The 280,795-nt window shown below is 47.9% G+C and overlaps 2 protein-coding genes, 1 long non-coding RNA gene and 12 other non-coding genes across 16 annotated transcripts; 1 reads left to right on the top strand and 14 right to left on the bottom strand.

Moving 5' to 3' along the window:
• Positions 1-47,979: 47,979 nt before the first annotated feature.
• LOC125947046 (uncharacterized) lies at positions 47,980-50,760 on the bottom strand. Its single transcript, XR_007468093.1, has 3 exons — positions 50,590-50,760; positions 49,524-49,644; positions 47,980-48,327 (listed from the first exon to the last, which is right to left on the bottom strand). It is a non-coding gene; the product is annotated as an uncharacterized LOC125947046 (long non-coding RNA).
• A 4,197-nt stretch (positions 50,761-54,957) lies between these two features.
• Positions 54,958-74,314, bottom strand: LOC119458663 (THAP domain-containing protein 1 A). The gene is made up of 5 exons (XM_049671357.1): positions 73,869-74,314; positions 68,966-69,155; positions 65,183-65,389; positions 55,455-55,559; positions 54,958-55,182 (listed from the first exon to the last, which is right to left on the bottom strand). Exons 1-5 carry the CDS (start codon positions 73,934-73,936, stop codon positions 54,976-54,978), a joined length of 777 nt encoding a protein of 258 aa, XP_049527314.1. The 5' UTR covers positions 73,937-74,314; the 3' UTR covers positions 54,958-54,975.
• Positions 74,315-92,915: 18,601 nt separating this feature from the next.
• LOC119458661 (mitotic checkpoint serine/threonine-protein kinase BUB1-like) lies at positions 92,916-262,727 on the top strand. 2 transcript variants are annotated; one of them, XM_037720526.2, is made up of 26 exons: positions 92,916-93,225; positions 100,551-100,610; positions 103,487-103,631; positions 105,155-105,351; positions 111,562-111,737; positions 121,964-122,175; positions 139,169-139,248; positions 146,351-146,389; positions 149,225-149,418; positions 165,176-165,350; positions 176,250-176,362; positions 185,841-186,059; positions 186,918-187,089; positions 189,475-189,553; positions 193,475-193,588; positions 199,380-199,574; positions 205,289-205,428; positions 210,739-210,975; positions 227,900-228,045; positions 239,272-239,387; positions 240,234-240,353; positions 245,172-245,261; positions 252,889-253,046; positions 253,444-253,627; positions 256,408-256,517; positions 262,089-262,727. In XM_037720526.2, exons 1-26 carry the CDS (start codon positions 93,095-93,097, stop codon positions 262,258-262,260), a joined length of 3,774 nt encoding a protein of 1,257 aa, XP_037576454.1. In that variant the 5' UTR covers positions 92,916-93,094; the 3' UTR covers positions 262,261-262,727. The 2 variants fall into 2 exon arrangements, with proteins under 2 accessions (XP_037576454.1, XP_049527296.1); XM_049671339.1 differs by having other exon boundaries at positions 210,739-210,993.
• Positions 262,728-274,549: 11,822 nt separating this feature from the next.
• On the bottom strand, positions 274,550-274,621 carry Trnad-guc (transfer RNA aspartic acid (anticodon GUC)). Its single transcript has one exon. It is a non-coding gene; the product is annotated as a tRNA-Asp (tRNA).
• A 157-nt stretch (positions 274,622-274,778) lies between these two features.
• Positions 274,779-274,850, bottom strand: Trnad-guc (transfer RNA aspartic acid (anticodon GUC)). The gene has a single exon. It is a non-coding gene; the product is annotated as a tRNA-Asp (tRNA).
• Positions 274,851-275,005: 155 nt separating this feature from the next.
• Positions 275,006-275,077, bottom strand: Trnad-guc (transfer RNA aspartic acid (anticodon GUC)). Its single transcript has one exon. It is a non-coding gene; the product is annotated as a tRNA-Asp (tRNA).
• Positions 275,078-275,241: 164 nt separating this feature from the next.
• Positions 275,242-275,313, bottom strand: Trnad-guc (transfer RNA aspartic acid (anticodon GUC)). Its single transcript has one exon. It is a non-coding gene; the product is annotated as a tRNA-Asp (tRNA).
• A 161-nt stretch (positions 275,314-275,474) lies between these two features.
• Trnad-guc (transfer RNA aspartic acid (anticodon GUC)) lies at positions 275,475-275,546 on the bottom strand. The gene has a single exon. It is a non-coding gene; the product is annotated as a tRNA-Asp (tRNA).
• A 165-nt stretch (positions 275,547-275,711) lies between these two features.
• Trnad-guc (transfer RNA aspartic acid (anticodon GUC)) lies at positions 275,712-275,783 on the bottom strand. Its single transcript has one exon. It is a non-coding gene; the product is annotated as a tRNA-Asp (tRNA).
• Positions 275,784-275,946: 163 nt separating this feature from the next.
• Positions 275,947-276,018, bottom strand: Trnad-guc (transfer RNA aspartic acid (anticodon GUC)). Its single transcript has one exon. It is a non-coding gene; the product is annotated as a tRNA-Asp (tRNA).
• Positions 276,019-276,181: 163 nt separating this feature from the next.
• Trnad-guc (transfer RNA aspartic acid (anticodon GUC)) lies at positions 276,182-276,253 on the bottom strand. The gene has a single exon. It is a non-coding gene; the product is annotated as a tRNA-Asp (tRNA).
• Positions 276,254-276,415: 162 nt separating this feature from the next.
• On the bottom strand, positions 276,416-276,487 carry Trnad-guc (transfer RNA aspartic acid (anticodon GUC)). The gene has a single exon. It is a non-coding gene; the product is annotated as a tRNA-Asp (tRNA).
• Positions 276,488-276,645: 158 nt separating this feature from the next.
• On the bottom strand, positions 276,646-276,717 carry Trnad-guc (transfer RNA aspartic acid (anticodon GUC)). The gene has a single exon. It is a non-coding gene; the product is annotated as a tRNA-Asp (tRNA).
• A 164-nt stretch (positions 276,718-276,881) lies between these two features.
• Positions 276,882-276,953, bottom strand: Trnad-guc (transfer RNA aspartic acid (anticodon GUC)). Its single transcript has one exon. It is a non-coding gene; the product is annotated as a tRNA-Asp (tRNA).
• A 158-nt stretch (positions 276,954-277,111) lies between these two features.
• On the bottom strand, positions 277,112-277,183 carry Trnad-guc (transfer RNA aspartic acid (anticodon GUC)). Its single transcript has one exon. It is a non-coding gene; the product is annotated as a tRNA-Asp (tRNA).
• Between the last annotated feature and the right edge of the window lie 3,612 nt (positions 277,184-280,795).

Here is a 280,795-nt window from a genome sequence, read left to right as displayed (position 1 = left end):
AGGCGGAGGCCTCGCTTTCCTGATAACAAATAAAATATGCCAGAAAGCAACACTATCATATCAGTATATGTCTACGGAGTGCGAGATACTAGCAATAGATGTAACTATTCCTAGTTGTTCTCCGTTTTCTTTAGTTAATACATATTTTCCCGCAGGTGTTCAAGATATTCGATACCTTAATAGCGTTGTCAAATCTTGTAGGAAAGAAATTGTGATAGCGGGAGACTTTAATTCACACCATGTGGCTTGGGGTTTCCGAACAGACTCATGTGGAAAAAGATTATCGGACTGGGCAATTAATCAAAATTTTTGTTGCTTAAACACGAAAACAGTTACGTTTATTCAAGGCCGTTATAAATCAGCATTGGATCTAACATTTCCCAGTTCGGGGATGTCCGTCACTTCTTGGTCTACAGTCGACTCTAGAGCACTGCACGGGCCGGATTTTTCGGCCCGAGCCCGGCCCAGGCCCGCTTTACAAGGCCCGAGCCCAGCCCGGGCCCGTAATACAGAGCTCGAGCCCGGCCAGGGCCCGGGCGTACATGACCGAGACCAGCCCAGGCCCGGCCCGGGCCCGTGGTTCCAAGCCCGGGCCCGTGCTATTGAGCCCGGGAGCGGCCCGGGCCCGGGCGTTCATTACTAAGCTTAGCTAGGGCCCGCGTGTGCATGACCAGGCCCGGCCTGTAAGAGAAAAAAAAATCCTTTTTTTTACTTACAGATTGTACCGTATCTTTCAGCCTCACGTTCTCGAGGTTTAATCAGCTGCAGTATATAAGCAATAAAAGGCCGAAATCTTTGTTTCTCCCACGGGAACATCAGTAATCCGGCCCATTGCCTGTGCTGCTATTTTTCCGCTGGTGCCCATGAACTTACCTTGATTTGTACGATATGGTTCTATGATGTCATTTAGTATGCAAATATACAGGGTGTTTCATTTTAGCTGAACCAAATTTTTAAAAATTGCCTGTTGCAGATTGCACAATTATAAAAATCCTTAATCTAAACTACTCGATGAGGCGGTCATTACTTCCAGGAGAAAACAGAACGCCTAATTGAAGAATTAACATAATTACGCTAATTAACTTTTTCATTAATTATTTTACGGCACATCTTTCAATCTACGAATTATAGCCGCTGAGTTCGCAGGCGTATCCACTTGGAACGAATTCTCAGGACTGAACCAGTTTCGAGATAATAATTTTCAGTGTCCGACGAAATCAATCGAATCAAATCAATTTATTCTCCAATTTACATGCTTGACGGTCATTTTGGAATAAAAGCTACGTACGTAGCTTGACGTGACCCAAAACACCAGGCAAGGCAATAGTAAGTCAGCAAACAGTGTGCGTACATGTACAATAATTCACATATATTTCCTGCTGTCGCTGGAATTCCTCACGGCCGAAATAGTTATGAACGGAAAAACAGAATATTTCCGTCACGGCGAGTTAAGAGAATTGGGAAAAGTTTTAACAGAATGCATTTTAAACCACACTACAATAGCAATAACCATCATCATCAGCCTATATAAAATATACAATAGCAATACTAGCTATACAAAACAAGGCAACACCAGCTATACAACATAGCATGAGACTGAATTTTACAAGATTAACATTTGCTAATAAAACGAAACAGGATGTACATTATATACTCAGAGCCATACACGAAGGCAGAATAATAATCACATCAGATATATTACAAGCTACCAACGTATGGGCTGAGTTCTTTCTTACTGAAATGATCGACATTTTTGTATTTGTTCAAAGTGAATGGTAGGTTATGTATTAATGACTGATGTTCATCGAGTGTTCTGAAGTATGGAATTGACCATATCTCAGGATTTCTTGTGTTCGCTATAATGCGACGACGCTCTAAGGAGGATAATTGTTTTATGTAGTTTCAAGCTAATTCTGACGCGGCTGGCCTAATGGATGGTCAAATCGCGTAATTTATTATTTAACATAATTACGCTAATGAACTTTTTAATTATTCATTTTACGGCACATCTTTCAATCTACGAATTATAGCCGCTGAGTTCGCAAGGCGTATCCACTTAGAATGAATTCTCAGGACTGAACCAGTTTCGACATATTAATTTTCAAAGTGTCCGACGAAATGAATGGGCGTTCCAGTTAACTTTTTGAGGAAAAAGCTGTTTTATGCATTGAAGCACAAAAGTAACTGGCCTTAGCGCTAAAATAATGCAATAGTATCGACACTGGTAATAGTGCAATCGCAAAAGCGGTAACATGGAAATGGTTTAAGGAGTGGTTCTTTGTATAATTTATTTTTCCTTACGCGGAAACAATGTTTGTTTTTGTGGAAAATAAAAATAGCGTAGCACTGCCGGCGCAATGCTAAAGAGACAGCGGACCTGATGGGCACCTAGCTAGTCCTGGCTTTTGGGCTAGACTAAGCACTACCAAGTCATCCCCAGCATTCCCCGTAATTTATTTATAATTGATTGATTATCGATTAGCTATTTACTGGCTTTCGATTTTCTATCGCAAGATATTGGCCACGTATTTGGGCTAGGCTAAGCACTACCAAGTCACCTACAAAAGTTTCCGGAATTTATTGGTTATTGATCAATTATCGACTAGCTATTGATTGGCTATCAATTGCCTATCGATAGGCAATTAGTCCCCACTATTCTTAGCTAGACTTATCCAGGCTCAGCTTCGCTAGTTCACAGGTGTATGTGCCATTGCGCTTGGACCCTTTCTACACTGCTACCAGGATCGGCACACTTTTTTTGGATTCAGCAGACACATTGCGCCCGGCTGAAACAGCTCGGCTGTTAAAATGAGAACATCATCTGTTTTACTATTTTCTTCGATAAGATATACAGTCATCCGATAAGATATACAGTCAAGAGAGCGGTGTGGATCAGAGAACGGGGATAACCGATATTCTAGTTGACATTAAGCGGAAAAAATGAAGCTGGGCAGGCCATGTAATACGTAGGATGGATAACCGATGGACCATTAGAGCTACAGAATGGATACGAAGAAAAGGGAAGCGCAGTCTAGGACGGCAGAAAACTAGGTGGGGTGATAAAGTTAGCAAATCTGCAGGAGCAAGTTGGAAGCAGCTAGCACAAGACAGGGGTAATTGGAGATCGCAGGGAGAGGCCTTCGTCCTGCAGTGGTCATAAATATAGGCTGATGATGATGATGACAGCATTTTTCACGTGACTTCAGCTTGGCACAGAATGCATTGAACCATGCAATGCATAACAGTTGCTCGAAGGCCTACTTAAATCATTTAATGAGCGGGCCCGAGTCTGGCCCGGGCCCGTGGCTTCAAGCCTGAGTCCGGCCCGGGCCCGCGGCCTCAAGCCCGAGCACGGCCCGAGCCCGTGGCTTTAAGCCCGGGCCCGGCCCGAGCCCGCCAAAAAAACGCTTCGGACGGCCCGGCCCGGGCTTTCGGGCCGGCCCGGGCCCGTGCAGAGCTCTAGTCGACTCTGCTTCAAACAGTGACCATCTACCCATTAGATTTGATATTGTGTGCCCTCTTACTTCTTTAGAGTCTCCGGCGCGAATTTTGGTCAATTACCAGAAATTTCAGAGTGTATTAAAAGCGACCCTCAACTCCCAGATAACGGTGCCGGGTGACATCAAAGCCATGAGTCTTTGCGCGCTATTAAAAAGTTCATATAAAAGATCTCAGTTCAATTTTAACAAAGATAAACGTACTCACTCTCCTTGGTGGAATTCGGAGTGCACGCGGGATTATAGAAGACGAAAAGCCGCTTGGAAAAAACTACTTTACAATCAGTCTCCGAGTAACTGGAGCGATTATAAGTTTGCAGCTGCCACATTCAAGAAAACTGTATCGAATGCCAACGACGAATATGATAAAAAACATCATGAATTCCTCTCCATGCCTAACAACAAAAAGCACTGTTCAGATTCCTTCGGTATATAAAGTTAATACCGACATCAGCGAATACTACATCGATAATTCTTTCACCACGCGAGATATCTGCTTCATTAGAATTCATAGGAAAGGGATTAGCTCAACGCTTAACATCACGTTTGCCGAATCGACAATTAAGACCTCCCATCGCGGATGACTTTGTGGAAGTCACAGTGTCGGAGCTTTCCAATATCGTTAGATCTTTGCCTGCCTCAGCACCAGGTCCTGGTGGCATTTCCAATGCCATGCTAAAAATTTTGTTTGCAATGTCTCCTGAGGAACTTCTAAACACCGTGAATTATTCTCTAAAAAATGCTTGGATTCCTCAAGAATGGAGGACAGACAAAATAATTCCGCTACTTAAAAAACAAGGAGCTGGCTACAATCTTGACAATATTCGACCTATTTCTCTTACCTCAAATATGGTAAAACTTATTGAAAGAGTTCTATATGATCGCATGATAGATTATATATCTAAAAATTCGTTGCTGAGCCCAAGTCAAATAGGTTTCCGGCCTGGTCTCTCTATTTGGTGTGCGCATGTAGACTTGGAAAGCCGTATCCAACTTGTTCGAAATAGAAAAGAATTGAGTGCTTTAGTGACTCTTGACGTAGCGAAAGCTTATGGCAGTGTCGAGTACCCACTACTACTGGACAGATTACAGTCCTACAATTTTCCGAGATATATAACGACATGGATTTTTGCATTTTTAGGAAACAGAAAATTTTATTGTTTTCAAAACGGCGTTTCTTCAACAAAATTCGATCAGACAAGAGGGGTGCCCCAGGGGGCTGTTCTGTCTCCTGTCCTATTTAACCTGTTGATGAGTTCAATTCCACTGAGCCGGGAAGTTCATCTCTATGTCTATGCAGACGACATTGCATTTTCGTGACAGCAAGAGACATCAATTCCCTTCACCTGTCCTTGCAAACATACCTCAGTATGCTAGAGACGTGGCTTCACACTCTTCACCTGTCTCTAAACGTAAACAAAAGTGCAGTCCTTGTCTTTCCGCTTTCCGGGCCGACACATTTATCATTAGTATATGATCAGAGAACAATTCCACAAGTAGAGTCACTTAAGTACCTGGGTATCACATATGATGAAAAACTTAGCTGGCGTTCTCACATAGAAAATATTGCAACGAAAGGGACACGAGCTGTAGGTTTATTACGTAGAATCAGTAACCGGCGTTCTGGTATGCGAAGTGACACATTATGATCTACCGTATGTATGTACGACCGATTCTAGAACTTGGATGTGTTTTGTTTTCCGGAGGTGCAAAATATAAAATAAGACCACTTGTTCTTTTAGAGAGAGAAGCTCTTCGACTATGTTTAGGCCTGCCTAAATTCGTTGCTAATAATGTGTTATACCAGGAAGCGCTCTTACCTTCTCTTCACACGAGATTCTGTATGCTTACGGTTCAAACCTACTTAAGGGCTTATGAATCGCCTCTTAGACGTACAGAATATATATTTATTAGTGAACCAAATTCATTTTTTGAGATCACGTGGCCTCGGTTACATACCCCACAGGTTGTATTTGTGCAGGCACAATTAGCACCTTTAAATGTTCGCATTAGGGAAATCATTCCGTTTGATAGGTCCACATTGTCCTTTAAAATAGAATTTGCGGATATTTTCCCCAATAACGCAAAACTGCTGCCACCAACATATTTGAATGTCATTTTGCAAGATTATTTGGCCCATTTCCCAATAAATGTATAACGACTGATGCTTCATCGTGTGAAGAGAAGGCAGGCGTGGGAATATACTCACCATCCCTCGATTGGTCTTTTTCACTTCGCCTGTCAGATTACACATCAGTTTTTCAGGCCGAACTTCTGGCGATAATTATTGCATTGCGAAAGTTACCGCTACATGTTACAAAAGTTATTATTGTCACAGATTCACTTTCTGTATGCAGCGCGCTTATCGCATCTACAAATTTGACAGCTTTAAACAGGTTTTATACATTAGCTCCTCCCCACTTAAAGTTAGTTCATTTAGTATGGGTACCAGGCCACCGAGACATCCAACTTAATAAAATAGCTGATTCTTTAGCACGAGCTTCTTTAAAGGGTCAGGCGATATCTGTGCTGCCGGCAACTGCGTATATCACTGCAGCCAGATATAGGCAGTTTTCTTTGGCTGAAGACAAGAAAAGCCTCGCACTAGCAAAATCAACAGACTTTATGCATCTAATGGCGAATTCCATTGGGAGAACAGGAGCACTCAAAAGCACGCTGAAAGTGCTCGTTCCAGAGGCGACGTGTTTCAGTGGTCGAACAGGAGTGGGAGCGCCGTCATCCAGTGGTAGAACAAGAGCAGTTTCGCTGCGCCGAGAGCAGCCGGGAGCAGTCCGGACTGCTCTCGCCTGAAAAGCGGAGTACGGAGGAAGTCACGTCACTTAAACCGTCATATCCTCCTCATTTCTTTTTTATTTTGCTTCAGCCGGCGCGCGCGGCGGCAATGGCGGCAGCAAGTGTAGTTGGCGTTTTGGCATCACTGATTTTGACGTCGGTGATACGAGCGAGCTTCGCAGCGATTTAGCGACAGATCCTGGCATTTCTAGTCCGCCTTGCTTCTCGTTGGATGCGCGGGGGACAGCGGCAGCAAAGCGTCGTCGCCTTGCTGAAGTGCCTGAGACGCTCGACGGTGACAGCAGTGAAACCTGCTGGAGCTCAACTTCAGATTCAAGTTGCAGTTTCAGATGATCTTCGCAGGCGGACAATTTGTGGGATGCGTCGGCGCTGCACAAAAGTATGTAGTACGTGGCCGCAAACGGTGACATGGTTACGCCCGACAGATTACAAGACGATCACGCGTGTTTTGCCGCTCACCTGAAGAGAATGGGACGTCGATTGCTTTAGTCACATGGTGCATTTCTCCTCACACGTCCCCCTCCCACCTGCTCTCCGAATGCACGCCGTATTCCAGTGGCGGGTCGAGTGTGCCTGCTCTCACTGCGCTGTCGCCCGCCTCCGCACTGCGCGGCGCCCTGCTCCTGTTCTCCCAATGGAATTCGCCATAAATTATTCTTGGAATCGACAGTGGTGTCCCAACCGGCAATTCGGAGTAACATTTACAAGACTGCGTTGCCGTATTTCACAACTAAATTTTTACTTGCACAGATGTGGTTTGGCGGCATCACCATTATGCTACCTCTGCAATGAACCAGAATCTATCGATCACTTTTTATTATCCTGTCGGCGGTTTTCTAATCATCGACAACGATGTTTAGAAATCCCACTTCGTAATCTAGGACTGCCGTTAAGCAGTTCAGTTTTACTCTCACTTGGAGCCACGGTGTTAGGATATGGCCACGGGAATGTTTGCCGAGCCATTTATAATTTTCTATGTGACAAAAAAAGATTGCCTTATTAATATTTTCCCATTTTTACGTGATTGATTTATTTATCCTTCATTAAATTATAGCTTTAGCAAACTCAAAAAGTAAAGTCACAAAACCACAATTATATTATTATTATTATTATTATTATTATTATTACTATTCAAAATCTACGTATTTACTTTGCTGTATTTAATTTATTATTAAATTCATATTACTATTCCTATTCAGGCAAGGCTGACTAACTTAGTATAGACTACTTAATTCTTTTATTATTGCTTTATTTCTCATTTTCAATTAGTCATTTATTTTTATTCTTATACTTATGTATTTATAAATTAATTTATTTTACATTTCTATCATAATACCACCCGGTTCGTGGCCTATCCCCCTCAGTGGGTTGTGCCAAGTGTTGAGGCATCATCATCATCATCATCATCATCATCATCATCATCATCATCACCATCCATTCGTGTCTGGCATTCTTCGTGTCTGGCTGCTGGTAGTGTTGTTTGCTCTTGACTTAGCGCGTGACAATATATACCTCCCCCCCCCCCCCCAAAAAAAAAAGAAAGAAAAAGCGCGCGTAACAAACAACATGAGAGGGAGCAAGGCGAAGACGCTGAATAAAAATATCAGAAGATGAAGTTAGTACAATGTTCTGTCCCTAAACTCAATACAACTTCGGAGAAATGTGCGGCCGTACGGTGGTGTCCAGAACAGCTCAGGTGGCTGAGTTTGGCTGTTGGACTCTGGACGACATATGCACGCCCCGCGGAAGGAAGGTTTGGGCACATCGCAGCAATGGGAATGCGGATGTACTTGTCGCGACTTGCAGACCCGCGGCGTCTCCTGCTCGAACGTTGTTCGGTGGACTGAGCAGTCGAGGCGAAGTCCTTGTTGGTCCGCACGTCTGCCCGCGTTGTGCACTGCGCTGTCGCAGGAATCCTTCGGGGTGGGAGCAGTCCCGATAGGTGGTGCTGAAGATGTGGTCGGCGACGTTTCTTTCTTCGCCGTATTAGTCGAATATGCGCCTTAATTGGGTTTTGTTGGCTTGCGCACTGACGTTTTCCTTGTTGCAGCTGCGCTTTCGGTGACGCTCTCCGTCGTCGTCGGAGTCGTCATCGAGGGGTAGCCCAAGTTTACCTATAGGACTCAGGAGTGACTGGCTTCGGTCTTTCATATGCGGCTGCGACAGCTGATTATGTAGCATCAGGAATACTCCTGGTACCTGTTTGGCAATATTGTGTCGTCAGCGACGGGCAACTGACACACTGCTTGCTTTCGTGTGGCTTGTCTGATGGCGAGGTCTATCTGTGAGGTTCTTCACAAGCCACTTATAAGGCTGCCGTCGTACTGAGAGGACACTTCTGTTATTGTTGGCAACGTGTGGCATCTGGTGCCCCTGATCCTTCTGCAATGTCAACAGTTTGTTGGGGTCTAGAGCAGAGGCGGAAGGTTTTCATTTTTCCGGGGGCCCGACTAGCTTTCGAAAACCCACCCATGTATATATATATATATTGCTAACAATTTTGCCCTTTGCTGACAATTTTCTATTTCGCGTTTTATGGCGACAGCACGTATATCGGCACTCCTGGCAAATTTGCGCTGTTGTCGTCGCCGTGATGTTCCGCATTCAATCCAAAAGCCATATAAATGAGCGACCCATACACTGTGGGTGCGGGAAAAAGCACGTAACAGTGAGCCGAAAACGATGGCCACTTGATGGACATTATCTTCCCACGCGCTCAATATTCGGGTTAGTTGTAGGTCACGTAATCAAACGCGAATGGGAAGGAGAACATGCGTCTTCTCCTCTAGCCCTGCCGTAGCTGTGAATGACTGTGCGTGGTTGGCGCTTATGCGGCCCGCGTGCCATATCTAATTGTTGGTATAATCATTAGTGGGTGCCTATATAGGTTGATGATGAAGATTAGTGGGTGCACCTTACCCTGGAACAGTGGCGCACCGACGGGGGGAGGATTCGGGGGTTGTAACCCCCCCCCCCCCCCCCTGAGGCCGACTTAACCCCCCCTTTTGTTTAACCCCTTTTCTTTCCTTAGGCATTTGAGTACTGCAACTAAGATGTAAGACGCGCAATCGTCTGCACACTCGCAAAAAGCGCATTTTTTTTTTACAATTTGCCGTGAAGAAATCGAAATTAGTGCTGTTTAGATGGTATTGGCAAACTGTCAACCCCCCCCCCCCCCCCTGGCAGAGATCCTGGGTGCGCTACTGCCCTGGAAAGTGTAAGAGTAGGCTTGAAGATTAATATGCAGAAGACAAAGATAATGTTCAATAGCTTGGCAAGGGAAAAAGAATTCATAATCGCCAGTCAGCCTCTAGAGTCTGCAAAGGAGTACGTTTATCTAGGTCAGTGTTATGTTTGCATGTGTTCAGCTGTGTTCAGTTTGCGGGTTGGCAACCTCTACACGATAGTACTAGTGTAGTCAACCTTGGGCTTGACGGGCGTAGGGTATATAAGGCCCTGACCGGAAATAAAAGCTCTCTTTGTTGTTTCGCCGTTACGACAGTAGTTTCGGGCTCGCCTTCGCCCGGTGTCTTTTTCTTCGCGCCATTTTGCATTGGTGCGGAATACAACAGTCAGTTACTCACAGGGGACCCTGATTATGAGAAAGAAATTTACAGAAGTATAAGATTGGGTTGGAGTGCATACGGCAGGCATTACCCAATCCTGACTGGGAGCATACCACTGTCATTGAAAAGAAAAGTGTACAATCATTGCATTCTACCGCTGCTAACGTATGGGGCAGAAACTTGGAGGTTAACAAAGAAGCTCGAGAACAAGTTAAGGACCGCACAAAGAGCGATGGAACGAAAAATGGTATAGGACTAACGTTAAGAGACAGGAAGAGAGCGGTGTGGTTCAGAGAACAAACGGGGATAACCAATATTCTAGTTGACACTAAGCGGAAAAAGTGGAGCTGGGCAGGCCATGTAATGCGTATAGGATGGATAACCGGTGGACCATTAGAGTTACAGAATGGATACCAAGAGAAGGACGACAGAAAACTAGGCGGGATGATGAAGTTAGAATGTTTGCAGGTGCAAGTTGGAATCAGTTAGAGCAAGACAGGGGTAATTGGAGATCGCAGGGAGAGGCCTTCGTCCTGCAGTGGACATAACTATAGCTGATGATGATGATGATTGGTGGGTGCAATGATAAAGGGAGAGGAGGGATGGCTGCATGCTAACTTCATGCGCACTGTCTTCCTTGCCGGGCTGTCTTTCTGCGCCACTAGTGTTGCAGAGTTAAGAGACAGAGGTCATTGCAGATCACTGACAGAGGATGTCTGTAGTGGACATAAAAATTGGCAGATAATGATGATAAATCTAATTTTCCGAGTTGCGGTGAATCGCGCGGCTGTACGAACCGTTCACCTCCGCTGCCGGCGTTCTTCGCATTGCTTGCGTTGTGAAAGCGAGTGCTCGAGGTCATCCAGTGGGGTATTTACAGGTTTAGATGGTCCGTGCATTACACTATGCTTCCTATTTTAATTTTGGGTGAATGTTTACTACAGTTTATATGGCACTAAAACTAACGTATCGACTCGTGTAAGGGCCGCACTTTTCTGTCGCGATTTTGACGGGCCTTTCATGGGGCCGGGCCATTTGGCCTCATTTTTCCAACTACGGGTATGAAATCCTCCTTAAACCTCCGCGATCGCCTCCTCTCGACATCCAGTAGCGACGTGCGAAAGTACGCTGCGCGCGACAATTCGCTGTTGAGCCCTATCAGAATCAGCGCACGGAACGCGATTGCTTCTCGGTTGGATGTCTTCTTTTTTAAATATTAGCTGTCAAGATGGGGGTGCGGCCCTTACACGGGTGCGATCCTTACGCGGATTTACGCGGTAAGGATCTTCCTTCGTGTAATTGTCTTCTACTTCTCTATCACTAATACTGCTTCGCCTTTCCGGCCAAACTGCACTCTTTTTTTTAGTACTTTGAGCCCGAGTATAAGCGCTGCTGCGCATGACTTCTAGACTTCTATTTATTCTGATTTTGAGTGAATCCGGCTTGGCATCATTTTGGTTACTGAGTGAATTCTATATACAAGGTGTTTCAGCGAACAGTTTCCAAAATTTTTAAAGGTGGCCTGTGGCAGATAGTACAATTCTAGTTCATGAGCTCGTCTACTCGAAGAGGTGGGCATTACTTGCCCAAAAAATTGAAATGCATAATCAACTAATTAAGAAAATTAACCAATTAAGTTTTTAGCTAATTACCTTATGGCCCATGTTGCAATTTACAAATTCTAGCCGTGGAGTTCGGATCCACTTGGAACTAATTATCAGGCTGACACCAGTGTCGAGATATTAATTCTCTAATTTTGCGGAGAAATGCATTGGCGTGTCAGTCACTTTCTTAACAAAACGTTGTTTTATGCATTTAAGCACAAATGTATGAATAGATATATAAATTTGGGGGTTTTACGTGCCACAACCACGATCTGACTATGAGGTACGACGTGGTGGAGGACTCTGGAATAATTTAGACTACCTGGCGTTCTTTAACGTGCACCTAAATCTAAGTATACGGATGTTCTAGCATTTCGCCCCCATCGAAATACAGCCACCGCGGCACTTGAAACCAGGCGGGCCGCGCACGTGCAAGAAGCAGCGAACGCACCCGATGCCTCAACGATGGCAGCGTGATGAAGACGCACATTGAATGGCGATTCCGGCCCGCACAGATGTGAAGCCGAGTGGAAGGTCTTGCAGGAAAGCGACGCGGGTATTGCTCGGCGGACGGAGGCGTTGCTTTGTCCATTGTGCGTGGTAGAGAATCATGCCAGGGGTGCGATTTTGTTTCGTATTTTCGGGAGGACCACTACAGGGCGTCCCAACTATCATGCATCAAGATTTAAATATATGCAAATGCCACGTAGCTGGACAGAACCAAAGTAATGTTGTTTGTCGTCGTTTGGAGATATTCAGATTATTTTTGAAGTCGGCCTAATTACATAGTTATAGTCGTCATTAATTAATATACTTCTCAAACATTATAATTAGATGAAGAGGACCGATGAAAAAGAGTGTTCGTCCCCAACCCGAATGCGTCCCCATCTCAATAGATGCATTTGGGGCGCCACATGGGAAAAGATCGCCATGGGAGCGGCCCAAACGCCCCCCCCCCCCCCTTCCTCCTTTTTTTCGTGCGCACTAGGGTGTCGACGGGAATTTAGGGTGCAGGCTCCTGTCTCAAGCGTACAACCCCTGAAGAAAGCCGAACGCCAGGCTGGGCTACACTTGTGCTCATTTGCACCAGTGGGTGCCCGGCGGCGGTGAGAATCGAGCCCACAACCCCCAAAAGCGCCGACATACGGGGGGGCTCCGGAGCTCGAGCCCCCGGTTAAGCCCCCGGGGGGGCTCCGGTTAAGCCCCCGGAGGGGCTTAACCCCCCCCCCCCTCCTCGCCCGCCCCTAAAATGTCATTACCAGAGTTCTGTTACCCACATAATTTGAGGATTCACTTGCGTTGCCTCCACATTTTCACTTTTGTTGTGGCTAAAAGCTTACGTACGGCACCATTGTTGGCGCGGACGTGCACGGCTTTTAATTTATACTTACGCTTTATTTCGGCAAATCCTGACAATAGGAGGACAAGCGCATTAGAAGCACCAGCGGCGACTATCTCATCCGTACAGACACAATATATTAAAATATATACAAAGGACAAAGCTTATTATATTTTTTAAAGAGAGAGAGGTAGCCAACTAAATGGATAGCCTATACCTAGAGAATGAATATGTTGATGTATGTTCACCTCACTTCAAATTACTTTGCGTGCTTTTTTGACCCTGAAAAAAAAAAAACCTGCGGACTTTTATCAACGGCATGTGAAAAGCACGTGAGTGATATGTGTCTCAATATTTATTCTCTTTCCAGTAAGCAATCCTAACGACTGGCAACAAAATAAAAGAAAAAAAGCTCTTTTAATTATTTACAACATTTACGCATTAGGGATGGAAACATCACATCCTTCATGCAGAGGCCATAAATACGGAATGTTTCAGCAAGCACTTCAAAACATTTTTAAAGGTTGCCTGTGGCAGATAGCACAATTCTAGTTCATGAGCTGGTCTACTCGAATAGGTGGACATTACTTGCACAAAAAATTGAAATGCATAATCGACTAATATAAAATTACCAATTAGGTTTTTAACATATTAACCTATGGCCCGTGTAAATTGCTAGAATTTGCAATTTACAAAGTCTAGCCGTGGAATTCGCAAGGCGGATGCACTAGGAACTAATTCTCAGGATGGCACCAGTTTTGAGATATTAACTCCCTAACATTGCGGAGAAATGCATTGCTGTTCCAGTTACTTTTGCGCTTACCCGCCGTGGTTGTTTAGTGGCTATGGTGTTGGACTGCTAAGCATGAGGTCGCGGGATCAAATCACGGCCACGGCGGCTGCATTTCGATGGTGCGAAATGCTAGAACACCCGTATACTTTTGTTTTGTTAAGAAAGTGACTGGCACGCCAATGTATTTCTCCGCAAAGTTAGAGAATTAATATCTCGACACTGGTGTCCGCCTGAGATTTAGTTCCAAGTGGATCCTCATTCCACAGCTAGAATTTGTAAATTGCAACATGGGCCATAAGGTAATTAGCTGAAAACATAATTGGTTAATTTTGCTAATTAGTCGATTATGCATTTCAATTTTTGTGCAAGTAATGCCCGCCTCTTAGACGAGCTCATGAACTAGAATTGTACTATCTGCCACAGGCCACCTTCAAACATTTTGGAAACTGTTCGCTGAAACACCTTGTATATAGAATTCACTCAGTAACCGAAATGATGCCAAGCCGATTTCACTCAAAATCAGAATAAATAGAAGTCCGAGTATAAGCGCAGCAGCGCTTTTACTCGGACTCAAAGTACTAAAAAAATAAAGAGTGCAGTTTTGCCGGGAAGGCGAAGCAGTATCAGTGATAGCGGAACAATTACACGAAGGAAGATTCTAACCGTGTAAATCCGTGTAAGGATCGCACCCGTGTAAGGGCCGCACCCATAACTTGACAGCCAATATAAAAAAAAGGCATCCAACCGAGAAGCAATCGCGTTCCGTGCGCTGATTCTGATCGGGCTCAACAGCGAATTGTCGCGCACTTTTACCCTGACTTGACAGACCCACACTGCTCATTATGTGGGTCCATATTAGCCTCCTTAAATCATATTCTCTGGGACTGCAGAGAAGATCCCCCCCCCCCCCCCCACCAGATCTCCTGGCCGCAGTCCTCGCCTGAAGCATGGGAAGCGATACTTATGAACCCGAATCTGGAGGTTCAACTTCGGGCCATCAAAAGAGCCGAGGAGGTGGCTGTAAGGCATCACCTGCATGGTACCACCCCTCACTAAATAACAACATAGCGAAATTAACAAAATAAAGTTGTTTCCTCCTCCTCCTGGAACTACTTAATTTCTGTCCAGAGATAGTCTGCATAATTTTGCAGTCTGAGTATCATAACCATCAAAAATCTAATGAAACATCTTACAGGTTGTGGGTTCTTGGTGTCTCACACGAGACCAGCCACCGCGGGTTCAAGCTTGGCGAGCCACAGGGCCGCGTCAGCCGTCGCCTCCAGCACCGCTCGCGCGCGAGCTCAGAGGCCGCAAGGGGCTACCGAGCGACGCACGCAAAAACACAGTAAAGCCCTGAGTTGACGGAAACCGTTTATTGAATCCGTCGGCACCAGCTCTGCACAAACGCCCGCGCAGCGGGGAACCAAAGGCGTCCCGCACCAGGGCGAAAATACAATAACAGGCGCCTATAGCACGTCGCGGCGAGAGCACAGGCTCAAGCTGGGACACGCCGCTAGGAAAAGTCTCGGCGGCTATGCTGCTTGCTCTGGCGATAACCAATGGGTCAACTCGCGAGAGCACGGGCTAATCTCCTTCGGCTTAGGCTTTCGGCAAGTGCGGCTCGGCGGGGTACGATCTCGCGCGAGCACTATGGCACCGCTCGTCGGCTTAGCGTGGGGAAAAGGATCAGCACGAAGTACGCGCTCCCCGCACGGGCAAAGGCACCGTGCGCGAGCTCCAGTCCTAGTCACAAAGGTGTCGGCGGACGAGAGGAAAGCATGTACGTACCTTGCGCCGGTCCCGGAGATCGGAGAGCCACGGTCCGCCGCTAGCAGCCGACGCGGCTGCGTAGTGACGTCAGCGCCCCGCCCTCACCGCAAACCACTACGTGCGGAGCGCCACCGCTAGAACCGGTTGGGCACGGACGGGAAAAAAAAAAGGCGAGGGACGGCTGAACAGGTGAAGCCCGCGCAATGGCGCCGGCGCCTCCCTCAATCCCCACAAGGTATAACCAGAGTCCTTCCTTGTTAAGATGGAAGGACTCTGATATAACTGTCGAATTTCATTGTGTAATCATGACTTATCGTAGATATTTTCGTGAAAACGACCTTGGTGGAGCATGCAGAGCCATTTCGATACCAATGACTTGAATTTTTTATTAAGGCATGCGTCGCTTCCGACTTTGTCGATTTCATTTTCAGGCTGTTTCTAAATAAGGCTACACTATTACTTTTTCCCCGGCAGGAGCAAGAACAGCAGATATTTCATATTTTGAAAAAATGAGGGCCACTTTTTGGTGATGTGACCGAAAGTTTGTACTGTGTAGGTAGCTTCTGTGCTCTGAAAACAATTACTGAATAGTCGCTTTCTCCCAATTTTTACGCGTTATACACAGCATTTAGTTGTTTTCTCCCGGTATACCTGGGTAATCTATGCGATCGCGCACGGTGTTTTATTGCGATAGCAATTATATGGACACTTCAACGGGATTCCTGCCGTCGGCGTCGCCGTCACCGTGAGGTTCCGTATAGATTCCAAGGGCGATAAAATCGTCGCCGCGCGCCGTATGCGCGAGTAAAAGCGCGCGGGGGACGCGCGCTGTCACGGAGAGCCAACGCACGGCGGAAAGCAAACGCGATTGTCGCCCAAAAGGCCGTGGGGGTATGGGGGGGAGGGAGGCGGGCCGACGCTGTGCTACGGCACCAAATGCTTATCTTGCAACCCAGCGCAAGGAGAACTGGCAACGCAATCTCCCACGCGAAAGCAAAAAAAAATGTCACAGTTTCGCCCTAAGGGCGAAGCAATGAATGCGATAGCAACACAGCAATGTCATACGAAGTAAGGTGAGCGGCTTTGGTAGCAATATGAATTGTAGTAAACATGAGCTGATTAAGTAAGCAGGTGTGCTGGTGGCGTAAGTAGACCGACATGAAGAGAGACTCGATGACCACGAGAAGGCGCTTGTGAAACGGTGGTGTTGATGAGAAGCGCTTCCCGTGGGCAGCGCGTGCGAAGGGACACACCTGTAGCGCTGCACTGCCGATCCGGGCAGCATTGCATGTGTAGCGTGCGTTGGAAAATGTGGCCCGACTATTACTAACTGAATGAACAAGCGTGGTGTGAGCGCGCACAAACAAACGTGAATAGATCACACTGAATGACTGCAGACAACGACTGTCAAAACGCTGGCAGCAAGCGCATATGCCGCAGCGGGCGAAGGTACGTGCAGTCTGTCGCTTCAACGGAAACTGTGCGGCGAATGCACGGCGCATAAAGGTCAGAGCCGTGTGGAGATAAGAGACGGTGCGAGCGAGCGACGAGCGCGGTTGTTGGCAGAGTGGAAGTGCGCCCCCCCCCCCCCCCCGCTCCCTCCGGCACTGGCTTCCCGCTTCCTTGCTTGCGCGTGGGAGATTGAGTGCGTTCGCTCTCCGTGATAGCGCGCGTCCCTGCACGCTTCCGCTCGGGCATACGGCACGCGGCGAAGATTTTATCTATGGGGAACCTCACGGCGACGACGACGGCGACGCCGACGGCAGAAATCCGGTTGAAGTGTCCATATAATTGCTATCGCAATAAAAGCGGGGAGGCAGCGCGGGAGGGACGGGGGGAGCAGCTTCTACTCTGCCAACAAATACGCTTGCACTGGCTGTGTTGGCCGTCGCCCGCACCGTCTCTTTATCTCCACCACGGCCGGGCTCGACTGGCGCGCGCACTCGCTTTTTAAGAAGCGAGCGAGCGCGCGCGCCAGTCGAGTCCGGCCGTGTCTCCACACGGCTCTGACCTTTATGCGCTGTGCATTCGCCGCTCAGTTTCCGTTGAAGCGATAGACCGCAAGCTTCTTCGCCCGCTGGCTGCAGCGGCTGCGCTTGCTGCCAGCGTTTTGACAGTCGCTGTCTGCGGTCATTCAGTGTGATCTATTCATGTTTGCTTGTGCGCGATGACACCACGCTTGTCAATTAAGTTAGAAAGCGAATGTGTCCAAGTTTATGCGGCCGATAAAACTACTCTACTATCCCTACTCCGAATAGCTCTCTACCAATTTGCTATCGCAATTGATGCTTCGCCTTTCGGGCGAAACTGCGACATTTTTATTTATTCTAATAAATACATTTTATCAAATCATTTATTCGAAGTACGAAGCAATGTTCTGAATGACGCGTGATAAATGTTTAATGTGTGTAGGTTCATTACAGCCTTTGTAGAAGTTACTCATTGAAGCGTTCCAGGGTGCCATACTGCCGCTAATATGGAAATGTATCCCAGACAGCTAACACAACAGCACGAAATACGGTTGAAGTTACGTAAAAATAAAGAGAAGTTTAAGCGCAATGCGTTACGAAACTTTCACTTTCCTGCTTTAAATGCAAGTGTTGCTGATAATATACTAACCTGTCGTTTTTCCATGTGCTTTCGCGCATCATACGAGATCTTTAGTTTGTTTCTCCGGAGTCCCTGGTGAGCTAAACAAGGCATCTTGTTTATATCTGGGGAAAGTTAGGGGCATATGGTATGGGTATTTCGTAGGCAATGTTTCAAACGGGTCGGATAAATGCGTATTTTCCAATAAGATACGTATATACGTGGTCCATAGCGTTATTTGTCTGTTTAGCGAGCGGTGTAAAAGTTAAACGGCTGCGCTGGCATGCTTACTACAACTGAGGTCAAGTTTTGCGAACATAGGGGGAATAATACGCAAAGTTTATGTGCGATGGTGAATGCGTGTTTATTAAATACAGCTTTAAAAATAATTGTAAGCAAATGTTCGAACGTATCACGCTGCTGCTATTAGCTAGGTTTCCCAATGCCCCAAGACAATTCTGCGCTTCAGATATTTTATACTTTGTAGGAATAAGTAGCAATTAAGTGCAATGAGTCGCATAGTTTTCAGGCTTCTGGCTCATTTAGAAGCGTTACGAATAATTATTGAGCCCTCATCTTTCTTCTTTTTACTTTTTGATGCGTGATACACTAGGTTTGCCTGGTGTCTGCAATGAAATAAAGGAGGCGGCTTCGTTATGTTTGTTGACTGTAAGTACAGGTTAACAGATGGCGTGGAGGTCGAAGTTCCAAGTAGATGGGCAATTAGGAATTTCGTGACAAATACTTATGCAAGCACTCTAGAGTGTTACGAGCGTGTCAAAAGAGCGGGGAAGAATTGAGCCCGCTACCCGGGCAGAACTATAAAAGCCACCAAGACCAAATTTAGTGAAAATTGGCGGTACGCTACGGAAACTCTCTGTGCAAAGGTAAATGCCATTCGATTGCAAACATAGCCTTCATAAAAATATTCTTATTGAAACGTTAGAGCATGTTATATGGCAGCTATCAGCAATGCCTCCCAGTGTCCCGACATAGATGTAGGCTATAACAGGTTTATATTTTGTGGAAATGGGTGGGGGACATGGTATAACTGCAATGTACGTGCGACAAAATTTTTGCGTTCCTGGTCCAATTATAAGCGTTGCAAACATTTACTGAGCGGTCGTTTTTCTTTCATAACACGTTCCGACTTGGTTTCAGCGATGTTCTCGGTGAAATAAACAAGCCATTGTGTTTTTATTTGGCGAAAATAAAGGACGCGGTATGGGCAATTTGTAGGTAAACTTCAAAGACAGGGGACTATAATTATGACATTTGCAGTAAATCAAGCATGCAAAAAGCCATCCGGGAATATTTATCTCGTTGGCCTGGGAAAACTATGAACTCAACCGACATCAAATCAAGCGGAAATTGAGTGGGGGGTGAGGACACCATGGTAAATGCTATGGCAAAGTAATATGAGTGTTGATGAATTACTGGCTTTTTAAAAATTCCCAGCAAGAAGTGCTCCAGAGCTTTACACGCGGGCAAGGTTTCAAACGCAATATACGTACACGGGCAGCATTTTAATGTATATATGCGATATAATTACAAGAAACTGAAAGTTTTATTGCAACTGTTCAAAAGACAGAGCTTCGTTGGAAGCCGGGTTGTAATTATCCAAGGTCGCCCACATTTGTTGTCTTTTTTCTTGGGAATATTGAAAGTAATTTATGATGAGTGCACTTCGGTGAGTATAACCTCGGCAATACTATTACCTAAACTAGTGATACATTTATGGTGTAACCCGCCGTGGTTGCTCAATGGCTATGGTGTTGGGCTGCTGAGCACGAGGTCGCGGGATCGAATCCCGGCCACGGCGGCCGCATTTCGATGGGGGCGAAATGCGAAAACACCCGTGTACTTTGATTTAGGTGCACGTTAAAGAACCCCAGGTGGTCCAAATTTCCGGAGTCCCCCACTACGGCGTGCCTCATAATCAGATCGTGGTTTTGGCACGTAAAACCCCATAATTTAATTTAATTTAATTTATGGTGTAGACATAAACACCAAGCACAATACTTTGTTTAGTTATTAAAATTGTTTGTATCAAATGTGCATTTTTTATGTGCGCTGTGCTCCTGCTACTGGGCGGAATCCGGGACCTCTGTGAGGCACTAATTGCCTTTTTCCCGGGCGGCATCTTGAGATTTTATGTAGTTGCATAAAATAAATTTTAATTCAAATAATTTTTCGAGCTCCCATTGTTCACCATGTAGGATTGATAAACAAGCATATGCCTGTTATATATAAAAATAACTGACGCATGTCCAGGCACTCTCACTTATTGTAATAGTAATTCGCAAACCGCGAAACAATCTGATCTCTCTCTCTCTCTCTCTCTATATATATATATATATATATATATATATATATATATATATAGAGAGAGAGAGAGAGAGAGAGAGAGAGAGATCAGATTGTTTCGTGGTTTGCCCCCACTCGAGAAATAGTTGGTACGCCACTGCTGCCACAGCAGCTGCATTGTTGCGATAACATGCATGGCTCATTCCTTATTATGGCGGGTTTCAATTTCCGCTGAAAGTTGAGCACCGACGTCATCTTGCCTGTCCATCTGTAGCGAACATGGCTCTGCGCTTTCTGCTGCTATATAGAGCAAGTGCTTCGGCTTCCGAAGTAGTCAAGTCCTTCTTCGCTAGTAACTGTTTCTGCAAGGTTTTCGACCGCGCTCCGCAAACGATGCGATCCCTCAGCACTCGCTACAACATCGAACGGAAGTTGCAGTTATGGGCTAGCCTACGAATCTCGACGATAAGCGCCCGCATAGACCAGTAACGCACCCGGGATCTCTGCCAGGGGGGGAAGGGGGGGGGGGGAGCACTTTGCATAATATGCGATTTCCTTGCTTTAGCCAGAGGAATCCAACAGCAAATAAAATGCCTAATAATTATAATAATATTGTTACACACGAGGTGTTTGAGGTCGCACCAGATGAATCTGGTTGATGAGAGCGTTTCGAGCGCCGTCCCGAGGCAGCTTGGCTCACGTCGTTCTCCTCTTCCTCCCATGTGGTTGTCTGCGCTGCAGCCGTGGTCCATGGCAAGAGCCCGTAACATTTCCCCGCTGGCAGACGAGGTCCGCCGGGCGAGTCAGTCATCTCGTGGATTGTAACGCCTCAGACGCGCGAAGTGTGTCACTTAAGCCTTGGCCGAGCGTCGTCCACTGCTCGTGAGACGCGCAATGCGATAGTTCGCTGAGGCGCTCCAGAATAACGTAGGGGCCGACGTAGTGGGCGAGAAACTTCTGGCACAAGCCACGCTTCCGCAACAGCGTCCAGAGCCACACAAGGTCACCAGGATCGAAGTAAACGTGGCGGTGACGCCCGTCATAGCGTATCTTGGACCGGTCCTGCGATGCCAGGGTGCGGTAGCCTAGCGAGGCGTCGCGCTTCTTCTGCTCGACAGAGGGTCTCATCAATTGACTCGTTGTCATGAGCGAAGTAGGGCAATATGGTGTCGAGGGTGTAGCGCGGCGGACGAGCATAAAGAAGGAAAAACGGTGAGCACCCAGTAGTCTCGTGTCTCGCGGTATTGAAGGCATAGGTAATGAAAGGCAAGATACTGTCCCAATTCTTGTGTGCCGAATCGACGTACATGGACAGCATGTTGGCAAGCGTTCTGTTTGTGCGCTCGACCAGACCATTAGTTTGTGGATGGTAGGGCGTAGAATGGCGGAGGCTACATGAACACAAACGAAGTGTTTCTTCAACTATACGTCCGCGGTAAATTGTCGCCCACGATGGCTGATTACTATGCGAGGAGGTCCATGTCGGAGTATAACGTGAGCCAGCAAGAAGATAGAAACTTCTGTAGCTGTGGCCGACGGCAACGCGGCGGTCTCGCAATAGCGGGTAAGGTGGGCTACGCAAACGATAACCCAACGATTGCCGTTGGAGGATCGCGGGAAAGGGCCCAGAAATTCTATACTAACTTGCTCAAAGGGGACGCTAGAAGGGGGAACTGATTGAAGCAGGCCGTGTGGCGCTTGTGGAGGACGCTTGTAGCGCTGGCATTGAGAGCAGCTGGCGACGTACCGTTCGATATCCTTCCGCATCTTAGGCCAGTAAAAACGTTCTTGAGCCCGGTAGAGCGTACGTGTGGAACCAAGATGACCGGAAGTTGGGTCATGGTGCATGGCGTATAATACTTAGCTGCGAAGGTTCTTGGGGACAACTAAAAGGTAGCATGCACCGGTGGTCGAGTAGCTCTTCTTACACAGCGCGCCACCATCGCGTAGGCGAAAGCGACTGCCTGCAGGTGACTCCTGTGCTGCTGCGAAGACCGGTTGTAAGCTCTCGTCCTTGTGCTGCTCGGATATGACGGTACCGATATCCGGAAATGCCGGGGACACAAAAGCAATGTATTCATCAAAGTTTTCTGCATCGCATTCAGTTGTTGGAAGTGGCATCCGAGAGAGACAATCAGCGTCAGCATGTTGCCGGCCACTTTTGTAGCAAATAATGAAATCGTATTCCTGTAGGCGGAGGGCCCAGCGCGCTAGTCGTCCTGAGGGATCCCGCAGATTCACAAGCCAGCATAGCGAATGTTGATCCGTTATCACAGTGAAGGGGTGCCCGTAGAGATACGAACGAAACCGTTGCACTGCGAAGAAGACCGCCAGACACTCTTGTTCGGTCACTGTGTACTTGCGCTCGGAACGGCTCAAGGACCGGCTAGCGTGCGAAATCACGTGCTCACTGTCGCCAATACCATGAACTAGCACAGCGCCGATGCCTACGCCACTGGCATCGGTGTGAATCTCAGTTGGTGATGAAGGATCAAAGTGGCGAATAATTGGTTGGGACGTCAACAGGAACTTCAGCTGGCGAAACGATGAGTCGCAATCTGCAGTCCACTCAAATGGAACGCTTTTTTGGAGAAGGCGTGTAAGGGGATGAGCCATGTCAGCAAACCGGGGAATAATTCGGCGAAAGTAGGAGCATAAGCCCAAGAAACTTCTTAACTGCTTGACAGAGCTGGGTACCTTAAATGCTTCTACGGCCGCAGTCTTTTGTGGATCTGGTCGGATGCCTTCTTTAGCGACGAGATGTCCTAGCACACGAGTTTGTCGTTCCCCAAAACGGCATTTTTTTTTAATTGAGCACAAGACCCGCTTTATCCAAGCAGTTCAAGACCAAGTCCAAACGTTTGTTATGCTCACTAAATGTTCGCCCGAAGATCACAACGTCGTCTAAGTAGCACATGCAAACTTTCCATTTCAAGCCGCATAATATCGTCTCCATGAACCTTTCGAACGTTTCGGGCGCGTTACACAACCCGAAAGGCATCACGTTAAACTCAAACAGCCCGTCGGGCGTAACAAATGCTGTCTTTCCTCTGTCGTCCTTGTGCATAGGAATTTGCCAGTAACCTGACCGTAAATCAATAGAGGAAAAGTAAGATGCCGCAAAGAGGCAGTCGATGGCATCGTCAATGGACCTTTTTCTAGGACGGACGGACGGACGGACGGACGGACGGACGGACGGACGGACGGACGGACGGACGGACGGACGGACGGACGGACGGACGGACGGACGGACGGACGGACGGACGGACGGACGGACGGACGGACGGACGGACGGACGGACGGACGGACGGACGGACGGACGGACGGACGGACGGACGGACGGACGGATGGATGGATGGATGGATGGATGGATGGATGGATGGATGGATGGATGGATGGATGGATGGATGGATGGATGGATGGATGGATGGATGGATGGATGGATGGATGGATGGATGGATGGATGGATGGATGGATGGATGGATGGATGGATGGATGAGGCTAAACCCTTTAAACCGGGCGGTGGCATACGCCACCTAGCCATGACTATTAACATATTTTGTACTTTGTGGTGGGTGAAATTTCACCCCTGCCTTGATTTTATCCACCAATCAGATAACCTCTGTTTGGTTATTTCTACCCGCTTAACGTCTATTTTGCCTTCACTGTCCCTAAACTCCAATGCTTTAAAAAAATGAGCCCCGTCGCTTTGTACTGTAGGGTTAAGCCCTTTACAGAAAAGTATGAGGTGTTTCCTCTTCTCCACACGCACAGCACAACGTGTCTATACCTTGGTACTTGACTCGGTACATCTTAGTCCGCAATACTCCCGTCCTGGCTTCAAACAACAAAGTGCTTCCCCTAGATTTATCGTAGATATTTTCTTTGGCAATTTCTTGCTTGAAAGTTCGGTATGTGCCCAGTGCTGATTTCGTCTGCATCCCTGTTTTCCACAGACCCCTCTCTGTTTCCTTAACCTTTTTCTTAACCGCTGTTTCCTGGTTTGCACCCCTCCTGCAGTCCAAATATTTGATTGACAGTTTTCTGGTCAGCTTCCTCCATTTTGTATCAACATTCCTCATGTACAAATAACTGAAAACTCTCCTTGCCCACCGCTTTTCTGCCATTTCTCTCAATCGCGCTCCTCAAATTCTATCTTGTTGCTGGCTTCCCTGCCCTCGAATGACGTCCATCCCATGTCACCCTGTACCCCCTGATTTGGTGCATTTCCGTGTGCTCCCAGAGCCAGCCTACCTACCCCTCGCTGCTTAACTTCCAACCTTGCTCGAACCTCTGATCTCATGCACAGGACCGCATTGCCGAAAGTCAAACTAGGGACCATCACCCCTTTCCAAATCCCTCTCACCACTTCGTACCTATTGTAATTCCACAGTGCCCTATTTTTCATCACAGCTGCATTTCTGCTACCTTTAGCCGTCACATATTTTTCATGTTCCGTTAGGTACTCAGCCCCATTGTTTATCCACACTCCAAGATATTTGTACTTATCCACCACCTCCAGCGTAACCACCTGTATCCTATGCTCGCTGCCCTGATTATCATTAAAAGGCATGATTGCCGATTTTTCTTTACTAAACTTCAAACCTAAGCTACCTCCCTCTTTACCACAGATGTCCATTAATCTCTGCAAGTCTTCCTTGCTGTCAGCCATAAGTACAATGTCATCCGCATACATCAGTCCTGGTAATGACTGTTTAATCCATTCTCCTTGCTTGAAATAGGAAAGGTTGAAGCCAAGTCCGCTCCTCTCTAATTTTTTCTCTAATCCTTGTAAATACAGCATGAACAACAGAGGTGACAGAGGGCACCCCTGCCTAAGCCCCTGCTGTATCTCTATAGGCCCAGATACCTTGTTTTCCCATTTTATAAGCACCTTGTTACTTTTATAGATATCTTTTAAAAGATTTCTTACTCCATCTTCCACATCTAGAGTGCCCAGTATGTCCCACAAATCCTTTTGGATTACACTGTCATAGGCTCCCTTGATATCCAGAAATGCAAGCCATAGGGGCCTGTGTTCCTTTTCTGCTATTTCAATACACTGTGTCAATGAGAACAGATTATCTTCTAACCTTATCAGGCACATCGAGGGTGCATCGGGGGTGCGTCGGAAACATCAAGGGTGCCTCGATGCCAGCGCCGCGCTGGCATCGAGGCACCCTACCTTTTTCCAGTAAGCGACCCCTCTAGCGGCCGCCACTTCAACTAAACTTGACGGGCAAGACACGCTCCCGCCGCTTCTCGCCTCTACGCAAAGTTGGTCTTTATTCTATGTCTACGCAGAGCGTGGTAGCGTTTGACCAAGCAGTCTCTCGCGACGGCCGTCCCTGCTTTTTTTATTGCGATAGCAATTATATGGACACTTCAACGGGATTTCTGCCGTCGCCGTCGCCGTGAGGTTCCGTATAGATTCCAAGGGCAATAAAATCGTCGCCGCGCGCCGTATGCGCGAGTAAAAAAGCGCGCGGGGGACGCGCGCTATCACGGAGAGCCAACGCACGGCGGAAAGCAAAGGCGATTGTCGCCCAAAAGGCCGTGGGGGTATGGGGGGGAGGGAGGCGGGGCGACGCTGTGCTACGGCACCAATAGCTTATTTATCTTGCAACCCAGCGCAAGGAGAACTGGCAACGCAATCTCCCACGCGAAAGCAAAAAAAAAAGCGGGGAGGCAGCGCGGGAGGGACGGGGGGAGCAGCTTCTACTCTGCCAACAAATACGCTTGCACTGGCTGTGGTGGCCGTCGCCCGCACCGTCTCTTTATCTCCACCACGGCCGGGCTCGACTGGCGCGCGCACTCGCGCCAGTCGAGCCCGGCCGTGTCTCCACACGGCTCTGACCTTTATGCGCTGTCCATTCGCCGCTCAGTTTCCGTTGAAGCGATAGACCGCACGATTCTTCGCCCGCTGCAGCGGCCGCGCCAGCGTTTTGACAGTCGTTGTCTGCGGTCATTCAGCGTGATCTATTCATGTTTGCTTGCGCGCGATGACACCACGCTTGTAAATTCAGTTAGAAAGTGAATGTGTCCAAGTTTATGCGGCCGATAAAACTACTCTACTATCCCTACTCCGAGTAGCTCTCTACCAATTTGCTATCGCAATTGATGCTTCGCCTTTCGGGCGAAACTGCGACATCTTTTTTTTTTCTGTCGCTTGTGTTGTTGAAGTAGCTTCTCATCGTCCTGCTCAAGCGCGCGCCTATTTTCTCACGTGTAGCAATAACACATTTTACAATATTTACCGACGCGACGGCAACATGCTGATGCAACGTGCAGGCCGTTTGTAACCAATATTTGAGAGATGCACCAGCTTTTATTCTTCAACAGCTTGGTCAGTACTTTGATTCAACTGGCGAAGGCCTGTGTGATCGTCAAACGCGCCGCGGTAGGACTTTCTTCACGATAAACTCGACCGGTCGTTCAGAGTGACTCGACTTGAAGGAGGCGGTCAACATACGCATGCACGTACTTGCTTGCCCTCAATAGCGGGCATGCAAAGAGCTCACTATGATGAAAAAACAACGTGCAAAACTTCTGCACACGTACTGCGAGTGTGCTGCAGGGCAAGTGTTGTTTTATCTCGAGATATGTATCGTATATGGCATGGTACTGGGGACTAAGCGGACGCAACACAGTACGGGGGGCTAAGTAGAAGGTAAGTGGACACAACACGTTGTTTTGTCAGGCGCGTAAAGCTTCATTTGCCTGCGAAAAGTAAGACTCGCGAGTTTTGTATAATGCGGCACCGCGATTGTGTCGCTTTGGCCTCGCACGATGCATTCTTATCGGCTGTGTGGCGAGATTCTTCTTTTCATTTGGCCCCACGTAACCGTACAGCTATTGCCGTCTGCATGCGGTAACGCTTTCTTCAGCCAATGGTAAAATCCGCGCGGTATACATACCCGTAGATTAAAACATGGCCGTGACTTCCGAGTCAGTCGTACACAGCGAGAAGGGCAATAATCACAGCGCTAGTGTCATGCTGCGCGGTGGAAGAATATGCTGTTACCAGAACGCAGGCTTCCCTCACTCAGCAAGAATCGCGTGATAACTCACTGATAACATGGGGTATTTTTATTGCGATAGCAATTATATGGACACTTCAACCGGATTTCTGCCGTCGGCGTCGCCGTCGCCGTCGGCGTCGCCGTGAGGTTCCGTATAGATAAAATCTTCGCCGCGCGCCGTATGCCCCAGAGGCAGCGTGCGGGGACGCGCGCTATCACGGAGAGCGAACGCACTCAATCTCCCACGCGCGAGCAAGGAAGCGGAAAGCCAGCGCCGGAGGGAGCAGGGGGGGGGGGGGCACTTCTCTGCCAACAACCGCACTCGTCGCTCGTCCGCACAGTCTCTTATCTCTCCCACGCGCAAGCAAGGAAGCGGGAAGCCAGCGCCGGAAGGAGGGGGGGGGGGCGCACTTCTACGCTGCCAACAACCGCGCTCGTCGTTCGTTCGACCGCACCGTCTCTTATCTCCACACGGCTCTGACCTTTATGCGCATTCGCCGCTCAGTTTCCGTTGAAGCGATAGACCGCACGTACCTTCGCCCGCTGCCAGCGTTTTGAGAGTCGTTGGCTGCAGTCATTCAGTGTGATCTATTCATGTTTGTTTGTGCGCGCTCACACCACGCTTGTTCATTCAGTTAGTAATAGTCGGGCCACATTTTCCAACGCACGCTACACATGCAATGCTGCCCAGATCGGCAGTGCAGCACTACAGGTGTGTCCCTTCGCACGCGCTGCCCACGGTAAGCGCTTCTCATCAACACCACCGTTTCACACGCGCCTTCTCGTGGTCATCGAGTCTCTCTTCATGTCGGTCTACTTACGCCGCAGCACACCTGCTTACTTAATCCAGCTCATGTTTACTACAATTCAAATTGCTACCAAAGCCGCTCACCTTACTTCGTATGACATTGCTGTGTTGCTATCGCATTCATCGCTTCGCCCTTAGGGCGAAACTGTGACATTTTTTTATTGCGATAGCAATTATATGGACACTTGCACCGGATTTCTGCCGTCGGCGTCGCCGTCGTCGTCGCCGTGGTCGTCGCCGTGGTCGTCGCCGTCGCCGTCGCCGTGAGGTTCCCTATAGATAAAATTTTCGCCGCGCGCCGTATGCCCGACAGGAAGCGTGCGGGGACGCGCGCTATCACGGAGAGCGAACGCACTCAATCTCCCACGCGCAAGCAAGGAAGCGGAAAGCCAGCGCCGGAGGGAGCAGGGGGGGGGGGGGGGGCACTTCTCTGCCAACAACCGCGCTCGTCGCTCGTCCGCAGTCTCTTATCTCTCCCACGCGCAAGCAAGGAAGCGGGAAGCCAGCGCCGGAGCCGGAGGAAGCGGGGGGGGGGGGCACTTCTCTGCCAACAACCGCGCTCGTCGCTCGCTCGCACCGTCTCTTATCTCCACACGGCTCTGACCTTTAAGCGCCGTGCATTCGCAGTTCAGTTTCCGTTGAAGCGATAGACCGCACGTACCTTCGCCCGCTGCGGCGTATGCTTGCTGCCAGCGTTTTGACAGTCGTTGTCTGCTGTCATTCAGTGTGATCTCTTCGTGTTTGTGCGCGCTCACACCACGCTTGTTCATTCAGTTCGTAATAGTCGGGCCACATTTTCCAACGCACGCTACACACGCAATGCTGCCCGGATCGGCAGTGCAGCGCTACAGGTGTGTCCCTTCGCACGCGCTGCCCACGGGAAGCGCTTCTCATCAACACCACCGTTTCACACGCGCCTTCTCGTGGTCATCGAGTCTCTCTTCATGTCGGTCTACTTACGCCGCAGCACACCTGCTTACTTAATCAGCTCATGTTTACTACAATTCATATTGCTACCAAAGCCGCTCACCTTACTTCGTATGACATTGCTGTGTTGCTATCGCATTCATTGCTTCGCCCTTAGGGCGAAACTGTGACATTTTTTTTTTTATTTGACAGTGGGCTCCACTCCCGTACAATACGTTCACCATTTCACGCCGGTTTGTGCAATCGACAGTACAGCAAGTGCCCGGCATGAGATTCGTCGCAAACGCTGCACCTATCGCTTGAGCGTTAGTTCACGGAGTCGTTTTCATCGACAAAAGTGCTTGCAGTCTTTCCTACTAACTGCTAAGTGTTTCCTTTAACCAATATCCTCGCCCAGAACACGAGAAAAATTAATGTTCAGCCCCTCAAGCTCAGGAATTTGCCGCGGATCATGCAAGGGTTCACGCACTCACTTCGCACGTACACCTGCCCTGCGATAATGACTGCGCGGCGTGGAATGCAGCTGGGGCGAGGGTACGCGCATGCGCATAGCTGAATTGGAAAAAGGTCCATTCGTGGGAGCGGATATACATCTTTCTTAGTAACGGCGTTTAGGCGACGATAATCAACGCAGAACCGCCACGTGCCGTCTTTCTTCTTCACCAATATCACGGGGGCTGCGGAATAGATGATTCTCGTATGACGCCTTTGCATAGCATTCCTTGGACTTGATCGCTGATTATCTTGCGTTCTGACGGGGACACACGATAGGGTTTTTGTTGGATTGGCTGGGCGGCTCCAGTGTCGATGCGGTGACGAGTTCTGGACGCAGGAATCGATGGCGGGCCATCGTGCTAGGCAAAGTCGAATACCGTGGTGTGTTTCTTAAGTAGGGCCATAAACACTCGACGCTCGTGATCACTGAGTGATTTATCAATCACGGAAAGTATCTTCGAGCTCCCGGGGCTCGAGACACCATGGTTGCTCCTCCATCGGGTAGCTCTGTAAGTACTGCCACCGATATAGGCGAGTCTTCCTGAAACGTGGCAATCTTTAGGCCTTGCGGTAGCACTGCCGCTTCAGTGGAACAGCTTAGCGCCCACAGCCCCGCGCATCCATTGGTCACTGAGACCAAGCAGTGCGGAACTAACACGTTTTTCTTGAGGCAATTCCGATGTACAGGTTCCACTGCAGCATCGAACGAGATAGGAGTCGGAGATGAACAGGCGACGGCAACACGCATCGCGGACAAGGCGGGCACGTACAACTGTATCATCAGACACGCAAAACACACTCTCCGGGCAAGTTGCACCTTCAAAGAGCACAGGCGAAACACTGGTGTCGACACGGAGTTCTCCCGTCCTGCAGTCAACATTGGTCAATCCCCAGAATCACATCATGCGAGGACATAGGCGGAAAGTTTTCATTTTCCCATGGGCGGGGGGGCCAGACCAGCTTTCCGAACCTCACCCATGTATGCAAACACACACACACACACACACACACACACACACACACACACACACACACACACACACACACACACACACACACACACACACACACATATATATATATATATATATATATATATATAACCTTTAATAACAGTAAAGTGACGAGCTTATATGAGTCTTTGCAAGACCTCAGAGTAGGAGACAATTCAGGTTTACAGCCCGAGTCCCCACGCACCGCCAAGAGACTGGCGTCTCTTGGTTGAGCTATGCGACAAGCGGATTCAGTTAAACACGTTAGGGAGATACATGCGTTTTGTGTGTATTAAGTAGCACAAGTACACATCTATGAAAAAGCAATGTAACGCCTTGTAAAACATGTAATACAAAAGATACAATCAAGAATGTTTTTCCTGACGAAAGGTCAGTTATTGAGAAGACATAACATATATAAACATTAAACGATATATAACAATTTCTGAACACAACTTATGACTAGAATTATTAGCATAAGTATAATGTGATTCCATAACGCCACAGTTTCATTACATGTCAAAGCATGCCTTATTCCAGTGGTTTCGTTTATTTTCCGGAGGCAGAACAAAGGATTATAGAGGAAAAAATAATCAGGTGCCCCAAAAAATAAACATATTAACAAATAAAATAAGACAGCGATATCTCAAAAGCGCGAGAGGACTCGATAGCAAATATAGGAACGACGTGGATTGTGTTATTGAAAGGCAAATGCAGCATACGCCGAATAAAAATTAATAAGGAAAATGCACAGATAGACTAGAGAGTTTTAAAAATGGCGCTACCACGCGTCTTTTCTTACCCAAATGCCATCACTCTGCTTGCGCTGTTATGGACCCCATTTTCGTTCTTTTGTATAACTTTTTGCGTTGTTTTCTAAGCCAGGTGGTTTCTCTTGACTTGTAAATTGGTGTCGTTCTCCCATTAAACACATCAGTTCGTTGTCTGATGCGATGATTTCAACATCATTGAAAAAGTGTTCGTTCGGGCACTTGATCTGGAAATGAAGTCGTCGGCAGTCTTAATCAAATTGATTTTGCGGGAGAGTTCTTCGTGGGCGTGAAAAAATTGCCAGATAGTTCAAACGGGCTTGTCCAGTCGTCGACCGCAAGTACATTTTCAGTCGCCGAAGGCAAGAAAAGGACCTCTCGGATGTGGTCGACGAGACCGGTATGGCCGACGCAATTTCTTTAGCTTGGCCATTTCCGGCAAAAGGTTTCGCAGGTGTTTGCCCTCGACCCCCGTAAACATGTGCACGACGTCCCCAAATGTGTGCAATTATGCCGACCTTTGCTGGCTTAAAATGTCAATCAGCATATCTCTGTGCAAAATCAGGCGTCCTGGTTCAAGGTCGTCACCGTAGAGCTATGTTATATATGCTTCGTCTTCCCTATGGCAAGCTGCTCAATGTGGGACTTATGCTGCCACATATCAGGAGGATACCTGTTGTTTAACGAAGACAGCACTGTGTCAAGTACTTCATAGAACCTCTGGCGGTACATGTCACTCGCAGATGGAAACACGTGAGCTGAGGAACCTTCTTGATAGCGGCGTGGAGTCTTCTTTCACCTAGCAGGCTAGAATACACGGGTCCTCAACTTCTACTTTTCCTGCCTCTGCCATACATATGTGGGTCACGCGCTTCATTTTGGAGTTGTCTGCGCCGAGTTTAAGCTTGGGCTATCCGAAATGGCTGGTCCCTTCGCGTGCGCTGTCAACCCACGTGCTATAGTATTATGTTTCCGCTGGTGCTTATATACGGTGGATAATACGCTTCCTTTTCAGCGTCAGACGGGTTCTGGCGAAGTACCGACAAGCGAGGTGCCCACTATTGGTTTTGTCGTTGGCGCTCATGCTGTGTTTGTAGCCGGTGCACATTGCAACGTCCGCAGCCGCGGTAGAAGCGAGCTCGACGCCTGTTTTCTATTTTTCCTTTTACTGCGACAGCATTCTTATCGACACCCCAGGCAAATTTTCGCTGTCGTCGTCGCCATGATATTCCATATAAAGTCCAAAAGTCATGTAAGTGAGCGTCCCATACACTGTGGGTGCAAGAAAAAGCCCGTAACACTGAGTCGAAAAGTATGGCGGCTTGGTGGACATTATCTTCCAACGCGCTCAATATTCTGTTTAGTTGGAGGTCACGTGATCAAATGCACGCATGGGAAGGATAGCACGCGTCTTCTCATCTAGCCCTGCCGCAGCTGCAAATTACTGTGTGCGGTTGACGCTTACGCGGCCCGCGTGCCGTATCCAGTTGTTGGTAATCATTGGGGGTGCAATGATCAAGGGCAAGCAGGGATGGCTGCTAACTTCATGAGCGCTGTCTTCCTTCTTAAGCTGTTTTTCCGCGCCCCAAGAGTTGCAGATCGCATAGCCTAAGTTAAGACAGGGGTAATTGGAGATCGCTGACAGAAGCCGTTCTGTAGCGGACATAAAAATATGCAGATGATAATGATGAATCTAATTTTTGGAGTCGCGGTGAATCGCATAACTGTACGAACCGTTCGCCCCCGCTTCCGGCGTTCATCATAATGCCAGCGTTGTGATAGCGACTGCTCGTGGTCACTTTACAGGTTTACATGGTCCGTGCATTGCACGATGTTTGTTATTTTAATTAGTGAGTAAATGTGACAATTCATAGAGGCGATATAACCAACGTACAGACTCGTGTGAGGGCCGCACTTTTCTGCGGCAATTTTGACGAGCCTTACAAGGGACCGGGTAATTTTATCTAATTTTTCCAACTACGAGTATGAAATCCTCTCGTAAACCTCCGCGATCGCCTCCTCTCCCCATCTATAGTCGTGTACAACTTTAGAAGGCAACGGCATTTGCCCCTCAAAGGCGGATGCACACGAGCGTCCACCAATGGGCGTACACTCTAGACTGACGTCATGAGCCGGGCGGCCGGTGACCCCGCCGACAGAGGACTTGGCAGCCCGCGTTTCGATCGCTGAGCCGAGTCGCGTCAGCGGGACTATTTCTTTAGCCGCGGTGGAAATCGGCTGCTGCGCTTCAGTGGTCAGGGCCTGTCTTCTTAAGTTATAACCGACTTTTTTTTTATATAGTTGCGACGCGCGAAAGTACGCTGCGCGGGAAAATTCGCAGTGAAGCGTGATCGGAATCGCGCTGAACGCGATTGCTTCTCGGTTGGATTTAAAAAAAAATATATTTGCTTTCAAGTTGGGGGTGCGGCTCTTACAAGGATTTATACGGGAAGAATCTTTTTCGTGTAATTGTCTCACGCTTCGCTATCATTAATACTGCTTCGCCTTTCCGGCAAAACTGCAGCCTCTTCTTTTTTCTGAGTCCTGGTATAGAAGCTCTGCTGCGTATGACTGCTATTGATTCCGATTTCGAGTGAATCCGGCTTGGCCTCACTTCGGTTACTTGTAAGTTAATTATATATATTTGTGGCCTTGCATGCACGTTGCGATGTTTCCATCCTCAATATATGTTGTAAATTATTATAAGTTTTTTTTTTATGAGTCGCCAGCATTACCTACTGGAAAGAGAAGCAATGCTGAGACATGTATCAATGACGTGTATTTCACACACCGTTGATAAAAGATTCTGCCGAAGGGGTCACTGAATTCTGCAGGTTTTTTTCAGTGTCAAAAAAAGGCGCAAAGCAATTTGTAGCAAGTTGAACATACAGCAACATATTCATTCTCTAGACATATACGCTATCCATATAATTAGAAATAATTGTTAGTTGGCTACCTCTTTCTCTTTCAAAATATGATAAATTTTGTCCGGTGTACACATTGAAATATAATGTGTCTGTGCATGGTGCTCACACTGGAAATTAAAATAATATGTTGAAGGGGGGTGAAAAAAAATATGGATGAGGTAGCCGCCCTTGGTGCTTCTAATGCACTTGTTTACCTATTATCAGAATATTCAGAAATAAAGCGATAGTATGAATAAAAGCCGTGCACTACCGCGTCAACAATGATGCAGTTAGCTTTTAGCCACAATAACATATAAATAACATATGCGGGTAACAGCTAGCTAGGACTATGGTAATGTCATTTTAGGACCGGGGGGGGGGGGGGGGGGGGGGCTCGAGCCCCGGAGCCCCTTTTTAGTCGGCGCCTATGGATACACTAACAGCCTGTATTGGTCAACTATCTTATAAGTGTATTGGTGTAGATAGGAACACTGTGTACCAAAGCGGTTTGTTCAACAAAGGTGCATTAATTGTTCATTTTAAAACGTAGCTTTTAGGTGAACCCTCCCGGAAATAGCTGACCATGGTTGCTGCTGCTGTCTCTTGCCAAACAGTTCACACAGAAGAAATGAATCGTCCCACCCCTACAGATGTGCTGGCGGCTGCAGCTCTGTTTCTCTACGAAATTACACAGAGAAACAACATAGGGTACCTAAATAGCTTCAGTGCAACAAATATACAGCTCAGAACGAATAATTTCTTTATTAAAGCGAAGCCTAATTCTGTGTCTTCATTCTCATGCCCGATCGGCAATTCTTGCCGAGCAAATACTGCCAAGTCTATTTCATGGTCACTATGTCTATCGCATATACTGGGACCTATAAATAATTTTATTTGTCCAATCACTTCTATTGCTTCCGTGGAATAATAAACGCAAACTTTAGACGGGACATTGAGAAAGACAAGAGACAGGCGCTGTCCCTCATCTGGCTCACCGTCCCATTTAAAGTTTGTGATTATGCTTCCACGCAACAATGAACCAAATATATCCAAGCAACACATTCAATTAGGGTACAGTCAAGTGCAAAAGTGTAGAGACCACGGGAGCGACGACGAAACACGAAACTGCATCGCAGCGCCTTCTGAGGGCTGCGCGCATAAGTTCGAGAGCGCGTACTGCGCACTCACGTCCCTTTTTTACCTGCCAGCCTGCTCGTTTGCCACTCGTTGTGAGAAGGGAAAAGGTTGGCGCTATTTTCTGCAGCCCTTGAGGGAGTACGGCTCAGCGCCTGTTTATTCGCTCGCTTCAACCGTGCGTGCACCGGAACGCGGGAGAAAGCGCAAGGTGCCACTTCTGCAGTCGCCGTGGACTGCAGAAAGCCTGGAAGAAAGCCGAACGGTAAGAAAGCCGAAGAGAAAATTCCTAAGCGCTGTGGGGATGCGCGACTCTCACGCGTCCCCTGATGTTGTTTTCCCCGCATGTCTCCTGTAGTCCGGCTTCTCCGCGTGGCTAAGCCCGGCAGCGGTCGTGGTGGTTGCGGCGCATTGCGGGAGATGGCGCGAGTGTCACGATGCTAGCGCCGCCGAACGGCGGGGTGACTTGGGAGAGCAAGGTCGAAGGCGCTTCCTTTTTGGGTTGGGATCGGTGAGCGACGCGGACGTCCCGCGCGTGCGCCGATCCACGCTTCGCGAGACGTCTCGTGTGGCTCAGAGCGGGGCACCGGTATGGACGAACACGGATCGTCCGAGCGCGCCACCGTTCGCGTGACTGTACACGTGAACGACTAGGCGATGGTGTCATAGCCTGGGGCGAACGTATTCGCTCGCTATCGGGTCGCGATGAGTCGGACTTCCTTGATGTCCGAATGTCCGAATTCCGAATTAACCGAAGTCGAATTATCGAGGGTATCAAGAAAACAATAAAATAATGCTTACTACCAACACACCTTTATTTACTGAGTGAGTGAATCAGCAATTCTGTTTCTACTTTGTAGAAGGGCAGTGCGAAATACCACTTATGTGAAACTTCATATGTACGTGATAAAATAAAGAATGAACTCGAACTCGCAAAAGCTGCCATCTCGCTAATGGACTGATTATAGCTCACAGCGGTGAAGGCTTTGCAACTTTCTTTGCAGCGCGCATCTTCGTCTGAGACACATCTTTCACTGCCGCGGGCACATCCCGATTATTTTTTCGCCAGTGAGCTGGTCGCCAACAAATAGTCCGTCCATCGTGATGTAGCCGGTGGTCATCATCTTCAACAGCTTTGCAAGGAGTTAAAGCGAAACTATTTGCCGCAGCCGCTGCAGACGAAAACGCGTCGCCAATGGCGCCACTGTTGCCGTCTGTGGTATGTGCACTGCTCGCGTAGGAATTGCTGGCCGCCAAGTTCCCGTCCTGTTCTCCGTGCTGACCAGTTGCCCTCATGACCTAATCTTCGGGCTCGACTTTCTGACGACGCATTCTGCCCTCATCGACTGTTCCACCGGTACGCTGTGCCTCGAGCTTCCTCTTGTTTCCGACGTTCGCCCCGAACAACCGCACACCCTATGCACTACAGCGTTTGTTCGGTTACCTCCAAAAGCCCTAACCTTCGTCGAATTGGCCTCAACGGCAACCATGCCTGATGGCGACTATGTCGTCGCCCCTATTCGTGATGTCCTCCTGGCGCGCGACATCTCTGTGCCACACTCCGTCGTTACTCTTGCCGCTAATCGGATGTGTCTCCCCGTTGTCAATTTTGGCTTGACGAAGCAAGTGTTACCTGAAGGCATAGCGGTGGCCACGCTCCGGTCAGTGACAGACGACCACGTCACTGCTTTTGCAGCCGACGCGTCTCCAGATCCTCCTGATTACCCGCAGGATGCCTTGAACCTCGACGGCCCATTACGTCCCATGGTCGCTCCGGACCTCGCCCCTGGCCAAGCAGCCGCCCTATATCGCCTTTTGCTCTCCTATCGCGACATATTTGACACTGACAATCGCCCACTTGGTCAGACGTCCCTTGTTAAGCATCGGATAAACACTGGTGATGCTGTTCCCATTCATCGCCGACCGTATCGCGTGTCCACGGCAGAGCGGCAAGTTATTCAGCAGGAAGTCAACAAGATGCTCGCCAAAGGCATTGTTGAGCCCTCGTCGAGCCCTTGGGCGTCGCCGGTGGTGCTCGTCAAAAAGAAAGATGGCACGTGGCGTTTCTGTGTTGATTACCGCCACCTAAACCGAATCACTAAAAAGGACGTTTACCCGTTACCACGAATTGACGACGCTCTTGATTGTCTTCACGGTGCCAAATACTTTTCGTCCATTGACCTTCGATCTGGTTATTGGCAGATTTCCGTCGATGAGCAAGACCAAGAAAAGACCGCTTTCGTCACTCCAGATGGCCTCTACCAATTTAAGGTTATGCCGTTTGGTTTATGCAATGCCCCCGCCACGTTCGAACGGATGATGGACTCTCTGCTTCAAGGTTTCAAATGGTCAACTTGCCTTTGTTACCTCGACAACGTCCTTGTGTTTTCTCCTACGTTTGAGACGCACCTTGAGCGCGTCGCAGCTATACTTGACGTCTTCCGCAAGGCTGGGCTCCAATTAAACTCATCGAAGTGCCACTTCGGGCGCCGACAGATTACAGTGCTCGGCCATCTCGTCGATGCTTCCGGAGTACAACCCGACCCGGAGAAGGTTCGAGCAGTAACAGCTTTTCCTGTACCTCAGTCTGTCAAAGACGTCCGGAGTTTTGTGGGGCTCTGCTCTTATTTCAGACGGTTTGTGAAAGATTTCGCAGCAATCGCTCGACCACTCACTGAACTTCTGAAGAAAGACGTGCCTTTTACGTGGGGTTCCCCTCAGGCTGCCGCATTTTCACGCCTTATCACGATTCTGACCAATCCACCGATCTTGGCCCACTTTGACCCGTCCGCACCTACAGAGGTCCGAACCGATGCCAGTGGTTATGGGATCGGCGCAGTCTTAGCGCAACGACAACACGGACACGACCGCGTTATAGCCTACGCTAGCCGACTCCTGACAACTGCAGAGCGCAACTATTCGATTACCGAGCGTGAATGTCTTGCTCTCGTCTGGGCTGTTTCAAAGTTTCGCCCATATTTGTATGGCAAGCCCTTCTCAGTAATCACAGACCATCATGCGCTGTGTTGGCTTTCGTCGCTCAAGGATCCTACTGGTAGGCTCGGTCGTTGGGCTCTCCGACTACAAGAATATCCCTACACAGTGACGTACAAGTCGGGACGCCAACACCAGGACGCCGATTGCCTCTCTCGCTACCCAGTCCAAGACCCGACCTCTTACGTCTGATACTGACACCGACGCCTGCGTTCTCTCTGTTTTTCCACTGGTCCATGTCGCCGACGAGCAGCGCCGTGACCCGTCCTTGCGTGTCATCATTGACCGCCTGGAATCGTCACTTGCCGACAGCTCCCTTCGCTTATTCACACTTCAAGATGGCGTACTCTACCGCCACAACGTTCACCCCGACGGCCCAGCATTACTCCTTGTGATCCCTAAACACCTTCGCTCGGCTGTTCTCCACGAACTTCACGACCTCCCCACTGCCGGTCACCTCGGTGTGTCACGTACCTACGACCGGATCCGCCGACGCTTCTTTTGGCCAGGCCTTGCTCGCTCCGTTCGAAGATACGTAGCTGCGTGTGAGAAATGCCAGCGACGCAAGACACCGTCGACGCTCCCTGCTGGGTATCTTCAACCAATTGACATTCCCGCGGAACCATTCTTTCGGGTTGGTTTAGATTTACTTGGTCCTTTTCCTCTTTCTACCTCTGGGAACAGGTGGATCGCTGTGGCCACAGATTACGCCACGCGCTACGCCATCACCCGAGCGCTCCCTACAAGCTGCGCCACAGATGTTGCCGATTTTCTTCTACGCGACGTGATTTTATTACATGGAGCTCCACGACAACTTCTCACAGACCGTGGCCGGACATTCCTGTCGAAAGTTATTGCGGACATCCTGCAGTCCTGTGCCACGAGGCACAAGCTATCCACGTCATACCATCCGCAAACGAATGGCCTCACGGAGCGTCTTAATCGCACTCTCACAGACATGCTCGCGAAGTTTGTGTCTTCCGACCACAGTGACTGGGACCTCGCTCTACCGTTTGTCACCTTTGCGTATAATTCCTCGCGCCACGACACAGCCGGTTATTCGCCATTTTTCCTTCTGTTCGGCCGAGAACCAGCACTGCCCCTCGACACAAGCCTCCCTGTTCACGCAGCACCCACCAGTGAATATGCACTTGACGCCGTCGCCCGCGCTGCCCACGCAAGGGAAATTGCCCGTGGCCGCCTTCTGCACTCCCAAGAGAGTCAACGGCGTTTGTACGACCAGCGACACCGCGACCTGCACTTCCCACCTGGTTCTTTGGTGCTCCTATGGTCTCCGTCGCGTCAGGTCGGCCTGTCAGAAAAACTGCTGTCTCGTTACACAGGCCCCTACCGAGTGATTCGTGCCGTGACTCCCGTCACCTACGAGATCGCCCCTGACGCCCCATCTGCTTCCCAGTCCAGTGATATCGTGCACGTTACACGACTGAAGCAGTATCACCCTCCCAGTGATGACATTTAGACGCTCCGGGACGTCGCTTCTGCCGCCGGGGGATTATGCTACACGCGTGTGGTATTTGGTTGTTTGAACGAGGCGCGCGGGCGCCTAGACGAAGAAGACGAACTGCTCTGGGCTCTCGAGCTATCGGCTGATCTGGCCAGCGCTGCATCTATCATTTGTAAATATACTTGTAAATAGTCTCCTGTACTTAATCCTTCGTTCGCGTAACAATATCTTTGGCAAGCATCTTGTCGACCTCCTTTTGAATGATGCGGCGCTCAGCTCGAGAGACGCGGTATGGCCGTCGGTGGATCGGATGGGCATCGCCAGTGTTTATGCGGTGTTTGACAGTGCAGGTTTGACCCAGAGGACGGTCGCAAAGGTCAAAGACGTCCCTATAAGAGAAGAGGAGTCGAAGGAGATCGTCAGCGTGATGGGGCGAAAGGTCTGGAGCAATCATTTTCTTCAGGTCGGGAGGAGACAGACCTGGCGAAGAAGACGGGATATCGGTGGTGTGCGAGCGACCAGCATCTGGAGGAGACAAGGTCGAGATAACGTAATCGTAGGAGGGCGTCAGCATAGTGAGTGAAATGCCTTGTGGGAGCACTTGTGTACACAGTCCGAAATTAATCACAGGAAGACAAGTAAGATTGTCCCTTATAGTTATAACAGTGTGAGGCAAACCAACACTGTGCGTCAACAGAACGGCGGTGATGGGAGCGAGCACATAATCGCCGTCAGAGACTGGTGGAGAGGGCGTCACAGCAACACAAGTCACGGCTTGCGGCGGCAAACGGACGTGCTCAGCAGAACAGAGCCGACTCTTGATTGGTCTGGGTTGATCAATTACACTTGATAGGTCAAGCTGTACAGTACCAGCGGAACAATCGATGAGGGCGGAGTGGGCGGACAAAAAGTCAAGACCGAGGATGACGTCATTGGAACAGCAGACGAGGACGGTGAACAAAACAAGTTTGACGGCCGGCTACACTGACATGTGCGGTACAAAGGCCAGCTACGGGAGACGTACCACCGTCGGCCACTTGGACAACACGTGATGAGGCAGGGGTCATAACTTTTTTCAACTGCCGGCGGAGGTGAGAACTCATAACAGAAATATGGGCGCCGGTGTCAATCAAAGCAGTAACAGGTAGGCCATCCACTTCAACGTCAATCAAGTTCTGATTGGTAGGGAGCGTCAACAGAGGAATTGGAGAGCAGGTCGGAATAGCAGCATCACCTCCAGGAGCTGCAGCCGTTAGTTTCCCGAAGGAAAACGCCGGGAGTAAGACGGGGACGGGGAACGGCGTGGTGGGGGTGACCGAGAAGGTCGGCGTCGTCCCGAAGGAAAACGCCGGGAGTAAGACGGAGACGGGGAACGGCGTGGTGGGGGTGACCGAGAAGGTCGGCGTCGTGGGGAGGGCGAGCGGCTGTAATGGGCGGTGGTAGTAGTGGTCTCGGCAACTTGCACATCATATTTGGAGTTGTCCGCTTTCTGCGCATGCGCGAGGAGTAGTGGGTGCGAGAGAGAAAAAATGTGAGGACTTTCGGTCCTCGGCAGATGTTCCTTGGTCAGGTTGGCTTGGTACCTGGTGCTGGCTTCGGGGTGGATAGCGGAAGCTGGATGAGCTGGGTCGAGAAGACTAGGGCCAAGGACTTCGGCAATATCGTGAAATGTGTCCAACACGTCCACATCGAAAGCAAATTGACTTGTCGTCAGGCGTCCGCCACGCATTTGGATCGCGATAATTTGGAGTTGGGTAACGGCGTTGGAGAGGGTTAAAGGTGGCCGAAGGGTAACTGTCAGGGTGGTTCACAGAGCAGATGGTTTGAAGGCCCACGTTTGCGAGTTCTTGACGAACAACGGATTGTATAAGGGATATCGTAGGTGGGGCATCACAGGGCTCTCCTCACATTAAATGTGCGGGCGATGCGGCTTCAATTTCGCGTCGAACAATTCGGGTGATGGTCTCGGATGTTGAAGGCTGAGTCGGCATATGAACATCCTCACACGTTGATGTCGCTGCCGTGTTCGGAAGGCGGGCGAATTGGTGGGCGATACGTCGGCTTTTAGCATCTTCGAAGCGTCGGCATTCAGTAATAATCTCATTGACTGTCGAAGAGTTTTTAAACACGATCAGGTTAAACGCATCGTCCGCGATCCCTTTCAGCAGGTGCGCAACCTTATCGGCTTCTGTCATCTTGGCGTTAACCTTCCGGCAAAGGGTCAGCACATCCTGAATGTACGTCAAGTACGACTCAGTAGGCGTCAGCACACGCGAGGCAAGTTCTTGCTTGGCAGCACGCTGGCAGCCTGCAGGTTGGCCAAACAACTTGCGAAGTTTAGTCTTACATACGCTCCAGCTTGTGAGCTCCTCTTCGTTGTTATCGAACCAGGCCTTCGCCGTTCCCTTTAGATAAAATATGACATTCGCCAACATCATGGTCGGGTCCCACCTGTAATGTGCGCTTACGCATTCGTAGAGTCAAATCCATTTGTCGACGTCGTCGCCAGCAGTGCCGGAAAAGGTCCCAGGGTCACGGGGTGGAGCCAGGACGACTGTTGGCATGGCGGCCGCCGCTGACGCAGTTTCACCGCTGGTGGACATGACTAGAGTGGCGACTTGGCGGCCGCTGCGAAGCTCCGTCTTGCGTTATACCCCCAGCACTTCCACCAAGATGTTACGGGGAGGCAAACACAACAGGAAAACGTATTTACAGTATATTTACAAGGCGATCAAGCGTCAACCATATAGTCGAGAGCATGCGCCAGATCATCAGCGTCTTCTTCATCGATGCTCCTCTAGATGAATCATACCGTGACAATATGTAGTTTTCTTCTATCAGTGTGGTAATCGTGCTAAATTTAGCATTTAAGTTAAAAGGACAAGTTACAAAGCAGGGGCACGCTTTGAGACTTGAAACATTTGAACATATAAAGGTAGTACACATTAACAGCTGCTGAATTAACCTAAGTTGGTTGTATTATGTGCATAGCATGTGGTTGCTTTTTGGGAATGTGGTCATTCTGTAAAATAAAACTGCATTTGTTTGAAATAAATTGCTGAATCTACTGCTTGTGTGTTTTCCTGTGCTCTCTGTTCTGATTGCGTGTTTGAAAGCGCAGTGAGTGACTGCAGACAAATGCACAAGGCTTCACTTTATCATGTGGCTTGATAAAGGAGCCCCCTTCCATGCACACACACTTTCTTGTGCATAAGCCAATTAAAAGAAAAAAGGCCTACCTTTACTCACGGATTTTAAAACCTGCCAGTGTTCAAAACAGAGTGAAGCTGGACAAATGCAATTTACTAGAAGTATTATTGCTAAAGCCTCGTGCGTGCAAAGTATGTGCATGCAGTGTTGGCTATGCCTTGGAAGAGCCCTGCAACAGCTTTCACCACACTGCTTGCTACAGCATTGCTGTATTTTTCAACCTGAGAGCAAAACTACAGTTCATCTCTAGAACTTCAGTAGCACAATCAACAGCTTTTTCTGCATGTTTGATGCACTCCTGGCCAGGGACTTTTCGTCCTGTAGGCAGAACAGACGGCCGCCTCGGGCGGCATTTTAGGAACAGCACAGCATACCTTGAAAGCCCCTTGTTCACCAGCGAGAGTGGAGAGGGGCACAATAATTGGATGGTGCAGCAAAATACCTTGAAAAGCTGCTGCTTCTGGCGCCCATTTACAATGCCATGCTTGTAGACCTGAACATGGAGCAACCCCATTTTACTTTATTATTTAGAATACTGTAAGCCCAAAAGGGCTGTTGCAGGGTGGGATGTGCATATACAATAGAATAAAATCTGTCATCAATACTATAATAAGAAAAAAAATACTATAATAAGAAGAAAAAACTATAATCAAGAAAAAAATACTATAATAATACAACTTATAAAAAATAAAAGTCCAAATTCCGTTCAAAAAAAGTCAAGCCATCAACACCATTGAAAACTTCAGGAACAAGGTTATTCCACATAGCTATAGTGTGAACAAGAAATTAATATTTGCACACATCAACTCGTGAGTTATAGGGTAAAAAACATTCTTCTAGGTGGGAGCAGGTGAGTTAGGTAAATTTACTGTTCAACTGATAACGGAACTTTAGGCAGGCTATTTTTCTCCAGACATTCACTGTTTGCAGTCCTGCCCTTGTTAGCAGGGCTGTTGCAGATTATGTTCGTCGATAGGAAGAGTAAATAAATCTTGCTGCCAATTTCTGAACGCGTTCAAGTTTATTGATTTGGTATTGCTGATGAGAATCACAAATTACACTGGCATAGTCTAAGCCCGGGCATAAATGGTGCTTTTACTAAAATTTACTTCTGAATTATTCTACCAACGTGGTGTGGCTATCTATGATCGCCGTATAAAACTGGGGCAAACATTGCATGTCTAAAACGTACAAAAGCTGGCATAACTGTAATGAGTGACCTGCATTCATCTGAAATGTGTAACATTGCAAGAATGGGCCAAGCTAATTTAAAGATTGCAGAGTTTAAGTAGTCCTGGCACAATCTTTTTCTTATGCGTGTGTAGCTGTCAATCAGTTAATTACACTATGAAACTTTATATTGCTTCTGTGCACAAGAAATATATTATCCTTAATGCGAACATTTAAAAATGCCAAAGGCAGTTTGGCTCCACGATTTCACGACATCATGGCATGGTAGATCAGAAGCAAGTGATGCATGCTCCAGTTTGTGAGTAAGCCATGCCATTATTGTGCTATTGAATGCCGAACATGTCAAGGCCTCTCTGCACCACAACATTGGCCTTTCTTTCTTGGTGCACATTTGATGTGTGATGGGAGGAGCCACTTGGAAGGTGAGGGTGATGCTCCGTGTTCCCTGAGAAGTACCAGTAGAAAAGTTTGTAGAGCAGACTCATTTTGTGCTCAATGCAAAGAAATGTCTGAGAATCATTGTGCTGCTGAGGTTGCGGGTTCGATCCTGGCCGTGGCGACCTCAGCAACACAATTCTCATTCGGATGGGGGCGAATACAAGAACGCATGTGTGGATTGGGTGCACTATAAAATACCTCAGGCAATCAAAATTAAGCCGGAGTCCGCAACCACAGTTGTGACTTGTAGAACACCAGAATTAAATTAATTTCAGTTAAGATGTTTGAGAAGGGCCAAAAGAATATTTTATTTAGTGAAACAGGTCTTGGCATTCGTTAAGAATCGCTCAAAGCACACCCAGCTTTTCAACGGCATGGTGTGATCATAAAAGCTGGCATGTGCAACCAGATTAATATAAAAAATTAAGCACAAAACTCCTATGTCAGTGCTTCTTTACGTGGAAGCATAAGGGACACTTGTCTTTAAAGGCGTCATCTAAATCCTGTGTAAATATTAATTGATGAACATCAAATGGCTCTACATCTAAGGCAGTGGTTCTCAAATGGGGGATCCGCAAAACCCCCACTAACAAAAAAAGCAACCAAGTTTTTCTTTTTTTTTTTTTTTTTTTGTGGCCACTGCCAGTCTTGAGGCATTCTGGTTGGGGACTGCAGAAATGTTTTCCCTTCTACATAAGATGGCTGTAAAGTTTTTGTTGCAGTTTTATATCATATGCATGCAAGCATGCTTTTTCCATGCTTGCATACTTGAAAAGCAAATACAGAAACAGGTTGAATGTGGCTGCAGATATGTGACTCTGCTTAAGCGTGACTGCATCATGTATTGACAAGCTGTCCAGACTGAGTTGAAGTGGCACTTTTGTTTGACCATTCTTTGCAAAGTAGCAATAAAAGGCACCTGTTTCACGCCTAATATTGTGTTAGTTTATACCCCCCCTCTCCCGTCATTGCAAGTGGTCCCCATCACTTCCACCAATCCACAAGGGGTCACCGACACATCCATGGCTGAGAACCATGGATCTAAGGCAATTATAGGGTGTTAAGACAACAGGAAGCCGCAAGATTTTTGTTGTGCACTGTTCCTATAGAAACAATATAGGGAAACAACAAAACTGTTGAGCCTATAGTGAAGAATTCCTTCAAGATCCTTGTGAATTTGGCTAGAGGATATTCATGCCCAAGCCTCATCAGCGTGGCATCACTGATTTCAAATAATTTTATTTTGTCATTCTGCCAGAGTAAAAGTTCTCGAAACCTGCTAGGCTGCACTTTAATTTAAAACCAGCACTTTATTAATTTTTACATACCACACACCTTTAGCAGCGCTTGAGCTAATGCTGGTCGTAATCTACTATAATTTAAGCCACATGGCCATTGTCATCGCATTATATTTATATGGTCCTACAATATATTCCCACTGTGTACAATTGAAATCTCTGCCAAGGACAACCGAAACAGTACGATTGCAAACTGCAGAATTCCCCATCTGCGGAGGCGGCTGGCTGATTACCGTATGAGGTGCTTTGTGAGCTGGCATTGATGTCTAAATCTCAACTGCTCTGCAAGCATCCAAAACAGGCTTTGGGATACACTCTTACCACAAGAAGAGAGACTATATAATGAGTGTTGCCTATGAAATATGGCACACCCATGACGAGGGATTGGCCAGGATTCTCCATGAATGCAACATCAAATGGCTTCATATCCCAACTTAATTGATAGTATATAATACTGATGTGTAACAAAAGTAAATGACAAACTAAAAAAGTGACCAGGTCTACTTATGATTGAGCCACAAAAAGAAAAATGGAAACATGTTAATAGTATGAAAAAAAAAGTGCCTGTGATCCTCCCAGTAGCAACAATATGATTATGCACCAACTAACAATACTCTTCAGACACTTCCCAAGCTGTCACACCATTATCTACAAAATGCTATGGCCAACATGAAAAAGGCATAGCTGTCAACATGTTTTTCCGGCTGAATATGTTCAGAGAAAAAGATAAAATTATTGTATTCCATATCCTCACATGAAACACTTAACAATATTGTTACAAGCCATTCTTGCACATTGAAGAAGGCACTAGCAAGGCGGTGATGAAAGACAATTGAAGAAGCACTCATGTTGTTATTTCCGTTGCAATACAAACCTACACTTGCTCACTTGAAAGTGTCAGTGCACAATTCGACACGGTAGAAAACTAAATGGCACCATGTACTGTTATGAAGAACACGGAACAGACATTCCAAGGAAATGCAAATACAGCAAGGAGGTATTCGCTGTTGCTGTCAACATATTTGGCCAGTCTGAAGGGTAACAATAAATTCAAAAAAACCTACAGGCCCACTATGCAAATCTGCAATCTGTGCAAGTCCTTATTGATCAGGAAAAGAAAAAAATATTTTGAGCATTTAACGAAAAATAAATGTTGCAACAATTCAGAAATGTATCCTTTGTACTTTCTAGTGACATACGGATAGAGACAGTTGGCGAGCACAGTTATTACATGAGACACATCTGGATCTTGAACTCATGGCAGTGCTGCAGGGCAAATACCACTGTCATACCGGTGACAGGCGTCAGTTACAATACTGGGTTGGAAGGAAAACCTTTCAAGTGCTCCTTCAGAAGTCCAAGCATGTGACCGGTAAGTAGTTTAGCATGACTAGGGGAAAAATATAATCAATTTCACAAATATCACAACATCCAAATAGTGGCACACCGCTTTGATTTTCAGCTGACAACTATTTTTGTTAAAAGCCTCGGCGCGTAAATGCAACCTGAGGTAGCTAGGTCACATGAAATTGGAAAATATAGCGGCTAATGTAACACTGAAATTTGCTATCTCGTGGACATGAGCGAAAACTTAATTTGAAAAGGTTTGCTCGAAAGCAATGCTTTCACGGACGTTCGTATAATAACCTGAACGTCGCCCCCGAGGGCTCCGTGGTCGCTGCGCATGCCTGAGCTGAGAGAAGGTGAGAAAGGAGAACAACTCTCCTTTGCCGGATGCGACGTCACATTGTTTCTTTTTTTTTGTTTGCTTTTTGAAATAGCTACTCTCGAACGTAGATCAGTCACGAATGTCGGGTGTCGGCTGCACCACGCTCTGCGTGCGCTATTGTGCATGTCGGAAAGGCCCAAGCGTGCGCGATATTCTTGCGAGCGCAGTTTCGTGGGCTTGGACTCCGTGACATTTGCTTTCGCCATATGTGAATTAACAGCTTGCCGACAGGTCAACCGCCGCTGTACTTCGGTGAATACATTGTTTTTCGTGATTCTGAAATAGCAAATGGTGCATCGCTGCGTTGGCGGCTTCAATTGAGTGCGGTTGCTGCGCATAGCAAGTGATTTAATTGCGCAAATACGTGCTACATTATCGGTGTAAATAGTGAAAAACTTAGGCTGTGAGCCTTACTACCGTCAGTCAGTCGGTTACCACATGTTTTGCTGTTATCCACTGCACATTTCTTCATATCCAATAACGATCTGCTTCAGATATCTCTGTTGAAACGGTCTCTTCAAAAATCTGTTGATCGTGCAGCTTATTATATTTCTTGTTGTTTTTTTTCAGTCGGCCTTTTTTTTTTGCTTACGACTCGCGATGGGCAGCAGCGTTACGTCCGTGCACGCGTCCGTACACATGTGCACGGCGCTAAACTGGATGCACTACCTGCAAGAGAGAATGAGGGAGAGTGAGCTTCACGTCACTCGAGCACCTGCTTACAAATGTTTTTTTCTTTGGGCACAGCATCGAAGCTGTGATTGAGGTAATGCCCAGCACCATATCGAATACAAAGCACAATACACCAAAATAGAGAAACCAAAAACAATTGCACGCACAACGCGTCACCAAAGCAAACACAACACCTGCTTTATATGTTGCATATGAGCTGAAACGGGTGAATCCCAAACTCTGCGAGTGTCACATAACACCTGAAAGCATTAGCTGCTACGAGAGAACCAGTGCGGTTAATCTGGCGAGCTATGCATGCATCTGTAGCCTAATGGGCAAATAATTGGGCTGCTGCACTAGGGACTCGCGTTCAATACCCACCATCAGGAGCATTACTAATTATTAATGAAGCTACCTGGGCAGGTGTACTAAGAAATTCGAAAATAGATCATGATAATGCTTTGCATTAAGAGACAACTTGCTGCCGGTTGGAGTTTAACCAACATTTTCTGCTTTGCGCTTGCGATGCTCTACCAAGTGAGTACGTCAGCAGTTGTCCCAATGTCCATTTTCTTGGATAGTTTCACATGTGTACCAAACTTTGTCCTGGAAGTGCTAGGCAGCAGAACTAACAGCCATGATGGCAGATGTGAAGTATCCTTTAAACCCCTGACATTAAATACAACATTATCTTAAAAGCAGGCAACTGGCCAATGAACACTCGTGTTCTACCTTGAGGCACTAAGGCTGCCAATGTCGAGACATTTGCATTTTATGAGCTACAAAAATCAGGGGAACCATGGAGCTCAATTTCTTGTTAGTAACAAGCACAGACAACGAAGCAACAGTGGCTGCATAGAAAAATGGGCTAGAGCTCACGACAAGCATTGGCAACTTACAATAGAATTCTTTCTCTACAATTCATTGTCTCAAGACACCTTGAAGCAAATTTTGTGGATTATACTTTTAGTACGTCTTTTGCGACTGCAAATTTAAATGCGTGTAATACTTTGTGGCAACTTGGAACATTTTAATGTTTAGCATCTCCATACTTTAAATCTGTGCACGGACAAGCTTTGCCACCATTTTAGAACAATAATTATCTGGTGTCATACACAATGACTCAAACCACTATTAGTTAAAGCAACCTTTAAAGGAGCAGAAGCATGCCCTTAGCAAATAGATATACATACCAGGTTTAGACTGAGCAAACTAAGCAGTACTTGTGGCCACTTGCTTTCAACAAGGCAGAAACAGGTCAGATGTTGACAAAGACAACAAATATAAGGTGCGGCCAAAGGAAATAAGCAGAAGCTGTAAAGACAGCAGCAGCACAGTGAAACAAATTAGACAAATGTGCAGACCGCAAGCGTTCCTGAGGACAATACACAACGTCACTGCCGCTGTTAGAAGCAAATCCTCCTACAAGGAAAAAAAAAATATCATGATTGTTTTGGTGTAAACAGCAAGTGTGTGGAGTTGTTTACATTATAAAAACAGCACAGACAACAATTAAGGCGGACGCAGTATTTGTGTCATCTGCCTTCCTGCTGTTTTTACAATGTCGATTACGGTTGCAAAGGTACGCACATGATCTACGAACAACGAAAGCAACGGATGTGTATAGAAAGGTGAGCTGAATTCATACACTCATATATGTTTAATTTTGAAGGTGCCCGTAAAAGCGACAGCAGCAGTAAAGCGGGTTTGGTTAACAGCTTGCTCACAACGTACACATTGCACGATTTAACTCCACGGCTCTCAAAAGAGTTGCTAAGAAGACGTAAGTGAAAGAAATACGCTTTCTTTATCTCACTGCAACAAATGAAAGCCTCTGACGCACCTACCGCGGTCAGCGCAAGCAGTGAGCAAGGTAATTGAATGCAGCAGCAAGGTAATTGAATTGCATGGGTAAATAAGAGACGCATAGCGTAGTCATCCCATAGAGATGGAGAAACAAAGACCTACGCACGAGATATATACCAAAGGACGGCATTCACCGATAGAGCTAGTTGAGTGCATGCACTTTCCGGCGCGTGAACGCTTCCGCCGTTCGTTTTACATCGGGGTAACGCGTAGGAACTGTGACAGTACTTGTTGAAGGCACGAACGAATAAATTATCCTGCGATCACTACGAGACCTGCGACAACCGTTTCGTGCTCCTTCGAATTTCGAGATCAACTCGGCCACAGCTCAAATGCGCAACCGGTTGTTTTTACAAGTGTCAGCTAGAGAACGGGCAATCGCACGACACTCACCTTTGCTCCAAATGTGTCGCGGCAGCTGAGCAACAAATGTCATCAAGCCCAACCCTGCAATGTCCGCAATTTCAGCTACTAAGCAAGTGCAAAAAACGAAACTTGAATGCTCACAACGCGCGCGCGAACGAGGCGCGAACCATAGTGTCTGAGTTCGAGAGTAGCTATTTCAAAAAGCAAAAAAACAAACAATAATGTGACGTCACATCCGGCAAAGGAGAGTTGTTCTCCTTTCTCACCTTCTCTCAGCTCACGCATGCGCAGCGACATCGGAGCCCTCGGGGGCGACGTTCAGGTGCGACTACGCAGTTTTGAATGCACGCGGCCGACCCACGCATCGAGTATATCCTATTGTACATTCTACTGTACATTCTATTGGTTCAATTAGGACCCATAAAGCATTTTATTTGTATTACAGTACATTTTATTGCCCTGTCGAAGCTACAGGATTGGCATAAATCTCCATGGGACCTGTACGTTTTGCTATTGGACCTATAATGCTTGTATAGTATCAACAGAGATTTCCTTTGGGATTTTCCCCTAGGATGCAGCCCAGCAAGACTAAAGTCCTTGGATATGCTTGCTTTTACACGTGGAAACGCCCGCCACGCAACCACGGATTACACCGTTACGTAAGGAGAATATACAAAGCAAATACATCAAAACATGGCTTACAATAACGTGTAAAAAATCGGCTTTACATTAATACATAAAACAACTGTACATTTGGGACACTGCAAAACATTTGTCAAACAACTCAGTGTTAATTTCTGCAATGAGCTGTCTTTTGGGATTTGCGCACTCTTCTATACGACACTTTATCCAGGGTGCCAGGGTCGGTCCTGACAGCAGACGTGCCAATCTCTAGTAAGGCATAGAAAGGGCTGCTTCGATAAATGAGTCCTATCACAGACCTGGCGGGGAGGGGCCTTTTTTTTTTGCCATTGACAGCAACACAAAAATCTGCTACACGTTTTAAAGGTTTATTCGGCTCTTCCCCCCCCCCCCCCCCTTTGCGGATGTTTCTGGTCGTTTACGGGGGAGAGTAGACCACCATGCATGAGCTGGCTGCTGTCTTGCAGGGGAAACGTGGACCACAGTATGCGCCACTGCAGGCATAGACAACTTTGACACTGCATACGTGGTATTGCTATGTGCCCATTTTTGGCCAATCCCAAGGAATGGATGTGCCAAGGTGACACAATTAAGGTGTATGTAGACTTAAATATATTTAAGCGATCGCTTTCTTTACCTACTTCACTAGCTTTGGATGGACGTCGGCTGACCTTGCGCAATAAAAACCGGGAGGAGAGTGCAGAGCAGAGAGTAAGAGAAAGTGCAGGGGAGGTGGAGAACAAGGCACCTGAATGGTTGGTGTGGGTGCCGTCCCGTACTAGGCGAGGGGGAAGGGAGGAGGACCAGCTGCGGACGCCCCACATGCAACAGACACGGCCGAGTCGAGCATGGCTGCTTGATGGAGAGTCATTGCGTTGAAGTTGCAGTCGGGATATTACGGACAGTGGGGGTTGCTAGGGATTTCAACTGGAGTGCTGTTATTACAACAAGATCTACTGTGTCGTCGCATCATTCGGCATTGTGGTTGGCAGCAAAATTGCCACTTAGCGTGTCTACTAATGTGCCCATAAGGTTTTGCGATTCACGGATGGCATGGGAATAGGCAGCAGGTTATACAAGAATTAAAGCTATCGCTGACTTTGACAATCATCTTGGATGGTTCCCGACGCAATTTTTTGACACTAAATAACTAGTGGAACCTCGTTGATACGATTCTGCGTAATACGTTTTTCGGGATGATACGTTTTTCTTTTGTTTCCCGGCCAGCGCCCCATAGGAGCAGTGTATTTTGATGTGGTTGATACGACCGCGTTTTCACATGAAATTGGATGATACGTCTGCAAACTGGTATTTCTGAAACTCGTAGCTTTATATTCAAGTGTACAAGATTAAATTAAATTCTAACGACCCACGAACAATGTGTTAAGGGCCAGCGACACTGGCGGCAAAACGCGCGCCACAAAAGCTGCTGCGAAGCAGGTTTTTCGTGCCGTGGGTGGGATCGGTCCTGGCCCAATTTAAATTGCCGCGCGACCCGGCGGCAAACAGCCGCAAGCGGAGCAGACCAATGAGAACTGTCCCCTGTACGCACGGGCACGGCCGGTCTGGAGGCGCGCGGTCCCTCTTTGTAGAAGGAAGGGAGCGTGTGCCTCCTGACCGGCCGTGGCGCGGGACGCACTCGTAGTATCGTCTGCTCGCGTCAGCTTTCGCTCGCGCTTGTTTTAGTTGGCTTTTTAGGCGAGATCTTCATGCGGTCACGTGACTGAATGAAACGCCTGCCCTCGTCCGCCAGTCTTATCGCTCGTTGGGTCACGTTGCTCTACGGTGTTACTTTGTTTTGGAATTCTTGGTCTCGTGGTGCCGTGACCTCCGAAGCTATGTCAAGGAACTTGTTAGCTTTCAAAAGAACTTGTTTACGAACTTCAAAAAAAAAAAAAAAAAAGAATGAAGTCAAGCGAAAACTGACAAGCTGTTTTAAGGTTGCTCAATATGTTGTCTACGGTTTGCGTGGTGTCGTGATGCATAACACTCCGCATAATACTACTCCGCATAACACGCGTGTTATGCAGAGTAGTATCACTCGACTCTATAGGAAGTTTGGTAGCGAGTTTGTCACCAAGTCAGCCTGTTTTCTTACGTTTTGGGGCTTGCTTTGGATGGTACGATTTTCGTATGGGGACACATTTTATTTTATGGTTCCCGCGAAGATTGTATCAACAAGGTTCCACTGTATATACAAATAGAATAAAGTGACTTCAAAAGTGTACCTGTCATGAGACACAGTACACAGCAGTAAATCACTGGCGCAATGGCACACCACCTATATATGTAGTTCTCAAGAGGGGCTGAAGCTGCAAGACCTCTGACCTTTGTCAATCTTTCTGAAGATTAAAGTGTTTTAATTTTGTGCTGAAACTCCAGCGCCGGTACGTCAGTGTGATGTCCAAAATTTCAATCAACTCACGTGTAATTGGGTCATTGCGGCTCAGAAAAAGTTCTTCAGACTTCACAAGTTCAGTCTGGCTTTTTGAGAACACAGCGTAGTGCATCTTCACTGATAACAAGCCAACTACACGGGCCCAAGCAGACGCTGCCAAAATCTACGATGTCATGGTCACGAGTTGGTGTGGCAACTTCGAATGTGGTGTCGCCACTCGTTTTGGCACCTTCACCAAATAGAGCCTCGAGAAAGTAGAAACACACTTTATCAATACAGCTAAACTTAATTTTCCTCTTTACTGTCCCTTTCACGTAGCCATGGAAACTCTTGCCATTCCACTTCACGCGTCTTCGGATGGCCATTTCGTCTATTACCAATGAGCAGAGTGTAGGACAGCCGGCCCAAGTGTTTTCCTGCACTTAAAATTTTAGTACAGCTAATGCTTTTTTGGAAAACCCCCGACCTGGTACCACACTGACCAAGTCCTCGGGTACAGCAAGCATCACACATGTTTCTAACATACTTGTACCCTCTAGATCAACAGAAATTAAACGTGACAGTGAATGCTCTCAGCTAATGGGAATAGACATTAGCTGTGTTTGAGTAAATGGTGTGAAGACCTTAGTCAAGCCTTTTGCGGCTTCTTCCTTCACACCTCAACCTCTGTGTCAAACTGTCTGATGTTGGAAATACTCAAGTTAATGTAAATTAGTTACTAAAGGCCATTTGATATGGGCTCTCTGCCTGTGTGTCACAGCTCTTATGAGTTGAATAAAACATTATTATTATTATTATTAAAATCATAAAACTTGGAGCTATAGAAAGAAAGGCGGTTAGATCTATTTATTCTAAGATTAAGCATGCTGACTCACCAACTGAGCTCATGACCACTAACAAAATTAAAAAAAAAAAAGAAACTGAAGCTCTGAAGCTTGAGTTTTAGATGGTTATGAAAAACCATCTAAACCTTCTTTAATAATGTTGATAGCTGGCCGAGTTGGTGCAGATGCATTGATAGAAACTGCTCTACAGATGGAACACAAGGTATGAAAGGGCCAGTTCGTTCTTTCAATAAACTCGGTTGTATGTCAGCGCTTGTCTGTCCCTGTTGCCGTCGATTAGAACCTTGTTTATTCTGTCATGTACAATGCAATAGTGTCGTCTTTTGAACTGTGCTTTGTACTTATTTTCATCTCGTTACATGTGCCTGTCCTGCTTGGATCACACTGTGGTCCGCAGCACGTATTAATTAAATAAATACATAAATAAATGAACAAATAAATAAAGCCGACTTTCACTCTGAACTGGTGTGCCTGATGTGTGTGTGAGCCCGCACATCAACAGGTCCTCTCTAGAGACAGCAAAACTTTTCATTGTTCCTCATGTTTCACCACAACCATATGTTTTCGCAAAAGCTCCTTGACTTCATTTTCAAGGTCGGCTACTTTGCGTTTCAGGCGCCGTTTAGATTGCTGCAGCGTTCTAATTTTCTTCTTGTTTGCAGCATTAATGGCCGCATACCGTTGTACTTCTTGACGTAAAAATTCTTCTTCAAGAGTCTTTTGTAGAGGCGTGATCTGCAAAACACAGTGCACCTTGAGATGGAGAAGTCAAGAAATATGCATGTGAAAGAAAATTTACCACTAGTACATCACTAATAAGCACAAAGAAAATGTCTTGGCCTCATCTAAAGGTTTTCTATCTTCAAAGTAACAATTGCATTTTTAATGTACTGCAATCAAGTCACCTTTGTGATTCATTATGCAATTTAGATACGCAATGAACTATAATAAAACTTGGGTAACTTATTAAATAAAATCATTTTATTTAATGAACTTCTTATACTTACAGTATGCTGCCTTTCCCTGCTGTTTTCAGGTGTATGTACAATTTCAATGGGATGTAAGGATGGCTGCACAGCTTTTTCAATGTGTGGGTGCTCAGAACAGGACACCTGCATAAGATGTGAGCACAGCAAAAAATGCAAGACAGGCAGCTTCAGTAATCTTACTTTAGCCAAAAAAGAGGGCTATACAAAGTGACAATAATAATCATTGCCGTACATGAGGGGTGTTCAAATAGTGAAATTTCCTAATCGAATAGTACAAATATTCAAGAAAAACAACCTAATATATACAGAATGTTTTCGCATTCCTAAAGAAAGTAAAATAGAAGAGCTCCGTGGAGTCCATTTAGGAAGAAAAGGATGGCTTATTTACATTATTTGATAGATGCAATGCCATTCAGGAATGTGACTTACCCTATTTACTTGTGTCAGGCCCGCCCTAGTGTGAGGCATAATTTGAAAATAAAGTTTCACTAAGCGGGGGGTCACATGCATACTTGCGTGCTGGTTACTTCCCCCAAGCCTCTACCATATGGAACTGGTCTGCGTCCACAAAATCAGTGCGACTGTAAATGCATTCATAGTCTGCTGCCAGTGGTTACATTTATTTGCATAGCGGTCAGAGCACAGTTCGAGGCTTTGGTGTGTGCAACCATAAGCGTGCCTCGTGTAAAGCTCGCACCAGTGCTTAAAGTCAGGAGGGGCCCGGGGCCCCCCCCCCCCCCCCTCTACATTTTTTAAGGAGGGGAGGTAAACTGTAGCATTGCGGCACCCATTCGACAAGTGCTCAATGTGATTTTATTATCAATAGTGCCTGTGCGGGGCAATTCTAACTCTCCAAATTTTCTATTGATGATTTAATCGCGATTAATAGGTTGACATGGCACAAGCAAAAACAGGAAAGCAGGTATTGTCGTATGGCTGCATGCATTTCCACGAGGCACTGCACATGACGGTCACCACCCTTGTTCAACAAGGATTCTTCGCACAGCACACTGCTTAATGAGCTACCTGAGCGTGAAGCTACCTGCTCGTCGATTTGTGAAGGTTATCCTTGGTTTCTTTAAGTTACCAGTAAAGTTTCATTTGTTTAGTTGTGCCTTATGAGTGAATATGGATTGAATTTTGGGGTTTTACATGCCAAAACCATGATTTGATTATGAGGCACGCCGTAGTGGGGGACTCCGGATTAATTTTGACCAGCAGGGGATCTTAACGTGCCGCCAATGCACAAGACACGGGCGTTGGGGGCACGTGTAAACATCCCAAACACAACTTCTGTGGCCTGTGAGAGTTGTGACGAAACCAACTGCCACGTAGAATCACATTTAGTTATGTAGGAGGGCTCTAGTACGGCACATATCAAACCCAATATCACAAGGAGTGGCATTCCACAATAAATACGTCAGCAAAATCTGGTATTTTTCCCACGTGCTTCTATTCCTTGACCTGTTTCACTGCTGGATCTTGAGATACAACGCTTCACTGGTCAATGTCTCTATGAGGGGGCCCTCATTAGGGTGGCAACCAGTATAGCACGTGCACATAAACATAAACAGGGTGTCCCAACTATGATGCACCAAGGTTTAAAAATATGCAAATGCCACGTAGTTAGACAGAATCAAGGTAACGTTTGCCGTCACTTGGATATACTCAGATTATTTTTTGCATTCCGCCTAATTACATAATTAGTCTTAACTTCTCAAATATTATAATTAGATTAAAAGTGTAAATGAGAAAATTGTAGTGCAACATAAAGAACTCCTGATCATCATCCTGTTGTTCAATACGTGCTACATAACACTGTTTCTCCGAGAGTGAAAGAAACTCGCGAATATGTGCAAAATTGCTGTGCGACTGGCCGCTCGAGGCACTTTGCATGTATGCGCGGGCTTCTTTAATGCTCTAAAAAACAATGTTACATAGCTCGTATTGAACAACAGGGTTGAGGGCAAACACCTCTTTCCAAGCATTGAGATCCCATAATGGCCGAGCACCAGGCCGGGAGCGCGCTTGTACCTATTTAACCGGTAGGTACCCGGCGGCAGCACTTGCCTCCCACAGCCGCGGCGGGTGCTCAGCAACAAGGCCGTCTGAGGTTGGACAAGAGGCGCCCAGAGACAACTCCTGAAATCTCTATTGGGCCCTCTTTCGAGATGTGAACCCCTACGAGAGCCGAGCACCAGGCCAGGGAACAACTCTACCCATTAGAAAAAACGGGCGGGTTCCCGGCGGCACCGGGATTTGAGCTCGGTGCCTCCTGCATACGAGGTGGATGCTCTACCGCTAGGCCACCGCACGGACATTCACGTGTGTGAGTTTGCGTGCGCTATACTGGTCGCCACCCTATGAGGGCCACCCCTCTCCCCTCTACTGAAGAGAGTACGCACTGGCCCGCGCCCGCACCCGGTTAAAAATTCAGAAAAGAAAGTGTGGGCCTTACACGAGTAAATATGGTAATCCCGTTAACTGAGGAGCTTGTAAATAAGAAACAAGTGAAAGGTGACTGCATATGGCACATCAAGGCAATGATGGTAATGAAACATCGCAACAGCATGTCACAAAACGTTGGAAGAGGAAAGTGTATTACAGCATCACACATCATTTCAAAAGGATGTACACAGTGTGAAATCATCCAAATAACATAATAAATTGCTTTACCTAAAGTGAGAAAATAAATTTGTAGGCTGCCTAAAAACGAGGCATTCATATTCAATGAATGGAAATCACTGAGCAAAAGTATAGCTACTCTACGCATTCCCTGAGCAATCGGCACCTCTCTGCAGCACCCTTGAAGCAGAATCATTCGGAACAGTCACTACTTTCCCCCTGTAGGCTATAAGTGCTGTTACCCCTTATATTCAAACTGAGATGGATATTTTACCATTAAAAATGGTGCATTCCTGAATTGAACAGTCTGATATCCGTGGTGCGTCTTCATGCAGTTGTGCATCTTCAGCGAATGAGACTGACGGCATACAATTCGTAGTTGTGTTGAATTATACAGACTATTTTTTGGTGTGCAATCAGTTGGCTTATCAGAGTAGTTATATTTAGTTATGCAAAATTTTAAATATTTGTTTTAGGACATAAGTTGTATCTGAAAAGCACATAGGTATCATCTGTAAAGTATCAATAGCAAAAGCAGCTTAGAATGAATTTGAATTTAATTTCAAAGATCGTGCGAGCGGTGAACTGGAAAGTGCAGCACCTATTAAGGCACTCATCAACGAAGGTTCTATGTATAAACAATGTTACTTGACGAGTTTCGGCGATTAATTTTGGTGGCACGCGACGTCATTGGATTGTCTTGCCGTTCAGAAGACGTTTCAGCACTGTTCACACTGGGTGCCTTGCATTGACCACACATGAAGCGAGCGTGCCGCAATCGGCAGTAGCAAAGCTGGTGATGACATCTTGTGGCGATTTGTCCAACTACAATGCATTAGAAAAAGATTTTTGGTTGCATCATTGTTAAGGGGAATTATTGTAAAAGTACAGTACGTTTATAATTGTGTTCTTACTAATAATTATGTTCTTACCAATGCTTTAGACCAGCAGTTAGGCAGAATATACAAGTTGCAGTACAGTAAAACCTTGTTAACACGTAGCAGGTGGGGAACGTGGATCAGGCATGCGCAAAGCGATGTACTAATTAATCGGCCAAAAAAAAAATGTGATAATTCTCATTCAAACACACACAAAGACAAGTTCTATTTTTGAGCATGCAGCAAAATATCTGATTTTCACTTGCCGCCGTGGCGGCCTTGCAGCGACAATGGCATCCTCAAGTTCAGCAAGGCTGCGAGCCAGTTTCTCCATGAGACCCAATACATTAGCCGCATCGGATAGGGATGGGCCATCATGCACGTCGTTGTCCATGACGCCGACGTGGAAGCACTGGAAGCTATGGGAGCAGGAAACACGTCATGGCTCCAATGTTTTGACGTCACTATTCATGGCAACTGCAGTCCGAGAAAGGTCCGTGCGCCACAATTTCACTATCTGTGGTCTGCACGCATGACATTTCGCCGATTCCACGCTTGCGGACACTGAAAAATGAAGTAAATACTACGCACCAACTGTTTGGCATGCGTTAAGCAACTATGGCTTAAGCGGTCAGTCAATACATTCATTAGGTTCAATGGCGGCAAGGCGGCGGGGGGGGGGGGATTCAACACAACTATATTTCAATCAGAGTTACTTATTAAATGGGTACATATTAACGAGGTCTTACTGTATTAGTTTTGCATGCACTCGGGTTAGGCACTGCTTCACCAGAGATCACTACCAGCATTATTCCTGTCATACACCTCTCCGGTTATCCAATAAATTGGAAAACATAAGGTTTGTGGACACGCTAAAACTCTCTAATGCCAAGATCATACTGCATAGTAAACTTCTGCCCAACAAAGCTTTGCGATGGTGTAGCAATGCACAAGTTTCTCACCAAGCTAGCAGACGAGACAAGAACACAGATGGAATGGTAGATGGTGTGCCAGCATGTGTCACAGGCCTGTGGGCTCACATGATCATTGTTTCCAAGCATGCCTCATACGTCATGGGGCACGAAGTGCTCCTCAAAATCGAAACCATGACTGGTCGTAACATATGAGCACATAACTAAACAATTGTCACGCGTTAGACCAAACGAGTTTCTGGACTACGATTACTGTGTCAGCAGCCTTCGGTTAAGTACAAAAAATTAAAAAAAAAAACAGATCCCAAAAAATATTGAGTCATTTCTCCTTTAATTTCTTTTCTCTGGGCCTTGAAGAAAACCTGCAGTATATTGTTACGTGGAAGCACAAGAAGGTAACTATTTACAAGGTGTAGCAAGCACTCGCCAACATGGAAGCCAGCCGATATCAAACAAGGCACGTCGCCGTCCTCAGATCAGCCAGAGGCAGGGGCGTAGCCAGGGGGGGGGGTTGGGGGGGTTCAAACCCCCCCCGAAATTTTTTCCGCAACCCCCCCCCCCCCCGCCCCACTTACCCACCCTTTGTTAACGTCGCTTCGCGCTGACATAATTCAAGGAACCGGTGCTACTATATCACAATTTCATTCCTGGGCGCTTCCGTTTGGGTTGGTAATTTACAGCGAATCATTTCTGCATATGGAAAAAAACTGTCACGGTGTTTGTCAAGGCTTTGACGCTCTCTGAAGTTTTGGGCGAGAATGTGGCGGCCGCATTCTGAAGCAACAAATGCGGCAGCCGCATTTTAGATGAAGGCGAAAATGCTCGAGGCCCGTTTACTTAAATTTAGGTGCACGTTAAAGACCCCAGGTGGTCGAAATTTCCTTATACATTTCCGCCGCTTCCCTTCAGGTGCCGGTTAGGCCGCGCTCGCGCAGGATCTTAGGCTACGTTCACACTTGGTCTCGGAGCTGTCGGAAGCGGCAAAATTTTGCAAAAATCCACCCGCTATAGGCGGCAAAACAGGCAGAAAAACAAGCGGCGAGCCAAAACGGTCTCGGACCGATTTTTTCGCTATGGCGAAGCGGAAACGCGGCGGAAAGTCGTTCTGCTCGACCGGAAGCTACACTAGCATGTAAACAACCGGTCGTAAAATTGAACATGGCACCAAAAGTGTAGGCTGCAATGCTGATCGACGCGATCAAGAACCACCCCTTGCTCTACGACAAGCGTGGTACTAAAACGTACTGTCAGCAATACTCGCGATAGTATGTCGCGCGACCGGAGGTGCGGCAACGAAGCCTTGCCGTGACCCAACTTCTCACGCTTTTGCAAAGCCAGGCGAACCCACCACCATGCACCTTTTCCAAGGTCTCCGCGTCTTCCGTTTATTCATTGTCCATTTCTAGAAAACAAGTAGGTAGAAGTATAAAAGCCATTTCTTCTTCCACTTCCATGGCAGACAATAGTTGGGCAGATTCCTCGTTGGCGCTCCATAATTCGTGCACGTGCACGGTATGTTGCAGAAGTCGCGGGGTGCTTTTCTCGTCGCGACGATAGATTGGGAGCGTAGGTGTCACGTAGGACGCGCAGGCTTCGGCGAGCCCCAAGACAAGGGCCAGCCAGAGTTTTAGCTTTGGTGTTCCCGTTGCCCCTTTGGTGTCTTGGAGGCGCCGAAAATAATACGAAATGATGAAATGTTATTACAACTTGAAAATAAAAGCTATTAAAGAAATATAATCACGCCTAGGCACCAACCTGTGACTCAGCGCTACCGCGCCCGTGTGAGGAGAATCACGGAACGCCAACGAAATTTACCGAAGGTCGCAAATGACACGCGAAGTTGCACAAAATGATCACTTTTGATGACGGGTGGGTCAATGAATGAACATACCGCTCGAAATAATGCGATAATGAGCGCCACCACGCCGACAAACGTATGCAGACTAGATGGATGTGGACGAAAGCGGCAGCGGCGGTAGCAAAACAAATGTGAACTTGGACATGCGCGGAAAAGATTTTCCGGCCGCTTTGGCCTTACCGCCCGCTTGCCGCTTCTCAAGTGTGAACGTAGCCAGTCTGCGCGCGAAACGTCTCTTGTATGCGATTGCGCCCCTACGGAAGGCTGGTTGTTACTGTTGTGTTGTTGAATCCCAAACCATTAATTGCGCAAGGCTGGTAGTTGCTGTTGTGTTGTGGAATCCCAAACCAGCAATGTACACACGAAGGGGTTGATGCCAGCAGTGAAATTCCACCGACTCGCAACAGTGAACGAAACAGACAGCCGACAAGCATGGACTACTGCGCAGTACAGCGTAAGTAAGCTCTTGTTGCAGGCGCTGACAGTTCTCGTCGGAGTTCACGGGTCCTGAGAAATGGATTATGTGCACTATGCACTGAACAAGACCGGAGTTCATTCCTGCATCACTAGTAGAGCACTGCATGGGCCGATTTTTTCAGCCCGGGCCCGGCCCGGGCCCGTTTTTACGTTGGGCGACCCGCCCGAGCCCGATCAAAACTTTTATGGCGAGACCCGGGCCCGGCCCGGGCCCGGAAATAATCTACGTTACCTGCCCGGCCCGGCCCGCCACCCCTTTACCTTAGGCCCGAGCCCGGCCTGAGCCCGACTCGAAACCGGCCCGAACCCGGCCCGAGACCGAAAAATAATGTTTTTCAGAGTTGAGACGCCCGAGAATAACTCACTGCACGTTACAAGCACACCACCAGAAAGCCCGAGCCCGGCCCGGACCCGCGTCAAAAAACCCGAGCCCGGCCCGGGCCCGGGTCAAAAAGCACACGCCGTGCCCGAGCCCGGCCCGAGCCCGTGAAAAAACTGTTCTACCCGGCCTGGCCCGGCCCACGGGCCGGGCCGGGCTTTCGGTTAAGCCCGAGCCCGTGCAGTGCTCTAATCACTAGTACACCAATCAGTCGAGATCCTGTGAGATACAAGGCCGCTTCCTGTTTGCACCGGCGTAAGTGAAGCAGAAATGAGTTGCACGCACTACTTAAAATGCGTACACATGCCATATCTATGCTGTGCGGTGAAATATTCTGTAGAATTCTGAATCTGTTGACGTAAAGGCAAATGACGGCTGCACACTCGCACACAGCGGAAGACACAGCGGCCCATGCACTTGCCGCAGGAAATGCAACCCTCTCGTATGAGGGAGCAGGGCGACGAAAGCTTCGAGAAAAAAAAAAAGCCTTCCCCGTTTTTGCGCGTACTTAAGTTTTCTAGCGCAAAGACGCAGCGAACAAGTTATTGCTATGGGAGTATGTATAGCCTGGTCACGCATGCATTTTCACATGTATAGCCGACCTTGACTTGTGAAACGCACTTCGCCCCGACGAGGACGACGCCACCTACGCTTGACGAAGATTAACAATTAATGATGGCTTCTCCGATCGGGCGGGTCGTCTCAATGATGCGTTTTCGAAGACTGGTCCATTCAGTGGCGCGATGAGAGACCGTTGCTCCAAACGCCCATGTACCTGTCGTGCTTACTGTATTTTACTGAGCTTGCTTTACTTTTTACTTAATTTCTTCACAAGCACACGCGAGGGGGGGGGGGGAAGGTCCCATGTCCTTGATATACATGTATAGAGTCTGCTTAAACTACCGATATTTATTATCGATCACGCCACGTAGAGGAAAGCAGACGCTTCCTCTACGTGGCGCCGCACGCCGAATGCCTGAGCGGAAGCGTGCGGGGACGCGCGCTATCGCGGAGAGCGAACGCACTCAATCACCCACGCGCAAGCAAGGAAGCGGGAAGCCAGCGCCGGAGGGAGCGCGGGGGGGCGCACTTCTACTCTGCCAACAACCGCGCTCGTCGCTCGCTCGCCCGCACAGTCTCTTATCTCCACGCGGCTCTGACCTTTATGCGCCGTGCATTCGCCGCTCAGTTTCCGTTGAAGCGATAGACCGCACGTACTTTCGCCCGCTGCGGCATATGCGCTTGCTGCCAGCGTTTTGACAGTCGTTGTCTGCAGTCATTCAGTGTGATCTATTCACGTTCGTTTGTGCGCGCTCACACCACGCTTGTTCGTTCAGTTAGTAATAGTCGGGCCACATTTTCCAACGCACGCTACACATGCAATGCTGCCCAGATCGGCAGTGCAGCACTACAGGTGTGTCCCTTCGCACGCGCTGCCCACGGTAAGCGCTTCTCATCAACACCACCGTTTCACACGCGCCTTCTCGTGGTCATCGAGTCTCTCTTCATGTCGGTCTACTTACGCCGCAGCACACCTGCTTAATTAATCAGCTCATGTTTACTACAATTCATATTGCTACCAAAGCCGCTCACCTTACTTCGTATGACATTGCTGTGTTGCTATCGCATTCATTGCTTCGCCCTTAGGGCGAAACTGCGACATCTTTTTTTTCGTTCCATCTCTCTTTGTGCGGTCCTCGACTTGTTCTCGAGCTTCTTAGTTAACTCCAAGTTTCTGCCCCATATGTTAGCACCGGCAGAATGCAATGATTGTACACTTTTATTTTCAACGGCAATGGTAAGCTCCCATTTAGGATTTGGCAATGCCTGCCGTATACACTTCAACCCATTTTCATTCTTCTGTAAATTTCCTTCTCATGATCAGGGTCCCCTGTGAGTAATCGACCTAGATAAACGTACTGCAGTACAGACTCTAGAGGCTCACTGTACAGGTTCACATTTGTGTTCAGCACTGGCCTAGTTTTTCATTCGGGACCATGGCAGATCTTTATTTTCATAATGAAGGTGCTGACATACACTCAATGCCATGATCAATCTCTTCTTTTTTTGTAATGGGCATTCAGACTTCGTTCTTTGAAAACATGATTGAGAGCACTGCCAGCCACATGCACAAGGGAGCACTGACAATTTTTTTCGTATTTCACAACCTGGGTAAAAGAATCACGTAAATGATAAAATTTCAAAAAGAATTTCATTTGGTGTTTCTGAGCGGGGACTACAACTTATTCTATAAAATGAACCTTTAAATATTTACGTCTATAAATGTAACTAATTAGCTAACTGATCACGCTCCAAAATATAGTCTCACTAACTCAAGATGACTATGAGCAATAATGCCACTGGTCTTACTCTATTTTAATGTTTGGTTCAAGTTGTGTCATGAAACACCTGGTATATAAAAGGCTCTATGTAGAAGCAAGCCCTAAATCTATGCCTGGTTAACATAGGAAACTACGTTTATTAACACTGTCACACTGTGAAATCTGCGTTACGAAATTCTGTAGCTCAATGTTAAGAAGCAAAGCTACTATAAAGCATCCTGGTTGCATACTACAAATCACGATGGTATTACTCACGACAGCTTCAGAACTGCTTTGCTCAGTTGTTCTCTGTCCTGCAGGGGTGGCTTCGGCCCTCTCCAGTACACCAGTCTCTTCTTTTATCACAACTTGTGGGTGCACAGGCAGCAGAAATAATGTCACTTCATTTGTAGCAGGCGCTTCAGTTGTGGCAGTGATAACAGAAAGGCCAGCTGTGCCACCTGCTTCCTCCAGTTTCACTCTCTGTCACAGAAAGGTGTGGCCAATGTGAGTATAACCAAATTAGCTACCACATACCTCCGCTATGCTCACGGACAACTCTCTGCGACAATGAAGGGAAAGCTACGGAGGCTCACTAGCCCTCCCGAAAACGGTGTCCCACATTCCCTTCAGCTTAGGCTGGAAAAGCAAGAACATCAATTCTACAACAGAAAAATAAGGCAACATGGATTGCCGAGTGCTGACTTGCACTTATTCTACTGCTTTTCTCCTTCCTTATTTGGGAAATGCGAAACCGTCACGTGTGAAAGCTATGCTGATTCAGTATTTGTTCCAAGAAATCAAGAGGCTATGCCAGACTCCTTGGCACAGTAACACATATGCAGGAGCTGTGACCCCATAGTATTCCTTTCATTGCCACAGAAAGCTGCCTGTAAGTATTCCAACAACCCCCCCCCCCCCCCCCCGAAATGACACCAATTTTTACTGCTATGTGGGGCATACTTGAGTCATACACATCTTTGCGAAGAAAGCACTGTGCCAATGGACATTCAGGTAGCTTGGCAATTACTGATAAAATATGTGGACTAGCTAACATTTATTCATAAACGCTTGCTTACATTCTTTACATCTTTCAATTGAGGTGCCAACATGCAGCAATAATGCAGTTTCAGAGAAGTCCTCCAACAAAATATTGACAATGAAACACGACTACAACATAAAGTAAGTGAAAAGTAGAACTGACCAAGCAGAAAAAAAAAGAAGAAAAAAAAGAATGTGCATATTTACCAAAATGGCTAAAACTTAAAATCCATTCACTGGTAGAATACAAGTTACCAAAACATAGTGTGTAACGCTTCATTAGTGCTTACACATGTGAACGCACAATAACTCATATTCCATTGCAGTAAGGAGTGCAGTCAAAAGCACATTCAAACATGTTGCCAGGGAATGGCAAGTGGACTCCAGTGCGTTGAGCAGCTTTCTATCTAACTGTGTTCCCAGCCAACACAGCCCACATGCAGGTAGGTACTTGCGCTGTCATTTTACCAGCAAAAAAGAGAGGTAGACAGGCCATCTACAGTCAAGTCTGTCTTACGGCATGTCTCTACACCTGGGGTGAGATTGCATAAGCAGCTTGCTTTCTCAACAATCACGTGGGCTCTCGTGATTCGCCGGCGTCATTGAAGCGAACAAGGCCTACTCAGCAATGTAGGAGGCAAAGCGAGCATTCGGAAAGTGAGATGTTTGGCAAGTCTTACAGCTGCTCCCCTGTGTGTCATAAATAAGTACTGACATTAACATATTGTGTCCAGCTTTTCTTTTTTTTTAGGCCCCTGTCACCTCCGTAATTACAGTACAAAGCCTCAATTCCCTGAGAGTGCCACAAATTATTAATCACAACACCTCCTAAACAAGCTGTTACACAAGTTGTTCAAAACGCATGCCCAGTTCATTGTGGCTTCGGAAGTGAAGAAAGAGAGAGAGACAGACATTTATTTAAAAAAAAGGTATATGTACATATAAAAGTGACTTTTCCGGTGACTTTTTCCAGTGGCTTTTCTGGTGAGGTGCCTAGATTAGTGAATAGTTTCGCTCCTTATTAGGTAGAATGGCAAGCTGTCATATACACAAATCTGTTGGAAGTCAATGCCTGTGTCGTGTACTCCTTTTCTGTGCCCCATTTTTGTGCTGTTAGCTGAAGTATGTGTTCGTACCAACAAGCCTGGCTAGCCACTATCCTGAATGTCATATATAGCTTTGCAGTGTTCAGGGGTCCCTCTTGGAAGGATCCAGTCCTTTAGACTGAGCTCTGTAGCCCTGCATGGCAGATTCTTCGCAGTGAGGATAGGCCAGGACATGTCCATAGCAGGTGGTGTGCTGTGGCTGGTGCACCCATGTTGCAAGTTCCACAGGTGGGGTCGAGCGACTTGTCAATGTAGTGGCCGTGTGTGTAGTGTGTGTGCGCGTGCGTGTGCAGGAGGTAGGTGACGGTGCAAACTACGTAGTATAGCGCAAATTATCGCACGCCATCGTTTCATGCATTCTCGCGATTTGCAATCCGGTACGTGGGAAAAAATGACTGCGCACAGAATGAGCATAAAACCTGCTTCCACAATGAGCGGCTATGAACATTGCACGAGGAAAAGTGGTGTGCGTGTGTGTGCATTTGGACCAACGTCTTGCGCTGTCAACCTCTGCGTGTCTATGCTGTGACGGTGCAAGCGGCAGCACACAACAATAAATACGCTGCTCGTTTACACGCGGTACCTGTGAGAACAGTGTGTTTGTGGTGCACAAACGGGTATGTCTCATACCAGAGGGCATGTAACATCTAGTAGGCGTGAGTGTGGTGTCGGTGCGCAGACGGCGGAGTGCCACGCGTTCCCAGCATGGAAGCCCAGGAAGGAGGGGGTCATGGCCTTCGAGCAGAAGCGCTTGTGAAGAAGGAGAACATAGAAACTGATACCGAAGATGGGCATCACTAGGTAGCACAAACTACTCAAGCACTTCTCAGTCAGTCCATACAATGACTGTCACTGAAAGCTGCCAAAATGGCCCTTCCGATTGTGCCTTTCTCTTGGAAACACAGGAGCACCTTGTCAACTGCTGAATAGGCACAACTTTTGGTAGCATGGTCACAGTACATGTAGGGTGGTGTCTGTACAATGAAAGTGCAACATCAGGTTTCTGCGATGTGAACAGTTTTCTCATTCATCTACAAAGCTGTGCTTGCATTTGGCACACGAAGTGGTCGCATTAAAAGGTGATGTAATGAATTATTTGTTGTGCTCTTGAGGAATTGAGGCATCATAGTGTAATTACTGGGTGAACTGCTATCCAATAAAAAAATAAAAATGTGAGAAGAATTGGGTCTGTATTTCTTTAAGCACACAAACATCTAAGAACACCAGTTAACATGAGGGATGTATGATAGAGGAGACATACACATCTAGATGATTATAAATAACCAATCAGCCTGAATTTTCGCTCTCGTGAAGTCCCAAGAACACTGAAACAAGGAGACAGGAAGATGAGAGCATTGACACCAAGGTGCGTCGTAGAGTTATATATCTGTATACTTTCTTTGCAGTGCCTGAAGCGCACTGTGTGTGCTTTGATGCTTCTTTAAGATGCTTGTGCTGTTACATTCTCCACCAGAGCACCACATCTAACACTGAAGAACTTTCTGCACCATTTGCATAAAAACACATCAAACATGTTTCTCAGCGCCTGTACAAATCACGTACCATGAATCAGAACAAAGATTCTGAGTATTCAGAAGTAAAACACCTACTTTTTCCTCATACGTTTTCACACCTCTTTGCAATTTATAGCTCTTGTATAACCACTAGAGATGCCTGGCTGCATTCACTAAAAATAACTTCAGAAAAGAGCATACTGAAGAATATAAAATGTATACATGCATTCACCTATTTTTTATTTTTTTTAGATTACTGTGATGAACCAAAGTTTAGAAAATTGAAGATATTACAATTGGTTCTACGCATAGAATGAATGACATTATAGGTAACCCAGGATGGGTATACACGAGTGCAGCAGTGAAACAAACAAGTAGTCGTGTGCAGGGGCATTTACCCTAACTGTGTTGTCAGAGAGCATTGGTATGGCATTTCTGGTGAGTCTTCGCAAGCCTGTGACGTCGTCCTTGAAATCTTCAGCACCAAAGTGCAGGCAGCAGACGACACTCCATTTTGATGGACACCAGCCCTCTGGACGACGTAGTGCCTCAATCCACAGTTTCCTCAGGCCAGGCTGTTTTGGAAACCTATAGCAGAAAGCATGAAGCGGTACTTACTTCCACAGGATTTTTTTTTTTCTACCGGCACCCGCTGCACCAGCCAGATGGCACTGCGACTCTTTCACCTCCGCTTTCCTAAGTTCAAGGGGGATATGTCATTAGTTCATAGAGAAATAAATGATTAGTTCATCATCATTAGCACACTAATTAATGTTGTTCATACCAGCAAGACTGTGAAGGAAATGAAACAATATTCCAAACACCACGACGGACGTCCATGCTAACCGTACTTCTTCGCTCGTGTTGCGCATGAGGCGCTTCTTCACCCAGCTCAAAGCCCAAGCTTGGGAATGTTCAAGCTGATATGTTCGAGCACGACCATGCCCAGTCGTCACATCATGGGTCAGCGTATAGTTAAGCGTCTGCAGCTATCAGCTAGGCACAATTGCCTTGCGACAAGCGACCCTGGAAGCATGTGTCATTTGGCGAATGCATGCGAATCATGATGGTTCTACAATTTCGTTTTCTCTGCTCATCACCAAAGCTGGTGAAAGCTTCAGCGCAAGGTGTCTGTAGAGGGCGCTATGCATCATGCATTCTATATATGTGGTGTTGTCCAATAAAGGTGTGTGCATTCATTCGGTCAACTCGGCTCCGAGACACTTGTGTAGACGCGGCTAGCGTCTGTCAGCACCCTTCATCGTACATGGTGTGAAAAGTGGCAGCTGTTCGCTCTCTGTAATGGCGAACAAGCTGGATGCTCCGTTTGCCGGGGTACCTGGACTGCAACAGCCATCGAGCTTCGACTTCGCCGACCCAAGTGCATGGTCAACCTGGATTGAGCAATTTGAGGACTATGCCTACGCTACAGGATTACAATCCTGGCGCAGCAGGAGAGACCGCTCCTGTCTTGTGAAGCCCATCAGGAAGTGGACGGGGAGGGCGACCGCTGGCGACGCGCCGATCCGGGTGGAGCGCCATTAGGTGCTGCTGCAACGTGTGCCTTGCGTAGTCAAAGGCAGTTACAGCGGTGCTGAATGGTACAGGAGCATGGTGTGCTGCCTTTGCCAGGGCGTCAGCCTCCTCGTTGCCCTGGACGCTGACATGAGAGGGGAGCCACTGCAGCGACAGCTTCAAGTCACTCGAAACAAGGGAGCAAAGCTTTACCGCCAGCAGGGCCACGCCAAGGCCGGTGGTCTCCGGTCGACGAAGAGCCAGGAGCACCGTTCGCAAGTCGCAGAGGATCACAGCCAGAGAATCCGGGGGGTCCTCCTCCAGCAGGTCCGCAGCCAGATGGAGGCCGGCCACCTCAGCAGCGGTGGAGCTAGCTGCGAAAGGCAGCCGGCACACTCTCGAGCGCTAGAGGGCAGGGATCACTCAGGAGGCTGTGGCAGATCTGGAATCTGCATGGACGGAGCCGTCAGTGTAGATGTGCAGATGTCCGTCCAGCCGGTCCTTCAGCAGGAATGCTGACGCCTGGAACAAGGCGCAGGTTGGGGATCGCCTTTTCGTGAGACCCTCCAGTGTAGTACACACCTTCAATGACTGATGGTGCGGAGAAGCTGGCAGGACGGCTAGCGTGGGTGGGCGATCAACAACGTCCCCGTAGAGCTGACACAAGCTGCCCATGCGCGAGTGAGGTCGGCTCCGCAACCTCGACAGCAGAGCCGCGCTACCAGGGGCGTGATGTAGCCCGTCAACGTGATGGAGGCCACGTTGTAGCAGCAGCAGGGACAGCGGCCAAGCCTTTGCCTCGGCTAGGGTGGCAGTGATGTGCGAGGTCCATGGCAAACCAAGAATCATCCGGATGGCTTTACGGTGCTGGAGCTCCAGGCGGTCTACACGAGCCCGTGGGAGGGCCACGAGGGGGAGTGCATACCTTGACGTAGATGCGGCGACGTATAGACGGAGACCCCATTGTGGTGTGCATCCTCTGCCGCGGAGGAGCAGACGGCCAACCGCCTTTTGGACCTTGAGCACTTGAGCAAAGAGTGCGTTGACCGCTGGCGCCCGCGAGAGCCGGTGGTCTATCTGCATGCCCAAGTAGGTCACGGCCCGCTTCCATGGTATGTGGTTGCCGCCCAGCACCATCGGAACAGCTCGACGGCGTAAGGCCACGCTGGGATGGACGAGAAGGGCCTCTGTCTTCATGGACGATACAGAGAGGCCCACTGCTTGGAAGTAGGAAACAACTTCGTTCAGGGCACGCTGCAAGCAGGACCGCAGGGCTGGAAGGCTTCTAGTGGGACCCCGCGTCCACAGAGCTACATCATCGGCGTATACGGAAATGTAGACACGATGCCGGAGGTCTGCTGGAATGGCAGAAGGGAGAGATGCCAGCGCCAAGTTGAAAAGGAAGGGCCTCAGGACAGATCCTTGAGGCACTCCGGAACAGTCCGCCCGTGGGGAGCTCACAGCATTTCCCACCCTTACACAAAGGGAGCGCCCTGTGAGAAAGGCCCTGACAAAACGCCGGAGACATCCTGTAACCCCAAGATCGTCTAGAGAGCGCTAAATGACCGGGTAAGGCAAGCCATCAAAAGCGCTTTACACATCAAGAAGCACAAGGAGTGCCACTTCGCCAGAGCCTCTGACGTCCTCCAGGGATGACACTACGTCCGCGATGGAGTCAGCAGTGCACCGGTGACGACGGAATCCAGTCTGCTGTTCCGGGAAGAAGTCGAGAGCTTGTGCTATCCACTCGAGTCGCGCCAATGCTACAGACTCCAACACCTTGCAGGCCGCCGAGGTGAGGGAGACAGGCCTGTAGGAGGTGAGCGCCTTGGCAGACTTTCTTGGTTTCAAGACCGGGACAACAACAGCCATCAGCCATGCCTCTGGAAGGCAGCCAGACGTCGTTGAAGTAGTCCAGCAGCTGGTCCTTCTCTGGGTGAGCCAGGTTCCGTAGCATTTGGAATGTGATACCATCTCCACGAGCCAACTGGGAGTGAAACCCGCAAGGAGCACGAAGAGCGGACCAGGGTAACAGCGACACCAAGAGTCTCCAATAATCACGGAGTGAGAGTCACCAGATTTGGGAGTTGTGTCAAGACTCCGAGAAGACTTGACTTGTGAAGTGTTTGGTGTTTCTTGTGTGCATATCTCGGGGGAGAGATGTAGAGGGCGCTACGTGCCAGGCGTTCTACATATTGACCCTTTTCGCAGAGCAGTTTGCTCTAGAGGAACAAGATGGCGCTTTCGGCTGCACGCCATACATTGCCTCAGTGAATGCGCACGAATACGAAACCATTACTGCTTCTGCCCTGCTAGTGTGCGATCAGCTGTCGGAAATGCAACTGGGTGTTCGCTAATGCACTGTGCTGAATTCATGCTGCAAAATGTGTGACGACAAAGGGAAGACGTGTGCAGTAGTTAGCAGCAAAAATAGTGTTTCGCATATTAAGGAATGAACTCAACCTGTGTCACCGCTGCTACATAAGGACTGCCTGTGTTGCCGGCCATTCGCAATGCACGGCTTTGTTTGAGGATAAAGATTTTTCATCCGCCAGCACTGTATAGCTAACCTCTAAAGAAAGGACTTCAACTCCGGAATGTCAGCACTTAAGAGTGAGTACCGCTCGTTACAAAAGGAAGTAGCGCCACTTACTGGCATAGTAAGTTTCTCGCACGTTATCTACACACATCCACCCCAACTCACACGCAAACTTACGCCCACTCTATCGCCGACATATCAATAATAAGTGAACGGGTGCACACTTGAATCAATAACCGAAGCATGAGTGACAGCGACTACACCGACAAGACACGAATGTACGTTTCGTGACGGTCCACAGAGTAAACGAGACACTAGCAACAATACGTCTTTTCTACAAGCTATCACAAAGTGCAGAACATTTGCATACCAAGTAAAACACGTTGTGGGGCTAGTTGGTGCATAGCTTTCAAAAGATGAAGCGCCAACAGTGACAGCACATTAGGAAGGAACGAAGACAGGACAGGAAGCGCCTGTCCTGTCTTCGTTCCTTCCTAATGTGCTGTCACTGTTGGCGCTTCATGATTTGAAAGCATACCAAGCTTTGTGAACAGCAAGAACAAATATATCGCAACAGAGCACACCCTTGAGCGATTAGGCCGAAAATAAACAATCAGATAGCGGCGGCACAGATGAACTTTACTGAGTCGGAGACATGACAAGCCACTGCTTCAAAATGTTGCCAAACAAAGAACGAAGAGCATATTGATCCTGATATAATTCATAAGCGGAACGTTTTGACAGCTTGGAATAAATTTCTAGCCCCGATTTTAGTACAAGCACCGTATACACTGCTCGTACCGTTTGGACAAGGCGTAATGAGCTCTGGAAGCACTTACATGTCCTCTAAAGCTGTGGCCAAAGCTTCGTGTCGTCCACAGTCACCGTCTACGATATGCGTCGAAACGCAGGTTTGCTGCGGCGCACCGGCGTCACGCGCTTGCATTGTAAACACGGAGGCAACGGGGGGCAGCTGAGGCAAGCAATGGACGCGTCACCACGTGATCAAACATGGCAGCGCCCACGGGAGCGCCGGGAAAAGGGTCAATATATGGTGTTGTAAAATAGGCGTGTGCATTCGTTCGGTCAACTCGGCTTCGAGTCACTTGTGTACACGCGGCTAACATCTGTCAGCACCCGAGTCATTTGTGTAGACGCGGCTAGCGTCTGTCAGCACCCTTCATCGTATAGTGCCCACTTATCGCTATACAGGCAGCGAAGGTGTTTAATAAAGCAAAAGTATTTACCGATGGAATGAAATACCAGGATCTGTGGCATCGCTTCGACTCCTGCATCCTAGTACGCAGCATTTCATGGTGTCGCCGACGTAGCACACACGCGTTTCCTCACGGCCGCACGTAGTCAAAACCGTCAAAACGGGGCCGTTTCGTCTGCTAGAAGAGCGCGGAACGCAGATGGGGACGAACGGGGATGGGACTGTCGGAATCACTGTACGCCTTTGGAGCGCACTACCTAGGTTCTAGTACACTGTACCTAAGTCACTCTAAACCATTATACCGTCCAGTGTTGCACATAATAGACATGGAGGAAGAAGGTAAACTCCACGAGGGAAAACTGGCGTGCTGTTGTATGAAAGTTTGTTGTATGATCGGTATAACCAGTGTTGCCAGATGGTGCAGCCACATAGCTAAAACAGACGAACATTTTACAAAAGCACCAAAAAGTAGCCAACCATGCAGTCGGACTAGTGATGTTAGGGTGGCTGTTATAGAATCATATGGTACGTTCAGCTGAGCCACCATGGCAGTGAAGCGGAAATTACGCCAAACACCGCCCGAATTTCACTTTTCACTCCTGCGAGACGAACGTGCGAGCCACCAAAAGGGAGTTTGCGACTGTAGCGCCCTCTGCACGATAGATGCCGAAATTGAAGTTCAGCAGACGACGCTCTATTACATAGGCCACTTATCACTTGGTCTCGCCGTGATTTGCAGACGTGAACAAGGTCAAGCATTTTATTGATTAGAAATGCTTGAAATACGAAGTGTTTTTCAAACTGAAAGGAAATGACGGAAGCGAAAGTTACAGCATCAAAGGCAGAAAGTGATGCTGCAGCTGAATACCTCATCATCGTATGATGCCGCTAGATCGGTGATGAAATTGTTCACCTTCGACGGCTGTTCTCGTCAGCGCTCCTGGTTAGCAGCGATGATCGACTGTGTTGTCTTCGCTGACCGATTACCTAATGGATTCTAGCATCAAAAGTAGTTCCGTGCTAGTCACGCAGACACAGCTTCCATCGTCACCGACTGCTACAAAATGGCGCCCGAATTGAACGGCCCGCTTTTCGTCGTCTGCTGCCGCGCACAGCTCGATGGGATCGCACCGCGCTCCACCGATCTAGAGTGACCTAGAGTATGGGAGAGTGTCCAAAACGCCGCGCGAATGCATACGCGAGTATAGCTCCACAGCAGAATTTTCCTTCCTCTATGGTTCCGCTGTAATCGAAGAAACAGCGCTTTTGAATGGGACGAAGGGTTGAGACAACGTACACGAGCGCTGTCGTGGTTCTTTCGGACAAGTATGTGAGACTACAGGCGCCGAAAGCTTATGCGCAGATCACTCATTAGACACCGTGCGCGGTCATCAGATTCTGTCTGTACTGCAAAATGCGATAGGAGCACTGCATAGAACCACTACGGTTCTTATCCATGCTGGTCTCAACGATGTGCTGAAGGGAAGGAGCCAGAACCTAAACAGACAGTTAGAGGTTGGGTTACGTAAACTCAGAGAAACCTCTGCGAATGTGCATGTGACCATACGCACAATCCCACATGTCCGGGGCCAGGCTAGCGGGATGGAACGGAGTGTGCTTGAGGCTAACCGGGTCATTAGGGGTCTGAGCCGACCACTTGGGTACGGCATAATCGAGGTAAACCGGGAAGTGTACGAGTCTGGCTCCCGCCCTTTTGCACAGGATGGCATTCACTACAGTGGTGCCACGGGCGGGAGGGTAGGTAGTAGGATAGGGCGCCAAGCTACGGCTTTTTTGGGGGAATTAACCCAGAGCCCTAAGACCACCAGTGTAGACGAAGATGGACCCAGAGAGGCCCCAAGATTCAAGAAACGTAGAATCGGTAGGAGAAGAAATAGACGTAAGCACCAGGGGCAAGGTCATACTGACATAGGGTACATTAACATGCAAGGTGGCAGGAATAGGCTGAAGTGGGAGGAGATAGACGAGCAACTAAGGCAGGAAAAGCTGATGGTATACGGGTTTGTGGAGACACATCTTAGGGACATGGAGCAACCTCCCTGTAATCCTGACTATGCATGGGAATATAATTGCAATAGAACAGAGGGCAGCAGAAAAGGGGGTGGAATTGGTGCATTCATTCATAAAAGTATGAATTGGCAAAGGGTCAAACAGGAATGCAAGGAGCATTTATGGCTAAAAGGGAAAGTTGCAGGAGAGCAGACACTCCTTAATTGGCTTTGTATACCTGTGGACAGGAGCAAATGCCAAAGAGGAAAACAAAAAAAAAAAATGCTGGAATGCATATCAAGTGACATCAATGAGCTAGGAGAAGGGTGCGAGATTATTATACTAGGAGATATGAACGCACACATAGAAGACATGGACGGGTACACTGCAGACTCAACAGGCAACATGATGCTGGATATGTGTGAAATGCATGACTTAGTTGTATGCAACAGTGCTGACAAGTGTGAAGGGCACATAACATGGGAGGTAGGGAGCCTGCAGTCGACGATAGATTATGCACTAATGTCACATAGGATGCACGATAGGCTAAATGTAATGAGCATAGATGAATATGGCTCCAGAAGTCTAGGTAGTGATCACAAACGTATTAAGGTGAGTTTTAGAAGGGAAATGAAAGTAGGTAGGAGGCAAGATGAACAACCAGGTGGGATATTTTACTCAGAAAAGCAGCTTGAAATAGCAACCCAGCAAATTGAGGAAGTAATTTCAGAGGATACAAAAACAGAATGGACATATGCAAATTTAACAGGGCTATTTGAGCTAGAGCTTACTAAGGTACGAGTCAGGACAAAAGGGAACAGAAGACGTAAACCCAAGAGCTGGTGGGATGAGGAGGTTAAGAAGGCCTTAGAGAAACGTCAGGAAGCATCCAGGGAACACAGATATTCAAAGCAGAGGGTTGAACCAGAAGCTGATGTAGGCAGAAAATGGAATAACTTTTTAAACTGTAGAAGGGAAGCATCCCATTTGATCAATGAGAAGATCAGAAGAAAGGGGAGCCAATGGTTGTCAGAAGTAAACAAAAAATAGTTGCAGTGGCTTAGCTCGGCTATGCCAGGATATACGTAGCGTTAGCAAAGGTTCAGCTGAAGGTCCGAGTCGCATTGGCGCTTTCGCTGAGTTTCACAGTATATTCAGTCGATCGGCGAGCCTTGACGTCATCGACGGCGTTTTGTTGTTGCTGCAGGGGTGGTCGGGCACGTCGCTCAGCCTCCTGGCGACGCCGCTTTGCTAGACGTTCGTCCCTTTGCTCCAGTGTCTCCGCAGCACGTTTAGCCTTCTTCTGTTCATTCCTCCTACGCTCAACCGCTAATTGCCAGGCAACTACTTCGGGATCCGATGAGTCAAGCTTCTCCGTTCTTCTGCGCTGTTGAGCAGCATTTGCGCTCTCCTTCTCCATGGCTATACCACACTGGCAAACGCCAGTCAGAAGCGCAGCGGCTCCAGCGCAGTGTGAGACGGCGGCTGCACAGCGAGCGCGCGCCGGCGCCAGTGCGTCTACCACGGCTACGACGTCACTCCTCTGGAATGCGCAGACCGGCGGCGGTGAGTCGCGCGCGGCGGCGGCGGAGTGCGCGAGAGGTGCCGGCTCCGGTGGCTCCGGTGCGCAAGCCGTGTGACATCACTGATCCTTGCACATGCGCAGCACGGCTCTTGATGTGCCGCGCGAAACGGGCTTGGCTAGGCCAGTGTAGCTAACGCTACAAAAGGATAGAAAAGCAGCGAAGAAATTTTGGGAACATCTCAACTCCTTGAGTAATAAGACTAGCCTAGAGCAGAGGTTTATAGTTACAGCTCAAGGTGTTCGACTAGAGGGAGATGAAGCAATGGAACATATAAGAACAATGATGACAGAAAAATTTAAAGAACGAAACATAGCATGTGCTCAATCAGGTGAGGATAGACTAGTCAGTGTAGTGGCTCCACTGGCACAAAGCGAGTGGGAAAGGGCAGAGAAGAGGGTTCCTAGTAGCACGTCGACAGGTCCTGATGGCATCCCAATTATATTGATAAAGACATTGGGCCCAAAATCTAAGAAAGCATTAAGAGAGGCAGTGAGCAAAATGATAATGGACGGTAAAGCCCCCGACGGGTGGAGACTGAGCAGGATGAGCATGATATATAATGGAAATGGGGACAAAGCCGACATAAACAACTACCGTCCCATAACAGTGACGTCAGTGGTTTACAGGGTGGTGATGCAGATTATAAAGGACAGACTGCAGGCATGGTTGGAGAGTGAGGAGGTGCTGGGGGAACTACAAAATGGGTTCCGGAAACAAAGAAGATTAGAAGATAATCTGTTCTCATTGACACAGTGTATTGAAATAGCAGAAAAGGATCACAGGCCCCTATGGCTTGCATTTCTGGATATCAAGGGAGCCTATCACAGTGTAATCCAAAAGGATTTGTGGGACATACTGGGCACTCTAGATGTGAAGATGGAGTAAGAAATCTTTTAAAAGATATCTATAAAAGTAACAAGGTGCTTATAAAACGGGAAAACAAGGTATCTGGGCATATAGAGATATAGCAGGGGCTTAGGCAGGGGTGCCCTCTGTCACCTCTGTTGTTCATGCTGTATTTACAAGGATTAGAGAAAAAATTAGAGAGGAGCGGACTTGGCTTCAACCTTTCCTATTTCAAGCAAGGAGAATGGATTAAACAGTCATTACCAGGACTGATGTATGCGGTGTGGGGATGCGCGACTCTCATGCGTCCCCTGATGTTGTTTTCCCCGCATGTCTCCTGTAGTCCGGCTTCTCTGCGTGGCTAAGCCCGGCGGTGGTTGCGGCGCGTTGCGAGAGATGGCGCTAGTGTCGCGATGCTAACGCCACCGAACGGCGGGGTCACTTGGGAGAAAAAGGTCGGAGGCGCTCTCTCTTTGGCTGGGGATCGGCGACCAACACGCACGAACGCTTCGCGCGTGCGCCGGCCCGCTTCGCGCGACCGTCGCGCAAGGCTAAGAGCAGGACACCGGTATGGACGAACACGGATCGTTCGAGCGCGCTACCGTTCGCGTGACTGTACACGTGAACGACTAGGCGATGGTGTCATAGCATGGGGCGAACGTATTCGCTCGCTATCGGGTCGCGGTGAGTCGGACTTCCTTGATTTGTCGCGCGCCCGTGTGAATGTTCAATTTGTTGTAATTCGGCTAGTGTGCATTAGTGTATGAAAGGTGCAATAAATGCCCTTTTGATTGTTTGCACTACTGTGTTGTGGTTCCTTTAATTGTCCCAAGAGCACATGTGAGACCCCACAGCGGATGACATTGTACTTATGGCTGACAGCAAGGAAGACTTGCAGAGATTAATGGACATCTGTGGTAAAGAGGGAGATAGCTTAGGTTTGAAGTTTAGTAAAGAAAAATCGGCAGTCATGACTTTTAATGATAATCAGGGCAGCGAGCATAGGATACAGGAGGTTACGCTGGAGGTGGTGGATAAGTACCAATATCCAGGGGCGGATCCAGGTTTTTTCCGAGGGGGGGGTCAGCTTCTGTCAATGATGATGATGATGATAGTAGCCTTTCTTATTTACCGAAATTCACCGTTTCTGCTCACGATAAACCCGCGTTTTATACGGCTAGAGCAACACCTGTAGCCCGCCGCGGTGGCTCAGTCAGCTCAGGCGTTGCGCTGCTGAGCACGAGATCGCGGGATCGAATCCCGCCGCGGCGGCCGCATTTCGATGGAGGCGAAATGCAAAAACGCTCGTGTGCTTGCGTTGTAGTGCACGTTAAAGAACCACGGGTGATCAAAATAATCCGGAGCCTTCCACTACGGCGTGCCTCATAATCAGAACTGGTTTTGGCACGTAAAACCCCCGAACGAGGAAGAAGCCCTATAGCGAAGCCAGGTATCGGTTTCTCCGAGCTTATAGGAAAAGGACGTTACCCAATACAGCCATGTGCTTGGCGGCTGTGCCAGGCACATGGCTGTGTTCAATACAAGGTGTTCAAAACTAAGCTTTATGGTTTTCTTAAAATTAGGCACTAGGAGGCACACGAAGACCACCTGTGCACATAAGTTATGTGGCCAGGGGGGCACAAAGTGAGCTGATAATTATCGCTGTGAGCAGCCCAATTAACTCAAATTGAACAATTATTTTTTGTCGACTGCAGTAAGTCGGTATGTGTGCATTGAAAACTTAGTGGCAGTCGTGTTTCTACACAGTATCAGTCGGAAGAATTATTCTAGCGTGTTCATGCTCCGCGATATATCCGCCTCCAAATTTCAATTGTCGTACTGCGCAGAGTTATCGAGTCGACGCGAAATTGGTTTATGCCTTGCGTTGCTGTGGAAGGGAGGCATTTTGAACATTTTTAGGGCATTGACATCTTGATGGGTGGAGTGTTTTCATGAGATCTGTGCATGATGACACCAAGCTTAACGCGGCGATATGAAATATTCGTTAGCATAGCTAAAAAGGTTTCTGCTGTTGATGCTGCAGTTGTTGCTCTTGATTTCAATAAAACTTACAATACTTGGAAATAAGCAGTCACTTTATTTGCGTAGCCCAAGCAAGGACCATGCCCGGTCGTCTAGTCACCATTACACACGCGCACTGCCCTCCGGCTTCTCCGCTCGCGCCATTATTTCGGCATGGCAGCTGCACCATGTTTACAGGCTGCATGGTCGCGTGTTCCGACAGTGGTTACGGGTTCTTCGATTTTTTTTTTATTTCACCAGCCGTGAGGAGAAGGGGGAGAGTTATTATCTTTGCCAATGTCTCCACCGCGTTGTCAGACTAAACGCCGCACTCAACAGCCGCGTCACATCAGAGAGGAGCTTTGCGCCGTTCCTCACTCTCTTGCATGCGTAATCATGCGAACGACAATTAAAAATTTGGAGTTGGATATCTCGAAGCACAGACACGCTAGAAGAATTCTTCCAAGTGAAACTGTGTAGAAACACGACTGCCTCTAACTTTTTAATACAAACATACACACTTACTGCAGTCAATAAAAAGTTACTTATTCAATTTTAGTTGATTCGGCTGCTGACAGCGATAATTATCTTCTCAATTTGTGTCCCCCTGGGCACATAACTTATTTGCGCAGGTGGTCTTCACGTGCCTCTCAGTGCCTAATTTTAAGAAAACCATAAAGCTTAATTTTGAACACCCGGTATATCTAGCGTGTATTGTTTCTTAAAATAAAATTTGGGATGATCTGTCGCAGGTTCGTTATAAATGCGTATAAGGACGGGTCCGTCTTTGGAGTTCGGTTGGGACACCTTGATTTCCTTAAGAAGGTTTTTTGTGTTTGGCTGAGACACCTTCGTTTGCTTTGGAGGACTAACGCTCCGCTCCAACGAGGCAACCGCTACGCTGGTTGTTTACGATATGCGTATCACAGCGTATGAAAACTCACGACGCCTCCAACAAGAAGAACGATGTGGCGTAGTAGCCGAGAGTGCGAGCTATCGTCTTCATGCTTTGTTTCCCACGCAACGTCATCCTTTTACACAAGGCGCGCATCTGCTCCCATTTCTCTAACCACGCGACGCCATCCTAGGCCCGCGCGCTGGCGTTGGCCGCTGACGTCACGCTCCCCCACTTCGGAGCCGCTGCTCGAGACTTCACCCCGCTCCGCGAGAACGCCCACTCAGATAAACGGATCCGGCGGCTTTGAGCCTCCTATGCTTAATGTAGAGCAATAAAACTGCGAAGTTACAATGAAAAACTTGTAGCATACGAACGGTACTGTGCTCGTGCTGGATATTGTCAACGTGTAACTGTGATCACAATGAGTGCTACAGTTTAAAAAAATTGCCTATGCGTAGTTCTTAGTTTAGCTGTTATTATTTATATGTGAACACTTCAGCGAGAGACCTCTTTCATTAAGTAGGTTGCTCGCAGAACCGACGACAGCCAATGAGGCAACCGATGACACCCCGAGGGGGAACTATGTTAATCAGGCGCGAAGGCGCTAGCGCGCACATCGGCGTGCTTGGCAAAAGAGAGATCCCCTCGTTCATTCGACGCCACCGACGGGGCGAGTAAGGCACGGCCGGCGCCAGGAGGTCCAAGGTGTTCATGTGAAAAAAAGAACTATGGCAATCGCGACACCGCACCCCTACGGAATACAACTAAGCTTGTGAGCGAGCTAGCTTTGCTTCTACATGGCTAATACCACTGGTACTCGCGAAAAATACTTTTGAAGAATGCTGGTGGCCATATTTTTTTGCGACAGGGCCATCCCCCTGTCAGCGAGGGGGTGATGCAGAAATCTGAGGGGGGGGGGGGTCAGGACATCCGGACATCCCCCCTGGATCCGCGCCTGCCAATATCTTGGAGTGTGGATAAACAATGGGGCTGAGTACCTAACGGAACATGAAAAATATGTGACGGCTAAAGGTAGCAGAAATGCAGGTGTGATGAAAAATAGGGCACTGTGGAATTACAATAGGTACGAAGTGGTGAGAGGGATTTGGAAAGGGGTGATGGTCCCTAGTTTGACTTTCGGCAATGCGGTCCTGTGCATGAGATCAGAGGTTCGAGCAAGGTTGGAAGTTAAGCAGCAAGGGGTAGGTAGACTGGCTCTGGGAGCACACGGAAATACACCAAATCAGGGGGTACAGGGTGACATGGGATGGACGTCATTCGAGGGCAGGGAAGCTAGCAGTAAGATACAATTTGAGGAGCGATTGAGAGAAATGGCAGAAAAGCGGTGGGCAAGGAGAGTTTTCAGTTATTTGTACATGAGGAATGTTGATACAAAATGGAGGAAGCTGACCAGAAAACTTTCAATCAAATATTTGGACTGCAGGAGGGGTGCAAACCAGGAAACAGCGGTTAAGAAAAAGGTTAAGGAAACAGAGAGGGGTCTGTGGAAAACAGGGATGCAGACGAAATCAGCACTGGGAACATACCGAACTTTCAAGCAAGAAATTGCCAAAGAAAATATCTACGATAATTCTAGGGGAAGCTCTTTGTTGTTTGAAGCCAGGACGGGAGTACTGCGGACTGACATGTACCGAGTCAAGTACGTACTAAGGTATAGACACGCTGTGCTGTGCGTGTGGAGAAGAAGAGGAAACGGCTGAACACCTCATACTTTTCTGTAAAGGGCTTAACCCTACAGTGCAAAGCAACGGGGTTGATTTTTTCAAAGTATTGGGGTTTAGGGACAGTGAAGGCAAAATAGACTTTAAGGGGGTAGAAATAACCAAACAGAGGTTATCTGATTGGTGGATAAAATCAAGGCAGGGGTGAAATTTCACCCACCACAAAGTACAAAATATGTTAATAGTCATGGCTAGGTGGTGTATGCCACCGCCCGGTTTTAGAGTCACTGTATATGCTCCCTACGGGAGCATCTCTACTCGGTTTAAAGGGTTCAGCCTCACCCACCCATCCATCCATTCATCGTGGGCTTTCCCCGCTGCAAAAGCCGCGCCAAGGCGGCGGTAGTCTGCTACGAGCCTGATATTTTGGTTGCTATTAGCCAACATCGCTATAATTTGAGATATATTAAGCACCACGTCACCGCAAGGTAATACCGCAGTGACTCACCGCACAGAGAACGCGTTTGCCGGCTGTGAATATGGGTATTTTGTCTATTTCCTTCTATAGCTCACTTGGTCCGCGCTTACGCGGCTGTTTGAGTAACGCATTCCGCGCGCTTACTTCATTTAGTTATGCGTGGTATGAGCAACGTGAACGTGCTGCAGAAGAAAATAAGCTAGAGACCGCGATAATAACCAATTGAGAGAACGTAGCAGATACGGCTAGGTCATGCTAACGCTTTTACACCCTATCGTTTCCTTTCTTTTATTTCATGCATTTGATTTGCTTTACAAGACTGCATCCCGCGCTTTGTTCTTTCTTTATTAAGGCGAAATCCTTAACTGGGCTCTTGGGAAGCGGAGTGTGTCTGTTGGCCGATGCTGCGGTACCAAAAATTAATACAAACCGCGTAACTCTCGCGGCTCGTTCACTTGGTATATATACCAAAGTATAGTGTGGAAAGGCACAAATGTGTCACTAAGATGACTGATGGGTCACGGCATTAGTAACTTGACATACTTGCACTCACGTCACCATTAAGGATAACAATATGACGTGTGGTCACATGAAGACGGCCAGAAATCCCTCGGATGCCATGCGTGTGACGATAAAAACGTGTTGAATGCCAATCTCGATCTCAACGTGTCGAACTTACCCATATATCATGAAAAACTGAGAGCACAGGTAAAGGGTAATAATAGTAATGATAATTTCTAGGGTTTTACACCCCAAAATCACAATATGGCTATGAGAGACGCCGCAGTGGAGGGCTTCCGTTAATTTCGACCACCTGAGGTTCTTTAACGTGCACCTAAATCTGTGTACACGGGTGTTTTGTGCATTTTGCCTCCATCGAAATGTAAGCCGCCGTGGCCGGGAATCGAACCCTCGTCCTCGAGCTTAGCAGTACAACCTACCAAAGCCACTAAGCTATAGCACGGCGTGTATAGGTAAAGGGTACGCGAGAAATATATGCGGCAAAAAACAAGACAAACCAAAATAAATGAAACGCTAACACTGCAACATTGTACACGTATGCCTCATTTCGTGGCAAGCGTCAGAAAACGAACATGATGCATTACGGATGTGCAACTCGTATTTAGCCTTCTTGTGTTGCAAGAGCGCAAACACTAAGCGAGCTTTAACATGAAAGTAACTTTTAGAATATTTATTGCGTATGCTCGCCGGTTCGTACACAGCAAATATACTTATCGATCAATAACTACGTACTTGTACTTACGTAATGAAAGAGGCAACAAATCACCACAACATAAACCTTTCATTTTTTGCTGTTATTGAAGGTAACTATTTTAGGGATATGTCGAATCAATAGCGATATTTGCAGTGCATCAAAGAGTAATTTTCAAGACGATTTTCCACTCAATATAATGCAAGCACAAAATCGTCACGCGCCATGAATGCTTGTTAGTTTACGTAAGAAATCACACGTTACGCAATAACTATGACAAAATGACAAGTTACATGTTGGTAATTTCAGGGAGGATTCACGAATTATTAAAACAAGGCTATTGCAGTAATAACTTTTACATAACAAATTAGTAAATGGCTAGGCCAGTAGTAGCTATCTATTCATTTCAATGTAGAAAAAATTATATTTGTTTAGCTATAGCTAAACAAATATATTTTTTCCAGCCAATGTATATATTGCTAGATATTGATATAATATCCAGCCAATATATATATTGGCTGGATCGAATGGCTTTTCTTTTGAATGTCTGATTTTGAAAAAAAAAAAAAAAGCTTCGCTCACGGTGAACCTTAAGGTACATCATGCGCGAAGTTGGTATTGAAGAGATAGCGTACAGCAAATTGTTCGTGTACGCAATCTCTGAAGCGAAATAAGCCAACAATATTGCGGCGTTAGGGCCGTCTTTGCCCTTTCTCTTGCTTCCCTTACACCTTCTCACTCTGCTCTGTTCATAATCAAATATTGTCGTGGCTAAAGAATATTCGAATAAATACATATACATACAGCTGTAAACCACTACTGACCGTGAGCGAAAAGCGCGTAATGGTGAGCGAAGCGGTCACTGCACACACGTAAGTATTTCACTTGACTTCGCGAGTAATTTACTTTTTTCGTTACTCTTATCCTTGCAAGCATGGTGCTATTGCCCGCGTACCCATGCGAATAACGTTTCTTTTTTTTTTTTTACGTTCTTTCCTTGCGCGGGCTCATTTAGCGCGTTTCTACGCACGCACACAACACCGTTCCCGAGTTCTAGCGCCGGAGCGAGGCCACGCTGACGAGTTTGATACGTTAGCATTATCTTGCTGCCCAAGCACAAAGAAACACTCATAGATGGGTGAGCTGCATGCAGCCCCACACTGTTGAAGTTAAATAGAGTTTAAGTGCTTTGCGTGGGAAATGAACGCAAAGAACGACAGCGCGTAGCAGACGAGCCTCGCTTCCCGCGCGCTTCGCGAGCGCGAAAAGCCCACGGGTCCGGAGCAGCAGCGGCGCGACGCGGCAGTTCACAGAAAAAGGCCCTCGACGGAGCCGGCGCTTTGGAACACTCTCCCATATTCTAGGTCACTCTCATGTAGGAAGGAAAAAAACTCCATGGTCACTCTAACCGATCTCCGCGGTGGCACGCTGGTACGCTGGCGCGCACTCGATCGTGTCGTGTTCACCCCAGCCGAACGTGCGCCACCACACACGTGGCGCCCAGTCGAACGTGCGGCACCACGTGATTGAACTGAAAACAGCACGAGTGCCGTCAGCCGAAGTCATCTTATGATGTGTTTGGCTCCCGTAATTTCGGTGTCGCTGAACAGGCCATAGAGTTAAATATTAACTGTATGGAACAGGCGTTTAAATTGAGAATTCCGGGATGCGACCATGACCAATGCCTCCTTTACTGCCTGACGCGTCGCTCGCTTTCCCATTGGAGCGGAGGTTCCCGTAGTTCAGGGTGGTCGCGGAGAGACAGCGCTCAATGCCGACCCTACTTAAAGTCCCTAAAAAAAAACTAGTTTTTTTTAGGGACTTTAACCCTACTTCTTGTTGCGGAGGAAGTGACGATTACGAGGCTGGCACGCGCTCGGGCTTGACGAGGGACCGCGGGTCCTGCCTCCGGGATTGCAACAGACGCCGTTGTAATCTCGGAGGCATGGTGTCGTGGTTCAGGTAGCGCTCGCAGCCGACCCCGGTGGAGGAGAGGGGCAGGAACCAGCTTCTCGGCTCACGCGGCAGGCATCTTCTAAAGGAGGCATTGCCATGACGCATCTCCGGCATCTGGAATCACTTTCGGCGCCTGTGTTTGCAGCTTACGCAAAAATATTCTATAGACCTCTCCCTGTTTGCAAACAGCGTGACGTCACTGCGGGGGCCTCTCCCCTCTGCCGCGCCTCCGAAGCGCGCGCTGGTTGGCAAGAAACGTTCGTGCGACCTCTTCTTCCTGCAGAAGAGCGCTGCTTCTATATCAACTGCCACGATCGTAAGTCCGGCATATTGCGATTTTTTGAAGTGGCAGCATTTCTGAACTGTGCTTAGGAAGTATAATCGTTTCCGTTTTACCGGTGCAACAACGTAGCGCTGTTGCCGACGAGTGCATGGTTCCCGTAAGTCAGCGTGTGGTGATTTCGTAAAAGTGCGCCTCTTCCGTAGATCAAACATCCACAAAAATGTATTACTCCTCGAAAACGAACATTTTGTCACGGATTGTGCACATTTTCGAGGTGGCAAAGTGCTACTTCGCTAAATTCTGTTAAATTTGTTTCTTCGAACACAAATTTGCATTGCATTGTCGTGAATGCACTGATTTGCACCCCATTTACACTGTACCAGACGATATACAAGATAAAGTTTGCTGCTCTCAACTTTACAAGACCCAAGTTTTGCATGTTTGTGCATCATCACGACATAGAGTCCGTACCATGAAGGCCCGGTGAATGCACCAATAACGAAAAAAAAAAAAAAAGAAAGTTCAATGTTACTTAAGACCCGTGAGATCTACGTTAAATCACGATAATTTCAGTGGCTTGCCTTTAGGGCATTCCCCGTGGTTAAATGTATACACGCAGCTTCGGCAGCGGTCAAAACATCGTAGAAGTTCATTCATAGCCATACCTATAGCGCGAATGATAACCATAGCGCGAATGATACCGAAATACACGCGCTCACTAATCATCGCGTCTCATTCAATCTCACCTGTTCAATAATTACGGTTCCCGAAGTTCTACCGGAGCCTGATCACTACGACTGGTTTTATTACACGCAACACGCGTCCACAGTCTCGCAAGCGAGACGTATTGCTTATCGCGTAGTACACCACGCGCGCGCGGACACACATAATGTGGTCCGTTTCCCTAGGTTAAGATGAGCCGATATCGTTCTCGCCGCACGCTTTAGCACAACAAATGTGGCACACATCCGTGGAAAAGCCGATATTCTTCATTGCACAGTCCATCGCAGACCACCACCAAGTGGTTCATGTTCGCAAGTAAAAAAGGCCAGCGTCGCCACATTTTCATCATGCAGTTTACAACACGTACGCCGGTGTTCTCCGACACACATTAATGTTAATCTGGCTGGCAAGAGAATTGTGGAGGTTCACGTAAAAATAAAAAATAAATAAGAGAAATAAAAACACGCGCCCACGTGGCGCCCACCTACACCAAATAAAGCGCGACTGCACCACGCAGAACGCCGGCGGCGGCTGTTTTTTGCCAACCAGAGTCACCGCACGTGCGCCGGTGACGTCACGCTGTGACGTCGCCTGTGCGGTGTGACGTACCCCAGGAGAGGTCTATTGCAGTACCATAGCCTATTGCACTCTGTGCCTGTCAAGACGCCGAGAGAACAATAGGGAGGCGCCGTCGGCAGAATTGCAAACTGCCGCCGCTCATTTCGCTGAGGGCGCCACCGACGTAGAGTGCCACCGCGCGTCCCGTCTGCGCGGCGGGCGCGACGCCGACTGTTTTAAGTGCTGTGATGGTGGAACAACCAGTAGCGCACCCAGGATCTCTGCCAGGGGGGGGGGTTGACAGTTTGCCAATACCGTCTAAACAGCACTAATTTCGATTTCTTCACGGGAAATTGTCAATAAAATGCGCTTTTTGCGAGTGTGCAGACGATTGCACGTCTTACATCTTAGTTGCAGTACTCAAATGCGTAAGGAAAGAAAAGGGGTTAAACAAAAGGGGGGGGGGGGGGGGTTAAGTCGGCCTCAGGGGGGGGGGGGTTCCAACCCCCGAATCCCCCCCCGTCGGTGCGCCACTGGGAACAACGATCCACTGGGTGACCAGAGCCTTGTTTATAACGCTGTAGAGCACCATGGTAGTGTCTCGAATACAGTCTGTGAAAGTGCGAGCGCACTTGCAGCAACTGCAGCGTCAAAGTGGATTGCGCGTCGCACGTAGCAAAAAAAAAAAAAAAAAAAAAAAAAGAAAAAGAAAAAAAAAAGAAAAAAAGCCCGAGTTTATTTATTGTGGTTAATACGCTCTTAGCTATCGTAGTAAAGTGCAGAGAATACGCAAGTCGCAAGCGTTCTTACAGCTATATCTTGTCAAAAACTGCTTGCGACGCCGCTCTATAGTGAGCCGTCCTTCTTCTTCCTTCATTCTTATAGTGAGCCGTCCTTCGGGCCTCGGCGCACGTTAGTAGCATACTATTTATACGACTTTCAGACAAGTTTTCCCCAAGTTCTTTTGCACCAGATGAGCGTTGTGGCCGACGTGAATATTTATACCCAGAAACCTTTGCACTTTCTACCACGTCTGTGTGCCTTGGCGACCAGGAAAAATAGAAACAAATATTTGAGGACCTATAGAAAAAGCGCCGCATGCCTTGAATAAGCAATATGCGAGCAAATATTTTATTGCAAACGCTTTGTTGAACGATGCATGCAGCTCAGACATACAAAATCCCGAGATGCAAACAGTTCAGACGTACAAAAAAAAAAAAAAAATCCCGAGATGCAAACAGTTGAGACATACAAAATCCCGTGGGCGCTTCTGTCACTATATATGCGTTGCTCGAAGTTACATCTGTATCCACGTGAAGAAGTTCACGGTGCTTTACCCGCATATGATGTCTGTGAAAGAGCGTGGCCTCTTCGAAGGTTTTTTTTTTTCTTTTTTTTTTTTTTTTAATAACGTGATCGCACGTCAAAAGCATCTAGCAATCCCGGTCGCTCAGCGTTAAGCTCAGGTCCACGATCACCCAAGAAGGTTTAAAATGCGTGGACCGCACCAACGTTGCGAGGTTTGACCGTACTGCACGGTCAAACAATGCACCCGACTTGCGATCCCAGCGGAGGTAACGGAGAGACGGAGACGCGGGCACACGGCAGGAGTCATGAGCTAGTCAACGTCGGTGGCGCCATCTCTCAGTGGAAACGACCAATAGGGAGAGGGGAAAGCGACGGCCGATCGAGCGCCGTTTGACAGGCACAGAGTATACCTGATTAAATCAAGCAGGCTAGGTGACTATTTGTCGCCGCCCCGTTTCAAAGGGGATGCCAATAAATCATCATCATCATCAAGAGTTATCGAGAGGCACCGGGCGGCCGTTGTAAGGCGCCACCGGCGCGCCGGCGATGGATGGATGGATGGATGGATGGATGAGGCTCAACCCTTTAAATCGGGCGGTGGCATACGCCACCTAGCCATGGCTATTAACATAATTTGTACTTTGTGGTGGGTGAAATTTCACCCCTGCCTTAATTTTATCCACCAATCAGATAACCTCTGTTTGGTTATTTCTACCCGCTTAAAGTCTATTTTGCCTTCACTGTCCCTAAACCCCAATGCTTTGAAAAAATCAGCCCCGTTGCCTTGCACTGTAGGGTTAAGCCCCTTACAGAAAAGTATGAGGTGTTCAGCCGTTTCCTCTTCTTCTCCACACGCACAGCACAACGTGTCTATACCTTGGTACTTGACTCGGTACATCTTAGTCCGCAATACTCCCGTCCTGGCTTCAAACAACAAAGAGCTTCCCCTAGAATTATCGTAGATATTTTCTTTGGCAATTTCTTGCTTGAAAGTTCGGTATGTGCCCAGTGCTGATTTCGTCTGCATCCCTGTTTTCCACAGACCCCTCTCTGTTTCCTTAACCTTTTTCTTAACCGCTGTTTCCTGGTTTGCACCCCTCCTGCAGTCCAAATATTTGATTGACAGTTTTGTGGTCAGCTTCCTCCATTTTGTATCAACATTCCTCATGTACAAATAACTGAAAACTCTCCTTGCCCACCGCTTTTCTGCCATCTCTCTCAATCGCTTGCTGCTGGCTTCCCTGCCCTCGAATGACGTCCATCCCATGTCACCATGTACCCCCTGATTTGGTGTATTTCCGTGTGCTCCCAGAGCCAGTCTACCTACCCCTCGCTGCTTAACTTCCAACCTTGCTCGAACCTCTGATCTCATGCACAGGACCGCATTGCCGAAAGTCAAACTAGGGACCATCACCCCTTTCCAAATCCCTCTCACCACTTCGTACCTATTGTAATTCCACAGTGCCCTATTTTTCATCACAGCTGCATTTCTGCTACCTTTAGCCGTCACATATTTTTCATGTTCCGTTAGGTACTCAGCCCCATTGTTTATCCACACTCCAAGATATTTGTACTTATCCACCACCTCCAGCGTAACCTCCTGTATCCTATGCTCGCTGCCCTGATTATCATTAAAAGTCATGACTGCCGATTTTTCTTTACTAAACTTCAAACCTAAGCTATCTCCATCTTTACCACAGATGTCCATTAATCTCTGCAAGTCTTCCTTGCTGTCAGCCATAAGTACAATGTCATCTGCATACATCGATCAGCTCCTGGTAATGACTGTTTAATCCATTCTCCCTGCTTGAAATAGATGCTGGCGAACAGCGCCGCGAACGGCACCTAACAAAGCACTGGCATGTGAAGCAGACGACGGGACGAAGGCGCTCGGTGCTTCCAGTGATTTGGCACTGCGGGTTATAAGGGCTGACGCACCGGAAAACGCATTTACGCGTGTCTTCTTTTGAGAAAGGTCGTCACTTGTGCGAGGCAGATCACATTCGTGGCATCAAGTAGTATATAAAGCAGAAAACGAGCGCAAATGGCGATGCAAATGCATACGCGAACGGAGCTCACCGCGGCAAGCTAAGACGTGGAACTCCAGCAGTTATGTTCCAGATGTTATTTTGCTGTGCGCGTTAACATTCTCGCGTATTTAATCATGTAAATAGGCGAAGAACACAACAATTATGGACAGAAAAAAAAGGAGACATACGTCTTCCTTATTCTGTTTCTTGAGCTGCTTCGCCGATCGCACATGTGTCAGTCGTTCTCTGTCCGTTGTAGCTCTTTTATCTTTGCAAGGCTTCCCCATTCTTAATTGCTTATAAACTAGCCCAATCTCCAGTCTCGGCCCATTTTATGTAGCTTAGCGCGACGGGAGCCGTCGGTGGCGGCGAGTGTGAACACGCCACTGAGTTGGCGTTCGCCGTCGATGCACAGCACAGTCATTTGCCGGAGTCAACCAGAGTTGGGAATAGCTAGGAAGGAAAATGTACATTAAACGGAAGACTGATACACTCATAAGACGGCAAAATGACTACAAATCTGAGTGTTCGCCTTCGGTGCCGAAGCTGCGGAGCCATTACACTGTGGAGGCGAAGACACGCAAGTGGGACACGAAGCTCTTGCGTATGAACGGCTCTCTTATTAACGTTAGAACTAGACCATAGCAAATCAGCGTCGGAAATGTACAGTGCCCAGCGATTGAAGCGCTGGCAGCGTGCGGTTGCCGCCGTTTTTTTTTTTTTCCTTTTCTTTTCAAACCACAGGTGAGCGCCGTGGGACCAAATGCAGTCATAATGCGTTACGAAGGTTTTCGCTTTCCCTCTACACCACAATGCATCAGTTCGGCGTCCCCAGCGCTTACAGTCAGTGCAAAAAGCGCTGGCGACCATGCGATTCGAGTATCGCGTTTCAATTGCTGAGCACTGAACGCGCTGTTGCCGACAGACCGCACATATACAGACTTTCCGCCTGAAAAACGCGATGCCGCGATGAACAACGATTGAATTGAATGGCGTAACCAGCTTCAGTCATGTTTCAGTAACTGTTGGTGCACCCAAAAACGCAACATGTTTGATCAGACTTTGTTTCACGGCAGCGCCTGCTGCGCGCGGCCCGGCCGCCACATGCCATTACTTTCACGGCGCAGCCGCATGAAGGCGCCACCGGTCCAAATTCATCCCGCGCCCGGTGCCTAGTACACTTTTGAGCGGCATTAGCACACAAGCAGAAAAGGCATACAGCGTTAACTGGCAGACGAGTTTGAAAAAAAAAACCAGGAGTAAAAAAGAAAAAAGCGTGAAACATGGCGTGAACAAACCAAGGAGCTTTAAAAATTTAAACCTCTTCGGAACGAACTCGTTCCTCCATGGGGGCGCACGCAAGCCGAGGCTTTCTTGTCGCCTAGGCAACCATCGCGCGTGCGCAGAGCCAATGGCAGAGCATGTTATACCACGTGACTTAGCTGTCAAATCAGCGCCAACGAATTTGAACTGCGGCCAACCGCGGCGCACCGCGCGTCATCTGGTTGCTTCGTCTTCATCGTGCTCGCGGGTTACCTCGGTTTTTCACGAAGTCGTCCTCGCTCGCCCATTCGTACCGAGCTAACGACGTCTGTGCGCCGTTAGCTCGCTGGCGGTGTTGCAGACAGGCGGTGCCGAGCGTGCCAGAGTGAACTGGTGGTGCAATGGCGGGTGACGGCGGCGATTGGGAGCTGTCCAAGGAGAACATCCAGCCGTTGAGGCATGGCCGCGCCATGTCGTCGCTGCAGGCAGCACTGGCTCCCGAGTGCCAAGAAAACCTCAGGCAAACACGACGGTGAGTCCAGTGCATGCCTGGTCGGTGCACGCCTGCGAGGCGACGTCCCGGAGAACATGATAGTTTACATCGCGTGGTCCGACGAGGTGGCTCCCGCGGAAAGCTTTGTTCGCGCGTTTCTGTTGGACGAATGGCTGGTATTGCTTAACGTGCAGTGAAATACCGCAACCAGCGTTTGTATGCTCGGTGCCGGCATAGCTGGGACTCGTGCTTGTCAGAGCAGCACGGCATAGAAATGGCCCGAAGCCGCCGGTGGAGTGCATCGATCCGCACGCTCGCACTAGTCTCAAAGGCAACGCTAAGGGCAGCGCACATTTCATTTGCTGCCTTTGGTTCCCATTCGGCGATGTGCTTGGCTTTTGCTGCTGCAGTGCCAAGGGCTATTTGAGGGAGAGTGTATATTGTGCCGGAGGAGTCGCTCGATATGCTGCCGGCAAGTTCGTCGTCCTTGGCTGGCTTCGGTCAGGGCGCGAGAAAAGTGACAATTTGCGCACGTACTAAGTGTAAACTACGTATTATTTTGTATGCTTCGGCGGCGCCTGGAATAGGGCAGCGGGGACACCAAAGCTGCAACTCAGACCCCTCTGGTTCCAACTTTGACCCCCCGTCGCACCTTGGGTGTCCTCCTGCGTTGCCCGCTTTATTACAATCTCGGATGCTCTTCCGAGACTTCTGTTTGCCGCCCCTGTACATAGGTGTAAAGCTTTGCAACTTCAATGAGCGTTACCTTGAACTTTTGACTGCGGCATAGTCTTTTCGTTTGACGTTCGAAGTTCTCGCCAACTGCGTGCAGTAATGCGAAAACTACCGGTCGCCTTTGATGTCAACTGAGTGGAAGCTTCTCGGGAGGACATGAGCGAGTCAGCCCGCGGAACGTGCAACTCTCGTTACAGGTTAGCTGACATAATGCACCTGCAAAGCAGCTCAGACAGCAGGCCTTTCAAGGATTGAGTCTAGGAATTCAACAGTCAACTTGCATTCTTGCAAACTCAAGTTGTTAAATGTTTCATAGACTTTGAGATGCCAGCTATTCCTTTTTGTCGTTAAAAATATCGAGCTATGTAAGATAGCTCAATCCACCGTCGGAAGATTAGACATGGCGTGAAATAACTCCTTCCTTCATGGGGGCGCACAAGCCGAGGCTTTTTTGTCGCTCATGCAAACATTGCGCATGTGCAAAAAAAAAAAAAAGACTATTCTTCCACTGTGCTCAGCATAGAGTTTCTCACTATAATATAGTGAGAAACTCTATGGTGCTCAGGGTGCCTTGTCACGAAAAAGTGAAGGAAGCCATTATGGTTTACCGAGTCATTTCAAGCTCCACCACACCAAAAGGTAGCAGTGACGTCATTTGGACTCTGTGGAGCATGGAGGAAGGAGGGAGCATACCGTAATGCGATTGTCGCTGACTGTGGTGGCCGAACATGGGGTGAAAACGTCAGAGCGCGCAGTAGGTTTTAGTACTCCTGGTTGATTTTTTTTTTTAATACCCATTCGAAACCATTTGAAACTCTTGAAATTAACAAAAACAAAACTGAGGAAACGAAATCAAAACAAGGAAAAATCTTTTTCCTTCCTGCATGCGAGCAGCTGCTTACGAGCGTGCATCGAATAAAAACTACCGGTAACTAAACGTCTCGGCAAATCTCGGTTGTCCGTGATCTCGGCGCAAGAGGTCACGTGTTGGGCCACCACTGCTGGCTACACGAAGCGTTCGCTTGCCAAGGCTGGCTGCGTGACGTAATGCTCCCTCCTATATTTTTTCTTCCTCCATGCTGTGGAGGCTGTTCTAGCACACGGTTGCCTTTTAATATGCAGGGTGTCCATTTTTAAGTTTTATGGAATGTTTAGAAAGCGCCTGTGGCAGGTAGCATAATTCTTATCGTTGGGCTCGGTTCTTCGAAGAGGTGGACATTAGTAGCACGAGAAATCGAAACACATATTCAACTAATTAAGGTATTCACTAATCAACTTCTTAGTGAATTACTTTACGACACATATTGCAATTTACAAATTGTAGCTGGTGAGCTCGTCAGGCGTATCCACTTGGAATGAATTTCCAGAATGACACCATTTTGGAGATATGCGCCATCAAACTCTCCGTAAAAATGCACTGTTCCACTTAATGTTTTACCAAAAGGCTGTTTTATGCATTGAAGCACAAAAGTAACTGGAACGCCCTTGTATTTCGTGCCACACTTTGGTAAATATTTCGAAACTGGTGTCATCCTGGAAATTCATTTCAAGTGAATGCGTCTTGCAAACGCTGGTTGTTGTGAATTCACGACATAACGAATAAGTGCCACCTACACCCTGGAAGTGTTTTCTAGCTGAATGTTTCCGGTTGTCTCATGCATTCGAGGCAATGTTTTCCACTGCTGACATGCAGTGCAATCTAGGAGCACAAGGCAGGGAACTATGTCTTGGATTGACGAGGTACATACAATGTAAACTGTTTTCAACAGTTTTTGTGAATGTCAGTTCATGCTTCCAAAATTCCTTTCACATTGTGTACATCCCAGAGGTGGTGAGCTTGAGAATAGTTAATTTTTTGCATTACCGCTTTGGCAATGTTATGTTGCGACATTCGGAATTTGCGGCACTCAATGGCTGTAGAGAGAGAAAAGGCGTGCAGTATGTGTGCCTGTAGCCAGTGGCCTAGCCAGGAACATTTTTTTTTTTGGTGTGAAGGGCACGCACTTGATTGGAGTAGGCGGGGGTGAGGCAGGCAGGTGTTCTCGCACGTCTTTTTGTGCCAGTTATCCCTGCTGCACAGAAATTTCGGGGGGGGGGGGGGGAGGAGGAGCACCTGTCCGGTGTGCACTCCCCCAACTCTGGCCACACCCCATGCATTACCACTGACAGCACCAGACACTGGCCAGCCGTCAACAGCACGCACCAACCGTGCAAGCAACCAGGGTGCAAGGGCTGGCCAGTTTTTTGTGTGCACAAAGCGCACCTCTCTCTGAACAAAGGTTGCAACATTTTTTTTTTTATATTGCACAGCCGTGGGTTACCAGAATAGTTCTGCACATGTTATGCAGGGAACGGCCTCAGGCTCATTTAGTTTTCTTGCAATACGTGTGGAATGTTTTTGGCGTAAGTGCTGAATGTTGCGACATAACACAGAGTTAATAGAAAATTCAGTCCTTGCACAAAATATTGGTGGCATTCGATTGCGAGGGCTAAACGAAGTTGAAATCCCATGCCAATATATTTTTGGGCTGTTCTTTTAATGATTCTGGCATTAAAGGGTAGATGTTTAAAGCAAAAGTCTGCAGTGGGGACCGGCAACTACGATCAAGCAACTGGTTAGCTCGTCTGTCTGTCTATGTTGTCGATGCTATATGGGTGTATTCTGTGTGAAATTGGCCAAATAGTTTAGCTTCCGTGTGCAACTAATAATGAAGGTCCAGAAAGGATCCTTAGTTTCTTGTAACTATTTTATGCGTGATGGTTAGCACAGATCATTTCACAATGTTCTCATTTTGCTTCATGGTATCTTAGTGCAAATTGACAGACAAGAAAAAAAAAAATCAAGTACGGCTGCTATTGTCTGTAGTCAAATGCCTGTAGAATGAAGTGCTCGGGACTTCAAATATTATTCGTAATACAAGTCACTTCGTTGTTAAAAATGTGCACTGTACTGCTCCTAGTAACATTTCATGCATTTCCAGTGCTTTAAAGAAATGGGGAAAATTAAGAGGAAAGACGAAAGGACAGGTAGGACGCTGACGTCCTACCCGTCCTTTTCTTTTCTCTTAATCTTACCTATTTCTTTAAAGTGTTGGAAGTGCATGAATGTCAACGTTCCAAAGCCCAGCTGTTTGCTTTAAGTACTGCTCACAGTAAAGCAAGCTAAGCACACACATTCAATAAGAGAAAACCTTATCTAACAAGAACTTGATAGACTTGGTGAAATAAGTAGAATTTTTTTATGTGCACAATTCGTCTGACAGGGTTTGTGACTATGGCAAAATTTATTGCATTGAGGCTCACAGCACGATCAACGGCAAAACGCAAGAGCTGTGCAAAGTAATGCTGTGGATCATCGAACGATGCTATCGTCTCCCTTGCCGTAAAAAAATGTGGTTGATCCCTCTTATATAGGAATCGGTATAGAACACGAAAGTGAAACGTGTCTTCACAGAAGTAGTGTAATGTTTATTGCACATTGATATATAATGTCTATTGGTGTTTTGTGGCTAAAGCGCCCTTAGGCGTTGATGCACCCACGCTGACGCCTGGTGGCACGTCTCCTCCATCACGACTACCAACGTCGATGACCATGAGCAACCGTCGTGCGTATGGAAGCTGCACTACGCTGCACACGCTAGCACAACGCGAAAGACGAAGCACGTAACTGACACACTAATACAACGCGCAAGACAAAGCACGTAACTGAATCGTCACCGAGTCAAATCAGCGCGTACAGCGCGTGGTAATTGCAGCCTCCGCGATCAACTTCAGAAACATTTTCAGAGCTAATTGCGGAGGCCACGCTCCGCTGTGCTGAGTACGGTGAACGCCACCTATGTGGCGTTGGTAGTGCTTCTTGATGCCAGCGTCCCTTCGAATGCTGGCATCGAGGCGTCGTAGTGCTGAGACCACCGAAGCGTTCACTGTCGGTGCGCGTTAGTGTCATAATGCAGTACTTCTCTTTTCTGCTCGTAGGCGGCGGCACCGCCCAGCAAGAGCGCGGGTACTCGGAGGAGTGTTAGATATATAAGGCGCGTCTGTGTAGCTCTCTGCAAATGCGTTTGTGGCGCAATGGGTTAAACGCTCGGCGATCTATCGTCGCGGACCGAGAGGTCGTGGGTTCGATTTCCAAATTTTGCATGTTTGTGGAACTTTTTCTTCTGGTTTCTTTCTTTGTATTATGTTCGTGTATGTTCGTGTGACGTATTTCCGTGACGGAAATACGTCAGTGAAGTCTTGGTGGACCCCGGCATAAAACACTTTCGTGTTAAAATTTGTGGTTCTTTTACAGGATCTTGACTACCGTTGCCTTTGTAGACAGTCACATCCCTTCCACCGTAGACAGCTTTGACGACATTGTCAGTCGACAGTTCCGATTATATCGTCACTGTGACGTTATTGGGTGCAGGATCACTCCAGAAAGAGATAGAAGCAGCACGCAGAAGCACAAACACACATCAGACTTGTATTGGACACGTAATACATTGAAACGGCACACACGTAACAGTTCCCCAAAATGTGCGCTAGAAGACATGCAGATATATATAGGCTAGTTAAACGCAGTCTGCCTACAGTTCATGTCGAAACAGGTGTCACCATGTCAGAGACGTCGAGGAGCCGATGTCGAACAGCAGTGTTGGACAACAGGGTTGGATCGCCTCATGGAACTCAGGTGGCCCTGCGCCACAGTCGATGTACCGGAGCCTCCGCATGCCCGGTTACCCGATGGCGGGGTTTGCGCCCCAGAGCACACTGCAGCAGCCCACCGGATCATGTCCACAGCTGGCAGGGTAGCCCTGCGGCCGCTCACACGAACGCTCGATCAGCCAGGTTCAGGACCGCCAGCCCTCCTGGACCAGTTGCCCAGCGGAAGAACTGGACGAGGTAGCCCTGTGACCGCTCACCCGAACGCTCGATCAGCCAGGCTCAGGACCGCCAGCCCTCCTGGACCAGTTGCCCAGCGCAAGAACTGGACGAGGTGGCCCCTCAGCTGGTGACAGCTTTGATTGTGGTGCAGACGTAGCGGCGCGGGTGGCGATAGCTCCTATGGGCCGAATGCCCAGCGAGGAAGCTCCGCCATCGAACGCCGAACCTCGCGCACTGCTCACGCCACGGGCCACGCACTCTCGAGCCACGCTTTTTCAAGGCGCCACCGTCGACGCTCACCTATCAGTGTCGATGATGATGATGAGTACATACCCATTCATATGTATTGGCCAAGAGTCGGGGTCCTCTTCGCCACCGCACGGCACACTGTCTTCATATGTTTGTTTGCCACTCCCGCGTGCAATATATTATCACAGTCACGTCATAAATACGACTTGTCAGCCTTCGCACCCGCCGACGCATTACTACTAGCAGTGTACGAGCCGAGCGATTCCCGAAGCAGTGCAAGAAGACTACTTTCGACATCGGAGAGCTTGACAAGCGCGCCGCTGGCACCGTCTGTAGCGTAGAGTGCACCTCGGTGACGTCTGGGGAGAGCAGTGGCGGCAACGCTACATGGGGGCGTTTTCTGTAAACCAACAAATCGGCTGCTGGGGACACCAAAGTCGTCGTAGTGGTCTTCATTGTTAAGGCATTCACAATACAAATGAGAGGCAGGAATTCAGCTGGGACATAATCCTTCGCTGTACAGGTCAGTTAGCTGTAGAGGCGTTCGACTGTATTTGCTTGCGCTACACCTTGCACTAAGTTTTCGGTTGCCCGAATACAAGACAGACTAGCCCAAGCAGTCCTTAAAGCTTTCTTTTCTTCAATGTGTGCTATCTTCAGCCCTGTTGCTTCTAATTCACTGCAGCTTTGCTGTAATGCTAGTGGTAGGAACATTTTATTCCTATGTAGCTAAAGGGTGGTGTAATGCGTTCCACACCGCCTCAACATCACATCAGAGGCAGCAGGCATACACGGAATGTTGGTACCCAAGAGTGCAGCTCGATGGGGGACTGTGCCAGCAATGGTGGTTCCATGTGTTGACTACCATGAACCTCCTGGCTCTCGAATACATCACTTGTGCCACTGGAAAATGTTGGTAGATGTGCCTATGCTGTGTTTTTTGTCATGCCAATTTGGGATGCTCTCTCTGTTTAGACTTTGTTGCTTTTAAGTTTTCAGGATGTCCTCGTGCGCTGGGCATTGCCATAGCCCGACATTTGATTTACTGCCAAATAGAAAATGTCCTTACTGGCCCAGTTCACTGTCATGTTCAAGAGCTCGAAATCATATCCAATGATGTAGGTGCTTTCACATAGCTTGCTGCAAAATGTTTTTGAAAAGTGTGTTTAGTAACTGGCTACTGAAAAACTGAATCAAATGGTGGAAATTAATCTGAAACCCTTCACTATGGCATCTTTCATTGGTGTGTTGCTTTCGGACATTAAACTTAAATTCATCAGGCTTCATTCAATGAATAAATCCACCAAGATGCTACCCTAAGAGTTTTGCCCGTCTTGGTAATCCAGGGAGTGTGGTCTACCAATGGTCATTGTGACAAGTGCGCCTTAAATGTTTACGTGAATCGCAACAGGTTGAAGCAAGCTTTGCTTCGAGTGCCCTCGGCATATCTAAAACATGTTTGCAGGGTGCTGGGCCTGGCATGGGAATTTCATTCTTTCTCTTATTTGCAGTGAGTTCGAGGAAGAGCTTCGAACCACATCTGGGGTCAACCTGCTGGATGTATACCACAGGTAACATTGAGCCGCATTTCCCACTACTGGCTCTAAAGGCCTGCAGCCAATACTTTTTAAAAATTCAGCTGTAATAATGGAGACTAACTGTAATAATTTAAAAGCCTCTTCCACCTTTCCTGCTACGACACCACTTCCCACTTTGTGCTTCTGACTACGTTGGTGTGAAACTCATTGTAAGCTTTGAACAGAGTGAATTCAGTGTAAGTGAACACAGGGAAAGGCTTCGATGATGTGCACGTGTGGGATATCTTTATTTTTTAGATGAGTAAATGAAAAAAAAATGAAGACGTTGCTCGATGGCATCAGATTAGTTGGCCCACTAGCAACACAAATGTTCGTCATTAGGGAACAGGAGGGGGGCAGCGCATGAAGGAGACGACACAAACGGTGCACTCACAAATTTTTATTTCGAAAGACATAGCCCTTAATATGTACACCATGCGACAGAAAAAAAGTACATCTTGCTGTAAAAAAGTAACAGACAAGACGTATTTGTCTTTTCAGTTCAAGTTACGCGTCTGCGTTTATGCAAGCCTTCCAAAAAGAATAATTCTTGATCGTGCAGCCTGACACACGTGTCGTTACGTTGGGCGATGTGGAAAGCCTCGATAATCTCCTCAGTTTACCCATCCTCGTGGTGGGGAAATAGTGTAGTGTCATGGAATAACGGCAAGTAGCTGCACTAAATTGGTGCATATCAAGTGTTTTTTTATGCACCAAACAAACTTGCAAAAAGTCTTAATGTGGCTTCCTTCGGGCTCCAGCTGCGTTTCTGAATGTTCTTTTACTGACATTTAATACTGACCAACCTGCTGCTTGCTGCATTGGGGAACTCCTTTAGATTCACTGTAAAAGATGAAGAAAAGGAGACAAGCTTTCACGGGCACTAGTTATTGGGATATCCTGAAATTTGTACAGCCTTTGCTCTCGGTACTGTTTAATAGCTTATCGATGATCAAGGACTACATTGAATTCTGGAGTTAACCAAAGATTCAACCTAGTGAGTTTGGGGAACTTTCATTGCATGTTTATTTTATGGCCAGAAAATGAAAACACTATGAATTCGGTGATGTTGCACTAATATGTACCTATATAACGTAACTTATTGTTACGAGCTCTCGCAACAGAGTGCACAAAAAGCACAATTGATTATAGAGACGGAAGGAGTGGAAAGAAAGACGTTTGGCTGGCTGCCTCGGTACTGTCCGCAGAGAATACCAACCATCCGGAGTCATCTGCTTTTTACCTTTGAAGTAAATGCCTCACGCATAGCAATATATAACATAACAGCTACATCTCTCAAGTAAGAGAAACTACTTTTTTTCTGTGCTACTAATAACCAACCTTATCCATCAAGTGCAAATCAAGTCATGAAAAGTTCTCCAGACCAAACCTACTCTTGCTGTTTGAAAATAAAAATTGCATGTTCTAATGTACCTAAAACGGCACAGTTGGCTATGGGGGACGCTGAAGTTGAGGGCTCCAGATCTCTCTTGACCAACTGGGTCTCTCTGACATGTGCACAAGTCCATTTACACAAGTGTGTTTGCATTTTGTTGCCTTCGAAATGTGGCCAGGCACTCCTGCTCTTTACGGCCCTTTTAGTGCCCTGTAAGCTCCATTGTAAAGCAAAGTTTCAAGCTAGAAATAGCTTAGGGCTTCCTTTTAATGCTGTCCTTACTAGTGCTTTGAAATGTATCAGGTTGACCTGTCCCTTCCATTAAACTTATGATTATGCATCGATAGGCCCTTGCATAAGTTTGTATATAAGTGTATTCTTAATTCCACCCTGAATGCACTGCTGTGTTTCATTCATAATTCTATTGCGATAGCAATTATATGGACACTCCAGGTGCATTTCTGCCGTTGCCTTCGCCGTGAGGTTCCGTATAAAGTCCAACGGTGATAAAATTGTCACTGCGCCGTATGCTGTATGTGTGAGTGAAAGCGTGCAAGAGTGAGCCGGCGATCGTGGCTCAATCTCACGCACACAAGGGAGGAAAGCGGGAAGGAAGCGCGATGTCTTCCATCGCATGCAACCCTCCGGAGGGAGTCGGCGCGTTCTATTCCGTGTGGCCCAGGTGGCCGGCACGCGCTTGCCCAGGCCTCTGTATCCTGAAAGCCATCAGCGTTGTCAACACAGTCCGCCACATACTGTTTTTGCGGCTTAGTTTGCGTTGATGCGAGACGTAGCATGAAGTTAAATTCGCTCGCTGCTGCTGCGGCGCTTCCTCATTCCAGCATTATGACGCGAGTTTCCTTGGTCATCAAGTGAGGTGTTTGCTTATGTGCGCGTGACACCGTGCTTGTTCATTTAGTTAGTATGCCTATGTTTGCAAATTTATATGGCCGATAAAACTACTATCCTTTGTATAGCTGTTCACTAATCTGCTATCGCAATCGATGCTTCGCTTTTCGGGCTAAACACGGACGTTTTTTTTCCCCCTTTCCCGTCAAGATCACTGTGGCATTAGTATGGCAATGTACAATACACCAATATTCTTTGCTGCTTTCTTTATTGCGTAATATTGTTGCCAGAAATGTGCACTTTGATATACCCTCTGTTCTATGAGCTTGTGTAAAGTGGTAAAAATTAATCTGGAGTCTTCCACTACAGCGTGCCTCATAATCAGATTGTGCTTTTAGCGTGTAAAACACCAGAATTTTTTTTCTTTTTTAGGATTACAGTCTAGCCCCAGGCTATAATGAAGGCAGATATAACAAAATATAAAACATAACTAAGTGGATCTAAGGCTTTTTTAATGGTTTTCGCTCATGTTTTTACTGATCGTCATCAGATGTGATGTGACCTATCACAAGGTTTAATTGTGCTTGAAAATAAACAGTGAAGTAATGCAGTGCTTGTTTGCCAGGTACGTGCTGTGGGTGGAGCAGCACCATGTGACGGGCGGGCATGGTGTGAACCTGCGGCAGCTGCTTGAGCAGGCCATTGTGCAGTTCAAGGAAAACAGGGAGCTCTTCAACGACGAACGCTACGTTGGAATTTGGATACGCTACGTGGGTGCTCCTCTGGCAGCTCTTCTACTTGCAGCTGGATTCTTCTTTTATTTTGTTTTCATGAGAGGCTTGCATTTGATAGTAATAGCATATTCTGCAGTTGGTTTGACTTTATGGTGAAAGATGCGAGGGGGGGGGGGGGCACACTCACTTGAATGGTAAGGGGCTCTGGTTCTTTGTCCCTTGCTGCTTTTGCCAATCGGGTTGCATTTGCACTTCGGCATGGTTTTTTTTTTTTTTTGTGATGGCACATATGGGCTTCAGATGAAGCAAACTGCATTGGATGGTGCTCAGTCTTGAGTTGAATGCTTAGTTCTCTTTGGTGGTTAGAACAGAGATCACACACACGGACCATGTTGATGACCCTCGGAGTTTGGGTCCACGATCATTACAAGTGCCATCCACGCACTTTGTTGGCAGAACAGAGAAAGCTCATGTACAGGCACAAATTTCTGAACACCAACCATGTAAGCCAGATTGGTCTGCAACTGCTTTGGCTTTATACAATTGATGCAAGGTTGAGCTAGAAAAAAAAAAAATTCCACTTCTGAACTCGACCATCGTCAGTTGAAATCAAAACTGTCAGATCACTATTCACAGCTTAAGAAGAAGCATCACTCTGCAGTGATACAGGCGACTTTGCTCTGGAGTGGCCAGACAGCAAGGACAAGCGATACAGTGTGGATCTGCTCAATTATGCGGAGTCAAATAGCCAGATTTGAGACTGTTGATTCTCGTCTATGCGTCCGAGTTTTCAAATCTTGTGTTTATGCTGTTCAGGCAAAAGTCACCATGTCGGCAGAAAATGGTTTAGGAAGGCAATGTGCATGTGTTGTGAGACTTCACAAGGCTGTGGCCACTCATCTCCATGATCAGCACCACAGCCAAAAAGAAATATAAGAAGGAAGCGCCATTTAATTTCTACAAGTTTTTAAAGGAAGGAATTGACCCACATTAACGTATTGCTTCTGCTTTGATGTCAAAAATTGGGGGGGGGGGGGCATTAAAAATTTAGACCACCTGGAGTTCTTCAACGTGCACCTAAAATTCAGTATCCGGGTGTTTTCACATTTCACCCCCATGAAAATGCGGCCGCCATGACCGGGTTTTGATCCTGCGTCCTGGGGGAGTGATGTGATGTAGAGGTGTACTTCATTACCTATAGTCGGGTACAACTTAAGAAAACAGGACAGGCCCTGCCCAGATGACGGAAGCGCAGCAGCCAATTGCCTCAGTGACTGAAGAAATAGTCCCGCTGACACGACTTGGCCCAGCTTGAAGCGCGGGCTACCGTGTTCTCCGTCGGCAGGGGCACCTGCCGTCCGGCTCATGACGTCAGTCTAGAGTGCGCACCCATTGGTGGAGGCTCATATTCATCCGCCTTTGAGGGGACGAATGCCGCTGCCTTCTAAAGTTGTACCAGACTATAGTAAACGATTGCCATCTTAGGTGTCGGTCAAGACAGCTGTGCTTGGCAAAACGAATTGTAAGCCTTGTATAGAGGCATGATATGCTGTGTGCAGGCTGTGCAGTCATCGGAGCCCCTCGCAGTGTTCAAGGCAATGTTTGAGACCGACATCGGGGTGCGGCAGGCCCAGTTCTATGCCATTTGGGCACAGCACCTGGAAGCATCGGGAGATACCCGTGGGGCATCACGTGTCCTCCAGGGAGGCATCGATCGACATGCTGAGCCCACCAGCTTGCTTGAAGGGGCATTGAGGTTTGTCTGCAATTCACTTGGTACTGTACTGGTGTCACAGAGGGTGCTTGCAGAGTGCTGTTCATCAGGGTATCACTGGCTGCAGTTTCACGCTGAGAGTACTGTAGTGAATCCTAGGTTATGCATGCACTGCCAGAATGGCTGTTCATTCACCATAGGAGTGATAAGTAGTACAGTAAAACTACATAAACATAATAGCAGCTGAACGTAGTTGTGACTAATCTGACCCAGTCCCCATAGAACCTAATGTATTGGCCAACTGCTTTAAGGGCCTGAAACAATCTCTGAAATTTTTTCAATGTTTCAAATAAATACGTGCATCACTTACAGTGCAGTCGTCTTCTGTTAATTTGGCCCTGAAAAAACTGACGAAATTAATGGAATTTACCAGCAGGTTGAATTAATCAACATGCAGAAAAAATGGCGAAATGCACTGCCAATTCATTTGGCAGTATTTGCCCGATCCTTCACATGCCCCCGAATCAAACACACGTCTGTTTTCTGTAGGTCCAAAGTAAAAAACTAACGTAGAAATGACAAAGGTCCTAAACAAAGTAGAAATTTAACGTGCACCCTATGTGTTTAAGCGAGTGTCATTTTGCAGAAGCTGTATGACACACGGTATCCTTCTTGTGGTTGGAACACCAAGAAAGTAGTTTCTGCTGTGCCTCGTTTACGGCATTGAACGAGTTGTCGGTCAAACCCACTTATAACAATCCCAGATACAGTGCCCCTTTGTTTAAAGAATTGACATCAGTGGTCACAGTGGAGCCACGGTGGCGGTTTATTTAACACAATAGCGTTAAGGGCTCGGTGTCGAAGAAAATCCGTCGTCATCGATGAGTGAAAATTTCTGTATATTTTTAGGTAGAGTATAGATCACTTATAATGTAACCGCTTATAGTGCAGGACCGGATATAGTGCGGTCTTTTAGACTCCCGTTAATTTTCCCATAGCACTCCATGTATACACGTATCGCTTATAGTGCAGTTGCGGGAAACGAAATACCGGTTACAGTGCGGCTGCCTGGGAGTACGGAAGTCAGCAGAGATGGCAAACGCTCCCCTCAAACGGGCGCCCCAAGGAGTGCTCGAGGAAGAAAGAGAGACGAAGTGGAGGAGAAGGGCACGTGGTGCGAACAAACAGCCAGTGAGGCTGAAACCGGAATCTTGAGTGCGAGTCGTGAAATATCACGGCGCGCATAGCGAGCGAGGGCCACGAAACTGCCAAGGCCAGCCACCGCTCGCTTCATAACGGCAGTAAACGAAACTTCAGTGAGCGGGTGGCGCCGGCACGGCACGGGGAAGGGCGCATGCAGAGGCTGGAATGTGAGGGAGGAGGGCGGCAGGGAAGCGGATTTCGCTTTGGCAACTCCGCCGCTTTGGTGGCTCCCCTCGCCCTCCCTCGTAATTCCCTCACTTTCTACTGTCACCGTGCGCGCCCGCCGCCTTGCAGGTGCCGCCGCTACAGCCGGCCCGGCGCCAGCTCCCCAAAGTTTAGTTTTCTGCCGTTATCGGGAAGTGGCCGTTGGCCGGCCTGGGACAGCGCCGCTGCTTCCCTCTGCCCCATAGCCACAGCGTGCAAGGTCAACACGTGACTAGAAAGTAGAAGCATAAAGGAGAAAGAAGGATTCACTGCCATTTCTACGCGTGGCTACGGTAGTGTGGCTGAGACGTCGGCACGTAGATGCATGTTCCGGTGCAACGCAGAATCGGCGACCTTGCCATTTGAGAGAGGGTGAAATTTTCGCTGCATTTTTTTCTTTTTGTTTTGTTCGCGCGCGACATTGAGGGGTCTCTAAGCTTTTACTCTATGGCGGTGCTGGCGCAATGCCGGTCGGAGGCGCCGCTGCGCGATTTGGTTCGAATTAACGAGATTCGACTGTAAGTTGAATGCAAACGTTGTAACCGCATTCCTCGACTGTCACATACGCGTGGCGGCTCGGTGCACATGTTTTGCATATGTGCGGGCCTTGCAAATTGTTGCTTTGGTTATACAGTGTAAACCGCTTATAACGTAAGTCGCCGGAGTCGCGAATATCCGCACTATAAGCGGTACCGCTTATCACCTTGAGGTTGTCGATCTTCCCTTGGCTCGGACAATTGTCAATTATGGAAAGCACTTGCCAATTCTTTGCGTCGATCCGTCTATCCAGAAGGCACACGTAATCTTCAAAAATAGCAGTCATCCATGCTCGCTTGTTACTTCTGCAGATGCATTCCTTGTGAATAGTTGCATTTTGGAAGCACCGCTGCTTCTCCGCCTTCCCCAGTATCAACAAGGGAAGCTTGTCCTCGCCTGTTGCATTGGCACCAAACAGCACCGTGACACGCTCCTTGCTTTGTGAGGATCCGCCAGTGGTAGTGAACGTGCGATTAGGTAGCACCTTGTAGAAAAATGCAGCCTCATCTAGGTTGTAGATGTCTTCATACTTTTAAAGTAGAGCTTGGAGCCGATGTTGGCACCATAAGTCTACAGTGTCGCGGTTCACGGCTGCGCTTTCGCCGACTTTGAGGTCGCGCAGTGTCGTTTCTTTATCCGCTCAAGTCAGCCATTGCTGCACTTGAAATCATTGTGGCCTATTTGGAAGGCGAGAGCTTCAACTTTTGCAGTAAGTGCAAGTCCATGTACGGGGAGATTTGCACTTCTGGCGTTCTTCAGCCACTGTTAAAGTGCACCTTGACTTCAGAGTATTTTGAATCGAGATTCCTCTTTCTCCTTGCCGAGAAGCTCTTTTCAAAGCCATCCAGCACAGCTGCCTTGTTTTTCAATACAGTTGATAAAATAGACGGCGGTGTGCCGAATTCCTTCTCGATGTCAGTTTTCTGCCGGCCGTCTTTTTCCACTTCTTTCTGCTCCAAAGTCGCACTTCACCCGGAGTCTGACGGAGCCATTTATCACTGTAGACCACAAAAGCACATGGCCTGCAGCATGGATCCAAACGCACGCGCAGTCGGCGCTGAAGTGACTGAATGTGGTGGGCAGCGCAGAAGGCAGAAGCTTCAAAATGTTGTCAGGGCATCTCGCTTTCCTCGTCAGTGCGCGCTGGTGATGGTGACGGTTGCAATGGCATGCTTGGCATCGGCTTCACGTGTAGTGGAAGAAAGGCGATTGGAGTCTTGGAGACCAAGAAGCAGGAACCGCTTAAGTGCGCCTGTTGGTGGAAGATAGTGCTTGGGAGGGCATGCCGGAAGAGGGGAGCTTTGGAGGAGCAGCGACGTCGAAACTGGCAGCGAGGAGACTAGGAGTTGACATGAAGGCTAGTGAGAGGAGTGACTGGTGTCTAGAGTACTAGATTGGGGGAGTGGGTCCAACGAGGGCTCTGCGCTGAGGCATTTTTTATTGAAAATCCAGGTGGCACCACCATCACTTCCTCCCGAATCGGCGGCCCCGCTCGCCGGCCAGACACTTGTCGCGTCTGTGGGGTCTCACATGCTCTTGGGTCAAAGGAACGACAACACAGTAGTGCAAACAGTCAAAAGGGCATTTATTGCACCTTTCATACACTAATGCATGCAAGCCGAATTACTGCGCATAGAACATTCACATGGGCGCGCGACAAATTAAGGAAGTCCGACTCGCCACGACCGGATAGCGGGTGAATATGTTCGCCCCATGCTATGACACCATCGCCTTGTCGTTCACGTGTACGGTCACGCGAACGGTGGCGCGTTCGAACGATCCGTGTTCGTCCATACCGGTGCCCTGCTCTTAGCCACGCGAGACGGTCTCGCGAAGTGTGGATCGGTGCACGCGCGGTACCTCCGCATAGCTCACCGACCCCAACCCGAAGAGGAACAGCCTTCTCCCTTTTGCGCCAACGCACCCCCCCCCCCTCCCTAGTCGTCGGGCGACGTTAGCAGCTCAACACTAGAAGCGCCATCTCTCGTAATACGTTGCAACTCCGCCGCCGTAAAGCTATGTGGCGAAGCCGGATTACAGGAGACGGGAGCCATGCGGGGAAAACATCAGGGGACGCGCGAGGGTCGCGCATCCCCACACGTCGGAGACCCCTACCGCAGCTGCATGGAGCTTTGACAGGCGGATACTCGCTGGCGGTAACACTGAGATTTTTCCCCACCGATCTATTGTAAATAAAATGGAAAAAGAGTGGCGGAAAGAACGCAAACGACGCAACGACGACGGTGCGTCAAGCAGACAGCTACTCGGCCCACGAGCTTGCCTCAGCCAATGAGCGCTGCTGAAACAGCCGGAGCCAACGTTTATTGGCCGGAGATTCAGAATAAAACAGCAGCGCCGCCACATTTTCCGTGGTTTTTGCTTCACCCTCGGCGCTTGCTAATGCGTCCGCTGGACCCACTCTCCCATTCTAGTACACTCTACTGGCGTCGAAATGGCTTGCAGACTGGAGAGCAAATGAGGAGGGGAAGGCAGTGGCCACTTTTATTATAGGGGTTGGGGGGGGGGGGTGTGGAGGTCACGGAAGACTACGAGTATCGCGCTGGAAAGCGCCGCAAATACCGTGGCTCGTGTCTGAGGTTGTGTTTGTTGAGCTCAAAAACTGATTAGCTGCTCATTGTGGGTACTCAGCACGATCGTGAAAACTGAATGGTTTTGCAGTAGGGGCTTTGTATAATCATTGGTCAAATTTTTCCCGAGGTGTGAAGCTGTGAAGTTTGCAAAACGAGAGTTTTTCAGCATACCGTTGTCAACGACACTGTGCTAATTCTATGGTTTGAGTGTCTGTGTTCGTGCACTGTCGCGTCCGCGCCATTGACAAATTTTTAGGAACAAAATTCAATGACCCTGCCACACATTTAAACCGTTCGTCTAAAATCGGATGGCGCGAGTCGAGCATGGGGCCGACTCCAGAAAATCGCCAGGGAAACACCAGCTTGCCTTGACCCACCATGTTGACAGCCTGACTTGGCGCTGGCGATTCTAGGACCTTTCGTGTTTCCGGCAAGTTAACGGTCGATTTTCGCCGTCAAAAGTTCAGCAAAGCTAGGGGCGGTGTTTTAATGCGATGCAGGCCGATTATGTTGAGCGGTGAGCAAATTCCTAGACCGGCTTCCCCTAAGTTGTCTTCCTGATTTGTTAACACAGCTCCTCGCGTTGAACATGGCACTAATAATCAGAGTGACACTTCCTTTGTGCTTTTTGGCACGTTTCAGTGCCAGAAGTGCTCTTTAGAGCAGTAAAACTTTGCTTATTGAGTGCACCTCATGGAATGCTACGGCGCAAGCCTGCCCGCGGTCTTTCGGCCACTTGTCGGCATCCAAGAGACCGCGGTTTCCTGGCATCGCGAAGCGTCAGGAAAACTTTATTTTTGTGTAGATTCTATCATGGGGGACACCAGCGATGCGATTGCGACCGAAATTAACGGTTCGAGCGCGCTGCACCACGGAATTTGACAGCTTTCATTTGCTCTGCAGTAAACAGCTGGGAGCACTTGGCACTCTCTTGGTACCCGTTACTAGGCGGTCATTGGTTGTGGGTTTGGTACATTTGTGGCCTGTTCTGTGCCTGCATGAGACTAATTCGTCGGCGGTATCAATTTGACACTGCATGCGCAGAAGAGTCAAGTGACGGCATCGCCACTTCACTCTGAGCGGGCCAAGCTCTTCGTGCGCTTTGAGTTATGGTTGCGGCTCTAAATGCATGCGTTTGGGTTGGAAACAGAAGCGAATAAAGCGATTTCATTATAACGAGGGATGACTGGTAGTTAGCAGAATTTGGAGGAGGAACTTGAGCGGGGAAAAGAATAGGGGATAAGGGCTGGGCTGTTGGGATGGCGAATAAGACACTGCCACTTGCGCGACAGGAAGTTTTTTGTTAAGGTAACTTGTGTCTAGCAAAAAGTAGCACCATTCAAAGCAGAACGATAGCTGTGAGCAGTTTTCAATCGTTGCCATATGTTTTACGGGTCAAATGTGTTGGCTGTTTATACACGACTGATTGTACATTCTAGAGTCATTGCTGGTGCTTGCATACATTCCTGAAAATACACTATTCGCTTTTCGCACGCAATCAAATGAGACATATATATCCGGTATAGAATTGGCGACAACGTTAGAGAAATTTCCGATACAGGAAGGCATGTCTTGTGCCAAGCACGTCTTGTGCCAAGTTTTTAGCTGGTGGAGAACGGTCACCGGGAAAAGATGAACAAATACGTGTGTCTGTATGTTTGGCATAAGGGTTTATTGCAGTTCACGTGCGTCATGGTGGTGCTAAACGTTGATGCAGGCACCTGGAGGCACGCGTCAGCCGCCAGGTTGCTCTCGATGTGCAACAGCAGGGCCAGGAAGCAGCAGCGGTTGGCGGTGCAAGACAAGATCCTCGACCTGTGCTGGCGCCATTGCGTCCACAGGGCAGGCAGGGCACCGCACCAGTGATGCGCACGGGGCCAACAGCTAGGCCAGGTGAGGGGGCCAGGCCAGTTACTAATCGTGATGATGTACGGCCAGTAAGACTGCACATCCCAGTGTTGCTCATATCCAGACTGGAAATGTGTATGTAGTCGACTTCCGTTAATTTGACCCTGGCAGGACCGATTAAATAAATCAAATTATCTGCCGGGTCGAACAATACAAGATACAGAAAAAAAAACTCAATGCACTGCTGATTCATTTGGCAGTATTTGCCCAAATCTAACATGCCTCCAAATCAAACGTGTCCTAAGTAGAAAACTAATGTAGAAATGACATTAAAGCTCTTACACAAAGTAGAAAACTAACACGCACCCGATGTTTTAGCAAGAAGAATGCGTAAGGGTTACGCTGTGGTTACGTAGTTTCCCAAAATCACCATTGGCACGCGATTTTTAGTCAGCTTTGCCGCGCTACTGTCTTATGCGGCAAAGCATACAAATACTGCAAATGCTGGTTCTTGGCTAAACTTTCTTGGAAAACAGTGTATTAGAATTGGGTAAATGGCATGAGTAATCAGTCATTACAAACTACAGTTATTGCTTGAAAACGCTCCTATGGCAGGCTAAAAATAGGAGTCTGCAACGGGAGATGATGCGTGTTCACTCTCTCTTAAGCTCTGCTGAGACACACCACCAAAGGGGCTGCTATTGTGGTCACTATAGGGGTCAGACGGGTGCATGCTGACTAGTCAAGTTCGAATCCTTCAGAGAATGCGAATTTTAGGATCAAAATAACAAAAATTTGAGCCCATAGAGTGGCATGGGCACCAGCTGGACCTTCGGTCGGGATCAAATTAACCGAAAAATTGAATTAACCGGAGTCAAATTAATGGAATTCTACTGTGCTAGGCTGTTATGAGATTGCAGAGATATTTCACTTGTTCTCAAATCCCGTCGTCCATAGAATTTTGTGGTTAACTGTACATGGGTGACACCTTGCAGCAGCTCCTGGGGTCTGAGAATGTGCTTGGGAGCATGCGGTGCCTAATAGGTATGCAGGTCTGCACGCACTGCTTTTACCGAGCAGTGAGGTTGGCAGGCACCCTCGTTTTGCCAAACATGTGCATGGTTGTGCTGTGGAGCAATGGAATTGCGTGGGGCTGATAACACATGTGAATCGTTCTGCTACTTTGAACCTTGGCCAAGTGTAAGTTTGGTTATAGAAAAGGCACTTGTCCATGTTGTCGCTCATGAAAAGCAATGTGCACAGTTATTTTGGTCATGAGGTCATTACACAGCAGTGCATGGCACTCTTATGCGCAAGCTTCTGATTTAGCATAGCTCCACATCGCAGCTTCCATTAATGGTCTTTTGTTGTTAATTCTGTGGTCGTACTAGCCTCAGTGTTTTCTTTGAGCAGTTGATTATTTGATACAAGTAAGCAAGTTCTTCGAGCATTGTTATTTCTTTAACCCTTTGCGGTCATAAGCCTTTACCCAGTTTGCGGTCGTTCCGGTCAGAAGCCATTCTGTGGATTTTGGGTGCCGAGCAGGAAAAATATTGTAGTACACAAACACATGTTAGGGGATTTATTTGAGACATTTCTCTATATCCTTCGTTGTCAGCGGTACTTGAGCATAGTACGGTATCGCTCGAAGCAGTTGTCAGGGTGGAGGCCAGGATTTGCACTGCATGTCTTGCAGTAGAAGTCTCCTTCCTGCCTCCTTTCGTCTTTCTATCACGGCACACAGCACAGTCCTTGCTGTTGCCATTCACATTCTTATATATGAAGTGTGGCTGCACGAGTCCGTGTGAGTCTCTTCCATAAAATGCTCACACAGAAAACGTTGCCATCTGGTCAGCAGTACGCGTTTACAATTTGCGCGTGACAATCTCAAGTCCCTTGCAATAAGCGCTGCCCTCAACTGTAGACAACCAAAAACTGCAATGGTCGAGAGAAGGCGCAAACTACCCAAACAAACGGAGAATGCGAGGAAACGCGCGCGTCGTGCGCTTCCCGACGTGTGACTGGAGCCAATATTTTCGTATGGAGGTGTGGGCCCGGCACATGACCGCAAGGGTTAAATGTTCTAAATTGATTGTTTATAATCAAATCAAATTTATCTCGGCATATATATTTTATTTATTTATTTATTTATTTATTTATTTCAATACCCTAAAGGCCCTAGTGGGCATTACATAGGGGGTATTTCAGGTGAGTACATAAATATAATGTATAAACAATATAAATAGAAGACAACAATACTTAATACAAAACAGGAAAAAGAAAGAGCATGTTCATTTGAACCAAGGTATCCAGAATAGCACAGAAAAGAAAATAATCTACAAAATACATTGATAACGAGTACACAGCGATTTGTTACATGGCCGTTAAACCACTGATCATCAATACATTGGAAAGAACAGTGCATAAATATAGTGTACAAATTCCGTATATGAAACAAAGACAGGCAGATACAGGTTAGGAATGTTTTCCATTTTGTAAATAACCCAGCAGCGCTGAGTGAAACATTGAAGCATCTGATATCTCGGCTATTTTGGACGGCAGGGAGTTCCATTCGTTTATGCACACTACTGAAGGCAAATTTTGGTACTTCTTCGTCCGGGCGAAAATGGGTGATACTTTGCGCGCATGATCGAGACGGGTTTAAGTATGAGGGGCTGGAAAAATGTGCGATTGGGCGAACGTTGTGTTGCTGTGGTTAAGTGAGTAAAAAAACGATAGTCGAGCATGTCGCCTTCGCATGATAAGCGTAGCTAGATCAAGTTCAGCTTTTAGCGATGAAACGCTTATGAAACGTGAGTAGGATGATGTGACAAACCGCGCGGCTTTGTTCTGTACCATTTCGAGCATGTTAGTCAGACCTGTCAGGTGAGGATGCCATATGATAGAAGCATATTCTGGAGAGGGCCGAATCAATGATTTGAAAGCGTGCAGTCTTGTATCTTTATTACTGAAATGCAAACGTCTTTTAAGTAGGCCGAGCTTCTTGAAAGCCTTATTGGTAACATGCTCGATGTGGGCACCCCAGCTTAAATCGGAAGTAAGTATGACGCCCAGGTACTTAAATGACGTGACTTTTTCTATTACTATGTCATTTATTTTATAAGAGTTTGAACATGCAGAAGAAATGTTAGTAAATTTTAAGTGTTTGGTTTTTCGACATTAATTTCCATTTGCCAATTACTGCACCATTCCTTTAACCTTGAGAGATCAGATTGTAGTTCTGCGACGTCGGCCCTGCAAGTTATTTTCTTATAAATAACACAATCGTCTGCGAAAAGACGGATTGACGAACTTATGTTAGAGGCTATGTCATTTATGTATACTAAAAATAGGAGAGGACCCAGCACACTCCCTTGTGGTACCCCAGATGTTACTCGTGTCGGTTTAGATACGTAATCCTTAAGTTTAACTGACTGACACCGACTGTTTAGAAATTCATGGATCCAAGCAGTCGTTCTCTCATCGAGACCCAGACTACGTATTTTTAACATTAGTCTATTATGAGGAACACGTTCGAAAGCCTTTGAAAAGTCTATGAAAATGGCATCGATGTAGGCGGGCTGTGTGGAGGGCTGTGTGGAGGTCTGTCACAAGTTCGAATAGTTGTGTTTGGCTTGATAATTTTTCGCGGAAACCATGCTGGGTGTTAAGAAGTAAATTGTTACGGCTCAGATGACCCATCACCTGTGAATATATGATGTGCTCAAGTACCTTACACGAAATGGACGTAAGTGAAATCGACCTGTAGTTGTTAGGGTGATTGCTGCAGCCAGATTTGAATATAGGAACTACATATGCAGATTTCCAGTCGTCCGGTATACAGCCAGAATTAAGGGATTGCTGGAAGATTGATGCGAGCAAGTTAGCTGAATGGTGGCAGGTTAATTTAAGTAGTTTGGCGCTGATGCCATCTGGTCCGGGACTGGTTTTGTGAGGAAGCCGATTGATGGCGCTAGCAACGCCGTGTTCCGTAATTAGGATTACTGGTAAAGGGTGCGAAAAGGTCAGTTGCGACAATGACAGCGAATCATTCAGTGGAAGTTTGTTAGTGAATACTTCAGTGAAGTGTTTATTAAATTTTTCGGCACACTGTTCAACCGCTAAAGTGCTGCCGTCTTCCCTCGTCAATACCGGTAATGAATGGATACTTTTAGGGTTCACGATATTACAAAATTTTTTGGGGTCCGTTTTCATAAGGTTAGGGAGCGTATCATTAAAGTATTTGTCTTTAGCTTGGAGAATGACACTTTGTGTTAAAACAGCAATGTTTTCGTAGGCTGCCGAGTCTTGAGGACAGTTTGAGCGACTCGCTTTCCTGTAAATCCTTTTCTTGTTAAGGGAACGTTTCACGTCTCGCGTGAACCATGGGTCATCTGTTCTACAAGTTATAGTTACTTTAGGCACGCAAGCAGCTTCAATTTCTTTTAGTTTGTTCTGAAACAGGCACCAGTTTTCATAAGTTGTACGGTCGTCAAAGTACTCGTAAAAATCGGCTGCAAAATCCTATAGCATGGGTTCTCAAAGTGGGTTCCGCGGAACCTACGGGTTCCGCAGGCTCCTGCTCGGGGTTCCGCGAGCCACTGATAAATTTTCCCTGGTCCCGCTCCCGACAAGTGTCTAAAACAGCGAACATGAGGTGCGCTCGATCCAAAGAACCTCCATTACCCATGCCCGAGTGTCAAAAAGCACATCACAGTGTGTAACAGCAACGCGCGAACTGCGCAATAAATACGCAAGCAGCTTGTAGCCACCGAACCTCTCAGAACGGGCAGCGAGCCTAAGCTTTCACACTTGAATCTCGGAGGCCGTAACTTGCCACCATGCGCCTTTCTCCTATTTGTAGATAGGGTAGGTGCCGATAGCGTGCGCACTGACCTATACGTTGAAGGGGGAAAAAAAAAAACGCGGAGCACCGCAAATGCGCGCCGCAGTAGAGCAAGAACGGCGTAGCGTCCAACCGAAACGAAGCGGCGCAGTCCGCATCGCTGTGGTCCTCAGCGGCAATCGTACGCGGCACGTGACTGACAGCAACGCCGAAGCGCTTCGTGCCTAATTGAGCCTTTAAAGCCTTTATTCTTGCGTTTATCGCCGCGCGTAACGCCGCGTTGGCGGCTAGCCGCGTGCCTCCGTAAGTGCGTAGTCGCTATCTCTGATCGCGTCGATAACCACCGCAGTTTCGTCCGCAGCGGTTGCGGCAAATAGTAGTTTTGTTTTCACTCGATGCGCGCGTCGGCTGCGTGCCTTCACAACTGCGTAGTCGCCTCCCATGGCAGCGTCGATAGCGACCGCAGTTTCGTCCGCACTTCTTGCAGCGAAAGGTAGTTTCGTTTTGACTTGGTGCATGCGTCAGCCGCCTGCCTTCTGCACCGCAAGATCGCCGTCCATGATCGCCGTTCATGATCGCGTCGATAGCGGCCGCGGTTTCATCGACAGCGGTTGCGGCAAGCAGTAGTTTCGCTTTTACTCAGTGCAAAGCTGTCAAAGATAAAAAGCACCGGCTACATCGCGATGGACGGACAATTTGTTGGCGAGCAGCTGAGTGGCGAAAAAATAATCGGGATGTGCGCCCGTTGGTGCAAAGCGCGTCTCAGATGAAAACGCGCGCCGCGAAGGATGTCGCGAGGCCTTCGCCGCTGCTAGCGCTAATCAGTCATGAGATGAAGAGAATTTCAGCTTCCGCACTGGTCTTGTGCTAAATAGAAACAAGATTTGACGATTCATTGAGTAAATAAAAGCGTGTTGACGTAGTGCAGCATTTGTTTGTTTTCTTCATACCCTTGATAATTCGGTTAAATCGGGGGGGGTTCCTTGGCACTTTATGGAGCTTAGCAGGGTTCCCTGGGATGAACGTACCTGAGAACCCCTGTCCTATAGCATACTGTTCAACTTCGTTATGTCGGCACGCGTGTAGTTCAGTAGTTGTTTTTTAGTTTTTGATTTGTTTGTAGGTGGAAGTGAAACTAAGCAATGGACAGCCCTATGATCGCTGATTTCTTTGAGTACGCGTGTGTTAGCAATTTCAGGACTGTTAGTTAGAACTAGATCTAAAACGCTATCCTTCCGCGTAGGTTCATGTACAAGTTGTGTTAAGTTTTGATAAAGAATCAACTGAAGAAAGCGAATACATTCAGGCCGATTATTATGATTATGGGTAGACAGAGTGGACCAGTCGATTTCTGGATAATTAAAATCACCGCCTAAGAAGAAAGGAGAGTTCGGAAATTTGTGCATGACTTGGTCAATGGCATCGCTAAGAAGATCTGCGAACTCTGAATTGCTGTCGGGGGGTCGATAACACGCGCCAATGACACAAGCGATGTGACCAATATGACAAGAGGCCCAGACTATTTCGAGAGGAGAGTCTACTGGGATAGGAGAGGGGTGGTATAATTCGTTAATCGCAATAACTACACCGCCACCTCGGCAGCCGATTCTGTCTTTGCGGAAGATGACGAATGAGGATGGTAACGAAAGTTCGCTGCTAGCGACGTCCTCCGAAAGCCACGTTTCGGTACCGATAATTATATCTGCAGAACACGTGTGCACGATGGCTTTTAAAATGTCAGTCTTATGGTATATGCTACGGAAGTTAGCCAATAACATCGAAAATGAATCTATGGGTGAAGGAGCCTTGTGCTGTGCCGCTGTACATCATTCGGCAGGTCGTTCAAGTCCTGAAGCTTGAACCACCACGCCCCTGGCGGAGTCGAAATGGTAAACCTTGCCTTGTAGATGAAGTTTGTTGAAGCGCACAGAAAACCGTTCGTTGTCTGTGCGATTGCTCTTGGCGAACTCCCGCAGCTTTTTTCGTGCAAACTGAACAGTTGGTGAAAAATCTTCAAGCCAAACTTTTGGTGACTCCAGGTTTTTAAGCTTGTATGAGTTGCGCAGGGCATCTATTTTGGATTTAACGTTTAGAAACTTAACAATGATTGGACGCTGAAATATTAGGTGTAAATGTGGCCGATTATGATAGCAATATTCAGTGAAAAGTAGGCTTTATGAAAGTTCGTATAGCAATATTCCGTGGACAAATGCAACATAATATAAAAAGCCAGGGGATGAAATATACTAGGCAATTTCGTGGACTCTTACTTGCGCCCATTGTTAGAGTGCTGCTGCTGTACATGCACACTAGGGTGCACATTTCCTCCTAGGGTAGTCATTTAAAAACTCTATGGCACGCCTAGGAGGGGCCAACAGCAGTGCGTGCAAATTTTGCGGGTGCGACGGCCCAATAGAGCACCTCCTGTCTCGCTGCCCATCCTTCGTCTCAGCTGCTTGGATGACAGATCTGAGAAAAAGATCCTGGGATCTTGGTCTAAGCGGTGTAGCATGCACAAGGCCACAAAAGCCCAATTCTTGAAGGGGACTGGGGCAGTATTCTCGGGCGATCATTTTCGGAGTCGATCCCGTGTATATCAAACTCGGATATATCGGAACAGCTTTAAAATCCCCTTGAAAACCTCCATGTAAAAGTATAGGAATCTATTGCACTGTGTATCGAACTCCCATTCACTGCCACATTCAGTATAGCGAACACTGCGCCCCTGCAAGTGTGCTTCTCCTAACAGATACAATCGCTTCCTGCGTCGTTGGAAATATTTAATGCTGACAAATTTGAAACATTCAAGAGATTGAATCTGAACGGCAGTACATGCCACGGAGGAAAAAATAGGCAGGGTTATCGGCAAGAGCAGATTGCCACTTTCCTTCAAGAATGCGAGAGGCCTCCTGGTCGATACGTGTTACACAAGAGAGCGTGGATGGCATTTGATGTTTTGACCGAGTGGTGCTGAGCATGGACTGCAAAACTAGAGATGCTGCGCTGCAGAGTTTGCCTTTGTTGTAAAAGAATCTTTTCCGCAAACAGCATTTTAGGATTCTACGCATAGCCAATACGATTCCGGCCCAACTTCCACTTGGACGGATCTTTACATTAGTTTGAATTTAACAACCAATGCACGCCACAACCACACTTCGCGGAAAGAGCATTGCGGCAGTGGCGCACAAGACTCTTTGCTCTGCGATTCAAGTGCTGGGCGCGTTTCATTCGTGCTCACACGTGAATGGAAAGGAACTCTGTGTTCTGCAAGCTTAAATCCACTTTTAAAGCTAACAGCGTGTGTGGTGTCGGTAGTCACCGAGGCAAGGGCTGGAGCGGAAGGGCCGAGAATGAAGGGAGGCACCGGCCGTGAGCAAAAAGTAAGTCAACTAGTGCATGGGTTCTCAAAGTGGGTTCCGCGGAACCTACGGGTTCCGCAGGCCCATGCTCGGGGTTCCGCGAGCCACTGATATATTTTCCCTGGTCCCGCCCTTGACAAGCGTCTAAAACGGCGAACACGAGGTGCGCTTTATCCAAAGAACCTTCATTACCGATGCCCGAGTGTCTAAAAGCACATCACAGTGCGTAACAGCAACGCGCGAACTGCGTAATAAATACGCAAGCAGCTTTTAGCCATCCAACCTCTGAGAACGGGCAGCACGCCTAAGCTTTCGTACTTGAATCTCAGAGGCCGTAGCTTACCACCATGCGCCTTTCTCCTATTTGTAGATAGGGTAGGTGCCGATAACGTGCGCACTGAACTATACGTTGGAGGAATAAAAAAAAAATGCGCGGAGCACCGCAAATGCGCGCCGCAGAAGAGCAAGAACGGCGTAGCGTCCAACCGAATCGCCAGACCGCATCGCCGTGGTCCTCAGCGGCAATCGTACGCGGCACGTGACTGACAGCAACGCCGAAGCGCTTCGTGCCTAATTGAGCCTTTAAAGCCTTTATTCTTGCGTTTATCGCCGCGCGTAACACCGCGTTGGCGGCTAGCCGCGTGCCTCCGTAAGTGCGTAGTCGCTATCTCCGATCGCGTCGATAACCACCGCAGTTTCGTCCGCAGCGGTTGCGCAAATAGTAGTTGCGTTTTCACTCGATGCGCGCCTCGGCTGCGTGCCTTCCCAACTGCTTAGTCGCCTCCCATGGCAGCGTCGATAGCGACCGCAGTTTCGTCCGCACTTCTTGCAGCGAAAGGTAGTTTCGTTTTGACTTGGTGCGTGTGTCGGCCGCCTGCCTTCTGAACCGTAAAGTCGCCGTCCATGATCGCGTCGATAGCGGCCGCGGTTTCGTCCGCACTTCTTGCAGCGAACGGTAGTTTCGTTTTGACTTGGTGCATGCGTCAGCCGCCTGCCTTCTGAACTGCAAGGTCGCCGTCCATGATCGCGTCGATGGCGGCCGCGGTTTCGTCCGCAGCGGTTGCGGCAAGCAGTAGTTTCGCTTTGACTCAGTGCAAAGCTGTCGAAGATAAAAATCACCGGCTACATTGCGATGGACGGACAATTTGTTGGCCAGCAGCTGAGTGGCGAAAAAATAATCGGGATGTGCGCCCGTTGGTGGAAAGCGCGTCTCAGGTGAAAACGCGCGCCGCGAAGGATGTCGCGACGCCTTCGCCGCAGCTAGCGCTAATCAGTCATGAGATGAAGACAATTTCAGCTTCCGCACTGGTCTTGTGCTAAATAGAAACAAGATTTCACGATTCATTGAGTAAATAAAAGCGTGTTGGCGTAGTGAAGCATTTGTTTATTTTTTTCTTGATACCCTCGATAATTCGACATTCGGTTAATTCGGGGGGGGGGGGGTTCCTTGGCACTTTATGGAGCTTAGCAGGGTTCCCTGGGATGAACGTACTTGAGAACCCCTGAACTAGTGCATTCTACATGGCCTTAGAGAAGCAAATTGGCAAGTTCCCGCTTTTCACTATCTCTGGAAACTGTTGGAGATGTGCGGTGGTCTCGGATAAGCTTTGATAGGCATATTTTACACTTTGAATTATTGATATATCGAACTATTATGCAATCTCCTTCTAGTTTGATATAGTATCCGGGATTGACTGTGCCTTCATTTTCACAAGATTTAATGAGACTAGCGCTGGACGTGTTCGGCATCTACGGGTCTCGGCGTTCTGGCACTGTGCCAACTCTGCTAAGGCAATGTGCTAATCTTGTGAAACTTTGCGAAAGTGAAAGTATCTGTGAAAGTGACCGCCTGAGAATACCGCCCATGTACTGTGCGAATGTTTGCGACTGTTGGCGAACATTGCTCTGTGGGTGTATTTGCAATGACGCCTCTTCTCTTATTTTTCTCATCTTTCCTCTTTCTCGTTTCTTTCTCCCTCCCTAAGTGTAGGGTGCGAAACGGGGCATGTCCTAGCTTAACCTTTCTCTCCTCTTGATGACGTGCCCTTGCATTCATTTGTTTGCAGCCGAGCAGCAGCCGGGGGGCTTGGCGATCGTGTCGGCAGGCTCGGCAGCTGGGAACCGAGGCCACACAAAGGTGCGTGTGCGTGCCGACGAAAACGCTCTTCCGGACCGTGCTGCCCTGCTCGTCCAACCTGTCGCTGCGCCGGCCTTTGCACCCACCACCCAGCAGACCAAGGAGAACAGCCGCTCAGCTGGGCCATGGTCTGGAGTCACAGTGGGTCCTCTTTGGCTTCGCTTCACTTTATTAGAGTTCTAGCCTGCCCGTAGATTTCTCGCCATTTATGGGTTACTGGCAGGGGTGTGCGAATGCTGGAATATGCGATTTCGAATCGAATAGTGAACTTTCAAATAATTTGATTCGCGAATCGAATATCAAGTACCGTGTAGACCGCTTATAACGTAAGTCGCAAATATCTGCACTGTAAGCAGTACTGCACTATAACCAAAGCAACTATTTTCGAGGCCTGCACATATGCAAAACATGTGCACCGAGCCGCTACGCGTATGCGACAGTCAAGGAATGCGGCTAGAACGTTTGCATTCAATTTACAGTCGAATCTCGTTAATTCGAACCAAATCACGCGGCGGTGCCTCCGACCGGCATTGCTCTGGCACCGCCATAGAGTAAAAGCTTAAGAGAGACCCCTAAATGTCGCGCGCGAACAAAACAAAAAAAAAAAAGCGGCGGAAATTTCATCCTCTCTCAAATGGCAAGGTCGCCGATGCTGCGTTGCGCTGGAACATGCGTGTACGTGCCGACGTCTCAGCCACGCTACCGTAGCCACGTGTAGAAAATGGCAGTGAACCCTTCTTTCTCCTTTATGCTTCTTCTACTTTCTAGTCTTGTGTTGACCTTGCACGCTGCGGCTACGGCGCAGAGGGAAGCAGCGGCGCTGTCCCAGGCCGGCCAACGAAACTGCCCACGCCGGCAAATGCCCGCTTCCCGATAACGGCAGAAAACGAAACTTCGGGGGGCTGGCGCCGGGCCGGCTGGAGCGGTGGCGCCTGCACGGCGGCGGGCGTGCACGGGACAGTCGAAAGTGAGGATGCTACGAGGGAGGGCCAGGGGAGCCACCGAAGCGGCGGAGTTGCCGAGGCGAAATCCGCTTCCCTGCCGCCCTCCTCCCTCACATTCCACGGTCGTCGCGTGCGCCCTTCGCCGTGCCGTGCCGGCGCTGCCCGCTCCCACAAGTTTCGTTTACTGCTGTTATCGTGAAGCGAGCGTTGGCCGACGTTGGCAGTTTCGTGGCCCTCGCTTGCTATGCGTGCCGTGATATTTCGCGACTCGCACTCAAGATTCTGGTTTCAGCCTCACTGGCTCTTCGTTCGCACCACGTGCCCTTCTCCTCCACTTCGTCTCTCTTCTCGTTTGAGGGGAGCGTTTGCTGTCTCCGCTGACTTCCGTACTCCCAGGCAGCCGCACTGTAACCGGTATTTCGTTTCCCGCAACTGCACTATAAGCGATACGTGTATAGATGGAGTGCTATGGGAAAATTAACGGGAGTCTGAAAAGACCGCACTATATCCGGTCCTGCACTATAAGCGGTTACGTTATAAGTGGTCTATACTGTATTTGATTTCTCGAATACTGGATTTTTTCACTAATCGGTACCCACAATGGATGACCCGGCCGTGATTGGTGCCTTGATGCGCGCAGCGTTCCGATGGCGCACGATATCCATTGGTACAAGGTTCGACCAGGCTGAACTGGTCGTTAAAGGACTGTAGGTTACAAATATCGCTATGGGTGCTTTACACCAGCACTTAATGAATAAATGCAGCCTCTGTCCTGGCAGTACGTTTTCTGGCTGAAGTTGCCAGTCTGTGTCACGCATTCGTGACAATGTTTTGCAGTGCCGACATGCGGTGTTATCTAGGAGCAACTATTGTTCAGAGTCGAGATCAACGAGGTTTTCACACGTGATATGATGTGAACTATTTTCAACAGCTTTTGTGAACATAGTGTCAGTTCATACTTCCAATTTTTTTTTCATTGTTTACATCCCAGAGATTACGCCGGGTATGCTGGGAGCTTGAGTACAGTTAATTTTTGCTTTATTGCTTTGGCTATGCTATGTCGCGAATCCACAACATTCAGCACTTGAGTACTCAATGGTTATGGCAACATGTCGTCTAAAGACCGGGACAGTGCCTTATTTTTTCGGCAGGAAATGAACGTTAAGACCTTTTGTGGTAAGAATGCGCTTCGCGCACATGCATTGGTGCCTGTAACCAGTGGCGTAAGCAGGATTTTTTTTTTTTTGATGTGAAGAGAATGCATTTGATCGGGGTAGAGGGCGGAGCAGACAGGTGTTCGCATACATCGTTTTGTGCCAGGTACCCGTGCTACACAAATTTCAAGGGGGGATGGGGAAGATGCCTCCAGCCTGCATTAGCACTGACAGCATCATACACTGGCCAGCTGTCAACAGCATGCACCATGGAAGCGACCAGGGTGCAAGGAGCCGAAGGTCTTCAGTAATGCAGGGGTGGGACTCCTGCGTCAATTGTGCCATTTTGATCCAAGCGCAGATTCATGCGCCGAACACAGAAAATTGACCAAAATTGGGCCACGCTGTGCCAGAACGACCTCGGCATGTGTGCTCCGGCGGTGGTCGCGAAAAGCGAGTGGAATCGTTCTCCGATAAAGAATGCGGCCGTTCACATTCCGCAGACCGCACGACGCCTCCCTCAGTTTCTAGTGAGTTTCGCACTTATAACACTGGACTTTTCGGCACTTCTGGCAAGTGACTGGCGCGTGCGCGCTGCCACTCCTGGCTGTTGTGACTGCTGTCGGAATGGCCAGGGTGGCTGTATTTAGTGTACAGTAAAATCTCGATATAACGAACTTCAGAGGACCGCGGTAATTGGTTTGTTATTCTGAAAAGTCGTTATAGTGAAAGTCCCGAAATTAAACATTCCCCCGACTAACTTATCAGTTCATAAATTGTGACCATATGAGCTATCCATGAAGACGTCACTGTTGGCTCTCGGCCCGCGCTGTTGCTATTTGTCATAGATTCGGGTGCCACGCACCACCGGAGCACCGTGTAATAAGAGTGACGCACTCAAAACACTGACGCCGAGAAACCTGCCGACAAAAAGGAAGCTCCATGTCGCCTCCAAAGCGCAATGTTTATTGTTTTTTTTTTACAATCTTTGCCGTGGACACCGCAACTGTTACGCTCGAGGTGGACACCTGAACTATTTTAAAGCGCAAGCGCACATCACTGACACCGCCCGGAAAGTACAAAGTGTGACCGTGTGGCAACCCTGCGAATATGGAGGTTCCATTTCTCCTCGCATGTAGGTACTACGGCCGCAAAAAGCGCCGAAGAGGCAAGCGGAAAAAAGGGCGAAAGAAGGAAGAGACGCGCCTCCGTTGCTAGGCGACACTTGTCGGTGGAACATGTGCTCGCAAAACTTGATGAGTCGTCGCCTCAGCTAATGTTCAAACGGTCGTGCGCGTAACAATCGCCACTTTGGGACCTTCACAGAAAGAACGGCTCGCCTGGCTGTTCTGCTCACCCACTGTTATACCCGTGCCACACGTACAAAGTAAAGTGCACTTTGAGCGAGTGCACTTCGCGGCTAGTGTCATTCGCAGGCTGCCACACGGGAACGCTTAGTGACGCTCACTGCAGAGCGCACTCGCCGGCGACTGTGTTCGGCGAACTCACTTCGCGGTGGCGAAGTGTGTAGCCTGGTTAGCAATGCTTAAAAGATACATAAAGTGATATTGAAAGAAGAGTCAGGAGTAATTTTTAATAACATTGTTTTAAATTGCTAACGTTACAAGATAGTAAAATGTGCCACACTGCAAGAAAACAATAAGAACAGCAAAAAAGCTACTCTCGCTCTCGGGCTGTTCACGACCACGCCGGATAATGACTGCGCAGTTTGGTGGATCGAGTCGTTTTGACTGTTGCTGGTCAAGTTGTCGTCGTTGCCGGCGCTTATAAAGGTGGATTGTAAATGTTGTTTCTAACAAAAATAAACTGTTTTCGTGCACACATTTTTATATTAATAAATATATGCTTTCCCGTCTGACTCCCGGTTGCCATGGTCATCAATTTGAAAGAACACTTTTCTTTTTTCATGTAGCAGCGCACCACCCAAGTGACACTCAGCGCGCTTAAGTGTTTGCCCATGTGGCACGGGTATTACTCTGCCTTGGAACGAAAAAGCGCGAGTCGAGAGCCACAGTATTTTGCGGTGATGCCCGACCCGATGCGCGCCTTTTCGTCCCGCTGGTCCCGCTGCTCTACTGAGCTGTGCTGTTGGAATATCAGTCCACACAGGGCCTTTGGGCAGACTGCACCGCTGTAGAGCGCAAGGGCGCCGTCCTAACTAAACCAGGGAGGAATCCATTGCAACGCATGCCAGCGTGTCATCTGGGGTGGTGCGCGAAAGAACCTGTATGGTGCGCCCGATAGACAGCCGCTTGACATGCCGCTGTCACCGATTCGCGTGATTGTCGCGCTGCTTTCAAGTCTTTTTCGGAACTCGTGGAGTGATTATCATGCGTGGGCGATTGGCCTTTCGAGAGGCTGCAATGCTGCGTGCCAGTGTAGCTTTTTTTCTCTCGGGCGCCGTCTCAGGTTTTCCAAACCCGCGCGCCGCGGCGTCCGCTTTCTGCGCCTTGTCTCCTAGTCTCCTGTTTCGGCTGCCGTGACTGGATACACGGAAATCTAAGAATGCCAAATTTTGGAATATGAGTTCGTAGTACTGAGGCGTTGTTAACATGAAACTGAAGCTGAATAACGATCGTTATTCTGAAAAGTTTGGTATTCTGAAGTTCGTAGTACTGCAATATTTTACATTGAAACTATAGGAAGTCAGCAGAGGATTTCTGATAAGTTCGTTAATGTGGGGTTCTTAGTAAGGAGATTTTACTGTACTAGAATACGGTTGAGTGAGCCGAGCGGTGCGGCGCTCCCTAGCTGAGGCAAAAACAACGAAAGGTAGGCTGAGGGCACTGCGAGCGAACTAGATATTAGGGAGGTACGCGCTGCAGCAGGTTCAGCAGGTGTGTGTCTGTCCCCAGGGCCAATATACTGTAAAAATATTGAAATCTGTTTTTATGCCCATATGGGCCAGGCTTGAGCCATTTTGACATAGTAGTCGACCGATAATTCGGACTTGTGGGGATTGCGAAACAGTCCGAACTAGCGAATGCCCGAAAAAACGAACTCTGCAAGAAAACACTATTTATTTACTAGTTACAGCACCTGAGGCTAAAAAAAATGTTCAATGCATTGTTGAATAGTATTCCGCTTACACAGAACCAAATCTGCTTGAATTTGGGCAAGCGTCACATCCTCACTGAAGCATGACGAAAGCACCGCAAGGGCTTGCTTAAGGTCCCCATTCGATGGCCCCACAGCACACGGTACGTTCACCTCAGAGTCTGAGTCGTCTTCCAAGGGCGCGAGCACTTGATTAACGATTTCCTCGTCATTGAGCTCGGCACAGGACACTGTGGCACTGTCTACATCAGCGAAGTTTCCAAAGTTCACTGTGGCCGGAATCGGCATGCCGCTGCTTCGCACATCTTCAATCAACTCGTCTCAACTCACGTCCGGCATAGTAGCCGGCAGTTCAGGTGCAGGTTCCTGCGTTCCTGCGTCTGATTTAACGCTGGCAACAAATCCTGCGTGGCGGAAACAGCTGTGGATTGTGCCTGCCGTAAGTGCCTTCCAGGCATCGGCAACAATGAACGGCTGACAACAAATCCATGCTGTAACGTTTGCCACTGTCGATGCGCAGCACCATGCAACGTAGCAGGCGTGATCGGTGCAACACTTTGAGGTTCTTGATGATGCCCTGACCCATGGGCTGGAGGACGCTCGTGCTGTTTGGTGGCAAGAATTCGATTTCAATTGCCTTCAAGTTATTGATCAGGCCATGGGCACCACAGTTGTCAACAAAAAGCAGTACCTTGCGCTTTCGTGCCTCAAACCTTTTATCGGGCCTGCGCACGTAGCCTTCGAACAACTGTTGCGTAATCCAGGCTTTGGTGTTTGCTTCGTACGTACAATACACGGGCACACTTCTAATGCCTCTAAAGCATCTTGGGTTTTTCGACTTTCCTGCGGTAGCGGTAGCTTTTCAGTTCCGGACATGTTTGCGCCTAAAAGAACGGTAACCCTTTCCTTGCTGGGTTTCCCACCATGGCAAGGACCTCCGGAACCGCAAGAGTAACCGCAGAAGCTTGTAAAACAGTCCGGTCTCATGACAGTTGAAGACGTCGTCCGGCGATTATCGGCTGAGCAAGGTCTGCAGCTTGTCAGTGTGGTAATTCGCGACCAACGCGTTATCTTCAGCACCACTTTCGCCGCACATTTACTTGAAGACGAGGTCATATCGCTTCTAAAGTTGAGCCAGCCGGGACTGAACTTGAAGCCTATTCCCATCCGTAGCGCGAGGGTCTCGATGTGATGTTATTGGGTACAGGATCACTCCAGAAAGAGAAAAGCAGCACGCAGGAGCACAAACACACATCAGACTTGTATTGGACACACATAATACATTGAAACGGCACACACGCAACAGTTCCCCAAAAACATTTTAGAAGACTTGCAGCTATATATAGGTTAGTCAAATGTAATCTGCCTACAGTTCATGCGGAAGCAGGTGTCGCCACGTGGGAGACGTGGAGCAGCAGGGTCGGACAGCAGGGTCAGACAGCAGGGTCGGACAGCAGGGTCGGACAGCAGGGTCGGACAGCAGGGTCGGACAGCAGGGTCGGACAGCAGGGTCGGACAGCAGGGTCGGACAGCAGGGTCGGACAGCAGGGTCGGACAGCAGGGTCGGACAGCAGGGTCGGACAGCAGGGTCGGACAGCAGGGTCGGACAGCAGGGTCGGACTGACTCGTGGAGCTCAGGTGGCCCTACGCCACAGTCGATGGTACCGGAGCCTCCGCATGCCCGGTTTCCCGACGGCGGGTTTGCGCCCGGGAGCATACTGCAGCAGCCCACCGAGTCACATCCACAGTTGGCGAGGTAGCCCTGTGGCCGCTCGGCCGAACGCTCGTTCCGTCAGGCTCAGGACCGCCAGCCCTCCTGGACCAGTTGCCCAGCGGAAGAACTGGACGAGGTGGCATCTCGGCTGGTGACAGCTTTGATTCGGGTGGAGACGTAGTGATGTGGGCGGCGATAGCTCCTATGGGCCGGACGCCTAGCGAGGACGCTCTGCCGTTGAATGCCGAACCTCGCGCACTGCTCACACCACTGTCGACGCTCTCTCAAGCCACGCTTTTCGAGTCGCCACTGTCGATGCTTGCAAATTGGTGTCGATGATAATGACGACCTTAAGGTACATACCCACTCACGGGTATTGGCCAAGAGTCTGTGTCCTTTCCGCCACCGCACGGCACACTGTCTTCATATGTCTGTTTTTTACTCCCGCATACCATATATTATCACAATACCCCCCTTTTCGAGAAAGTTGTTCACAGGTATTCTAACAAAAGGACGCAGGATGCAAAAAAAAAATACATTTGCCCGATTGTTCATATGAGCACAAGACAGTTTTCACAGGGCATTGCGCACAGTTAAAGTAAGAACTAAAACACAAAGCTCAGTTTCATTGCCAAAGTGTCTCGCAAGGGAGCACGATTGGTTTGCACTGCTCACGCAAATTTGTCAATGGGACGCCAGCTCCTTCGCTGCGGCTGCTCGGCGAGAAATGGTCAGGTTCTGGGATGATGTTACTTCGGTGTCAGTTAAATTATGAATACGCGGAGCTTGATGTCACGCGAAGCCTTAAGCTCCGACACGTGGCTCTCACCAGCTAGGTGAACACTCGGGCCTACAGCCGACCATGTTGCTGACTCCCACGATCCTTCCTTGTTTCCTTGGAAGATGACGCTGGGGTTGGAGACAACGGGTATCCTTGCACCTTGACTCGTAGCTATTCTCAGGCAGGCGAACACTCGGTTGTGTAGGTTCCCGTTCTTCGTACTTCATTAGCATATTTATAAGATATTGTTCTTTCCAGAGACTTCAATGAGGTAATCAAGATAATTTTTTCGTTCGATGACTTGGAACAGCCCTTTCCATTGCATTAGAAGTTTGTTTGAGTCAGATGGCAACAAAATGTGCACTTTGTCGCCTGGACATAATTTCCTAGGTTGACTTTTTCCTAGCTCCACCTTTTCGTTCCCGCCATCCTCGCCTACGATCTCGGCATAGGAAATCTGCAAACAAAAAAAATCGGGGGCCTGTTTGATGAAGTTGGCGATGCAAGTGCCTCTATTTTCTCGGCATGCCAGCAAGCCGAGAGGTGACTTTCGGTTGACTGTTCCTACGGCAACGGCGCACCGACGCTGCTGGCGGAGTGCTCACCTGCTTCGAAGTTGATCCACCGTTTTTTTGTTGATCACACCGTGATCTCATGCAGCGGTTATTCGATGCTTGATTTAAACAGTTTGAAACCAGACTCTCATACGGAAAGCAAAGTGCATCCATTATCTGATGATGCAGCGAGAAAGAGGAGGCACATACCGAGCCGGCATGAGAACCAGACATCGGATGGCACGGGACTGTAAAAGCTGTCAACACGTTGTGCGATCCATATTGTGTTGCCAGTTGAGCGATTGCGAAGGAAAGCCTTGTTGTGGAGTCGTAGATTGTGACAATGCAGACGTCGCGTATGTGCTGTTCTACTTGGCGATCCATAGGACCATAGATGATGCACCAGCGCCTGACCCCACGACTCTCCATGCAGCTTGCGGGGTCTTGCAGCCTAGACCTCGTTTTCAGACTACCGTATTTATTCGAATCTAGGCCGATAGTTTTTTTCAAATAATCACATACGAAACTCTAGGGTCGGCTTAGATTCGAGGATTTTAAAAAACGCGCCAGTTTTTAACTGAAACTGATAAATATGGTGCATAGTTAGCGCCATCTAGAAAAGTCAGTATCGCAGCCGCTACTAGCCGCGCCAGTAGCCAGCTGAAGTACACGAGCGACGTCGCCATTTTGACCTGCGTCGTATCAGTAGTATCGGTATGGTGCAGCATCGGCGCGCGGTGTGGCGTTATCGTAATGACACCAAATGGGCGATGCCACTATAGTGCCGCTTTCTAAACGAATAATGTATTTACTCGAATCTAACGCGCACTTTCAACACGACCCTAAATCTGCGTCGGCATTTCAGAATGGCCGCCTCGCACGCGCGTCGAGCTTCCTCCGTGTGCTGCAGTACACGTGCTTAGGCAATAGTCTACCGTCTGTCTTCACGTTCTCAGCGTCTGCTCTATCTGTCAGCATGAAGTACCGAGTTCATCATGATGCCGCATTTAAAAGGAAAGTGATCATCTGTGCGGAGACGGACGGAAATCGGGCCGCATCACGGGCGTTCGGAGAATCCGAAACTTGCGAGCAGGACTGGCGCAAACTAAAGCCCCTATATTTATAAATATAGGGGCTTTAGCGCAAACAGGAGAGGATTTTCGCCAGCAAAGCAATGCGGAACGGTTTCAGTGGACCGAAGCAGGACGTAATCTGCGACGATCCACTACGGCGATACGATCGCCTTGGCCCTATCTTGAATGCAATCTGCGACGGGTAAAGTCCGCCGCGCGCCGTGTTTTCGCCGCGTTGAAGCGAGACGCATGCTAGCACGAAGGTGCGCTCCGTCTCCAGCGTTCTGACAGTTCGTTTCCGCGGTCAACGAGCGAGATGTGTTCATGTTTGCTTGTGCGTGCGTGACACCGTGCTTGTTAATAGCGGTCTACTGCTTTGCTATCGCATTCGATGCATCGCTTTTCAAGCGAAACTGCGAGTTTTTTTATTCATCGCAACTTCAGTGCATCGGGAGGAAATCTATTTTTCCAAATGACAGAAAGTTGTATTTCTGTTTGAAAGCATGAGGTGCGCGGTACTGTAAATGACTTTTTTTTCCTCACAGAAAACGGGTGCGCGTTACAATCGAGGTGAGCGTGAGAATCGAGTAAATACGGTAGTTGTGCTAGCCGTAGAGGCATCGTCAAACGTTCAAGCCGGGCGGAACTTCGGCATCGGTCTGTCGTTGGAGGGGGCCACGGGAGATGGTTTTTGCGTGCGCCGCAACGTGCGCTCCTTCCAAAAATGCAGCATCTCTAATGCGCTGGATGGTACTGAATATAGCGCGCTGTTTGAAGATGTCAGCAGTAAGGAAGATAGTGACGAGGCTAGCAGCGATGGTGACATAGAATGAGCTCGGCATGTTCAAATTTAATAAATGCTGTTTTATTTTGCGAATGCTGTCCTCGCTTTTTCGTTCGGCCTACATTCGAGGTAAGTTTTTTTTTTTTTTTTTTTTTCGGACTTCGAACTTTTGGGGGGTCGGCTTAGAATCGGAGTCGGCCTAGATTCGAGTAAATACGGTAGGTACATCTCTATTGTAGGCATTAGTGGAGGCAGCACATTCACAGCACTTAGAATCGCAAAACACTCAGGACCGTGTCCGTGGCTTATGCTTGGTGTTAAGCTCGATGTAGGTTTCATGCACAGTCACTTTGTGGTTTTTTAATCTAATTGCAGAATTTGCCCGTTTTTATAAGAAACGAATGGTGGTGTGTGCATGCTAGCAAAAGTTATGGTTGTCTAAAACTTCAATTGCCTTGTTCTCGGTTCGATGTTTTTACACACTGCGCTCAGCCTTACGGGGCTTTTTTCTATGTTGAGCAACAGTGACATATTTGATATTGTTACGATGGGTGCGTTTATTTAACAGATGAATTAATGAAAAGGGGCCGCGCCGACACCGAGCCACTACAAAGACAAGCGCACTTCGTTCTCCTCTTCTTCCGTCCTTGCCGTAGCTTTAGCGTAACACTCCTCCCTTCACAGACGAAGCCCGCTGGGCGAGTAACTGTTATGTCCACTCGGAGTCACGTGGATGACAGCGTTTCAGGCGAGCGACGTAAACAAGCTGCGTCTTCTTAAACCGGTAGCCATTGGACACGAGATGAGCAATCGAGTAGGTTACATCACTGAGACAATCGGTGATGACGAAAGGCCCGGTGTAACGAGCCAGAAACTTCTGGCACAGGCCGCGCTTGCGAAGTGGTGTCCAAAGCCATACAATGTCCCCTTTGTCGTATGACACATTCTTATGTTGTGAATCGTAGCAGATCTTTGAGTGGTCCTGGGATGCCAACGTACGGAGCTGAGCTGTGCGGCGTGCTTCCTCAGCGCGGCAGAGAGTCTGGGCAATAGAAGAGTCCGCATGAGGAGTAAAAGGTAGAATGGTGTCAAGGAAGTTGCGGGGTGGTGTAACATAAAGAAGATAGAAAGGGCTGTAGCCTGTAGTTTCATGCTTTGCGGTGTTGTAGGCGTATGGGATAAAAGGCAAGATGTCATCCCAATTTCTGTGCCTGGAATCCACGTACATCGAAAGCATGTTGGTCAAAGTTCTGTTAGTGCACTCGACAAGACCATTTGTCTGTGGGTGATACAGGGTCGCGTGGTGAAACTGGCAAGCACAGAGACGCAACAGCTCTTCGACTACGTCGGCCACGAACTGGCGACCACGATCGCTCAGAATAACACGAGGGGGTCCATGACGCAGTATAACCGAGGAGAGGAGGAAGCTCGAAACATCAAGAGCCATGGCCGTTGGCATCGCTGCGGTTTCAGCATAACGCGTCAGATGGTCGACACAGACTATTATCCAACGGTTGTCGTTTGTTGAGCGCAGGAATGGGCCGAGAAGATCCACTCCAACCATTTCGAAAGGAGATGATGGTGGCGTTACCGGGTGAAGGCGTCCGACCGGAGCAGTGTTAGGACACTTGAATTGCTGGCACTTCTTAAAACTGGCCACATACTTCTTTATATCCCGTCGCATACTGGTCCAGTAGAATCGGCCCTGAATGCGGTTGTATGTTCTGGTGAAACCCAGGGGCCCAGCAGTCGAGTCGTCGTGCATAGCACGGAGCACGTGAGTTCTCAGATTTTTAGGGACCACTGAGAGGAGGTGGGCACCATCAGCCGCATAATTCTTCTTGTAGAGCAAGCCATCTTGGATGACAAAGCCGTTGTTACCTGTCGGCTGAGCAGCTGAGGCGAAGAGGCCATCCAGGCTGCGGTTGTGACGCTGCGCTTCCCGGAAGGTGGCCAGGTCGGGAAAAAAAATGTCGTCGATGGCGGTCAGAAACTCATCGAAATTGTCGGCGTCAAATTCACTTGTTGGTAGAGGGAGCCTCGAAAGACAATCGGCGTCCGCATGATGCCGGCCATTCTTGTAACAGACTGCAAAGTCAAATTCCTGTAACCATTGCGCCCATCGAGCAAGGCGGCCAGACGGGTCGCGGAGACCAACCAACCAACATAGTGAATGGTGGTCAGTAACGATCGTGAAGCGGCGCCTGTAGAGATATGGCCGGAACTTCTGGACTGCAAAGACGACAGCGAGACACTCTTGCTCAGTCACGGTGTAATTTTGTTCGGCCTTGCTCAACGAACGGCTGGCGTATGCAATGGCATGCTCGGCGTCACCAAAGCGCACGAGGACGGCACCGAGGCCGATTCCACTCACGTCGATGTGCAATTCTGTTGTGGCAGAGGGGTCGAAATGACGAAGTATAGGTCTGGAAGAGAGCAGGAACTTCAGTTGAAGAAACGAGGAATCGCAATCTGCTGTCCAGATGAAAGGGTTATCCTTGTGCAGCAGTGAAGTCGGGGTAGGCAGTATCGGCAAAGTTGGGCACAAAACGTCGAAAGTACGAGCAAAGACCCAAGAAGCTCCTCAGCTCGCGTTGTGACTGCGGTTGTTTAAAGCCGCTAACTGCAGCGACCTTCTGTGGGTCTGGTCGCACCCCGTGCTTGTCCACTAGATGTCCAAGTACTAGCGCCTCTCGTTGGCCAAAGTGACATTTCTTTGAATTGAGTGTAAGGGCAGCTTGTTCAAGGCACGTCAGAACAATGTCCAGTCGATCGTTGTGTTTTAAAAGTGCGGCCAAAAATGACGACGTCGTCAAGATAACAGAAACAAATCTCCCATTTCAGGCCGCGCAGTACCGTGTCCATAAACCTTTCAAATGTTGCAGGCGCGTTGCACAAACCAAACGGCATGACGTTGAATTCAAACAAGCCGTCTGGGGTCACAAAAGCGGTTTTCTCTTTGTCTGCTGAATACATAGGTATCTGCCAGTAGCCTGATCGGAGGTCCACAGATGAAAAGTAGGACGCGGAATGAAGGCAGTCGATAACGTTATCGATCCGGGGAAGTTGATACACGTCCTTTTTCGTCACAGAATAGAGACGCCGGTAGTCGACACAAAACCTCCAGGACCCGTCCTTTTTTACGAGGATGACCGGCGCAGCCCATGGGCTAGAGGATTCTTGGATGACGCCCTTGGCTAGCATGTCGTCAACCTGTTCAGCGATGATCTTGCGCTCTGACGCGGACACGCGGTAAGGCTTCTGCCTTATGGGATGCGCGGAACCCGTGTCGATCCTGTGGCGAGCCCGTGTAGCTGGAACGCGAACTATGCTAGCGTTCTGCTCGAGGTCAAATAATGACGCATGCTTGCTAAGGACGCTGACCAGGGCTTGACGCTTCTCTGAAGACAGTGACTTGTTTATCATTTTTACAAAAGGCAACGAGTCTTCAGGGACACCGGGGCCAGCCCCGTGCTCTCGGGTTTCGTGTGACGTGTCATCAGTTAAAGTGCCTATGTGGAGGCTGGTATCCACTTCAAAAGAGGCAAGTCGCATACCCCTGGGTAGCACAACTGATTGGGAGGTTAAATTTGACACCCATAGTGTAGTCGTTCCGCAGGCCACAGAGAGGACGCATCGATGTAAGAGCACACTTTTCTTCACAACCATTGAAGGCACAGGTTCAACAATTGCATCAAATGTATTGGCGTCGACACCGCAAGCAGCATCTCGAACTCTGGATAAGGAACATGCCGGTAAGACAGCATCTTCAATGACGGTGAGAGTGCGTGAACATGTAGCAGGTTGGTCAGCAAGGGGAGAGAGGAAAAACTCGCCGGTACCGCAGTCAACAATGGCACCGCACTGTTGTAGGAAATCGAGGCCAAGAATTACGTTGTGAGTGGATTGAGCAAGCACTGCAAATTCGGCTTGATACACGTTATCGCAGAAATAAACGTTCACGGTGCACACTCCAATAGGTCGGAGCAATTCTCCACTCACAGCACGAAATGCATTAACCTTATCCCAGGGAAACATCACTTTACGGCCTAGTCGGGTTTTGAAATCCAGGCTGATAACGGAGACACTCACTCCTGTGTCCACTAAGGCCAACGTAGCAACTTTGTCCACTAAAACACGAATCTTGTTATGACACATGGTGACTGGCGGAGGCATAGGGGCGTGTAGCTGATGATGACTGGCGACCTCACCTCCATTGGTTGCGCCGCCTAGTTTCCCAGCGGCGGGGACGTCGGACGTCGTCGCAGAGATGGAGACCTGCGCTGGCGTGAAGGTGGTGGCGTTAAGCTCCGCACAGAAGCTGGTGAGTCGCTACGGTAATTCGACTGGTGGTTTGTCCTGCCATTGGAGTCGGAAAGCCAGCGTGTCCCGTCACCGTGCCGATTGCTACGCTGATAAAAAGTGCGCGGTCGCTCATATGACGGTGGTGACGTGCGACGGCAATGAGGACAAAATCTGGCGACGTGTCCGTGAATACCGCATTGGAAGCAGATGGGACACTCACGGGACGCACTGAAATTGTCAGTAGTAGGATAACTGGCACGGCCGTCCCACTCTTGAGAAACTGCAGGTGGTCTGGGTGAGTGACCGCCGTGAAACTGATAACTGGGACGCGCGTTCATAGTAGGGTTTGACGGTCTTGAACGAGGAGCGAAGTTGTAGGTGTCTATGGAGGCGGCGGTGATGACGACGCCTCACCGAAGTCGAGAGGGAAGCTGCCTCACGTCGGTCAAGCTCTTCGCGCACCACTTGACGAATGACTAACGCAAGGTCGGATGAAGCTGGGACCACGTCAACACTGGCGACGTTAGTTACGTTAGCCAGGTGGCCGAACTTCGGTGTGATACGCCGAGCTCTCAAGGCTTCAAACGTGTGGCAGTGCCGAATGACGTCACTGACGGAGTCCAGACTGTCTTTTCCGATGAGGAACTGGTACACGTCCTTGGCGATCCCTTTTAAAAGATGACCAACTTTGTCCTCTTCTGTCATCTGAGGGTCCAGGGCCTTGCACGATTTTAGCACTTCCTCGATGTACTTCGTGCATGTTTCGCTGGGAACTTGGGCTCGCTGCATTAGGGTTTGTTCTGCACGCTTCTTTTTAGCTGCTGGATCTCCGAAGCACTTCTTGATTTCATCTACCAACCGTTCCCACGTCGTCATGCTTTCTTCGTGGTTTTCAAACTGCACTGACGCGGTTTCCTTGAGGAAGAAGGCAACGTTGTTAAGTTGGGCGGTGGCATTCAGCCATTGAACCGACTGGCGCGTTGGTAAAAGCTGAGCCATCCGTCCACGTCTTCCCCGGCTTTTCCGGCGAAGGTTCGTGGTTCGATGTAGGGCTGCCATTGGGAGCTGCAAGAAGGCGGCAGGTTGTCGCCGTCGGAAGCCATCTCTGGTGGCAGACCGGCAAGTCGGCGACTTCGGTGAAGTTCCACGGATTCTACTTCTGCGGGTGGTTCGTCGTCGTCGTTCGGGGACGCCGTTGTTTTACCCAGCACCGTCCACCAAACTGTTACGATGGGGTGTGTTTATTTAACAGATGAATTACTGAAAAGGGGCCGCGCCGACACCGAGTCACTACAAAGACAAGCGCACTTCGTTCTCCTCTTCTTCCGTCCTTGCTGTAGCTTTAGCGTAACAATATTGTAATTATTCGGGGGTGATGCTATTTTCATTACACAAGCATCATTTTGCATCTTAGTAAGAAATAGTAATGAGAGAAAATTAAGAAAAAAGATTCATGTTCATCTGTTTTCTTCCCTGCTGAATGCTTTCAAATCGATAAAAATAGCATCACCCCCTAAAGCAAGTCTTTGGCATTAGTGTCTTGCACTTTTTTGTAAGTGCAGTACTTACAGCATCGCGAACAGCAGCCGCCCGCGGTACTCGCCTGCCCGTGTCACATGAAAACACCAGCTCGCACTGTTCTCTGATCTGGTACCAGCAAATCTCTTGGGTTGTCGCATGCCGTATTCGCAACTATTGTCACCAATTCTATTGCGATAAGCATCTTCGCTTATCTGTTTCACAGTGCATGGGGTGCCTTTGGAAGTGTACTGCCCCCATTTCATAGGTGATAAACCAAACGCACCGCCATTCCCTGTGGCAGGTGGCGTGAAGTGAGCGTCGTGTTCTACTTTAGCGTCATCGTAGGCATCATATTTCAGCGTCACTCACCTGCGCGATTTCGTTTCGGTTTCCCGTCGCAGTCTTGGAACACTACATGTAATACGAAAATGACTACGTGCCTCTTGGGTCGCTCAGGCCTCATCAGCTCGGCACGCGTCGGCGTCTCGTCGACACCACCTAGATAGCAGAGGCCTACGCACTCCGATCTATGACATGCTACCTGGCCCGAAATTTCCATTGCCAAGGCTGGCGTGACGAAAGCGGTGACGTCAAAATGACTGTTGCTTACGTGGGAGCATCCCCATTAGATTCTATGGCAGTCGGGTCAGGTAGCATGACATCATGGATCAGAGTGCGTAGGCCTTGTGCTTATTTAGGTGGTGTTGGTCTCGTGCTGTGAAGAATTACGCAACGTTTTGCATTACATGAATGTCAACTACAGTTGAGTCAGTTGAAATTTTTAGTGACTTTGGATCGTACATTTTTCTGGTGAGTGTTTCTTTCTCGCATATTTTTTCAAGAAGTGTGAGCAAGTTTTACTCTATTGTGATAGGATAAGCAGATGCTGTTTTGGGAAAACAAGGAAAAGCATTTCATGACATGTTCGTGGTGATAATTGAAAAGGCTAAATCAATCAAGGATGATACAGGGGTCCCATCAAGCGAAAATAAATGTGGTACACCAGGCTGGAGCAAAGGTACGTGAAAAGATATTTGGGCCACATTGGCAGCACCAGAGAGCAGTCTGCCCCCTTTTTTAAAAGTCTTGCTTTGAGTTTCCTCAACATTTGTGCATTTCTGTTGGCGTCTTGAGTGTCTGAAAAGTTGATGGTTGTACAAGGTTTGAAGGTTTTGCAAGCAGCTTCCAGAGATGGCTTGCCTTAGCTGACGCTCTACTCTGTGCAGGCAAAGCAGCGTCTCCAGTTGGCACCTGCCCAGCCGGGCTTCGAGGTCCTGGAGGAGCAAGGCAGTGAGCAGCTTCCATGGTGAGACCTCCCAGCTTCCTGGCCTGTTCGAAATGACCTCAACTCAGTGTATTTAGGAGGGGACATTGTGTTTAGAGCTGTCCTATTTTTAGACCAAATTCAATTAAAATGCAGTTTTATTCAGGCTTTTCAGCTGATTTCTAATGTGCAATTATGGCTTTGATAGGTTAAGGTTAAATAATTGCCTATGGAGATAATTAAGTGTATTACTATTTGTTGAAACAATAGCTGAAAAAAATGTGGGCTGAAAGCTATAATAACGCAAGAGTGGACAGCAGTAGTGAAATGCTGCAAACAGTATTTTAAATCCAACAATTGGCAATAGAGCATCTCACATGTTTACAGCATGGCTACTAGGGAACAAGATCAAATGCAAATAAAAATAAAGAGGGGAAAAAATGTGCTTGTAGCACATTCAGCTTTATGCATTTAGCTTTATATAGCGTTGCCAAAAACAAGCAAGATTAGTGAAAAGCTTGTTTTTAAGAAAATTGAGAACACCCACAACTTGATTTATTTAGGAATATCGTGAAGTATTTACATGTGGCCAGTCGTAAGAGGCTAGTATGCCCCAGTATGCTCTGGTGTGAAACGTTTATTGTTTAAAAAAATTATTTAGTGCTGTTTGCTAATTGCCAGTGCTGCACATTTTGCATGCAGCAAAATTGTTCCCAAGGAATAAGTTGCATGTTAAGCTGCCGTTCACGTGCGGCTCACCTCGGATTGCACATGCGATGACTATCCTTATGGTGAGCGTAGTCACGTTCACTCTTTGCCCGCTGTCACACTGCCACCACACAACTTGTGCTTTACAGAAGACAGCCAAGCATTTATGGCATCGAGGCTTATGACAATGAAGCGAGTCTCTCGCATCCAATCCAGTGACGCAAATTCTTGCAGTGGTTCTTGATCCTCCTTCACTTTCTCTATATCGGCATGCTGCAATAGTTGTGCTCGAATGTTGCGTGAAAACACTGTCGAAGCCGCTACTCGGTCATGGTTGGAGGCTCTGGTAGCGCTTGGCATGGGTAGCAAACTATATTGTTGACGTCTTTGGAAGCTACTGAATACTTCCAAATATGTAGCACCTTTTGTTTCTCCTTTTGTTCGCAGAATTTATGCTTTGTAGCAAACTGAGTTTAACATTGTTTCGTGCCGAGTTTCTCATGCCCGAACCGACGATGGTGAAAATCCGGGAATGGCAACGCGTGCTTATGGTCAGTTGACGAATAGAATCGCACACCGGGACTTTTTTTTGGCTTTTTCTTCTTAGCCATTCAGTGCCCGGTGCAGCATTATTCATTCTGCATTATGGTGGAATGAACATTTGTGCATTTGATGCTTACAACGCACCAAACGTAGTTGTCCTCAATGAGCTGCAGTGCGCTCAGCCGACGGACTTGTGGCGGCACCCCGTGGCGGCCGTGGTATCTGCGCTACGTAGCAGACCGCAGCTACAACTGCAGCGTTTGCTTTGTGCGCAACAGGGCTAGGGTGCGCACTCGTGCTGATGTGCTTCTGTGTCTGGTTGTGCTACGTGATGTGCACAGGCTTTGTCCTACACCAGCTTGACCGACGGATAGTAGCTACGTCCAACTTGCTCATTTTGTTCTAGACTAGTCGAAATTAGCGAGTCCCAACTGTTACGACAGCGATGAGTAGGGTGGCCAAAGTTTAATTCCTATGCAGCTGAGCGTGAGCAGACAATAGTCTGCTCCTTCTGGAAGTACTTTATTATTATTGAAATTCGAAAGCAGATTTTCGCTTACTTCTGCCTGTTTATTAAACTGCGTCAATATACACAGTAACAGTAGAGAGAAACACACTGATCCGAATACCCTGCTTGATTGACGTTAGCTGTTGGTCAATAGCAGCTGCTTTTGGGAATTTGCTATATTACGAAATAAAGCGTCCAGAAAATTGTGAAGGAGCAGGCTTCTGTTCAACAGAGAGCATTTGAGAGAAAGGTCAGCGAGATCCACGCGCTGCGCATGATTGCAAAATTTGGCTGAGGTGTTCACTGCAGCATATGCTATCTGCGGACTGTGTTTTTTTTTCATCAAGCCCAAGGGGTGGTTCAGGGCCATTTTAACGGAAGTACGCTCAAACCTCGCTATAACGAAGTTGAAGGGGAGCCGTAATTATTTCGTTGTATCCATTATTTCGTTATATCAATTACACCAGTTTACGGAAATGTATGCTCAGTTTAGTGCACAACTACAGTAGAACCCCGCTGTTACGTTCCCCCAGTGCTACGTTCCCCGGCCAGTCCCGGCATAGCTCCCTTAGGACCCAATGCATTGGGAACACTGCTGTTGCCTCGCAACTGTGAGACCGTTCCCGCATCATGCGTTGTGAACTGCCGCCCCGCGGCGGCCCGAGTGGCCATGTTGACTTGTCATGTCACTTGTCTTGGTGGCTTGAGGATGGGATTGGCCGCCCAAAGTGTCGGGGGCAACACCTACAACGTATTTTTGTTTGCCATTAGCAAAAGCATGGCCTTAGAGGTCCGTGTTTGCTACCTAAAGTTGGTGTCTATGATGCGTTGGCGCCCTAAAATTTTTTTTCCCCGTATAACTGTTCCGTCGCCGCGCACCGTATACTGTATGTGCGAGTGAAGGCATGCGAGGATCAGTCGACGATTGCGGTTCAATCTTGCACGCGCGAAGCAGAAAGGCGGGGCGAAAGCACGCTACTTCTGTCGCCCACGAGGCACGGGGGGAGGGTTACTGCGGCGCCGTATCTTGAAAGCGATCTGCGACGTGGAAAATGTGCGCGCCCGTGCGGCGTTGTACTTTGGCATCAACTGCTTACTGTGCCGCGCGCGACCAGCGCGGGCCGTATCTTGAAAGCGATCTGCGTTGGGGGCAGAGTCTAGACAGTGTAGGTGCGTCGGCGGCTCGTAACTTTGTGCGTGCCATGTGTTTTGGGCGGTCAGTTTGCGTTGATGCGATAGACAGCCCGAAGGTCACTTCGCTCGCTGTTGCTGCGGCACTGCGCTGCTTGGCCGCTTCTCACTGCCGTTTTGTGGCCCGCCCGCTGGCCCGCTGGTTGAGCGAGGTTGGTGGCTCGCTCGGCCGCGCGTGGCGTGGATGCGCATGGCCGTGAGGTCGACGCGGGAGTTTACAACAGCCGCGCCGAACGAGTGTCGAACTCCGCGGAATATTTCACGCACTGTAGTCGGCTTTTTTTTTTTTTGTAGACTGATATAGTTCGTAATATCCATTGACAGGTCAATTTTACTTCGTTATAGCGAGGTTTAAAATGCATGGTTCTCTATGGAGATTTCAAGGGAAATTTTATTTACTTCGTTATACCCATTATTACGTTATATCCCATTACGTTATAACGAGGTTTGAGTGTTCACTGTGTAGGGGGATGAAGCAACGGACGCAGCAGTGGGACTCAGTCTCAGCCGGCGTCAGCAGCTCGCACCTCCAGCCAAGACAGAATCCCACTGCTGCGTCCGTTTCTTCATCCCCTCTACAACTGTATTAGGTCAAAAACACTTGCTCTGACCACTTAACTTGAGAGCAGAAAAGCTTTATTTTTACAGCCATGACGATGCTTTAGGCCTAGTCATGTTCAAGACAAGCTTTACCATCCATATCTCAGGATTCCCAAATTGTCACAATGCCCTTTAGGAAACTTGCGTAGGTGTGAAAGAGTAAGGAACTATTGTTTCAGTGTTGTGCTATGTATGGTTGGGAAGTGCGTGCTCTGTTACTATCGTCAGCCATGGTGAAAAACAGCTTAAAATTAGCTCAGCACCTGCATAGATGCCTTGGCCTCAACAGGCGAGCATACAGATTTTTGTTCCCACTTGCTGCAACGGTAACTTAAGCATAATTTAGCCAAGGCATGACTTCATTATGGCGGGTACACTTTTATAAAGAAAAGTAAACGGGAGAAGGTACTGTGTGTGTCTGTCACCATCATGCTTTTTTTTGAGATTGGCCTTGTTTAATTATTTGGCATGTTCGAGTACCCATGTGCTTGGACTTTAGGATGATGCATGGAAACTCAGTGTGATGGATAGCTAATTACCATTAGATATCATATTTACTTGATTGTAACGAGTCTTGTTTCAAGATCGATCTTAGTGTTACATTCACATCCATAGACTTCTGTTAATTCCATCCATACGGGACAGACGAAAATGATCGCCTTATCGGGCGGGTGGAATTACACAAGCTGCAGAATAAACGTCAAAACAAACTGCTGTTTGATTTGGTAGCATTTGCCCAATTCTAATGTGCCCCCAAATCAAATGTACCCCTGCTTTCTATGTGTCCAAAGCAGAAAACTAATGTAAAAATGACATTAAAGCTCCCAATCAAAGTAGAAATCTAACAAGCTCTTGATATTTTAGCAAGTATAATGGATGAGTGTCCAATGCCGGCCAGTTTTTTAAACTGTTTCGCTGCATGTTTAAAGTCAGCTTCGCTGCAATACAGCCATGCTTTGTTGTAAAGCATACAAACGCTGTAAATGGAGTTTTGGTTTTGTATTTGATTGCACTGTGCAGGCAAATTGCGGCCCAATTGTCTTGGAAAAAAAAATGGCGTGTGTTAGAATCAAATAACCGGAATCATGCATAATGAGCTACTATTAATAATACAAATTTTTCTACAGCAGACAGAAAATAAGCACTGATGGGAGATGATGCATTCACTGTCCCTTCAGCTCCCCCAGGACTTGCTTTATGGCTTTCGTGGACATGTCACAGGCCTACGATATTGTAGAACAGCTTAGCTTGTGGTCCATTCTGTCAGACCTAGGTGCAGCAGACGAAATGCTTGTAATGCTGTAGGTGTTGTGTGCTTACACCCTGGGTGACAGCCCATTAATGTGTCGAGATGCCTGACAGGGATGCCTCGTGTCACCTTTGCATGTGCTGTTCATGCTCTCTCAAGTATGGAACGGTGACTGACAGTGGGTGGGGCTTTAACCTAAGTTATACGGGGACGGCCTTACCAACACGAAGCGGATACCAGCATTGCTATAAGCTGATATTGTCATCATAGCAAACAGCCCTGAAGAGCTGCAGGGCCTTTAGACATACGTGTTGAAGAAGGCACAACGCTTGGGCTGCGTTTCAACGTCGGGAAATCTGCGGCGCTAGCCTTTGCTTTCGTGACTCACCAGGAGGTCTCAAAGCTTGACATACAGGGCAACTGCAAGGTTTTGGGCTAGTGAATACAAGTACCTCGGTATAACCATCACAGTGGCCCCAAACTACATGCATAGCTATGAGGAAAAGCTAAAAGTGAAAACCCGTCGCTTCTCCAAGGACCTATCGTCCTCCAGGTTGAGGTCTGCAGGGCTTTGTGGAAAGGGGTGGCTGTACCTAGCCTCACTTTGGGAAGCTGTTCCAGCCTTCTCCCACGTGGCAGGCCCTGGAAACCTGACAAAAGGAAGCTGGCCGCACTGCTCTGGGTGTACAGAGGCACACCCAGTGTCCTCCTTTGATGCATCTGAGGCCGTGGCGAAAGTGTCATATGAACGAAGACGGAGCAGAATGACAAATGCGCTCAACAGGTATACAAGTATACCCACTTGAGATTGATACATTGAGTGGATGACAGGGATACAAAAAAGCTCACGGAACGATACGGAGTCTACCAGGTCCAGCTCACGACCCCCCAAACAAGGTGACCAAAGGCATAAAGCGAGGAAGCATGTTAGGTCTGCCAAACGTGCGAGCATGGAGGGCAACCGCAGAGGCAATACCAGTGATGTCAGCGTACTGTTCCTTCAAATGGTCATCGAAAAGGAGCGCTTTTGGGACAATTACAAGCGAAGTGGTATGCTGTGAACTTTTGCAAGTTAAATACACTGGATATAAGTACAGCTTGCCACTGCTGTAACACCGCTGAAGAGTCCGCTTCGCACGTTGTCCTGGAATGGATGAATCTCCAGCCTAAGGCTACAGGCAGACGAAAAATAAAGTATTGGCACTAATGTTGGGCTCTCACAAATGCAGCAAGTAGCTGCATTTCTTCTTTCTACCAGTTTTTTTCCCTCATTTTGAGGTCAGATCCAGGCTTCATCCTCTCGTAGGTCGCTCGATTCAAAGGGAAAGGCCACAGCGATTATCGTCCAATCCATAAACAAGTCGACCAAAGTCAAAACTTGTTCTTTGTTGCCACAACTGAATCAACGCCATGTTTGCCGTGTTTGTGAGTGGTGGTACGGTTACGGGGCTGCAGTACCGGGCGGCCTTTCACACTCTACACCATTCATTTGCGACATCATGGTGGCTCAGCGCATGCGGTATGATACCCGCTTCAAGAGACTGTCACCTCCTCCTTGGACGATAATGAGCGAAGAGAATTCACTTCCGAACTTTTTTCTTTTTTTTGAATAAAGGTACCATAGCCTTTTCTGTTCATCTCGCGTTACATTGGGGCTGTTAACTATTTAATTTCATGTAACTGGGCATTTGCCTCTACGTGTTACAATCACTGTAACGTTCATTCGAGTAAATACTACCTGCGTCGAGTAAATCATTACCTGCTTCAGCATTTCAATGCCCACAGCATTCTTGAGTCGTATTCTTTGTGGATTCTTGTACATTTTTTTCACTTTTGTGTGACATAGCATTGAGCATGACATTTCATTGGTTTGATGGGCATCCCGACCACTGGATTAATCGAGGAATGCTCACTGAAAGTGAATGACCGCTAATACAACCCCTGCCGGCAATTGCAGGGAAGCTCGCAAGATTTCTCACCACAGCAGCCGTATTTCTGTGGGTGACGTACATGTAACGGCTCATGTGAGCATGTACAGAGGGTTGATTTAGTCGCATTTTGTGTCTACAGGGCAATGTGTGGTTAGTATAATAAGCTTGGGGTGTCTATCGATTGCTTTCTTTCCTTGCAATTGCCGATCTTAATGCACGCAAGCATATCGTAAGGTCTGGCTGTGCTGTGTGTAGCTGGGCCCATTTGTGATTTAGCACACGTCCCGTTTACTTTGTCCTTGTCGTTTTGCGCTGCTGTACTCACATTGAACTTGTGTGTTAAGCTTAAAAATGTCTCGGAGATACTGCTGCAGGCACATGTCGATATTGAGTCCACCTTGTGCTTTCTTGCAGCACTCCTGCACTGGTCCCAGGCTCACGGCAAGCCCTCAGGTGAGCACGGCAAATGCCACCAACGGTTTGTTCAGCATGTAGATGGGAAGTTGAAGACCTGTGATAAGGCTCAATTTCATTTCAAACTGCGTTTCTTGTATCGAAGTGTAACTGTATGTCAAGAAGGATAACAGCAGTGTGATGGAAGCTAAATGCAGTACAACTCCATTGATACATTTTTCAACTGACAGCAGAAAAAAAGAAACGTAACAGCCGGGAATATGCAACAGTGAGGAAGGCCATAAATCGCCACAGCAATGTCAGAAACAGGCCGAACTGGCTGCCAGTGCAGTTATTAGAAGTCTCGGCGCTCGTACTGTGACCGAAGACGGCGCGTGCACGCATGTATGATTAAGGGACACATACTACATTCCGTGACGGTGGCCCCCTTTTCACTCTCCGAAAGCACCATCTCATTTCTAGAAAACTGCTCTGCAAAAAGGGTCAATGTGGAAACGCGTTTTTTGGACTAAAATCTCAATTATTTGTCCTGTGTCCCCCATTAACCCTTTCAGGCCCAAATTAATTCTGTTCATTGTAAAAAAATTGGTCTTTATAATTTGAGATGTGCATGATCGTGGTAGTTAAAAAAAATTAAAAAATCTGTTCACACTTTTCAATCAAAACTCATTAAATGATTCCAAATGAAATCAGTGGGACTTCGTGGACTGCATCGTTTCAAGGAATACGTAAAAAGTCTATTTTCTTAAGTTCTTTTCTTTGTTGAGGCAGAGGAGTGTGCCACACTTGTTGCACTGAATGCGGGAGTAAGAGCACATTCTTCTCTATCTTGTTCTAGTTTGCGCAATGACTTCTTTTTCATCAGACGAATCAATGTCACCCTCAAGGGATCATCACAAGCTTCGCGACTTCTTTCTTTTTCCAATAAAACTCGCATGCGCTGATTGTTGCCATCTGTTCCGAAAGAAATTGTTTTCGTATTACGCAGGGATTTCCCCCCAGAAAGTTTATCTACACGGCATATAAGCTCATATCAACAGCATAAAATCACAAAAAGCAGAGCAAGGCTCCACCAATAATACAGGCTCCTGACGCGATAATGATCCATCAGGTAGCACGCGCCCAAAACATGGCCAAGTATGGCATGGAAACGCCGTTTGCGCGCGAACAAACACGCGATTTAGTCAGTGAGGTAACGTCAATCGAAAATGTATCGCGTGAGTAGTCGGGACCGCTACGTCCCAATGATTCCATTTGGAATCAAGATTCGCAAAGTTCTCCAGTACCCGCAAATACTTTTCGCCGAATAAATTTACTGTGAAGGGATAGCATAGCACCTAATAGTCCAAATCCAAATGTTCGAGACAAAAAAAAATAATTGTCGTACCTCTGCACGGTGAAAAGAAAAGGGGATCTCAGCGAATGGCGGGAACAGAGCAAGCGATTCTTTTATTTTGTCGTTCAGATGTGGCAGCACTTCCTTGAGTCTACCAGCTTGCCAGCATATGTAGAGCAAGGGCTAAATACGTGTTGTAGCGTAAGAACCTTTTTTTTTTTTACCCCGGGGTTGCCCACTGAGCTACAAAATTGACGATTCCGTTTGGAATCACTGGGCCTTAAAGGGTTAAAGCTATTGGAAAAGTAGACACCAAGGTACTTGTAACCTGACTGGTTGCTTATTATATTGATGTTGTAGCTTGTCTCTAATCTATGGGCACGATTGGTGAATCTTATACAAGAGTGTTTCCTTACATTTAAGCTTATATTTCATTTTTGGCACCATTGCGCTATTGTGCACAAATCTCTTCTACGTTTCGGTATCGTTGTAATTTTATTTCCCTCAAACACTACGCAGTCGTCTGCAAATAATTTAATGGGCGACCTAATAATATATGAGGGTTGTTCAGTAAAGAGCTCTGGGATGATTATTCCTGGAACTTATTCCTCGCCACTTCTATCCTTTCTATATGGTCCCCAGTTAGTGAAATGCATGCTGCACCATTTATCGCGTTCATAAACAACTTGTGGGGCACATGGCAGCTTGGCTTCGACTGCTCGGAGAAGCACGAGAGCTGTCGATTCCTTCTGTGCAAGGGTAATGAGATTAGGCACGTGCTAGGGACATCCCCGTCCACGTGCATCCACATAAGCCTTATCTTGGAGGTAATCTGTGGCTAGTGCGAAGGGTGAGTCGAGATGCTTGGTGCCTTGACGTGCATTTTGTAATCTGAAGTGTCCGAGACACAGTGCGAAGCATTTGCTTGTGTTGTGACAGTGAGTTTGTGGTCATTGAGTGCGATCTGTTCGTGTTTGCCAGAGCACACGTGACACCGATAGAACTATGAACCTTACTTCGTGTTGTGGTCTCTTTGGTATCGCCATCAGTACTCTGCCTTTCTGGTGAAACTGACTTTTTTTGCACTTTTTTCTTTATTTTGTGGGCGTCGTCTTATGACGGCTACGGGAACTAAGCACAGTCAGCCATAGCGTCCAAGATTTACAGTGCTGCACGATGCAACTCACGGAAATTGTAGGATGCCGTGAGTCATGCTGATGCTTTGCTCTCGGCGTAATCTGCACTGCACGCCCTGGCACTTGTAGCCACTCTATTATGGCTTGGAATTCGTTTATAGGTGCATACCGACAAGATACTGTTCACCAGGAATGCTCTGGGAATCTGTGAAGTTGTCTTTAGTGCTGACATCTTAAAACCTCGAAATTAACAAAATTTGTTTTTCGCTGCAAGTACAACTTCGTTATATTGAGGTTTGACTTACATTCTACATGCTGCTCATGAAATTCACTCGGTAAATGTGGTGCAATTGTTGCTTACATTTGGTAGGAAGAGGGTTAAGCATTGTGTTTGCTTTGCAGTGAGCGCAAGAAGTCTGCTGAGGTCTATCACGGCAACCGCTGGGACTGCTGGGAAGTCCCACTCTGTCGGCCTGATCCACCAGACCTACCCACGCGGCCCATGTATGACAAGGCAAGCGTGTACCGGGGCACCATGGAGTTCCAATTTGAGGAAATCCGCATGGCGAACATTCGGAAACGGGAACGTAGGCTGGGTGCGTGTACCGTCAGTTTTTCCTTCGGATGGTTGATTTAAGGTTTTGCAGTGATAATTCGGGGTGGCGATTAAAAAGACTGGAGGATTATGTTCAGCTGTATTAATGGAAGTGCATGTGTTGGGACTGCTTGGTCAACAATTTCGAGTAAGGAAAACGGTAACGGACTAGCCACGACGAATAGAGACGATGGCGCTAACCGAATGCTTATTCTTTTTCAAGGAGCATACAAGTCTGAATAATTTAAACTGTCAGTTAATTCGAACTAGCGATGTGGTAATGTCAGTCTTTACAGGAGAGGATTGTTCCTACCGTTATATTGTTGTACAAATTTTGACGTGGATGAGGGAGGACACAGGACTGGTGTTCGGTTACAACTGATATTTATTGAATCCAGTATGCCTCCCCTCAGTGTCAGGCATGTGCACGAGGAAGTGCCCACATGTAGACTGCCATACACAGTGCACCAATCTGCATGCCTCCCCACTTGGTTTGATCTTCGTTCACGCTTTCATGCTATTCGTAGAGGCTGCTTTTGTTGCCGTTGCCTCTGTCCGCATTGCACATGGGAATACTTTTTCTCGGCCTGTACCAACCTTGTACCAACAGACTATGTGCCACGTAATGGCTGTGTGGGTTAAGGTACCAATCTCGGCTGGTTTTTTTTCAAATACAGTGGAATCTCGATGATACGATCACAGCTAATACGAATTTCCGGATGATACGATTTTTTCTGTGGTCCCGGCCGAGCCCCATTACTTTGCAGTGTACTAAAGAACGGTTGTTACGAATCGATTTTCGACCCGCGTCGGTTGATACGAATAACCGCCGCCCCTCCGACGGCCGCGAAAGAGAACAGGGCCGCGATTTTGTAGCGATGCCTTATGACTTGTTCTGTACTAGTCTTATCATCTACTGCTCTTGGCTGGCTGATCCCGTTGATAGCGTGAGCGGACCGTCGCTCTGACCACTGACAAAGCGCGATAAGCGTGAAAAGGCATTATTGCTGGAAAGGCATCGCTACAAAATACCGGCCCAGCGCGCATTCACGCGCTTTCTCCCTTTCTCTTTTAGTGCGGAGGCGCGAACGCGGCGCCGGACAGTGCGGAGGCCGCGATGCGGTGGCGCTTTTGTTGCTTTTTTGCTTTTCCTTTTTTTTTTGTGCAGCAAGCGAAAGTTCATGCGGTCTATCGCTTCAACGAAAACTGAGCGGCGTAAGCACAGCGCCTACAAAGGTCAGAGCCGCGTGGAGATCGCTTTCAAGATACGGTGCGTGCGACAACACTGACAGCGGGCACAGGTGCGAACGCATTTGTTGGCAGAGCCCCCCCCTCCTCCCTCCCTTCCTGCCGCGCTGCGTTCTATGGGAGGGTAAACGGGAGTCGGAAAAGGCCGCGTTGTGGGCAGTTCTGCACTATAAACGGTTACGTTATAAGTGGTCTATACTGTAAACGCTTTTTACGTACGTGCACCTGAGTGAGTTCACCTCTGACTCTTTAATTTAGCTAGTTTTAATTGTTTCGATGATACGAATTTCGGCTAATACGAATATTTTCCGTGACCCCGTGAGATTCGTATCATCGAGGTTCCCCTGTATACCGTTATTCGAAAAGTCATATTCAGCAAAACTTTGTTCATTCGATCTTCATTGATTCAGAGAGTCGAATAATTCGGACTCATCTTCTGGTCCCGGCAGGCATATGCATTATTTAACAAAATCAAATTCTTGTTAATTGTATTGTATTTGGCCGCGCACCGGTTAATTCAGACAACTCTCGGAGCTTGGCGAGCGCGGAGCGTTGCAAATGTGACACAAGAGTGCAAATGGCACTAGCGTCCAACCGAAATGAAGAGATGCAGTCTGCGTCGGCATAGTCATCAGCGGAAATTGTACGTTAAGGACAGGAACGCCAAATTGCGTTGTGCTTTTACAGCCTTATTCTTGCATTTAAAAGCACCGCTTTGGCCTCGTGCCTAACTGCATAGTCGCCACCCATGTTCGCATCCATAGCCAATACATTTTCGTTCACAGCAGTTGTGGCAAACAATACTTTCGTTTTGACTCAGTGCGACATATGGCTGCGCGTGCAATGTCACAAACATTCCAGAGGCTGTCGGGGATTAAGAGCGCTGCCTACATCATGGTGAATGGATGATCTGTTGGCGAGCAGCTCACAGGCAAAAAAATAATCAGGATGTGCGTGTGCTAGTGAAAAGCATGTCTTGGAGGAAGATGTGCTGTGTGACTGTGCTGCGAAGGAAGTTGCAAGGCCTTTGCCGCTGTGAGTCCAGTCATGAGACGACTACAATTGCAGCTTCCGCACTGGTTTTGTGCAAAATAAAAACAGGATTTGCTGATTCATTCAGTAAATAAGTGTGTTGTAGTAACCATTTGTTGTTTTTCGATGCCCTCGATAATGCAACATTTGGTTAATTCGGACGTTTTGTTCGATCCTGTGACGTCCGAATGAACAAGGATTTACTGTAACAGATATCTGATTCATGAATCGAAATATTTGAATGTTCAATGTTTACTTTGCATATTCAAGTACACCCAAGTTCTGATATTTTGGACTCCCTAGGGGCTGCGAAAACGTCCGAAAAATCGGGCAGTCGAAAAAGAAAATGAATGCCTGCTTTTTGCTGCCCCCAAGGGCTCAAATCGCCACAGGCACGTCTGCAATAGCTCTAAATGCCTGCCAGCACAGCTATTAGGCGTATCTGTGCTTGCACTGTGATAGGAGACGCCGGGTGCACACGTGTATGAGTAAGGAATAGTGTCTGGTGACGATTGCCCCTTCCAACTCTTTCTATGCTTCACCGCTATACTTCGCGTATGCTTCACCGTGTAACACTGCTGTATTGAGGCGAAGCTGACTTCCAGAAACCGGCATTGTGCAATGTGCCGTGCTTTCCGAGCTTCGAAACCGTTGTTGAGGATTACGAAGGTGGAGTCTGTGCCGTTGATGAAAGCGGTGAATTATTTCAATGAAAAACATGGCATCGAACAGTAAAAAACTTGGTAGCTAACGTCGAAGCAGCTAGGCCTAGCATTCCCTCAGTGGTGGTTACGGTTGCCAGCGGATCTGTGTGCGAGAGCGCCGGTTCGAGGCGGCGAGATAATCAAAATGGCGTTGGTGGTGGCTTCGATTAATGCCGTTTCGAACCTGCGGTCATGGTAAAAAGGCCGGGAAGTCGGACGGCGAAGGTTTTTTGCACCCGATATTTCAGGCATTCTTATGCACTGACTCTATAGGGTACGTGGCGGTTCCACGAAGGCGTCCGAATTATTGGGCATTCGAAAAATTGGTCGTTGACTGTATTCGCATGCCCTGAAAAATAACTTAAGTGGTTGCCAAGACATCAGCTCCATGAGCGAGATGGACGGCATGAAATATTGTCTTTTGAATTTAGCCTCCACAGTTTTGCATTCCCTTTTTGTGCCTTAAAAAACACAAGGTCTGTATTTGGTAATGTCGTTTTCACTGCGTTGCCTTTCTCTTTGCTAGCCGTTTTGCTCCCTGAAATGTCATTGCTTTCTTTCGTTTGGCATCTTTTTCTGCTGCCTGCTGAAGGGGGCAGTAGGGGATCAGAGCTAACTTTCTTGTTAGCACACACACTGCAAATATATTAAAAAGGCAATTATAAAGTATTCATGAAGCTGCTTTGATTAGTTTTTGTTTTATAAAAGTGCAAATTGCCTGCTTGTAGGTCATTCTTCGTTTTCGAGGGCGAAATACTGCTCCTGCACTTCAAAACTTGCTGTGCTAGACAGTCCAGGGCACCCATCTGGTGCCCACGTTTAGTTCAACACTAACCATAATCCAGTGCTCCCACTCCTGTTCCAAATGCGCCAGATTGTGCCATACGAGATTTCCTACGCCATCCTGATAAAAATACACGATTTTGCTCCGAAGTGTGCCAAAATTAGCGCCTGCGCATTACGTGTGTGGTCGCAGTGGCCCGCAGACGTGCGTAGCGCACATGACTAAAGCGGCTTCATAAATCAAACGGCGACCGATAATTCGGGCTCGATGGGGACCCCCTAAAAGTACAAATAACTGGAAGCCGGAAATATCCAAATTCGCCAGAAAGTAACTGAGTTTATTTATTTATTTATTTATTTATTTATTGATACCTCAATAGCCCCTGGTATGGGGTATTACATGAGGGGTGGGTTACATTTGTACGAGTTCTTCGATGAATGACTTGAAGTGGCACGGGTCGGAGTGGTGCGCAGCGTCGGTGGGCAGATGATTCCAGTCATTCGCTGTTCGAATGAAAAATGAGTTGAGGTGCGCAGTAGTGTGCGCAGGTGGTGGGTATACAGCTTTAGAGTGACTGTTGCGGAGTGAAAGGCGATGAGCAGCTACGATAATCGAGTGAGCAAGAGACCAGTGATAAAACTTGTGGTAGAGGGACAGGCGCGCTATTTTTCTGCGTGACACAAGACTGGGAAGATTAGCCGTATGTTTTAGATCAGTGACGCTAGAGTGGTATGAATAATCTGAGAAGACAAATCTAATACAGTAAAAGCTCAATGATACGAATCTCACGGGGTCACGAAAAATATTCGTATTAGCCGAAATTTGTATCATCGAAACAATTAATATTACTGTCGACTCTCGATAATTTGAACTCGAAGGGGCCCGAAAATTTGTTCGAATTAAAAGGACGTATTTTTGAAGTATTCGTGCACCATAGCACGATGCACGAACGGTGCGAGTCGTGAAATATCACGGCGCGCAAGCGCATAGCAAGCGCGGGCCACGAAACTGCCCACACCGGCTAACGGTCGCTTCCCGATAACGACAGAAAACGAAGCTTCAGGGAGCGAGCGGGCGGCGCCGGCACACGGGTGCGCGCGGAGACCGTCGAAGGTGAGGGAGGAGGGCGGCTGGGAAGCGGATTTGGCCGCGTCAACTCCGCCGCTTCAGTGGCTCCCCTCGCCCTCCCTCTCAACTCCCTCGTAGCTCTCTCTCACCTTCGACTCCGTGCGCACATCTCCCTGCGCGCCCGCCGCCGTGCTGGCGCAGCTGAAGTTTCGTTTTCTGCCGTTTTCGGGAAGCGAGCGTTTGCGGGCGTGGCAGTTTCGTTGGCCCGACTGTGCCTCCGCCGCTGCTTCCCTCTGCGCTGCTGCCGCAGCGTGCAAGGTCAACATGTGACTAGAAAATAGAGGAGAAGGGTTCACTACCATTTTATCCGCGTGGCTGAGACGTCGGCACTAGTGTGTGCTAGAATACGGTTGCCTAAAACACTCTAGTCGGCACGTACACGCTTGTTCCGGCGCGATGCAGAAACGGTGACCTTGCAATTTGATAGAGAGGGAAATTTCCGCCGCGGGTTCTTTTTTTTCTTTTTTTTTTTCCGTTCCTTCGTGTGCGGCATTGAGGGGTCTCTCCTGAGCTTTTGCTCTATGGCGGTGTCGGAGCAATGCCGGTCGGAGGCGCCGCCGCGTTATTTGGCGCGCTGCTAAGAGCATTGTCGGTGCGCGGTATGTTCGAAATAAGCGTGTTCGAATTAACGAGATTCGACTGTAGCTAAATTAAAGAGTCAGAGGTGAACTCACTCAGGCACATGCACGTAAAAAGCATTTATTTCTTGAAGCGCCACCGCTTCAAACTCTTCGCGCCCAGTCGCGGAGTCCGCGCTGTCCGGCGCCGCGCCTCCGCACCAAAAGAGAAGGAGAGAAAGCGCGTGAATGCGCGCTGTTCTCTTTCGCGGCCGTCGGTGGGGCGGCGTTTATTCGTATCAACCGACGCAGGCTGAAAATCGATTCGTAACAACCGTTCTCTAGCACGTTGCAAAGTTATGGGGCTCGGCCGGGACCACAGAAAAATTCGTATCATCCGGAAATTCGTATTAGCCGTGATCGTATCATCGAGCTTTTACTGTAGCACGGTTTTGAATAGACTCAAGAGATTTCTGTAGGTTAATCTGGTACGGGTCCCAAACTGCGCATGCGTATTCCAGCTTGGGACGAATGAACGTTTGGTACGTTAGCAATTTTATGTGAGGAGGGGTAAACTTAAGGTTACGCCGGACATAGCCAAGGACACGGTTAGCTTCATTTGTTATGCTTCCTATATGATGTGACCAGCTGAGGTCATTAGTCACTGTGATACCAAGGTACTTATACGATGAAGCTAAAGATAATTCGGAGCCAAAAATGACGTGCCTATGTGCTTGGTAGGAAGCTCGGTGGTGGAATGAGATCTGCGAAGTCTTCTTGATATTTAAACAGATTAGCCAAGTTCTACACCAGTTTTCAACAGTTAGTAAACCGTTTTGAAGGGAAATGTTATCATGGAAGCTATGGATAGGACGGTAAAGGACACAATCGTCTGCGAAAAGTCGAATACAGGAGGAGATGTTTGTCGGTAGGTCATTGATGAAGATTAAAAAAAGTAATGGTCCGAGGACGGTGCCTTGAGGAACTCCGGATATAACAGGCGCTAATGAGGAAGTATGCCCATTAATACAGACAAACTGTTGCCTGTTTTGTAGGAAGTCACACAGCCAGTCGAAGACAAAGGGGTTAAGATTTAGGTGTGAGAGCTTAAGGAATAGTCGTTTGTGTGGTACCTTGTCAAAGGCTTTCTCGAAGTCGAGGAACAGGGCGTCTATGGGAATATTGCGATCAATGCTTGAGCTGATGTCATGAGTAAATAATGCAAGCTGGGTCTCACAAGATAAACCTTTTTGAAAACCATGTTGCTGTGGGTGAAAGAAGTCAACAGAGATTAGAAACTTGGTTACATGCGAATAAATGACGTGCTCCATTAATTTTGAAGCCACACACGTTAATGAAATCGGTCGATAGCTATTATGTGATGACGAAGTACCTTTCTTTGGGACTGGGATGATCTTGCCCACCTTCCAGTCCTGTGGCACCACTCCTAATGACAGGGACTGTTGGAAAATGTGAGACAGGATGACAGTTGTACTATGCTTGATATTTTTTAACACCTTGGAGTTGATTCCGTCGATGCCTGCAGAAGATGACAATTTAAGATTGCCAATTAGTTTGCTGATGCCATGAGGGCTGACTTGTATATCGGGCATAGTAGGGTAACTAAATTCAGGAAAATTGGGCAGTTCATCATTCGGTTCGAGAGTGAATACAGAAGAAAAAGTTTCATTAAGTACATCAGGAACTACTGCTTCAGGAAGAGGGTTATTGTGATCGTCGCATGAAGAAACAGTTTTATGGTGGGCTGGTTTAATTGTTTTCCAGAATTGCTTTGGATTATTACGCAACATTGTAGGCAATGTAGTAGAAAGGAAACGTTGCTTAGCTTCCGCTGCAAAGCGCTGAAATGTTTTTTCAGCCACGTGGTATCTTGCCCAAGGGCATGCGATGTTAGTATTTTTGGCGGCTCGAAAATGTCTCTTCTTTTTGTTATTCAGACGTTTTAAGTTGTTATTGAACCAAGGGGACGATACGCGCTCTGTAACATAAATGGTTGGTATATATCTATTAATTAGGTCACGCATTTTGTTTTTAAACAACAGCCAGTTTGTCTCAACTGATCTCTCCAGAAAATCAACTAGGAACCAAGTGCAGAACTCAGTTAGGTCTCTATTCATGCTGCTGTAAAGGCGTTTATTAAACGCAAGCGTTAGGGCTGACCGTTCGATCAGTTCAGGGAACCGCGAGCGCGAGCGACGTAGTCCGAGCGATGCGCTGGAGAGACTGACCCACTAGACAGCGCTGGTAAGGATGCCCCACTGCATCGTCCGTCTTCTTCACTACAATTACCCCGCGGACGAAAAAGGGAGCCGTCCGGCGACCTAACAGTTCGTCACTATTAGGGGATCATAATACGGCTTGAGGCGCTCGACGTTGACAATGTCGCGTCCGCGACGGCGCATGTCGGAAGATGGTTCAACGGGCTCAATCACATAGTTGACGGGTGATGCACGCTCGACGATGCGGTAGGGGCCCTCATACTTAGGCATTAACTTGGAGGACAGACCAGGTGCAGCGGAAGGAACTGAGAGCCACACAAGCGCTCCAGAAAGAAAGGTGGGTGCAGAGGTGGTGTCACCGCGAGTTTTCTTCTGGCGCTCTTGGTCATTGGAGGTAAAAGCCCGGGCGAGGTCCCGGCACTCTTCGGCATGTCTCACCGTATCAGAAATGGGCTCACATTCAGATGCGTCGGGCCGGTATGGTAGCATTGTGTCGATGGTGTGCGATGGGAGCCGGCCATACAATAAGAAGTATGGCGAAAAACCAGTAGTGCTCTGCGTAGCGGTATTGTACGCGTAGGTGACGAAGGGCAGAATGGCGTCCCAGTTTGTGTGGTCGGAGGAGACGTACATTGAGAGCATGTCGCCGAGCGTACGGTTGAACCGTTCCGTGAGTCCATTGGTTTGAGGATGGTACGCCGTTGTTGTGCGATGAACAACGTGGCACTCTTTGAGAATAGCTTCAACTACTTCGGAGAGGAAGACACGTCCGCGGTCACTGAGCAGCTCCTGGGGTGGCCCATGACGTAGGATGAATCGACGAAGCAGGAAGGAGGCAACGTCACGCGCTGTAGCTGCCGGAAGCGCCGCAGTTTCAGCGTATCGCGTAAGGTGGTCAACCGCCACAATGGCCCAGCGGTTTCCAGCCGATGTCATGGGAAGGGGCCCGTACAAATCTATACCGACGCGCCCAAAGGGCCGGGTGGGGCAAGGTAAAGGTTGCAGCCCAGCTGGAGAGAGGCGAGGTGAAGATTTCCTGGCGCTGGCAATCGGGACAAGAGCGTACGAACTTTTGAACGTAGCTGTACATCCCTCGCCAGTAGTACCGCTGTTGAAGGCGCTGGTAAGTCTTGAAAACGCCAGAGTGGGCACACTGGGGATCGGCGTGGAAAGCTGCGCATATTTCGGAACGCAGGCTGCGAGGCACTACTAACAACCACTGGCGGCCGTCGGAGCTGTAATTGCGCCGGTGAAGCAGGTCGTCGCGAATGGCGAAATGGTGAGCTTGATGTCGCAACGCGCGGGTTGTTGACCTGGTTGATGGATCAGAGAGCCAGCCTATAAGCGACGCAATCCAGGGGTCCTTGCGCTGCTCGGAAGCGATGGTGCGAAGGTCGATGGAAGACACAGTCAACTGAGATATATTGTTGTCAGCCAAGGGAGAGCGCGAGAGGGCATCGGCGTCCGAGTGCTGTCGTCCGCTGCGGTAGAGTACGCGGATGTCGTAGTCTTGCAGGCGAAGTGCCCAACGTGCAAGACGGCCGGACGGATCTTTCAATGATGCCAGCCAACATAGTGCGTGGTGGTCCGTGATGACATCAAATGGGCGGCCATACAAATATGGCCGGAACTTAGTAAGAGCCCAGATTATCGCGAGACATTCTTTTTCTGTCACGGTGTAATTGCTCTCGGCTTTCGTAAGTGTTCGGCTGGCATAAGCGACGATATACTCAGGGAACCCTCGCTTGCGTTGCGCGAGGACAGCGCCAAGGCCAACACCGCTGGCATCTGTGTGGACCTCTGTAGGGGCCGTCGGGTCGTAGTGGCGCAAAATTGGCGGGGAAGTCAGCAAACGACGAAGGCTCGTGAACGCCTCGTCGCACTCTGATGACCACGAGGTGAGGAGCCCGTTGCTCCCTAGGAGTTTCGTCAGGGGCGATATGATGGCGGCGAAATTACGAATGAAGCGTCTGAAGTATGAGCATAGACCGATAAAACTGCGCAATTCTTTGATGGACGTTGGCTTGGGGAATTCGGCAACGGCGCGAAGTTTGTCGGGGTCGGGGAGAATTCCGCCCTTGGATACGACATAGCCAAGTATCGTGAGTTGCCGTGCAGCAAATCGGCACTTCTTGATGTTTAATTGTAGGCCGGCGTTCGATAAACACGTCAAAACACGCCGGAGGCGTTCGAGGTGCGTGGGGAAGTCGGGCGCGAAAACTACAATGTCGTCAAGATAGCATAAACATGTGTGCCACTTTAAGCCTCGCAGAACTGTGTCCATCATGCGCTCGAATGTCGCGGGCGCATTACAGAGTCCAAAAGGCATGACGTTAAACTCGTACAAGCCGTCGGGCGTGATAAAGGCTGTTTTCGGTCGATCGACTTCTTCCATAGGCACTTGCCAATACCCGGAGCGCAAATCCAGAGATGAAAAAAACTCGGCTCCTTGCAGGCAGTCAATTGCGTCGTCTATGCGTGGCAGGGGATAGACGTCCTTGCGAGTGATCTTGTTCAGCCGGCGATAATCGACGCAAAACCTTACGGAGCCGTCCTTCTTTGTAACAAGTACGACAGGAGAAGCCCATGGACTTTTCGAGGGTCGAATTACTTCGCGCCGAAGCATGTCGTCGACTTGCTCGTTAATCACACGACGTTCGCTGGCTGATATGCGATACGGGCGTTGTCGCAATGGTGGGTGAGAGCCAGTGTCGATGTGGTGCGTTACAGTTGAAGTCCGACCCAAGGAAGCTTGCCCCACGTCGAAAGAGGAACGAAATTCTTCCAAGAGGGACAGCAGCTGGGAACGCTGGGCCGCTGTAAGGGTTCCAGCGATGGAAGAACCAAATACATCTCTGGGCAATGCGTCAGATGTAGAAACAGCACTGAGTGTACGGTAGGTGGCGCAATTCGGGTAGTCGGTGACGTCGATAACTTGCACGTCGTCGATGGCTTCCACGGTACCAACACATTCTCCTCGGAGCAGCATGACAGGGTATGGGCACGGGTTACAAACGAAAATTGTGCTAGTGCCATTGTTGATGTCCACGGTCGCAAACGGTAGCAACAGGCCCTTCCGTGCGAGGAAACGGCCAGACGGTGAAAGTAATGCAATGGCGTCCGAGAGGCCACTGCAGTGCATAGACACGATCATTGAGGCGTTGGGGGCAACCTGAGTGTCGGCTTCGACAATCAGTTTCCTGGGAAGCGGCGGAGCGTCAGTGGGCGTCAAATCTAGCAGCGGCGATAGTTCTATTTCGGCTCGAGCGCAATCAATAACGGCATTGTGGCGCGAGAGAAAATCCCAGCCGAGGATGACATCGTGAGAGCAGGAGGAAAGGATCAAGAATTCTATAGCGTAGACAACGTCCTGAATTTCTACACGAGCAGTGCAAGACGCCAAGGGTCTAATATGCTGAGCACTGGCTGTGCGAAGGGATAGTCCGGACAGGGGCGTCGTGACTTTCCGAAGTAAGCGGCAAAGTGTAGCGTCCATAACACATACGGCTGCGCCTGTGTCGACGAGTGCAGACGCGCGGACACCGTCGACAAACACGTCTATCACATTGGAAGGGCTGCAATGAGGACTTGTGTACTTCGACGTTAACGCAGCCCTTGCCTCGTGGACTGCGACTGTCAGTTTTCCTCATCCCGAGGGGCGGCACGAGGCCGCATCGGCGATAACGAGCGCCGGCGAGGAGATGAGGAACGGCGGGTGTTCGGCGGCGGGCGGTATGTCGGTGACACACAAGAAGGGGGGTCGTAAGATGGACGGGGCGAACGGTTTGGCATGGAGGATGCGACGCTACACTGCCATACACTACACTACACTTCACTACACTGCCATAATCTCCTTTATCGTACAGTGTTAATTTCTTTTCTTTTTTAGGGAGTAATAGTTTGCAATGAATGGAACCATAAACTATTACGTGGTCACTCAACCCAGGTAAAATTGTTAGTGACGAGACATTATCAGGGTGTGACAGTCAACAAAAGATCTAGTATGTGTGCGCTTTTATCGGTAAGTCTCGTTGGTTCCAAGATTAGCTGTGTAAGACCATATATGAGGCACATGTTCAAAAATTCATTCTTCGTTATTCTTTGATAAAGATGATAACATATCAAGCCAGTTTATGGAGGGAAAGTTGAAGTCGCCGTATAAAATGATGGAAGCGTTACGGTGTGTGGACGTTATAGAGCAAAGTAATTCGTGTAGGGAAATAATGAAGGAAGGTTCAGCGTCAGGAGGGCGATAGCATACACCTAATATAACAGGTGGATATGAAGTTTTACAAACCAGGAATAAGGCTTCGATTGGCGTAGCAATGTTGATTAATGAGCAGTTAAGACTACGGTGGGTAGCCAGCATAACACCACCCGCCTAGCGCCTTGGTCGCGACGAAAAATATCAAAATCGGGGAAAGTGCATAACAGTTCAGAGTCATCAACAGATGAATTCAGCCATGTTTCGGTAAGAGCAATTATTTTAGATTCAGTGGTTTCGACAAGGTATTGAAGTGAATCACGTTTTGGAAGAATGCTTCTAATGTTTGTGTAAAGAAATGGGAAAGGGTCACACGTATTTCCGGAGGCATTGCGAGGTAGCTATGTTTTATATGGGATGACCCTGTTGTTGCAGTGATCAAATACGTAGCTCCTATTATCTATAATCAGCTTGTCGTGACGAAGCTTAAAAGCTTTCCCTTAGGATTTGCCATACTCAACGAGGCTTTTGCGGGCATCACGGGTGTTGCGGGAGTAGTCTTCGGATATTCTGAAGCCTGATCCTCTTAGTTTTTTTGCATTCGAAAGAATACGTTGTTTTGCTTTGAAGTTGGCGAGCATCACAATGATAGGTCTGTTTTTACTTTGTTCGAATTTTCCGAGCCGGTGGGCGCGCTCTGTCACTTGATTGGATATCAAGATTAAGGTTAGAGCTGCAGTGCTGTATAATTAGGCTTTCAGATTGATCCTACGTTTCACGTCCTGCATCTGGCAACCCAAAAAAACACTAGGTTGTTACGACGCGACCTATTTTCAGCGTCGTCTATTCGTGTTGCCAGATTTGCAATATCAGCGGCGTTACGCATTGTAAGGTCGTGGGTGTTATCTAATTTTGTTTTCATCGCAGCAATGCACGAACAGTCCTCCTCAATCTTGTCCAGTCTTTTTCTTATACTTTCAAACACCTTGTCATTTTGCGATAACTTAGTGCGAATCGATTTCATTTCATTTAGCAAGGAGGTCTGTCCTGAGCGAATTTCGTCAAGAGCAAACATAATATCCCCCGACGTTTGCGTAGTAGCGGAACGAAGGCTAGGACCGGGATTTTCTTCGATATCGCCGGCGAGTAGTAGTAGTTTTACCAAAATGCACGTACATTGTTTCACAGTGAGCAAGAAGCTGCGTGGGCCCGGCAACACAACGAGGGCAGTTTATTCCGCCAGTGGCTAAAAAAGACATTATTCTCGGTTGACCATTTTCGGGGATACATTCACTTTCGCGGGATTTCGCGTCACTAGTGTCAGGGTTGGCATACTTGGTAGTGTGCCAGGAATGCTATCATCCGTCGACGTGTCCAGTGCTAGTCATGCGAAATGTCGCGAAAGTGAAAGTATCCCGGAAAGGGGATCGTCCAAAAATAAAGCCGAAGTTTGCCGACGCAGTCCTGCGCGCATGTATGTTTGCCTACGATCTGGTTAGTCCGTATCTCTACCATTGTTATGCCGTCGCCACAATAGACGAAAGTACAATTAATGCATGCACCGAATCTTGAACCTTTGGCTACAGGACCACGATTTTGTAGCGATGCCTTTTCCGCTGCCGCTCCTTGTGCTTTGTCAGTGGTATAAGAGTGGCGCTCCGCCTGCGTTATATGGTATCAGCCGGCAGGGAATGGTGGATGATAAGGGCGGCATATAGAATCGAGTAGAATGCATGGCTACAAAATCGCTGCGCAGGAGTTGACCGCGCTATCATAGCCGAATGACGGCGTTTTTTTTTTTTTGAAACAGTCACTGTCCTCGTCGGCGGAGACATCAAGTCGCCGCGACAGTGTCGCTAGTTAACACGTCAATGAATAAACGGTGGACGCGCGGAGCTAACCCGAATGCACTCCCAAATGGGTCGCCGGAGTTCGCTTGCCCGACGGTTTGGGCACGGTCGTTGCTGGATTCACTAGGCTTCGCTAGTTTTGGTTTCCAGCAGGTGTTGGCAACATGGCCGACCACCATGCTGCGGCGATGCCAGCGATGTATCAACGTCAAAATATTGCTTTTTCTGCTCAAGTCGACGGTCATATTAGCACGCAGTCGTGCAGGCAGAGTTCGATATTATATAGAACGGCGTACCTTAAGGTGTCCGAAATTTCGGTCGTACTTATAGTTCAAATTTATGGGTCAGTGATGTTGCCTCAAAGTAGTCCGCATAATTGAGCTTGTTTGAATTGCTGGTGTTGAAATAATCGGTCGACGCCAGTTGTGAATCGGCCAGTTGCCCAACAGAGGCTTCAGCTTTACGAGGAAAAACAGTCCGTTGAAAAGTACCTGCTGTCGTTTGAAGGAATGACTGAGCGTTACGAAGGGCTCATCAAGGCTGGCCTGGCTCGGAAAAGCATTGATGACATTGTCGGGCCAGGTGTTTCTGAATGATGCTAGAGCCTTGCTGAAAACATAACAAAGTGTCAGCTGTCAATGAAAAAATCATACGATGTAAAAGGCAACATCTGAGCAGCTTCACTAAACTTGAAATAAGCTAATTGTGTGAACAGGTTTGCTGTCTTCATTTAAATTAAAGGGAAACTGGTGTATTTAGAGGCAGAGTAACATTGTTTTACAGCAAGCAAATACTTTCTGGAATAACGCTTGTCAATTTTAAGTGTTTGAAATAGCTTGGGACGTGTCCAGCATCTGGCATTTATTAGCTCCAAAGTGCTCCGAAATCTGTATCTGGATGCTCCAAACTACTCCAAAATTAAGATTTTGCTGCTCCAGAAATTGCTCCAAATCTCAGTTCGTCAGTAGCCTCACTGGTAATCAACGGATACTGTCCCATGTCATTCATGCTTCTTAGAGCTGCATCCGCGCTGTCACCTTTATTAAAGACATTAGATAAACCTCAAAACAGGGTCTAGACTGCAAAAAGTCGTGGCTGTGCTCAGTCGTGAGAGAAAGCGCTGGCACATAGTCAATGGTTTTCTAAAGCACCCGCTTGATGTCAATGCCGTCTAATAAGTAGTCCAAGACTCAACGACACAGGGCTCTTCTTTGCTCTTGCTTTTACAATGTATGCTCTTTTTTACACTGTACACAACTGCAAGATGGGTTAGCGACTTGCTCTGTCCGGTGCAATCCAATTCCACTTACTGGCTGGCCTGATTCTTGCGATAAGCACCTCAGTGCCACCGTATGCTTAGATGAGGGTTGTGCTTTGCTCTCTGTATGCAAATCTGGTTTTCCACTTTCTTGAAAACAAGCGGGATCACTGATCATTAGGGAAGCAGCGGATAACCACTGTTTTCGAAGCAGGCCTAGCAGGCCAGCTCTTCGCCGGCAGCATTGGTGCACCAATTGCCATAGCAGCAGCCAATCGAAAAGTGCCTCTCAGCTTCCTGTTAAGCTGAGCCAGTAGGAGGGCTGCGTGCACTGCGAGCTTTGTCAGACTGGCTCTCGATTTCTTCATGCTTGCCTTTGCTCTTTTCCTGTGTGACCATTGTAGAGAGGTCTTCGAACTGGAAATGTGAAACAGGTGAAGCTTTGAGCTTTCGAATGATACCAAAATGGTGGCACTTGGCGGTGGGAGAAACGAGAGATGGCTCTGTGAACTTAAGTTTCTCGTCCGATTTTGAGCTCTTTTTTCACAATCTGCACTCACAAATTTTTTTTTAGGCGCTTCAAATTTTCTTGGCGCATGCACTCGTATATGAAACGTAAAATTTAGCACAGAGGTGCCTCTATATGTACACAATTTGAAACTAGGCTTTTTGTAGGGTCCAAAATTTAGTTGTAGGTCGCCTTTAATGCATAGGCGTCATATGTGACGGTTGAGCGCTGTGCCTTCTTTCCAGTGGAACAGCGGCTGGAGGCCCAGCGAGACCGGTGTGCACGGATGGAGCTGGAGCGACTTGAGCGCCAGGAGAGAGAAGAGTCCGAACGTGAGCAGCAGATGGAGGCGCTCAAGCGTGAGGTACTGCAGCTGCGCCAGGAGCTGCAGAAGATGCGTAGCATGCTTGCCAAGACCAGGTGCGTTTCATCAGTCTTTGTGTTTGTCTGTGTGCCCACTGGACTGGCAGGGTTAAAGGGGACACCGAAGAGAAATTATTTTAGGTCTGTTAGTACCAAAATACCAATACAGCGTAGACTGCTCATAGCGGAAGTCGCTGGAGTCGTGCATACCGTATTTTTTCCCGTATAACCCGGGAAAAAAACCTAACCCCCAATTACAACAGCCGGGGAAAAAAATAAAATATCCACGCCTATAACCTGCGAAAATAACTGCATGCAATAACGCTCAAATCTTTGCAAAAATAGACAATTCACGGATGCACGACTCGTCCGCGTCATATCTTCGGCCAGGGGCTCTGTTCCCTCCTCTTTGGCGCTGCTGATAAAGCTGGATTTACACAATGGACGTGATCGCGAATGAATCAGTCACGTGACATGTGACGCGAATCAGATCACTTTGCAGGCGTAGCTAGCTTAAAAACGCTGGTGTGGCGGCATTACGACTGCGCGTCAGCCACACAACAGCCATAAAATTACGCTATCTACGTCGTTTCAGGCGAGCAAAAAAATTTGATATTTTAAAGGTATAACGTCACCGCGAACCGTTACCAGCAATCGGCAGCGCGTAAACGAAGCGGCGCCGAACCGTGATCTCCTGATAATGGCATAGTCTTTGCAACATTCAAAGGTGGGACTCCTGCGCCAATTGCGCATTTTCGATACAGACGCAATTGCCTGCGCCAAACTGCGCCAAACGAAGAAATTTGACCGAAATTGCGCCGTGCTGCGCCTGCGTGGCTTTGGCAGTGGCCGTAAACAGCGAGCGGATTCGTTCTTCGAAAAAGAGTGCAGCCATTCACATTACACACACCGCATGTAATGTAATTTCTCGTAATTTTCGCGCTTGTAACACTGGACTTTTCAGCGCTTCCGGCTAGTGGCCGGCGCACGCGTGGCCACTGCCAGCTGTTGCTGCTGTCGGAACGACTAGAGCAGCTGTGTTTAGTGTACTAGAATACGGTTGAGGGGGCCGAGCAGCGCAGCGCTCCCTAGCTGAGGCGCAAAACAAAAAGTAGGCTGAGAGCGCTGCGAGCGAACTAACTAGATATTAAAAGAATTATGGGGTTTTACGTGCGAAAACCACGATCTGATTATGAGGCACGCCGTAGTGGGGGACTCCGGAAATTTGGACCACCTGGGGTTCTTTAACGTGCATTTCGCCCCCATCGAAATGCTGCCGCCGTGGCCGGGATTCGATCCTGCGACCTCGTGCTTAGCAGCCCAACACCAAGCCACTGAGCAACCACGGCGGGGAGATATTTCGGATGCGCGCGCTGCCGCGGGTGAAGCGGGCGGGCGTCTGTGTTCCCAAGGCTGGTATAACATAAAGCTATTCCAATCTGTTTGAACGCGACAGCGATAAGGGCCCCGTGTCGCAGAAAATCCGGCGTCGGCGTGGATGTTGGCATCCGTGGCAGAGAAAATAATCTCCAACCACCCCGACCGCATGGCCCTCCGCGTGGCGCAAGGTGTTTGCGAAGGAGAAAAGCACCCCGAACTACCCTGACCATGCAGGCCCTCCACGTGGTACAAGGTTTTGGTGAACAAAAATTCAATCTCTCACAGTGAAATCCGTCAGAAAAATGGTAAAGTACGAATTAACCACAACCTACAGGCATGGTGGCGTCGAATTGTAATTTCAATGTACGAGAAAACATAATTTTGTTACAAGGAAACTCAAACACAAACCCCTTTTCCAGCATTTCTACCATACCAACTGCGTCGCGCTCGGTTAGTTTACTTGCGACAGTGCCATCCACATGGTGCTCGCATCCTCCGCAGGTCAAATTTGGACTCCGCCTGCCTAATGCGTTTTGGATGCGCGCGCGTCGGGGTAATAGCAAACAATTAATAAAATAATTAAAAAAAAGGTGCTAGGACCTTCACATTTTAATATAAAACGACTTTTATTGCCTCAGGAAAAACATGTCCCCAGCAATGCATTTGTGTTTAAAAGTGAAGCAGACTTTAAGGGGATCGGTGTAAGCTTGGTCTAAAACTTGGCCGAAACTTCGGGGAGCTGGCGCCAGCCCGGCGCCAGCTCCCCGAAGTTTCGTTTTCTGCCGTTATCGGGAAGCGGGCGTTTGCCGGCGTGGGCAGTTTCATTGGCCAGCCTGGGACAGTGCTGCTGCTTCCCTCTGCGCCGTAGCTGCAGCGTGCAAGGTCAACACGTGACTAGAAAGTAGAGAAAGCATATAGGAGAAAGAAGGGTTCGCTGCCATTTTCTACGCGTGACTACGGTAGCGTGGCTGAGACGTCAGCGCGTACACGCATGTTCCGGCGCAACGCAGAATCGGCGACCTTGCCATGTGAGAGGGTGAAATTTCCGCTGCGTTTTTTTTTCTTTCTTTTTTTTTGTTTTGTTCACGCGCGACATTGAGGGGTCTCTCCTAAGCTTTTACTCTATGGCGGTGCTGGAGCAATACCGGTCGGAGACGCCGCCGCATGATTTGGTTCGAATTGACGAGATTCAACTGTAAATTGAATGCACTTTAATAGGACGTTCTGGCGGGCTAGCTGGTTCATAGCTTTTAGACGTTTAGACGAGAATGCAAACGTTCTAGCCACATTCCTCGACTGTCGCATATGCGTGGCGGCTCGGTGCACTTGTTTTGCATATGTGCGGGCCTTGAAAATTGTTGCTTTGGTTATAGTGCGGTGCCGCTTATAGTGCGAATATTCGCGACTCCGGTGACTTGCGTTATAAGTGGTCTACACTGTATAACATTATGGAGGCAAAAGGCGCAGCGCATCAGAAACAGGACACAAGAGGTTGCTCGGAGCACGTGTTCTATTGCAGGCGAGAGAGTGGTATATATGTGATCCCGCAATAAAATCTTGTTGTTGAAAGTTAGCGCCAAACGTGTGTGTTGTCTGTGTTCTTCCTCTTGTGTCCTGTTTCTGATGCACTGCGCCTTTTGCCTCCATCTAATTCTGCTACGAGGAAACTCAAACATTTCTACCAGACCTGCACGTGTCGGGGCAATAGCAAACAATTAATAAAAAAAAAGGTGCTAGGGCCTTCACATTTTAATATAAGACCCAGGGTGCGCACAGGTCCTTGAAATCCTTGAAAACCCTTGAAATTGAAAGTTCTGTTTTCAAGGCCTTGAAAGACCTGGAATTTCTTTTCCGTCCTTGAAAACCCTTGAATTCTTGGAGTTTTCACGGGGTCCGACAGTGTGACTCACATTATATGGCAGTTGAGGGTGGTCCCGGCAAACTTCATTGCTTTCCGCAACGACGGGACCGCGAAAGTCAAACTTCCTGCTCGAGGAAGAAGCGCGCGCGCGTCGCGCACTTTATTTTTTTCCCCTCTGGCTTGCTTCGACTTCGGGGTTGGCCAAAAGCCATAAGTTGCTGGCCACAGTGAGGCTAGAGCGTCTCGACCTCCTCGGGAAAAATACAAATTGTGCCATCATGCTTATTTGTAACGAAAAAGCAGTTACATGAATCTTAACAGTTCAATTTAGTGATATGTCATTTTTTTTTTTGGGGGGGGGGGGGGAGGGTTGCCTTGGGCTGGATTTATTGGCAACCCACTAAAAACAGGTACAGCCTCATAGCCTGAGCGTTGTCTTTTGGCCACATTGTGCTTTGTTTATCTGCGTGCGTGCTCCGGTGTCGTCGACGCTTTGTTTGCTTTTCCCCCCGTTTCGGTTGTGGTGCGCATGGTTCAGAATAATGCCTGGGAAATGTAAATTACAAAACACCTGGCTCAGCAACGACGATTTCAAACTTTGCGTTGCGCCGGACCCCAACAGCGCGAAAATTTGAGAGGAGCCTTAGCAGGCTGGATGAGTTTTTTCATGACCTCCTGAGCTTCAATCCCTCCTACAAAGAGCTGTGGAAAGCAGTCAGGCTGTTGCTTGTTTTGAGCCATGGGCAAGCATCTGTCGAATGGGGGTTCAGCGTCAACTGCCATATCTCCGTAGAGAATCTGAAAGGTTTGTCATACATTTCACAGCGTATCATATGTGACGCAGAGGACAGGGAAGGTGGAATTTTGAATGTTCCTATAACAAAAGAACTCGGAATAGCTGTGTCCGCAGCGAGGCAGCATTACGATGCACACTTGGAATCGGAAAGGAAATGGTACCAGGAAAACTCAAAGCAGACAAAAAGGCGCACAATCATGGAAGACGTTGAAGGGTTGCAGACGAAGAAAAAGAAGCTTCAGGCAGTCGTTGCCATTTAAGGGCCTTTGCCGATGGATATGCAGAAAAGGCTGAGAGAACTGGTGACATCTCGCACGTGGTGAAATCAAACAGCTTGAGAAAGACTGCAAAAGTGAAGGCTGAAGAACTCAGCAGCATTAAGACGCAAATAGAAAAGAAACTGAAAGACCTGCCCTGAGCTTCAGATTCATCTAGTCGAAAGAAACTGTACGTGCACCAAGTCGAATAACTTTCCTTTGTTCGGTCCAATAAAATGTAACGTGTGAACTACCGTATTAAATATTAAAATTTTTTTAAAGGTCTTTGAAAAGTCCTTGAATTTTTTTCTTGAAAACCTGTACGAACCCTGAAGACCACTTGTATTGCCCCTGGAAAAACGTCCTTCCAGCAATGCATTTCAGTTGAAAAGTGAAGCGGACTTTAAGGGGATCGGTGTAAGCTTGGTCTTTGTAAGCTGGCTTTCCCTTGTTCAGGGTTGCAGAGAATTAAGCCTACTTGCCGTATGCGAACGATGGCGAACGGGTCCCGATAACGCTATTGCGTCGTACTCTTAAAGGCGAAGCTTAAGCGTCCTCTGTTTTTATGCCCATATGGGCGAGGCGGGAGCAATTTTTACCTATCACGAAGGGCTAATGGCGGACTTGGAATAAAACGCTGTAGTATCACGCGAAAGGCGAAGCATCGATTGCTATAGCAAATTAGTAGACATCTATAAGAAGCAAGGATAGCATTTTTATTGGCCGTGTAAACTTGTAAACATGTGTTCACTCACTAAATTAACAAGCATGGTATCACGCGCACACACAAGCAAACATGAAAACATCTCACTCGATTACTGTAGAAACTCGCTGTGAAAACGCTCGTGTGAGCAAGCGCGGCAGTAGCAGCAGCAGCGAGCGAATTCACCTTTGTGCTGTCTCACTTCAACGCCAACCATAAGCGGCAAAAAACAGCGCACATGAAGCTATCAGCACTCGCGCTATGTCCCTATTGCAGATTGCTTTCAAGATAGGGCCCGCGCGGCCGTGACACACGCAGCTGCCGCAGGAGTAACGACCCCCCCCCCCCCCTTCGGTGCCTTGCGTGCGATGGAAGACGGCACACTTTAAGCCGCCATCGTCGGCTCACCCTCATGAACTTTGTTTAGTGGGTGCACGAAATACGAGGTGAACTTGCTTTTCAGAACGCTGTATGACTGAACTTCTTTGGCCGACAAGTTGAAAGATGCCAGCACGCATTGAGCTTGAACAGCCATGCAATAAAGCGTTCAGACCCGAACCTCGTCGGTAGCTCGGTGCAATCCTGTAGCGTAGGCATAATCCTTTAACTCCTCAATTTAGGTAGATCATGCACTTGGATCGGCTAAGTCGAAGCTAGATGGCTGTTGGAGTCCAGGTACCCCGGCAAATGCAGCGTCAGACTTGTTCGCCATTAGAGAGAGCAGCGGCCACTTCTGACACCATGTATGATGAAGGGTGCTGACAGACGCTAGTCACATCTACACAAGTGACTCGGAGCTGTGTTCACCCAACGAATCCACACACCTTTATTGGACTACACCATATATACAGAAAGCTTGGCACATAGCGCCCTCAACACATTGGAACTCCTCGGCATGGACCTGTTCCATCTGAATGGACAAAGTAGTTGACTACTATAGTGCAGTCCACTTTCACGATATCAAGAATGAAAAATTCGATGGTTATAACCGATCATCACTATATCTGAACTGCCGTAAAAAAAATTGGAGAATATATCTTTGCAGTCCCGGAACCAAATTTGTTATTTGTGATAAACAATTGATGTTGTAGAAAGTAAGCTTTGAAAAAGTGTTTATTTATACCTCTAAATAGCGTCTAAATCGTTAGGCGCGCTGAAATTGTCAGAAATCTGCACTTGCTTTCGCAGAAGTTTCATATTCACAACCGTCGTGTGCAGAAAAATCAATTAGCGACTAGATTGATGACATTGCACTTTGGTTGAACGTTGGGGCCAGTGTCAAAGACTGGCCATTGTCAATCTTGTCGTCACTGTCACTGCTGCTGTTGCACAACGCCGCCGTCTGTTGCGACAACGATCATGCCGTCCGATATCTCTTCGCAGAACGAGGCAGTACTATCTGCACTCAAACTCCTCCATCGAAGCACCATCTATTTCATCCTCAATAGTGACGTGCTCCCGGAGTTCGGTAATGTCAGTGGCTTCCACCGTGTTGGTTTTTTCTTGGGGGTTTGGTCCTGGCACACAAAGCTTGCATTTTCCCATGGGCATGGCCACTGCTTCTAGCCTTCATGATCGTGGCGCTCCCGGTTTTCATAATCGCCGATATAGACTGCGTGAGCTCGTACTCCTTCGAGTCTTGCAAAATTTGCTTTTTCTCAACAGACAAAGCAGTTGCGATTTGTCGGGGCACCTCTCGCTCCTTCCGCGGCGCATTTCTGCGCACGCTGAGAGAGGGAGGTTGTAAAGGCAGCGCAGGCGCCAATCGCTTATCGCTTTCCCTCCCCCACCCCCCTCCTCTTCTATGGACGACCGTCAGCAATGCAGACGCGAAGCAGCTGGTGTCATCTTGTGCACGCTCCGCCAATTTGCGATGCTCTTTGTGGCTTTCGCTATCCCCGTGCGGGTGGGATGCGCTGCACGGTAATGGCGGCAGATACGAACTAGTGTAGGCACACTTTTCGCCCCGCCTCGGTTAAGGGCAACTTGTGAACGCAAATTTCACGATTATTCTGCATGAAAAACGCTGCCCAGAAGCAAAATTTCAATTGTTATATAGCTTTTTTTCTCATAGTGCTAATGCATAAGTTGATACTCTTAAGCTGACTCGTCGTTATAACCGATATATCGTTACATGTGGTATCGTTATAAGTGGACTGCACTGTAGTTTAGGTTCCCGGAAATAACCTTGAGCTCAAGCGTTTAAGTGTTAATGTGCTAAAAGGCATATGCTCCCACTACGGGATACCTTGCAAGGTTCCGGCCTGACAAAGCATCGCCATTCTCATTGAGAGTTTGCAGCCTTCACTTCCTCGTTTGGCCATACGAGTAGACCCTACAAGAGCCCAGTGAAAGCTGAGAGAATGGTCAGAAGCATAAAAGACTTCTTCCACAAGGCGTCTTGCAGCACAACCAGTGTCTGTTTGTTCTCTTTGCTGTGACATCACAGGCATCATGGGAACCTAATGAGCCACAGCAGCCAGTGTCCCCTCCCACTTGACAACATAACCGAAACAATGAGTGGCTTTGGACAGTCTCTGGGACATGCTGGGGATCTTCATGTTGTGTGTAGCTTGGTGCGTTGTTCTGCTAGGGTTGGCAGTATCGATGAACGATTAATCCTTTTGCGGGATACCTTTAATGGAATAATCTTCATAGATTAATCCCCCTGTCACCCGCCGCGGTGGCTCAGTCAGCTAAGGCATTGCGCTTCTGAGCACAAGATCGCAGGATTGAGTCTGGGCCGTGGTGGCCGCAAAAACGCCCACGTGCTTGCGTTGTAGTGCACGTTAAAGAACCCCAGGTGGTCAAAATTAATCCGGAGCTGTCCACTACGGCGTGTCTCATAATCAGAACTGGTTTTGACACGTAAAACCCCAAAAAGAAAGATGCCCACCTTTCATTTAATCGACCTAATCGATTAGACATGTTCAAATAATCTTTTTTCAAGAGTTTTGACAGGAGTTGCAGGCACGAAAATGTATAAATTGTACTGGAATGTTGGTGCATGAGCAGTGACTATGTGGCTGTGGTGGAGCGACTTGTTTTTCAGTCCCTAGTAATGCTGAGCCACGTGCTTCCCCTATCTTCCCCCATGGTGCGCCCAAAGCCGGAGGCTTGAAATGCCCTCGCAATTCAAGGCAACCCAGTCGTTGATTGTCGTGTCACTCCCAGTCCACTAAAGATGTGGCACAGCATTTGCGCCGGTTTGGAGCATGTATTTGACATAGCGATGGAAATATGTTGATTCCAGCAAATCTATCACTTCTGAGCGTCCTTTCTCACATGCTGGTTGTCCGGCCATTCAAAGGTGTTGGTTTCACTCATACATCCCAGCCAATTGACATTCCTTTGCTCTGTAGAAAAGAAGAGCATGTGGCTTAAAATCCTAAACCAGTAATTTTTTTCCCTATGCATACTGCAATTGCATATTTTAGTTGGACTTAGTTGGACCTTTTACTTTTGCCATTTTTATTTGTTTAACTGTACTGTACAGGGATTCACTAGTGCCATGTATCTTGTCTAATTCTTCTCTAAGTGCCATTTTATAGGATGTATTCTTTGTTTTCAAAGGCCACTAGTGCCAACTCTATTTAGTCTTTAACAAATTAAATATTTTTTATCATATTTTATACACTTGCATTTCTGACTTAATTCCACCTTCCAAACATTAAAATAAGGTCCTACAAAAGCAGGTAACTGTGTTTGCGTGTTTTTAAAGTCCATAGGAAAAATTTTGATTAATCAATTAAATGATGAAAAACCCTGAATTGAAGGCAATTAACTGTTTCCCTACCATGGGGAAAATAGCTGTTTTTTGTATGTTACGGCACATGTCTTTTTCTGAAGGAACTACTGCGCTAAATATTTGTCATACGTAAACAGAAAGCAAAATGGATGCACTTTGCATGCATAAAAGTTTTATTAACGAGATGTTTGTCATAAAGATATAAATTGTTAAAATGAAGATTGTGCGATAAAACTTAACAAAGTTTGTAAGGACACGCTTGTATCTTCTAAGAAAAAAATGTTACGAAACTTATGAGATATACAAAATGTATTGCAGTCTATTAGGCATTCTCTGAAAAAATCAAAATTTTTCATTAGACAGGTATGCCGCTAAAAATTTACTGCAAGCACTACAGTTGTTCGTGCCGGGCTGCGGCTGCCGATGTTCTGGGCTGGTTCGCGTCGTCGTCGATGAAAAGTCAGCGTCCTCTGACTCGCTGCTATTCGTTGCATTGATAAGATCAGCCACAAAGGCAGTGGAATTGCGATATCTGCGATTTCTCCCTGGACTTTTTTTGCGTTCTGCTTTGACGATTGCGAAACTCGGGAGCGCGTTTAAAAATCACTGCCCGGCGGGTAAAAAGTGAACTGCTTAGAAAACAAAAATATAGTTTCTCCTCTTTCACGCCCGATGACGCAGTGTGTCCGTGAGCGGTGTGGAAGGTCTCGAAAGCGGCCTTTCAAACCATCGATAGAGGGCTAACGGTGCTCAATGGGCGCGGTACGGAACGAGTTAAAGCCTAAATGAATGAATAATTGTTGATTGAAAAAAAAAAATTTACTATTCCTATGTTCCGCCATACCGCTTGAACTTGTGAACTAAAGAGGGGATATGCAGAGGTTGCTGCTTATCGACATACTTATCAGTGGTGCCAGTAAGGACATGTTGGGGTACAAAATGAAGTGCAAGCTTTGGATCTAGTGGCGACTCCTTGTCTCTCTGGGTGGTGTCATTGGGCCATGTTTTAGGGGTGGCCCTTCGAGCCTAGCAAACTGTAGCCCTTTCTGTCACGAAATGTGTCGAAAATAACATAACTTAATTCCAATATGCTGCAGACTATTGAAATAAACTCTGTGTGTTAGATGAGTCTCTGTTAATTTTCTAGTTAGTCCTTATAATTGCAGGATGAAATCTCTGTTTAGTGTACAGCCATCTATGTTTCATTTATTGCATAATACAAATTAATGCTACGATCAAAGCACCTACCACTGCGCTCATGGTGGCCGCATTTTGGTGGGAGCGAAATGCAAAAACGCCCGTGTTGGGGGTACGTTAACGATCCCCTGGTGGTCAACGTTAATCTGGAGTCCCCCACTACGGCGTGCCTCTTAATCAAATCGTGGTTTTGGCATGTACAACCCTGGAGACCAGTTCAATGTGATAATAACTGCAGGCATTATGAGAAAGAAAAGCATTCCTTACTAATTAATGCTAGAATGTGCCGTATAAAACATTCTGTCAGAAATTGTAGTATAGTGCCTTTAATAAAGGGGTGGTGTACTCTGCAGTGAATTGGAGTAACACTGGCAAAAACAATTAGTGTACAGAAATGAGTACACGGTGGCTCAAGGGGGAGACCTTACAAATTTCCAAGTTTTTAGTGTGGGGGTCTTCCCCAACCCGTAGTGCCTGCAAGCTACGTAGGGTTCGGGCGAATAAGGCAACAAGCGAGTCAACTCAACAACGTTTATTGCTGCAGGCAATAAAACACACTTGCAGAGGGAAGTCCGCTCTGTATAAGTAATAAATAGGCTTGCCACGTTGCGTGTGGAAGTCACGCAAATGAGGTCACTCGCGGGTTGCAGCAGGTATAGCCGTAGGGGCATGTCAGGTGTAGCGAGGTCAGAGAGACCCGGGGGTCTCTCGATCGCGCTCTTTTATACCTTTTTCGTGAGGGGAATGTCCTCCTCACCCGTCGGATACCTTTCCTCTTCCCGCGCGTCGCGAGAGGCCAGCGAGAACCGGGAGAGGGCAAAGTGCCTCTCTCTCGTGTCCGCCCGGCTCCCGCCGCGTGCGCTACGTGCGCATGCGACAACGAGCGTACGCGGGAGAGGATGGCGGCGTGTGCTCCCCACAGTAGTAAGCGAAGGTAGGATTTCGTATGCTTTCTGTCGTTTGGACGGTGAATGTAGAGGTCTGAGATGTGCACACGCTACCTTTGTTTTCCAGGAGTGGCACCAGGGACCATGCCGTCATGACCAGCAGGATGGTGAATCTCGAGCAGAGCATCCTGGCTGCTGAACAGTCCATCCTGGTCAGTCCTAATGCCCTGGAGGACAGGGGTGAGTGACACCTTGCCCAGCTTGAAGCACTCTTGTGTCCTCCTTTTCTTGCTTTCTTGGGTAGCTGTCAACTCTAACTATAGCACGAAGTCTCGGTTCCTTTAGAGTGCCGCAAATGTAAATACAGGGGGTTTTCTACGGCGCATAAAGAATGAGCCAATTGCATTGCGGTTTTAGACATGAAACAAGACTGTCTATGACGGTCACGTGGTCTAGTGGAATCTCATTAAAGGGACACTAAAGACAAATACTGAGTCAGTTGAAATTGATAAAGTATTCCTGAAGATCTCTAATTTTGTTGATTTCGCCGTAACAGGTTGATATTAGAAGAGAAAGTGACGGTTGAAGTTTTATTTTTGAATTTTGCGCCAGAACTGGTACATCAGCGTGAAAACATTTTTTCGCATTTTGGCCGTTGTGTCTCAGTGAAAGTTCTTGAACTTTCTAACTCTTTTGGAATACAATATAGTTAATTTTTACCAATAAAAGTATGACATGGCCTGAGCCGACAGTGTGAAATTTAACGTCGCAGTGAGCTGGTGTGGGAAATTCAAGGTGGTGTCGCCACCAGTCTTTGTTTTTGCGTTTGCTTGTAGCATCCTTTTTTTTTCGTTATTGTGGTAGGGTAATTTACTAGCACAGGCTGAAGTCATTATTTTTCTCTTTAATGTCCTTTTAATCGTACCTGGTGGGAAAATTCCATAACTAAACAGTAGTATGCAATAATAAGCAACTATAAATTTCCATCCTTTTACACCATGGTAAGTGTTACTCATAATACGCAGTGAGAAGAAATATTAATGCAAAGCATTCTTTGCCAACTTCAGGCGCTCCGATTGAAACTTAGAGTTAACAGCGTTCTTATAGAACACACTGATGCTTTTAAGTATAAATAAGGAGTACAATATGAAAATAGATAATGGCGCCATAGTGGTCACACAATAAAAAAAAATTAATTTCATATAAGGGGGGGGGGGGGGGAGCTGCCGCAGTATTGTCAACACACCCTTTTGTTTTACGAACTGCTGTCTTAAAGGATACGTTTATATAGGCACGGTCATGCTGAAAGTTCCCAAATGCCTTCAAAGTGTCCAGGTAGCTTGTCCATGTGCTTTTCTAAGCCACTGAAGTACTTTTAAGCGCATCTTTGAACACTACTGCTTCATTGCAGCTTATAGTGAAAACTGGTAAACTGGTGGTTTGATTTTTAGTGTTTCAGTTGAGGGTTACGGACAAGCGACCACTTATTGCTTTCACATGGCTTGCTTACTGTAAATGCTCCATGCACTAATGTTTTCAACTCCATTCATAAACCCGCTCCAAAAGCCCATTTTTGGCTGCTCCAAAAACTCATCTGAAAGGCCATGGGTCAGTGGCATCACCGTTTCTGATGGAAAACTTGAAAGCAAAACTTTCTAAGCAATAGAAGATTGCCATGAAGCATGTACAGAATAGTCCACTATTAAACTGAAAGCTTTATTGGTATTTAGCACAACATAACTTCACTATTTCCATAGCTTCAGAGGGAATAAAGGTATTATTCTCAATGGACATTCTATTGGTGAAAAGACAAGTTCCAGACCTTGGTATACTGACTGAACTGTAAAATTTCTGACCTGCGAACTTGGTTTTCCCTTTAATAAATGTAGACTGTACTGTACATCCTTGGTAACAGTTACTGGCAGCTAGCAACATTCTTGTTATGCAATGACAGCAGGCTCCTGGGCATGTGCAGCAGCTGATTTTCCTGCACCAAATTCGTAAGCAATAAACTTAATGTCAAGTTTTATGATAATAGATTTAATGTTTTTTTATTCGATACCCTATATGGAACCCCTAGTCAATAGCTGTCCAAAAATGGAATGGTGAGTAGGCACAAACTTCATGTAAATACACTTTTGAAGGGACCCTGAAACGATTTTGCCAATTTTGTACAAACTGAAACGATTTTGCCAATTTTGTACAAACTTGGAGTTATTAAGGTAGGTCTTTCTAATCATTGATACATTTTAGCACTCCGTGCAAAGCGTAGGGACGGGCGAATGTTCGGTATTGTCGAATATTCGATAGAATAATTTTATATTTGTTATTCTCTTCAATTCGAATTCAGGTATTCGATATTTTCGAATTATTCGGCGCTCCCAAATAGGCAGCCAAAAGCCACGGACGGCCGGTACACATCTCGGAGGCTATGCTTCACGTCATGGCTGCCATACATCAACCATAAATCTCGAAGGTTATACGTTTTTGCATTAAATAGCTGGAAATGTGCGACGCGAAAGAGCAGAAACGGCACCAGCGTAAAGCCGAAACAAAGCGGCGTAGTCCGCATCGCCATAGTCGTCAGCGGAAATCGTACGTGAATGACAGCAACGACGGAACGCTTCGTGCCTATTTGTGCCTTTGTTGCGTTTATCGCCGCGCATAACAACGCATTGGCCGCGGGATTTCATAGTCTCCACCCATCATCGCGTCGATAGCTGCCGCGGTTTCTTTCGCAGTGGTTGTGGCAAAAAGTAGTTTCGTTTTGACTCGTTTTGTTGGCCGCGTGCCTAAAAAGCTGCGTAGTGGCCATCCATGATCGCACAGATAGTGACCGTGATTTCCTCTGCAGTTATTGCAGCGAACGGTAGTTTCGTTCTGACTCGGTGCATGCGTCGGCCGCGTGCCTTAGGGTACGGCAAAAACGCGCGCGTCAGGCCGCGAGTCAGCGTCTTACCGCGAAGTCCACCGTGGCAATTGCGTCTAGAGCACTGCACGGGCCCAGGCCGACCCGAAAGCCCGGGCTGTCCGAAGCGTTTGTCGGCGGGCTCAGGCCGGGCCCGGGCCGGACTCGGGCTTGAAGCCACGGGCCAGGGCCAGACTCGGGCCCGCTCATTAAAGGGCCTAAGTAGGCCTTAGAGCACACGCGACCGTTATGTATTGCATGGTTCAATGCATTCTGTGCCAAGCTGAAGTGACACGTGCAAGATGACTGTATATCTTATCAAAGAAAATAGTAAAACAGATGTTCTCATTTTTAACAGCGGAGCTGTTTCAGCCGGGCATAATGTGTCTGCTGAATCCAAAAATGTGGGCCGATCCTGGCAGCAGTGCAGAAAGGGCCCGAGCGCAATGGCACATACACCTGTGAACTAGCGAAGCTGAGCCTGGATAAGTCTAGCTAAGAATAGTGGGGACTACTTTAACTTAGGCAGTCATCGATAGGCAATTGATAACCAATCAATAGCTAATCAATAATCGATCAATAATCAATAAATTCCGGAAAATGCTGGGGATGACTTGGTAGTGCTTAGCCTAGCCCAAATACGTGGCCAATATCTTGCGATAGACAATCAATAACCAATCAATAGCTAATCAATAATTGATCAATAATAAATAAGTCATAAATTCCGGGAAATGCTGGGGATGACTTGGTAGTGCTTAGCCTAACCCAAAAGCCAGGACTAGCTAGGTGCCCATCAGCTCCGCTGTCTCTTTAGTATTGCGTCGCAGCTACGCTAATTTTGTTCTTTTCCACAAAAACGAACATTGTTTCCGCGTAAGGAAAAATAAATTATACAAAGAACCGCTCCTCACACCATTTCCATGTTACCGCTTTTGCGATTGCACTATTACCAGTGTCGATACTATTGCATTATTTTAGCGCTAAGGCCAGTTACTTCTGTGCTTCAATGCATAAAACAGCGTTTTCCTCAAAGAAAACTGGAATGCCCATGCATTTCGTCGGACACTTTGAAAAATTTATATTGTGAAACTGGTTCAGTTCTGAGAATTCGTTCCAAGTGGATACGCCTTGCGAACTGAGCGGCTATAATTCGTAGATTGAAACCTGTGCTGTAAACTAAATAATTTAAAAGTTAATTAGCATAATTATGTTAATTATTCAGTTAGGCATTTTGACCATTCATTAAGCCATCCATGTCAGAATTAGCTTGGAACTACATAAAACAATTAGCCTTCTTAGAGCGCCGTCGCATTAATGCGAACACAAGAAATCCCGAGATATGGTCAATTCCTTACTTCAGAACACTCTATAAGCATCATTCGTTAATACATAACCTACCATTCACTTTGAAGAAGTACAAAAATGTTGATAATATCAGAAAGAACTCAGCTCATACTTTGTTCGCTTGTAATGTATCTGATGATTATTATACTGCTTTTGTGTATAGTTCTGAGTATATAATGTACAACCTGTTTCGTTTTCTTAGCAAATGTTAATCTTGTAAAATTCAGTCTCATGCTATGTTGTATAGCTGGTGTTATGTTGTTTTGTTTTGCTAGTATTGCTAGTGTAGTGTTGTTTAAAATGAATTCTGTTAAACCTTTTTTCCAATTCTGTTAACTCGCCGTGACGGAAATATTCTTTATCTTTCCATTCATAGCTATTTCGTCCATGAGGAATTCCTGCGATAGCTGGAAATAAATCTGAATGATTGTACGTACATGTGCGCACACTGTTTGCTGTACTATTGCCTTGCCTGGTCTTTTGGGTCATGTCAAGCTACGTATGTAGCTTTTAGTCCAAAATGACCGTCCAGCATGTAAACTGGAGAATAAATTGATTTGATTTGGTTGATTTCGTCAGACACTTTGAAAATTAATATCTCGAAACAGGTTTAGTCTTGAGAATTCGTTCCAAGTGGATATGCCTTGCGAACTCAGCGGCTATAATTCGTAGATTGAAAGATGTGCCGTAAAATAATTAATTTAAAAGTTAACTAGCGTACTTAGGTTAATTCTTCAATTAGCCTAGTTTTGATTTCTCGTGGAATGGCCACCTCATCGAGTAGTTTAGATCAAGTATTATAATTGTGCATTCTGCCTGAGGCAATTTTTAAAATTTGGTTCAGCTAAAATGAAACATCCTTTATATTTGCATGCTAAATGTCATCATAGAACTATATCGTATAAATCAAGGTTAGTGCATGCGCACCAGCGGAAAAATAGCAGCACAGGCAATGGGCCGGATTACTGATGTTCCTGTGGGAGAAACAAAGATTTCGGTCTTTTATTGCTCATATACTGCCGCTGATTAAACCTCGAGAACGTGAGGCTGACAGATACGGTACAATGTGTAAGTAAAAAAAATTTTTTTTTCTTACAGGCCAGGCCAGATCATGCACACACGGGCCCTAGCTAAGCTTATTAATGAACGCCCCGCTCCGGGCCGGGCCCGGGCTCAGTAACATGGGCCTGGGTCGGGCCTGGGCTTAGAACCACGGGCCTGGGCTTAGAACCACGGGCCTGGGCCGGGCTCGGGCCGGGCTTGGGCCTCGTAAAGTGGGCCCGGGCCGGTCTCGGGCCGAAAAATCAGGCCCATGCTGTGCTCTAATCACGTCTCGCCGCGCGGTAGCACGATATGATCTCGCGCGCTCTCAGAACGCGGAATTCGCCGTAAGCAAAAAGGGTGCGATCGGACAGCGTCCAGAAATCTCTCCATAGACCTGAAAGAGACAATTGTCGATTGATAACCCGGCCTGGAGCGGCGGAGGTCCGGTAGCCATGGCTCCGTGACTTCACCCTCATCGCTCTTGATTGGGTCTTCATTTTGGGGCACGCGGCACTTGCCGCAGAAATAGGAAACCCATTTCGCATGGCACGCCGTAAGAAGTCGCCGTTCATAATCGCGTCGATAGTGGCCGCGGTTGCGCAAACAGTTGTTTCTGTTTGACTCGGCGCAAAGCTGTCGAGGATGAAGAGCACCGGCTACATCGCGATGGACGTGCGATCTGTTGGCGGTTCAGCTTACTGGTGAAAAAATAATCGGTATGGGCGTGCGGTAGTGCAAAGCGTGTAGCAAATGATGGCGCGCGTAGCGGCCGTGCTGTGAAGGAAGTCGCGAGGCCTCAATCGCCGCTGTGAGAGCCAATCAGTCATGAGATGACGAGAATTGCAGCTTCCGCACTGCTTTTATGCAAAGTAGCAAAAGGATTTGCTCATCCATTACAGTAATAAAATCGTGCTGACGTAGTAAGCATTTGCTTATTGTTTTCCGGATACCCTGATAATTCGGACTTTTTTTTTTCGGTCCTGTGAAATTTGAATTAACTAGGTTTTACTGTAATATGTGATACATATACTATTCGATTCGAAGTTATTCGGCCAAATCACTATTCACTTCGAATTCACTTCGAACCTCAAATTCACTATTCGCCCATCCCTAAATATAAGGTTTTCAAATGTGCATCAATACTGATCGCAGTGGCGCTGATCCCCCGAGACGTCATTCAGGCGAGCTGTCAGATTTGGAAGCTACGTTGTATCATCAGTAATTTTTCCCGAGTTTATGGTGAACAAATGTTGTTCGTAATACTATTTGGAATGTTGGTCAATTTATTTCCCTAAAAATGTAACAGAAAGAGAATACAGACAATTTACCCCTACACTCGAGCACTCCCTGCTCGCAGCAAGTGTCGTATGCTTGTGTTATGTGCTCCGTGTTGATGTGAGCGGCACAGTCTGTGTTGGTGTCGAGGTTTTTTTTTTTTTTTCTTTTTCTTAATAAATGTTTTACCTCCTCCTCCTCCTCTTTTTGTGAGCACTGTGGGAATTGCCCTGCAAATCTAGCGATTAGTGACATGTCAAGTGGAGTGGCTGCAGTACATCGGACCGTGGGTATCCACTCGGCACCAGTATCTTTGCATTTGCCATCATCATTTCACGCTTTAGGATTACTACAATACCGCGTATCGAATAGAGAAGGTCAGTTTTCATATTTACGTGTACTGGTGATCGTTGTTGTTAGGGGAATCCAGCGAGTCTGGTGGTGGCAAATCATTGATTCTGTTGTCAACGTGGAGCTCAGATTTGCAAAAGAGTATCGCTATCAAAACCCATCTCTACACTCAACCGGTGCAACCGCTGCGCAAGCTCGGTCATTACGCAAACGTCTGTCGAAACTGGGGTCGAAACAGAACGCTCGCAACGCACGCTGCTTAGATAGCTCTCGCTGGGGACCGACGGCCAGGTGGCTAGCGGAGAGGCTTCGCGCGCTAGCTTCAAGACAACCGGAAGTAGACACAATGTCACATGATGCAGAGTCGGTGAAGGTTGAGCTTAGCCTTGATTGCATGGCTAGAGAGGAGGGTAATTTTGTAATTGTCCATAGATCTCTTAATATTCAACGCTTCACTTGAATCGTGGTGCGAGTAGTATTTTACTGTAGCTGTACCCTGCACGCCTACAAAATTTGTCCGAACCATTTCAGGGACTCTAATATTCAGGGGTGGGGTTTTTTAGGCCAAGTAGTGAAAGAAACCCTTATTGTAGGAAATATGTAGATGCATGAAGATGATTCAGAATGCATTCGACAGGCACTGCCAAGCCACAACTGCTACTTTAGTGATGTTGACACGTGTACTTGTTTATCTTTCACCGGTGGCCACTTTTCACCGCCTAACAAATGTAAAATGTTATCGCTAGGCGCAGGACGCACCTGCATGTATCGGAAGTTTCTCGAACGTTTTGATGCTTCTATCCGTTGTCTGTGGTCACCGACGCCTATGTAATCTGATTGTATGAGCGACGGAAATCATCTAGTACTTTCTGGAAGACACGTGGGCAACAGGGATTACTCTGGAACCTTGATGACTCGTGTCTAAAAGCAGATGCGTTTCGGACGGTCGGACGGTCGTGTCAAAAAGCAGATTTGGACGATCGCCGACTGTGTTCGCCGCTATCGTTGTGCTTTGAGTGCAACTTTTGTGTGTCCAGGTTCGCCCAACAAAGTTCATTTCATCATTCACAGTTTTGTAACTGTTTTCTTCACTGTCACTACTATGTGACAATATCCTCCAAAGGAAAATCTGCGCATTATGTCAGCACTGACCTGTGGGACGTAAGCAAAGGATCATGCACCAAACTTGTGTTACTTTCGTTCACAGATATAGTTTTGTGTTTCCAGTGTGCAAAGCAGCAGCTGCCCAAGTCTGATACATTACGCTGCTGACATCAGGAGCTCTGAAAATTTGCCCCCTGTATACCTCAGCATGCTGAGCCTGGCCTGCAGGACCTGCAGTGATCAGCTTTTGCTGGAGAGCATGTGCACAAGTGTGCAGTGAGAGAACAATATGCAGGAGACGAAAGGCAGGCAGGTTAACCATATGAAAGTTTAGTTAACATCCTTGCCAATGAGTGAGCACTTTTTCAATTGGCAAAGGCGCTAAACTCTGCGCACTCCCTTGAGTGCACCCGAACTACTAGCTGGTGTGCTGCCAGCCAGCCACGCTAGTGCGTGTTGTGTTATTTACTGCGTTAGTTATGGTTGAGAGGCTCCAGGGTGAGATGGGACATAGTATTCAATTTTCCACGCTAGTGGTACCAGAGTGCTGAATGCTGCCAGGAAGCTATACTGTAAAACATCCACTTTTCACCGGTTCGAGATGCTGGGCTGCACTTGCGTTATGCTGTGCTATATACAGTCGAATATCGATATTTCGAACTCGAAGGGGCCCGAAAATTTGTTGGAATTAAAAGGACGTATTTTTGAAGTGCACCAAAGCACGATGCACCAATGGTGCGAGTTGTGAAATATCGCGGGGCAGCCACGAAACTGCCCGTGCTGGCAAACGCTTGCTTCCCGATAACGGCAGAAAACGAAACTTCAAGGAGCGGGCGGCGCCGGCATGGCAACGGGTGAGCGCGCAGACCATCGAAGGTGAGGGAGGAAGGCGACAGGGAAGCGGATTTGGCCTCAGCAACTCCGCCGTTTTAGTGGCAGTGGCTTTGGTGCTCCCCTCGCCCTCCCTCTCAACTCCATCGTAGCTCCCTCACCTTGGACTGTCTCCGTGCGCGCCCGCCGCCGTGCGGGTGACAGCTTAGCCCGGTCCTTAAAGTTTCGTTTTCTGCCGTTATTGGGAACCGAGCGTTTACCGGCATGGGCAGTTTCGTTGGCCGGACCTGGCCTCCACCGCTGCTTCCCTCTGCACTGCAGCTGCAGCGTGCAAGGTCAACACGTCACTAGAAAACACGTCACTGCTATTTTCTCCGCGTGGCTGAGATGTCGGCACTACTGTGTACTAGAATACGGTTGTCTAGTACACTCTAGTTGGCATGTACACACGTGTTCCGATGCGACGCTGAAACGGCGACCTTGCCATTTGAAAGAGGGTGAAATGTCCGCCGCATTTTTTTTCCTTCGCGCGCGGCATTGAGGGGTCTCTCCTGAGCTTTTGCTCTATGGCGGTGTCGGAGCAATGCCGGTCAGAGGCGCCGCCGCGTGATTTGGCGCGCTGCTAAGAGCATTGTCGGTGCGCGGTATGTTCGAATTAACCGTCGCGAATGCTTTTGCGTTTGAATTGTGGGGCGTTTTCGCCCATTGGAATAAACATAACTTTCACGGGACCACAGCGGCAGTTTGAATTAAGCGTGTTCGAATTAATGAGATTCGACTGTATGTGCCTTTACTTGAAATATGCAACACCAATTAGCCCAAACCACTGCAAATGACGAATACAATTTTTTACCTTTGCAGCCTCCGACCAACCTGAGGAAGTGAGCGTGCCACCCAGCACGCCGAGTGTTCACCAGGCGAGCGGTGCTGAGAGTGCTGAAAGTACCCAGAGTGGTGCGAGCCTGCGCACAGCTGACGTGTCAAACGTCGTGCGCAGCCTCTGGAACTGCACCCTGGCACAGTCGCGCCTGGATCGGCCATCGCTGAGCCAACAAGATCACACGGTGGAAGCAGCAGCAAGTGCGTCCATGCACGGGCAGTTTTCATTGGCTGTTCTTTCACGTCTCCTTCAGACGCTGCATGTACTGTTGTAGGGGTCCACCCCTCGGGCTTGGTGATACAGTCCGCGCTACTCTGAACATCTCAGCCAAATTTCGCAGTTGTGCACAGCACGTGGAGCTTGCAAGCGGAGTTCTAAGTCACCTTTTTCTCAAGCATTCTCTTTTCAAAAGAATCAATCCTTAAATTTATCAGTCTTTATCTTTATCCTTATTAGTCCAAACTGATTTAGTGTTCCTCTTTAGTGACCCTGTAAGTAAAGCATGTTGTGCAACTTGGTGGCACTGTTCCACTTTTTATTTCGTGCAATAACCAAACCTCCCCGTTGTGGCCATAGATGCTGCTAATATACTGACACAGTACGCTGGAAGCAATGATCGTTTAAGGAGTCTGTGGTATACCTTGGCAGGTGGGTTCGTCGGGCATTATCGGAGTAGTGGGTAGCATCCGGCTTTGGAGTTCCAGGACAGTACGCTACGCAGCACCTCCACCACTTGTTAACGAGGGTTTTTAATAAGACTTCTCAAGCGATGAAAATGGGCAGAAAGACAACATTCCTAGCCCTAGGGGCCAGCAGCAACCAGAGCTCCGAGACGTGTGTGAGAGCGATGGTTGTGCCTACGGGGATGCCTGCATCTTCACTACAAGTGTTATGTAATGAGGAATTCCAAACATACATTCGCTATTGTAATTAGGGTTAATTTTGAATGTTTTGTTGGCATTGTGGGCATGAAGGGCAACATGTCTGTCTGCGTGGGTGGTACAGGATTGTTTGATTAAGCCTTTTGCAGTGACCTAGCAACATTTCTGTACTTTCAGGCAATGCAGAGGACGAGGCACAGACAGAGACGACTCTCGAAGGTGCTGTGGTGGGTGTTGCAGCTACGCCTTTTGAGGTGTTCTGCGAGCCCACCCAGACTGGCGGGCTTTCCTGCAGTGCCCAACTTCCACCGGCGGATGCTCTGGCGGACGGCGGCAATGATGAGAACAGGTGACGATTCTGAAATGCTGAAGTTTCGGCACAGAGATGTGCTACTACTGAAAAAGTAAGCAATAGCTCTTCTGAATTGCATGCAGCGAGTGCTGCTGCTCCCAAATTTTTTGTACAAATTTGGGCTAACAAATAGCAATTTTACAAATGTTATGTTTTGCTAAAAAATAAGTTTTGTTTCTCAACATTTTGAAGCTCTCGTAAGATGGAGCTGCGCAAGATTGCAAAAAAGTCCAAGCAAAAGAGAAATTGATGGTACAGTTAAACCGCAATATAACTTAGTGAAATTAGTCAATTTGCTTTGTTATATTAGTTTTGTTATATTGAAATTCTATCTTTTGTGCAAATAAGTAGTCACCGATGGATTTTTCTTTTTTTGCTGAAGGGGGCCACCAAATTTTCTGAACTGGGCAATCGGGGAAAAAAAATAATTTGAATTAGAAAAAAAATTTTTATTGACATTGGGAGTAGGAGATGCAAGATAGTTTAATGCCCTGTTGGCGATACCTTCACATTGGTGGTATGATGCAAAGCTAGCCATGCTTTCCCGTCGACTGTGCCCGTTGGCTCAGTGTCGTTTGCACTGGGACGACGCTATTATGAGGAGCGCCGGCAGCGGGGCGTGAATGTCAAGTCTCCGAAACTCAAGTCACGCTAGTTCCAGCACTAAATGTCATTTGAGCTTTCCTAGTCTTTGCAAACATTTCAGATTGCCTCTCAAATGGGGTGTGCGAGCTGCAAAGAGCACTCGGCCATGCTGACAGCCTTGCGCAGCCATGGCTGCACTAGAAAAGGATGCATGTGCCAACCTGCCCTGCCCCCCCCCCCCCCCACTCTTGCACGCACTTGTTACCTTGCTCCCCTCCTCCCTTTCCCATGCTCTCACAGGAAGATGTCAGTCATAAAACCATCATCGTTCTCGGCTCATCCTTGTATGCCTTGACTGCGAGTGAAAGCATGCAAGGATGCGCCGAGAACGATGGTGGTTTTATGACTGCCATCTTCCTGTGAGAGCGTGTTCAGTGACAACCACACAGCCATTGTCATGCATTGGCTAATGTTTAGCCCTGGAATGGAAGCCTAAGCAATCCGTTTCAGCATCGGAATCTTTGGAGCGTGGGCGCTCCAAGTGCCACACGCTCACGCGTTAATATATCTGAAGTCTGTACAGGAAATGTTGCCTGACATGGGACGTCGTTGGGCCTCTTCGATTATCTGTCTGACAGTCCCGAATTGTCCGAAAGACTGCATACGCAACGCTCATTGGCTGAAAGCACCGTCTCGGGCAATCCGGGACTGTCGGGAACGAATAATCGAAGAGGCCCAGTGACTACCTGAGTGCCGACAGCTATGCTGTGGTCGACACTGCCACGGGAGAACGGGAGAAATATGCGGTATTTTGGAACCAAATTTTGGAGAAAGTTACAGAAACGCGAAAATTATGATTGAAAATTAGATTATTGGACAGAGTTTTTTTGGCTGGGTCCACCCTTGCAAGAAAAAAAGCAGAAAACGATCGCGGATTTATTTCATAAATAAAAGGTGATGCTTCCAGAGTTGCTACCACTCCTTTCATCAAATATGGTCTTCTGTTTTTATCACTTTCATTAGTTTGAATTTCGTTCAATTCGAATTGAGTGAACCTGTGAAGTTCCAATTACCTAGCTTTTACTGTATTGGTCGCTGTATTACATTGACTTTATGGGGCCTGTGGTGGAGTTGCGAACCAGTCCTCTTCAACAGACATTTAGGGGGATGTTGGTGCTGTTTCGCATTGCTTCATGATTGCAGCCACCAAAAATTCATAATGGCAGTGAAGGAAGTTACCCGAAACTGTCGCAATATAAGACATAAATAAGAATGGAAGGGAGGATACACAGAAATTGTACTAAAATTTACAATTTGGCAACTTGGCTTTGCTACTTTGGGTTTTGAGGAGACATTGGCAACATATCAAAGGAAAAAAATATTTTTTCTGGTCGACTAAGCCAACTCTGGCCAGTAGAAAGAGCGTGAATGCACTAATGTGTCGCAAAGATGAAACGATGAATTTCAGCTTTGCTCTAAGAGAGTCTGCGGGTGTAAGAAATTTTCTTCGAAATAACCATTGTGTGGTTTTCGCAGTTAAAATTTACAGGAATTTTTTTTCCATTCAAATACTCGTGACCCTGCCGAGCACATTCTAGCAGTTCGAATTATCCATCAGTTCGAATTAAGCAATTTTGAATTGCCAGGATTTGTCTAATTGGCTGCGCCACATACATTGCAAGATAGTCTGAGCTCCTATTTTTCTCTAGGGTCATTTCTGGTGTTTGTTGTTTTGTGCTGTTGTGAATTCTTTAGAATTAGCATTGCTTACAAAGCGTGGTTTCCCCTGTGTTTCAGGCGCCCTGCAGATTGTGTCCTACCAGAGCCTCCAGTGTGGGCAAAGCCACTTCAGCAGAGGGTGCCATTCACCGAACTGGTTGGTCATTGCTTTGTTCGGCTAGATTAGTTATCCGACAGCTCACAGCCACCGCCAGTACACTTATTAGGCGTCCCAGTGTTCATACTGTGACAGGAGGCAGCTGGTGTTCACTTGTATAATTAAGAAATCCATTTTATGTCCCGCGAAAGTGGCCCCATTGTACTCTTGGTATGCTTCACCGTGCAACACCGCTGTATTGCAGAGGAGTTGACTTTTGGGAATCGGCGAAACATAACGCTTTAGACCCTTGCCGTGTGTTCCGCACTTCGACGCCATTGCCGACAGCGGAGAACCTTTTAAGTGAAAAAACTGCACCGAACAGCGGAAAGCTTGATAGCGAATGTCGAAGCAGCTAGGTCTAACGAAATCGCAGAACGACTACAGCTGCCAGCAAATTGGCGTACTGAGAGCGCTGGTCTGAGCCTATGAGATAATAAAGATGGCTGTGGTGGTACCTTCAATGAATGCCGTTTCGGACCTGTGGTCAGGGCAAGAAGTCGGAAAAATCGAATGGTGAAGGATTTCGGTGTCCGAAATTTCACACTTCCTTTGTGGGGGTGTGATCCCCAACCAGTAGTGCGTGCGATCGCAGCTACGTAGGGTTCAGGCGAGTAAGGCAACGAGCGAGTCAATTCGACAACATTTATTGCTGCGGGCAATAAAGCACACTTGCAGAGGGAAGTCTGCTCTGTATAATAAGTAATAAATAGGCTTGCCTCGTTGCGTGTGATAGTCACGCAAGCGAGGTCACTCACGGGTTACAGCAGGTAAAATCCGTTCCGGCAGGTTCGGTGTAGCGAGGTCAGAGAGCCTCGGGGGTATCTCGGTCGCGCTCTTTTATACCTTTTTACCTTTTCGCGAGGGGAATGTCCTCCTCACCCGTCGGACACCTTCCCTGTTCCTGCGCGGGTACGCGCGTCGCGAGAGAGAACCGGGTAAAGGCAAAGTGCCTCTCTCTCGTGTCCGCCCGGCTCCCACTGCGCGCGCTACGTGCGCATGCGACGTCGAGCGTACACGGGAGAAGGGTGCACGTGGTCCCCACACAGTGCAACGCTTACAACACAATCGCTCTCAATGAGATGCTTCGAGAAAACAAAATTGCGCATGCCAATTTGTCAGCTGCAAGTCTGGCCATGAGGTGGTTTTAAGTACCTGGTGGTTGCAGCTAAACTACATCCTCAAACCTAAGCCGACCCCGTTCTGTTGTAAGTTATTTTTTTTTTTAACGTGGGATGCAGGGATTGGTTTATGAGAAAAGTAAGAGAAAATAACTTTTTCGGAAGTTGAAGATTCGCAGACTGTGAATCCTTGTCTATGCTGTCCCCAAATATTTTTTTGCAGAAAACTACCTCTAAGTATGACAACATTTACATTAAGTCTGACAGCCAGAATTTGATGCAAATCATTGAAAAAAATAGCATTTTTCAAGTGCACGTACTTCTACAACAACGCTACGCAGCGCAGCCATCTTAGTCATTGAAAAGTGCGCTCCGCCACCTCTCCTTCCCCACAGCATCTTTCTCGTGGAGGGAGAAGCAAATGCACAAAAGAAAGTTTAAAGGTCCCAATCTCATGTTCCCCCCCCCCCCCCCCCCCCCCCGGATTGGCCCCCTCTGTCACCTGAGCTATCAGACCCCTCATTGGCCGGAGCTAGGGTAGCCTGTGCCTCCACGTGTTGGCTTCTGCTTTTCGCTATCTCACGTGCCGATCTGTTACCTCACACGAGCGTTAGAATTGGAGCTCTTTGTTGTCTGCGATGTCGGCCATGGCTCTTCAGCTTGGAAGGTGAAATACGCAACCAAGCACTGCTTCAGCCATCTCATAAGCGAGAGCCTCCGAACATTCGATCAGGGATGGAACTTGTTTGGGCTTGCGTTACTGCAAGTTAAAACTTCATTGCACCCCTGCTTGCCTAAAGGCCTAACTACACCTCCGCGTATCGGTGTGCGAAAGCTCGCACCCTTGCGTCTTGCGTTTGCCACGCCTCACGAGTTATGGTTGTTTGAACCTACAAGACGTGCGCCCATTTGGCTGACATATTCGACTTGTTAGACATCGTTTCGTCTGGTGCCTCGTGCCAAACATACCCAAGCCAAGACAATCCATTATCAACCATCCTGTTGCTATGCCGACGAGTCTCGTTAGACCTACGGGCACCAGAATCGTAGAGTGACCTCAGAAATTGGATGCGCTATGCGCTCATAACTAATGTTTCAGGCGAGTTTAGAGAAAATGAAAGCTCATTTCAATCGGTGATAAATGTGAGTACTGCCATGTTTGGAAAACGCTATTTTTTAGCATGCGTAAATGTTGGATATCTTGCTCTAGCCACGCTTCGACACGTACAATCTGTCCTGCACCATCTGTGCACGCCTGAGGTGTGTGGGCACGAGCTTTTGTGCGCCGGAACGCGTACGTGTACTTTGGCCTAAAGAGATCGGATGCGCTTTGCCCGACACATCGAGCGCTAACAGCGCAGTGCTAAGTTCACTGCTTGCAATGACTGTTTGCGCCATTCCGGTAATGTTTCCCGCGGACTCGACCATTGTAACTGGAACACCAGACTCGACGTTCCCAGCTTAGTTCTGCAAGTGTGCAGACCACGTGGTCGTGTCCGTTGCGCAAGTGCACCACGTGAGTGCCACGTAGTTTAGTTGCTACGTTTCGTAGCTTTGTAGAGATGCCGCACACAAGCACGAAACATACTTATTCGGGCACATTTGAAGCCGGAATTAGTTTCGCTGGATACGTCGCAAATGTGTTCATCACGTTCAACTCAAAACTTGGTTCCGAGTCTGCAACTCGGAACCCAGTTTCTTGGCCATTCCTTGGAAAAAAAAAGTGATCTGCAGTACACGAAGTCGTCTGTGTGGGTGACAGCCACACATTCCTAGCAATATGTTAGGATGCCACTTATGGATGTATTTTGTCCTGAAAAATATGCAAAGTTGGGGAGTGTGTTCATTATGCGGGGTAAATTTTGAGCGATCTTTTTTTCCGACAGTGACCTCTAAAAAAGTGGCAGTTTCGCCCGAAAAGCGAACCATCGATTGCGATAGGAAATGCTACACGAATTAAGAATAGTTTTATTGGCCGTATAAACTTGCCAACATTTGCGAACTATGCAAATTAATCAGCATGGTGTCAGCGCGCACAGGCAAACTTGAACACATCACTCGATGACTGCGGACACTTGCTGTCAAGAACGCTGACGCTGGGAAGCGCGGGAGCAATAGTGAGCGAAGTGATCTTCGTGCCGTGCATTGCTTCAACGTGTACTGAGCGGCGAGAACGGAGCACGCACAAAAGGTATAAGCCGCCGTCGGACTGCTAGACTCAGCCCTTGTCGCAGATTGCTTTTAAGCGCGCAGTTGCTGCGCCACCTTCTCCTTCCCATCTCCCCGGCACCATGCACGCTACGGAATACGGCACGTTTCCTCCCCACTTTCCTCCCTTGAACGGGGAAGATGGATGCGCGATCGTAAGTGTCGACGGCAAAAATGCGCCTGAAGTGTCCATATAATTGCTATTGCGTACGATACGGCGTCCGATACAATCGTACCCGCCGGACGCCATATCGGATGCCATATCGGATGCCATATCGGACGCCGAATCGTAACGTGTCTCTATTTCATGACAGCAAGTTCAGGATGCATTCATTATGCGAGTAAATACGGTAGTTTTTCTTGAGGTACCATACCAGAGCTGTGTCTATTCAGAGCTGTGCCATGTCGGTCCTCTCCTCGTGTTCTGCAAGTTGCGTGGGTAAACATGTTTCACAAATTTTGCTTCTTCATTACTGCTGAGCAAATGACCGCAAGCAGTATTGAGCACTCTGTTCATCTGGTGCTGCCCTCTAGTGACCTGGGTAGGAACTTCCTTGAACCACTTTCACGAATGTTTTGCTGCTGCTTCCAGCCGATGCAGGAGGAGCAGGCTGCGGACGATGATGAGGATGTCCTGCAAGGCATCAAACCCTTGGAGGACGAGGATAATTTCTCCTATGCAGCATCCAAGAGCTTTGCCCGCAAGGTGAGGTCATTCTGTGGTTTGTCACATATTTTCTCTACATGAAAGACTACCGTACTTTCCAGTGTATAAGACAGTTTTTTTTCAGAATTTTTCGTCGGTGCGTCTTATAGAACGGTGCTACTTATGTACGTTTTTTTTCCCCGGGAAAACTGCCATCAAAATCGGATTTGATGTTATGGCCATGCGAAGCGCGCTGGTTGACGTAATTGCTACGTGTTCTGCGCGCACTATCGAGGTGCCGGCGGGTTCTTGTAATCGAGTTCCCGAGCGCCGTGCGAGAAGGACGGAGCAGCAACGCAAGCCGGTGGCAGGCCGACCCCGAATTCACTGCATCTGCAGATTGCCATCAAGATACGGTGCGCGCCACTGCGCAAACTACGCAGTTGCTGCCAGAGTACAAACCGCACCCCCCCCCCCTCCTCCCCTCCTGTGCTGCCTTCCTGCTTTCCTCTCTTGTGCGCGATTCAGCTCACCGTCGGACGCACTCACACATACAGCGTATGGCACGCGGGAACGATGTTATCGCCCTTTATCGCCCTTGGACTTTATACGGAACATCGCGGCAACCACGACAGCAGAAATGCGCCTGGAGCGGAAATATATGGCACCCATACGCTTGCGCATGATCGGCGTTCACGGAAAGAGACGTCACAATTTTTTTTAATCGCTTACCGAACGAAGAGGTGCGTCTTATACACCAGTGCGACTTACATATGTTTTTTTTTTCCTGGAAAAGCGGTCGTTTTGAGGGGGGTGCGTCTTATACAAAGGTGCGACTGATAGACCGGAAAGTACGGTACATGAAATACAGTATGAATGCTGGTTTAGGGCTCGTGAGTTGTGTTCGGGCTGGAAATGCATTGAGCGTCCGTGAAGTCAATCTTTCGATGAGGGCTTCCAAGCTCACATGTGCACCACAATGGAAAGAGTGCTGCCACGCAGTGAAGGCTAGATGCCGCTGTATTTTCATTTTACTGTTGCTTCAATGGCAGTGCTGCTTCTAAGTTTTAACCTTCTTTCATTGTAATATGCATTGAAAGTGTGCAAATGCATAAAAATAAAATCCAGGCTTTCTGAGCAATAAGCCTGGTGCACTTCGGTGACTAGCATACACCATTTTGTGATCACATGGGATCGCTCAACGTTAGTACCAAAATTTCGTAGTGTCACGGCGTGCAGTTGCAAGCAACTTTTAGAGCCAATTAAAATTTCAGTGCCTCTTTCAGCTGTTAAGATCCTTCAGTCTATCAATTACCTGATTAACTCATGTAAGGCTGGCACTTTCTTTTCTAATCTTTTACAGGGTGCAGGCCTTGCATGAGGCAGGCTTATGGCTACTCACTGAAGCTTTAAACTGTGCTCATACTGCTAGCACCGTCGCTCGCATGAACCTCAAAATTGAAGTAAAATGCATTCTAGGCTGCATTTGCTATGAGTTTACAGATATTAATGAAATAGTGAGCAATGGAATTGCCCCATTATGGTGAGTTGGAATTTTTGTATCAATACTGTGTTCTGTGCTGCAGCACAGAAGACAGTAAACTAGAGAGAAAAATGATGACTTGCACATTGTTTCTCTTTCCAGTTCCTCCTGCAGCGTTTAGTGCTACAGTAAATATGCATTCTAATAACCAACTCTCCTAAACTTTCGGGATACTCTGGTGATTCTGCCTTTACCATTCTAACTTAGATTTCGCAGTTACTGCTCTCGTTTTTATTAAGGTTTTGGTTACAAGCTTACACTTTTTGGCTCGTGTCATTCGACTCCACACATGGCATCATTGCTTGCCTGATTTATCTAGACTTTTCATTGCTAACAAGCAGTGAAGCCATCCCAGGTCTCAGCAGCGGGACACTCTTTCTGACACACTACAGTAAAATCTCGTTGCTATGAACCCCACATTAAAAACTTTTCAGGTTAACAAACTTTTAAGAAATTCCCCACTGACTTATAGTTTCAATGTAAAAATATTTCTGTACTACAAACTTCAGAATACTGGACTATTCAGAATAATTATCAGTTTCCGTGTCATGTTAATGCCTCAGTACAACGAACTAATATTCCAAAATCTGGGGATTCTTACATTTCCGTGTATTCAGTCGCAAGGCGCAGAAAGCAGACTCCGCAGGGCATGGGTTCGGAGAACGGCGCCTCGGGAAAAAAATTAAGCGGGCATGCAGCATCAGCGAATTGGAAAGTGGGGCAGCTGCCTCTCAAAAGGCTAATCACCCATCATAATCACTCCACGAGTTCTGAAAAAGCCTCGAAAGTAGCGTGACGATCACGCAAACGGTGACAGCGGCATATTACAAGGGAAACTACTCTTGCGGTTGTTGTGCAGGCACTGCGTGCACGCCTTTTCCGTACCAGCCAAACCGCCGGCGCGCATTGCAATGGATCCGTCCCTGGTTTAGGACGGTGCCCTTGTGCTTTACAGCGATGCAGTGTGCCCGAAGGCCCTGCGTCGACGGATATGCCAACAGTGCAGCTCATTAGAGCAACGGGACCAGCGTGCCAAGAAGGCGCACATCGTGTCGGACATCACCGCAAAATACTGTCGCTCTCGACTCGCGCTTTTTCGTTCCGAGACAAGGTAACAGTGTGTCAGCTGAACAGTCAGGCGATCCTGCTCTTTCTCAAAAGTTCCCGAAGTGGCAATTGTCACCCGCACGACCAAGAACACTAGCTGAGGCGACGACGAATCAGGTTTTGTGAGTGCATGCTCCACCCAGACAAGTGTCACCTAGCAACGGAGGCACGCATCTTCCTTCTTTCGGCCGTCTTTCCACTTGCCTCTTTTGCGCTTCTTTCTGCGGCCGTACTAGCTACATGCGCCGAGATATGAAAACTTCGTAATCGCGGGGTTGCCACATGGTCACACTTTGTACTTTCTGGGCGGTGTCATTTACGCGCGTTTTCGCTTTGAATTAGTTCAGGTGTCCACGGCTAGGAATGTGAAAAACAGACGAGCTTTGGAGGCAACATGGAGCTTCCTTTTTGTCGGTAGTTTTCTCAGTGTCAGCGTCTGTTTTGAGCGCGTCATTCTTATTACACTGTGCTTTGGTGGTGCATGGGGCCGGAATCTATGGCAAATAGCAACAGTGCCGAGCCAAGAGCCAGCAGCGACGTCTTCGTGGATAGCTGATATGGTGGCAACTTATGAACTAATGGGTTAATGGGCAGAATAGTTAATTTTGGGGCTTTCACTATAACGACTTTTCAGTATAACGAACCATTTACTGCGGTCCCCTGAAGTTCGTTATATCGAACTTTCACTGTATATATTACTTAGCCGGCAACACTGTAGAAACTACAGTGTGGACCGCTTATAACGTAAGTCGCCGGAGTCACGAATATCCGCGCTATAAGCGGTACTGCACTATAACCAAAGCAACAATTTTCAAGGCCCGCACATATGCACAACATGTGCACCGAGCCGCCATGCGTATGCGACAGTCGAGGAATGCGGCTAGAACGTTTGCATTCAATTTACAGTTGAATCTCGTTAATTCGAACCAAATCATGCGGCAGTGCCTCCGACTGGCATTGCTCTGGCACCGCCATAGAGTAAAAGCTTAGGAGAGAGACCCCTCAATGTCACGTGCGAACAAAAAAAGGAAAGAAAGAAAACGCGGCAGAAATTTCACCCTCTCTCAAATGGCAAGGTCGCCGATTCTGCATTGCGCCGGAACATGCGTGTACGTGCCAACATCTCAGCTACGCTGCCGTAACCATGCGTAGAAAATGGCAGTGAACCTTTCTTTCTCCTTTAGCTTCCTCTACTTTCTAGTCACGTGTAGACCTTGCACGCTGCGGCTACGGCGCAGAGGGAAGAAGCGGCGCTGTCCCAGGCTGGCCAATGAAACTGCCCACACCGGCAAACGCCCGCTTCCCGATAACGGTTGAAAACAAAACTTCGGGGAGCTGGCGCCGGGCCGGCTGGAGCGATGGCGGCTGCACGGCGGCGGGCGCGCACGGTGACAGTCGAAAATGAGGGAGCTACGAAAGAGGGCGAGAGGCGCCACCGAAGCGGCGGAGTTGCCGAGGCGAAATCCGCTTCCCTGCCGCCCTCCTCCCTCACATTCCACGGTCTCCGCGTGCGCCCTTCGCCGTGTTGTGCCAGCGCCGCCCACTCCTTGAAGTTTCGTTTACTGCCGTTATCGTGAAGCGAGCGTTAGCCGACATTGGCAGTTTCGTGGCCCTCGCTTGGTTTGCGCGCCGGGATATTTCACTACTCACACTCAAGATTCTGGTTTCAGCCTCACTGGCTCTTCGTTCGCACCACGTGCCCTTCTCCTCCACTTCGTCTCTCTTTCTTCCTCGATCACTCCTTGGGGCGCCCATTTGAGGGGAGCGTTTGCCGTCTCCGCTGACTTCCGTACTCCCAGGCAGCCGCACTGTAACCGGTATTTTGTTTCCCGCAACTGCACTATAAGCGATACGTGTATAAATGGAGTGCTATGGGAAAATTAAAGGGAGTCTGAAAAGACCGCACTATATCCGGTCCTGCACTATAAGCGGTTACGTTATAAGTGGTCTATACTGTACGTGAATGGTGCACTGGTAGACGTACCGTATTTATTGGAATATGAGGTGAGCTTTTTTCCCAGAATCTTTAGCCTCGAAGTCATCCCCCGCCATATACGCAAATTTTTCCTTTAGGTGTGGCTTCACGACAGGGCTTAACGACAGCGCGCATTTTGCCTTGTAGTGTGAATTTACAGCTGCGCGCGCCGTGATGTAATGTGGCATGCACAATTTTTTGTTGTGCATGCAGGTAGGCTGAAAAGTTGCTCTGGTCTTTACAGTATTGCCTGGTGTGTACAGTGGAATCTCGTTGATACGATTTTCACGGCAACTGGAAAATAAAACATATCCGAAATGCATTGCTCCTATAAGACATTGGCCAGGAAAAGAAGAAAAAAACACATTATCCCGAAAAATGCATTATGCAGAATCCTATCAACGAGATTCCGCTGTATAAAGTGGAGTAGAGAGATTGGTATTGGCTTTAATTTCGAGAGCGTTGTTGTAAATGAATTTCACCTTACTTATGTGAGAATGTAGGAAGTGCTTTCATGTTTTGTGAACTTTCGGAAACCCCACAGTGTTTCAAAAGGCATTGAAAACTCTTCCTTGTTGCCAGGTCTGGTCATTTTGAGCTGACAAGCGTAGTGCATATAATGCGCGCTACCGACCATCTGCCAAATATTACTTTGCTACATGCCGTGAAAAGAGCTGAAATTTTAAAGCAGACACTATTTGCCCTTCTCCTCACGGGTGCCACGCTTCCAGCCGGAGAGTCGTCAATCACGCAAGTGCGCTTCGTGCATCGTCTTGTGACGTCGCTCACAGTGACGCATGACTTCAAGAATTATTCGAGCCAACATCAGTTATTTGTTTAATCTGTTGCTTCAGTAGAAGAATTAAAAGTTTAGAGAAATAATAAAACATACTAACCTAATGCACTTCTGTTTCGTATGCTTGTTCCCACGTAGTGCAGTCGCGCATGCAGCCAATAAAACAGATTAGTGTTGGACGAAAATGTCGGCGACAATACGAGAATCTTCCGCAACCATATGATGGTCTATGCTTGCAACCGGTTTAAAGTTGGGGTTGTGCTGCCCGTCGGAATTGGGTTGGTTACCTTCATCGGAGAAAGGAAAGGGTGCCAGCTCTGCATTTATGAACACAACTCCCACACCATGTGTTTCGAGGGCTTCAAAAAAAGAAAAACTTTAGAAAAGCCTGTCAAACATGCAGTGTTTCGAATTCTCATGGTTGCTGCAGGTGACTTCGACCCCCTGCGCGACGGACCACAGGGTGCCTCAGGTGGGCGAGGATTTCACAGTGGGCGGTCTGACTGCACTTGTCCAGGGGGTGGCCATCTGTGAACAGTCCCCATCGGCCTCCTCAACAGCATCTGCACAGCCGTACCTCGCAGAGCCTCTTCTGCAGCCACCTCAACAAGTGCAGCAGCAGCCGGTATGTGCAGTGCAATTGTACAGCCAACCACAAAAGTTTGTGCTGCAGGGTCTTACGAAACATTGAATTTGTGAGCAGTTTGGGACCATAGCCAGGAAAATGCTACAATATTGTGTTGTTTGCATATGCAGTCGAACCCACCTTTAAAGATCCCAGAGATAACAATTTATCTGTTAAAGTGACCTAACTTCACTGAATTGATGATTTTCCAAATCTGCCTATTGAAGCTGCGTCCAGCTATAATGAACATTTTCAAAAGCACCGTACTTCTACAACGCACACTTCGAACCCGGTCGCAGTAAGAGAAGGGCCCACTTGATGTTCTCGAGCACGGAAGTGCAAGCAAACTGGGTGCACGGCAGCACACCCTCAGTTCCAATCCAACCGTGACTAAGATATGACCACCAAGAGGAAGCAGCTCACTCGCTTTCAACCATGCTTTCAAGGCACGTCGCTTGCTTTAAGGCGAGGCAGTGTGGCGGCCCTGCCTCCAAGGTAGCACTGGTATGCGTGCTGGCGCCTCTCGCGCTATCTTGGAGGCCTTGAGGGCTGCACTCTAGTTTTCGTGCACTTCTTGTGAGGCTGCGTGCGTTCTCGGCGGCCACAACAGCACTCTTGTCTCTTTTTGTAGCGTTAGCTACACTGGCCTAGCCAAGCCCGTTTCGCGCGGCACATCAAGAGCCGTGCTGCGCATGCGCAAGGATCAGTGATGCCACACGGCTTGCGCACCGGAGCCGGCACCTCTCGCGCACTCCGGGGCCGCCGCCGCGCGCGACTCACCGCCGCCGGTCTGCGCATTCCAGAGGAGTGACGTCGTAGCCGTGGTAGACGCACTGGCGCCGGCGCGCGCTCGCTGTGCAGTCGCTGTCTGACACTGCGCTGGAGCCGCTGCGCTTCTGACTGGCGTTTGCCAGTGTGGTATAGCCATGGAGAAGGAGAGCGCAAATGCTGCTCAACAGCGCAGAAAAACGGAGAAGCTTGACTCATCGGATCCCGAAGTAGTTGCCTGGCAATTAGCGGTTGAGCGTAGGAGGAATGAATACATGTGCCACATAATACGTATACCGCGTGTGTGTCATTGGAGCAGCAGTAAGCATGACAATCAAGCTAATCCTTGACAATCTAGACAACCAGGAAAGCTAAGAATAATCAGCTGAACCTTTGCTAACGCTACGTATATCCTGGCATAGCCGAGCTAAGCCACTGCAACTTTTTTTTTTTTTTTGCCTTTTTCACGGCGGCGTTCTTGCTTTTGTGAAATTCTTCGTCCGGCATCAAGTGCGCTATTTGGGTGTGCGCTGTTTGGACGATTCTTACCAATTTAGATCAAGGGCTGCTCATGCATTTCTATCTTGTTGCTGTCGATATTCATGGGGCCAGAGTCGTTACCGTGCCATTACTACGCTCTTATCGGGAGATCAGTGATCACAATTCATTGACACATCATTTACGTTGTTGCTGATAAGTCTGCGGTGGCGTTCTACCTTCCGAACTTCATACATTTTCAGCCGAAGCGACACAAAAAACTTAACTTTGTGGCTCTCGGCGTGTGTGGATGATGGTGCAGCCGGAACGTCAAGCCCTTAGCAAAATACGTGCATGATGCAGTTGTTTAATTCCGCGTCCAGCCAACTAGAGTGCTTCGCTGTCATATGCAGAATCCAGTTATGTACTCCTGATAACAAAATATGATTCTGTTGAAAAATGGTGGTGGCTGTGCTCATAGTTTCAAAAAGCCAGTTATGGAAACTGGCCGGGCGTCATTTCGAAAAGGCTACGCTGCCGCATTTTGGTCTTTAGATGATGCTTTTAACTGAAACTTGCCACTAGATGCGGGAAAGCGCCAGGAACAAAAATGATGCTGGAAATCAAATTTTTCACACCAAAATACTAGTGTGGGATTGTAGTGTTGAAAAGCTCAGTGCGGGGCCTAGGTGTGCATCCTGGAATCCAGCCAGGTTGAACACCTACAAGGGGCATGGGAATACATCAATAGACCTTACTCGAGGACTGTGAACACTTGCTGTCACAAGGCTAGCAGGATGAAGAGCGGCAGCAGCGGCAAGTGAATTCCCCTTCGTGATGCTTCAACGGGAACTAGCTACGCAAGAACACGGCGCACAAGAAGCTATCAGCAATATCGGCTGGCCAAACTGTGCACTCGCAGCGAAGTTTCTCCAAGATGCACGTGGCCGCGATCAGCCGTGCCATGCGAACAGGAAGTGTGCACTAACCTGCCCCCTTCCACTCCCCTCCGAGAGCACGCTCACCTCCCCGCTCACCAACCCACCATCCTTCTTGACGCACCCTCACACGCTATCCTTTGCAACTACCGTATGCGGACTATGGCCGCGATCCTATCGCACTTGGACCTTTATGCTGGACCTCGAGCAGACTTCGATGACAAGGAAAATCGCCTGGAGTGTCCATGTAAATGCTACAGTAATAATTTTATGTAATTATGTCAACACATGGTGCACAGCGGCTCGATGCATCTTTTTCGTGGTCGCTCAACGGTATATTGACAAATGCGGGAGGCGCATTTTATTCCACTGAAGCTTCATTAATTCGACCCTCGTTAATTTGGAAAATCGCGTAATTCGGACTCGTCCTCTGCTCCCGGCAAGCAGATGCATTATTTAATGGAATCAAACTCGTTAATTCGAACGTATTTGGTTCCCTGAGTGCAGTGAGCGCAGGGCGGTGCAAATGTGCGACGCAAAAGAGCAAAAGCAGTGCTAGCGTCCAACTGAAACGAAGTGCAGAATTCGCATTGTCATTGACATCAGCGGAAATCGTACGAGGAACACTTTGTGCCTTTATAGCTGCCATTCTTGTGTTTACCGCCGCAAGTAGCGCCGCGTTGGCCATGTGCAGTGTAGTTTCCATCCATGGTCGCCTTGATAGTGACCACACTTTACTGATAAAACTGCATAGGCTCATTTAGTCTTTTGTGTTGATATGAAATATCAAGGGACGGGCGAATGTTCGGTATTGTCGAATATTCGATTGAATAATTCTATATTCGTTATTCGCTTCGATTCGAATTGAGGTATTCAATATTTTCGAATTATTCGGCGCTCCCAAATAGCCAGCCAGAAGCCACGGAGGGCCGGTACACATCTCGGAGGCTGTGCTTCACGTCATGGCTGCCATATATCAACTATAAATCTCTAAGGCTTTACATTTTTGCATTAAAGAGCCGTAAATGTGCGACGCAAAAGAGAAGAAACAGCGCTCGCGCACAACCGAAATGAAGCGGCGGAGTCCGCATCGCCATAGTTATCAGCGGAAAGCGTATGTGAATGACAGCAATGACAGAATGCTTCGTGCCTTTTTGTGCCTTAATTGCATTTACCACTGCGCATAACAACGCATTGACCGCGGGATTTCATAGTCGTCATCCATGATTGCGTCTATGTACATGCAAAATATAATTGATATTTGTAGGGATGGGTGAATAGTGAATGAGGTTCGAAGTGAATAGTGATTTGGTTGAATAATTTCGAATCGAATAGTTCGAATAGTATAGTAGTTGCCAAGATAATTAATAATTACCTTCTATTGTTTGCTGAAACAATTAAAATTGACCTGCTAAGGTGAAAGTTGTAAACAACATATATTTGGATACTGCAGTGCATAAGAATAGCAATGCTGCAAACAGATTTGAAATTCAACAATAAATCGTCATTTTACAGCCCATTGAAGTTCACAGTATCAATAAGAACAAATGTAGATGTAAATAAAAACTTTTGGAGTTGAAAATTAAAAATCTGCTCTCAGCGTTGCCTTCCCAACACATTTAGCTTTGTGCTGAAAAAAAAAAATAGCTCTAGCTGTCCTAGTTCCAAAAATATTGGTGCAGCAAACAAGCAAAGTGACCAAAAGTCATGTTTTGAGAAAAATTAGAAAAAACTTTACTCAGTGCTATGCAGTAAAAGCTATTTGCATATTTACATTCAGAATTGACTAGTAAGCCCCGTAGTAATCTGCTTGCAGCACTTCAAGCTTTATGGCATTAGTATCATATAGCAAAAAAAAAGTGTCATTTGTTGATTACCTGTGCACCGCATTTCGCGCGCAGTGAGATTGTTCAAGAGGGATGGGTTGCATGTTTGTTCGATGCAGTATCAGCGCAGGTCGCGCATGAGATGAATATCTTTAATCGTCAAAAGTGTCATTGCCGTTTGCCAATTACTGGTGTCGTGCACACAGCAAGATTGTTCACGAGAAACGGCGTGCACGTTTGGCCGCTGCTCACGCGCGGTAAACTCCGCACTGACGCGGCATCGACGCAGATTGCACACGAGATGACGAATCTCGTGTGCAACCTGCGGCGATTCCACTCTATGCGCATAGAGAAATGTAACCTCCATGCACGCAGGGCTCCTACGGGGCGCACTTTCCGAATGGTGTCGTTTATGCGCACTTGCGCTTTGGAATTTGCCGTGTCCACGGCAAGGAATGTAAAAACGAACAACCAAAGAATCATTGGTGACGTGGAGCTTCCTTTTTTGGAGGTTTTCTCGGCTTCAGCATCTGCTTTGCGTACGCCACTACACGGTAGTGCGTAGTGGTGAAATCTATGGAAAATAGCAACATTGTGGAGACCAAGAGCCAGCAGTGAAGTTTTCGGGGATAACTCATATGGTGACAACTGATGAACTGATGGATGCATGGGCAGAATGGTTAATTTTCAGGGTGTCACTATAACGAACTTTCAGAAAAATCAACAATTTGCTGCTGTCCCCTGAAGTTCGTTACATAGAGATTTCACTGTATACAGCATTCGCCCAATATCAAAGAATTGGGCGCCTATACGTATTCAACTTGTTAAGTGGATGACACACTTAAACTGATGAAATGGTATAACGAAGCTGAGGACAACTTACAGGGAATTAACTCCTTAGTGAAATGCTGATTTAACGGTGAATTAGGGTTATATCAGAACTTGTCTTTATCTTATATAATAATAAGAAAGGAAGAGCAAGTTTAGAAAAACTGATCTTAGTGTAATACATATTGAATGCAATGTTTCAGAAAGTACTAATACAGACTTCCTCTTTGCACCAGAGCAGGAAGTGATTGCTCCAAAGCATTGTTTTTTTTTGCTCCAAGCAGCAAATGTTTCTGTTCCAAAAGCGCTCCAAAAGACCAAGTGCCGCTTCCATCACTGCATAGACTGTCTGCCATCTCAAAAAGACAGATTATTTTATCTTTGCACTGCTGGTTTACGCACGACAGTTTCATGTAGCTGCGTCTGCTGCATGTGTTCTCAGAGATAGCAGCGCCGGGTTACATAGTGTAGTCTGCTGCGACTACCACGGGGGGCCACGACAAGCTCTTTTGCCGCCGAGACACACTTAACACTAGAGACTCAACGTTGCAGAGACACTACACAGGGGGCTTTGTGTAGCTTCCAGTGGGCTAGCGGAGGCGAGAAGAAAGACGCGTATTGGTGCAATAAGTCCATATAATGGTAGGATTAAAATAATTTTTCCACCATGACATTCGTTGGATGACGTCCTTAAATAGTGCGGCCATTCTATGACGAAAGTGCTTCACGGCCCCTTTAAACTGCATCCCAGTTGATATGGGTTTTCACATGTGTCAAAGGGGCAAGAAAATTGTCCAATCTTTTGTCCTTTAGTTGTGAATCTCGATACTCCTGCATCAACACATTGATTGCCTGCCGACACTTGGCTGCCTCGCAGGAACTTTGCGACCTGGAAAATCGGCAGCCTCCTGCTGTGCAGCCAGCGGTGGAATTCCCAGCGCCCCCTGGTGCAGACTCCGGCAACAATGTGCCCCTAGCCAAGCGCCGGTTCTCCGTTGCTGCTGCTGGGGACCTGAGGTACTCGAGCAATACACATGTATTGTGCTGGACAGTGTGATGCTAGGAGTTAGGCAAGGGCAGCACTTCCTTCGATTGATTGACTTTTGCTTGACCTTGTTGAAGTGCAGAGCCAAACTGTGCTGCTTCGTGCTACAGTAATATCTCGTTAATCCGACCCTTGCTAATTGGAAAATCTGATAATTCGGAGTTTACCTCTGGTTTCAGCAGGCACATTGGCGATTTTCATCATCTAGATTCTAGAAGGTGTGCCTGAGTTGTGCAAAGATGGTGACTCTCCATTGGTGCTCATCTTGATAGCTATCGCATGTTTCGTCAAATGTGATATTCAATTGCGGAATTTTCCTTTCTTTAGTGAGTTTTGTCAAATTTACAGAACATGGATTCCATGCGAAAACCCACTGCATGAACATTACACGAGAGCATCAACTCGTGTATCAACACGAGAGCATCAACACGAGAGCCCAACTCAAGGCTCGAAAAGCGCCCATCCTTGCACTTGAAAATTGTGCCTGATGCAACACACTGTGAAAAACAATGAAAGGAGTACACCCACTACATACGACATACTCGCACCGAGCAAGTACACACAACCGCCTACCTTCCTACGCATTTTACTAAAACATTTTGAACCTGTTACAGTGTAGACCGCTTATAACGTAAGTCGCCGGAGTCGCGAATATCCGCACTATAAGCGGTACGGCACTATAACCAAAGCAAAAACTTTCAAGACCTGCACATATGCAAGACATCTGCACTGAGCCGCCACGCGTATGCTACAGTCGAGGAATGCGGCTAGAACGTTTGCATTCGATTTACAGTCGAATCTCGTTAATTCGAACCAAATCACGTGGCGGCGCCACCGCTATAGAGTAAAAGCTTAGGAGAGAGCCCTCAATGTCACGCGCGAATGAACAAAAAAAAAATGCGGCGGAAATTTCACCTTCTCTCAAATGGCAAGGTTGCCGATTCTGTGTTCGGCAACCTTGCCAACCCGATTCTGTGTTCGGCACGTACATGCGTGTACGTGACCCGCCGTGGTTGCTCAGTGGCTATGGTGTTGGGCTGCTGAGCACGAGGTCGCGGGATCGAATCCCGGCCACGGCGGCCGCATTTCGATGGGGGCGAAATGCGAAAACACCCGTGTACTTAGATTTAGGTGCACGTCAAAGAACCCCAGGTGGTCCAAATTTCCGGAGTCCCCCACTACGGCGTGCCTCATAATCAGAACTGGTTTTGGCACGTAAAACCCCGTAATTTAATTTTAATGCGTGTACGTGCCGACGTCTCAGCCACGCTACCGTAACCATGCGTAGAAAATGGCAGTGAACCCTTCTTTCTCCTTTATGCTTCCTCTACTTTCTAGCCACGCGTTAACCTTGCACGCTGTGGCTGCGGTGCAGAGGGAAGCAGCGGTGCTGTCCCAGGCCGGCCAACGAAACTACCCACGCCGGCAAACGCCCGCTTCCCGATAACGGCAGAAAACGAAACTTCGGGGAGCTGGCGCCGGGCCGGCTGGAGCGGCGGCGCCTGCACGGTGGTGGGCGCGCACGGTGACAGTCGAAAGTGAGGGAGCTACCAGGGAGGGCGAGGGGAGCCACTGAAGCGGCGGAGTTGCCGAGGCGAAATCCGCTTCCCTGCCGCCCTCCTTCCTCGCATTCCACGGTCTCCGTGTGCGTCGGGCCGTGCCGGCGCCACCCGCTCCCTAAAGTTTCGTTCACTGCCTTTATCGTGAAGCGAGCGCTGGCCGGCGTTGGCAGTTTCGTGGCCCTCGCTCGCTATGGCGCCGTAATATTTCACAACTCGCACGCAAGCATCTGGTTTCAGCCTCATTGGCTGTTCGTTCGCACCACATGCCCTTCTCCTCCACTTCGTCTCTCTTCCTCGAGCACTCCTTGGGGCGCCCGTTTTAGAGGGCGTTCGCCGTCTCCGCTGACTTCCGTACTCCCAGGCAGCCGCACTGTAACCGGTATTTTGTTTCCCACAACTGCACTATAAGCGATACGCATATACATGGAGTGCTATGGGAAAATTAACGGGAGTGTGAAATGACCGCATTATATCCGGTCCTGCACTATAAGCGGTTACGTTATAAGTGGTCCTAAATTTGTGAGGGATGTTGAAACATGAGCGATAACTGAATTTAATGCAACCTAGGAGAGCTGCATTATCCAAAATCCTTATCCTATAAGTGAGGCAATTAATGTTAGCTGTTAAACTTAAATACTAGTTACTTGTGCACAATGAAAAAGAAAACTCTAAAGACTAGCATTAACAAAAGCCTATCAACATACAGTCGGTGCTGTTTGCATTACAATTACTAGTTGGCTCATCTGGTATGCGACTTTTGGTTTCTGAGGAGTGCATGTAGGTTTCCTTTGTCTGGTACATGACATTTTTTCTTTTAGTGAATTTTCGTCCACCTTGCGGGCTTCTGCAGAACTGATTCGCTGTAATGTAAGCGTTCTGCAAAGTCAAATAAAGAACATCTTGATTGGTCTGTATTTCACTCACGTTGGTCCTTACCTAGCATGCTCCAAAGCATGCATCTTTTGCTCCAAACTGCTTCATTGGTCCCGGCAAAGGTATACGTATTTACATAGAGACACTCCAGCAAATCAGATCTTCAAAAACCGCGCAAAAGTTGTTTCGCGCAAAATGTTTTCCCTCCCATGGACTGCTTTTGAGACAAACGCTAGCCAAAGGTGAAGGTTTGATGCATCGCTAGCTCTCGTTATGTCGCTTGCTGTAAAAATAATGACGAGGAATGAGGAAATGACGTAATAGTTCAGCGGAAATCCGCTAGGTGGAAATAAGTAATTAAAGGGAAACTGAGACATCCACCCAAATGTAGCAATTTGCTACAATGGAAACCCAACCGGGTTCCTCGAAAGAAAGCCTCGCAGTTGAAGAAAAATTCGTCCTGGTCCGGGACTCGAACCCGGGACCACCGCCTTTCCGGGGCAGCCGCTCTACCATCTGAGCTAACCAGGCGGCTAGAAGATGGCGGGGCGAAGTCGAATTTTTCGACAACTCGAAGCAAAGGCAAGTGTATGACGTAATAGTTCAGCGGAAATCCGCTACATGGAGATAAGTAATGAAAGAGAAACTGAGACATCCACCGAAATGTAGCAATTGCTACAATGGAAACCCAACCGGGTTCCTCGAAAGAAAGCCTCGCAGTTGACGAAGAATTCGTCCTGGTCCGGGTCTCGAACCCGGGACCACCGCCTTATTACTTATCTCCACCTAGCGGATTTCCGCTGAACTATTACGTCATATACTTGCCTTTGCTTCGAGTTGTCGACAAATTGGACTTCGCCCTGCCATCTGCTAGCTGCCTGGTTAGCTCAGATGGTAGAGTGGCTGCCCCGGAAAGGCGGTGGTCCCGGGTTCGAGTCCCGGACCAGGACGAATTTTTCTTCAACTGCGAGGCTTTCCTTCGAGGAACCCGGTTGGGTTTCCATTGTAGCAATTGCTACATTTGGGTGGATGTCTCAGTTTCCCTTTAATTGGAATGAGAAAATGAATGATGAGGAAAGATGTGTCGAACTGGAGCAAGCAAAGCAGCGCATGCCCTTCTTTCCTTTAAGGAGCAAGCCCCCCACCATGGGCCTGATCACATTACCGCATGCTGACCTCCCTCTCAGCATGCACTTGATCCCATTACCACATGCTCAATAGCGTAATCTCCAACATGTGCATCAAGCCACCATTCTTGGCTGATCCTCGCACGTTTGCCGTTGCACTTACAGTAAATGGTGCGGGAGGGGTGTTCTTATTGCATTTGGACTTTATATGGAACCTAGGCTTCTTCCGGCGCATGTTGTCGTGCACTGGTGTAACAAAAATCTTTTAAATGCAAAGCATTTCTTGCCAGCGGCTCTGTCCGTCCCTTCCTTTGCCGTGCGGCGTCCACACCCGCACTGCGCATGCGCATCCTCCTCCCCCACCTCTCCTTGTCTCCTCTCCTCTCGGCGTTCCTCCTCTCCTTTCCGGATTGCGCAACGAATGGCAACACCTGCGGCTCCGCGCGCGATAATGCGAAGCAGCTTAGGTTAGAGGCGCGACGGTAGGCGCTGCAAGCTGCGCTGGGGGGCGCCACTGTAGCTCGCGGTATAATGACGCGCGCGCGCTCTGCTCTTCTCATTCTCCTCCCGCAATGCCACGATGAGTGCCACAGACAGCGCCAGCGTCAACGCCAGTGTCAGCGCCGTGGACAGAGCCGCAGAGAAGAGGGTTCGAGCCGCTGCCACGAAACGGCAGCGGCGACAGGCCGATCCTGAACTTCGGGTGAGACGAAGCCGGTAGCTACGTACCTCAACCTAACGGAAACGATGAACTGAAAACTAATGGGAACTTGAGTCCACCCCATGGCTGCTTTGCGTACTACTCAGGGTTCCCCTATGGGAAGATGGTGTAATTTTTTTTTTTCAGAGGGAGCCCAGAAACAGTTATGATTTTGCAGGCTGTACCGCACAATTGATCGTGTGCTATATTTATTGCTATAAATCTATCGTTAGTTGGAACTACATTTTATTCTAATAGACTTCTGGTCACCTCGGAGTTTGAATTAACATTCTACTCTATTATCTTGGCGTGCACGATTGTGTACGCAGTGCCTGAAGCGGTATATATGTCATGAACCTTCTTTGGATGCTTCAAGGACTTTTTGGTCTGCCGGTGTCTAACCTCTTTCACGGCAGCTTTTCTGTTGCTGCTAGAACATGCTGTAGGTGCACGTTCGACGGGTGAGAGTGGCCGCTCTTCTAGCTGAAAAGCTTTACGCCCGAGATAGATGCCTATGCATTCGTGTTGTAGTGCATACAGCCAACATGCTAAAACCGAATTCTTCACTGCCAGTGGGACAAAACTGGATGCAGCCGAGAGGCAGTTTTCTATGTGGCGTCCGAAAGTGTACACGCTGTGGTCTATGGTGCACCACAGCACATGCGTCTGTTAATGTAACATTCTTCCCCCATTACATATTGTTCAAAAGGTGTCTTCAGCAGTACGGTTTACTGCTACATTACTTGAATGCTAATCACATTAGCGTCAACTGTCATCGTGAGGTGGGTTCTGCCGCATTAATGCGATTAGCATTCTTTGGGAACTTCACACAGCTTCCAGTGTGTTTGTGTGCACCGGGTTCAAAAACCGTTGGACTAACTTTGGGTCTCTGGGAATGTGCTGCTTTTCATGATTGTGTAAAACGCAAAAAATTGCGCATTTATGGTAAGATCGCTAATTGCATTAAGGTCATCTGCAGCAGCCATTTGTGAAGGACGGATGTGCCGCCAATCTTTGCAGCACCATCCTGGAGTGCAGCAAGGAGGGCAAGTCGAGCAGCAACAGTGGAGGCAGCAGCTGTTCGAGCAGCTCGTCCCAACACTCTGTGGGCGTGGCCACACTGAGCACCACCACTGGCCGACCCCCGACTGGCGGCAGCTCCACCCTGCCTGCCGTCCAGGAGGAGCCCGACGACAACGATATTGGTGGCGTCCCCACGGCAACACCGCCAGAGCAGCTGCAGGAACATGGCGAGGGGTGCGTGGTCCAGCTCGTGTAGACTTTACCATTCTCGTATCTTTAGCTTGAGCTACAGAACCCTTGCACGTATCTGTTCAGGTTAGCCCTCGAAGCAAAATTTTGCCTTGTCTAAATCGGTTAGAGTAAGGCATAACATCGAAGCTGCAGAGGTGGTGAATGCGAAATATTTAATGCGAAGCATTCTTTGCCTCATTCTTGCCATTTTGTGGTACGTAGGTAGCTGGTAGGTTCCTGTTACGCCTTGTTTTAATAAGAAGAAAATAATGTGCGATTGATGGTGGAATCGAACCTTCAATTCGAACCTGAGCACCGGGCACAGCAGCCCAGGGCTCAGGTGACGATCGCAAGCATGCTTCTCTTTCGAAAGCCAGCCAGCTCTTTGAAACACTCGCCGATTGCGCACCGCGCCAATTTCTAGTCGTTTCCTTGTGTCAGTGCATGCTTTGAGGCACCATTAGACTCCCCGCTACTTTCTCCGTAGCAGTTTAGACTATGTAGAAACTGTGCGACATTGTACCAACTTCATGATCATCCAAGTTAATAATCTTTTAACTAGGGGTGCGTGAAAACCAAATGCCGCATAACTCGTGTAACGCTCACTTTCTTTTCCCAATTTTGATAAGAAGCGGCCCTAACACGGGACCGAACCTTTCGGTCAAAATGGTGCCGGTGTAGCCTGGACTTGTGCAAACCCCAGATCTTATGGACAGCTCTCACCGGCTCTCACCATCTAGTACAGTCAAACACCTGCATACTATATTGAACTCGCAAAAAAACTGGAATTAGTTCGATATATCGAGTAATGGGGGGGGGGGGGCGATATAGAACAGTTCAAGAATTTGACTAAGTACAAAACGCACCTCATTAAAAAAGTGTTCTTTACTTTCTAAATACATGTACGGCGGGCATACAGTGCAGTCCAGTTATAACGATATCGAGAAAAACGAGAAATCCGATCGTTATAACCGATTATCGCTATATCTGGACTGCGAAAAAAAAAAAAAATTCCCGAATATACCTTTGCACTCCCGAAACCGAAACTGACACTTGCGATAAAAAATCGATGTTGTAGAAAGTAGGCCGTGAAAAATGAAACTTTTATTTATACCTCTAAATAGCGTCTCAATCGTTAGGCACGCTGAAATAAAAATCTGCACATGCTTTCACGGAAGTTTCGGAGTCAGAACCGCCGTGTGCATCGCGTCCATCTGCTGCGCAAACACTGGCGGCTATAATTTAGCGCGCATGAATTCAATGAGCGACTCGATCGACGATGTTGCACTTTGGTTGAACCTCGGGGTTGGTGTCAAAGGCGGGCAATTGTCAGTCTCGTTGTCACTGCTGCTGCTGTCATCGCCTCCGTCGCACAACGCCGCCGTCTGTCGCGACAACGATCTTCTCTTCGCAGAACGAGGCAGCACTATTTTCACTCAGAAGCTCCTCCATCGAAGCGCCACCTATTTCATCGTCAGTAGCGACGTGCTCCCAGAGATCGGACACCACCGTGTTGGTTTCGCCCATGGGGTTTTCGTCGTGGCGCACGAAGCCCGCCTTTTCCGTTGATCGGCATGGACACTGCTTCTAGCCTTCATGATCGTGGCGCTCCCGGTTTTCATAATCGTCATATCATCCACTGCGCGAGCTCGTACTTCAAGTCTTGCAAAATTTGCAGCTTCGTCTCGAGAGACGCAGCTTTGCGCTTTGACGGCGCACCTCCCGCTGCTTCCGCGGTGCATAGGCCGCGCAGGCGCCGCTTGCTTATCGCTTTCTCCCCCCTCTTGCAAAATTAGTTTCGTCTCAAGGGGCGCACCTGCCGCTGCTTCCGTTGAGAGAGAGCGCGGCAGGGAGCGCAGGCGCCCCTCGCCAGAGGAGGCGTTGCCTTCGCTTATCGCCTTTCTTCCGCCCTCTGCTCGCGTGACCGCCGGGGACGCGGGGGTGAAGCAGCTGGCGCCATCCTGTGCACGCTGCACCAACTTGCGATGCTCTCCGTGGCTTTCGCAATCGGCGCGCGGGCGGGATGCGCTGCGCGGTAATGGCGGCAGATACGAACTCGCGTAGGCAAACTTTTCGCCCCGTCTCGGTTAAGGGCAACGTAGGAACGCAATTTTCACGATTATTCTGCATGAAAAGCACTGCCCAGAAGCAAAATTTCAATCGTTATATCCGATATGCGGTGAATAATATATCGTTATATACGGTTTTTTTTCTCATAGCCCCAATGCATAAGTTGATACTCTTAGGTCGACTCATCGTTATAACCGATATATCGTTATATGTGGTATCGTTATATGTGGACTGCACTGTATTAGCGCAAGAAACAGTCGCCAATCTTCTTCTGCTTTTTCATTTTCAAAGCATTGTTCATCATACACTTTTCAACGTTGTCGAGTGACTCGGAAAAGTTGAGCCCACTGCCTTATATGGAGTGGTGGTGAACAACGCTCAGCGCAAGAAGTGCGTCGGACGACGTGGGCGGGTCGGAAATCTTTGGGTCCTTGCAGTTGCTGTCGTCGCCGACATCCCTAGCCAGATTGGTAACGATGTCTTTGTCGCCGAGCGTCTCTGGTGGTCGCAACATGGTCGTCGACGGTGACGAAGTCTGTTGCTGCAGTCTCATCACAAACGGCACCCGGGAACTCGGGACAGCTGGCTAAACAAATCATAGTTTCTCAAGTGGTTCTTTCTTTCTTTTCTTTATTACACACATATACTTTTCATTTTACGAGATTCATCACAATTTTTCACACAGGTTCATCACAATTTTTGGATGAGCTTGTGCCAGCCTCGCCGAAAACGAGTCCACAATGACGGAAGCACTTATCTTTTTTGACGTCATTCCACGATGCATTCAACATCGTTATTCCGCCCAGGAGGTCAATTTTCAACTCGCGGCCAGTGCGAAGGTTTAGCAAAAGCCGTTGCACAAGACACCTCCAGTGCGCGAATGACACCTCGGTCTAAAGGCTGCAGCACCGAGGTTGTGTTCGGCAGCAGGAAACGAAGCTCGATATTGTCACGTAGTAGTGACACTGAAGTAAACAGTCGTAAAACTGTGTATGACGAAACTGATTCTTTATTGGGCAAACCTGTGCCCACAAAAGCAAGCTACACTCGAAGCTACACTCGAAATCTGATCAGCGGCGAAACGCGGCGGCTTTTATACATGAGTCATCGAAGGTTCCAGATTAATCCCTGGTACCTGCGTGTCTTCCAGAAACTTCTAGACAATTCGCGTCGCTCAGACAATCAGATTACATGAGCATTTCTGACAACAGACAACTGATATAAGCATCGATAACGTTTGAGAATCTTCCGATACATGCAGGCGCGCCCTGTGCCTAGCGATAACGTTTAACATTTGTTAGTCGGTGAAAAGCGGTCACTGGTGAAAGATAAACAGTATACGTGTCAATACCCTCCCCTTAAACATCATCCCGATGCTACAAACACGAAAGCGAAAACAAAACCACGCGTAAAGAAAGAAGAAAAAGAAAAAAAATGACAATAACAAAACAATAAACTAGCCAAGTTTGCCAGCGAGCGTAGAAAGGCTAAAGACACACTACGTGGATGACTTCAAGTCGTGCGCGGCGCTGCTGTGATTGCGAAATGCCATCTGGCGCGACCTCATAGTCCAATGCGCCAATACGTCGGATGATCTTATATGGGTCGAAATAGCAACGTAACAGTTCTTCACTAAGTCCCCGTCGGCATATCGGAGTCCAGACCCAAACACGGTCGCCGGGCTGGTACTCGACGTAGCGTCGTCGAAGATTGTAGTGTCGGCTGTCGGTCCTCTGCTGGTTCTTGATGCGCAGGCGGGCGAGCTGTCGACCTTCTTCGGCACGCTGCATGTCAATATTGCTGACGCTTACCTTACAATGATGCGCAGAGCAAATATCAACGAGTGAGCAGATTTTTCTGCCTTCGCTTACCAGGTCATCCTCCCACCGACTTAAGCCAGTTCTCAAAAAGTTCGCTTGTCATCCAAGCTTTCCTGTTGGACCTGTAGATCACCGGAATGGAAAGTGCATTCTTCAGGCGCCGCAGCGATTTGCTCTTTCCGATCACGAGTGGTCGAAGCTTGGTCGATCCATCAATGTTGGTGGCAAGCAACACCGATATTCGAACAATTTTCCCGCTGTGGGACTTGTCATCGCGACATGCCAGTGTTTTGTTCGGCAGCATTTGCCAGAACAAAGCAGTCTCATCGGCATATATGACGGGGATGCTACCGTGTGATGTCGCTTCAATTCTCTTCAATCCACTTTTGCACGCTGCTGACGTCCACTACGCGGCTTTTACCAGTTGCAGCCCAGCCGACAATGCTGTGACGCTCTTTAAAACGCTGCAGCCAACCTGACCTGCCTTTGAAGTCGGGTCTGTTCAGAATGAAAGCAAAATTCTTAGCTTTCTGTTCAATTTTATTCAATTGTTCAATTTCTATCAAGGCGCGATGAAGAAGTCGCAGTAGCGCGCAGTATTAAAAAGGTGACCTGCTGCTATTCCTCTTGATCAGGGCTGTGCAACCTCTGTTCTTGACATTGCGACACTAGTGGAGGTGCTGGAGCCTTGAACCTCTTGCGTTCAACCCCTATCAGGCCCCGTACACCCAGACCGAAAGCTCCACCTCTCGTCACGACTCCAGTCCACCGATTCAGTTGGCACCTCCTCGGCCTGAGCCCGCAATTCCCTCCCGTTGCGACTCCCACCAGAATGGCAGTTCCTACACCATCGGCCACTCTTCCTTCTTCTAAGACAGGGCTGAGCCTTTCCCAGGTGACTCTTGAACAGCCTCGCGTTCCCACAACCTTCCATGGTGATGCTTTTGAAGATGTTGAGGACTGGCTCGATCAGTACGAGCACGTCGCTAATGTCAATCACTGGACCGAACGACAGAAACTCACCCATGCTTATTTCGCGCTCGAAAAGAGTGCTTGCACATGGTACGAGAACAGGGAAGCGAGCTTCCATATGTGGGGCAATTTTCGCCGTCAGCTCCTCGATACATTCGCAAGCTCGGGCGAGAGGCATTACGCTCACCAACTGATTGAGGCTCGCGTACAGAAGCCGAAAGAATCCGTCATGTATGCGGAGGATATGGCCCGTCTGTTTCACCAAGCTGACCCCGATATGACCGAGGCAAAGAAGGTGCGTCATCTTATCTGGGCAATTAAGGAACCGCTGTTTGCAGGCCTTGTACGAAACCCGCCCACAACGGTCGACGACTTCATCAAAGAAGTGACGTATCATTGAGCGGGCACTTCAGCAACGTTGCCGCCACTTTAACCACCTACCCAACAACACACCAATAAGCGCCGCATCTCAGGATGTTGACCAGACTTCTTTACGGGAAATGATTAGTCATTCTGCGTGAAGAGCTGCGAGCCCTCGGCATTCCTTGTACGGAGTCTCCAGTCGTTTCTATTGCCGAAGTCTTGCGCCACGAGTTGCGGCAAGCCTTCTCCTCAACAGCTCCATGTCTTGAGGCACGTCAATTGAGCTATGCCGATGTGGTCTGACGTCCTCCCCTTTCACCGGAGGTACCGCCACTTCAGCCTCGGACCGTTCCCGTGTCGTCGTGGCAGCAGGAGTCTGAGACGACCTCCTGTTCGCCGTACTGACTTGTGGCGCATGGCCGACCGTCGACCACTCTTTCCACTGTGGGGAACCTGGCCACATTGCCCATTACTGTCCCCATCGAGAGGCTGGGGTGGCAAGCTTTTCGCCTGCTGCTTCTCTGCGCTTTGACGACCGTTGTGTCCCGAACCGTGATCACCTGTCGACCAGCCAAGCAGCTTCACCACGTCATCGCTTGCAGTCCCCGTCACCTGTGCATTACACTTCCCCAAACTGCCAGAGTTTCGCTGACGTTGTCAGGGGTGGTCGTTCCCCTAGTCCGCACCGGGGAAACTAAGGGCAGCGACCTCCGGGGGGAAGGTTGCCCAGTGTCGAGACGCCAAAAATACCCCCCACGCTACCCAAGAAGACGATATGAAGACGACGAATACTAACGCCGACGACGTTGCCCATGCCGATCTTAGCATTCTGATAGATGGACATCACGTCACAGCACTTGTTAACACTGGTGCAGACTTCTCAATCATGCGGCAAGAGCTGGCCGACCTCATTCGGAAAGTAAAGACGTCGTGGACCGGTCCACACATAAGTGCCGGTGGACAGTTAATGACACCAACGGGAACATGCACCGCTCGAATCCACATCGGTGATTCCAGCTTCGTTGCCACTTTTGTCATTCTCCCCGACTGCTGCAAAGACCTCATCTTGGGGATGGATTTTCTGAGAAATCACGGCGCCGTCACAAACATTCCAGACTGTATGGTGACGTTCTCTGCAATCCCCTATGTCGACACCATTCATGACGGGCAACATGAGCGTCTGCGAATCGCCGACGATATCACCATTCAACCGCGCTCCTGCCGCCTTGTATCTGTCTCGTGCCGGAAGTCCTACAATTGGGATGTGATTGCGGAGCAAATCGTTGCACTATTGCTAACCCAAGGCGTTTCAATTGCTAGAGGCCTCGACATGACTGCGTAATGCGGAAGTCCTTCTCACGAACTTCAGCAACGAACGCCGTCACATCCAGAAGGGCACCCTAATTGCGTACTACGACGAAGTCACCCAAGTAAAAAATTGTTTGGCTGTACAACGTCAAGAAACAACCGTTCCGGCCTCCACACATTTGTCTGTCGACGTCAGCTCCACCCTGTCGCCTTCTGAGAGACAGCACCTCTTGGAGCTGATATAGCAGTTTGAAGATTGCTTTTCGACTATGTCAAACGTGAAACAAACACCACTGACCAAGCACCGTATAATCACGGATGATACCACGAGGCCGATTTGACAAACCCCTACCATCTAGCTCCAAAGGAACGTGAAGAGATTCAAAAGCAAGTGACCAAGATGCTAGAGGATGACGTGATACAGCCTTCGAACAGTCCCTGGACGTCACCCGTGGTCTTAGTCAAAAAGAAAGACGGCAGCTTGCGCTTCTGCATCGATTACCGCAAATTACGAAGAAAGACGTCTACTCGCTGCCACGCATAAACGATGCGCTGGACAGGCTGCGGCATGCACATTATTTTTCATTAATGGACCTACGGAGCAGGTATTGGCAGATAGAGGTCGACGAGAGATCGTGAGAAAATGGCCTTCATGACCCCCGACAGTCATTAAGAATTTAGGGTACTTCCTATCGGTTTCTGCTCAGCGCCAGCCACTTTTCAGCGTCTAGTGGACACCGTACTATCAGGCCCAAAGTGGCAAACTTGCTTGGTCAATTTAGACGACGTCATAGTCTTCCGAGCTATATTCGAGGAGCACCTAAGCCGGTTACTCACCGTTCTTCAAGCCATACGCTCGGCTGGCCTGACGTTAAAGCCCGAGAAATGTCATTTTGGTTTCAGTGAACTGTGCTTCCTCGGCCCTATGTCAGTTACGAGGGTGTACGACCTGACCCAGACAAAACAGGCGCTGTGGCAGTTCCCCACACTGCCCGACAAGAAGGTAGTGAGGCGCTTCTTGGGGCTGTGCGCCTATTACCGGCGGTTCATTGCAAACTTCTCACGTATTGCTGCCCCATTAACACGCCTTACACGAGACGATGTTCCCTTTTTGTGGGGTGAAAATGAGCAAGTGGCATTTTACGAACTACGCCAGCGCCTGCAAACACCTCCAGTTCTTGCGCAATTTGACCTGGTAGCCCCTACAGAACTTCACACCGATGCAAGCAATGTTGGTCTGGGGGCCGTACTGGTGGAGTGGCAAGACTGCTCCGAAAAAGTAATCGCCTACGCCAGCCGAACTCTTTCTCGTACAGAGAAAAACTACTCGTCTACCGAGAAGGAATGCCTCGCTGTGGTGTGGGCGGTTACCAAATTGCGCCTGTATTTGTACGGCCGTTCATTCAAGGTTGTCAGCGATCATCATTCTCTTTGTTGGCTGACTAACTTGAAAGATCCATCTGGCCGTCTGGCGCGCTGGAGTCGTAGGCTTCAGGAGTTCAACGTGACCATAATTTACAAATCAGCGAAGAGGCACACCGACGCCGACTGCCTTTCGCGGTCACCCGTCGAGCTCGCAGGTACCGATGATGTGGACGCTGCATTTTTGGGAGTCGATGCCGTCACCATTTCACAGGAGCAGTGCCACGACCCAGAGTTGCTCCCACTCATTAATTTCTTGAAGGCCGAAGTAAAGCGACTCTATGCCAGGTGACTGCGTCGTTTTATCTGTGGAATGATGTTCTCTATAAGAACTTTTCTGCCAGCGCCCGCACGTACCTGCTTGTCGTACCGGCATCGCATGCATGCTTCAATAAAGCCACGTCAGGTCATCTAGGCTACATGAGAACGCTGTCCCGAATCCGACGCAAGTACTATTTGCCAAAGCTACCCGCTGCTGTGAAACATCATGTACAAACATGTGCCGACTGCCAAAGACGCAAAGCACCTCCCGGCAAGCCTGCAGGTCTCTTACATCCAGTCGAAGTACCCGGACAGCCTTTCACCCAAGTTGGAATGGATTTTCTGGGCCCATTTCCAACTTCTACAGCCAGCAATAAATGGATCATTGTTGCAACCGATTACCTGACGCACTATGCGAAGACTAAAGCTACGCAGCGGGGCACAGCAGCCAAAGTGGCTCATTTTTTAATTCAAAACGTCGTCCTTCGGCACGGCACCCCAAAAGTAGTTATCACAGACAGGGGCACTGTCTTCACTGCAGAACTTCTTGACTCGGTTCTCGCACTAAGTGGTACAAGCCACCGGAAAACAACCGCATATCATCCCCAGACCAACGAACTGAGCGGCTTAATAAGACCCTCGCAGACATGCTATGCATGTATGTCGACGTGGAACACAAGAACTAGGATCAGATTTTGCCCTAGTAACTTTCGCATACAATACACCTCGACAAGAAACTACTCGAATGACACCCTTCAGCTTGGTCCACGGTCACGAAGCCACGACGACGTTGGAGGCCATGCTGCCGCACGAGTGTGATGACATACCTACTGATGTTGTCGAATTTACTCAGTGCGCCGAAGAAGCCAGACAGCTTGCCCGTGTATGTATCTGCTATCAGCAAAGACCAAGATGCAAAACGGTACGATCTTCGACACAGGTCCGTTCTCTACACTCCCGGCAATAAAGTATGGGTTTGGATACCCATACGCCATCGTGGACTTTCCGAAAAACTGCCAAGACGGTACTTTGGGCCGTACAGAGTGATCAGACGCCTCAGAGACGTGACCTACAAGGGGGGGGAGTCGTTCCTGACAGTGACAGTAGCTCCAGTCGCCGCAAGCACTTACCCGAAGTGGTGTATGTGGTGCGGATGAAGCCGTATCTGTCAAACTAAGTTTCGTTTGTTCTTTTCTGTTGTTGTTTTTTTTGTTTTGTTTTGCGTGTGTTACTCTGTGCCCTTTGTACCCTTTGCTAAAGTACCCTTTGCTTTGTACTCTGTACCCTTTGCTAAAGTTGTGCATTGGGACGATGCTTCCTTCAGAGGGACATAAATGTACTCTGATGAAGAGGAGGACTATGCGAGCAGGCATCAGCGTTTCTATCAAGGTGCGGCGAAAAAGTCGCAGTAGCGCGCAGTATTAAAAAGGCGACCTGCTGCTATTCCTCTTGATCAGGGCTGTGCAACCTCTGTTCTTGACATTGCGACAATATCGTACTCAGCGTGCTTCTTGGGATGCTGTACTCTGCGGCAACATCTGACTTCTTTTCTCCGCATTCAACTCTTCTAATGATTTCCAGCTTTGCGGATATTGGCAGGTTCTGCCGTTTCACGGCAGCCACATCAGCCATCTCTTACGGAGCGGACGAGCACTGCGTTCCGAGGACACGACTGCGCACACAATCTTGCAGCTTAACGAATGACAGAACACTTAAGCAGTAGCCAATCGCATGCAGGCGCACGTGGCTGTGAGTCAGAGAGAGAGTAGTTGAACTACTTTTTCTAGGGGGATGCTGTCCGAGAGAGGGAAAGCAGAGCCGCACATGCGTAGTTGGGCTAAACCACTTTGTCTGGAGGGGGGGGGGGGGAGACTTTGTGAAGAAGTGAAGGCGCGTGATGAAAAAAAACTTGATAATCTGATTCCTAAGATTGATGCCATGGCGTGTACAGCCGATCCTGACAGAATTTTTCTGCAAGCAGGAGGTCAGCTCATCCATACTGTCTTGGTGTAGCTGATTGTAGCTGAACCATGTCGTGAAGGGCATCCACAAAGAGAAGCTTCTCCGAAGGATAAAGGAGCCTGTTGTTATCACAAAAGTCTAAGCACAGCGAGGTCTCTGTTCGCCTTCTGCAGAGATACCAGAAGCTCATCAAAACAGTTACTGCAGCCACTTTTGACTATCGTCTTCCTGCCTTTGACTTTGAATAGGCATCGATTTCATTTCATCCACTAGGAGTCTGCCATGTTGTTTGAATTCATCAATTGATTGTTTTCTTGGCAATTTCTTGGCAATCTCTGCCAAGACAGAATTGAAACCGAACCCGCTGTTGTCCTTGCACGTGTAAATCTTGAGGCATGATCGACTAGGCAGCTGCAGTATGCCCTCGCGTCTCACGTGCTCATAAAACCTTCGGCTCTTCATTCTCATTATCATACATTCCAGTAACCAGTCTGGTTTGTACAGTATAGACCACTTATAACGTAACCGCTTATAGTGCAGGACCGGATATAGTACGGTCTTTTCAGACTCCCGTTAAGGTGGGTGGAGCTATGAGGAGTTGAGAGGGATGGTGAGGGGAGCCACTGCCACCGAAGCGACGGCGTTGTTGCCAAGGCCAAATGCGCTTATCTGCCGCCGTTGCAACTTTGCAACTGGGATGTCATCCGAGCCGTGAACGCTGCCCTCGGTGACGCCAAAGTGCCGCCCTGCGGCGCAATTTCCGATGGCCTCGGCAGCTAAAATAATTTTCCTTTTAAAGGCAGCTGGGGACTACTTTCGCGGTCCCGACATCGTGCGAGATAGACTAGTGAACGTGCCGATTCTTAGCATGGTCAAAATGGCGCCCGTTGAAAGCAGCAGCAGCCTACCGACGCCACCGCAAGATGATGCATGCTCCGCTACGAGTCTTGATGATGATAGCAGTTATCATAAACGAACCCGAAACTGCAAATTTTACGCTGAAAACTTTGGGATCTGCATATAATATGAGGCAGAAAGTTTACATGGTAAAATTTAGAAAAAAACCTCGTATTATACGCGGGTTTTTATGGTATGCGGGAGGGAGTGCCCTCATGCTCTCCGCGTGTTTCGGCGCCTCCCATACGAGCCGCTTGGCCGGCGGTCGTCGCACTTCCCAATTCTAGCCACTGTAGTAAGACTGAGGGTCACTGCCTATATTCGTAGTTTTTCGATTATACGACGCCCGGATTATACAACGGTTTTGCTTGGGCCCCTCGAAGTCATATAATCAGGGTTCCAATGTAGTATATGTGTATTTTTACTGCAAAGATAAGTTATATAATGCATTTTTCAAATCATTACCACCTTACCTTTCAATTTGTGCTGTTTCTAAAAAGTTCACATAAAATTTACCCTGCATAATAAATGCACCCACAACTTTGCTTCGGATTTTTGGGAAAAAAGTGTGTACATTACACGAGTATATACGGTACTTCGCCATCGCTTTCAATGCTTTGCGTTTTGAGCAATACTGACTTTTTTTATTGAGACGAATATTCGTATATTTTGAATTTGTGGGCGCCATTTGATGACTGCTAAGCATCGTCTGCCATGGCTTCCAAGATATACAGTGCCGCGTGATGCAGCACGTGCAAATGCTGATGCATTGCTCTCGGCGTGAACGGCACTGCACTCATGAGCATGCTATTATGGCCCAACCTGTGGTACCAGTGTGCAAGGTTCTGGAACATGTTCTTTTCTCTAACATAATTAAACATTCAAATGAGAACACCCTGTTAAACAATTGCCAGCATGGTTTCCGCAGTGGATTTTCCTGTGTCGTGCAGCTCACGGAATTAACTCGTGACCTAGAAAGTCTATTCGATAAAGGCGGAACGATTGATTGCATATTTCTTGATTTCAAGAAAGCTTTTGACGTTGTGCAGCGTGATTTGTTAATAGAAAAGTTGTCATGGTATGGCATTGACACTACTGTAATTAATTGGATAAAAAAAATCGGGGAAGTTCGCACTCGGTCGCGCAAAGCTTAGGCACAGCGAAGCTTACTGGCTGCTACTGCTAGGTATGAACTTGGTTGCTGCTGGGTCTTAACTTGGTTTAACTTAACTATGCATGTAGGAAGGTATTTTCAAGCGATCATTTTCGGAGGTACCTTCCCTTTCGCGACATTTCGCGTGACTAGCGCTGGACGCGTGGGCGCCTGCGAGCGACAGTGCTCCTGGCATGCCACAAACGCAGGCAGACTAACCAAGGTTGGCACAGTGCCAAGAATGCTGCTGCTTGCAGACGCCGAATGCGTTCAAGGCTAGCCACTCGATATCAATCGACCAGCTTCGCTGTGTCTTGCAAGCTTTCCCCTTTGCAAGCTTTCAGCTTTTTTTTTCTTTTTTTTCTCCTGGCTCAGCCTACCGCGGAGAGAAGAGAGGCAGGGGTCGGAAAGGCAGGAAGTTGGCGAGGAATGCGCACGAGGTCTCCTCCTCGTCCGGGTTGCCATGGCTATCACGGCTACGCTCCACAAATTACGGCTGGCTTGAACAGCTTTGCTGTTAAAAATGATCTGCAGCCTAGACGTTTGAGGGTTGTTATTAAAGTCGAGAAATCGAGCGAGGCTGATGTGATGTCAGGAGTACCACAAAGGCCCACTGCTCTTTTTGATGTATGTTAATGGCATTGTTGACAATATTAACTGTACTGTGCGTATGTTCACAGATGACTGCATATTGTACAGGGTTATTAATAATTTAAATGATTGTGCAATATTTCAAGGTGACATCGACAGGATGACACGGTGGATTTCAACATGGCATATGAACCTTAACGTAAAAAAAAAGAGTGCACATGTGTTTCTCTAAAAAGAAAAAGAAACAATTTCAGTCTAATTATAATATTAATGGGATGCAACTGCTGACTGTGTCAGAATTTAAATATTTTTGGAGTGTATTTTACCACTGATTTATCTCAAACGCGTCACATTGATCACATTACAGTCGAATGCCCCCTACAACGAATGCCGCTACAACGAAATTTCCGCCACAACAAAGATTTCAGATTCCCCGTCAGCTGCCCATTAATACAAGAAAAGTCTCTCCATACCGAAGGCGTTTTATTCGGTATTTCTGCTTCAACGAACTTTTCGTGAACGAAACTGACTGAACTGAAATTGGAACTGCCGAGTATTCAAATTAGAAAGCCCTTCCAAAGCTGTGAGGATCGTGTGTTCGCTTGAACGAGGTTTTCGCGAACAAAATCAAATTCAAAGTACCGATTTAAGCCACTGCAATCCACAGCCACGCTTGGTCATCACGTGCTTGCGCAAGACTGCAGGGGATCACCGCAATCGCTGCCGTTTTCTGTGTCCTGTCGAAATGTCTACGCCAACGAATAAGCGTAAATTTCTCTCTCTCGAAGAGGAGGCACATATGATCGCCGAGACAGAAAACAGAAGGAAACAATTTCGCAATTTCGCCCGAAAGGCGAAGCATCGATTGCAATAGACGATTATAGTAGACAGCTATACGAACTAAGGATCGTAGTTTTATCTGCCGTATAAACTTGTAAACATTCGCTTACTAAATTCCCTAGCATGGTGTCACGTGCGCACAGGTAAACATGAGAACATCTCGCTCGATGACCGCGGAAACTCGGTGTCAACAAGCTGGAATGAGAAGGCGCGGCAATAGCAGCGAGCGAATTGACCACCGTGCTGTCTCTCGCTTCAACGTGAACTAAACGTCGAAAGCACAACGCACACGACTCTATCGGCACTCGTTGCACTTTGGCCACATCGCAGATCGCTTTAAAGATGAGGACCGCGCGGGCGCGCATTTTGTGCACGGCGCAGATTGCTTTCACGATATGGCGGCCGTGCTGCAGCTGCTGTTGTCAACATGATGCCAATGTCTCGTCGTCTGGGGAAAAAGACAACCCGCTAGACACTCTGACTCCGGCAACTGCTTTGAAAGTAATGGAACCTTTTGACCTCATCTTAAAAGTTATCGGAGCCCACGACCATAACATTGCGATGGCTCTTTTTACGGACTGTGAGGCTCGCGCAACGCCTTTGCTTGCCGTGAAGCGTAAAACATCCAGGCTTATTGACTTCTCCAAATAAAACTTCTGGTAAGCGCAAGCTTGCCGACTTTGTCATAAATATGCAATGAAATTGTGATAATTCAAACCGCTTCATTGCGACAGTGCATGTGTCGCAAAATGAGTGTTTTGATCGCGCTTGGCCGGGCATGCACGTTGAGTTAAGCGTCGGCCGCAATGTAAGAAAAATTCTGTAACAGCGGCACGAAATGCATTCTCTCGCGAACTTGACACTTTATTGACCACCTTCGGTACGTATCAACCTTTGCCCCCACCCCATCGCAGAGATTTCCCGTGTGTACCGTGAATTTCGTTGTAGCGGTACTCGACTGTACTGCCAAAGCATCGTGTGTTCTAGGTTTTATGAAAAGAAAAAGAAACAATTTCAGTCTAATTATAATATTAATGGGATGCAACTGCTGACTGTGTCAGAATTTAAATATTTTTGGAGTGTATTTTACCACTGATTTATCTCAAACGCGTCACATTGATCACATTACAGTCGAATGCCCCCTACAACGAATGCCGCTACAACGAAATTTCCGCCACAACAAACTTGACACTTTATGTAAGAAAAATGTACTTTCACTTACATTGCGCAAAAGAAACACAAAACAATTAAAGCAAAGGCTCTACTCTCTTTCCAGTGTCCGATCAATACTTGAATATGCCAGCACGGTTTGGGATCCTTGGACACATAGACAATCTGGAAAGAGTTCAGAGTAGGGCTGTGCACTTTGTATTTAAGTTACACAAGGAATTTTAGTGTACCAAAGGCCAAAGAGAAAATTGGGTGGGACATGCTGAACAAACGTTTAATTCATAGATTAAAACTGTTCCATGATATTTTTCATTAGAAACAGGTATTGATTGCATGAAATATTTACATTTGCCTGACTACGTGTCTATGAGAGTTGATTATGAACTCAATGTGAAAGAAGCTTTATGTAAAACTAACGTGTTTAGCAAGTCCTTTTTCCTCAATACAATCCGTGACTGGAATTGGTTACCACATGATATTGTGAAAATAACCTCAAATGATACGTTTGTACAGTCGCTTCATGATGTAATAGTATAGTAATGAACATGCTGTGCTTGATCCTATGTTGCCTCTATTTTCTTTTTGTTTGTTATGTAATCCCCCCCACTGTAATGCCCATTAAAGGTGCTGTTGGTACTCTGGTAAATAAATAAGCCTCCTTGCAATTTTAGAACTGCTTACAGACAAGCTACTGTCTACCAGGAATGTTCTGGGAAATTGTGAAGATGTTTTTGCTGCTAGAACTTTAAAACCCGTATTAACAAAATTCTTCATTCAACTTCGTTGCAAGTACAGCTTCATTATATTGAGGTTTCACTGCAGTACAGTTGAACCCACTTGTAACAATTCTTGATGTAACAATTTCACTGGATTTTCCAACCCTGCCTATGAACCTGCATCCAGCTATAACGAACATATTAAAAAGCGCCATACTGCTATAACGAACACTTCGAAACCAGTCGCCGTAAAAGGAGGGTGCGTATGGAGATCCGAAGTATGGAATCTCAACCGAACTGGGTGCACAAGAGTTGGCGGTTACTGTTCGTCACTGCTATGTTTACATCGTTGATAAGTTCATGCTCTACCTTTCGAACTTTGTACTTTTCCAGCTGAACCAACATAGAAAATGCAACTTCATGACTCTCGGCACTCAATGTGTGGCTGATGCTGGAGCTGTAATCTTCGAAAAATGTCCGCATGCCGCAGTAGTTTCTGCTTCAATCCAACTAGAACACTTTGCTATCATATGCAGAATTCCTTGTTTCCCACTGATAGCAAATTATATCACAAGCTCTTGTAAAAAATATTGCGTTGGCTGCACTTGTAGTTGTGAAATGGCAGGTGATCAAAACCACTCGGGCGCAGTTTTAAGGGAGCCACAAGCCACGTTTCATTGTTTAGATGACTTTTTTTAACAGAAACTTGCAGCTTGATGCGGGAAAGTGCTGAACACAAAAATGAATTGCATTAATATGGAAAAGTAAGCCAGTTAACTGGTTCATGTTGAAGTTAATGAAGCTAAAAATTTTTAATCAAAGTGATGTCGAATCATAGCTGCCAAAGCCAGCGTCACTGTCTTTATTGTTGTACGTTTTAAAGAACAACTTCATATATAACGAACTACTGATATAATGACCACCTTTTGCAGAACTGTCGAGTTCATTATAAACGGGTGAGACTGTACATAAACATGTATAAATGCCACACCATGACCTCCGAGACTTCTAGCGTGGTGCGCTTGAGCATTGGCTGACCTTGGAGATCATGTCCCATCACCGTGCTGGTTCTCAACTTTTGGCGTCATTTTTGGCAAGCAATAATGGCTGCATATAAATTTTTAATCATGTTTTAGCTTAGGCACCGAAAATATTTATTTCTGCTAGCTTTCTGGGATGCATCAACTCGTATTTCAAACGTTGAATTTCCGTGACTGCTCCTGCGTATCTCCAATATGGGGAAACTAGGCCTTTTATATGGTCCAAACTTTTGCTGCAGTTGCCCTTTAAGAGGACAGCTGCCCGGCAAAGACTGTTGATTATCTGTCTACAGAGATTGTTCTACACGTCCTTGTGCCCTTTGCCATGCCTATTCCTCTCAGGGCCGTGGCCTGCAAGGACCCGTTTTCAGAGGAGGTGCGGTGCACAATATTGAACTCGTGGCAGCCGCAGGAGAGTGACCAAGAGCAGCTCCTCGAGTCTTCCGGCAAGCGCCCTGTCCTCAAGGCAGACGCGCAGATCACTCTGGGTAAGCACTGTGCGTTCATCTGGGACTGTGGCGGCTTTGCAGCATCGCGGTTCGGGAGCTGTGGCGTTTGTCTGCCGAGCACAATGAAGGGCTGGTGGTGGACTACTGTGTATTCTTGCATGAGGGCAGCACCCCTAAATTTGGGCTTCAATATTTCAGATAAAAATAATTGTGTGGGTCGCACTCCCTTCCCACGTGCTCACATCATCAACCACAGCTGCACAGCGGTATCTCTGTATGGTTTCGACACAGTACAAAATTGTGTTGCCGTCACTTCTTGGTTGTAATCACAGCTGATAAAATCTCTTGCTGGGAAGCTTGTTGACCGAAACATTTGGGGCCATGAAATTCATTTTCTGGTGCCCCGCAGTTTGTGCTGTAACACTTGCAGCGCATTTACATACATAATGTTTCGCATTTTGGTCACAATGTCTTTCGTAGGCAGTTGCATGCGTCGCACACACGAAGGTCATTGAGCATGACGAAGGTCTCCCGCATGACCCGAAGAGTGTGCAGTCGTTTGGTTGCAACATTTTGTTATCATGCAGTTGTCAGTTATGCAGTTGTCAACTAAGCACTGGTTAAATTTGTATTCTAGCAATCCGGGGCTTGTCCTACCGCGCCTTTGTGTACGCTTTGTGTACACACTTGTGCAGCAAGCTTCCGGTGCTCCTGTGCCAGCTCAAACTTAGATACTTAGGTGCTTTCGACTGTAACAATTCTTTCATGTTCTGCATGAGAATTCCAGTAGTTCTTTTTTACCGCCCAACCCTACACAGAGCACTGTCCAAACCCGCATCCGAGCACCAGTTCATCTTGTAATAGTGCGGTTGCAGTAAACCAGATTCCTGCTTCTCCAGCTTTGCAGTTACAGTCGAATCTCGATAATTCAAACTCGAAGGGGCCCAAAAATTTGTTCGAATTAAAAGAAGTTTGAATTAAAAAGACTTATTCTTGAAGTATTCATGCACCATAGCACGATGCACGAATGGTACAAGTCGTGAAACATCACAGCACAAGCACATTGCGAGTGAGGACCACGAAACTGCCCACGCTGGCCAACGCTGGCTTGCCGATGATGGCAGGAAACGAAACATCGAGGAACGGACTAAGCTGGTGCCGAGCCGGCGGGAGTGGCGGCGCCGATGGACCTGCGTGGAAACTGTTGAAGGTGAGGGAGGAGGGCGGCAGGGAAGCGGATTTGGCCTCGGCAAATCTGCCGCTTCCGTGGCAGTGGCTTCGGTGGCTCCCCTCGCCGTCCCTCTCAACTCCCTCGTAGCTAGCTCCCTCATCTTGGACAGTCTCAGTGCGCGCCCGCCGGCCCGGCGCCAGCTTAGCCTGCTCCCTGAAGTTTCGTTTCCTGCCTTTATTGGGAAGTGAGCGTAGGCCGGACTGGGCCTCCACCACTGCTTCCCTCTGCACCGCAGCTGCAGCGTTACCAACACGTCAAAACGTGACCAGAAAATAGAGGAAGTAGAAAGAAGAGTTCACTGCCATTTTCTCTGCGTGGCTGAGACGTCAGCATGTACGGGCGTATTCCGGCACTACGCAGAAATGGCGATCTTGCCATTTCACAGAGGGTGAAATGTCTATTGCAATTTTTTGTTTTCTTTGCTTGCGGCATTCGGGGGTCTCTCCTAAGTTTTTGCTCGATGGCAGGGTTGGAGCAATGCTGGTCGGAGGCGCCGCCACGCCATTTGGCTTGCTGCTGAGAGCATTCTCTGAGCGCGGTATGTTCGCAAATGCTTGCATGTTCAAATTACCAGCCGTTTTTTGCCTATTGGAATACAGAACTTTCACGGGACCACAGCGTCAGTTCGAATAAACCAGAATTTCGAATGAAGTGTGTTCGAATTAACCGAGATTCGACTGTACAAGCCAGCGACGACGAATGGAGCTATCAAAGCTCAAATAAAGGCATCCCAAGGTCGTTGAACATAGGGGCAAGCATGTAAGATTTTCAAAGTACACTTAAACCTCGTTATATTGAGACAGGATATAATTAAATAATGGATATAACAAAGTAAATGCAATTCTCCTTGAAATCCTCGGAGATCCATGTACAGTTGCCGATGGATTTTTTGGACTCCAAAAATTTGGACTTGTTGGATATTCCGGACTTCATAAATGCACCGTCAGGGTTCCCATAGAGCTAATGCATTTTCGCGATCGATTTTTGGGCTAAATTAGGCTCCAAAGTTCGATTTTTCCGGAGTAAATCGCATTCCGAGCCACGCTACCCGTTATTAGTCGCCGCCATGTAGGATTTTCCACTGACTTGCCCAGGCTTGGCTTTCAGTAGCCTGCTCTATCCCCTCCAAGATTTGGAGACGCAAGCGCGCGCCATCCTCCCGTCTCAGAGGTCATGCCCGCGTTTCCTTAGCTGACAAAACGCTCTAGGGGACGACACTTTTTCTTTTCTTACTTTTTTCAATCAGCACTATCGTCATAATCACTTTGCGTATTCCGTTTTTATTTTTATTTTTAAGTTCAGTTGATATTTTGCACGTGGTTTGTGTGCCTCGGAGATGTGCGCAGCTTCACATTTGTGGGATTGGCGCCACCTCCTGTGTCTTCGCGAAAGCCAAGTGGTGCGAAGCGTGGCCTCCGCGATCAGCTCCGGCAGCGCACCGTTGCAGAGCACTTTTCTGCTGGGCTACGCGCCGAATGGGACGGCCGGAGCCCACGTGCAAAGTAACGGGACTAATTTGTTCAATCTCCATGGCGATCTTCGCTAACGGAGATCGCCAACATGGTGACACTCTTGTCGACTGTATACGGAGATAAATCCAAGCAAATCTGATCGCCTCCAAGCGTAGTATGAGGCAGGGCATTATTAAAGATTTTTATGCCACTCTAAGCCTTATAAATTTAGTTTTTTATGGTGAACAAGTTTTTCGGACTATTGGTCCCCGCGAAGCCAATGGATATAATGAACTAGATTTGTCTTGGAAACCAGAAATGCCAACCGTTGCACACTGAGCATACCACTTTCTGCCGGTTTCCATACTCATTCTTCATGGCAGTCTGAAATTTCCCCATTGATTATGGGGTTGAGCAACACTGGTCTTAGTTACCGCTACGTGTAGCCGCATGCACGGTCACCGCGCACAAGTAGCACTTCTCTTATCGCAGCTCTCTCTTGCACTGGCACATAGCTGGCAAAGCTAGGCGCACCCTCCAAGATCTCGGAGGCTGCACCTAGCTGCAATATGCCACACCAAAAGTCCGCTCGATTTGCCTGCACCACTGTGAGCCAGTTCACTGAGGTTCACGAAAAGTTCAGAAACCGTGCAGCTCGATTTCCGTAGGGCAGGCACAGCACGACACTTGAAACAAATGCCAAGGTGCAGATGTGGTGCAGGTGTTCTTTCCAATTAATGTCCATAGTGTGAGTAAGGTTGAATGGGTCCTGGAGTGCTGGTATAATCGGCTTCTGAGGCGTAAATACCCTCATGCTTGCGTATACAGTGGAATCTCGATGATACGATCAGGCTAATACGAATTTCCGGAATGATACGAATTTTTCTGAGGTCCCGGCCGAGCCCCATTACTTTGCAACGTGCTAGAGAACGGTTATGAGTCGATTTTCGACCCGCGTCGGTTGATACGAATAAACGCCGCCCCACCGACGGCCGCGAAAGAGAAAAGTGCGCAGTCACGCGCGTTTTCCCTTTCTCTTTTGGCGCGGACGCGGCGCCGGACAGCGCGGAAGCCGCGACTCGGCGCGAAGAGTTGTTTGAAGCGGTGGCGCTTTTGTTGCTTTTGTGCTTTTCTTTTTGTCGCTTCGCTCGCTGCGGCGGCCGCGCTTGCAGCAAGCGAAGGTTCAGTGCGGTCGATCACTTCAACGGAAACTGAGCGGTGTAAGCACAGCGCATACAAAGGTCAGAGCCGTGTAGAGATCGCTTTCAAGACACGGTGCGCGCGACAACACCGACAGCCGGCACAGGCACAAAGTAGAACGCATTTGTTGGCAGAGTAGGAGCCCCCCCCGCTCCCTCCCTCCCGCGCTACCTTCCCGCTCTGCTCCTTTCGCGTGGGGAGATTGCGTCGCCAGTTACCCTTGCGCTCGGTTGCAAGATAAGCATTTGGCGCCGCAGCACAACGTCGCCCTCCCTCCCTTCCTCCCATACCCCCACGGCCTTTCGCGCAACGGAAGTCGCATTTGCTCTTCGCTATGCGTTCGCTGTCCGTGAAGGCGCGCGTCCCCCGCGCGCTTTCACTTGCACATACGGCGCGCGGTGATGACTTTATCGCCCTTGGACTCATGCTCCACGTCTCATGCTCCTCGTCTCATGCTCCTCCTCTGCATCGCCCTCGTTGATCTCCTCCCATCGGTGGGCGCACCTCGTGCTCGCTACCGCCGTTGTCGGCAAGATTTTCCCACGGAAGTCGCAATTTCGTCTCACGCGGCTGCAGTGTAAGCGGTATGCGTATACATGGAGTTCTATGGCAGGGCAAACGGGAGTCGGAAAAGGCTGCGTTGTAGCCAGTTCTACACTATGAACGGTTACGTTATAGGTGGTATATACTGTAAATGCTTTTTACGTACGTGTGCCTGAGTGAGTTCATCTCTCGACTCTTTAATTTAGCTAGTTTTAATTCTGTTTCGATGATACGAATTTCGGCTAATACAAATTTTTTTCGTGACCCCGTGAGATTCGTATCATCGAGATTCCACTGTACATGGCTGATGCACGTAAGCGAGATTTTAATAGCGCTTGCGCATGTGTGCAGTGTTGTCTGGTACGCTGCTGCTTCGCATCTGTACGTCTGCATCAGGTCAGTACAGTCAGTAGAGAGGGTGCAGCAGAATCGTGAACCATGGTGCCTTGCGCCTTTCCTGCACCTTTTGAAATGAATGGCGTAGTTTAGAGGGTGCCATTGCTGCACCGTGGAAACAAATGGCAGGGTGCTCACTTCATTAATGGTTTAGGTGGTGCAGATGAATCGTCCATACCTCTAGCCGGACCGTGCCACATATCAGTGATGATGCCTGTGCGTGGCGTGCTAAAAACCAGTGCCTTCTCTCTCATTGTGGCGTGCCACGCTGGCTGATGCAGCTAGGCGTTGTGCGATGAAGGGGGCTGACAGACGCTAGCCACGTCTACGCAAGTGACTCGGAGCCGAGTTCACCGAACGAATGCGCACACCCTTATTGGACTGCACCATAGATATAGAACGCATGGCATGTAGTGCCCTCTACATCTCTCCACCAAGATATGCACACAAGAAACACCAAACACTTCACAAGTCGTCTTCTTGAAGTCTTGACTCGACGCCCAAACCTGGTGACTCTCACTCTGCGATCATTGGAGACTCGTGGTGTCGCTGTTGCTGTGGTGTCTGTTACCATGGTCTGCTGTTCGTGCTCCTTGCGGTTTTCACTCTGAGCTGGCTCATCGTTGGGTCTGAATAGGGCACTAGATGCACCCTATTACGGACAAGCGGCGCGGTAGGTGTTTCCACGACGTACGAGCGGGGCTTCGAGGCTGGGCTGAGAACACACGCCGTATCTCACGGCTGCAGCGGAGGAAGGACGGTCGCGGCATGACGTTGATCGAAGTCTTTCTTCTGTCGCCTTCTCACCTTTTCGTCTTGGCACTTGACATCGTCTGGCGCAGGCCACTTCGGTTCGAGGCGGTCCACTGTCTTGGAAAGCCTGTTCGCTGGCTGCAGCCCAACAGTAGCTGCGCTGGGCTGAACCCTGTGATGCCTGCAGTGTCTCTGTACGACAGAAGAGCCAGAAAAGGATTGTGTGCTTCTTTCCCAAACAATTCTTTGAACGTGTGCACCATCCTTTCAACTTCCCCATTTGTCTGCGGGTAGTTTGGACTTGAGGTGATGCGTTGGAAGCACGGTGTGAGAACATTTAGATGTTGACACTGCGCGCGCGCGCGAGCGTCCAGATTATATTCGGCAGTGCGCGGGCGCACCGAGTAGTTCTGCTGCGAGCAGATACATGGCGCTGCTGTCAGCGGTCCCAGCTTAGGGGCGCCGGCGGCTTGACATTGAGCACTCTGCCTCCCTTAAATTTTCGTTCATAGTGGAGTGAGTAAAACCCAGTGCGCAGGAAATTCGTTATTTCAGATTAGAGTGATAAGTGTACCAGGCTTAATGCTTCGCTAACATGAAGGCATCTTACGCAGGGCGTGAATGACGTGAACACGGATCGATCGGGCAGCACTCAAAGCCCACTCAAGTTCCGCTCACGCGCACAATTTGTTTGTCTGGTCTAGCCATTCACCCAAGCATTAAAAAAAATGCATTGGCCTGTGTGCTACACCTCGATCAGATGAAAATAGGGACTACACCGGGAACTGTTGTATTTCATGCTTATCGCTGCTTCCGTTCATTCTTAAAACCGTTCAAGCAACGTTGTAGTGTCGCCTCGGTATAAATTAGGAAATGAAACGGTGCGAGCTTGCGATATGCAACGCACTAGAGCAAAGTGGCTGTTCATGGCTGGAACTTATGAGTGCACATCAGCTATATAAACTCTTTCAAATGGGAATGTATTAGGCGGGACGAAGGCAGGCGTCTTATCTTGGATTATAGCATCATTAATACAGTTTACTGATGAAAACCTGAGCAAATGCCTTTTTTATTCCGATTCCACTTAACATAGACTGTGTATATTATTCATTTGGCTTTCGTCCATTGAGGACTGAGTGGCTCTTGCAAGGTCTAAAAAAAGAGGCGACTTTCTTTTTTATTAAATTGCATAGGAGAATGTGCCAATGTAAGCGTGTTTAACAATGCATGCTACAGCCTGTCCACAAATACACTTACACCCACATCACAATAATCCCACATACCTTTTATTTTGCAAAGACAAAATACGAAAAAAATTATGCATGAAGAAGCTCGATAATTTTAATAGGGGATAACCATCCCAGAAGCTTACGCTCTCATACACTCCCACAATGGAAAAAATGTTGAATAAAAACATGCAAGCGTGTAATATACGCCGCATGCGCATTGTAAAAAAAAAAAAAAAAATCGGTAGCCAGGATGGAACAAATTTGAAAATCAGGCACACATCTGCACAGAAAACAGCAGTATTTTACAGGGTGCACAAAGATTTAAAAAATCGCAAATGTTACGTAGCTGCACAGAACCGTGGTAATGTTGTTGCCGTCCCTTGGAGATACTCAGATTATTTTTTACATTGTGCCTAATTACATAATTAGTCTTATAATTAATCCACTTCTTAAATATTATACTTAAATTAAATGTGTCAATGAGAAAATTGTAGAGCAACATGGAAGACTCCCATGTTGCTGTTGTTGACGTGGGAGCGGCCCGCTGTGCACTTAAGACTTTAATTTAATTAAAGTTTTACCTCCATCCATCCATCCATTAGAAGACTCCCGATACAGCTTTCTATTGCTCAATACGGGCTATGTAGAAGTGTTTTCCCGAGCGTGAAAGAAGCCCACGAATACACGCAAAGTGCCTTGAGCGGGCAGTCGCGTGGCAATTTTGCGTGTATTCGCGGGTTTCTTTCACGCTCGGAAAACACTTTTATGTATCGTGTATTGAGCAACAGACAGCTGTATCGGGAGTTTTCCATGTTGATGTGCAATTCTCTCGTTCACTTTTTATCCACTTATAGCATTAGAAAAGTTGATTAATCAATTATGAAAATAATTACGTAATTAGGCGTAACCCAAAAAATATAATCTGAGTATCTCCAAGCGACGGCAGACAATATTACCTTGGTTCTGTCCAGCTGCGTGACATTTGCATATTTTTAAATCTTGGTGCATGGTAGTTAAGCCACCCAGTATGTATATCTTGTAGATGCAGCAAAATTTGCACAAACTGCTGTGGCACACAGGAGGTTATCTCTTCCGCAGCGGTTTTCGAGGTTTATTTGACCGTGTGAGGGTTCATTGGACAGTTCGGAAATAAGGTGGGAGCTCTTTTATTGAGCTCGGTGTAATATACCGTAACCATGCATTTAGCTCGCCTAGCAAGGTGCAAATAAGGGCAGTTGCCTGTGAAAGGTCGGGCAGCAAGTGACCAATATGATAAGCCATGCTGATTAATCGCCTAACCCCAGCAACGTTCTTGGGAGGCTCCAAGTTGTGTAGTTTTTAGAGTTCGCTGGGACTTGGTGAGATACCGTTGGCGTCGATGACCACACCCAGAAACTGTCTTGACTGAAGCAGCATTTTGACTTGTTGAGTTTAACTCCTGCTTGTCGTGGGCATGTAAAACCCCACAAAAAAGTCACTTGTCGTGCTCTTCTCGATCTTTGCTAAAAACCAGGATGTCGTCTATCAAGTTGACGACGTTCGGTTGTCCTCCTGAATTGGAATCATTTCTCTCTGAATATACTCTGGTGCTGTAGCCAGGCCAAAAGGTAGGCAACAGTAGCAGTAGCGTCCAAATGACGTGATGAATGTAGTCTACTATTGGCATTCTTGGGACGATCGCACTTGGTGAAATCCTGCTGTCGCGTCCAGCTTCGCGAACACCTTGGTGTCGCCCAGTTGCCTGAGCACCCATTTGACCGTTGGAAGCACATGCCTTTCACAGAGAACTTCTTTGTTGAGCTTTAGGTCCACACATATTCGGATGCCGCCTGATGCCTTCGGTACTGCGACCAGACAGGTACACCATGGCGTCGGGTTCGTAATGTGCCTGTTGACACCTTGTTTTTCCATCTGGTCCAGCTCCTGCTTTGCTTAGTTGTACAGAGGAATGGGAATTCTGCTAGGTACACTGAGAGCAAATGGCCTGGCATTTGACTTGAGTCGAATAGTGTACTCCTCCCCTACAGTACCAAGCCCTTTGAAGATGTCCTGGCCAAGGGTTGCGATGCTTGCAGAGCTGGCTTGCTTTTCAGGTTGCTCTGTGGCGTCGATGAACTTCACGACTCCCAATACGAGGATAGCAGGGTACATCTTTTTTCAATAAACTACGCGGTGGGACAGGACACCAGGAAAGAAGTGAGACAGACGAGCGCAGACAGATGAATCCATGCCAACTTTCCCAGCTGTCGACTATTCTTGATAGCAGGATAGCCTAGTAGAGGTTTAGACTGAGAAGGCATGATGTCATGTACACTGACTGTACGCAGGTGCAGCTCTTCCACTCTGATGTAGCTGTGGATTAGCCAGTTACTTTCAAAGGATCATTTCCTGGACCAGCAAGATCACCCTCCAGTTTTTCGAGTCGCGACGGTACTCCCGAAAAAGTGCTTGGAACGACGGTAACTTCCGCTCCTGAGTCGACCTTGAACAGTAGACCCAAACAAACTTTGCGTTTGTCTCATGACTGGTCTTGACAGCATGCATCTCGATGGCATGCGACTGTCGGCTTTGCGAGCGTTGTTTAGCCAAGCAAACTGCTTCGACGGGTCCTTTCTTTTTGCAAAACTTGCAAACAGCTTTGTTGCCGGGACAAAATTCCAGCTTTTTGTCCGCAGAAGTGACACAATCTGTGCACGCTGGCGAGGCGCGTTTTTCATGATCCCGACACTTTATTACCTGACTGCCTTCTCGCTGGCCTGTGTTTCGCTGCATCAACGGTGACTGGCCCAGATAACTGGTTTTCTTGTTCACATTTTTCTCGTTCGGCATCTTCGTGCAGCTGTGCATGCAGGAGCGCTTTATCAAGCATCAAGCCAGAAGTGCGGCAGAGTTCCGATAACCTGCTGTTCAACAAACCAACAATACATCGGTTTGGAACGAGCCTGTCCTTAACGAACGCTGAGCCGTAGTTGCATCTTTTTACAGTGTCTCGCAATGCAGAATAAAAAGCATCGACACTTTCATCTTCTTGCATCATTCGATTGTGAAACTGATAACTCTCGAACTTCGTTAAGCGGGTGCACACAATATGAGGCGAACTTGTTTTCACAACGACTGAACTTCTTTGGCCGACAAGTTGAAAGATGCCAGCATGCATTGAGCTTGAACAGCCATGCAATAAAGAAGCGTTCGTACCCGAACCTTGTTAGTAGCTCGCTGCAATCTAGTAGCGTAGGCGTAGTCCTCAAATTGCTCAATTAAGGTAGACCATGCACTTGGGTCGGCGAAGTCGAAGCTCGATAGCTATTGGAGTCCTCGTACCCTGGCAAACGCAGCGTCTGGCTTGTTCGCCATTAGAGAGCGAGTGGCGGCCACTTCTGACATCATGTATGATGAAGGGTGCTGACAGATGCTAGCCGCATCTACACAAGTGACTCGGAGCCGAGTAGAATGAATCAATGCACACACCTTTATTGGACTACACCACATATATAGAACGCGTAGCTCCAGTGGGCCTCTACAGGCGTAAGCTCCGAAATTGTGTGAAACTGGCACAAGCCGGCCAAGCCGGCGTGCTCATGCATCTGAGCTGCGGCAGCCACAAGGCAGGTGGGGCCACGAGAGAGCGGTAAATCAGATAGTTTTGCCTTCATGGGCAGAACACGTCTGCGGTTCTGCAGGCTGCCGAGCTGTAGCCTTCATTGCATGTTTGATGTGTTGCACACCATTTGGCATATACTGCATTAAAGAGCAATAGTCGATATAATGAAGTAGTGCATATAACCAAGTAATTTCGGCTTCCAAACCTAAGAAACTCGGGCGCACATTTATGCACGCAAGGAGCGCGGCCCTTATGTGAGAATAATTGTTACATACCTGCCAGCTTCCTAGTTTTTTCCGGGAGACTCCTGAATTTCCACCACTCCTTTCGATTGTATGGACATGACCTGAAATTATCTGAAATCGGAGAACAGACCTTTGTGTGCTTAGGGTTCGTGAACTATGAGCTGCACCACCTTTTCATAGTAGTACAAAAAAAGGCGATGGAACGAAAAATGTTAGGCCTAACGTCAAGAGACAGGAAGAGAGCGGTGTGTATCAGAGAGTAAACGGGGTTAGTCGATATTCTAGTTGACATTAAGAGGAAAAAATGGAGCTGGGCAGGGCATGTAATGCGTAGGATGGATAACCGGTAGACCATTAGAGTTACAGAATGGATACCAAGAGAAGGGAAGCGCAGTCGAGGATGGCAGAAAACTAGGTGGGGTGATGAAGTTAGGAAATTTGCTGGCGCAAGTTGGAATCGGCTAGCGCAAGACGGGGGTAATTGGAGATCACAGAGAGAGGCCTTCGTCCTGCAGTGGACATAAATATAGGCTGATGATGATGATGACAAAAAAGGCCCTTAAATTCAGCAGTGGTGTGTGTCTGGGTGCTCATCTGGTCTTTCTCTTGCTTCCAGGTGGCCAGGAGGTCAAGGTGCTCCACCACTTGGCATCGGGCGCCTACGCACGGGTCTATCTGGCGCAGATATTGAACACCGACGAGACCTACCTGGACAGTGATGATAGTTTCGAAGTGAGAATTTCTTGTCTTCTGGCTAGTTTGGGCACGCCCTGTGTGCAATATCACTCTCAAGGGTGACTGTGCTGCTATTGTGTACTGCATCCACCGGAGGTGAATATGCGTACTAGCCGCCACACGTGGGCAAGTTTAAGATTGAAAGGAGAAATACCAGAATCGAACATGCTGTTGATAATATGAGCTAGGGGGTTTGGATTTAAGATCCTCAACATACTTAAAAGGCAGCACTTGAGGCGAAAGCATTAGATGTCTCTTGGGTCAAAAAATCCGTCGTCCGACGTTATGGCACCAAAAGTTATGGTGCCACCAACAAAGGTGGTTTCAAGTGCCCGTAAGTACTCGACCTTAGTTAATATACAGTTAATTAAGCCACTTTGAACCCTCAACCTTTCGTTTGAGTCGAACATACGACCTTTGTTGTTCATTAAGGTAAAGGTAATTGAATCACAGTTCATGAGTAATTAAGTCACAGTTAATTAAGATATAGTTAATTAAGACACTCAAACCCACAACCTCTGATGGGAGTCGAACCCTCGATCTTTGGTGAGAGAAAACACGCATTCAGGCACTCGAATGAGAATGTCAAGTAATTTAATGAAAGTCTCGTGAGTGCCCAGGCTTTCACCTTCATCCTCTTTAGTTTATGCTAAAGTGACTGAACTTTTTCATCAGCACCTGCTGTGACATTATTAGGACCCTGTTTCAAAAGTTTCAAAAGGGTAACTGGTAATAAACTAGTTGAGTTATAAGCTGTCTTGGTGCAAGGGTATCGTTACTTGGGTACTCTGATTGAATCCCAAATGGTGTCCAACTGCACAAGCCTTGCTCCACCTTGTGCAGGCGCCTTCCCAGATGAAGGTCGTGCTGAAGGCAGACAACAGCAGAACCAGTGCCTGCTGGGAGACCTACATCTGCTGCGAACTGCGCCGGCGTTTCAACGAGGCCTTTTCGGGGGCACCTGTGAGTGACCGCTTGGCCAAGACTTGTCACGAACTATGGCTATCAGCCACCAAAGATGCCAGTTGTGTGTGCCTTTGCAGTATGCATGTACTGGTCATGATAATCGAGCCACGCCACACAGGAAAGGCACTTGGGACACTTGGCCTAGGAAAAGAAATATACAGTGTAGACCGCTTATAACGTAAGTCGCCGGAGTCGCGAATATCTGCACTATAAGCGGTACCGCACTATAACCAAAACGATTTTCAAGCCCTGCACGTATGCAAAACATGTAGACCAAGCATGTAGACATGCTTTGTACTATCGCAGTGTAGCCGGTGCTCTTCAAGCTCGACAGCTTTGCAACGAGTCAAAACGAAACAACTGTTTGCCGCAACCGCTGTGGAAAAAACCGTGACCGCTATCGACGCGATTATGAACGGCAACTTTGCGGTGCTGAAGGAACGCGCCCGACGCACGCACCGAGTCTGGACGAATTAACTACCATTCTCTGCAACACTTGCAGTCGAAACCGCGGTCGCTATCTATGTGATCATCGATGGCGCCTACGCAGTTCTTGAGGCACGCGGTGTGGGGTCTCACACATGCTCTTGGGACAAAGGAACGACAAACAGTAGTGCAAACAATCAAAAGGGCATTTATTGCACCTTTCATACACTAATGCACACTAGCCGAATTACAACCAATAGAACATTCACACGGGCGCACGACAAATGAAGGAAGTCCAACTCACCGCGACCTGATAACGAGCGAATACGTTCGCCTCATGCTATGACACCATCGCCTAGTCGTTCACGCGAACGGTGGCGTGCTCGAACGATTCTCGTTCGTCCATACCAGTGTCCTGCTCTTAGCTTCGCGCGACAGTTGCGCAAAGCGGGCCGGCGCACGCACGAAGCGTTCGTGCGTGTTGGCCACCGATCCCCAAGCCCAAGAGGAAGCGCATTTGACCTTTTTCTTCCAAGTCCCCCCGCCGTTCGGTGGCGTTATCATAGCGACGCTCGCGCCATCTCTCGCAATGCGCTGCAACCACCACGACCGCCGCCCGCACTTACCCACGCGGTGAAGCCGGATTACAGGAGACGCACGAGAGTCGCGCATCCCCACAACCCCCCAACCTTAAATCGCTACACATACTCCGGCGAAACATGTCACATGGTCAATCAACGCACACATAGCGAACAAAAGTTAGTACATGCGACAGTGGCCGTGCCGAGGAAATGTCCACGCGTTATCCACAACATGGGAGCCGACATTGTCTCTGGGGTTCACCGCTGGCGTCCGTTTGTCACAGCACCACCTCTGCAGATTCGATGGCACGACTCCAGCTCAGGACTCTGGAGCACGAGCAAGCGTCGCTCGCGCTAACGCGCCCTGCCGGCAAGAGCCGCTGTAGCCGTTGTGTGCATGCCGGCTCTTTTCCTAGCCGCCGAGGGTTGCGAGCCTGACACAGGCGGCCGCCGTTGCACTGAACTGGCCTGTGGCATGTCCATCGCCTGGGGTAGCTCAATGGTAGTTCGGGGCAGCAGCGCTGACGATGTGCAGGTGACAGCAAACCAGGGGTGACTCCGCTCACGCTGCGTACACTCAACGCACTCGACAAATACTAAAGTAGTGCAAGGGAGAGGAATTCGGCATACGCATCACCCACGTGGTACGATGTTCAATTCGGCTAGCAAAATTTCGGGCGGCATTTCAGATGCTAAGTTCACGTGAACAAATCTTACTTTCTTGAGTCGAACGAGTAATTTCAATTCGTGCGTGTCGAACTAATGAGGGAACCAATGTGCGACACCTCAACACCACGGTCCACCAGGTTGTGTCCCTCAAAGTGCGACAGGCGGCTTTGTAAAGCCTTAGGCCTAATGCGTCGCTACCCTAACAACAACCGGTGTCCAAAAAAAAAAAACATCTCCCAAAATGGGCCCAACAGGCAGCCGCGAGGAGACATTAGCTCTGTGTGGTGGTCCTACCCCGCTCGGTGCACACAGCATCCGAGTTGACGGCGCCCACCGCCCCAGACGGTGTCGGAGCGCCCAGTGCCAGGCCGCAATACCAGTCAGCCCGTAGCTGCACCCGTGGCCCGCGGCCACCCGGCTCCCTGAGCCGCGACTTCCAAAGTCAAAGATATAGAAGAAGCTATTTACATCAGAAATTCGGACCACCCACGAGGCTTCAGGCTTGCCAATGCTCTGCGGGCGCTAGGCCTCGCTCTCCCAGGATGCAGACCACGTGGCTCTCGTACTGACGAGTGTACTTCAACAAAACACTTGTGAAAAGGCTTAGCATGTTGAAAAGTTCAAACACGCTACAGCAACCGTCGCCTCACTCAAGAAAGCACGCCACTGACACGAGCGATCAAAATCCACGCTAGGACTACGCTTCGGTTGAAACAAAGGTTGTCTCGAACCGAGCAAAACTGTTAAAATTATCGTCCGATGCCCCAAGAGGTCCACGTTGGGCAGCCAGATGTGGGGTCTCACACATGCTCTTGGGAAAAAGGAACGACAACACAGTAGTGCAAACAATCAAAAGGGCATTTATTGCACCTTTCATACACTAATGCACACTAGACCGCACCATGACATCGCGCGGTACAGCCGCCCACACAGAGAGGACCCACCCGCACACAGTAGCCAGGGAGGCCAAATTTCCTCGCGCTGAAACCGCCACTGCCGCACCACACGTTCACTGACTCCAAACTTGCGTTCCGCTGCGCAGTTGTTAGTTTCCTCGGCATGGAGGATAGCAGCCCATTTGAACGCTGCTGTGGACGAGCGCCGAAAGTTCTTGGCACTCATGACTGGCACGGTGATTCAGCACAACAGCAGAAGTGACAGATGCGTGCGGCCGTCAAAAACAATCGTATCTCAAAGAAAAGCTCTTCCGCCAACTTCCAATACCCCCAAATGGCGCCTCTTCCATGATCGATGCTCCCACAAGAGCCGTGCGCTTGTGGTGCGCGCAATCAAAATGCATGCAATATGGTAAATTAATACGCTACGCTTCTACCGTAACCATGGGAACGTAAGTGCAAAGTTGTAACCACGCTATAGCGCCCCTGATTTCTCGTTTCTCTTGCCACTACTAGCGGTACACGGTTCGGTTTCGATTCTAAGTCGACCCCCCAACATTGGATTGTCAAGTTTGAAAACATGGGTCGACTTACAATCGTGTAAATATGGTATATAGTGCGATCGTAGTGCCACTGATGTTTTCGGCTTTAGCGGAACTCGCTCTTCCATATTTTAGTACGCTATATCTACAAAGCACGCTTCTACTAGGCGCTTCGTGTGGGTTTATTCTGTGTTTCGTCGCGGTGTCGAAGTGCGCTGCCATATTCCATAATTCCACGAAAATTCAGAATGGCCTGCTCCATACTGCTTCAAAATTAAATTTCATCTGCTCCAAATTGCTCCAAAATGCAATTTTACTTGCTCCTAAAATTGCTCCAAAATGACTTTAGGCAGTTCCACCCCTGATTTATGAATGTTGAATATTCGATTCGTTATTCGAAAGTTTTGAATATTCGCGAACCCCTAGTAAATTGGGTTTGCTTGTTCATGTTATGGTATTGGTCATCTCCTTGTCATAGTGACCACCTTGGATTGTCTTTGTTGCTGTTACAATATAGACCACTTATAACGTAACCGTTTAAGTGCAGAACTGGCTACAACACGGCCTTTTCCAGCTCCCGTTTACCCTTCCATAGAACTCCATGTATACGCATACTGCTTACAGAGCAGCCGTGTGAGACGAAATACCGGTTATAATGCGGCTTGCATGGGAAAATCTCTCTAACAAGGGCGGCAGCGAGCACGCTGCTGAACAAGGTGCGTGCTCCCAACAGGCGGTATGCATTATTCAATGCAACCACACTCTCGTTAATTCGGACTTATTTGGCCGCACATCGGTTCATTCGGACTACTTTCAGAGCTCGGTGAGCGAGGAGCGCCGCCAATGTGCGACGCAAAAGAGCAAGAATGGCGCTATCGTCCAACCGAAACGAAGTGGTAGAGTCCGCATCGCCACAGCCATCAGTTGAAATCGTACGTGAATGACAGCAACGCCGGAACGCTTCGAGCCTATTTGTGTCTTTAAAGCCTGTATTCTTGTGTTTACTGCTGCGCATAACACCGCGTTGGCCGCGGGCTTTCGTAACTGCATAGTCATCCACGATCGCGTCTATAGCGGCCGCGGTTTTCTCCGCAGCGGTTGCAGCGAACAGTAGTTTCGTTTTTACTCGATACGCGCGTCGGCCATGTGCCTAAAAAAACTGCGCAGTCGCCATCGATGATCGCATAGATCGCGACTGCGGTTTTGACTGCAGTTGCTGCAGCGAATGGTAGTTAATTCGTCCAGACTTGGTGCGTACGTTGGGCGCGTGCCTTCAGCACCGCAAAGTCGCCGTTCATAATCGTGTCGATAGCGGTCACGATTTTTTCCGCAGTGGTTGCGGCAAACAGTTGTTTCGTTTTGACTCTGTGCAAAGCTGCCGAACTTGAAGAGCACCGGCTACATCGCGATTTTGTTTTCGCCAGCTCACTGGTGAAAACGTAATCGCGATGTGCGCATGATAGTACAAAGCGCGTCTACATGCTTGGTCTACATGTTTTGCATACGTGCAGGCCTTAAAAATTGTTGTTTTGCTGATAGTGCGGTACCACTTACAGTGCAGATATTTGAGACTTCGGCGACTTGCTTTATAAGCAGTCTATACTGTATTTTTTTTTCTCTCAGTTCTTGTCAAGGCTCATCTGAGGAACTTATTAGGTGTAGCAGCTAGGATTAAATTGATGTTGTGCATGTTTGTTGCAGGCAAAGTGTGTGGCAGACTTGCAGCTAGCCTGCTTCTTCACGAATGGCGCCATCCTGGTGTTCCCCTATGGCCCCTATGGAACGCTTTTGGTGAGTGGTTGGGTGGTCACACCTTTTTGCCCACGAGGATCTTGCAGAACAGCCAGGAGGGAGATAAGGGCTAAGTAACAAATAGGCTACTGGACAAGCGCTGCACGCGCAGCTTGGGAACTTTGTTCTTCCCGTGTTTACCCCTTGGTGAAACATTGGCTGCGGCAACATTCCTTGTTGAACCACTGTTCGTTACTTCGAACCTCCATCGTCCCCTGAACTTTGCTTCGAATCCTGAAATAATGTTGGCTCACATATCGCATAACAAGTAGATGAAAGAACAAACAGATTGTGTCCTTGAAACTTGCATTGAGTGAGTGCAGACCTGTCTCTTCTTTCCTCCAACTTCAGCAGCACTTTGCTGGTACATTTCACCTTTGAAATAACTGTTGCCTGTAGTACCATTACTTTGTATGTTTTCAAGGGACACTAAAGGAAAAAATAAGTCGATTTGCAATAGTTAATCTTTGTACAATCGACAACTTCTATTATTTCGACCCTGATGCGACCGATGAAATTCGTCAAGTTATCTGCTGGGTCAAATTAAACAAGACGCAGAAAAAAGAGCGCTCGTGTTGTGTGTATCTGTCTTTGCTCCTCTTGCTGTTCTCGAAAAACTCCGCTGGTTCATTTGGCAGAATTTGCCCATTTTTAACATCTCTGTATCAAACTTTAACATGCACTCAATTTTTTAGCGACAAAAACATACTAGTATGCCTTTGATTCTGGCATTTAAAAAGAAAGTGATTACTCTCACAGAATAGAAATTTATTTACTTGATGTCCAACGGGATCACCCTCAGACAGCGGTTTATTGCTGTCTGAAGAACCGCAACGTGCTGTCCTCCATATGGTCCATAGAGTATTTGATATTCTGAATTTATGTAACGACTTCACAGCAATCGTCCTCCATATGGTGCATAGAGTATTTGATATTCTGAATTTATGTAACGACTTCACAGCAATCTCAAACGGGATGGGGCCCACGACTAGACTAGCCTCTCCGTTAGGTCGTCCTGCGAAGCATGCAATTCTTTGGAACGCCAAGAACACGTGACATGACATGTTGCTGTGCGCTTAATATGTAACATAACTTATTGTTTAAAGGGCCCCTAACCACCCAGAGGTCGAAATTTAGTTGTGGTGTTGCAGTTGTGCACGAGTCTACAACGAACACGTAGCCGCGAGAATTTTTCGAAATGGTGCCGTAATAGCGGAGTTACACGCATTTGATGATAGAAAAACGGCTCTCGCTCGTTTCGCTCTTTCCTTCGCTACTCTCCTTGCCGAGTGCTTCTCCAAATGTCATGTGACATACGTCATCGCCAACGCGCTTCTCAAAACACTGCCCACTTCCGGTTAAGGCATGTTCACACTAGTGGCAAATATACCGATGGCGAACCAGCCTCCAGTGCCCTAGAACGTCTGCCGCCCGAGAGGTCTACAAAGTAGACAGCAGTTCGGTCGGCACACCGCCCGCAGCACGATCAACGGGCCAATCGACGACTGCGAAGCTGCACGCCTCCGCCGCCAGCTACGAAAACATCGGCTGCAGCTTCTGTTCCAAGCAAAATAATTTTCCCTAGATAAAGTGGTGCGTAAATTGTCCATTTTATGAAGAACGATATCCACTGTCAAACGTTAAACATGAACGAGACGATACTTGTTGAGCTCAGCTGCTGTGCACGGCTACCGACGGGAGACGACCGGCTCTGCTGTGCTCGCATTGCAGCCACCGGCGCCGCTAATATAAGTGTGTTTTCTTCTTCGTGTAAAATTATTGCGAAGAGCGATAACAACGGTAAGAAAATATTGCGGCTTGTGAGTGTCGGTAATTCATTCTGAAGTGCCATCAGTTTTAGCTTTGAAGTGAGCTGGAAGAGGCCTAGCGACGATATTGGCGCCGTCAAGCGATTGGCAGCGCAACAAACTGCCGCACAAATGGGTCCCAGTCTCATCCTCTCTACAGCAAGGAAATCTCGCCGTTTGCGAGGAAAACTGCCATTGAAAGGCGGCAAATGGCATGCGGCGAGTTACCGTGCCGGTAACAGGGACGTGGACTCGGCGCTTCTCGGCTACCCACTGTTAAACCGCTGTTGCTGTGGTAACGGCCCGTGTTCAAGGGAAGCGTGCCGCTATAGACCCTGCGTTGCGCACTTGTCTAGAAAGGCCAACACTGTTGCACTCTGTTCGCGCAGCTAATCAGACCGCTAAGCACGACTGTGTTGGAACGCGAGCGATATGGCACTTGCGTTGAGGGCTGTAATTAACGAATCGCAAGTGCGCACAAGCGAGCAACATGACGAGGCAGAGCACAGAGCGCGCGAACCTGCTAGCAGACTAACCGGAAGTCGTAGGTTCTTGCTCGACCAATCGGCATCGTCACCGATGCTGACATCACCAGATTCACCCTGCTGACATCGTGACGACTCCTGGGGATACCGGAAAGGCCAGGAGAGGAGGACGGCATTGTTTTTTTTTTATTTTGTGGCGTGCCCGCGGCGCCTAGCACTGCGGCATTTGGCATCGTTGATCGTGATGGCATTCTGAACTCTATGCACGTGTTTACTTGTTCAAAAAATATCTGAGGTGGTTTAGGGGCCCTTAAAATGTGCTTCCATTATAAGACTGAAAGTGTGCATCGTCGACATCGTGCTATCAAAGAACTTGTCTGTTGCCACAATTTACTTTCTTCATTGTCGCCATCTTGTGATGGCAACGAGAATGTCGTGGGCTGGGCTGGCTCAAACAGTAGACATTTGTGAAGGCTGCAAATGCGGTTTTGGTTTCGTATTGGCTTGCACTGCGTAGGCAATTTGAAGGATAATTTTCTTGAGAAACCGCCATCCCTGTGAACTTTATTCCTTGGGAGGAAAATGTGCATTAAGGTCAGGTAAATACTGTAATAATTCATTGTGAGCTATCATTCTCCTTAAAGCCTTCCTGGGGCAGGCCTAAAAGGCTTTTTCGATGGGAGATTGACATATGTTCGTTGAATACACTGTCCCTCAAGCTCCGCCAAGACAGACGCTCTCGCTATTGGAGTCACGTTCATTATTGGGGTCACATGTTTGCCTGCAACCCAACTTGAATTATCTGGTGCAGGCCAATTTCAGGATTGAAAAGTTTGGGCCCACGGGAATGTCTTGTCAGTTGGGATAAAATTACTTGGGAAATTGAAATAACTGGATTCGTAATAACAGAAGTCTATTGGACCAAAGAAGCCACTCTTACTGCAAGAGGAAGTTTTGTAAGCCAAAAAAGATGCGAGAACGAATTTGCCATTTAGCTCCCACATTAACTCCCCATGATGTGATGGATTCTGACAGTGCCTGCTTGAGCCTAGTTAATTTTTATCGGTTAAAATGGCCTACATTGTCTCCTGAAGAGCCTCATTGAAATTAGTCTCGTTTCAAGAACAGCCTAAACACGAGAAATCAATCTGAAGTCTGTGACGTCACTCTGACATACGAGTACTTGGGTTACAGCGCAAAGTTCTAAAACTAAGTTTGATGGTTGTTTTCTATTTCAATAATAAACATGTAACAGCGAAATTATTGAATAGTTACGAAATACGTAATACTCTGTCTGAACTGATTTAGCGTTTCTCTTTAGTGTCCCTTGAATAACAAATTCTTGTACATTTTTTGTTACATAATTTAGCAAAAATGTAACACTAACCGCTTTCATAATACAGTGAACCCACTTACTACAATGCTGGTTTTAACAATATCGTATTTATTCGATTCTAATGCGCCTTCGATTCTAACGTGCACCCGCTTTCTGCGCATCTCATACTTTCATACAGAAATACAACTTTCTCTCATTTGGACAAGCAAAGATTTACTCCCAATGCACTAAAGTTGCAATGAGAAAAAAAAAAAAAGTTGCCGGAAAGGCAAAGTATTGATTGTGATAGCAAATTAGTAGACAGCTATACGAAGTAAGGATAGTAGTTTATCGGCCATATAAACTTTGAAACATTCGCTTACTAAATTAACAAGCATGGTTAACGGGCGCACAGGCAAACATGAGCACACATCGCTCGATGACCGTGGAAGCTCAATGCTCGAGTGACGAAGTGCAACAGCAGCGGCGAGCGAATTGACGTTTGTGCTAGCACGCCTCTCGCTTCAATGCAAACTATAATTGGCGTAAACACGGCGCGCGGCAGACACTCTCCCTGCTGCAGGTCGCTTTCAAGATAGGGCCATGGCAATCGTATTGCCGAAGTGGATCGTCGCAGAATATGTTTTGCTTCGGTCCACTGAAACTTCCGCGTTGCTTTGCTGGCAAAAATACTCTCCTTCTGATTCTCCGAACACCTGTGACGCGGCCCTATTTCCGTCCGTCTCAGCACACATGACCACCTTCCTTCTAAATGCGGCATCATGATGAACTCGGCACTTCGTGCTGATAGAGCAAACGCAAAAAACAGAAAGACAGACGGTAGACTAAGCACACGTGTCGATAGTTCCACATGGGAGCTATGGCAGCTACGCTCGAAGTGTGTTCGAGGCAGTCATTTTGAAATGCCGATGGTGATATGGTAACACAAATTTAGGCTTATACTCGATTCTAACGTGCGCGCAATTTTTGGACCCGTTTATTGGAAAAAATATGCGTGTCAGATTCGAGTTAATACGGTATATCGGATAGTCAAACCTCGATATAACAAACTTCGATGTAGCAAAATGCACAATGTAACAAACTACTTTGCAATTTTAGTTCCATTGAAAGCCGTGTGTTCTTTTTTTGCAATTTAAGAAAGTAATTTTGTGACACGGTTTCGATTTAATGAAATTTTCAGCCGTTTCAGGCATGTTCTTGGAGCCTGTATTACTGGTAAATCAAGCAAAACGCTATGCAAAGGTCGGCCGAGGAAAACATTATTCACAAGCGTCCTTCCACATGAAAAGTTTGAGTGTCAAAAATGCCATCAAAGCATGCGCGCCGGGACGCAGTATGCAGCAAGCTCCGCTGCGCCATTTGTCGCATTGGTAAACAACTTGCAGAGGTGCGGGGCATGCACCTCTGCAAGATATCTTAAGCGTAAGGGGTGTGGGAAGGGAGTGATCGCGCGGTAGCATGATCAAGCATGGGAGGTGCAGGAGATGCATGCATATCTGCCCTGCCCCCCAAGAGCACGCATCCCCTCCTCCTCTACCCTTGTTGTGGCTGCGCAGGGCTGTCCACACAACGGCCGCGCTCCGTATCTTGGAGGTAATCTATGGCAAGTGCAAAGGTAACGCCGAGATGGCTGGTAACTTGATGTGCATTGTGTTCCCGCACTTCTAGCGTTGGTGGTCTCATAATCTCAAGTTTACGATACATGGTGTGAAGCCTTTGGTCTCTGTGACAGCAAGTGTTCGTGGTCATCGAGTGCGATATGTTCACGTGTGGTGCGTGACATTGATAAAACTACAAACCTAACTTGGCGTAGTTGTTTCTTTGCTATCGAAACTCATATTTTCTTTTTTTTTATGGGTGATTATCTCTACCTTCTTACACTTTCGATGATGATGATGATGATTTATTGGCATCCCCTTTGAAACGGGGTGGCGGCAAATAGTCACCTAGCCTGCTTGATTTAATCAGGTATACTACACATGTTCTTTATCTCGCATTTTTGTATACCTTTTTCAAAAGTTTAGCTTCTACCGCTGCCTATGATTTTAAGAGATCAGGTCGTATCCATCTTTTCCCTGCTTTTTTTCCACCAGTACTCTAATCGTCTCTTGCTGATCTCTACGGCTGATCTGTTTATGTTTCCTTCCACTTTAAACCCAAGCGCTTCTGGGAGTTGCACGTTACCTACGGTTCTCGCTGGGTGGATCCCGTCGCATTCCATTAGGATGTGCTGAGTGGTCTCTGGATCTTTACTGCAGCATACACATGTCTCATCTAGTTCCGAATATTTGTTCCGATATGTTTTCGTCCTTAGGCAACCGGCTCGAGCCTCAAATAGCAAGGCACTGCCCTTTGTGTTATCGTACAGATTTTCCCTTCTAATTTCTTTCTTCTCATTCTTGTAAATCTCCATTGTCCTTTTCGTTTCCATTCTTTGCATCCAATTCACGGTCTCTATTTCTCTCACTTTCTTTCTGATGACCCCTGGTTGTCTATTTACAGTTTCGATTATCCTGTACTTGGTTGCCAACTTCCTTGACCTCTTCCTCCATTCTGTGTCCACGCTTTTCATGTAGAGATACTTGTGCACTTTAGCCGCCCATTTATTTTCATCCATGTTCCTGAGCCTTTCTTCAAAACTAATTTTGCTTTGTGCTTCTCTGACTTCAAAAGAGGCCCAACCCATGTCTCCATGCACTGCCTCATTTGTCGTATTACCGTGTGCTCCCAAAGCCAACCGGCCTACTGATCTTTGGTTAACTTCTAAACCCGCCAATATATCCGATTTTAAGCATATAATGGCATTTGCGAATGTTAGCGCTGGCACCATTACTCCTTTCCAGATTCCACGCACCACCTCATACTTATTGTGGCCCCACAGTGCTCTGTGTTTCATTAATGCTGCATTCCGCTTCCCCTTTATTTTCAGATTATCTTGGTGGTTGCTTGAGTAATTCTTTCCTTCGTTTATGTGTACGCCGAGGTACTTATATTGCTTCACTATGGGTATTACTTGCGCGTGTCGAAGTAATACCCGTTTTTAATTTGTGGGCGCCATCTATTGACGGCAGCGGGTACTAAGGGCTGTCAGCCATGGTATCCAAGATATCCAGCGCCACACAGCGCTACAGTTGCAAATATCGGACGCTGTGAGCCACGCCGATGCCTTGCACTCGGCGCGATCTCCACTGCACGGGCTGGTGCTCATAACTGCGCAATTATGGCTCGACCTCCTTGCGATTTCTTTATAAGTACTTACTGATAAGATACTATCCACCAGGAATGTCCTCGGAATTTATGAAATTATTACTACTGAAATGTCAAATTAGCGAAATTCGCAGTTTAAGAAGTTTTTCGTTGCAAGTGCAATTTCGTTACATTGATGTTTTACTGTATAACATTGAGGAGCCGTGGCAACGTGAACTTTGTGTGTTCTGTGGTAAAATAAACCACTTACAACATTGCTCTGATGCTACGTTATTGGTGTAACAATTAAACCTGACTACTGGGTGTCCGTACCAGAAGCAGACAAATGTAAAATCTTGGAAAAAGGAAATAATAATAAATGCGAGCTCCTGCAGCCACCTGCATGTTGCACATGTCGTGCTCCTCTCTCCATCTCCCTTTCATTCCTCCGAAACATGAGTCAACTGGCAACAGCGCAGACAGGCATCAGCTGGGGATGGCAGTGAAGACTTGCGGCGTGCACATAGGCTCACGTTTTTTCTTTTGCAGAATTTCTTGTTCCTTTTCGTACTGTCTTATGTTATAAGTGGGTTCAAATGTACAGACTGAGCTACTCTGACAAATTGAACAGTTCACTAGAAGCTTTTTCAGGGTGTCCTGGCATTCCAGGAAAGGTGTCAGTCTGAAGCCCCCTCCCCCCCCCCCCTCCCCCTCTGTATCCTGGCATTCTCATGCATACAACAGCACCACTGCGTCACTTTTATGTGTATGCAATTGTGAGAAGCTGTGGCTTGTGTGCTGTGTGCTGGCAGGATCTGGTGGGCCGGTACCAGAAACAAGGCCGCGGCTGCATCCCCGAGTGCCTGGTGCTCTACTTCGCCCTTGAGTTGATCACCGCCATGCAACAGGTGCACTTGTGTGGCATCATTCACGCTGACGTGAAGCCTGACAACGTTGTCATCATTGACCTGTGAGCACCTCCTTTATTGCCTTGTGGTTCCATACCTGCTAACCTTTACAATTTTATTGTGAAATGCCTCACTTTTAGAGCTTATCATTATCATAATGGCACCAATATTGCAATTTTTCCATTGTGCCAACTTTAGTGCAAAAGATGCATCAAAGCAAATCCATTTACTGATCAATTTTTCATAGCCCGATTCAACTGCAATGTCAACTTATACAGAGGCAAAAATTTTGCAACATATAGACAGACATTGAGGAACCTAACCCGTTAGGTTCCTCAATTGAGGGTCTCTATTAAAGAAATAAATTGAGGGTCTCTAAAGAGGAAAATAGCTTGACATATGTTAGTAAATTACCCTTGTGCAATACCAAAACAGACACTCCCCATGTTTTCCATGCAGCCCATGCAAGGCAGGCTTCCTCGACCGGTTCACTGAGCAGGGGGCCAGCTGCCTGCAGTTGATTGACTTTGGACGTGCCATCGACATGAGCCAGATGCCACCTGGTACAACATTCACCAACGTGGTGACAACAGATGGCTTCGTCTGCACCGAGATGCGCGACAGTCGCCCATGGACCTTCCAGGTGTGCAAACAGCTTGCTATGTGGGCATGAATGCTGCATGAGATTGAGCTGGTGCAGTGCACTTTTTGGACTGCACAACACATTAGCAGAGAAAATTGCAGTTGAAGAGTGCTTCTTATAAATCAATGGGACTCGCTGAGTGCAACTGAAACCCCAACCATATTCTACATAGCTGTGGGTCTGAAGTGTAAGCTTTGACAGAATTGTGAACATGCAGCCTTTTTATTTTGCTTCGACAAGGACATCTTGGTAATACAAAAACCAGCCTAATGCATTGTTTGGACAAAGTGTCACAAGATGCCGCCTCCAGCGTTGATGCTGCAGCTCATGTATTCGGTAACCCAGTGTTCCGTGAAGGTGAATGTTCGCAGACAAGCTAAAGCTCTGTATTGTTTGCCTCTGCGAGACAGTTGCCTTATTTGGACTTTAATAAAATGTGGGTGTAATTCATGTCATCACAATGTGAAAAATGCATTCGTCATCCTAAAAATTGCGTAATCGCTGATCAGAAATGCATATACTGTATTTACTCGATTCTAACGCGCCCTCGATTGTAGCGCGCACCCGTTTTCCGTGACTACAAAAAAAAAAAGCCCTTTACAGTACCGCGCACCTCATGCTTTTAAACAGAAATCCAACTTTCATTTGTAAAAACAGATTTCCTCCCGATGCACCGAAGTTGCGATAAATAAGAAAAGTCGCAGTTTCGCCCGAAAGGCAAACCATCGATTGCGATAGCAAATGCGTAGACAGCTGCACGAAGTAAGGATAATAGTTTTATCGGCTGTATAAGCTTGCAAACATTTGCTAACTATGTAAATTAACAAGCATGGTGTCGGCGCGCACAGGCAAACATGAACACATCACATTCGATGACCGCGGACACTCGCTGTCAGAACGCTGGCGTGAGGAAGCGCGGCAGCAGTAGCGAGCGATGTGATTTACATGCCGTGTATCGCTTCCAACGCAAGCTGAGCGGCGAGAACGGAGCACGCACAACGGTATAAGCCGCTGTCACACAGACTCAACCCCCGGCGCAGATCATTTTCAAGATGCGCGTGGCTGTACAATGAGCAGTTGCTGTGTCGCCCCCTGCGCCATGTGCGCGACAAAATACAGCGAGTTTCCTTCCTGCTTCCCTCCCTCGAACACAGGAGATTTGGGGCGTGATTGTCGGTGCCGAAGGGAAAGATGCACCTGGAATGTCCATATAAAAGTATTGAGACATAGTGTACGATTCGGCGTCCGGTGGGTACAATTGTATCGGAGAACTTATCGGATGCCGAATCGTACCGTGTCTCTCCTACTTCACAGCAGCAAGTTCAGGGTGCATTCAAAATGCAAGAAAAAGAAAAAACACACTTCTTGATTGTAAAAGGGGGGGGGGGGGGTGTTCGTTATGCGAGTAAATACGATATATCATCCTTTAGTGCATTTCTTGTGTTCATAGTATACTTCATTTTATGCACTTTACAGCAACTGTTTAGGCCCCTTTACAGCCACATCGCATCTATTTCTCGTAATTTATCACTACATTGCCAACTCAGTAGCACTAGCCTGGCGCTTTTTGGCCATACTTGGCCCTTGCACCACAACACAATTCATGTTTATCCAAACGTACTGTGGTCTTGCAAATGTAAGATAATGAAACAAATGTTTTTATTGATGCTGATGATTTGCCACATGATTGTGCAAAAAGTGTCGCACTTTCTTGTTAAACATGACCGCCAGGTATTGTGGCTCTGCTTCTGGTTTCAGGCCAGCAAATGCTCATTTTCTTCTCCGTGCTTCGCTGTGTAACAGACATTCATGTTCTGCTGCAGCTCTCTTCCACAGTCAATGCACGCTTTATTCACATTCTCAGCTGCTTCCGTTGCCTATGTATTTCCTTGCCTCTGGTAGTGGGTAAATTTGGGCGAAAACAGGTGTGTAGCTAAAGGGGTTCAGAACCTGTGAGGAAGCACATTGACTCCAAGTGTAAAAAAATAAGTAGGAAATGGATGTCGATGAAGAAGTTATTGGATGTCTGTGAAAATGGTCTTAAAGAAAAACCTTGCACTCGGCCGCACAACGCTTGAAACAGCGAAGCTGGGCGATCGTACCCCAGCATTTTCTGGAAGTAGACGCGATTTTTTCATCTTGTTACTCATGATGATGATATTTTTTTGCGCGTCTCGGACTTCGGCCGTCACTGCACGTTGCATTGCACAGCTTGCAACACCCACACCACGTTCCAGGAGACCTGCTCCTTGAATGTCTCTCTCTCTCTCGCTCTCATAGCGCGCAAAACCTCCTCACCTAGCAGAGCACGAGCGTACGAACGCGCCAGCTGTGCACGAAGACGACGCTCGAATGCAATCGTATGGTTCGCATAAATGCATGCTCTGCAGGCACGGTTGTATAGCCTAGTAGTTACGACGCTCGCTTTGGGACCGGGGGCACGCGGGTTCGAATCCTGGCTTGGCAAGAAAGTTCATTTTCTTTTCTTTCTTGGTAGTTTCTTGCTACGCACCACAAATTACGGCTGGCTTAAACAGCTTCGCTGTTAAAAGATGGAGCAACAATATACTGAATATACTTTTCAACAAGTGTCTCATTTACAAGTGCTCTGTTTGTGACCAACTGCCGTAACTTGTTTGTTTCAATTTCGAATAAAGGTAATATCTTCGTGCAACTGAAGAAGTGGTATGACAAAGCTGGTGCAGCTACTTAAGTGAAATTGCTACAAAAATTGTTCAGTTGTCAATGCACTACAGCCCTGATGCCTGTGTTGCATGCAGACTGACTGGTTTGGCCTTCTGGGATGTCTGCACGTGCTCTTGTTTGGAGACTACATGGAGGTCGAGAAGACGCCCAACGGCACTTGGAGCATCCGCCGCAAGTTCAAAAGGTGCATCTCCTTGCCAAGAGGGTATTTTGCAGTTCTGGTCATGGCTGGCCCAAATCCAATTATTGCAAACTCATTCTTACGTTAAAAGCAGTTCGATTCTATACTGATTATTATATTTGAAGTCATGTATAATTAGGGTTGTTCGTTTTCGGGTTTTCTATTTTTTTTTAATTCAGGGGGTAAAAATCGGGTGCTATTTTTGAAGCTGATAATTGGGGAGAAATTGGGTGTTTTGTGGAACCATGTTAAAATTCGGGTTTTTTCGGGTTAAATTTACAAATTTACTAAGTAATAAATTGCAGTACATTCGTTTTTTGTTTTTTTTTATTGGAGGCTATCACGAGCTCCTTATCGCTAACGCGCTATAACTAGGCACCTGTTTCAAGCTGGTAATCGGGGAGACATCACGGTTTTCTGGCAAATACTCCGAAGTTTGGCGTTTCTTTGGAAATTAGTAATAATGACAACAAAGAGAATTGATAGCTTCTAGGAAATTTTGTTCATGAGAAGCTGGTCATGGATGTTTTACACATCCTTGTTAACATACATTATCATCTGCATGCGCAACGTGTCGGTCTCCATTCGAGACCTGTCCGATATTTGCATGTATCTCAGCTGAAAGTTCTCTAGAGATCACAGCTTCCATTAACTAGGCATTTAAGCTAACAGGATCTAACTTCGTTGTCCCGAGGCAGGGTGGCTAGCACAGTCCTGAGGCAGGGTGGCTAGCACATGTGCACCATGAACTCCGTGCAGGCGCGAATTAGAATCAGCGCAAAACAGGGCTAATTGGAGATTGCAAGGAAAGGCCTTCCTCCTGCAGTGGACATAGAAATACTGATGATGATAATGAACCTATGTGACGAGTTCGTTATACATGACGGAACAGAGCTGCACTAGAGTGCTGAAACACCTCTTGGTGACCTCATTCTTTCAGCAGCACAAATAAGTAACGCTGCTACCTATAGCATCTAGTTCTCTGTTGTGTTATGTAATAATGCACCATACCCATTATTGTCTGAATGTGCTCACAAGCTTGCTCAACTGCATACATTTCAGTCCGCTTTTAACAGTACCACATATGACAATATATGAATTATGCAACGATGAGTTGACTTAGTATAGGGCAGGGGTTCTCAAGCATGTTGGTCCTAGGAAACCCTGCTAAGCTCCATAAAGTGCAAAGACCCCTCCCTACTCCCCCACCGTTTTCATGCATGCATTTTGTATTTGGTTCATGTTACATTTACATGCAATAAATTCAAAAGCAATGGCATTTACAAATTTATTTGCCGACATGACACATTTGTTGCAATATGCAACTGAACTCACTTTGCTTGCACCAACAAATCGATGCGAGGTTCAGTCATACTCTGGGCCAGCTGCAGTCAGCTGCCGGAGTTAGCCGATCCCTGTGCTTATTTTTCAGATAGGCTAGTGTTGACAATGCCTGTTCACGGGCATAAGTTGTTGCACATGGCAGCAGCATGTTCACTGCCTTATCGAACCAATGTGGGAATGATGCAGCAGCCTCCATCCAGAAGGCAACAACACTTTGACAGCCGAATTTCTGTTTAAGGGCAGTGTTAGCCCGGAGGTCTAAGAACTTGTTTTCCATTTCAAGTTTCACTGCTCAGCGAGCCTGCACAGAAAGGAGAGACAATCCATTCTACATTTTGAATATTGTAAAAGTAGTATTGGAAACGAAACATTTCTGTTTGCCACTAACGGCAAAATACTCGCTCGATGTGGCATGAAATTTGCCCTAACTGCCTAATGCGGTGCCAACTCGTGCTAGCATTTCATCGAACAAACTTTGTTGTGCTGCTGCGTGTATTTCTTTTTCGCCTATCAACTTTATGCGAGCGCGCTCGCTAGCGGCACCTATCTACAAACGGGAGAAATGTGCATGGGAGTAATATAAGGCCTCCGAGATTCAAGTGCAATAGCTTAAGGGGGAAGGAAGGGATAAGAAATAATTTTGTTTGTGGAAAGCCTGGCACACTAGCGAACTGGCAATACACAGCGAGGGAAGAAACACAGGGACGAATAGCAGACACGGACAAGCGCTGACTTCCAAATGATTATTTTATTAACGGACATGCTTTATATATGCATGTCCAGGTACAGATACAAAGAAAAGTATTTTCACTGACAAGGAAAAAAAAACTATGGATACTAAGTGACCCTAAGCGAGACATGACTGAGGACTCTGGTGTTCAAGAGAGGGCGGCGACCGAAAGAGAAGTCGCGCCGTGGACCCGACCAGTCAGCTGGGCGAGGTGGTCGAGGGTCAAGTCCTCGACAGCAGCCAAGACAAGGCGGGTGGACTGCGGCAAACGCAGCAGGAAGAGCTCCCTAAACAGTGCACCGTTAGTCGACGTTGCTTGTGCCCGGGAGCTGCCGCATGCCGTTGAACAGCTGGTAGGGGTGGCGGCAATCTCCAAGCTCTTAAACAGGTGCTAGAGGCCTGCGCTCTCAGAAGCCGTGGTGCGATCTAGAATACTCTGCTTAAGTCACTGGTATGGGGCATCGCCCAAAGGTCCAACGATGACATCCGCCACCTCGGGAGACAGGTTGCAAAGCGGCGAAACCGACAAGTCTCCGAGGGGATGTGATGCAGATCAAAGATGGCTTTGACCTGGGCGAACCGAACATGCGGCTTCTTGTGCCTGAATGTGGGCGCTGGAAGTTAGAGAGAGAGAGACAAACAAAACTTTATTGAAAAGCCTTGTTGGGGTCAAGGGGGGCCAGGAGACTAGCCCCACCAGAGCCCCCCTTCCTCAGGTGGCCAGACATCTCGTTTTGGCGAGAGCTGCGACGTCCAGGGGGGCGTGAGGTAGTGTCACGCGGAAGGTTGCACGAGGACAGTAGGTTGCTGGGGTCGGTCATCTCTTAAGCCGGAGTCACCACTGTTGGGAACTGAGGGGTCACAGTGGAGTGTCAGAACAGAAGGACCAGCGTAGCAGGCTTCTGGATTGAAGCTGCGAGTGCCATGCTAGTGCATCGAGCACACACCGACCAACTTTATTGTCATCGTTTTTCACATCTGGCACGAGAGCGTCGACCTTAGCGTCGCCGTGTTGCAGCGTTGGTGGGCGCTACGCTACAATCTTTCAGTAAGCCCGGAAATGCGCCGCGAAAGCAGCCTCGAACAACGGACAGCCCAGTTTTAGAAGATGGCTGTGACAAAATGCAGAGTTGTGTCGCTTGAGATGAAGCTGTAAATTTTGCAAGACTCAAACTGTGAGCTCGTGCAGTAAACGATCTTGGCAATTTCGAAAACCAGAAACGCTGTGATCCTGACGGCTGGAACTTGTGGCCATGCCGATCAATGGAAAAGATGGGCTTTGTGTGCCGTGGTGAAATTCCCCATTATAGCGAAACCAACACGGTGGAAGCCGCCGATTACCGAGCTCTGGGAGCACGTCGCTACTGATGATGAAACGGGTGGTGCTTTGATGGAGGGGTTTCGGTGGGCAGATATTGCTGCCTCATTCTGCGAAGAGATCTCCGACGAGGCGACAGCAGTGGCAGTGACGACGAGATTGGCAATAGCCAGTCGTTGAACCTGACCCCGATGCTCACGCAAAGTGCGCTGTCGTTGATCATATTGTTCATTAATTTCGTGCATGCTAAAGGATTGCTGCCAGTGTTGCGCAGTAGCTAGACGCGATGCACACCACGATTGTAAACCTGAAACTGTCGCGAGAGCAACTGCAGATTTGACTATTTCAGTGTGGCTTTGACACACTGTCTACAGGTATAAATAAACATTTTGTTTTTCATAGCCTTTCTACAAAGGTATGTTCAGCAGCTTTTTTTTTTTTACGTCAGTGCAGACATAGGGTTTATCAATTATAACGATGTAATTTTTGCTTCTTTTCATAGCGTTTTAAGTGAACTGCTCTGTAATCTCGAAAGATGCATGCATGCTGAGAGGAGCAGCATGCACATCAAAAATATGCCACTGCAATACAATTTTTATGGAACTACATGTACATAGTGTAGTTTATTTAAGGGAATTTGTTTTGCACAAGTATTGCTAAGTTAGGCCTGGAATTCACTGCACCCTGGTCTTTATAACCGGGTTTGAATTTACTTACTTATGAATAATTTGTTAAATCTGCAGACTCTTCTGTCTACAGAAACAAGAGAGGCATACTGTTACTGAGTTCGGTTTAGCACAGCTTGCAGACAGTGCCACAAAACAGTAAGGATAAAGGAGCCAGTAAAGATCAACACAAAGTGTACCAGAACTGTAAGTTTTTTTCTAAGGTTCAGTTATAGTCAAACGGAAATCAGCAAAATGTCAAAATGGAAGAACTGAAGGCAGAGACTCCATGTACAGCTGAATCTTGATATAACCATTAAATCTAAACTGTTACTCACCGATATTTACGAATGGTTCAACCTCGATATAACGAAGTTGTCAAAATCTGCAATCTACTTTGTTCTATTGAAATTTGACCTTTCATACAAATAGTCGGCGACAGATTTTTCTTGCACAAGAGAGCCGCAAAAATTTTTGTATTGGGCGATCGGAAAAAGCAAATTTGAATACGTAAACGTCAGTACGTTCAATACGTTGATGCCAACTGCGGTTGAGTCTGCCAAATTTTCTTGGCCACTGTGGAATAAAGTCCCCATTTCCTGGCAAATCTTATATTTTGGCCTCTCGATTGTTAGAGTTTCTGGGTAGTTCCTGTCGAGCCTAAATTATCGGTCGGTGACTATTCAGTGTGTCCCAGCTATCACGCAGAACAATTTAAAAGAAGAGGAACGGCGTTACGCGAAGCAAACCTAGTGCGTGTTGTTTCCAGTACAGTGGAGTAGCCGCCAGTAATTTTTTCATTGTTGAGGTTTAATTAGCTAATCGTAATTCATTATCTAACTCGAGAAGTACTGCCCTAATTATCAATGTGTCAATGAGAAAATTGTACAGCAACATGAAAAACTACCGATACAGCTTTCTGTTGCTCAATACATGCCACATAAATGTGTTTTTCAGAGTGTGAAAGGAGCCCGCAAATACCCGCAGAATTACCATGCGACCGGTCGCTCGAGGCACTTTGCGTGTATTCGCGGGCTTCTTTCACGCTTGGAAAAACACTTTTATGTAGCACGTACTGAGCAACAGAAAGCTGTATTGGTAGTTTTTCATGCTGCTCTACAATTTTCTCATTGACCCTTTTATAATTAGGACAGTAATTCTTTAGTTAGATAATTAATTACAATTAGAAAATTAAATCTCAGCAACGAAAAAATTGCTGGCGGCTACTCCACTGTACTGGAAACCACACACACTAGGTTTGCTTCACGTAACACCGTTCCTCTTCTTCTGCAAAGCTTGTTGTGTTTATCATATTGTAGGAGACAAAGTGGTGTAAATGCTCCATTAATTGTGCTGCAGGGACACTGTACGGCCATGGGTCTTACTGCTTCTGAATTTACATGCATCCATTCCAACCGGAAGTGCACTGTGCTAGGACTTGCTTTAGTCAGGAGTTTTTTTTTTTTTTCTTGCATCCCATTGTCATGCACATTTGCGGTGTGTAATGCTTAATGCAGGTACTGGCAACAAGACCTGTGGAACCGCCTCTTCTCAACCCTGCTCAATGTTCCCAGCTGCTCAGAGCTGCCGGATCTTACACCATTTGCATTGGAGATCCAGAGCCTGTTGCGGAACAGGTCACGTGCTCATGACGTGGTCGTGGAAGCTCTGCGGGCGAAGAACTTTTAATTTTCATCATCTTTACCCTTTCTTAACAAGCATTAAATACTACGCACTACAGTGACTCTGTCTGCTCAATCTGACTTACAACCATTGAGAGTCGCTGTAGTGCTTAGATTTTATTCCAATGAGTGTAAATACTATTTTACATATAGTGCCAGTTTTTATCCTAGTTTGAGTCCCAAGTGTCATGAGATGCTTGAGGACATTAGAAGCACATTAGATATCATTCTGTAATTTTAAGGTCCATTATTTTTACTGCACCATAAATTTCTACTCTGAAGTGGCTTAAGCGTCACTTGCGTAGTGTAGCACGGTGCACTGTATGGATGTGCCATATAAAACGAAATGTGCCTGCAACTTACTAAAACATTTATCATCCATGCTTATCACTTCTTTGACAGGAAATGTTGTAAATGTGTACATACCGTGTGTTTAGCTGCTGCTTTGTTTTAAATAAACTTTTATAACATTTTACAGCATTTTGTGTGTAAATTTTTGCCACTGCATCGCTTCTTCTCCTTCCTATTGCTCCCTATCATGCGCTAGGTACGCACAATCGGATACAGTAGCTGGACTCGGTCTACTGCACTACTACACGTGCCAATGCATCAGTGCTAGCAATCTTTTTGCAGGATAGGCTGTGCAAGTAGTGTTTTCAAAAAGTTCTTTCAGGCATTTTTCTGGTGCCTCTTGTTCCTGAAAAAGAAAAATGCTTTTGCCAAGTGCAAATATTGGCGTGCCCCGCAAATGGCGCGAGGCACGCACAATCGAAAATAGTAGCCGCACGCAGCAGCAGCAGCTAGGTTAGCCTATAGATGCAAAACAGGAAGGAAAAAAAATACTCCCCGTCGAGGAATCGAACCCCGGTCTCCCAAGCGACAGGCGAGGAGACTGACCACTGTATAAACGAGCAGAATGGGAAAAGGGTTACAAGTAGAGCTCTATAGATAAAAGGGGGAAACATCCCTGGCATGTTAACTTTATTTGACTGCGGACATGTGTGCGATGCCATCATTTTCGCACTAAAAGATAAGCCTATAACGCAAAAAAAAAAGACAAACGCTCCCCGTCAAGGAAGCGAACACTGGTCTCCCGTGTGACGGGCAGGGATACTGACCACTATACTGTTACGTGTGGAAAGACGCACACGTAAGAGGCTATATACACGCTATTTACACTGGAACCGGGCAGCCAGGCTGACATTTCTCTGACATGAAATGACATGAAATGTCATGAAATGACATGAAATGTCATGAAATCATGAATGTCATGAATGACATGAATGTCATGAAATCATGAATGTCATGAAATGACATGAAATGTCATGAAAATGACATGAAATGTCATGAAATTTCATGTCATGAAATGACATGAAATGTCAGCCAGGCTGACATTTCTCTCGCCAAGAGCCCAGACACACTTCGTCTTTGTTACAGTGGCTTGTCCTTTGAGCATCTCTCGATATCGTAATACTACCCCCCCCCCCCCCCTCGGCGGCAACAGCACCGCGTGGAGAGTTGTAGGACTTGAGTCAGGAAATGTTGTAAATGTGTACATACCGTGTGTTTAGCTGCTGCTTTGTTTTAAATAAACTTTTATAACATTTTACAGCACGACGTGGACAATATCGCTGGTCGTGGCTAGAACGATTTCATGGGTGTCATTGGCCACTTGTGACATCGGCCATAGGTGACATCGGAGCACGCGATAAGGGCCTGTGTAACAGGAGAGCAGTTTTTCACAAAGGCCAACTTTACGCGATCGTGACCAAAGCAACATGAGGGTGCCAGGCGCAAAATGCACATCACGGTGACGGAGGTCGTAGCATTGCTTCCGTTTGTCTTGAGACACTTGCAGACGAGCATGTGCAAGTTGGTGAGCATGGTCAGCATGGTCGATTGCATCATGGGCATAATCTGCTAGTTGACGTGGTGGACGGAAGCACAGTGTGTAGTGGTAGCGTCGTTTCTTGGCCATACAAGAGGTGAAACGGGGAAAAGCCAGTAGTTTCGAGACTGGAAGAGTTGTAAGCAAAGATAATGCAAGGTAGAGCCAGGTCCCAGTCACAATGGTCCGCTGAAACGTATTTTGATAGCATGTCTGTAAGAGTGCAGTTCAAACGCTCAGTGAGGCCGTTCGTTTGTGGGTGGTAGGAGGTGGTAATTTTATGCTGTATTAAGTAGGCACTCATGGTGTCATCAATGACTTTGGACAAAAACATACGGTCACGGTCTGTGAGCATTTGACATGGAGCACCATGGCTTCAAATTATTGTGTAGGAGGAAGTCCGCAACAGTTGCGCAACTGGTCGGAAGAGCGCGTGTTACGGCGTAGCGGGTCGCGTAGTCCGCAGCGACGGCAACCAACTTGTTTCCCGATCCGGAAATGGGCCGAGAAAGTCTAAGCCGACACGATGGAAAGGCTCGGCAGGGATGTCGAGCGGCTGCAAGTAATCAGCGGGGAGCTGGGAAGGCTTCTTGCGTCGTTGGCAAAGTTCGCAAGCGGCGACGTAAACCTGGCCAGAAAGAACGGCGCCGTACTCGGTCATAGGTTGGAGATACGCCAAGGTGCCCTGCCATTGGTGCGTCATGACGCTCTTCTAGAATGGTTGAGCGGAGGTGTTTAGGTACTACAAGAAGGAACTCTGAGCCGTCCGGATAAAGGTTACGAAGGTACAGAGTACCGTCACGGAAGACGAAGAGGCGTAGAGTAGCATCGGCCGGAGAGTGTTCAAAACGGTCAGCGAAATGGAGCTGTGATACTGAGAAAATGCAAGCAGCACTGTCAATATTGGAGGAGTCAGTCAAGAGGGTAACGCCACAAGCTGTCAGCGTCTTGGTGCAGGCGGCCAGACTTGTGCACCACAGAATATGAAAATTCTTTAAGCCTCAAAGCCCATCGACGAAGCCGGCCTGTAGGATCCTTTAGCGATGAGAGCCAGCAGAGGGCATGATGGTTTGCGACTACGGAGAAAGGACGACCGTAAAGGTAAGGACGGAACTTCGCAACTTCCCAGACAACAGCAAGGCATTCCCTTTCCGTAATGGAATATTTGCGCTCCGAAGATGATAGGAGGCGGCTTGCATAAGCAATAACGCGATCCTGGCCACGCTGATGCTGGGCTAAGATGGAAGCTACACCATGATCGCTGGCATCTGTACGCAATTCTGTAGGGGCATCAGGGTCGAAGTGGGCGAGAATGGGTGGTGAGGTGAGAAGACTGAGAGAAGGCGGCGGCTTCTGAAGTACCCCACGAGAATTGTACGCCTTTCTACAAAATATTAGTGAGGGATCGAGCAAGTGCCGCAAAATCTTGAACAAAAAGACGAAAGCACGAGCATAGCCCAACAGACCTGCGAACTTGCTTTGCCAATCCAAAGTTAAAGATAGGCATGCAGTTATCAGTAATAGTAAGAATACTGTGAGGCACGGTGACGTCATACTGTAGTGGAATGTCGGGCAGAGGAGTGACGAGGTACTCGCCATCAGGAACAGGTGGGGAAGACATAAGTTCAATATAGGCTAATGACTTTGGTGGCAGGCGAATAAAGTCGGTGGGGCGTAAGCGGCACTGGGGTGCGTCACAAGGTTCTGCGAGAATCGGCAACTCAAGGCGAAGGGTCAGAGCAGAATGCGCGCAGAGAAAATCGAGGCCGAGAATTAGGTCGTGGGGGCAATGAGCAATCACGGTGAAGAGGACAGTGGTGTGGCGGCCGACGATAGGGGCAGCACAGCCATCCGCAACGCGCGGACGCGTGCCGACGCTGGAGCATCCGCCGCGGCTGTGGGAGGCAAGTGCTGCCGCCGGGTACCTACCGGTAAAATAGGTACAAGCGCGCTCCCGGCCTGGTGCTCGGCCATTATGGGACCTGAACGCTTGGAAAGGGGTGTTTGACCTCAACCCGAAGGTGCCCCCACCTCAATAGGTGCTTGGGGCGCCACATAGGAGATGACCGCCAGACACCACTTTTTTTCCGTGCTCACGTTGGTTTCGACGGGAATTCAGGGCGCAGGCTCCTTTCCCAAGCGTATCACCCCTGAAGGAAGCCGAACGCCAGGCTGGGGTACGCTTGTACCCTTTTGAACCAGTGGGTGCCCGGCGGTGGTGGGAATCGAACCCACAGCCTCCCGCAGCCGAGGCGGGCGTTCTACCACTAGGCCACGGCTGCAGCTTTCCGAGTCGTCGTCGGAATGCGCAGCACTCATAATAGAAATATGGGCTCCTGTATCGATCAGTGCAGTGACAGCATAGCCGTTAACGTCAAGAAGGTTTTCGTTAGTAGGCAACGCGCGCGAGCAGAGGATTTGAGGGCAGGGTCGACGGTCTCCAGAAGCTGCAGTGCCTAGTTTTCTGGCTGGATCCGGGAGGCAATAGGCGGCGAAGAGAAGCGACGGGGTTGGGGCGAACGAGGCGGCCGTAGCGAAGGTTCGGAGCGGAGAACGCCGGCCAACAGGCGCCCTCGAGCTCGCGGCGAACAATATGGGTTACGTCGTCACAGGTGGTGGTCTGACGCGGTCGACCCTCACATGTCGACGTAGCAGCAGTGTTGGGCAGCTGCGTGATGTGGTGTGTGAAACAAGCTATAATTAGCTTGTTCAAGGCGAGGGCATTCTTTTATGATGGCGTCGATAGTCGAAACGTTGCCGAAAACAAGAAAATTGACAGCGCCGTCGGCGATGCCCTTTGGCACATATCCCACGAAACACACAAGCAGCTATTTGATGTCTAAAAGATGTCTTGAGCGGAGAATTTAAAAGTCTAATAGCTATCCTGGTCAAGACATTTTCTAGCCGTGGACGCACGGCTAGACATTTTCTAACGTTACGCTAAAAGTTGGCTAATAACCATCTCGACAAGAACAACTTCAAGAATTGTATTAGACGTTCCCAGAATTCTGTAATAATGACTCTGGAAACATTATGCAGGCTTTTATAAAACATCTTGACAAGAACAAGTTAACAATTTTAATAGTCTAAAAAAATTCTTAATTAAGCTATAAAAGCCTGCATATTGTTTCCGAAGTCATAACGTATAATGGCTTCAGAAACAATATGCAGGCTTTTATAGCTGTCTTTAAAGCAGCATTTATGGATTGTCATTCTACAGTGACGTGTTAAGCAAAATTATTGGCCACTTCTCCGCATACCATGCATCCGTATGCTAGCTTCATAGTACACATGTTACTATATAGAACTGAAAATTAAATTCAAGCATTGTATTATATTATTTATAATCACTTGCATAAAATTGTTTAACATATATCAAATGTGCAATACACATCCAAAGCAAATGAGCATAACAACATGCAGAAAAAAAAATTACCTGACCTTGTGAGAAAGCGGCTGTATTGACTAATAAATTAAAGGACATGCAGAATTATTTTACAAAAATTTTTAATGCAGTAGAAAAGGTGACCACGAAAAATAAGACGTAGCTGCAGTAACCACAGCAATCCAGGTCCCTTTCCTCTTGGATACCGCTGGCTGCCCACAGAAGTTCGCACTGTAATACAACAGTGAAGAAAAAAGTGAGTAAGCCACACTTGATTTACAATAAAGATGTGCGATTCGGTATTTCAAATAGCAACATATGTGCCGTTGTTTTACCTCGGTCACATTTACTTTTTTATAAATTTAAGCAATACTTTCTCTCAAATTCACATGCTGTACGATGACGTTCAGAATTATGCTGCAGATATGATATGAAAAAGCTACTGTAGAGTGAAATTAAACTGGCAAATGGTTTGATCCACACACGACTTGCAGTAGGTCATTAGCAGCTAGATGGTTTGCAAACAAATCTCTTACAAGAGTATGCTACTTTTATTTAAGTAGTGGTGTTGGTGAGTTGTAGCAACAGGTGGGCTTAGCCTGACAAATCAAGGCCGGCAACTGTTCCTTCCGAGTGTCTTTTACAATATCCCTGCGGTATTGTATCACATGTCAAATAACTCGATCCATTCTCTTCCTAAAGGGACCCTAAACACTTAACTAATCATAGAATGACCTCACTATATATTAAAGGACGTCGTCTCACGAATCTCATGCCGCAAAAAGTTTTCCTAATCCTTCAACTATAAGTGAAGTTACCACACCAATGCAAGACTATTTTCCTGCCTGCTAGCGTGCTGGAAGCTACACAGAGGAGAAGCCAAGAGAGCAAAGTCCCGGTATACTATATACGCAATGCAGCACGCTGCTGCCATCTTAAAGGCCACACAGAGCTAGAATTTCTGTAATCATTCAACCAATTATGTGAAACTCCGGCTTTACCTCCCAGATCACAAAAGAACGTTCTGCTACATACCACGCATGCAAATATATTCCGAGTCTAAACTTCGCGCCAGCACGGGCCCGCCAAAACAAAAGTGGCGTGCAAGTTGTAGCAGGTAAACGTATACGTACTGCAAGGAATTGCACCGTATCTGCAGGCGCTGGTCAAGGCTTGAACGTGAGCAAAAGACTTGGGAAGAGAAGCACTGAGCACTGGCGAGCGAACGCTTGCGAGCATGAGCACGGCCCTTTGAATCACTCGCGGAAACTTCAGCGCGCCCCCATAGAGAAAGGAATTCAACTTCTTTCTCTATGGCGCCCCCCTGGTGCGGTCCAAGACACGTGGTCCAAGAGCAGATAGCAGTTCGCTCAAACGGAGCGCACGTTTGCGACTGCGCGCGGCCAGGTCTATTGGTGACGATAGCTGGTATCGCAATTCCGGCTTCTTCACCGCTTGTTCACGCAAAGGGAAAGGAGGGCACGGCTCTGATAAGGACTCTGACCGGGCGCGCACGTATGCGCCCGGACGTTTTCTTTTTTCTAAACTTTGACTGTCGTGACAGGCTCATCGAGTGAAAAAATCGTAAAGGAATCAAATAACCCCACAGGCTTTTTCTGCTTGTTCACCCAAAGGGGGAAAGCAGCGAAAGGCGATGCGACGTTAACGGATTGCATATGGCTTGTTAAAGTCGCGCGGAATGTAACGCTGCGCGTCGGGCACGCGCATTTTAATTATTTTTCACTTTCACGCGCACGCCCAAGCATGTCGCACATTTTCCGACAAAACCATCTAAAAAAGTTCTTGAGTTATACGCTCTCAAGGCGTTCACCAAAGAATACTCCGGTGACGCCAGAGGTGAAACCACAGCTGAAACACAATAGCATATTTAATTAACCATACTTCCTGCTAAATAATGTTTCCAACAACATCTGTTTAACGTCTTCGCGTAGACCAAGGCGTCTATAGCCGTTTGTAGCCGTTCCGAGAAACACGTTTTGTGTTTCGTGGGATGTGCCACTTTATCTGCTTCAGACATAGTGTCGTCAGCTTTGCGGCAAAGAGCCAAGACATCTATTGGATGTATGAAACGTACGGCTCTGTAGATGTCTGCACACGAGACGCAAGAGTCCTCGCGGCAACCTTGCGCCCAAAGGGGTCGCCGAACAGTTCCCGTAGCTGTTCTTTAAAACTGTCCCAGCTGGTTATCTCGTCGTCATGCGTGGGGGGCCGATGGTGATGAAAGATGACATTGGCGAGCATAATCGTTGGGTTCCACCTGTTAGCACTGGCACGTTCATAGAGCTTGAACCATTCGTCAACGTCCTGCCCCTCCAGGCCAGGGTCGCGATGTTGGGCAACCGTGACGATTGCAGCAGTCGGACGAGCCGAAGTTGTTGCAGATGCGGTCTAGTCACCGGGAGGCATGGTGACAAGCTCGATCGTACCGACCACTACGGAGTTCCAGGGCGAGGACGGGGATCGCTAACCTCCACCATGCAGAATGTTACTTATGGATATACACACACAAAAGAGGCTATTTACACGCTATTTACACTGGAACCAGACAGCCAGGCCGACACTTGCTCGCGCCAAGAGCCCAGACACACTTCACCATCTTTCTCGCGACGGCTCGTCTCTTGAGCATCTCTCGATGATATCGTAATAATACTAACGAGGAGAACGGAAAACAGGGTTACAAGTAGAGCTCTATAGATAAAAGGGGGAAACATGCCTAGCACTGTTAACCTTATCTGACTGCGGGTGCATGCGCGATGCCATCGTCCTCGCGCTAGCACGTATAAGCCTATTGACCCTTTTCGCGGCGATCCCGTGGGCGCTGCCATGTTTGATCACGTGGTGACGCGTCCATTGCTTGCCTCAACTGCCTCTTTGTTTACAATGGAAGTGTATGACGCCGGCGCGGCTTATAAAACCTCTGTTTTCGGAGATATCGTAGACGGTGACTAGGTGGACGACACACGAAGCTTTGATCACAGCTTCAGAGAACATGCAAAAGCGCCTTCAGAACTGATTAAGCTATGTCCAAACGGCGCTAGCAGCGTAATATGGTTCTTGTTCTAAAGGCGGGGCTAAATATGTATTCCAAGCTAATTTCGCTCATGAATTCAGTCAGGATTATATAGTGTGTTTTCCTCTTTGTTCTTTATTCGGCAAATATTTTGAAACAGTGGCTTGTCAGTTTCTGACTCAGTGAAGTTCCTCGGTGGGGCCACTATCTGATTAGTTTCTGCCTAATCGCTCGCGGGTGTGCTCAGTTCCGATAGATTTGTTCTTGCTGTGCACAAGGCTTGAAACTTAGCTGTTTTGTACATTGTAATACCTTGTAGCAAATATATATTACAGCTAGTAACTCGCTTACTCTTGTGGACCGTCACGAAACATTCAGCTTCGACCATTCGTGCGCCATCGGTGTAGTCCGTCATTTATTGTGCGTATACAATGCGCATACATTCAAGTGTCCGCCCATTCACTTATTCTTGATACGTCGGCGATAGAGTGGGCGTAAGTTTCCTGCCATTTAGGACAGATGTGTATAGAAAACGTGCGCGAAACTTACTAATACAGGAAGCGGCGCTACTCCCTTTGTCATTGTTTAACGAGTGGTACTCACTCTTGCCGACGTTTTGGGGATGAAGCCCTTTCTTTGAAGGTTAGCGATACAAGGCTGGCGGATGAGCAAATTTCTGTATCCTCGAGGAAAGCCGTACATCACGAAGTGCCGGTAACACGTTCGGACAGTTGCAGCAGCGGTCCGCGAACTTGGCCTCACAGATTCATTATATTCCTTAACATGCCAGGCACTATTTTTGCAGCCAACTACTGCACACGTCTTCAATGCACATGATTCAATCTAGCATGACTGGAGCACAGTGTGTTAGCGAAAACGCAGTTGCATTTCCGACAGCTGATCGCACAGAAGCAAGGCAGAAGCGGTAATGGTTTCGTATTCGTGCGCGGTCGCTGAGGAGACGTATGGCGCGCCGCCGTGAGCGCCATCTCGTTTCTCTAAAAGAAACTGCTCCGCGAAAAGGGTCAATAGACGAGGCAACCTAAAGTTTGCCCACGCGGCACCAGCGCCGCCCACTCCCCTGGCGGAAGGATGGAAGTGTCGAAGGTCGCCGCCGGGCCAGCGCGCGCTCGTGTTCTCGACGGCGCGAGCGACCGCGTGCGTTGTTTTCGTGACGGCGAGCGCGACCTCATCAACCCAGGAAAGGTGGCACACAGTACTGCTGTGTTGTTGATTGCCACAACAGCCTCGAAAAGTCGAAAGCCGCCCGTGAAGTTCTACAGAATTCCGGGGAGGTGGTACGAGGAGGACAGACGACAAGCGTGGATAACTGCAGTGCGCCGAGTCAAGTAAGTCACGTACTTTCGCATTCGCGTGCCATATCACGGCCGCTCGATAAAAGAGTTTTAGAATAGGGGCCCCAACCGTTTTGGGGCCCCAAAGAAATAGCGTCGACACCACTGCGCATGCGCGAGACGCCAACTGCGTTTGGGTTTTGCGTTGGGCACGCTATTTCACCGATTTAGCGGGAGCCCCAAGTAGAGTGTCCAATTCTAGGTCACTCTACCCAAAGGCAGCCCCAAAAGCTTTGCGTCAACCTAACATGGCAGCACCCATCGAAGCGGCGGCTCTCCGAGTACCAAACTCGGCTTGATTCATGGTAACGCGTAAAGTTCGTAAGCTAGGAGAAGTGACTGCGGTTATCACTTTCTCTCAACTAAATGAAGATTGATTCATTAGACGCCGCTCACTCTGAATTAGATTGTCGATTTCATGGCTCGTAGGCCTAACGTGGATTAGCTTGGCTGGTGAAGGCACGTCAAGTTGGTTTCTCAAAATTAGGCGCAACAAATCGCTTGCTGCTCATAGAATAACCTCTTAATTGTAATTAAACGCAGAACCACGAAAGTAAAAGTTACTCTTCCCTTCATAAAAATGGTATTGTTTATTTTAATATTTATAATAGTTTTTCTTTGACACCGTAGTAGCGCTGCAAGCGCAAGACGCTATTCGCAAACGCAAAGCCCTATTCTAAAACTCATCACTCTTGCATGCCCCAACGCTAACACCCGCAAATCTCTTTGGGGCCCCAATTCTAAAACTCCCTAAAAACGCAATAGTAATGTTCCTGTATTTAGCGCATGGCCGTTTGTTTAGACGTGTCGCGTAGTTGAATCGTACAGTGAAATCCGCCGTGTTAGCTTAGCGGTAAATGCATACGTGTAGCGCCGCTAAGCTCGACGACGCGAGCTCGATTCCCGACCATGGCGGCCGCATTTCGATGGGGGCGAAATGCAAGAATACAGTTCTTGCCATGTACTTTGATTTTTGTGCGCGTTAAAGAACCCCCGGTGGTCAAATTTATTCGTGAGACCCTCCATTACAGCGTGCCCTATAATGATATTGTGCTTTTGGCACGTAAAACCTACAAATTTAATTGATTGTACTGTTCGTTCACTCGCGATCGGCTAAGACTGGCTCGAGATAATTATATCCTTTTTCCAAACGCTGCAGCTTAAATTTCTAGGTGTACAGGCAACAAATAGGGCCGCACGTTACTTGTCTTTTGTGTGGTGGCAATCTGTATTTAATGCAAGCTGCGGTCATCGCATGCGTCGGTAAGCGGCAGATCGCAAAGCAGCTGCCCGAGACGCGCGCGTTATGTTTGTTGCTTGGCCGTGCTTTCTGGGTTCACAATATCCAAGCATCTTTTAAAGTAATTGCCACCTTGCACATTCTTCCTGCTTCACTCTTCCCGCCAAGAATCTTCGTTTCGTGTAGTAGCCGGCCATCGGTGTGAGCTTACTTTTGCTGCGGCGGGGCATTCGTCCGACAAGAAACTAGATTTGCTTTGGTGAGGCATGTATCGCCAATTCTTGCGCTCGTGCTGCTGGTCCCAAGGTAATCGCTGGTTACCGTGACCTGGGTTCATTTCGCGGAGCAGTTTGTACGAGTGATTTCTCATGACTAGTGAAACAATACCTTTTCTCAATAATGCAATGAGTTGTCATGACTCTAGCATTGAATAAGGCATGATATACATTAAATATTTATACAGCATGATATAAGGCGTTATGCACATATGTAGTACTTACATCGTTAATTCATTTTATTGGCTTATTGGTGCCTAATGCATGTGTTCTTTCTGTTCCGACAGTGCTGATGCCACTCCCAGGGAGCCAAATTGAGAGCAGCCGAGTGTGCGCGCCCAGCGACCAACGAGACCAACCGCAATCGTCACCGTCTCTGCACATCTCTGCAAGCATGCATGACCGCTTTGTGACTGCACCATAGAGAAATAAAAGTGACTAAATGACTGAACTCGGTGTGTACCTCTAACTCGATGTCGTATACAATCTTGTTGGACACCTCCGACATGCACTTGGCTTTCACTGTCACCATCACCGCCCACAATTTTTCAACACCACACATGTGTGGAAGCAGACGCTCCCCTTTCTTGAGGTTGCCGCCACTAAAAAAACTGTTGGCGTCGGCAACCGTCTTGAAATCGCACTGCCGTCTTTGCATCGCTGGTCAGCAAGCAGGCGATCTGCCGCAGTCGAAAACGGAGCGCCGTGAGCACGAGCAGCGAAGGAAAGCGCGGGCGAAACAATGTAAACAAGGCGGAGACTGCACCGCGGAGCGACCGCGCTGCTTGAAATTTCCTCATTGGGGGCGCTGTCAGGAGGCGCAGCAGTGCCTTCAGGCGATCGTTTTCTCGTCTATAGACAAAAAACAGGAAGAAAAAAAAAAACGCTCCTCGTCGGGGAATCGAACACAGGTCTCCCGCGTGACAGGCGGGGATACTGACCACTATACTAACGAGGAGAACGGAAAACACGGTTACAAGTAGAGCTCTATAGATAAAAGGGGGAAACATGCCTAGCACTGTTAACCTTATCTGACTGCGGGTGCGTGCGCCTTGCCATCGTTCTCGCGCTAGCACGTATAAGCCTATAGACGAAAAACAGGAAAAAAAAAAAAAAAAAACGCTCCCCGTCGGGGAATCGAACCCCGGTCTCCCGCGTGACAGGCGGGGATACTGACCACTATACTAACGAGGAGAACGGAAAACACGGTTACAAGTAGAGCTCTATAGATAAAGGGGGGAAACATGACTAGCACTGTAAACCTTATCTGACTGCGGGTGCGTGCGCGATGCCATCGTTCTCGCGCTAGCACGTATAAGCCTATAGACGAAAAACAGGAAGAAAAAAAACGCTCCCCGTCGGGGAATCGAACCCCGGTCTCCCGCGTGACAGGCGGGGATACTGACCACTATACTAACGAGGAGAACGGAAAACACGGTTACAAGTAGAGCTCTATAGATAAAAGGGGGAAACATGCCTAGCACTGTTAACCTTATCTGACTGCGGGTGCGTGCGCGATGCCATCGTCCTCTCACTAGCACGTATAAGCCTATAGACGAAAAACAGGAAAAAGAAACGCTCCCCGTCGGGGAATCGAACCCCGGTCTCCCGCGTGACAGGCGGGGATACTGACCACTATACTAACGAGGAGAACGGAAAACACGGTTACAAGTAGAGCTCTATAGATAAAAGGGGGAAACATGCCCAGCACTGTAAACCTTATCTGACTGCGGGTGCGTGCGCGATGCCATCGTTCTCGCGCTAGCACGTATAAGCCTATAGACGAAAAACAGGAAAAAAAAAAAAAAAAAACGCTCCCCGTCGGGGAATCGAACCCCGGTCTCCCGCGTGACAGGCGGGGATACTGACCACTATACTAACGAGGAGAACGGAAAACACAGTTACAAGTAGAGCTCTATAGATAAAAGGGGGAAACATGCCTAGCACTGTTAACATTATCTGACTGCGGGTGCGTGCGCGATGCCATCGTTCTCGCGCTAGCACGTATAAGCCTATAGACGAAAAACAGGAAAAAAAAAAAAAAACGCTCCCCGTCGGGGAATCGAACCCCGGTCTCCCGCGTGACAGGCGGGGATACTGACCACTATACTAACGAGGAGAACGGAAAACACGGTTACAAGTAGAGCTCTATAGATAAAAGGGGGAAACATGCCTAGCACTGTTAACCTTATCTGACTGCGGGTGCGTGCGCCTTGCCATCGTTCTCGCGCTAGCACGTATAAGCCTATAGACGAAAAACAGGAAAAAAAAAAAAAAAAAAACGCTCCCCGTCGGGGAATCGAACCCCGGTCTCCCGCGTGACAGGCGGGGATACTGACCACTATACTAACGAGGAGAACGGAAAACACGGTTACAAGTAGAGCTCTATAGATAAAAGGGGGAAACATGCCCAGCACTGTAAACCTTATCTGACTGCGGGTGCGTGCGCGATGCCATCGTTCTCGCGCTAGCACGTATAAGCCTATAGACGAAAAACAGGAAAAAAAAAAAAAAAAACGCTCCCCGTCGGGGAATCGAACCCCGGTCTCCCGCGTGACAGGCGGGGATACTGACCACTATACTAACGAGGAGAACGGAAAACACGGTTACAAGTAGAGCTCTATAGATAAAAGGGGGAAACATGCCCAGCACTGTAAACCTTATCTGACTGCGGGTACGTGCGCGATGCCATCGTTCTCGCGCTAGCACGTATAAGCCTATAGACGAAAAACAGGAAAAAAAAAAAAAAAAACGCTCCCCGTCGGGGAATCGAACCCCGGTCTCCCGCGTGACAGGCGGGGATACTGACCACTATACTAACGAGGAGAACGGAAAACACGGTTACAAGTAGAGCTCTATAGATAAAAGGGGGAAACATGCCCAGCACTGTAAACCTTATCTGACTGCGGGTACGTGCGCGATGCCATCGTTCTCGCGCTAGCACGTATAAGCCTATAGACGAAAAACAGGAAAAAAAAAAAAAAAACGCTCCCCGTCGGGGAATCGAACCCCGGTCTCCCGCGTGACAGGCGGGGATACTGACCACTATACTAACGAGGAGAACGGAAAACACGGTTACAAGTAGAGCTCTATAGATAAAAGGGGGAAACATGCCTAGCACTGTAAACCTTATCTGACTGCGGGTGCGTGCGCGATGCCATCGTTCTCGCGCTAGCACGTATAAGCCTATAGACGAAAAACAGGAAAAAAAAAAAACGCTCCCCGTCGGGGAATCGAACCCCGGTCTCCCGCGTGACAGGCGGGGATACTGACCACTATACTAACGAGGAGAACGGAAAACACGGTTACAAGTAGAGCTCTATAGATAAAAGGGGGAAACATGCCTAGCACTGTTAACCTTATCTGACTGCGGGTGCGTGCGCCTTGCCATCGTTCTCGCGCTAGCACGTATAAGCCTATAGACGAAAAACAGGAAAAAAAAAAAAAAAAAACGCTCCCCGTCGGGGAATCGAACCCCGGTCTCCCGCGTGACAGGCGGGGATACTGACCACTATACTAACGAGGAGAACGGAAAACACGGTTACAAGTAGAGCTCTATAGATAAAAGGGGGAAACATGCCCAGCACTGTAAACCTTATCTGACTGCGGGTGCGTGCGCGATGCCATCGTTCTCGCGCTAGCACGTATAAGCCTATAGACGAAAAACAGGAAAAAAAAAAAACGCTCCCCGTCGGGGAATCGAACCCCGGTCCCCCGCGTGACAGGCGGGGATACTGACCACTATACTAACGAGGATTTTTTTTTCTTTATTGCCGTCGTCGACGTACAAAATCAAATGTTACAAAAGATAAAACGTGCCAGCCACACTTTGGCCAACACAGCACTAAAATCTTTTCAGTGACACCAGTTCATCCAATACAGACATCCATTGTGGTGGATCAGGCAGTACTTTGTATGCGTCTCTCACGTAAACAACACTCTCAATGAAGTGTTCTCGCACCGGTTTCACAACGATGTCTGCATGTTCAAATTGCATGCGAGTTTTCCACATCGCGTGGAGGCCCAGGACCATAATGAGGTCATACGGTACTTCCTCTGAGGTATCTATTGGCAAGAAGCGTATTCCATACGGGTCCAGGGGTAACTGCTTCTTCAGCGTTCTCTGCAGAACGTCCCAGTGAAAGATCGGGTCCCAGCAATCTAGGAAAACATGTTCTATTGTTTCTGTTTTTTTACATAAAAAGCAGTCCGTTGTCCAGGGGATGAAAATACCCTTGCTATGAAGCCAGGTCTTAACGGGAAGTGTGTTTGTATGTAATTTGAAAAAGAAAGACTTAGTTGATGGCCTTACTGGCATTTTCTTGACTCTTTTTAGAACGTCCTGTCCGGGGCCTCCACGGTGTGGCGAACGGTACAAAGGTACAGGTAGCATCGTGTCCACAAGATCTCTGTACAATTGTTTTTTTGTAACGATGGACAGATACTGCAGCGAAAAACGCACATTCAACATCCTATGCGCCAGCACCACTTCACGCAGGTACCCAGTCACGGTTCCCGGCATGTTCTGAGCCGACGAAACAACAAATCCTGGAAGAAGTCTACTCAGCCGTACTTGAATTAGTGTTCGAAGAAAGGGATCATTTTGATCCCGCAGAAACACAAAGCGTGACACAATTTGTCGCAAAAACAAGTGAACCAGACCAAGCCCACCTTTCTTGACCGGGAAAAACAAATTTGTTCGACTCGTCCTCTCCCAGGTAGAGGCCCAAATGAAAGTGGCGAAAATGCGGTGAATTTTTTGTACGCTTACCCGCGCAGCACACAACACATTCATAACATACCATATCTTGGAAACTAAAAAAAGGTTGCAAACAGTGGCTCTAGAAAACATTGACAATTGCTTGCCTCTCCAACCGTCAGCCTTTTCCTTTGCTGTCGAAACTTGGTCGAGCCAGTACTGTTCGGGCTCACGGTAACTTCCGAGAAGCACCCCCAGGTACTGTGTAGGTAACCTTGACCAATTCATTCGAGAAAAGGTCGCCGGCTTGTCTTCCCAACTCCCATGCCAGAAGCCATAACTTTTATGCCAGTTTATCTGGGCTCCAGTTGAATTGCAAAACTTTTCGACAACAGCAGTTGCCTCTATAATGCTCGCTTTATCAGTGCAGAAAATCGCGATGTCGTCTGCATACGCCAATATTTTAACGTGTGCTACCTGTAGTCGATAGCCTGTTATGCGTTCGTTGTTTTTAATGGCCAAGCAGAGTGGCTCGAGATAAGCAGCAAACAGAAGGGGCGAAAGCGGGCATCCTTGACGCACCGACGAGAGCACACGAAAGCTATCGGTGAGCTCCCCATTAACAATAATTCGCGTTGAGCAGTTCTTGTACGCCATCGTGACACCTTCCGTTATCACACTGCCAACATTCGTGTGTTCAAGTATGTATAGTAGAGCCTTGTGCGAGACGAGGTCGAAGGCTTTTGCCAAATCGATCTGCATCATCGCGACGTAATCGCCAATCGCATCGCAACACTCTAGCACACTTCGAGCCACGTGTACATTTGTTGTAATACTGCGCCCCTTAATGCCACAAGTCTGGTGCGGCCCTACCACTGTTTTGATGACACTTTGCAGTCGTTTTGCTAAAACTTTCGTGAATATTTTATAGTCAACGTTGGCTAGAGTTATCGGGCGATATGAGCCAGGCAACAAGCGTTTCTTTTCATCATCACTCTTCGGGATTAGCACAATATGCGAGGTTGTGAAGGACAAGGGCAATCTTTTTCGGTCATACGCTTCGCTGATAACTAGATGGAGGACATGAGCCAGCGCTGACTTAAACGTTTTATAGAAAATAGCCCCTAAGCCATCAGGCTCAGGTGCTTTACCGGGCGCCAACTCGTCTATTGCGCACTCTATCTCACTCAGGGTAATGGGATGTTCTAGCCGTGCCTTAACTTCTTCATCGAGCTTTGGCATCAATGAAAGGAATTCCGTCTGGTAGCCATCTTTAGGTTCACGTGGTTGACCTAAGAAGGCTTTGAAGTGATCGACGATCCCTTGTTTGATGTCGTTTTTGTCGGACGTGATGTCATTGCCTTTAGCTATAGCTGGCGGATTTCCTTCCGACATGCGTACCTTTTCTCGTCTGAGAGAGCTCGTTTTGTTGGCGCTTCTCCCGCCCACAGCTTCTCAGACCTTGATCGCACAACGGCGGCTTTGTATTTCTCAGTCTATCCTTTCGAGTTCGGCTTTCACTTCCTTTATTTCGTTAACATACACACCAGGCTGGACACTTTCCATGCAGATGAAAAATTGCAGTTGCTGGCGAAGGTTCGTTTCTGCCTGTTTCAGGTTATGCCGAAGGACACTGCTTCTTTCAATAGCCATTGTTTTTACTTTCTGTTTAAATTCTTCCCATTTAATGGCGAAGCTTGCTAATTCGACTGAAATCAGGTTTTCTAGTTCCTTCGCAACGGCATCAACGAAAGCATCGTCATCCAGCAACTGCGCGTTCAATTTCCAGAGGTCCCAGTTAAAGGTGTGTTTGATCTGTCTTTTCCCGAAAGTGACAGTTACCAAGCAGTGATCGCTATATGCAATGGGTTGCACATCATATTCACTACACAAGGGCACCAATTCGGCAGACACATATAATCTATCTAGCCGAGCGTGGCTATCACGCTGGAAGTGCGTAAACTGCGGGTGGGTACCGCTGGCGAAGACACTACCGATATCTTCCAAGTCGTAATCGTGCACCACTCCATTTAGCAATTCAGCACTCTTATCGCGTACGTGTGAAAATTTTGCGCGGTCGTCAGCAGCGCATACACAGTTAAAATCGCCCAGCAGTATTACCACCTTGTCACATTTTACGTACTCTTCAAGACGCTCAAAGAAGGATCGCCGGTCTGTTTCGATATTCGGTGCGTAGACACAAATGACTCGGAAATCCATATCGCAATAACAAAAATCAGCCACTAAAAGGCGACCTGTTTCACACGAAAACACTGACTTCACACAAATGCCAAAGTCTAGCACTGTTAACCTTATCTGACTGCGGGTGCGTGCGCGATGCCATCGTCCTCGCGCTAGCACGTATAAGCCTATAGACGAAAAACAGGAAAAAAAAAAAAACGCTCCCCGTCAGGCAATCGAACCCCGGTCTCCCGCGTGACAGGCGGGGATACTGACCACTATACTAACGAGGAGAACGGAAAACACGGTTACAAGTAGAGCTCTATAGATAAAAGGGGGAAACATGCCCAGCACTGTAAACCTTATCTGACTGCGGGTGCGTGCGCGATGCCATCGTTCTCGCGCTAGCACGTATAAGCCTATAGACGAAAAACAGGGAAAAAAAAAAACGCTCGGGGAATCCCCGTCGCGGACATCCTCACCTAACC

Source organism: Dermacentor silvarum, chromosome 7 (assembly GCF_013339745.2).
Source record: "Dermacentor silvarum isolate Dsil-2018 chromosome 7, BIME_Dsil_1.4, whole genome shotgun sequence".
Lineage (NCBI taxonomy): Eukaryota > Metazoa > Arthropoda > Arachnida > Ixodida > Ixodidae > Dermacentor > Dermacentor silvarum.
This window is presented reverse-complemented; position numbering and strand designations above follow the sequence as displayed.

Excerpts from the sequence above, each read along its gene's own strand:
- LOC119458663 (XM_049671357.1), bottom strand. The coding sequence starts at position 73,936 with ATGAAATGCTGCGTACTAGGATGCAGGAGTCGAAGCGATGCCACAGAT. Across the intron at positions 69,156-73,868 it reads CCTGGTATTTCATTCCATCG|GTTTCCAAAACAGCCTGGCC; the intron begins GTAAATACTTTT and ends TTTCTGCTATAG. Across the intron at positions 65,390-68,965 it reads TCTCTGACAACACAGTTAGG|AGAGTGAAACTGGAGGAAGC; the intron begins GTAAATGCCCCT and ends TTTCTGTGACAG.
- LOC119458661 (XM_049671339.1), top strand. The coding sequence starts at position 93,095 with ATGGCGGGTGACGGCGGCGATTGGGAGCTGTCCAAGGAGAACATCCAG. Across the intron at positions 103,632-105,154 it reads TTGGAATTTGGATACGCTAC|GCTGTGCAGTCATCGGAGCC; the intron begins GTGGGTGCTCCT and ends TGCTGTGTGCAG. Across the intron at positions 149,419-165,175 it reads GAAACGGGAACGTAGGCTGG|TGGAACAGCGGCTGGAGGCC; the intron begins GTGCGTGTACCG and ends CCTTCTTTCCAG.